The sequence below is a fragment of the Strix aluco genome, chromosome 4 (assembly GCF_031877795.1).
Source record: "Strix aluco isolate bStrAlu1 chromosome 4, bStrAlu1.hap1, whole genome shotgun sequence".
Lineage (NCBI taxonomy): Eukaryota > Metazoa > Chordata > Aves > Strigiformes > Strigidae > Strix > Strix aluco.
Genome location: NC_133934.1, coordinates 117,180,093 through 117,468,450, shown reverse-complemented (window position 1 = coordinate 117,468,450; position 288,358 = coordinate 117,180,093).

Sequence of the window (288,358 nt, the reverse complement as noted above, 5' to 3'; positions counted from 1 at the left end):
TATTGGAATTTTCTCTTGTAGATAATAAGAAATGGAAACATTGGATTTTGGGTCACAGTGTACAAAAACACTATGGGAAAAACAGCATGCATTGTTCTGCAGATAAAAACAAAATAAACAGCAAAACAAAGGCCCACAGAAGCCAAAGGAGCTGCTAGAAAAAAAAGTGAAATCCACTTTAAAGAGAAAAAAAGCAATAAGTCAGCACAGCACTAACAGGTAACCCAGAAGTTGACAAGTAACATGTCTCTTCAGAACCTTAGACAATGCCTTCTCTTCTACAGCTGTTGTCGTTTCATTTGAAGGACATTAGTAGCTTCATGTTTACGGCATTCACAGGAAGAAAGGAGAAGAGACAGCACCTAGGAGTTATACTTCCCTGAAAGGAAGTGTTAAGGGTTATTGGGTAAGCTAAAAAGGTGAACTAAAAGTGAAGTGATGTCCTTGGTGTTTGATGTTCAAGCACAGAAAGAGAGAGAGCCAAAGTGGTGCATAGTTCAGGTTTTAGTCCTTCCTACACGTATAGTGTCCTCTCTCATGAGGCACTTCTTGAAAGCAGAGTTTTCGAAGATATCAGACATAAATGTATCACATAAGCAGCCTATCAAAACACAGTATCCGTTCTTGGGAAGCCACCTTTCCTAATGTGCTTTTTACCATACTTAAAATAGCAACATTAAATGGTTACCAGAACTTTCTTATACACTTAAAATTCTCATCAATTATATAAATTAACACCATTTCACACCAAGTTCTTTCTTTTACAGTTTTTGTGAGCTTCCAGCTTGCTTGGAGAATTAAGGTGTTTTCTTCTGGGTTTAAGAGAATTACTTTTTTCATGCCAGTATTGTACAAAGTCTTGTGCATAACTTGCAGGCATCTTGATGTTGGTGCCAATGCAATTTATTCTTGTGATGATAAGAGACTGGCTTGTACTTGGTTCTTCTGTTAGCAGGGTGTTTTGAAAGTCTGTTCTGATGTTTACTGGTTGTTTGTCTGCTATGTTCCTTTCCACATCCTGCTGACTGAGTCTCAGTACCACCTTCATGTTAATGTCCTGCATTTGTAATAAGTGTGTATCTGTGATATTTGTGAATAATATGCTCAGCTGCTGCTGTGTTACATGATTGAAGCTTTATCTGATCAACACATGTATCTTCCTTACAAATATATTATTTCTCCTGAGATTACATTTGATCCCAACAGGGTCTCCTGATGGTAGTTTTGAGATGTTGCTAGTTCATCAACTATTATATGATTTGAACTTTGGAAGTCTCAATTTTTGTTTTACTTATCCTTTCACTGTTGGCTCTAATAAAGCTCTAACAACAGAGGGACTATTGGTATGCATCTAAATATCAACCTAGTAAGGTCTTGTGTGAGAGAGATCCTCTCCCTCTATTTTTTTTTCTCATTGAGGTTTTCTGTAATAGGCTGGAAATTTTTTCCTTTCTCTACTTGACCAGCTTTCACATTTCCTGGTAAATTGCTCAAACTCATTGTGAACAAACTAGTGTCTATTGTCTGAAATTACACAGTGTGGGATAACATTCATGATGAAATGCTTTACTGCTTTGTTTGGGATGGTCACTGTGGTAGTGTCTGACAGTTTGTCTCATTTCCAGGAGGAGGGTTTTATATTAAACAGTTTAGCATGAGCGTATCCCTTGTTTTGACCAGATCGCTTTTTCTCAAGATGCTGCTCTCTGCAGTGCCCTGGCCAGACTCCAAGTCAGGGAATAATTTTCTGTCTATAAAAATCCCTCTCAAAGTTACAAACAGTCAAGTCCTAAAGACTCTTGAATTTAATTGATCAGGTTAAGGAAATGTCAGCTTAAGATAATGAGGAGAAAGCCTGAGATGCTTATTCCTTTTTTATATTTGTCTAAATTTAGAGGAAATAGTACTTCAGGTTTTATTAAAAATCTGCAAAATGTTTTGGAATGTTGAATATGTTTCTCCTATTTTTTGACATATCCTCTGTTTCAGGCAGCTGTTGGGGTGTGTATCTCACAAATCAATCTGTATTTCTATCATGAAAAAAGATGTTATGGTATTGAACTCTTACATCATTCTGTAAATCATGTATTCCAGTGTAATGAATTATCAATTTAAATTGCTTTGTTTGTTTAACAGACATTTTGATCAAAAGTTCAATTTAAAAAAAAAAGATAATTCTCACTTCTCATTTCCTCAGTTTTCATCGACTGAACTAAGATTTTTTTTCCATGCAAATCCTTTCAAAATAAGATTTTATCAGTTTTCTTATTGCATAACTAAAATTGCCCAACCATCTCCAATATTTGAGTAAAAGGTTTGCAAGATGTCAGCAATGAAGAAGGAAGGTATGATTTATGAGCAAAATTTTGTTTGTATTTGAGCAAAGATGCCTGTTTATCAAGACTCTGTGGAATCACAAGTCACTAGAAAAAAACCCCAAACAAATGCACATTGGCAGTTTAATGAGAATGAAAAGAGAAATAGGAAATTTAAGTACGTATTGTACTGTATGTAACAAAATAGTTAAAGGTTGACATGTTATTTTTTGGAACGAGAAAAATGGAATTAGTGACAAGTCCCTTTGAGATCCTTTGGGATGGAAGATGGCACATAGTAGCAGGATGCACAGTATTTGCTGTATTATTATAATCTTTCTAATTGTTCAGAGAAATAAAATGTACTTTGCTTGCCATCCTGTCCCTCAAATTTCCATCCCCTCTTAGAATATGCATTTGAACAGTATAAAATGATGTTTTGGCAAGCCCTGTTGAAGATAATTACACAGACACTTTATTTAGGTCAAAGCAACTGGGACTACAGTTTCTTCTTCCAAGTTCCTAGAGATTGTTATTTTTGCGGAGGGGTCATCTGCATAACTTAGAAATGAAGAGGCCCCTGCATTGCATATGAGGCATAATTTTGTTTTTTTTACGTTTGCCTTTGATCTGCACAGAATGAGGAAAACCTCCTCCAGTTTGAATTTCAGAATTACACAAATTCTGAGTTTGGAGAATCACAGTGTGCTAGGAAGAAAAGGGAGAGTCGGCTAATCTTCTGTAATGCTTTCTATGTGAAAGGAAGGAAATATCTTAGCACGTTGCAGCAACAAGCGTGTGTGCGTGTGCACGCGTGTGTATGAGTGCACGCATGCTCATGACTCCAACTCTGTGGTTGGATTTGGCACAGAGAGCCCAACTAATAAATAAAGCTCTGACGGGTTGTGTTAATCATTGCTACTCTTGGAAAACCACTTTTGTAGGCTTTAGTCTGTAAAGCTCATGCATTACTCAAATGTTCAGTGCTCTCCTTCTGGGGAAACATTTTGTAAACCACATGTGTCGTTTCTCTTCTGTAAACAGAGGAGGAGAACATAATTTTGGGGTTCTCCAGATTTACAAGGTAAATTTGCAAATTTGCAAAAGCTAGTCCCAGGCTATGCACTAAAAGTTGCAATTACTGGTGCATCCTAAATAGAACATGAGGCTTGTTTTAAAATAAAATTGCCGGTAAGCTATGAACCTTGTGTAATATGCTAGCATACAAAAAGCTATGGCAATTCATCCACCATCCAATTCAATGATGTTCCAGAAGAGGTGAATTTGGCTCACTCTTTTTTCATGCTAAAGTAACAACCTAAGAGTGATGGGATGTCATATATGTTGATAGTTTCCAAATAAGTTAAGAACTATGATCTCTTTGTGTTTTTCCACTATCTGTATAACTGATGTGTTCCATATAAAATTATTAAATAACAGGATATCATGGACATAACTCCTTTAGTCCCTGACATTACAGTAGATAATTTCCCTATGTTTTTATATAGGCCCTATAGAATACCCATATACTTACTCTTATCTATAAAACCACAACCATATATTTTGTGTATATTATTATATCTGTATTTGTAAAAAATAATGTGTTTATAAGTTTGTTTCAAATATTTCTTTATAAATATAATAAAATGTTAGAAAAGCTCTTGCTGACTTGAGAGTACAAATGAAAAACAGGGTTTTTTCATATTGTCACAGAACTCCAAAAATCGTTCTGTAAAACTGCAGCTGTGTGGTGCTCTTTGGCTGATAGCCTGTGCAGTGGAGGGATAGCATCAGACTCCTGCCATTACTTACCAAATGATTCCCTCCTTGGCTCAGTGCTGGGAGAATATTCTCCTTCAGTTATCCTAATTTTTATCCTAATTTTTGGAAAAGAATGGAAGCTTTCTTTAATCAGAAGCAGGAGAAATTTAGCATATAATTAAGTAAGGATATCTTGGGGTGCTTTTTTTGAAAATATATGTGCCACAGGGATGCTGAGTTCCATAATATCTTATGTTACTTATTCTTCAGAATTGTTTTCCATTCTTATATTTCCTACCTTATGATAGGTATAGAAGCAGAGGGATCATCTAAGACCAAAAGGAAAAGAAGAAAAGGAAAAAAAAAAACTTTACTAAGATGATGGAAGTTTGTACAGTCCTTTATTTACTCAATCAGAGGGCTATATGGCTGTCCTGTGAAGTGGGATCATTTAATTAGGAAATGGTACAATTATTCAACTGAAGTGCTACAGCTAAACTCTGTAACTGCCACATGGAACATTAGCTGTGTCTTCTCGTATGCTGTCTGCTCCTATAAGATTGCATCAGTATGATCCATTGTGCCATTGATATTACTTCTAATTTTCAATGGGAACTCCAGTGAGACTCTGCAACCTTGTCAGACTCCTGAATAACTTGGAGTTGAGTTGGTTACAATGGGATCCATTATTATCAAGGAAAATTATTAAGCTTCATCTCTCAAAATTAACTTTTGACTAGCATTCATTTAGTAGCTTTGATGGAAGTATCCCACAATCCAGAGAGATTGTGTTTTAAGATGACAAACAAAATCCAATGGTGGTAACTGAAAAACAGTTATATAGAGGGAGGAATCCTCCCTAAAATCCCTCTTGGCTTTGTCCATATGTGTATAGACAGGATGGTATAGGTACCCAGAGATATTGAAATAATTTTGGAGCGTTGTCCAAAAGGATCAGCTCAAGAGAGGCAAAGGGAACATTAGGAATGATTAGGTAAAGAATAGAGGGAAAAATCAAAAGCATCATTATGTTATTATGTATGTTCATTACTTATCTGTATCTTAAATACTGAATGCAGTTATGGCTATCCTATCTCACAAGATACAAAGGTAACCTGAAAGAGGTACGGAGAAATGGGATGTGTTTACGAGATGCAGGAATGCCTTCTATACACTGTGGACTGGGAAGAGTTGGACTTTTTAGCTTGGAAAAGAACTTCTGAGGGGATATGACAGAAGTCCATAATATAACTAATATTGCAGAGAATGCAATTTGGGAAGGATTAGGCTCTGTTTTTCACAATCCAGTGAAATTATTAGGTTTAAAACAAACATAACCTTCCTTTTTGTGCAGTGCATAATCAAAATGGAGAATAGGATACAGTGGAAGTGAAAAGTAAAAATGAGTTAAAAAAAGAATTAGACATATTCATTGAAGTCCAGTGATGATCATTAAACCATATGTTTCAGACGTAAACTCTGCTTCATGGGGTCTTTAAAACTGATTGAGGGAAGCTTGGCAGGTAGGTGAATTGGAGACAAGGCCCAGCCTGGAGCTCCATCTCTCTGCTGCTTCCCCAAACATCCATCGCTGGGCAGAGGCTGGGCAGATTACCATCTGATCCAGGATGGGTTTTATGTTCTTATGTGTCTAGTGCTTAGAAATCTTGTCTTATACTAGATTTATTTTATTCTTTTTATTAGCTTTTTTTTTACCACCTTGAGACCTTTTGTGTGCTGGTCTTCCCACCCTCATAGGTCCGGTCAAACAAATCTGGGAGACAGACCTTGTGCTAATGGGCTTGAGTATAAATCAAGCTGTGGGAGAGACCACAGGAGCCTGGAGAAGTGACTTGTTCTTGCTCACACAAGCACTGAGTGCTAGTCAGGAATAATTTTATCTATCTGTGGTGAATTCTTGACCTTGTTAAAATCAATGGCATAACTACCTTTGGCTCCAAAAGAGTTAGCTCTTCACCCTTTGTAATGAAAATTCTGTAGACGTTAGTTAGTATACTGTATTCTGAATTATGATATATATTAGAATAGGCTAGTCCAGGCTAGAAAAGTAATTAAAGAGTGCTCTTTCCAATTAATGGAAGCCTATTTACCTTACCTTCAGAAACTCTGAACTGCTTCCATCACTGTGCGTGATACTTATCACAAGCTGCCTTGGTGATTATCCAGCAAGGAGCTGCAACTCTGAACTCATAGAGAGCTCTGAGAACCCAGGAGAGGCAACACACAGCCCTTAAGAGACAGCATGCATCCAGTTTTAAAATGAGTTCATCCATTTTTTCAGGTATATAGATTCCTGCCCTGCATATTGGTGCTCTAAGTCTCACTCTGTCTAATTTTTCTACTTGCATAAGTTCAGCATGGAAAACCCCTGGGGATTATAACAGTGCCTGTGAAAGGGAGACCTGGATGTTCTTGATTACGAGATGTATATCTCAAATAGAGTAGGAATGATTTTAATCCAGATTATAACATTTGTATTCTTTTCAAGTTAGTCTGCATAAGGGAAAACTTATTAACATCTCAAATCTATGGTAGAAAAATTATTTTCCATACTAAGATAAAAATCTTCAAGTTAATTTTAAATGTTACATATTTGTTTTTTTTCTTGGTTTGCTTTTTCTTTATGAGATTTCTCTTGTCCTAGCGAATTTCATGAATAATAATCTTAAATCATCAAAATAACAATAGCACTTGGATTTTCTTCCACATTAACTGGACTACATTTTTTGAACACATGCTAGAGATTTGTGGCCACATCCTTGTGAAAACTGAATCAAAGGAGCTTTGCTGATTTACACAGTCTGAAGATTTTTTTCTGTGTTCTGGGCTTTGCTGCTAGCCCCAGATTTCATGCTACAGAAAACCATGAGAGTTTCCATCGTCACTGTATAACTGGCTCTATGCCTCCAAAAGCTAGAAGGAGAAATACAAATGGTCGGGAAAATATTAGGACTAGAAATTGGTGTAAATTTAATAATACAAAGTGCAAAGTACTTCACTTCGGAAACAATAACAGGAATTTCTGCTAGAAAAAGGAGATTCATTTAGACAGAAGACAAAATTCTGCATCTCAAACATTTCAGACTAATACATAGATATGTGCCTAAGCCATTGGCAATGATGTGGCTGTGGAAAAGGCAAATGAAATCCCAGGTAAGACCTATCTAGTAGAAATGGCAAAATATTAACAATACTACACATGGCATGAGAAGGATCTCCTCTGGTATAGGGTCTACGATGCTATTATGCTCACTCTTACTGAGTAAAGATTAATTCAAATGGGGGAAAAATGTGTACATGTATCTACTGGGAAGAAGACAGGGAAGCAACCTGTCTCGGAAAAAGAGATGGAAAGAGCTTGACAAGAGAAGCTAGTGTCCTGTCTCAGCCCTCCTGCCTGAGAGCATTATTTCTAGCTTCACAAGGAAAAATGGCATAAAAATCACCCAGACCACCGTTCTGTGGACAAAAAATGGCTGAGAGCTACAGGTAGACCCTAAAAACAATCACTTATGTCCTTTGAGATTTCACAGCTTGCTTTCTCACAGATGAATTTTAATATATCTGTCAGTTGTCTTTAGGTAGGAAAAGTTGCATACAGTATACAACACTGAAACTATTTCCTATCCGCTCTCCATATGGATACCGTCAGAGTAAGCTGCTTCACATAAAGATATTCTTAGTGGGAGCATAACAGCATCAGCATGAGGATCGAACAGGGGTTTAAGTCTCCCTAACTGTAGGTGCCTAAGGTGCTTCACACAGAAGCCTAGTTGTATCCACAGGGCAATCAGATCTTAGGTGGGTTGAAACACCCTGAGGAGATGTCTCTCTCTTGACTAGGCAGTGTGATTTGGCACTTGGGTTTGGTGTCTCAGACAGAGTCTCTGTAACATCTCATAGCTGAATCCCTCTCCTTTATGCAGAATTGCTGGTGTGCTGCAAATTCTCACCTCAATGTGAATTGACTTCAAGATGAAGACAAAGCCAGCATCAAAGAACAAAATCAATGGTTGCTTTGTCACTGATTTGAAGGCAAAAGGATTGGGTTTAAATTAACATTCCTACCCAGAATATGGCTTCTTAAAATGTATACTTTGCCATGAATCCCTTCCTCTCAGGGCAAGAAGATGGTAGTTAACTCGTTCTAAGTTTCTTTACTGGTCGCTTCTACATGATTAATTCAAGCCTCTGAGGAAGAATTACTTCCAGGTTGACTTTTCCACCGGTTGGAATCTCTCCTGTCAGGATTATGAAGCTGTCTCCCACACAATTTAAAAATCTCTTTGATGTAACCTGTATCTTGCTCGAGCTACACTGTAAATATCTGGGAAATTAAACTCTCCAATGGGGAGGGTATCCTGTGGTTATAAGTATCTTGAGAGTTGGTCCAAGAATTATTATTCTTGCTTTCCTCCAGTCTTGGTGATCTATAGCATTTACCTCCTGTAGATTCCCCTTTGATTTTCATTCCTTTTGTCTTTATCCAAGAATTTCACTACCCTATTCTCCATTTTCATATTGTCGTCTGCTGGCATTGGAGATGTTTTTCACACACAAAACCATCCCTCCTCTGTCTCTTCCCACTGTATCTCTTCTATATAAATTGAACCTGTCCGTACTGATATTCTGGTTATGAGAATCATTTTACAAGGTTTCACTTACACTCATACTTTCCATTATTTAGTGATACTTCTCGTTCTTCTTGCTTGTTTCCCATACAGAATTTCCATTCACATAAAGCCACTTTATGACTTTAGTACTTTTATTATTCATCTTCTATTTCAGAGCCTCAACTTCTGTCTTATTTTGTGTGTTAAAAGCACACACTTGATTCTTTGGATTAAGAAAAACTTCTCCTTTCAGCTTATTTTAAAGCTCACATATCAATTTTGTACCTGAGAAGTTGTCACTCTCTCTGTTTTAGTGGAGACCATCTAAGCAAAGCAGCCATCTCCCATCACAGAAGATAGCTGAATGCTCTTTGATTCTGAAATAATTTTCTCTGTGCTGTGGGAGAATATAGTGATCAGTGTCTCATATCTGTCTTCGTTTTTCTTCACCGATGCATTGTATTGGAAGGCTCTGTGAAAAAAATCACCTGGGTTGATTTCAGCTTCGTTTCTTTCCCTGTTTCTTTTCCTTGATCTCTGAGGAGGTCTTTCATCTTCCCTAAACAAAATTATAGCTGTTCCTTAAGTCAGAGATTGCTTATCAGAAAAAAACCCTTCCTTCTAAAGAAATAAATAAATAGAACAAAACTAGACGAATATGAAACAAATGTTTCACATTGCTGCAGTTATCAGTATGCTAATGTCCGTGCTCTGCAGTATTACTGTGGAAATACTGCGGTATTACTGTGGAAACAGTGATGTGAGTTACTAAAAGAAAGATGATCTACTGTCAAATGGCTGCCAAAAAAAGAGGGGTCAATTTTTTTATGAGCCTTCCTATGTAAAAAGAATAGCAGAAAACTGAAAGTCCAATCTGATTCATACTGCTGCAGATTTTGAAGGCTGAGCTCAAGGCATCATAACAAAATTGCAGCTCCAGCACTGCGGGAGATGTTCCTGGACTGTGCAGGATCACTGAAAGGATAAGCAGAAATATTATTTGTATTTTAACAGGTAAATGTCAGTTAGATGTTTTCCTGTTTTAACAGGGAATTTGAATGATGATTCCTGAGTTTCTTTGAGGTTGGCTCACTTAGCAGCACTCTTTGATATTTGTGAAATGCCAGCTTTCTATGAATATAGGAGTTTGGCAAAGAACGAGAGAACTATTCATTAAAATTCAAAAGTACATAAATGACAAATAAGGAAGTAATTTAGAGGATGTATTTGGCATGTGGGGTGTGGAAACCAACCAAGTAGCCTACTGCAACTTTGACTATATTTGAAGTTATGTATTTAACTCATCCTTCTGATCCCAGGCTGGCTGGAGTCTGCAGAGGAAGTGTTTTCAGTCCTGTGAGAGGCAGCAGGTGTGCTTTGTACTGAGGTCAAGTAGTGGCCTCTAGACATAGTGAGGCCAGGGTAAAGGCTGAAGAGCTAGGCCATCTGCTACCTCTGCTCCATGGGGTGATGGAAAGTGACAACACTGATGTAATCAAATGACAAATAGAGTAAATACAGTGATGTAACCAAGAGCTTAATTTTTTATATCTATTGCCACATGAGGCCAGGAATGGGTGTTGTCCAACTGATGGCAGTTTTTTTCTCAAGAAGGGACAAAGGCAACATATTATTATCTTTCTACAAGGATTAGAAGAGCTTGCTTTGTCTCTGCTGTGCTTAGAGCTTGCCTGCCTTTGGATATCATCTTGAACAGGCAACTTGAGAGTTTTTGCCTTGCCTGGGCTAGAAGCCTGGGATGCTGAATATTTGTTGCTATTTGTACTTGGGATAGATGAAACCTATACTGGGATCACCATGTCAACTGCACTGATGACATGTAGAAACAGTGATTTCTACTCAAGCTCACATTGTCTACCAGGCAAAAAACATCTCAGAGACGTCAAATCTTCCTTTGCACGAGCAATTGTCTTTGCATGCCACGATGATTGTGCAGACTACATTACAGATCTGTGTTGCTGTCTGGAGTTTGCAAATATGCCTTTTCTCCCTTTTCACAGGCAGTTGCTTGCATGGGAAAAACCTAATGAGTTCAGAGGCAAGGTTTGAAAACATGCAGTACCATGAAAAAATATTGCAGAAGCTATCAACCTTACTCACAAAGAAAGAAATATCAATCTATTATTCCTTCTAATAGGCGCATAGGTACACACTAAAGCCAGGAATTACCTTTACTGGCTTGCATGCCATTTTAAGGTACACAAACTGCACGGTAACTTCATTGTTCACAATGGTAATTAAGTCACTACATTATCTCATCACAGTGAGTCACTTAACTGGCATCACTATTGCAAGATGGGAAAATTTACCAAGCTGGAAAATTATGGGTCAGATTAACTCCTGGTGTAACATTCAGAAGTATTATGCCCTGAATACATTTGGCCCACCCTTTATAAATTAGATTGTGTTTAATGTGCTTCGGAGAGGAGATGAATCAGACCTACTGTTTGTAAAAAAAAAAAAAAAAGAGAAGAAAAAACCTGTCTCATGCTTTTAGTTTGCCCATTCCTTAGGGCAAATGGCTGTTGAAGTTGTGGAAATAATTCCTTGTTTTTCCAGAAAAGGCCTACCTGCAGCTTCAGCAGTAGATCACCAAGAGAGTGTATCTTCTGTACCAGGTCATGGGAGTTCAGTGCAGAGTTGTACAGTAGAAAGAGCATGCCTGCAGTCTCTTAAAGACATCAGACTGCTGTAAATCAGCCATGCACATGGCCCTGAAGGGATATCGACACAGTACTTAGAGCTATAACATCACACACAAAGGTCTGAGACAGGAATCGAGTCTAAAATATACAATTACATTTGAAACATGTTTTAAAGCAGGCCATGAAGATATGTTTTTTAAAAGCCCCTGTGACTGAATTTTCCTTCTGACTGTTAATTTTTTTTTAAAAAGAAGGAAAACAGAAACTGTTGATACTGTAATATTTTTTACTGATGACTTGCATTATTGCTGAGTGACAGCTCCTTATTTCAATTGCAAGAAAATATGGACATCATGCCCAGGTAAACACTCATTAACTTTTCTTGACAGCCCTTTTTTAAATTAGAGGGAAAAAAAAAAAAGACACTCCAAGTTGCTGCCAAATCTGGCAGCTCTGATCTTGTCCTGACTCTAAGCCCAAGGAGCATTTACCAGGTTTCGTTTCTGAGGACACTGGTGTGCTCAAAGCAAAGCAGGAGCTGCTGTCCCTGGCAGGCTCGGGGCTCCAGCGGCCCCCATCGCGGTGGCCTTTCCAGCTGGGAAACGTGTGGAGCAAAACCCCTCGGTGGGTGTGGAGTGGTGCTCTCGGATTTTAGTTTTGTGGAAAGAATTAAGTGTTTAAAGACAAGGGTTCAGGGAAGGAGAGTCTGAGCCTGTTGAACTTGTTTTTCTCTCCCCCAGAGCTGCCCAAGTTTACAGTCTGTGGCGCTATCTGTAGGGCTTCAGACAGCAAGAAAAGGGAAGCAGAGAGGTTCCCTGACAAAAGCTGAAACCCTGGTATCTCTTTTGTTTTCACCCTAGTCTATGGCCACTGACATTACTCCCTTACACCACGGATGGATAATAAGCCCCCTTCTCAGGAATAGAAAAGCTCTTATACATTTTAATGTGACCTTAGACAGTGCTTTTCAGAAATCACAGGCACATCTGACTACACTTGAGGTTGAATTGAGCTAATGGCATTCACCTCATCTTTAGATGCAAAATTGGAAGATAAAAAGACCTTGATGTGAAAAGGAAAGGGGGGTTGTGGGGAGCGGGTGTGGGGGGAAGAGAAGCAGATTAGAGATATTGCTTAAAAATCTTATGATTGCTAGTTGATAACGAAATGTCTCCTTCTCTTTCTAAAAACCCTATGGGCTTGCAAGATGTCCTTGCGCTTTTATTTTTAATGATAGAATCTTTTTATTCCCTGGCCAAGGAAATTTCAATGTTGCTGCATATGTGGCCAGGAGATACGTTGACCTTTAGCAAATCTTATTTTTAAAATCAGATGGAACAGTTATTGCAATATTCCAGCCCTGTAAGATTAAAAAAGAGCTTTCTTCCTCTGTAATCAGACGTGGATTAAATTTATTAAAGGTGCAGTATCTCTTTTTAAAATGACACTTGCCAGTCATATGGAATTCTAATAAGCCATTTGAAGATTTTGTATCCTCCTGCTTTTTTTTTTTTTTTTTTTTAAGCTGAAACCAAGGCATTATGAAAAGAGTGGGATAACTTATCTGACTAGCAAAGAAACTTGATGTTAACAGGAGAAGGGCAGCAGACAAAAGAAAGCAGCTGAAACATTAATGAATGATAATGCTGAGCAATGAAACATGCAAAGGAGCACGCAACGAGGAAATTCAATGAGGAAAATACAATTTAAAGACCAAAGTAAATCTACTCAGTGAAAAGGTGCAACCAGCACAGAAAAAGGCTTAAAAAAATTAAGTGGTGAGTTGGTTATAATAATTTCAGCTCTATTCCTGAGCAGAACTGTCTGCCTGTTGGGTGCATATGTACATCTGAGAATGCAAGACCAGTGATTCCTATTTGAATGTGTTTGTATTTGCTAAATATGAAGAGTTGCTTGGGGTTGTCCAAAATATAAGTAAAGCTATAATCCTTTCCCTTGGGAGTGTACAGACTGACTAGATGTGTTCCTTGACAGTTATTGAAATTTTCAAAGCAAATTTGGAGACTTATTCAGCACCTTCTATTAAAATGAGTCTATTCTGAGTCTTTCTTGAAAATCTTAACCTCTAAGTGTGGGTGCAAAAGCACTGATGGCACAGGAAGTGTGGAGTGTACAAGGATGCGGAGCAGAAGCTTCTTGTTAGGCATATCCATCCTTTCAAAATAATTAGTAGAGTCCTAATTAGGAATCTGATCTATGCTCTCTGATTGTGCCTAGCAAGGGAGTCTTTCTATCTGACCTTCACAGTCCTACTTAGCCAAAATTTTCGGCGGTTCTGAACCTGCTTTGCAGAATCAGTCTGGATGTGTGATAATAATCATGGTGTGAATCCTCATGGATGGCCTCCTGAAAAAAACCAAAAATCCAGTTTTGTACTGCTGTATGCAGAGCCCTGGGTTGTGAGCAGTGCTGCAGCCTCGGGGTCTGGCTGGGGTCTTGCTCAGGACAGTGCTATTGGTACACCAGGGTTACTGCCCCCAGCACAGGGAGAAGCAGTCCAGCACCAGGCGCTGTCAGACCATCTTCCAGCATCCCACTCTGAACTTCCCAGTTCTCTTTCTGGCTTCTATCTCTTATTCCCCAGGAGATGTCTGCTATTGGAATTATATATGATAGTGTGATACTAGAGCCAAATGTATCCCCAGGGTAACTTTGCTGACACTAGTAGATTAGCATGTGCGATAAATTTGGCCATTCCCATAATGCAAAAACTCTTGTTTTTATCCCTAAATAAACATTAATTAAAAATTTTACATACATAAAATATATGGAAGGAAAAAAATACCCAACTGCTCCTGTATTAACACTGAAAGCTAGGAAATTAAGTAATTCGAACTAGTATGGAAAATTGAAGCATCAATGCCAGCTAACAGGAGCTGAGAATTAACTACCTGACTGCAATTTGTTAGTTATATTATTCCCTTATGATTTTCATTATACATAGGAAAACAGCCCTACTTCTAATGTGTGATTTTTTAAACCCAGATGATTTAGGAACATTAAAACTTGTAAATCAAAACCAGAAGAGATTTTCCTTCCTTCCTTCCTTCCTTCCTTCCTTCCTTCCTTCCTTCCTTCCTTCCTTCCTTCCTTCCTTCCTTCCTTCCTTCCTTCCTTCCTTCCTTCCTTCCTTCCTTCCTTTTCCTTTTCCTTTTCCTTTTCCTTTTTCTTCCCCTTTTCCTTTTTTTAATTTTCTATTTCTCTCCTTTTTTCTTCCCCTTTTCCTTTTTCTTTCCCTTTTTCTTCCTCTTTCCCTTTTTCTTTCCTCTTTTTCTTTTTCTTTTTCTTTTTCTTTTTCTTTTTCTTTTTCTTTTTCTTTTTCTTTTTCTTTTTCTTTTTCTTTTTCTTTTTCTTTTTCTTTTTCTTTTTCTTTTCCTTTTTCTTTTCCTTTTTCTTCTTTTTCTTTTTCAATGTTTCTTTTTGTTTTTAAATTTTTGTCTTCTTTTTCTTTTTCTTCTTTTGTTTCTCTTTCTGCTTCTCTTTCTCTTTCTTTTTCCTGTCCTTTCTTCTTTTCTCCTCTTTTTTTGTTCTTTCTCCTTTTATCTTTTTCCTCTGCCGTAGCTGATGGGAGTGCCTAACATTAGGCCAGTGTTCTTGTCATAATTTTCTGAATAAAAATTATTATTATTAGAGGGTGGTCCATTATTTCCTATGTTTTAAAATGTTTTTTAAATTGCTTTTATGATATTGTACAATGCCCCAAGCACTTCAGTGGGGGAGCACTTTATAAATAAAATTATTATTATTATGCTTAGTGCACATGTCAGCAAGTGTTCATAAGAAATAAGTGACTGTTACCCTTGCCCTCCAGAGACTGAGAGCCTTATTTCTTTAACTTGACTTTCACTGGCCTGAAGTCTGGGTAAGAATTAGAGTCACTTCTAATCTCATTCTTCCTATTGGCACAAGAAAATGAGCTGTCATTGAGTTGCACGGGCAATGAAGGGCCATTTTTATAATTCCTTCTACATCATATGCTATAACCACATTCCCTCTTTTTAATTTGAGGATGTAAAGTTGTCAAATGGGAAAAAAAAAAAGCTCTTTAAAGTTTCAATGGGACCTTCTGGAAGATTCATGTGTGTTGTGTGCATGGAAGCGTGGGTGGACTGGCAGAAAGGCAGGAATAATCTTAGATTGTGTTAATGTTAAACTTAATAAGCAGTTCGGTGCAGTATATGGAGAAGGTGTTGGTCCTAAATTCTGATTGTGTAGTTTTTGAAATCTGCAATTCTTTAATAGATAATTTTTTTTCCCTTTAGATGAACTTTAAAGAAAAATGATAATGTAAGCACTGCTAGTTACTCTAGGTTGGGATTTAAGATTACAGCATTTAGTAAGATTATATATTTGATGAACAAGTCGAGGTGGTGTGTGTCAGCCTTTGAAGGGGTTACCTCGCTTAGGGAGTGAGTATTAACAGCATCTCAGCCCTACCAAGATTAATGTCAGTGGAATCAAAACTGGTATTAGCAGAGCACTGTTGTCAGGAAGCTCACGACAGTTCAATAACTTTAACACACTGGGTAGATTTCAGTGTGTGTGTCAAAGACTAGTACTGCTTAAAAAGGCATGTGGCAAGTAGGAAGTTTTAATATAAAGATCATAAAAGATTTGAATACCAAATGTACAAGTGTCGAGTATTACTTGTGGGTACTTGAAAAAAACCCAACAACTTTTCTTTCTTTTTTATCTCGTTTCAACTCCCCTCCTCCTTTTTTTTTTTCCCCATTTTGGATGGGGATTCCCATCCAAGAAGAATTAATACAGGGGTCTGATACAACCTATATATCAAAGATAATATATATCAGACATAATCTCTCATGTACATATATAGCTGTCAATGAACCTAATAAGGAAACGTGATTTGTTAGCTAATAATAATAAGAATGTGCAAGAGAGGGATGAAAACTGCTTTTGATGGATTGGTTAAACATGATGCTGTGTGTCTTGGTTTTGATTTTCACTTACTTTTATGTTTCTTTACTTCTTCTGTGGCAATATTAAGGAGTTCAAGCACAAAACGAACTGTAAATGACCCTTTGCTAACTATAAAGGCCCTTCACTGATCTTTGAAGCCGGAAGAGCACTGATGAAAGCTGCTGATAAATATATAAAAATGTATTTTTAGGAACATGTAAAGAATTACATATGAGGGCCATCCTGGCTTCCACCTCCTTCCCTGAAGGAAGAAACAAAACAAGCCCACGGCTCCAGTTAACAGCCACACAAGGGCCGGTGCCACCGCACCAGCACTGCCGGGAAGCGCGGAGCGGGGCCGGCGGGCAGAGCCCGGCGCTGGGCTGGGCTGGGCCGGGCTGGGCCGGGCCGGGCTGGGCCGGGCCGGGCTGGGCCGGGCTGGGCTGGACTGGGAGCTGCCGGCCCCGCCCCGCCCCGCCCCGCCCCGCGGGATGGAAAACTGGAACAGGGGTTTGTTTTTGAAGCGTCTGAAAAGCTGCTCTCTTCTCTTCCCTCCCAGCCCACCCGAGAGTGGGGATTGCCTGGTTTTAGTAGTGATGTAAACTAGGAAATATTTTATTTTTCGGCTTGCTTTGTCAGACCTGTGGAGCTGAAAGCATAAGGCTGTGCTCCGTGTGACGGCTCGGTTCAGCTCTGGTTTATGTACGTGTGTGCACTGGGCGATTCTGGCTCTGAACTGCGAGCTGCAATTGGACACAAACACGAGTGCTTCTTGGGAGGAACTCGGGATTAATTTCTGTGAAACAGCAGTTTAGTTTACAGATGAAATACAGATAGGTTGTGTCACATAAATTTGTAGGAGTGATAAGTTTGGGGATGTTTTCTGTGTCTTTGGGAGGGAAAGAAAAAGACATATATTCATTTGGAGAGGAGGATTTATTGTTACTGTCCTGTTAATTTGTCTAACTAAAATATGAAATCTTAGAAAGCTAAAATGAAATGATAAAAGAATACAGTGTGCTTATTCGCCTCTGGTTTATAAATAAAGGAATTTGGCTGCAAATGATCTGAAGTAATATTTTAGCACAAGCCTTAAACCACACACTATTATTATCCATTCTCATGCTTCTCTCTCTATGTATCTACAGATATTTTTGCTGTCCTTGCCTTGTGGAAACACAGTCCTTTCCGCAACTTTCTTTTTCATAAATTGCTAGGATTTGAAGACCTAAATCTGACTTCTTGTCCCTCTTGATTCTTTAGTAGCTGCCTCTGCTCTGCAGTTTGCTACTGAAAATCCAGAACTACTGGAAAGATAAATAAATATTAAAAAAAATTATTTGCTTTAAATGTGTGAAGTGTTCCAATAATTTTAAACAGTTTAATTTAAATTTTAAACTGCAAATCTTCAACCTCTAATCACTTCTAAACTGAAGTGGTTTTAACCAAATGTGAAGTGCTGCAGAGTTGGAAATGATTATGCCTGGAGTAGATGACTGTAAACTTTGGAGAGGGTTGCAAACTATCTTTTTTTTTTTTTTTTTTTTTCTAAACAAGCACTTGCACAGCGTTGAACTATTCCTGCTAAAGAAGGCGAGGGGCTGAGCGGGAAGCTCTATTAATACTGCAAGACCAAAACTGAAAGAATTGAAGTATTTGAAATTTTTCAGAGATACAGTGTTCAATGCCAGGCTGAGGCAAACTTAAAAAGCCCTTCCCAGCCTAAGAGCCTGGGTAGGGCTGGGGACGTGCTGGGCTGTGGGTGCAAGGCAGGGAGGGTGCTGGGGGTGTCTGTGGTCCCTGGGCTCCTGTGCCACGCCACGGGAAGGCGAGCCTCGGCGAGGCTTTATGGAGAGGAAGGTATGTGTGCAGCAGGGGGATGGTTAACACTTCCAAATTTGCAGCTATGTTTTTAGGACTCTTTCCAACATTAGTTTCTCTTCAACATTTTTATTTTAGGGCTTTCAGTCTTTGCATTATGTGTTTTTCCTGTTTGAGGGAGAGAGTAAGAAACTTAAACTAGAATTCAGAAGCTGGTCCAGGACTCGGCTCCAGCTGGAAAAACACATGTGCTGGCATTCAGCTCCTGTAAGCTCCTTTCTGACTATTTTGAATGCTGGCATTGTTACAATAGGCAGGGGAACAGCCATGATAGCCCAGGGTGACAAATTGCTCAGTCTTGTGCATATATGTTTTTGCCTGGCTGGTTTTTATTAGCATGTAAGCATCGTCTGTGGACTGCGCATTCTTTCCCTTTCATTTTCATGACCCTGTCCAGTACAGATGACTGACAGATTCACGATGTGATTTTCAGCTTTTGATGATTAACTTTTTGACAGCGGTCCTTATCTTTTATTTAGTGTTATTATGATGATTACAACACAGGGCTGCATGTCGGGCAGCCTGGAAATCAGACTGGGTGCTGCCTCCTTAACTCCAGTGATAGCTTTGTGTTGATTTAACAACAAAGCAGAGCACAACTTTATGGATTAAATGAGGAAAAAGGGGCACAACTGCTGAATCTTATTATTTGAGTTACTGCAATAGGTAGCTATTTTATGCCCTGCTCCTTCAAGGACTTTAGTACTAACTTAACTTTCCTCAGGCAAGTAATCCCATTGATTTAAGAGGGACTACACATATGTGTGTAAGGGCCAGGGCCTTATTATGCAGAGAGGATGTAAATAAACATCAACTTTTTTCCCTTTGGTTAAAAGGAGACTCTTGTAAATGAATGAAACCAAATGAACAAACAGAAAACAGATGAAAGAGAAAACATCCCTTCTTCCTGAAAGAAAAACGTTACATGCATCACTTCAGATTTGGCAGCCTCTTGTCTCTTACAGACTCTGTTTTTGTTTGCTTAGAGATGGCTGAATTACTATTTTTGATACCACTTAGGACCATGTGCTAGAAAAGGGTTCTCGTCAAAGCCTCCCGGTGGGGCTGGACAAGATCTCTCAAGCACGCTTGGCGCTCCCCAGCAGGGACAACGGGGGAAAGCGGCAAGGGGTAATTTTTGCTGTGCAGCCCCTCTTTTGCATAGGAATTTGCATGAAAGATATAAACACACTTCGCGTGTGCAAATCAGAAATAGCTGCTTGTTGGGCATTTGCCAAGGAGAAAGGCTTGACTTTGCAGCTTGCTTTCATTGCTGGTCCAAGAGCTTAAATCTCTCATCCTCCAGGTGGTTATTAAATTATCCATGTCTATTGCTCTATGTTATAGCTGATTTTTGTTCAGTTTTGCTGTGTTTCCTGAGGGTAGAGGCTGGTAGAAGGACACTAGGTGCAGAAGACTGATTTCTTTTCTACTCCAGTATCTGCTTGGTGGAACACTGACTCTCAAATTTCCCGGCCGTCCTTTCCCCATGTGAGTTAGATGCCACTTTGTTGCTTTGATTTGAAGCAGCTGCTAAGGGAATCTTTGCCACCGAGGTTTTGGTGTCAAAATGGAGATTATATCCTCAAACACCCTCCCAGACATGTCTCCTTCCTTCTCTGCCTTGCAGGGAAGGAGGTGAGTTTAGTTTTAGGAAATGCTTCAGGGGGTTTTATGCTGGTAGAAAATATTCCTTTGTTTTGGGAATTCAGCACTGGCAAGCAATGGAGGCATGATATTCCCTTTTCAATGCTGAAGTGGAGCGAAGGGATTGAGTCAGGGCAGAATCCTGTATCCCTGTTTAGCAGATGTTTCTCTTTCATGAATTGAGATTTTCCAATCAGTACATCTCATGGTTGGACTCAAGCAATACAAGATAAAATCAGTCCTTTCAGTGGGTGGAAAAACAGTCATGAATGTGTGAAAACTGTCTGGGAACATCCACGCTCTTCATTAAGGTCTTTGTGTATACTGAGGCTGATGGAAAACCTCCTGCCATGTTCTCTGAACTTCGGATCAGGCTTATACATGGATTTCAGTGATCAGCAGAGGTCTTGTTACAGGTTGCTATCTTGGCTAAATGCTGGAGGTTGACCGCTAAAGGTTCAAGGTCTGAGCTGTGACAGCATGAATTAAGAAACTGAGCTTTTATTTTTCTGGCTAAAGCAGACTCTCATATCCTATAGACCGACTGCTGAGGAGGACATTTAGCAGACTGTGCTCCTCTGTGAATCTGGTCAAAGCTTTTGTGCTGAAACATTTCTTCTGTTAAAAACACACTTGTTTGCTGGCACTGAGACATTACAAAAGAACAGGCCTGTTCTGACATACCTTCCAAATGATTTTAAAACTGGAGAAGCAGATTCCCATCAAAACCAGCCTGGCTCCTTTACTGCTCCCTCTCTGCTGTCCACCCCATGGGCTGCCTGGGCTGGTGTGGTCCTGGGCTTCATCCCTGCCACTGGTATGACCCTCCTGCAGGCCCACAGTGCCCTTGCAGCTCCCAGTGCCAGGCACACCTCTGTGGCACCAGGTTTTGGGGCTTCTGGGCACCTTGCTCTGGTGCCCTGTTCTGCTTGGAGGGCCGCAGCTGAAATGGAGGTGTCTGTGCTTGGGCTTCTCCACAGAATTTGATCTCAGGACATCTAACCAAAGCACTGCAATCATTCACAGTAGCTTTCCCAGCCCAAATTTTCCTTTCCATACACAGCTCTGAAATCTCCACTCTTCACTCTGATGTGGACTTTTGGTTCTTTTAAAACTGCAAAGTTTCCCTCAGAAGGATCACCTTGGAAGCCAGGTCTGGTCATGGTATGCACCTGGCTAACATGGCCAGTGAGAAGATAAAGTGAGAAAAATATGTCAGAGTGTGGACTGGCAAACCAAGAGGGAGATTTTCTGGTGTCAGAAAATAGGTAGCTAATGCTTCACTCTGCAAACACAAAGTGCTTATTTCTGGGGGCAGTCTGAACACCTAAATGAGACTGTGCCCTGGGAATAAATGTGGGACTTTGGATCATCACTTCGTAAGTCAATATTGCTCCCTTTGGGTAAACAGAGTAATGAACTTCACTTGTGGCTCTGTTTTGTGGGAGGCTTTTGCAGAATGTGGCTTTCCCTGAAGTTTTGTCCCTTCTCTAGGGACTGCACCGGCAGTTCGTCATTTCCTCCTGGCTTCTGCCCAGCCAACAAATCAGATGTCCCCTATCGCTGGGTTCAGTGGGGCTGAGGAAACTGATGTGGGAGAGGCACCGTGGACAGGGACAGCTCTCACGAGTGTGGCAAAGAGTTAGGCGCTTTCCATTGCTGTGCTTTTCCGTCAGGGACGTTGACTAATTTGCTGGCTAATCTCTGGTGGTGAAATTCATTTCTGCTCTGTTTGTTTAGATTGCTGTGACACCCACCCGTGCCAGTGTCCGCTGCACCCTTTGGCTGCCAGGCACTCTGGGTGGAGCAGAGTGAGGAGGGATGCTGGCTTCTAATAGCTTCTCCCCCCATGCTTGGCTCTGGTGCAATGTAAAGAGACTAGGGTCTGCTCAGACATACCTGCTTCCCATGCAGAGCCCTAGTGAACTCATCACAGTGTCCATAACATTGGAGGTCTGAGATTGCCTGAGTTTTGTCCTTCCCTTCATGGGTTTTAGCACATAAATCAAAGTGATAGTCTCAGTTCCTCCCCTTTGTTTTGTTGTTTTATTTTTTATCATAAAATTTTCTTACATTGGGTAGAGGAGGAATACAAACAGAAAAATAAAAGGGAAAAGGTGAAAGCTTTCTGGTCCTGCTCACATGAGACAACATTTCAAAACTTCTACATCTTCCTCAGTATTTTGGCTCTGGTTTTAATAACTTTTAATCACTTTCCTCGTTAGCCTGATTGTTCATTTTTCAATATGCTCCTTTAACTACTTATATACCTCACAAAGAATAGTGCAGAGAAAGCAAACTAATTTATTAGAAAAGCAGAACCACATGGCATTCCATATTGGGCAGATTTGTGATGAGCAATTAATTATTTCTATTTTCTTCCTCCCCAGTTTAAATACAGTTTAAGTTGTTGATGTTAATATTATCAAACCAACATTTTTATATCATTTGCCAGGCTTGACAGAATTAAGTGGATTTCTTTAAGTGATAATAGACATAATTAATTTGGTGTATAAGTTGCTTTGTCGCCTTTGAAGTTAAGTAAAAAATGAGATCTTAAGACAGAATTAGTGATATTTAATTGGAAACCATTATAAAAAATAAACTACATACACGGTAGTTCCATGAAATAGAAAAGAGAGAGTGTATGTATAACTACAGAAATTAACAATTTGTGGTTGAATGTTTTGCTTTAATAGCTGTAAGTGTGGCAGCAATGATTGCGAGCACAATGGAGAGAAGGCAGAGCACCACAGAAAGGGCAGGGCTGAGCTGTTTGAACATGATTGACAAGAATAGTTACGTGAAATTTCTTTATAGGTCATGCAAACAGACAGAATGAAACCATTGCTCTTGGAGATAGTGCAAGTGTTTCATTTTCCTTATTTCATCTTTTGTAGTCCTATAATAAATAGTGGTTATATGCAACATTAATACCTTGCAAAGGATGTTAGGTTCAGCCACGTGCCTCTGCACCTGGCTTCGTAGATATTTGGAAGATAGAAGATGTTATCATGTTTAATGGCTTTTAACATACAGCACTGCTTATCAGGAGCCCATTCTGAAAAATGACATGCCAGAGACCTGGCATTCTCCTGTGCATCAACTGGACAGCCTGGAAAATCTAATCTGTGATACCAGTATTATAAATTAGATATTACTCTCAGATATTATCAACTGATTATCATCTCAGTCCTGTGTAAGGTAAAATTTGGCTGTTTATTACAATGAGTAGGTTTCCAGACTGCCTTTTCTCTCAGAAATAGCCTAATTTAAGTCTTCATTTGTTAGAAGAAAGTTCTGGTTTATTTTCACCCATGATATTAAAACAGCTGCAGCAGGAGAGTATGTGGAAGGAGAGGAGAAAGGATGGAGTTGGCTTCCCTCAAGTGGAACAGGCCAGCCTAGAAAAGTAAGTAATTCCCCCCAATAATAGTGGTTTAGGTGAGGTAAGTATCCCTATACTGTTGTGGTGAACTGGAATCTCTAGTTTTTATATTGGATGCTAGTTAGGTAAAGCTGGCTGTGTAAGTGAAGACATTACAGTGGTGCCTACAAAAGGATGAAAACTAAAACTTTTAGTCCACCTGAATTTGCAAGGAAATAGCATGGATTATAATACTGAGATTCCCTTTCCCCTCCCTTACACCTTTGTTGACAGTGAAGACACACACCAGGTTCATTCTTGGTCAGGTATGTGCCCACAGACCTCTCCAGGCTGGGTGGAAGAAAGACAGGGTACTGTTGAGGAGTAAACAGAAGATGCCTGTGGTCACCTTTAAATTACTGTTATGGTGAAAGGTGCTAATAGCTGCCATCAAGTGAGCCTTTGATCCAAAGACAATAATAGATCTCATTAAAATCAGTGGGTTTGCCAAACACTCCTTTTCAGTCTCTGAAGAAGAAGAACTGAGCCTCTTAAAATAGCAGAGACAATGGAGGGATTTCAGCACCCACGTGCCAGGTCAGAGCTGAACATGTAGGCAAGGGGATTTCCTTGGTGGCACACAGGGCATGGGATATTGGTTTTGCACTTGCTGAGTGCGCGGTGGCAGCAAAGCCTCCCAGGAGGAGCAGTTGTGAGCCAGGCTGGGGCAACAGGAGTGGGACCGAGGGTCTTGAGTGTGGAGCTCAGTGGTGCTGGAAGGTGAATTCTGAGTACAGAAACTGGGTACAGAAAAACCCTTCGTGTTCAGGGAAACACACCTCTGGTCTGGCAAAAAAAGGAAAAGTAAAAACACAGCCTAGAGAAGATCACTGTACTGTGTCACTGTTTTCTTATCTAGAGTGGTCCTGGGGAGGGAACTGAATCTTGCACTTGAAAACCAGTGAAGTCTGTGAAAGACTTCTATTGGCTTTTGTGAGCTCTGGATCAGGTCAGGGTTGCCAAGAGTTTGATACTGCTAAGATAATTATCTCGAGGGGATGTTTCTGAGGGAACTGTACAGTGGGGGAGACAATACTTGCTTTGCCTGGTTTTGACAGTATGTCACATTCGATGGATTCTCTCTTCACTTTCCAGCTTTTGACAGGCCATAAAGGCTAATTAAACAAAACTACTAAATTTACATGCTTCCTTCAAAGGAGCACACATTTATCCTGCAAATAGTTAATACCTACTATCATGGTATGTAACTAGTCAGTGTGATATAACACATATTGCAGAGCCTACTGAAGGCAGATATTGCCAATTAACACATGATATTACCAATCAGCATTTGTGCCATTTATAGAACACGTTGCCTTGCTGCTACTGGAGCTTCAAGACCCACAATGGTATGAAAGCTTTTCTAAAGTAGGATTTTATGTCAGAGAAGGAGTAAAGCTCTGTCTTGTTGAAGACATGGAAGAGTAACGAAGGGCTGAACTCTAAGGAAAGGAGCAGCACATTACAAACATACAAAAAGACAAGGTCTCTGCCCAGAGGGTCTTACAGTCTCAGGCTGAGGAAATTCTGTGTATGAGACATCAGAAGGTAGCAGTGGGAGGAAGGAGGGAGGGAGACAAGGTGCTGTGATAAAACACAGGTGTGTACCCTGGAGAAAAGCTTTTTTGTATTGTGCTTTGTCAGGGGATTGCGGAGGTAGGGGAGGTTTCCATCTCATGGACAGCATTGATGGGAAGCAGCAGGAAACAGCAGAGAAACACAGTTTGAAACAGGTATTTGAGAAAGGACAATGAATGGGTAAAAGGCCACTTTCTACTTCCCCAGTTTTGGCCTGCCTGGGGAAAAACTGACTCTCCAGGCAATATCAAGCAGCTCTGTGTTGCTGTGAGTTATGCCAGCCCAGAAAATACTTTGATGTGGGCATCTGCTGAAGTATTTTTAATTCCTCACCACTCAAGAAAATGGTGCCTCCTTGCCTTTTCTTCCTGTCCCTTTGCTGTCACAGCTGTCCAGAAAGTCTTCCATGGACTCCTATCAGTGCTTGGGGCCAGAATCTGGTATTTTCCTCTGTCCCCAAAGTGTCTCAGCAGCAGAGAGGTTCCAGTGTTTGAGGGACTGAGAGTGACAGCCCAGGGGTTAATGAGATGGACAGGCTCATCAGTGAGGAGATGTAGGAGAGAAATATATATTTATATACACACACACATATATATGCATACACATACATATGTATGTATTATAGATACAGATACATAAAACAAATAGAAAATAAAGACACAACAGAGAAAGAATACTCTCTAAAAGTGGTTTGATATACAATTTCTCATGGGGCATTAATATATGCTTCTTTAATGATGCAGTTTGCATGCACCAGGAATAAAAATGAGCCAACACCTTAGGCTGAAGCAAAACAAACTGGGCCTGAAAAGTCCGAGAGTATCATCCTTCACTGTCCACCTTTTCTCTTTCCTTTTCTTTGAGGAAGAGCTTTTGCTACCTTCTGCTACAGTCTAGATATTGGTATAAGCTGGTATTAGAATCTCATGAGGGATGTATTTTTTAATGTGTTTTTTCAGCTGAGGTGCTGTAGTATTAGGTTTTGTATTCTCTTGATACTAAATAATCACATTGTTCTCACTCAGCTTGTCAGGAGGTTGCACTGGGGCTCTGAGGTGACTGGACCTGGAAAGTTGCTAAAAAGAAAGATAGGTGAATAATTGCTAGGGGTATTTTAGAGGTGTTTCTGCCTCCTTTGTAATTAAGAAAGCACAGCTTGGGGTTTATATAGATGTTTGCACAATTTTTTTTCTCATCTCATTTATTTTTAACCAGAGAAGTCTGAGTAGTGCTCCCTTCCTTCATCTCCTTCCCTTTTTCTAAATGCTATGGGAAAAAAGAAACAGAAAGGAATTAACAAAAAGTCACCTCTGAAAATGTGCCTCTCCCCTCCATTCACCGATGGGAAATGAATACAGAAAATAGCTAACACCCTGTTTCTCATTAGTTCTAGATTCAAGAAGAAAATGAGGGGAAACCTTAAGGTTGGTAGTGCAGGTGTCTTTTCTTCGTAATGCTGGTTTTTAGTAGTCACTTCAGCCTTGAGTGTTTTACACTAAAATCATACTGTTCAATTACCTAATTTAATTCCTCTGTAAGATTCCACTGGTCTCCAAGTACTTGTCTTTCCAATCATCTCTAGTAGTTTGCAAGAGCTGGTGAACTTTTTCAACAAGCATTTTCCATTTCTTGAGGCAAGACATTGTGTTTCCTCTTCATGGCCACAATGGAAATTGCCAGGGGATTTCTGTGAGCCGAAGCAGATTCGGAGGATGGCTTCAGTAGAGATGATTCCTTTATGACATCATTCTTGGAAAAATCGTACAACACAACCATACAACTCAGATGGGTTTTTCCCTCAGTAGTACCTACTTTAAAAAAAACCCCCACAAAAAAATCTTTACCAAATAATATAGTACTATAGTAGGGCTCTACATTTTTCTTTTATTGCTGGTGAATGTAAATACTGAACTAAAAGCCTGTAAAAATTTGATATGGAAGTACAGAGAAAAATCTTCATAGACATTTTATTTTTCTTTTGGGTAGTTTCTTCTTAAGAGAAAAATCAGAATTGCAAGGTAGCTTTCCTTTATAAATTTTACGTGAGTTCTGATTAAAATTAGCTCTTTTTATAAAAAACTGCTTTTACCAAAATTCACAAGAGCAGCAATTTTCATAACCTACAAGAACACAGGAAATTTTTAAAATCACAATTGTCCGTACCCCCAAATAGCTGAGGAAAAATGATAGACATTTGGTTAGCTTTACTGAGCACATAATGTGCTGTTTGGCCTTCAGTACAATGTTTCAAAGTATTTGGATCCAAAATACCTCTCTGAGCCCTAGTGAATGTTTTATCTTTGGTGTAGTGGTCCCATTTATGGGAGTGGGAGCTGTGATATTGATCATTAGAAGTTGCATATTGCTAACATTTTAGCCATAAACTTATTATAACCCTAAAAAAAAAAATTAGCATCCTCCCTAGACTGGATTGAAATGCATATTTTACAGATGCCCGATGAAATTTCTGAAGTTGCATAAGTTGCATGAGGTTTCTTTTTAAACCTGAGTGAAAAGGTTCTTTCTGTGTTAATTTATGAACTGTTTTACTTTCATTTGTGCCTGCCATTTAGAGGATAAAGCATGGCTGAGGTGCACCTTTGTTTTTCTTCCACAAACCCTCCCAAAGTGCAGAAATCCAGTCAATCACTTTCACACACCCACAAAAAATAATGGCTTGACCTGCTCGCGGCCAGATCTGACATGCCCTGCTGTGGTGGGAAAATTAATTCACCTCACTACACTGCAGTCACCCTCAGCTGAGTCCTGCAATTATTTCATTATGATCTAACTAGGGCTGATAACAGATCTCATTTGATACCGCGGATGGCTGGGGGGGCAGCATGGGGGTGGGAAGTGGATGCCCTCACATGTCAAGCCCTTGCATCTAACCAACCGAGCTTTGTGAGGCTTTCTTGCCTGATGGAAACGGGGGTGATTAAAGACATGTTGTGCCCGTCTGTGTAGCTTCCACATGATTTTTCTCCCCTAGATGATGTACTGTGCAGTTAGCATATTTGAAAACCTAGAGGCTTTTCATCTTCTGCAGGGGGAGGGAGAGAGGGATGTTTTTGATGGACTGGCTGGAGGAGCACACTCAGAGTCCGGTGTTTTCTGGAGAAAGGATCCATTATCATCTTTTCTTTCTTCATTTTTTTTTTTAAATCTTTTTTTTTTTTTTTTTTTTTTTTTTCACCTGTGCTGTGACAGATGGATGAAGGAAGCCCTGGAAAAGTGTTAATTGCTCTTTTTTTTCATTCAAGTGGTTCGGAGGTTCAGGAGACCCTCTAATTAAAGAATCTGAGTGAGCTGGGCATCTGGCCTCTGCCATTTTAATCAAACTTGTAATATGAGGAGAGGGCAATGGTTGTCCAATTACTTGACAGCTTGAAGATGTATATATAGTAAGCAAATACATTTGCTCAGAAGATGCCAAATTGTCATAACAACAAAATGCCTGCTATCTATTTTATATTTTAAATTTTTTTTTAAAAGTGGATAAACATTGTACCCCATCCCCATCCACTGAATGGATCTGCGTGGGTTATAAGATTCTTCTGCATGATTTAGCATCCGCAACACTATTGGTATGCAGAAGTTTTGTAATATATGCAAATATCATGATCCTGAGTCAGAGAACGGTTTCTCTGATATGACAAATCTACTGAACTGCAGTTCTTTATTTTCAAGTCTGCTGTGAAATCTCTAATTTCACCCATTTGCCTACAGAGAGTTGCCATTCATTTGACTAAAGAACATAGCTACTTTTTTCCTATTTTTCAAAGGATCCAAATCCTAACTCACACACCTGGAATTTATCACAGAGTATATCAAGACTCCTTCATGTTAGTGAACGTTTTGTTGAGTACAAAATGATGTAGTGCTGTTTTCCTGAGTCTGATGACAACCTAGAATAATTGCTGAGCAATGTGAATTTTGAAATTCTTCCTAAATGCTGTTAGCTCTCTAATGTAAAGATGAATGTTCAAATGCCATCACTGTTACTTAAATATAGACGATCTTCTTGAATCAGCTGAATTCACATTATTTCACTGTTTGTCTTTTTAAGGGAAACTACTCATAAAATACTTATCTTGTTACTACAAACTACATCCCATTTTCTTCAAGGTGAGACTCTAGTGTCAAAATAAACAAGGCAGATGCCTCTTTAATAACTATATAATTCAGATTTATATTTAATTAATTAAAATGTCAGCATGAAGATACTGAAGGAAACTGCTGCAGACTTTAGAGTTTGCTGCAGAATCTAAAGGACCTTGCTGCAAATGTAAGTCTTGCATCATACATATTCTTTGAAATGTGGAAGGCTCAGCTGCTGGCATCTGGTCAATGGAGCTTTTCTTCTCTTGGTCTTTGAATCAAGGTTGCGCAGTGCATATCAATAGATGGTATTTTTATTTTCTACAAACTTGTCAGAGCTATCACCTCTAAAACTCATCTTCATAACTCTCAGTTTTATTGGAAATCTCAGCAGAAAAGCCAATATAGAATGGATTGTTAGACTCAGCATGGGCTCTTCTAGAGCCAAAATTAGGAGTCTCTGGCTGCACAGAGGAGTCTCTTCAACCCCATTGTGGTGCTCCAGTTATACTTTTCCAGTTCTGTGAAAAGAGAGAGCTCTCCACTTCTTATTTTTTACATACCTTTATGATTAGTCCTGAGTTTTATTTTAAAATTTCCTCCACCAAGGAAGGTCTCTATCCACTTCTTGCTTGCACACAACAGAGAATGCTGGCAACTGTTGGTACTTTTATAGCTGGCCGCCAAACCATCAATTTGAATGAACAAAGCAGACTATTTTCTCGTACTTATAAGACCTACATTTATAGTATCCACATGCTGGGGTAATTACTGCTAAATAATTTAATACTGTAAAAACTGACATATCCATTTAGGTGTATGCCTGTTATATTGTTAAACTGTATTGGGGTTCTGACCTCTATTAGACAGCAAATAATCCTGCTAAAGACTGGTCATTCTCTCTCACTCTCTCTTTCTTGCTATCATGGTGAATTTTATTCATAAAGCTTAGGGTTTTGCAGCTTTTCTCATTGTTGTGTGATTAGTAAATACACACTTGTGACAGCACTAAAAATTCAGTGCAATCACAATCACATTTGATTACCAATTCAGAAGGATCTAACTATCTAGCTGCAAGGATAATTTTGCTCACTGTAAACAGCTTGGAGAATTGTGTGCGATCATGTTGTGTGACCAAAAAAAAATCGAATTAGATTATTTGCTAAATGCCAAGGCACATTAAATATTTTTGACAACAATGAAGATTCTTTGTAAATTGTAATTAGACTGGAAATTATTGCACAGAGCCTGCTTCTCTATAATCCTTTTAAATCAGAGTAGTTGTAATTGGCCTTAGAGACTCAAACTGTTTCGTGTTTTATTTTCTAGAAGTTCCGCTTCTGCATATGTAATAACAGAATCCTTTGTGGATACGATACAATAGACATGTGTGTAGGGTTATTTTAGTTTATTTGTTTTGGTAGTGAGTCAGATAACCAGAGAAAAAGAACATAGAAAAGAAAACATGCTGAATGCTCCTGGATATGAATGCTACTCACATGTAAAAAAAATGCATAGGTACCATAATAGTCCAAATGAGACTGAGGTAAGCAGCATAGTGCTGCCGGTTAATATCTGCCAAGAATCTGGACCTATATTTTGCCCGTGGTACTGCCAGAGGCTTCAGGAAACCTAATGATTTGGGTTTTCTTGAACACAAAGCCATGGATTTTTTGCAAGTTCCAGAGTCCTTAAAGCTTCCTTTTCACATTTACAATTTTTTTTTTTTCCTTCTGGTTTTAGGTTAACAGGAATGGAAACTTCGGGAGAGCCTGTGGGAAAGGATGGATTCTGTTGCAGCCAGTCTACATCAAAAGAAGGCCCTTTTCAGCGAAAGATCCTTATGTTACCAATGGCACTGGAGCATGAGCATGTCTGTCTGTTTGTATAAATAATAGCTGTGGGAATGGGAGGGAGCAGTGGCAGATAGTCAAGTAGTTAAGTGGAAGTCAAAATTAAGTGGGAATTTTGAGGTTTATTTGATGTAACACTTGGCTTTGAGGATGGAGGAAGTTGGACTTGAAGCAAACCTGAAAATTACAACGCAGCCTCATTAGAAATTAGCTGGTAGTAATCATAGAGCCTTAACTGAGTGTAAAAGTATCTTTAATCTAGAGATGTAGGATTCTGTTGGGTGACTATTGCTCATTCTCTGATAGGCTGAATTAACTAACAAAAACAAATCTGTCAATACATCCAATATAAATTTTCAGCTCACTTCTGCTGAGCTTTGATTTATCACCAATGTGAAACAAGGTTTGTCTTGGAACAGTTTACACAGGACTAACATTCATGTGATCGTGACTTTCACTGAAATGAGTATAACTGCTAGTCTGTAGATGTGATGAGAAAATAATGTATCTAGAGCCACTTCACTTCACGTTTGGAAGTTACAAACCTCAATCTCCAGTGATACTCTACGTAAAACTGCAAATTTTAGATCTATTGAATTACTTTAGCTTTTCCTTGATCTAGCTGAGGCTAAACATTGGCTTACATATGATCTTTTTATATTTTTAGTATTTAGTTTACACCCATTACTCAGAAGTTAAAACTCATCTGCTAATGTTGGTTTGTTAAAAGTTGCTGGAGTCCAAGGATGAGATTTTGGTTTCATTAATAAAGTAAATGGCAAAATCCACAAGAAGGGACTAGAATTTTACTGTACAAACCTGATTTCTAGAAGATAAAAAAATTAGAGTAAAAACAGAATAAATATGTCTTAAGTGTTTTGAGGAGATAAGAGCTGCATGATGAAGTCCATCCAAACCAGTGAAAAAACTCTATTATCTTCAACGGGTTTTCAGTCAGATACTCTGAAAAAAAGACCTCAATCTCTTTATCAGCATTGACAAGTTCTATTTAAATGGATTATTCCCAGATCAAGCTGTTTTTTTCAAAAAACTAGAAGTTTCTAACCAGAAGAGAAATTTCTAAACCAAGGTCTTATCCCAGGCACTAGGTTAACTTGTGCTTCTTTCCTTCAGAATAGCCACAAACATTTTTGTATTGTGAAATCAGTGAGATTCTTAGATCAAAAATGTGGGACTTGGTGAAGCTGTAAGGACATCTTTGGCAAAGGCTGTTGCCTTTTCTTCCTTCAGGTCTGCCTCATCGCTGGCTGAACTAGCTTGCTGTAGAGCATGCAGACATGGGAAGTGTTGAGGTATCCAAAGCTGGAAAGACAGGGTTTAAACAGATGGGATATATACATTCGGATGGGGCATTGAGAGAAACATCTGACTTGTGTCACATTGTTGCGTGTGGCTCTGAAGAGCCACAACAGCTTTAAAAAATTCTAACAGTCTGAAGTCCCAGTGATTTCTGAAAGCTGGAAGAAGAGCCCTTGGGCAGCTGATCAGTGTGGGAGAGTGGGGAGGCCGCCCCAGCACACGGCCCATTGCCTGTGTGGATCACGGTGGTGGTGGGGCTGGGAGCGGGAAGGTCCAGGGCAGGTGGCAGCACTTCCCCAAAGCCTCTGGCTCGTGAGAAATGGCTGTTCCTGGGGCCTCTGCATTACACCCTGCTGGCCTGGCACCAAAAGGCAAGAGGCTTTGCCGTCTGCATCCTCTTGTCACCACACTGTGGTGGCCAAATCCCACAAGACTTTGTTTAAGCCTCACTCAGGTGAACCACCCTTTGAGTCAGTGGAAACCTTTTCCAAACAGTGGTTGAATAAGGAAGTTGAAGAAGGTATTGCCAAAGGGACGGATGGACCAGGTGATCTAATTGGTCTTTTCCACCTAACAGAAAAATACCATGCGGGAGCCTGCAGTGCATTGGGAAAGAGGAGCAAACACACTGCCAAAGTCGCAGTGTTGGAAGGCATTAGGGCTCAGGGTGGTTTAATTATCTTGCTGCTGCTGGTGGGAAGTAAGTCTTGCTTTATCAGTGCACAGGTCCTTTCAGCACATTTCTGGCTGCAGATCGGCAGCAGGGCCATAGCCGTGCATCACCCACAAGCAGCATAGCCCTTGGGCTGCTCACTCGGGCTGCCAGGCCACTCTTCTTTCCAGTCCTCCTCCTCTCAGTCCTGCGGCCACTGTCTCTCTGACGTGGAAAAGGCCTTTGTAACAGGATCTTAAGTTTTGAAGCAAGCAGAGTTTTAATATGAAGAATGTTTGATTTTACAGTATATATATGTGTGTGTGTAAGTATATATGAAAAGAGGGAGAAAGAGACTTTGTATGTACACACATGCATGCATATATTTATTTACAAAGACTGCACCTTTTAAAGGTAAAGTAGTTTATAAAAACAGCAGTGAGATGGAGTCAAACTTTGGGGTGTAGCTCTTGAGCTCTGGTCTCTGACATCATGTTTCTTGTTAGCCTTGGTATTCTTATTTGAAAAGTCATTTATATTGATATTATTACCAGACACCTGACTCATAGCTGTGATATAGAGGTTAATTAGCTATGAAGTTTGGAAGTTCACGGAAGATGAAGAGTGCTACAGTGTGTTGTTGCTATGTTGCTGTTTATTTCTGCAGTAGGTCTGACTGACGGTGCGCTGCGTACTGCTGTGTGCTGGTGCAAGTGCAGGTCTGTGATGCATGTGTTGCCCCTGTGTTCTCCAGTTCAGAAGCACTAACGTACTGATGAATTATCAAAGGAATTTGGTAATAGTACCTCAAAGAACTGGTGGGGGCCACAAAATTGCAAAGTTTCTGCAGGTATCATCCTCTTGGTTTCCCTTGATTTGCCAGATGTACCTGCTGACTGGGCATGTGCTCATGCCAGCTGCATGGTAAGGCAGTGTAAAGCAGGATCTCCTTGCATCTTCTTTTCTGTTTGTTTTCTGGGGGAGAGATGACCCCCTTTCGCCCTCCCGCTCCTCTCTGCACTTGCTGCTCCTCTGGCCAGGATGACTGGCGTGGGTGGCGCATCCCCCTGAGCACTGTGAGAAACTCCCTGACTTCCTCCCACGGAGCCCAAACATCTCCTTTGATTTTCTTGATGCCTGTCACCCTGCCACTGCCACTGCCGATGTCACCAGCACCAGGGACACTGAACATACAGGAGTGCATCATTGAAAGGGAACGAAAGGGCTCAAACAAATGAATTTCTAACAATTATTAAGACTAAACCGTGATGTGATGTATGAAAGCTTTGCTTGTGTTTTGCTTCATTTGTTTCTCAAGGACTCCTGATTCCTCAACTGTTTCCTTAGGTCCCTTTGTCTGTTTAGGTAAGATTGAAACGCTCGTTAGGCTCCCTACGTAAATCACTGATGGCAGACTCTAGGCCTTCAGTGGGCACTTGGGCAACTCCTAGAATGAGTTAAGGGGGGCTCTAACACAGAGACACAGAGACCCTGTTATAGGGAAACTGATTTTGCTGACTTAGGAGGGAGACACCTGGACTTCGCAGCGCATGCTCTGGAAAGAGGGTCAACTAGCCAACACTGTGAAGAAGACTACTTACTTCTTCCCCTGACCACCAAAGACCCTCACCCTATTTTCACTACGCATGCTCAGATTATGCAAATGAATTCTGGGAACTCATTATCATAAGACACCCCTTTCTGGGAAATCTAATGAATATGTATGATTTGTGTGTATGTAAACTGATGTCCCTTGCTAATTCTTGGGAGCCCTTATGGTGGAGAATCCCCAGGGTGACCCCAGCGCTGCCAATAAAAGAATACCTGCTTAACAGTTCTATTGGATTCTGACTGTTGAGTTAATTTCTTTGTTTCATCATGAAGCATGGGGGTCAGAGAGAACCTCACACAAACCTGTGTTCACCACTGCTCTCCACAGCCCCAGCACGTGGATACCAGTGGTGGAGGATTGAAGCTTAGCCAGCAGCGGCTCTGCCCTGGCTATCCCTGGTCTGTGCAGTGGCTGCCCCCCAGCCACTCGCCTGATGACCCTAAATATATGACTGCCTCCATCTTGTCACCCTGCCACAGCTCACCCTCTCGCTGAACGGGTACTATATTTACCCAGGAGAGTTATGAAAATTGCCATGACAATGATTGTGGTTGCTGGGGAATGCAAGGAGCTAATTTTGCCTGAATAATAAGACACAGAGTCATCTGTCTCCCTTGGTAAAGCAACGAAGAGTTTATGCAGGTGAGAACAGGTAATCTTTGTGAGGGCATAATTGCAAAATACGAAAATGTTCCCGTATCAGTTCAGACCAGTGACTAATAAATAGCTCTAATGTGCTAATGGCTGAAGTTTGATGCACTCGCTCCTTGTACTGAAGATCTGCAGGAAAACTGAGAGTCCCTGCCCCCTTGTTTCACTGCCAAAGAGAAAAAAAAATCCCATTAAAAAAAACTTTAGCCTGAAAATAACTCTCTACTGTACATCTTTGCCCAGGGCAAATTTTTCACTGGTGAGTAACAGCATTTTCACAATCCACCTTTTATATTTATCACTCTAATGCTATGTAGTATGCTAAAGTTCATTTAAAGGAGACTACAGCTTTTGCTTTTGGAAATCTGGAGGAGAAGAATAAGATATCTACCAAAGTCTAAAACTTTCTCAGCTATTGTTTTACCTTCTCCATCACTCTCCATCACAAAACCTGTGAAGACTTTTCTGGTGAAATGGTGACAAAGGTCGTATCCAAACAAACTAAAAAGGCACTAAAAAAGTTCCCTGTTTGTTTCAGGAATGTCTTGACATCTCTGAACAAACAGAAAAGCCGGTCCCAGCAATGCAACACCCCTCAGGAGGCGCAGAGATTTGGAAGAGGACAGCTTGATGAAGGGGTGCTTCCTCTGTGAGCACTGGAGCTGTTGACTCACTGGTGCAGGAGCTCAGCAACCCGGTGCACACCTCCATTGTGAATAACAGCAAGGGGCTGATTCTGTGCATGGTTTAGAAAGAAGCGATTTCAGACGTTTGTTAGTTTGTCCCACCCAGACGCAGCAGTTCCCCAGGAATGTTGAGAAAGTGTTTTCTGCTGCACCTGGCTGCAAGCGGCATTGAGTGAATACATACGGGCACAAACCCACCCTCCCTCCCCAGTGTTTCTTTTGCTGCAGCACAGCGGTTTAAGGCAGCTTGTGGCTGTGTCTGAAGCACTTCTCTGCTCAGTTTCAGTCTGTGGGAGCAATTAGCCTTCAAAGGTGTTGGTCAGACTCAGCAAAGGGTACTGGTGGCTTTAAAACTGCTCCCAGGAATTAGATAAACAGTCTCTTAGGGCTCAGAAGAAATCTCTCTCTCAATCTTAAAATATTTTTTGGTGTCTTGCACTTTTAGTAAGTGACAGTTTTGCAAATTGCTAGTAAAGAACTTAAATGTCTAATTAAATCTCGAAGATGTACAAGAGTTTGAAGAGCGTGATTGATGCCCACAAAGGTATGGCTGCCTAATGGAGTCGTCCTGACAGCAATCGCGAAAGCCCATTTAACGGCTGATGTCTTGTTGTGATCCATGTTGTCATTTTTTCATTACTGATTAAAATTAAAAATCTGCTTGGCAAATCCATTGTAAAAATTTCCTTCATGAAAATCGACGGGTACAAATTATTTTGTCAATCGCCTGGCAATCAAACTGTGACTGAAGACTTGTTTCATGCCCATAGAGTTTTTTTTTTTTCTTTTTGCTCATGCCAGTGAGTTTTCATAGCAAAGTTTTTTAAGCGTAGGTGGCAGTCTTGGCAATGCTTAATTTTTATTTTTTTTTAATAAATAGAGCTGCAGCTCTATATTTTAATGAAATGTTTTGTTTATGTTGTCTTCCCATTCCCATTTGAAAGCAAATGGGAATGTTCCTCACTCTGAAAGTTGGGCTATGCTACTTAATTGTCTAATGCCATGTAATGACAGGTGAATAATAGTAATAAAAGCCTTTATTAAGATAAAATCTGTTTTGAGAGTGGAAGTGTAAACTGTCTAAAATGAACTGAAAAAAAAGAGGAAAAAAAACAACTAAGCCTTGCAATGCTACATTCACTATAGCTATAAGATATTTATGACTCCACTTCTTGGTGGGGTTTCCAGCTCAGTGTTCCCGTACACGGGTGTAGTGGACCTGGGTGAGCTATCCCAGGGTGAGCTCGGCACCTCACCAGGGCCAGCTTGCAAATCCCCTGCGAGGGCTGATCTGGGATGGCAAAGTAGGGTGAGGTTGTGAGTGAGTACTGATGCACTCCTTGCAGAAACAGCACTGAAGGCTCAGTACTGTGGTGGTTCACTTTCAGAAGAAAGTCATTCAGAGATCCTAATTTCTCTGTCAAATTCAAAATACACTTGGCTCTGGCTAAAAACAAATGGACAACTCAAGCAGCAAGAATAAATAATAAAACTTTTCTCCCACTTAATTGATATTTCTGCTTCTCATAATTGAGTCTCATCACTGAGTCTAAATCAAAGCTGATAAAAATAGCTCTCCATAGCTGGGATGTGTGCTGGTTTCAAGTTTGATCCCTGTTGTTTTTCATTCTTATCTAATCTAATCAATGTATCTTTTTCTGCAGGTTCTTTTATCATCACTGTGAATACTTCATGTTTCAGAGAGCAAGAGAAAATAAATGTTTTGTTTAAGTTGCAGAGTTTTTTCTTTATTGTGATCTTTAAATTAAAATGTTGAAATGTGTGCCTTATATCTTTCTTCTAAACTCTTCTGAAAAAGAGAGTGCATTGTTCACTCTGGATGAGTAAAAATTTTCTAAATAATTTTCTCCTTGTTTAAGTCCACCATATTTTTAACATGAGTGATTTATTAGTAACATTCGCAGGGTTGTGAAATATTTAAAACAAAATAAAGAGCTTGCAAGTAACTTTACAATACATACATTTATGCCTATATGAAATGGGTTGCAGGTTTCAAAGTGAAGACCTTGTCTGCTTGTGGCAAAATGTATTTGTATGATAGTGTTTTGGAAAGGACTGACACGCTCTACCTCAGAGTAAAGTGGTGGAAAATAATTACTGGGAGAAAGCTGGCTGCCCAAGTCCCAGTTTTAAAGACTCTTCAGTGCTTCTGGGGTTATGCTTTAGGCAGTTGGTACTTGAAACTGGTGTCTTTTTATTGCTGTTTAAATCTGAATGTAGCAACAACATTAATAAGAACAATAACATTTTTTTCTTGAAATGTTAATTTCCAGAATAAACTGGATATTTTGACCTTTGCTGTAGAGAGTTGTAAAAGTATGATCTTTCAAAAGTTGTGTGCTAAGCATCTACCTGGGACCTGGCAGAGCACAGTGTGCTAGGGAACCACGTGCTGTCTACAGCTTGGTGCTGAGCTCCCCTCCAGAGGGAACTTGCAGAGCCACTGACCCTCATCCACACATGCTCCTTTTTTAACCACGAGTTTCCCCAATCTTTCTAGCTGGGAGAGGCAGATCTGAGCAATTGCAGACTGGTTTTGGTAACCTTGCACGCTGAACTGATATGCTGGGCCGAAATGCTGGCAGCATGATGGGACTACTGCTGCTCTCCAAACAATTGCACAGGGTTTTTGCTGCTTCACTGGTTATTGTTCGTGGCATGGGTAATAAGTGAAAACAATGGGTTGGAGTAGAATAAGGAAACAAACAAAATAACAATGTGAACACCAAAACAACAACAGCAAAAAACCCCAAGTTTACATGTTTTTAATAATGTTAATGTGACTGAGAGAAAGGCCAAGGAATTTTAGCCATGTGGGATATGTCACTCTTTATTTCTGCCTCTGAGGCAAAAGCAAAGCGAAATGCTTAATAGTTTGAGTTTGGAGCAGGGTGTCAACCTCAGTTTATGAAAGGTTATTATTTATTTTACAGTAGTGCCCCAAATGTGCCAGCTGCTACATAAAAATACTGGGAAACATGTTTTTTCTTCTGAGAGTTGATATGATGTGACCCCTCTTTAAGGCTGTCTGCAGGGTTTGAGCTTGAGGCTTACACGTGTTCAAAATGTGTACGCACTGAGAATTTTCCCACTCTGCCATCATGTCGTGTCTCCATTACAGGGTAAAATCCTGGCATGTACCATCCTTCATCCCACAGCCCTTTTTCCATGGAAAGGAAAGCGGGAGTGTGGGTTTGGAGACTTGTTGGGAGGGTTAGATGACAGAACCCCCTGGTGTGCTACAGTGCTTTTTGGCCACAGAATTTGGATGTCACAGGATTTAGGGGTACAAAATTTAATTTGGGCAGCTAAATCAAAAAATATAATTCACAGAGCTCTCACCTAGCCTCATACCTTTGTTTAGTTTACAGCTACCTATATTAAAATTACAGCAGAAGCTCAGCAAAACTGACATCTTTGTAGGACTAAACTTGGGTCCAAAGAAGAGCAACGAAGCTGGTGAAGGTCTAGGTATGTGTCTTATGAGGAGCCGCTGAGGTAACTGGGGTTGTTTAGTCTGGAGAAAAGGAGGCTCAGGGGAGACCTTATTGCTCTCTACAACTATCTGACAGGAGGTTGTAGTGGGGTGGGTGTGGGTGTCTTCTCCCAGGTAACAAGTAATAGGACAAGAAGAAACATCCTAAAGTTGTGCCAGGGGGGTTTAGATTGGATGTTAGGAAAAATTTCTTTGCTGAAAGCATTATCAAGCATTGGAACAGGCTGCCCAGAGATGTGGTTGAGTGACCATCCCTGAAGGTATTTAAAAGATGCGTAGATGTGGCACTTAGGGACATGGTTTAGTGGTGGAGTTGGCAGTGTTAGGTTAATGGTTGGACTTGATGAACTTGAAGGTCTTTTCCAACCTAAACAATTCTATGATTCTATGATTCTATGATTCTTAGTGCCTATCTCATACCTGAGGTGGTCAGTGGTTCTCTGGAGGACAATATGGGCAAGGCTATAAGTGTTCAAAAGATTTTTGCTTTGCACTCATCTTTCCATACAGAGACATAGGTTATTCCCTTGCTTAAATGTTTGGTTTTAAGTCGTTACTGAAGCTGCATGTTTGTATAAACATACCTAGCAATGGAACTATTGCAGAGGTTGTCTGCCATTATTCTTAGTAAAACTAATGGAAAATCCACTATCCAAATTCCTCATAAAGTATTACAGTGTCATCTGACTGAAGGGATGTTTGGGTTAGTGTTGTGACTTGCCAGACTTTTATTTTAATGAACACTGTTTAATCAGAAATGTCTGATTCACAAAAACAATGTTGTTTGCAGAAAAGAGATTGTTTCAAAGTATTTATCTGAAGACCATAACTTTTTATGCATGTGTGAAAATGTTAAAGTATGAAACAGAGAATGTCTGTCCTCTCTCTGAAATAGTTTTTGTTTGAAACATGTTCTATACACATGCAGTAGATGTCATATATAATAACATGTCCTATACAATATGCATGTTCACTGGAGTATTATATACTCTGTGCAAATACAACATACTAAGTCATTTTATACTTTTATATAAGAAGCTGAATGTTTCTGAAAAAGACAGAATCCAAGATTGTTTCCCTTGTGGGTACAAAATGTCCAAAGTGAGTCTGGAACCAGTCATCTTCTGTGTTTCTTTGTATATGCTTGGATTCAGCGCATGGACAGATGTGACCCTGTCGCAAATATTAGTGAACCTAATTTAAAATAATCTTTAATGGCAATGTATTATGTCTTTCATCTTTAACCTATCAAGGTAATAGTTATGAGGATACCTGCTTTCCTTAGTTTTTCTCCAGACATGAGTGACCAAGTTAGGAATCTCAGGCTGACACAGGTTCCTCTGGTGAGTGATGGACAGAAAATAGTCTTGTATTCATCCCCTTCCTGAAGATACTGTATCTAATTCAGTGTCTCCATTTATGGGCCTACACTTAGCTGCAATATGTGGTAGCATGAGTTTTACTGTGGGCTGTACACTACTGCTGAGGAAACCAGGTTCTTGCTCATGAGGTTGAAGCCTCTGCTGTCACGTTTTTGCTTCCCTGTTACCTGAGGGAGCTGCACTGGTGTGACAGCAGGTACGTCTGTCTGTACTGGAGTCATATCTCCTGATTGCAGCACATAGGTAACCTTTGTGTTCAGGACTAAATGTGTGGCATATGTATGACATACATGTCAAATATTTCAACTTTTGCCCTAGAGTGTGTTAGTAATTGTCTGTATATGCTAAATACATTACCATTTATTAAATTAATTATCCTTTATTCTTACATTAGACATTCTATGGCGATCCCATCGGTCTAGTGACACTGTGTCGATAATCATATAATAAGTTTTAAATGACATAATATTTCATATTGAACTGTTTCCAGAAGTTATTTACTTTTAAGACCTGTTACATTTAAATGTTCTTGTGCTGCTGGGATCAGAGTCTAGACTAAAAACAGTTTAAAAGCAGGAGCCTTGTATTTGAACGGGGAATGATTAGGTTATCCGCTGGCAAATATTTTCACTAGTGATGAAGTTAATAAAAAAAAGTAATGCCATAGAAAAATGTTAGAGATTAGATGACACTATTTTTTTCCCTTGGTTGTTGGAATTTCTCTATAATATTAAATATCTCAAAGCTAATCAGACAGTTACCACTTACAAACAGAGCTAGTACATAATCTTGAAGTGTGTATGATTCTGTAAAACTGCACTACACGATCACAATTATCTACAGCTTTTTAATTATCTTCAGGAACACACTATAGCTCATAAACCTAAGTTTTCATATTTGTAGAGTTTTGCTCCCAGGAACAGTGGTTTAGGAAAAAAACCCAATTTTTTGAGAGTGTATAAAGTACTTGAAAATAAAGGAGTTCCTCTCAACATGGACCACTATAACTGAGATCAGAAACTGGACCCTTTCACTTTTGAGAGCTAGTAGGTTAATGCCTCATTATGCCACAATAGTCAAGGGATTAACAGTGTTTCCATTACATGCTCCTGTTTTGAGAGGTTAATATCTCAGACTATAAAAATTTGCTGTGTGCTGAAACTTGGCACACAAGGTCTCGGCACGGGAGAAACTTGTTTTTACAGAATATGGTTTAAATCACTTGGATATTTTTTAAGTTACAAGGAAGCAAAAAAAAAAAAAAAAAGAAAGAAAAAAGAGAAAAAAAAGAAAAGGCAGAAGTTTGTGGTTTCACACTGGGATTTTTATGGTCCTAAAAATGCGAAACTAGCTTTGACTTAAGCAATGTAATTTTGCATAATATAAGCTATTGTCTCTCAGTATTAAACAGAGCCTTGCAGATTTCTGCCATTTCATGTTCCTGTCCACTTTTTTTACCCTCTGTTTTCAGTCTTAGCTTTCATTTCTGATTAAAGTGAATGTAAAATCTAAAGTGAAACCAGGCTGAAACTATAGTGCACTTTGAGAAAACAACGTGTTTCAAGAAGTCCTATCAAGATTTCTTGATGTTACATGAGCATCCCTTAAAATCAAGATTGAAATGCCTCAGACTCACCTCAACATTTCTCTCCTGGTGTTAACGTACCCACAGTTTTATTAGTGACACTCCAAAGAACTGAATGATGAAGGTAAGAGATTTTGTTGACCTGTGTGAAAAATCTTACAAGTGAACTTAAACTGTTTTAGTAGCTGCTGCTCAGAGATAAATGGTCATTTATCTTGCCATTCACAGGCTCACTTCTGTTTTTTAGGCCAAATTCTGCAGCACCTAGAACTGCACTATTGAGGCAAAAATGTATGTGGCATATATTTAATAGTAAGGATCAAAATTTGTTTTGACTTTAACTGTTTTTACATCTGATGCATCTTAAATCCCATTAGTCTTTCTGGCATCACCATTCGCCCTATTGTGGTTAAAATATCTTACTCCTCTTGAGGGATTAACATTCAGCCTTAAAAATATGCTTACACTGGAGATCTAGTATTAAAACCATCAGCCTAAAAAGTAATTCCTCAAGAAAATTCAGAAATAATAGAAAGTTGGACATCAAGCACATCTAAATCCCATGAAATCTGTGGTTCCAAACTTTTTGGTATATTTCAGAACTTAAAAAAACCCACTTTGTTTTGTTGATTTACAAGACAGCACTTATGCAAAAAAATCTACAAAATTTTCATTCAGGCAAAGAAGTAAATGGATTGAAAAGTCATATGTGTTTTGTTTGTGTAAGGAGTGGAGCTGGGTTCTGTTAAAGAGAAATGTGCATTTCAAACAGTACTTTGAATAGCTGTGACAGAAAGAAAGCGCTGCAATTAATTAGTTATTTTGGGTTATTTCACATTCACATCTTTGTCCATTTTCTCAATGGGAATATTTAGCACTGCTGCTGGTAAGTGATGTGACAGACTGTTGTGGTCTGCAGGGCCAAAAGATGCTTTTAGAAAAATGAAAATGAAATGAGTTTGAAACATGATGTAGAGAGATTTGCACTTGTGTGAAGCCAGCTCGATTTGGTGATGGCACCATGGTACCATGGATCTCAGCAGGGTCCATCTCTCCTCCCAAGACAGCTGAAAGCTGACCTGAGTGTTCCTATGGTACTGCAGTCTGCGACACTGTCATACCTAGCTTATAACTCCACATACTTCCCCTAGAAATGTTATACACAACTGTGTATGTAGATACACAGATATAGCGTGTGATGTCCATGATGCAGTTAACAAAAGGGACGTGAGAAGAATGCTGTTAAACATCAGCTGAGGCCCCAGGAGTCAAACCATACTGGATTTAAATTTCCCTGTGAAACTGAAAATTGGTATCTTGTTAGCAGGCTTAAAATACTAATCTTTAGTCATGCTAATTACATGAACTGAAATATATGGAAAAAAAAGAAAGAAGAACCGTGAATCTACCTTTCCCACAGGACTCTGTAGAATGAATCAGGTTGTGTGGTGAGAAAATATGTTGTGGGTAGGAGCCTAGAGACTCCAACCTGGCCTGCTGGACCTGTGCTCTTTCCAGCCCATGTTAGCAGTGAAGTGGGAGGCATTGCTCAGTAGTAAGCACCAAGACCAAAAATAAACTACACCAGTAAACAGGAGAAGGGTTGATGTTAAATGCTGGTGGTTCCAAGCCCAGTTCACCTGAAAATCATTTTCTTTTCTGTAAGGAAAGTAAAAACAAAGATGTAATTTTTTTGGTGACCCATGTGGAGTGGAAGAGAGAAGCTATGGTGACCGATAAGCAATAACATAAAGAGACAAACTCTAAGTGCCAGTGATGGAAATAATGTTCCATCAATTTATAACCCTGCCAAATCTGAAGATACCTCCACAGAGTGGGCAAAAGACACCTCCCCAGACAAAAAACTACTCCTGTGCCAGTTTTCGCAGTCTAACTGCAGGCAGTGGTGGTATTTGAGTTCTCCAATAAAGCTGCCAAAGGGTTTTAATCAGGGAATATGTTAGACAACCTAAGTATAGGAGTCATTGCCACTTTATAATACTGTGCTCTAACCCTAACTAACACATTTATATGTATATGTGTATTTCAGATGACATCTTTGTGGGAACATCTTCAGATGAATGTTACTGTTCATATCGCACCTTTACAATGTATGCTATCACTGAAAATGCTTGAGTAATTTCACATGTAAATGACTGACACAAAAAGGTTATTGTAACCACAGCCCAGCAACTTAGGCTTCCTGATTTTCAGTAAATTTTCCTCTTTTATGTATTCAGGAATAATTGTTTTCATGGTTATGGCCATTACACCAATTATTTTTCCTATCCTACTTTAGAACGCCATACTATTCCAAGTCAGTCTAGTGAGGAATTGTATTGCAAATGATATGAAAGGATTTAAAAGAGAAGGAAAAGGCATAATTTTGGCAAGAGGTTTGTGACTTTTTTAAGTATTAAAGAAAAAAAAAGGATTGGATTTTCCATAAAGGAATTGTAACATTAAGTCCCTTGCCATTTCAAATGATATAGTATTTTTTTATATTCCTTTCTGTCCTAATCTCTTTTGTGACGTTGTTGTGTTGTATTGTGTTGATAAGAGGCTATCTTGGGGCCAGCAAGGGATAAGATGTTAATAAAATTCTTGTTTGCTGTTACAGAATCAAACAATTTAAGTGTAGTCTGAGGTTTCATGTCAAATTATTGCTGGCTTCTCTTTGTATCAATCACTGTGAGAAATGCCTCTTAACCCTTTATAGAAGGCACAAAAAGTAAAATAACTCAGAAATCTTTCAAGATATAAAGAATTAAGTTTAGAATGAAAGCTTTCATTTATTTATTTCCTCTTTAGCGACATTGAGTCCTCTATGGGGAAGTCCCTGCTTGTCAGCCTCTCATATGAGATGACATTTAAAGCTGATTGGAAAACTGCAACATTTTTATCACCAGAAAAAGAAAAAAGAAAAAAGCAGTTTCTTTGAAATCAAAATGCCAAACTTTGATTTGGAAGAGAAACAAACCACCTTGCTTCTACATTTTAAATTGAAAAGTTTTCATTTTTTTGTTTTGAGATATTTTGTTTATTGTGTCTGCCATAATGACAAAATAAAAGAGTAAAAATAGACATGAAAACTTTGTAGTTTTATTGGAGGAATACTTTTACTTCATCTCCAATCAGTTTTGAGGTAAAATTCTGTTCATAATTAATCTGAAAATCTGTAGGAATATTTATGTAATTCAGAAATAAGAAAGCAAGCAATTTTCTTCTCTTTCCCAGGAAAGTCCAACCACAGCTATAATGTCTAGAATTAAATGTTGGTTGTTTTTCTTTTTTTTTTTTTTTAAATTAGAAATAGTTGAATTTGTCTGGAGCAAATGCTGCTACTGTAGCAGTATTTTAAAGAGAAGAAAAGACAAAAATAAGCATGAATAAATAATAGCAATGGCAGAAAATACAGCTTCACTTTCCAATGCATACTTTTGTTAGCTGTTGAGCTTCTGGGAAATTACACAAGCACAACAGAGGGTCTTAGGCACAGAGAAACTTGGCAAAATTTTACCAAGATCAGCCTGTTTAATGAACTGTGATTACTTGCATCTCTATTTACAATTCTCAGAAGTGATACAAAATGTGAATTTGCCTGTCCCCACCAACACAGGCTCTTTTTAGACAGAGATAGAGAGAAAGGTAGTGTGGTGGGAAAACAAAATGTTAGAATGGGGTGGATGGAAAAAACTAATGTTTACACCCCAGATATGGCTTAAGTTTTACTTAAAGCCCATGGACATAGTGATGCCATTTGGTTTCAACCCACCTAGTGAGGATACAAGTGGTCACAAGTGTTCCTCAGGGGTTGGTGTTGGGACCATTTCTGTTTAACATCTTTATTGATGATCTTGATAAGGTCATAGAGTGTATCATCAGTAAGTTCACAGGTGACAGCAAGTTAAGTGGGAATGTTGATCTGCATGAAGATAGGGAGGCTCTACAGAGAGGCTTGGATAGATTGGATCGGTGGGCCAATGTTAACAGGATGAGCTTCCACAAGGCCAAGTGCCAGGTCCTGCACTTGGGCCACAACAACCCATGGATTGCTACAGGCTTGGGGAGGTGTGGCTGGAGAGCTGTGTGGAAGAGAAGGATCTGGGGGTTCTAACTGACAAGCAGCTGAACATGAGCCAGCAGTGTGCCCAGGTGGCCAGCAGAAGTAGGGAGGTGATAGTCCCCCCGTACTCTGCACTGGTGAGGCCACACCTTGAGTATTGTGTCCAGTTTTGGGCACCTCAATACAAGAGGGATATCGAAGTGCTGGAGCGAGTGCAGAGGAGGGCAACGAAGCTGGTGAAGGACCTGGGGAACAAATCCTACGAGGAGTGATGGAAGGAGCTGGAACTGTTTAGTTTGAGGAGGAGAAGGCTGAGGGGAGACCTCATCACTCTCTACAACTACCTGAAAGGACATTGTAGAGAGGTTGGTGTTGGTCTCTTCTCACAGGTGATTAGTGGCAGAACAAGAGGGAACGGCTTTAAACTGCAACAGGGGAGGTTCAGACTGGACATTAGGAAAAAATTTTCACAGAAGGAGTGGTCAGACAGTGGAATAGGCTGCCCAAGGAGGTGGTGGAGTCACCATCCCTGGATGTGTTTAAGGGTCATTTTTGCATGCGGTGTTGGGGGATATGGTGTAGGGGAGAACTTTGTAGAGTAGGGCTGATGGTTGGACTCGATGATCCCAAGGGTCTTTTCCAACCTAGATGATTCTGTGATTCTGTGATATTGTGGATGATAAGCACTGAATGATGTGGCCCTAGATGACTGGCAACAGCCATACTGGTAAAGCTCATTTCTTCCAGACTATCTGTCTCATGGTTTTCTTCAGCAACTGTCAAATAAATGTTGTGCAGAAAAAACTCACATCCATGTCGTTAAAGTGAACCAAAAAAATACATTCTGGTGATCTGAGCTGTATACATTTTCTCCTATTTCTAGACTCTCTGAGCTTGTTGTCATGCCAACATGTGACTTCACCAGGTAGCTCAAGGACCCCTTAGCTAAGCTACTTCAATAATAAGTAGGCAGAATTGACCAGTTTCTACTAGCATTCCTCCTTTATGTCACATTAAAAAAAATTAATATAATGGGTGAGCTGGACTTTTGTAACCTTGGACAACTTAGATTACAATTCTCTATGTAACAGTTATAAAGTTACTCCAAGAGGTAACAGCACTTCAAGGACCTCTGAAATTATAGTGTTGCACAGAGATGGTGAGGTTTGTAAAGAAGCTGGAGACATTCTGAGAAGGAATAGTTATTCAATATTAAAAAATATTACTTGAAGAAAATCACTTAGCCCTTAATGTTGAAAAGAATTTTGTTGTATAATGATGTATAACAGAAATACAGAAATGTAACTAACACAAAATCACCATTTTATATCAGGAATATTTTAAAACTGGAACATATCTTTAGGGTTGTGTTTTCAAACCTTGAAAGACTACTTGGAAATAAAAAAAAGGGAAAAAAAGAAAAAAGAAATCAAGGCCAAATCCTGCAAAACTTCCTTTACACAACTTTCATTGAAGTTAGGTGATACACATGCATGAGTAAAGTCTACTTTAAGATGTATAGCTTTGCAAGAAAGAATTTTAAATCTTCTCCTCTCCTCTCCTCTCCTCTCCTCTCCTCTCCTCTCCTCTCCTCTCCTCTCCTCTCCTCTCCTCTCCTCTCCTCTCCTCTCCTCTCCTCTCCTCTCCTCTCCTCTCCTCTCCTCTCCTCTCCTCTCCTCTCCTCTCCTCTCCTCTCCTCTCCTCTCCTCTCCTCTCCTCTCCTCTCCTCTCCTCTCCTCTCCTCTCCTCTCCTCTCCTCTCCTCTCCTCTCCTCTCCTCTCCTCTCCTCTCCTCATTTGCTTATAAAAGCAAATTTGCTTATAAAAGAAATACCTGTACCATTTATTGTTCTTATTTGTTTGTTTGTTTTGTTTTTAATGCCTACACAGTTTTAGATGAGGAGCTGGGAGTCATACAAATGAAAGAGTCTGACAATGCTGTGTATGAGGAAAGTGAGTTAAAGATTCTTTCTGTATTGAGCCAAAATGTCATCTCGGTTATTCCTCTTTCTTCAGCTTCCAAGCTGCTCTCTCAGTCACAGTTTACCTCCCCCCCTTTAAAACATGTACACAAAAGCTTTTGTCCTTTGTGCCTGCAAAGCCTATAATACCATTTTTGGACAGGAGAATGCAATGTATGTAGAATAATTTAAGTGACTTTCAATTACATTTTCAGAAAGAAACTAAGCTATCCAGGGTTGCATGTATACATCTCAGAGGAAGTTCTACCTATAGAACAGTTTGGTTCATGTTTGACAAAGCAGTGATGTGACAAAGCTTGAGGCAAGTGCTGCACAAAGATTCTGGGTATTAAGGAAATTAAATGGTTTTAAAATAAAAGAAACCCCATGGTAATGTGTTCTTTAACAGTGGATTGCATACTGGTCAAATTCAATGACGCTAACACTTCTGAAAAAAGTAGAATACATATAATGTCAGAAATAAGCTGGTCTAAATGAAAGGCTTCTATCCTAACATTTGCCTTTTATATAGCTTGTTACTACAGTAATAGAGTTCTCAGCAAATTTCAAACCAAAATTTTCATCTCAAGTGTTTTTGGAAGGGTATTATTATAGACCTTCTAATTTCCACTGCAGTTAAGCATGTATTAATAACAAGGAGGGCTAAGGAAACTGCTGGTATATCCAGTAGTGCTTGACATTTAGTAGATGAATTAAAGTTTACAGTCAAATTGTTTTTTAACTAATAACATTAGAGATCTTTGTTATGCGAGTCCATCTTTCTTTCTCTTTCTTTCTTTCTTTCTTTCTTTCTTTCTTTCTTTCTTTCTTTCTTTCTTTCTTTCTTTCTTTCTTTCTTCCTTCCTTCCTTCCTTCCTTCCTTCCTTCCTTCCTTCCTTCCTTCCTTCCTTCCTTCCTTCCTTCCTTCCTTCCTTCTTTTCTTTCTCTCTTTCTTTTCTTTCTCTTTCTCTCTTTCTATCTCTCTTTTTCTCTCTTTCTCTCCTTCCTTCCTTCCTTCCTTCCTTCCTTCCTTCCTTCCTTCCTTCCTTCCTTCCTTCCTTCCTTCCTTCCTTCCTTCCTTCCTTCCTTCCTTCCTTCCTTCCTTCCTTCCTTCCTTCCTTCCTTCCTTCCTTCCTTCCTTCCTTCCTTCCTTCCTTCCTTCCTTCCTTCCTTCCCCTCTCTCCCATATGACATATATCACATCATGCTGGACTAGTGAGAGTCACTTAGAATAAACTGCTCTCAAATCAAAATTTATCCTTGGGGAATTAGTATCCATAATTGCATAACTTGGGCTAAATTATGTTCTCATTTACACCCCTACTGTAAGTCAGTGAGGCTGTGGGAGTAATAACTGGGAACCATGAGCCAAATTTTTCTTTCAGTCATATCAGTGTAAATCTGCAACGATTTATTTGAATTTAATGGCCAATTATGATCTACCTCTACATATATAATAAAAGAATTAAGTATTAATCTTTAACCAATAACTATATTTTAATTAAAATTAACTTTGGGAATGTTTCAGAAAAAAGCATTGTAAGAAAATAAGATATTTTTGCCAAAATTGGGGAACACTACAATCAGCCTCTTAAATCTGTGGTGATTAAAAATGAACAGGAGAAGGAAAGCATGATTAATGTTTCATTCTATCTATTTAATACACCTGTATGATGTGCATATTTTTCAAAGCTGTCCTGTTGGCATTTCTTCCCATCTCCTGACCATGTTTTATGACATGTATTCTAACAAAGAGTGTAAAGCAATGCTGGGATCTGTGCTATTGCTGAAGTGGTTAATAACAGGATGGTTGCCAACCAACTCTGCTGTTCTCTTTTGATGCCATGTCAGGAGTTAAAGTAGCACTGCCAAAGTGTTTCACTTCTTTCTCACAGTTAAGAACATTTGAAATTAAAATTTATAAAATATTATTTCATTTTGGTTTATTTTTATGTAAGTTTTGCTGTCCAGTTATTAAACCTGCATTTTTCCTTTAAAATACAGCATTTTCTGTGCAGGGAAATAAAGGTTTTTCATGCAGTCTCTCTAGCGAGAGATAATGTCCAGAATAATAACATGTACATCAACCAGCTTTCGTGAAGGTTCTGACTATGGTGACAGACAGCAAGAACTTTTGTTTGCTTTTATTTGAACATGTGGGTGGAATAGCTGTTCCTGTCCTTGGCTCAGCCGTGTCCTTCACAGATACTTGAATGAGTTAATTATAGATTGTTACCTAATGACATAACTATGCTTTCTGAAACCCACAGAATGACAATCCCTGATCAAAATACTTCTTATTCCTGTATTTGCTCATCAGCATGAAAACCACTCTCTACGTATATGCACGTACAGATATCTCCTCTCTAATCCTCTCTCTCCCCCCTCTCTCTTTCTGTCTCTTCTCCTCCTGCATCTGTTATATTATCCTTTTGTTTATAAACAAATACTAGTCCAATCTTTTGAGTTACTGATTGTTCCTGTTGAGATATAAGGCAGGTCTGTATGTAACCTTTGGAAAAAAAAAATCCAAATTTGCATGATTCCCACAGAAAAGACACAATCAGAAACTAAATGTAACAGGAAACAAAAGCTGAATAAATAAGACCATGACATCCATTCGTCATTGTGTCAATATTGCTTTCTTTTACCAAGTTTTAAAAGAGTGTAAAACTATATCCCAAGTTACATAAACTGAAACGGTACTCTGATGAAAGGGCAGACAGCCTGGGGCATGGCCTTATGTTTCTTCAGAGTCCAAGGGTGCTGCCACATGCATTTCCACTTTACATTTCATTATTTAATGTTTGTCTTACAAACAAATTATTACTCCCATGCTGTTATTATACTAATGAAATAATCTTGCAGCATCCTGTCCAGTTTTTTACAAGTCAGAGTCCAGGAGAAGCAAAAACCACCTGCTAGTCACTAGTCATAGTAATAGTCGCCTCATAACCACAAATTATAAAAGAAATAGCTGATTCCAATATTATAGGAAGCTTTAGTTGCTCTAGGAATCATGTTGCAACCCACTTTCCAAGTTTGCAGATTTGGTTAAAGTTTTGGAGGAGCATTTCCACTCCATTCTCCTCTCTTGCATAGAATATGTGACCCCATCACTTAATTTAAGTATTGGATCTGAGTTCTGCACCTCCTTCTTCCCCCAACCCAGGCTTCCTCTCCACAGTAGAAACCGCTGCTGTTTATGTTTCAGCTAAGTGCTGGCTGCATTTTCCATAAAAGTGAAGTCTTCACTGTGCTGAAAGTAAAATCCTAATGACCCCTGGTCTTGCGTAAGTTATCAGTTAGATTAGTCCCTTCTTTTTCACAAAATTACTAGGTGCTCAAATGGGAGGTAGACCACTAGGCATCCAGGGTTATCCTGAAAATGTTTCTAAAGCAGGCCAGAATTTTTCCAGTTTCCAAATGGGAAATCCCCACCCCTGTATACGTAGCCAGCTCTAGGAATATTTGCAGCTCACATCCAGCTTAAGTCCTACTCACCTTTTGCCAGTCTTAATGTAAAGATTTAGACTTGTCTTCTGCAAAAGCGTGGAATATATTGTTACAGTCAGACATGAGACATTCCCTTCTCTAGTGCAAGATCAGATACATTTCAAGCTCTTCCATTTAACTCACCAAAAATACTCAGAAGTATTTACCTCTGAAATGAGCTTAGCAAGTGTGTTCAAAAACAGATACTCCTAAATGACTGATCAGAATCATAGCTAAAAGCTATCACATAGTGTACTCCAGTTTTCAAGCTGATGGTGTCTTTCACTCTCTCAGCTTCAGCTTTACAAGCGCAACCTAGCATATGGTTATTTTTCTGGGATAAAAGGAGCACATGGGTTGCTGCAGGGCAGAAGCTTTCCAGTAGCTTTCCAGAGTTGTACCTGAATCACCTTCCCCTTATTTTTCCACCCCATCTTTTTTTTTTTAAAGGAAGGAAAACCAAAATAAATTTTAAAATGTGAAAAAAAAATTTGGAATGTTCTTTTACTTGCTTCTAGAATTTTATGGCATTATATACTTTTTAACTGGGAAATGGCTGTACTTACCTGAAATGGTAGCAGAGTATAGTAAACAATTATTTGTTTAGAGGCAGTTTTGAAATATTAAAAGCCTTCTTTACCATTACTGGGTTTTGCTCAGATGTATCCATTAGCCTTTCAGTCGAAAGGTCTTTGAACTTGTTAAGAGAACAATGTAGTTCCAGGTTGTTCTAGTTACAGGCAAAAGCCCTAGGCAAGTCTGCTGTATTAGTCTTTGTTCCAATATAGTGATCCTTGATGAACAGAAAATCCTACAGAACACCATGATGAAAACTCAGAAATTGTAGCAATTAAGCAGATTAAATTTATTGAGTGGACTTTAATACTTATTTCTAAGTTCTTTTCTTACTAAGTCTCTCTCTCAAGGTTGTGTTTTAGTGTCCTAGAGAAAGGCTCATATTACTGATGTGATAATAACATAAACATTGTGATTGCAAAGTACTGCATTTGTGGGTTTTCCTGGCTTGGAAAGTCTCAGTCAAGGAGGACATTTTCTTAAATATTTTTATAATTAATTCAGCCATTATCAAGAAATCTATATGAATGCAGTAATCACGGAAGTTTAACATTTTATGATAATGTTTTCCATTTGTGTAACTAAATAAGTCATAAAATAGGTTCCAATCCAGTGCTGTCTACTCCACAACTGCAACAGTTCTTTCAAAAATCATTCACAAAATGCTAGATGGTAAAATAGATGAAGACATGAGTATAAATATTATCATATAATTACACTAGTACATTTGTATTAATCATGAGGTACTGTTCAGTTCAAAAGGATGTTTTCGTGAAAAGGGAATAAAATCTTTGGGCTCAGTTTTTTTCAAAACTTTTGAAAGGATGTAAAAATATGATTTAAAAAACTTATGAATGTGTCGAGCTCATTTTTTTTTTATTGTGCACATACTAGGATACATGTATATATGTCCTACCTCCATACATACACAAACACATACAGACACACATGCATCACACAACAAGAACAGTGAGTTATGTTAATTGAAATAACTGTAATCCATTCTGAATCGTAGGACTATATGAACAATACAAAATTCTAAGATCCACATATGAGTTTCTAAATTTCACTGAACTTTCTCCACAAGGCAATATGTTTGTTCAAATGTGTTTGTATGCTTGTTCAAACTCTTTTACAGCATGACTTGATCTTTAATAAAAGAAAGGAATAGTTAGCAATTATGATTATAAGTTTGGTGAAGTCAGAGATGGGAAAGAAGCCTGTCATATAGTGTAGCTTCTCATTTTCCACTCTATGTATTTGCTTTGCGCATTTGTATTTTAAAAGTCCAAAGAAATAGCTTTTCCCCCCTAGTTCTATATGGGCATATTTTTGACATACACATTCAATACTGCCTCTTTATGTTTTTTGGTATAACCTTCTTCTGTAGTATTTTGTTTCTCTGATGTGTGATTGTCTGGATAAGACCTGTTTGGGAGTTAAGGATGCTACATAATGTGTATTGAAGGGGAGGAGAGGGCAAAAGTTCTTGTGAAGTGAATTTAAAAGAGTTGTGTGGAAAGGGTTAAAATGTTTCGAACTAGCCATGCGTTGCACTCGAGTGATTAGGTGTAACTCCCAATTAAAGATCAATAAGGCCTTTAAAGTGATTTATAAAAATGGATTAGTAAGAAATGTCCATTTAGAAACTACTGTGAGTAAAATCACTATACTCTCTGTCATATTGATCGGGCCTTTATGTCTAAACACGCATTAACTGGGCCAGACAATAAAAATTAATCCTCTTCTTTCGTAAAATGGAAGGTCATTTTCCCAACTGTCCCTAGGGGGAATGATGTCATTAAACATGCTACTAAGACATTTTATTAAATCTGACTAGGCTGTTTGCATAAAAGTAAATTAGAGCAGTCAATATTGAAAAAAAGGGATTTTAAGGAGCAATAACTAGAGGTATTTATTGTAAGTGTATTATACAACAGATGCATAATTAAATTCAAAACAACTCCATTAAAATAATGTTAAGGGCCTGGCTTAAAATGACAAAAGGCAAGATTTTCAGAGCCCTAAGCATGCCCTGTTGTACCTAAGCATTTCAGGGGTCTCCAAGCAGTAGGGGATTTGACATACCATATGTGCTGATATTCTTTGCTCTCTCCCCTCCAGGATAATGTTATTTATAAATAAAACCACTGAGCAAAGGGGTGAAACCGTAACTAGTGCCAACCCGACCGAGACGGTGCCCTCAATAAAACACCTGCGGTTTATGTTCCAGCATCCATCTCTTTACATGCATATTCCCTCGGATAAGAAGCATCTTCCAACACCAAAAGTAAAAAAAAGAAAAAGAGAAGAAGTCAAGATTATATTCCGCTGAAGGCACATGGCCTTCAAGCTGCTGCTGCCCACAGGAGCCATTTGCTTAGTCCCCAGCGGGAGCAGAGGTGGGAGAGTTTACACCTAAGCATAGCATCTCTGCCATTGTACCCTGTGCAATCATTTGTCTGAATGCATTCTAGGGCCACTCCTGGGCCAGCTGTTATATGAGACAATTTCACTGAAGGTTAAAGTCAGAATTTCAAGTCACATTTTTGTGTGTCCTTGTGTGGTGCAGACCTCACTTCCATACCTCTGGGTAGGTGACTTCCTTGCCATCCCCTCTGCTCTGAGGCCTGTGATTGACCTCCTCCCTTCTACAAAAAATTCAGCAGTGGTTAAGTTGCTGAGGAGTATTGTACTGACCACATACAACTACATTATCTCCACAGTCTCTAGTCAGCTATACGCATCAATTTGTTGTCTCTTATCTCTAAGTGAGATTGCAGATAATATGACATATGGGACACCTTTTTGCTAGCACTTTAACAGAGTGGAGGTCTTGGCCATGGCCAGATGACTGGCGTCCCATGTTAATTCCAATAATTTGCACCCTAATGCTGCTCTTATTATTACAGAATGCTTTTAGTATACCACGACTGAATGGTTCCTGTATTTTGCCAGAGATATTATAAATGAAATAATGATAAAAGATATTTTCTCTTTTTTACCCCCAAATATCCTAAATTACACCATGGCAGTAGATGAATCTCAAGTTTGAATAATTCACCAGAGTTTGACAGAAAAGAGACAATCTTGTGATTGAGTCAGAGAGCCCATGCCACAGAGTAACCATTTTGGGTCAGACCCCATGAGACCCCTGGGGTGCCCTGTGGTGGCAGCTGTGTAAGTGCTTTAGAAGGAAATCAGTAGAGGGGATGTAATCCATAACCAGCTGAGAGGGGTGAAGAGAGGGGATGGATGCCATGGGCATGAGAAGGCTGCTGATCATGGTACTTGGAAACATGAATTTAGAACTGGCTGAAAAATATAGTCATAGTGCCTCTGTCTCATGCCTACTAAAATATGTTACTCCATTTCTGCATTTTGCCCAAAGAGTAAAAAGCTGAATAATTCCAGAGTTTGACAGATGGTTGGCAGAGAGAAAAATGACCACTTAGAAATGCCATTTTGACCATTTAAAATCTCCTCCCTGATCTCCTTTCAATAAAATGATTATAACAATCTTTAGATGTTATTGATTAAAGAGAAAAAAAGAATAACTCTGTAATATCTACCATTTTCCTAAACTTATTGAGGGGTTTGAACACATACAGACTTTCTGGTGATATTTACATCTATTTCATGGTCTGAAACTCTGAAATTCAAAGTTGAAAAATGCATTAAACAATATGAAAATAAAACTTTGACATGAAAAGAAATACAAGGTTTCATAAATTATTTGCTAGTTAAATAAGTTCTGGCCACGTACCTCTTCAAGGAAAATGTTTAAGCCAGTCTCATATGTGGTATGCAGTAAGCAGTATGTACGGAGTCAGCTCTGCAGAGAATACAGATAGTGAGTGTCCAATTTGAACACGTTAATCCAACCTAAGTCTGTTTTTTTTTTCTTCCACCAAAGCTTCAATATGCATCTGATCTCAGGATATTGGATTTTTCTTTGAGGAAAGAAATAAATGACTTATCTGGGGAATAAACCCAGTCTTCTCTCACTGTATTGCTCACCATATATATTGTGCTAAAATAAGGTTCACTGATTCTAATGTAAATCTCTAAAGCTGAACCATGATAATATGAGTTTCTGCATTTTATGTGGTAGGTAAGTAGGTTGCATCTTTGAATAAAAGTAGTGAGAGAGATTAGTGATTGTACCTAAGGAGAAAGGGAACAGGCTCAAATACCTTTAGGGTCTGAAACTCCTTGACAGACTAGGAAAAACTGTTCAAACACATTTGTTTTTGTTTAAAATTGAGATGCATCTTGGAGTATGACTGCTTCCCCCCCATCTCCCTTTTTACATACACATTTTGTGACATCAAGATTTTGTCTGTATGGGCAATTCATACCAGCACAAACCAGCTTGCATCACTATTAAAAGATCTGCATCTGTAAGACGCCATCCTTTTAAAGGATGCCATTGTCAACATTTCTATGGAATTTTCATTCTTGCAGAAATAGGAATTAATTTCTCTTCCAAAGAAGTTACACTGTAGCACATTGCTGTCTGACATGATGCTTTCCCACATGGGTTTGCTGCTAACCCCAAATGTCCAATCTGTTTATCAGAATACCTTTTTCCAGCCTGAAGTCAAGGTAAATGGATGAGAGCTCTTTGTGCTAGCACAGACAGGTTCAGCTTCTTTGCATGTCCAGAGTGTCTATCAGATACCTCACATGCTCCTCCACCGTGCAGCACACTTCAGTGTCCCAGGTAGGCTGTAGATCGTGTCTGTCCCTGGGATACTTTGACTTGGCAACAGCACTGACTATAGCAATGACTGTGAGAGTGACTTCACAGGATCAAGGTTCAAGGATGGAGCATAAGAATAGAAATGAGAAAGGTGGAGCTCTCATATTGGTGTGACTATTTTGCCTTGTTACAGCAATTCTGACAGGATTTCAGACTGGGAATAGCATCATAGACTTGATGCCAGTGAGATGCCAATGGACAGGAGGATTCCAGTAAATGAACAAAAAATAGTTTTTTTTCAGGAAGATGTGCTTGACAGACAAGAAACTGTTTGATGTGTAACAATTCAGCTGAGGCTCTGTAGATTGATCCAGTCACCCAGGCTGCCGTTCCCACTGTCACCAATCTTTTGGTTCCTGGAAATGCTCAGGATGCCAAGAACATGGTAGAAAAGACTGGTAAGCATCATAGCACTTACAGTGGTACTGTGCTCTGTAATACAGACTGAACATTTATTGCCAGTGATGGATATGGACATATTGCATGGAAGCAAGATAGTTAATTTCTAAATACTACTATTTCTCTTTCCAGATCATAGCTTCCCTGGGGATCCTGAAAACAAGTAATTACAATCAGTGATTGTGCCCACTGTAGAAGGGGCTGCCCCCACAGTCTCTAGTTACTGGTGACTTCCTCCATCTTTCTGGATACCTCCCCCCATCTTTATTATCAAGCCATGTCCCAGCTTCTGGATCAGAACAGCTCTAGAAAACAGTATACTTCCTATCTGTTCTCTGCTGGCCTCTTTTCCTTCTTCATGCCAGCCGGGCCGGATTTAAGAAAGCATACTATATAATGTGACTGTTGAGAGCCATCATTCTGTAGCCACATTATAAAGTATCTATTGTGCTTTGATCATCCAGGAAATTAATCGAATTAATCAGTGCATAATTATTATCAGCACAAATCTTTAGAAGAGTTTTTTTCAAAATAAGGTTCTTATCAGGTCACCTTTTGCAATAAAAACCTCAGCAAGATTTTTTATTGATATAAATCTAAAAGAAAAGCACATTATAAGTAGAACCTCAACTTTTTTTAAAGCTAGTAAGAAAGTACATTACAGCAACTGCCAAGAAAGGTAGGCAACATATCGTATAGCACTAGTAAGCCAGAAGAGCCTCAATGACACAAAATAATTTGAAAATGTCTGCAGCTATATCAAGTGACAACTGAAACACAGAAAGAAGGATTCAACACTTGCACAGTGAATCTACTTTCTCCTTTACCCTTTAACTAGTGAAAAAGCATGCAGATCCTGCCATGCAGATCCATAGGAATTATAATTTGGTTGAACAGCAAGAAGTTACCCAGGAACTTGTAGACAACAGGTTTTCTAGGGAACAGGAGAAAAAGGGTTACATTGGTGTAAGCCTATCTGGTCTACCAGGGAGACTAGGAAAACAGATAGGGAGACAAATAGTTGATGGTGTTAACGGATGGAAGACATTATTCTCAGAAAACATCCTCTGCCAGACTAGGCATCCCTCTTCTATCTCTTTCCCCTTAGGCAGACTGTTGCATATCCTGATTTTAGGGAACTTGTCACGTTGAGAAAACAATTTTTGGTTTGTTCTGCTATCACACTTTCCTGGCCTGGCAGGGAAACCAAGTGGTAGATGGCAGCTCCATTTCTTTGATCCCTCTATCTCTCTATCTCAGATAATGGGATTGAGGCCAATCACATCAGTCCCTTAAATTCCTGACCAAGCTTCAACAGCAAAGCCTAATATACTGTCTAGGAACCCTTTTATACCTTTCTCAAGTGACACCAAACTTCCAGATTTTGTGAACTGACATCTCACTTGTCCTTTAATTTAAAATCTTGTAGCTACAATTGCTTGCTCTGCTTGCATATTTAGTAGTCTAGAGAATTGAAAAAAATTTTGGAAGACTTTTAATTTTTGTTAGAAATGTTTCTGCCCAGCTAACATCATGTTACAGAGAATGACTTAATTTGTAATGAAATCACTATATTTTAAAGCGAAACCAACAGTTTTCAAGAGGCAAGGGATGTGGCGTAGTAAGAGACGAATTAAGCCATTGTCAAAGTTTGTTTTACAGATATAGAGTGATTGTACTTCTGTGTATGCCCCAGTGTGCATAAAGTGCAGAATCCCACACTACATAAAGACTTTAAGTAATAGAAAGGAGTGCAGGACACCTGCCCACAGTGCTGAACACACACATTGGACAACAATCCTTTTGTGAGAGCAGGTGTTCATTCTTATGAACACCTTAAGTGTTTTACTTAAATTCTTTACTTAAACATCTTTACTTAAATGCAGGTGCCTGTTTATAGGAACCATTGAATAATTTCTCTGAAATGCAGATTTTCTTGAGGAGATAAACCCCATATACAGGTAGTTCAAAAATGGTTCTGCAGCCCAATATACTACTCACCAATGTGGTCAGTGTATTTACAGACTAACTTTCATTAGGGTTGTCATGGTTCCTCCAAAGGAAGCCTGGTTATCTCATTCATCTGATTCCCCTGAGCCTTTACCAAAGATCAGTAGACATTGGCTAAAGAGTTTACAATTCTCAATAAAAATGACAAGACTTATACTTACAGAACAAAATATTGAGATCCTTGTTTGTGTCTGAGTTGTCAGTAGAGAGGATCCAAGCAGTGTATCCTGTGCTAGTAAAATCTGAGGGCAGATTGGATTTTTTTCCAGGGGAGAAGAGGACAAAAGGACAGACCATGATGTTCTGGAAAGTGAATAGCTGTGTGCATACAGGGTATTCCAGGTTAGAAATATTGTACAGAATATTGCCTAGAAGCTCCTAGGCAATTCTCAGAAAAACTTTGGCCCTAGATGTTCTGATGAGCTTATTTGCCTACTCTTAAAGTATCTGAGTAAAACTAAGGAATTTATAGCATTAAGCATTACTATCTGAACAGAGCTATCCCTTGCTCTGAATAATAGGCCAGCTAAAGAAATTCTGATTTTATAAAGGTTTCCATCAGCCTACAGGTGCTCTCTGTTCTTCTTTTCTTGTTCTCTCTCTTTTTACTCTTAACGTGCTCATTCCTCTCTAGACCAATATACCACTGTTTCTGTGATAGGCCCTTTTGTGACATTCAACGGGATGATGATGCCCTCTCTGCACTGCACACTTCTAATTTGCCCCTAAGTCTTTCCTCAAGCAAAGCTCCACTGAGAGCCCAGAATTAGCAGAAGCCAAGGAAAGAACCTCCCTGGTGTGTATTTTTCATGTGTAAAATTTTATTATTTGCATTTTCTTAGCTGAAAGCATATTTCAGATGCTAGTACTTATATTATTGGACTGGTGAGGACTGCATTCAGTTGAAAACCTTCAGAAATGTAGTCAGGGCAGTCATGGTAGAATAATAGTGGAAGTAAGTGGCATTTGTAAGTACACTGTTTCCTTTACATTGAATTTTCTTAGTGTACCTTGGTAATGATGGTTAACTTTCTCTGACAGTTTTCTTTAATTGATTCTCCCATTAACTCAGGGATTTAACTCTCACCTTTCTTTGATTCAAATTATCCCAGCCCCAAGTTGCCCATATCACATCCCATATCTGCACTTTTTTATGAACATAAAACTGGGGGAATAGCCTGGGATATTGTGTGCTCAGTTCTTGTAACTGCGACTCATAACAGTCGAGTTCACAAGCATCCATATGTCATTAACTCCTCACACCTTGGTCAATTAAGTCTTTGTCAATATCCTATAATAAATTTAAGGCCCTTAATAAAGACCAACACTCACAACTATAATTTGCTACTGGGAGGGAGTGGGATAACCCTAGAACATTGCTTCTACCTGGGTGTCTGCAATGGTCTGGATCCTGCTACACAGCCAGTGTATGATCCTGTGTAGCAGATCAATGAAATACCTTGTCATTCCATTCAGCATCCAACAGACCCAAGGCAACCACTAGGAACACTGAAATTTGGGATTGATAGTATAGTGTCAATGCAATGCAACTCCCCTTGATGTACCATGACATCATCTAATCCAGAAATTCATATAATGAGCTTTAATTTTTTATTCTTGGGTTTTCTCTCATCTATTTACAAAATCCTTTTCATAAGTTAATCAATTTCAATCTGAAACAATATAATTTTTGTCTGGAAGACTGTTGTAGAGCTTTATGCATTTGGAGATTTAGAAATTTACCTAATTTTTATCTAAAGTTATTCATGATTGATTTTGATCTTTTGATCTCATGCTGATATTTTACCTTAAATAATTCCCTGCCACCAAACAGATTCACAGGAGCTCATGATCTCCTATCATGCTTGTTGTTTCTATCCAGCCAACTCCTTCAGTAATGACCTGCCACATTTTAAAGGCAGACATGGCAGGTGAGTGCTTTATGAATGTGACTGGTGAGTTTGTTGACAGACCTAAGGCTTCACAAGGACAAGTTCCCTGGGAAGAGGTGCATAAGGGTGCCTCAGGCTGGCTGGAGGCTCTTCTGACTCTTTCTTGGGGAACTGAGCTATGAGCACCAGCAGAGACATGCAGGTTAAGACAGCAGTAGGACACATTTACCTTGGTCGTCATTCCACCTTCTGTCTTCTGTTGACAGGAGTAAAGGGGAGATGGTGGGGGCAGATTGTGGCATAGAAAACTATTTCTACTGGGGTGCAGCAAGCATCATTGCAGCCATGCAGCATTGCAGCTGCCATGGGGAGAGATCACTAGATATTGAGAGTGGAATACCCAGACTGTGTGTTTGGCATTGTAAAATAAATACATTTTTCAGAATCAGTTTGTTTTGGAGTTAGTTTTTGCTTGTGATTGGGGCTAGATGGAGCTGTGGAGGTGAGGAGAAGAAAAACTTGTCTTCTATTTTGTAGAAAAATCCAGGGGCTTCCCTGACCTTTGCTATGAGATTAGATTTACTTCAGGAGTGCTTTAACTTGGCTCTGAGAAAAAGACACTAACAGCCATAACCTGTCCTCTAGGTACTCTTTCATTTCACTCCATATGTCCTGCCAGTGGCAGTCCTTGCACCACTTTTCCTTTGTGGAGATTCCCTGTAAGCAAGTTATTATCAGATGCCCTCCGTTTCTTTCCGATGACAGAATGACTGAAAGACTTTCAATATAATTCAAAATCAAGTGCCAGCCAAGGCTTAAAGCCACCTCTGTATGGGTCACCAGGTTCCTCTGAGTTCCTATCCCAGGTGAAGAACCAGAAAGTCTGAGAATCAGGTCTCCCACTTCTTGTATGTAGTCTTAATAATTTTTAAATAGCACATACACATCATGCACGTTATTTGGTACGATGGATTTTTTTCAAAAACTCTGAAGGAAAAGACACTATTTTGAATACATTTTTAGAATTGTGTGTCCCTCTCTGAGCTACTGCATGACCATCCCTTTTTGTTTGCAAAGCCACGCACCCGGACCGTATATGTAAGTCTCACATGAGGTGAGGAAGTTATGGCATAGAGTTGTGAGAATATGGCCTTTATCTGCATTCTGGGAATGGTTTTGTTCTGCACTCTCTGCTACGTGACGAGGAAGGACTAAAAAGCCTGGACACCCAGACAAAAAGAGGGCCATTTAGCCTTTTCACTGAAGTCTAGGATCCTTGCTGAGGGATTATTTCATGCAGTCCTGTGTTTTGGCTAAGGGGGTCTGGTTTTTACTCAAAGCCAGGCAGCAGATGTCAGGCCTCAGAATTGCTCACAAAATGATGACCTTGCTGGGTCAAGGCCTATACAACCTGCTTCGCCTCAAGCTGTGTCAAACACAAGCAGTAGAAAGACTTTCCCTGGGCAGGCCTGTCTGGGCGACCAGCTATCCCAAATTTTCCCTGTAGATTGAATTCCTTGTGAAATTCTACAGCTCTGAGAAAAAAACTCCTGACAGTTAACTTGGCTTTTTCTTTTTATTTAAGTAATGAATAAGGCAGTGAAGGTTTTTTAGGGGGTAGAGGTCTAGTGCACTATTATGCTATTTTGTAGTAACAATTTATATTGTCAGGAAAGCTTGTTTGGGGTTTCCATGTGTGACTAAAATATGTTAGTACAGATAGTGTCAAATATAGAGATGATATGCTCAAAGAAAGTATATGAAATGCGATCTATGGCAAATTCACACTGTGTATTGGATGTAAATATCTTCAGTGTGATGATCTTTAGAGGAGGAAGAACATCTACGGTGATTAAGAACAGCAAATTATATTTGCTATAGTTATTGTCTTATTGGGAAATATTCACAGTCAAGGGTTTAAAAATGTAATAAAAAGTGGATCAATATGTGTTTGAGGATTTCATCAATTGCATATTAACAGTACTAGTCCTGACCTCTTTTCTTTGAGCTATTGCCTTGATCAGAGCAAAACCGATTTAATAAATTACGAGTTTATTCATCCATGTGTTGAACTCTGTTTCATATTTTTTTTTCCTTGCATAGAAAATTGAAAAACAATGTGCGATTCCTGACCGTGGGTCTGATTCTTATAATGAGCATTATATTTCTTATAAGCAAAGATTTCAACCAAATTTCTGCAGAACAAAATCAGAGAATTTTGAGTTATATTATAAGATGTTTAACACTTCAGTTTATACATACCAGTACAGCTCGGCAAATCAATGCTAGTTAACAGTTTTCACATTGAATTTATCCTTTTTACACAGGCTGAATTTCTGCAAAGCGGATCACAAAGTTTTGGAAAAGTTTTGTTGTTTGTTTCTCCTTTTGTGCATTTGTGCATAAAGGTCACTGCAAGTGTTATTCACTGGATGTTGCAAATCTCATCTGCCTTCTGTATTTGTGGTGACCTGCATGTGTCCCCTGCTCTTGGTTCTGTATCCCAAGTGGATCATCAGGATGATGTTCCTGAAAAGAAAATGTTTTGCACCAAGCTTTTTAGGACTCCATCAAAATGAGGAAGAACAAATATGAAAGATATTTCTGTAGCCTTTTTTATTCCCTCCTGAAGAAATCAGGCACAATTCACTTCACGTGAATGAAATTGTAGTTGGCTAGCAAGTCATCTACAACAACCTGAATTCTGTTATAGACAGAAGCACAGAGGCAGACAGAGACTGATCATAGCATCTTTTGTTTTGAAATAATTCATATTTTGTGAAGAGAATAATTAGCTTAATGTAAAACTACTCCATGTATAACTATAATAGCAGTCACTCAGTGGTGAATGTGGCCTAATACTTATGTTCATATATGCACAGGTGAACTAAACATTAATGAACTTTTACTTAGGAGTATTTGGATTTGCATGGGTACAAGGAATGCTGCCCATTAATAAGGTCAATAAGAGTTTTTCCTTTGACGTGCACGGAGCCAAGACTTCATGCCATTTATGAAGTTACACACATATTCTTTTCAGTGTGGAGTAAAGCCTTTCTGGATAAGGATACTGAATGTTACATAACTCAGAATAGCATACATATTTTTTCTTAATTTACTTGAGTGTATATATGAAAATGTGTATAAAACCATATTTATTTATAACTCCTAACTCCAGCATTTTTGGAATGTGTCATCTTTGCTGGGCCTCTGTGCTTTAAGATATGTTTCTCAGGAAACACAATGCTGAATTCTCTGCAGTGTTTGCAGAACACTTAGCTGTCCTAAGCCACTCTTGCATGTTACTTCATTTAATTGTGAACGCTGTGTTATAAAAGTGAAGGGACTTGATGTTTTCACCTAGTACCAAATCTATTATAGAGAAATAGAATTAAGAAGGGAAGCATTTGCTTACAAAAGTGTTTTCTTCTTGAAAAATATTTCTGTACCACATGAACTTCTGGTGTGCCTGCACATCCTGTGTAATAACATTTTCTGCTTTTGTGGTTAAAGAGCAACTATCCCCAAGCTCAAGGGGTTCTGAGTCAGTTCCTGGACAGGGCTATTGATGTACTGCTCCCTTTACCCCAGGCCTTTGTTCAGAGCTATTAAAAAGGGACAAAAGGGCTTGCACAGATAATCAGGGAAAACTAACATATCTGTCTATTCAAAATCACAAATGTTACATGAAGATCAATGTAAAATTCTGATTTTTCAGTAGTTAGAACTTGACTTGTACTGCTGTGTTCTCCTGGAAGAGATCTGCAGTCTCTTTAAAAAATGTCCATTTTTATCCTTCTTTCTCTCTCTGAAGATGGCTATCATAAAAAGAAATTAAAATTTAAAAAGGGAAAAAAGAAGATATCTGTAGTAAAGCAAATTGGTTATTTCTCTCAATATCTGAATGTCTGAAGCATGATAAGAGATATTCAAAAGGTCTAGAGCTGAATGATTTTCTAGATAAATGGTGAAAACTCATAATTTCTAGTACTAGACCTACCCATTTTTTGTCCATATTTCACTCTCAGGTTTATTTTAAATACTACTGTCCAATGGTCCTGAGAAAGACCTATCAAATTTCATTCCTTCCACATGTTACTAAATACCTTTTGAAGGTGTACTGTATTGGAAATTAAGGAAATATTCCCAGACTCTCTATTCACATGTTTTGTTGATGGATCTATTTCAAACAAGGTGTCAGTTAAATAAGAATGTTAAAGCAAATACAAATCCATTTACTTCAGGATATAAAAGACACTTCTTTTTTCCCAGAGTTTATTGAATAGACAGGGAAATAATACATACCTTTATTTATCCTGACATTTCTTGAAAATTTGCAGTGCAAATCCTAATCTATATTAGAAATAATCATCTCTCTAACTATCATAAAAGTTTTTAGCTGAAGGTTAGACTCATATGTTTATAGACTCTGTTTTAATATCATCTGATTCAACAAACAACCCTACTGATTTCATGAGGATGGTTCCATTAGAGAAAGCAGAACTTCACCACAGTAAGCCGAGCAAAGGTAAAAATATTTCTCTTTAAAATCACAACAGAGAGGCAAGATGAAAACCAGTATGGAGCCCTATAACTGTGAGAATAGCATGACACTATTTGCCTTGACTTAAATGAGTGCTAGACTTGTCCATTCTTGGGGAATATTACAAATACATAGTGGTACTAAGGTAATATGAAATGCTCAGCTTGAAGATAGATATTCTTCGTTCACAGGAACTGAAGAGCTAATCTTAGAGTTTTGTCATGTGAGTAGGAGCATTGTCATCTGAAATTAAATGAGGCTTTTGAGCACTGAAGTTTTAATGCTGCTTTGATGCACAGATACAAGTGAAACTGTCTTACACAAGTAAAACCTATCACCAAGTTATTTTAGTTGTGTCTTTCTTCAGTCAGAATTCAGTGCCTCAGAGCAGATCCAACATTAAAACTTCTATATATCTCAAAAGATTTATTAGAAGCAACTTGGCCTTTTTTGGTAGCATTTGGGAGATCAGCATTGCGTCAACCCAGAACATATTTAGTTTCGTATGTCATACTTTAAAAAAGCTTTGTAAATGGTAGTTCCTAGATCTAGACTGATTACACATATTCTGGATGCTTAATGATATTCAACACATAGAGAGACACAGCATACAATTATAAAGATGTCATTCAGGTAGGCACATGCCTGATTATATAATAGAGGTTGGGGTTTTACATCTACTAACCTCAGAAACTGTGATATCCAACAGATTGATTTTGTGCAATTCTTGATCATCTCTTCTTTAAATAAGGCTATGTTTGCTTAGCTAGATTTTCAGTTGATTGGCAGACTCTTCTATACCTGAAAGTACTGAACTTTCTTTGAGTCAAAGTCCCAGTTTTCTCCATATGCATCCATACTGTTCTCTTAATTTCCCATTGAACAGCACAGCAGATGTTCACATGAAGGCTAATGTCCACTTCAAGGAAAGGGATAACAGTTTTCCAACTTTCCTTTCTGTTTGGTTTCTGGTCATATAGAATATATCATGCATGAACAGTGCTCCCCGCAGCTGGCTACCTTATGGAGAAACAGGGCCCTGAATACAGGTGTCAGTTATATCCATTCAAGCCCTGGGAGCTGAGAGATGAATTTGGCCCTCTATCTGTATTATCTGTGCCTTCCTTCAAAAGACACCAGCACTGTGAGGAAGTTAGTCATCTAAGGGTGCCAAAATTTGCTGTTCCAGGACCGAACGTTTCCACACAGGAGCACATAAAAATGAAAAAAACTTTAAAAATTTCAATTAGATTTAACAGAGACAAGTGAGTGCTTGCAACAATTTATTCCTAGGGTGGTGCGAGAGACTCAAGCCAGCGGTCAGCGAGCTGACAAATCTGTCAGCTTTGCTGGGTGGCTGTCAGTCAAACCAGGTGCCTGCTGTGTGTTGTGGCGCTCCTTGTATTAACACCCTGCTGAGATAATTCTTTTTTATCCTTTTTTTTTTTTTGCCACCAAGAGGGTCTGCCACCACACTGCTGTTTTTCATCTTGTTAATTGAGTCATTTATTTCGTTAAAAGGTGAAACTTTATCAGGGTTTATGTGCCAAATGTGAGAAGGCATATTTAATGATACATCAAATGTTAGAAGCATGCAGGTGCCTCTGTGTATGCTCTTTAAAATGCTGAGAGGTGAGCTGGTTCTTGTAAATTAAAATCACCTGATATTAACTAAAAATAGGCATTTTGTTCCCAGGCAACAATGCAAATACACTGTACATATGTGTGCATGTGTTTGTTACTAAATATATAAAGCACATGGATATTTATATTTAATTTTCTATCAGCAGATTCATCCATATTTGAAAGCAGATAACTGGAGGGATAAACAATACAAGGGCAGAATTCAAAACTAGTAAAAAAAGTCAAGAATTTCTAGGATGGCTGCTAAAAATGTTTGAAAAAACTTTCAGCCTTCTCCAAAGATTTTCCTATCACTGATTCCCAGGGTAATTTGTTAATTTTAATTTTCTAGGTATTTCTGAAGCAGCTAAATTGGGGTTTTTTGTACCCTTGTTAGGAAGGTTTAATTGTTTAATTAGAGTCTAGGCAAGCCTCCAATGAAATTTATGAGAATCTCTCCACTGCCATCAATGACTGCTGACTCATACCTCCAGGTCTGCTTTTACAAGGGAAAAAGTCTGGAGTCTTCAAAGAAACCTAAGCTCTGAGAACAAACAGGATTTGGGCCCCTATCCTTCTCTTCCTCCTCTGACATCCAAGAAATCACTGTAGGTTCATCACCAGGTAGGTGGATTTCACAAGATCAAATCCATCCTCCCAGATACAAAATGAATGAAAGTGTCCAGGAAAGGGGACTATTGAGATATTGGGAAGGCTGGTTTGTGCAACTACCAGTTTCTATATAGCAGTCAGACTGGTAGCTGATGCTAGTGAAAACTATGTTCTGTCTTCTTCTTCATGACTTTTTCCTTTTAGCAGAACTAAAGGAGTTTAACAACACCAGCAGACTGTGTCCTTCTCTTTAAAAGAGCTGTGTCATTTGCAAAAAGAAGTGTTGATTCAGTAATTTTTTTTAAACAACCCAAATTACTTAATCCCACTAACAAGCAAAAATTGCAGAAAGTCTGTCTTTAGTAAGTGGGTTTCTTTCCCTTGGAATCTACAGCTGAGTGCTGCCTTCCCATTTGGGGTTAGCCACCCCTCCCCCAGTTCCTGTCCCCCTTGTGATTACCGAGCTCTTATTAGTTTAGGAGGACTAATACCATCTGTGTCTGAAAGACATACTCCCACACGGTTTATTTAGTCAGCAGCTCCAAATTTGCCCTGCCTTCCAAGGCTGGGAGTAGGTGAGTGGATCTGAGATCAGGACACTAAGATCAGGCTGGTGTTTCTGAACCCAACTGAATGTGTGGGTAGGTTGTGTAAGTAAGAGGTGCCTCACTTTGATTTCAGCATTAGTCACTGCGCTCATTTATTGCTTGACAATGTTCTAGTCCAGGTGAGTAGTTCTCATTCATGCCACAGAATTAGTCTGAAAAATTTACCAGAACACTTTCTACCTCTCTCACCTAACATCCTTGTTCTTTCCTCACTTCATCCCACAGATACCAGAAAATGTATGATCATTTAGATAAATCTTCAGTTTCATTGCAATAGCCATCAAGCATATTCACTATGAAGAAAAGTACTGTGTTATCTGCTTATGTTTCTCCAAAATAGTTGAACCACAGTTCAACTTTTGAATGGCAACTTCTTTCTCAATAAACCCACTCCTGTGTGAGTTCACAGTCCTAGCTCCTCTGTGAGTGCCAAAAATAAATGTTCACTGGTTTTTAGACCCAAACAAGCTCCAGGATAATAAACCAAAGTCTAGGAATGGATGTTACAGCACCAGGACTTCTAAGAGGTGATAATTTTAAGGACAGCCAATCAATAGGTAACTTTGTTGACCTCTTTCCTACTTCTAGCAGAAAGGTTTCAAATACTAGGCCAGAGTTGTCATAACTTCAGGAGCCCATGCGTTGTTTCTCTGTGGCTGATGTGGTAACAGCTCTGGTGCTCTGTGATCACCAGTCCACCTCCTGGAGAAAGCATGTCTCCAGCACTGCTTATTTTCCTTCACATGAATGTGCTGTCATCAAGGTGACACTGGCAAAAGAAGGACTTTGGGTTACACTTGCTGCCCCAATGTCCATTGCCCGTTTCTTCTCAACAATTGGCTTGGTGGAGACATTTATGGTGAGGCCATGCTGTTGGAGATGGCTCTTGTTTCACAGTTCTGAACAATAGGTAGCACCCAAATGTTGTCAAAGTTCAGATGAACAATACCATTGGGGTTTGCCAAGTCAGAAATCTTTTTAACTGTCTGTCATTGCAAACGTATTTAGATAAAAATAGTACAATCTCACACAAAGTGGACACAATAACATTTCTATTGCCTCACGATGATCAGAATTATTTTTCTATTTGTCTGGATATACTATGATACAGTTTGGTCTTCTGCTTACCAAGGTTGTTTTTTGTTGCATCGGAAGACAACTATAGATCAGATTATTATTGTGCTGTAGGGATAGAGAATAAAATTATTATTCTGGTCCCCCAGAATTTACGATCTAAAAATAAGACAGAAGCCATAGTAACAGTAGGAATGACCATGCTAGTTGCTTAGACTAAGTTCATCTACCTCCATGTGCTGTGTTAAAGTGGTTGTAGAGGATGTTTAAGGGAAATATAGAGGAGATAAGGCAAGCACAAAGCAGTGGATAAAGAAAAGATCTTGATGAGATTGGAAAATACAATGAGACAATTAATATAATTTGGTTTGATAAGCACTGCATAGCTCATCATAGGTATGTAAGGAGAAAATCTCTGCTAAATCTCTGCCTTTTGGTATCAGTAGTAATTTGCACTTATGTTGTCTTATAGTTCTGGTTGACAAGATACTTTATAAATATTAATTCTTATAGAACTGAGATATTAGGTACATAGAGTTGAATTTTAGTTACAGCTGAAGAAACCAAATCACAGAAAAAGTGTGCATGAGATCAGTGACAAGGGCTGGGTCTCATTCCCACAAGCCCAGGCTTTCCATCATTTCTCTCTACTTATCAGTATTTTCTATGCAGTCCCACCACTCTTTTTTTTTTTTTTTTTGTCTATTATCCTCTTACTTATGTGCATCATCTGGGAGTCAGTTTCTCCCCCACATCACTCTTTCCAGTAGTCAACCCTCCCCCCAGATCCTGGGACTTTCAAAGAGAAGTGTTAGTCAAACAGAGATTATTGAGCTCAGCAGAAACATGAATAGCTAAAAGGGAGGTTGCAATGTGCAATCTAATGCTCTTTGAAACACGCTCTGAACATGTCTAAAACCTGATGTTTTTTCCTTCTATGCAGAGCAGAAACTGTTATCCAAGGGGCCATGCTTTGTCATGTTAATTTCTGAAAATTAGAGATGGTTGGGAAATTTGTTTCTATCCTGCAACACCTTATACGATACAAAAAAAATACTGATTTTGCTTTCATTGAAATTATTCAGCATTGAAATTTTCCTGCTGCCTCAACTCAGAAATTCTATCTTGGTTTCTTGTAATTGAAAAGCAGATGTCAAATGAAAGCAAGGTATCATTCCCCGCCCCCCCCCCCCCCCCCCCCCCCCCGAAGTTTGTACATTATGCGGTCATTAATTGAAAAATTAACAATCATCCCAGAAGTAAGGACTGAAACCTTTTTTTCAATTTAGAGGAGTTTGTCTTTGTAAACATCTTAAAAACACACTATTAGGAAAGAATATAAACCAACGTGTTAAACTGGGAAACTTATTTTCAAAATAGAAACCCTTTAACATATTTATTGTGTTTGCCAATTTCCAAATGAATATGATAAGGCAAAATTGGATTCAAATCTGTAGTTCATCAAGTAGTGATCAGCAGGAATAGTGCTGATTTATACCCTAGACCCTTTCTCCCAACCTTTTGCTTGTGATTAATACCCTGCTAAGGTTAGGTCGATTTCTTTTCTTCCATCCCGTCTGTATCAAGTTTACCACAGCTTACACACTGTAATAAGATAAAACCAGCTTAGGTAAGTAAAGCCATAATCTGACAAAAAGCTGGGCCTGGAGGCCTTATTCTTAGATTTGGGTCATGATCATGGTCCCACTTACTACTGGCCCATCAGGCAAAAACTAATGATTGTAAAATTGCCATTAGTTACCAGGGTGGCCTCAGGCCATAAGATCTCAGCTAATTTTGAACTCTGCTGATAGAGTCCTGGGCTTTGTGTCTGAAGATCAGCAGTTAGCTTTCTGTTAAAGGCAAACTTCACTCTAAAGCCACTGACAGAGTAGTATTAAATTATCCTTGTCATCCAATGTATAAAGCTTGGGTGATAATGAAGCATAAAGTTCAAAGGGAAACACTTGCACTAAGAAAGTGAAAAAGAACTTGTCCATCGTCCCTGCACCAATTGCCATGTTGACTAGTTATGAAGACATGAACTTAATTTCCACTGTGAGGTCTTTTAAACTTACTGCCCTAGAGATGGAGGGACATAGAGCAGAACAGAGTGTTACCCTGGATCTAGTTGCTCTGCTTTGTGAGAAGAAAAGAAGTGAGATCAATGCCAGTACCTTCACACAGTCAGAAAACAAATTTGCTACTGTTTGAAAATGTAAGAGTAGTCAGAGCACACTGAAGTCAACATATAAGCATTTATTTAATGGATCTTGGGATCATATATTCTGGTGACATAACAAATCCTGTTTTCTGTATGTTAGCTATTGCAAGGAATTAGGGATGTTATCACTTCAAATTTTACTTTTACTTTAGTTCAGCTAGGCGTGTGATCTCCCTAACTCGTGTTTCCCTCATCATTATAAAATTCAGTGGTCTCCTTCAAAAGGTCTGCGTTTGTACATGTTTTCACATGCAGAAATGCTCCTCCAGGCTAGTCTTCATTGCTCGGTGCCATGCTATGCCGAAAGACTCAGCTAATTTAAAATGAGTTAACTGGGTTAACCTCTGTGACCACAGCACCACTAAGGCTAAATTACAACCAGTAGCATAGACTTGCTGCAAGAGCATCACACATCTGCAATAGCTGTCATCTCCTTCTGTAGGTCTTGGAAGGAAATTTGGTGTCTCAGACACCACATTAATATAACTGTGGGTAAACTGATGATCCCTTTTCTTGAGTAACATGTTCCATTGTCTTTCCTCCTCTAATTGCTCCTTCTCCTTTTCATTCTTTTTCCCTTTCTCTTTATTACAGTAATTCTTTGACATCACAGTGAGTATCCAAGGACTCAAAAACCTGTATAAACAGACAATAAATTATTAAACAGGTCTTTCCCCAAATGACAGAATAGAGGAAAAGTGCCCTCAGACAAAACTCTTTCTTTCTTTGCGTCACATTGTGTTTCCTAAGAGGAAGCTCATAATGTGTTTGGTTCAGGACCGGGGTTCATATCTCTTGATGTTTTTTTGCAAAATTCATTGATCAATAAAGTCCTACTGAACTTAGGCATTTGGCAAAGAATGAGTTATGGATCCTTTATCATGGTTGATTAGTACCTTAACCAAAAATGTCTGTCAGTCAAAGAAATGTTGAAGCAATATTTTTCAATGAGATGTCAAGACGCTTTCTGCTGGAGCTTTCTGAAACAATAAAGCAGAAATACAAAGGTGTTGAGTATGAATCATAAGGGTTTTCTTATTTATTTGCTCCTTTAGTAATTTTTGGTGCAATATTGCCAGGTATTGTATTTTGCTAGAAAAACATGACAGACTTTAAAAACTTTTTTCATAGTAATAGCTTATTCCTCCCTTCCACACTTCCTTTATTTCTCTCCCCAATCTTTACCTGATGAATGAAAAACAGAAAGAAGTGATATGCAAAGGGAGAAGGGAAGGACAAAGAGAAATCCCCAATCCCCTAAAATACTAATACCAAACTAACAAAAATGCCTTTCATTTTTTTCATTTTATATTAATTCCATTTCTTTTTTGAAAAATGACAAAAAAAAGAAATAGAAAATCTTCCCTCATTTTTTTCCATTTTTTAAAGGCCATTTTAATTTTTAAAAGCTCCTAACAAAATGTTTGCAGCACCTGTGTTTGTTCAGAGAATTTTAACCAGATTTATTTTATTCTGATCATCATTCCAATTTTTGATGTAAAAGCACATTTTTGCTTGGTAGTAAGCTATATAACATCCCTCTTTCCTTAAAGCTATTTTTTTAAATGTTTGGGCAGAGCACTAAACATTCCTGAAGTTCCTAGTACCCTTTCCTGTTCCACTAATGCTGGGGTAGCATCAAGTTCTTTAAAATGATTTTGGAACTGCATTAACACATCACAGCTTCTCCATTTGCTTACACTGCAACAGAGTTTCCAAGGTTTTATATTATTTTTTCAAAGTATTTTTGACAACTTATAAGACAGAGATGCTACACAAATTCCTACCACTGCTCTCTGCCTTATGTGGGCAGAGAAACTGCAGTTAATTGAAAGTGCTATGGGACCCACTGTGATGAGATTGTAATGACAGCTTAATGTCCCATAGTGTTTATCTAAAATGGAATGAAGGGGTGAAACCCTGAACTGGTTGGTGCTGCCCACCCTTCCGTCTGCCTACACTCATAATGTTGCTTGCATTGTACTCTCTGCACTGATGAGCACAGGTAAGACAAACACAACATCATATCTCTCTGCAAGCACAAGTGCAACAGCAGTTCTGTTGATCTGCTCACATACCCAACTAACATTATTTGATTAAATGTGTTCTCCTTTTAAGAGAATTTAAACAATTTCTGAAAGCTCCTCAAATATCTCATGAACACCACATCAGGCATTGCCTTGTTGGATTTATTGGCCTTTTATGCATTAACTTTGATCCCATTTTTAAAACCAGCTTTTACATCAGTGCATCTTCACACTTAGCAAACGATGGATTAGGTAGAACACAATGACATTAATATACTAGGTTTGTAAGGATGACAGTTACCATTTATCTGTGGGCCTATAGTTATTCCTTATGGTAGGTTCTACACAAAAATTCATTTTTTCCAAAATACTTCAGAATTTCTGTAACATTTCATGAATTTTACATCCTGGAATCTTGTTCTTCATTATGGCTGGTCACACTGAACTCTGTGTGAATTGTGAGTGGATCAATGTGAGACATTCAAAGAGAGAAGGAAGCAGAGATGCAGTTTAAGTATTATAGATTTTAGCTTAAAAGTTAGCATTTTGCATTTAATAATTTCACTTAGCTATGTATCTGCATTATATGCACACACACACGCAATGTATGTATACAAGACAGATAGGGAAGGAGAAATATAAGTGGTATAAATATTGTATATCTTTGTTTAGAAGCTACCCTCATTTAGTAGCTGCACCTTAACCATGCACCTTTACTATGCAAGCCGCAGGGGAAAGTAATTAAATTTAATAGCTGCTGCCCTCGTTTTGAAGTCACCCTCAATATAAAGCTGCACAGGGAAGTAATTAAATTTAATAGAAGCTGCGGATTCTAAACAAAGATATACGGTATAAAGTCCATATAGTTCTTGGAAAGTTAATTTCTAGCAGTAGCAGGCCTGTCACTTGAAATATTCATGGGTTTGTAATTGTTTGAATCAAATCTCCATCTACAAAGGAACTTTCTCTGTATCTGGAATGATGGAATGATGGAAGGATCTGCGCATGTACTAGGATATCAGCATAACAAGAATAACAAGAACAACAATAATAAAAGAATGAACAACAAAATAAGATTATAAAAGAAGCCCCCCAAAAGTCACACGTTAATATTCCACTCTCATTTTCATCAATCACTGAGGCAATACCCCCTAGATCAGTGCATTAACTTGTTTATCTTTTACAATGAGGAAAAACTTCATAGCTTCATCATTCATTCCAGAGTGAGGGGAGAAAAAACAAAAGGCAGCCACCGAAATTTGCATGGTGCTCAATTATACATTAGTGAACATCACTTGGCAATCTGTTCATATCAATTTAATTGGATTTTAATACTGCCTCTGATCTTGTTTTCTAATTAACAGCAGTGCCTGGCAATAAAGCAGAACCATGCACCCAGCAACACCTTTGATCTCAACCATATGGAGCTTCTCCGTGCTCTTGAAAAAAATTCTTTTCCCTTGCCTCCAATGCAGGCCGAGAGATACTGGGGCCCCCAGATGGCCAAATAGCACTCATGACTGTGACTTCATTGATTATTTTCTTTCCTGATTGATCCTGATTGAAAATAAATAAAACATGCACTTGGAACTGGATGCAAATTGGTGTCACAAGCTTTTGGTTATGTTGATGGTTTTCTCTGCTCCTGCTTTAGATGACAAGTACTTAAGTAAACATTAATTGACTCAATGGTCTGTATTTAGGAACATAACTTTATCACAAGGACCTTTTGTTTCATTTGTAGTTACTGTCCTACCACAGGCACATTGTTTAACTGGGATTAAATGAAGTTAACCGTTCATTCTTTATCTTTCTGATGCTATCATAGGCAAAATATTTAGGCATGATTTGAGCTCGGTAGTTTGATTTACATCTGCTTTTTGATGATTTGCTCTTGACAATTGTTTTTTTTTTTTTAACTTCTTTCTTTTTTTCAGGACCCCTAGGTAAAAAGCATGCAGAACAGAGCTCTGATCTTTGCTTCCTGCACAGGTCTGGTTTCAAGCACAGTATGCTCAAACAGAGCAAACGTTGGCATGTCACATTTCATATATTCTCCAGCCAGAGCTTGTAATAGTTCTCTGAGTTGCAAGGAACTGACTTGGTAGATTTCTTCATTGGGTTCGAAAAGAGATATGAAAAATGTTCCAGAATGTTAGTTTATGAAGCGGACTCTTATACTAACATTTTAAAATGCTATAAAATATATATGTGTTACTTTGCAAGGGGGTGAGTAACTAGAGATAAAAACATTGCTGTCTTCTTGTAACTTAAGTTTTACATAATGATAGCGTAATGAACAATTTTGATTTCTGTCTTTTGGATAAATAAAGAGAAGTCATGCTTCTCTTCCTTCTCTTTTCACTTTTTGTTCTGAACTTGCCATCTTAGCCTGTGCTTTGATTTGGATATGACCCGTGAGATCAGGTCACTCTTCTCTTGAAGACAAGATTTCCAGCAAACACCCCGATGTGCTGCTGCAGAAGCAGGTGCTGCTGACTTTGCAGGTGGCACCTTTCCTTTTGTGTTAAGGTGTTAAGGACATTGGCTCCAGGGCAGTTGTTTTTCATCCGAGATGCAAACCAACACCCTGACCACTTGTGTTCATTACAGAACTAACAGGCCTGTTCTTGTAGCTTGTAAACCATGTGCTATTTATACAGTGTGTGTGTATTACATGGTGCCATCTCCTTTGGTTTCAGTTAGATGCTTTTCTTTGCACAGCTCTGAGGTCTCATGCGATATTTTTTGTGTGGTAATAAGCCACTGCTACACACTGACACTGATGAAACTGCACTAAGTGATGCCTCTCCCTTCCCTGCTTTGACATCCTAAATTGAAAATTCTCAGATGCAGAAAGCATACTAATTCTCTTGATTTTGTTGAAGTACTTTACCTTTTCTGTCTCGGCTTCAAAGCCCATCTGATTAAATATATTTACTTTTAAACTTTAACCACTTCATTAAATAAACTTGATCAGAAGGTGTATGGCTTCCACTTTTGTGGAGATATGCTGATAGGTACCAGCCCAAGCCCAGACCCAGTGAAGCCATAAACAAAACCAACTGATAGTTGGGATACAGGCAATTAATCCATGAAGACACCAGGTTCCCTTCTCTGCAAATCCAGATCCCAGTTCTTGCTGGTTTTGGATTATATTTCATATGTGCTATTTCACACATTTACTGCATTTCAATCAGCTTCTGCAAGTGAGAACTTCACAGGAGAGAAACAAGCCTGCCTGTTCTGGACATAACCTTCCTTTATCATATGAATAAAAAGTAATTTGGAGCCCATGTTCCAAGGAGATGTTGGAAGGCTCCTCCAGACTGATTGTGGTGAGCAGATCTTCAGGCAGTTAAGATGACTCTGCAGGTCAAAGTGTCTGCCCTACTGGATTGATTGCAGAAACAGGGTTTATACACTTGTACCAAACATGATTTTTATCTGGATTTACCTTTTTCTTCATTTGCTTTCCAAAATTTCAAGCTACAAATTCTTGACTTTTATCATGTAGGGTGAAAAATAAAGCACCAAAGGAAATAAATGACTCAAAAGAAGATAGAAGTTGCATTTTTATTCTGTTTTCGATTTGCTGATAAATTAACACAGGTTCTATGGAGTGCAGTGACATATACTGATGAGGGAGCAGAGTTGATAAATGTGAGGGTTTCCTGTTGCACCCTGCAAGTAAACTGCTGCTGATTGGATGTGTTGCACCAAGATTAGTGCTGTGGTCTTTTTGAGCACTGGGACTCATAGACATTGTCAACATTAGTATGCTGAGACACCATTTTGATCTTTGTTGCTGATTTCCTTGCTCTGATAACATGCTAGCTGCTGTCTTGTTTGCTTCCTGAACTGCTTGCTCCCAGTTCGGATGAAAGTATGAAAGTTGGTTGTTTGGTGTTTTTTTTAATCTTTAAATTGTATATTTGAGTCTTATTTTTTTGCGTAACCACTCTACTGCTTGCGCTTTCCCTCTAGGAGTTAGAAATGGGTTCAGGTGTGTCACACCACATACTTTATTTAAAATAAAGGCTGCTTTGCTAGGCCTTTAAAATGTTGAGGGACTAGGCCTTGTTTACAGAAAAAAGTTCAAGGCATTGATGTTTAACACCCACCCCACACCCCTACTATGAAGGTCTTTAAAAATGAGGTGGGTATAAATTTGTGATCATGCTTGAAAACGTGTGGCTAAGGGTTTGAAATGTGTGGCTAAGGGTATAATAGCTCATATCTCCAGCATGAAGAGTTGCTCTGACCATGTTCTCAGATCCTGCAGTATAGAAGAGGCTGCTCAGTGAGAATAGATGGACAGAAATGTCATGCAGAAACCTCTTCTCCCCTCTTTTTATTTGCTTTCTTAAAGAAAAGTAGAAGTAGGGATGTGCATGCAAATAATTATTCTCAAAGATGAGCTGTGAGAAATGTGGATTCTTAGACATTAGAGGAGTGGGGCTAGGAATGGTTGGGGGCTGCAGCTACCCAGCACTGCACCCTGATGCTGAGTTTGTGAGCAGGCAGCTCACATCAAGAGGACTCCTGCTATCCAGAAATGGACAAGAGATCATCCAGACCACCAGTGAGATTTTTCCATGTGCATGGCATATAATCACGAGGTGAGTGTAAGTAGGATACTGGCTAGTTACATACTCATGGCTTTAGGAGGACACCATCTCCAAACCAAACTGTTGGTGTGACTGTTTCACTATGGCTCATTATTCAGGTTTCCAAAGCTGACTCTTCTTCCCAAGTAAATGTGCATGTGTTTTCCAAACTACACTTGTCTGGAAATGTTGCTTATGCTAAGTAATTTAGTTTCTTTGTGTCTCTGGGTCTGTGTTCTCGTGAGTAGCAGATACTTTTTTAACAGGATAGCTAGAAAACGAACATAAGCTCTTTCTTTTTTTTTTTTTTTTTTTTTTTGTATAAACCAATACTTGGTAGGATTATCACAGTTGCGTTGGATAACAGGAGGAGGTTAGTCAGCTACCTCATTGACACTAAGTGATGTTACTGCTTGTTATATTTAATATTAGACACATCTGAGCGGTGTCTCCATTTACACATGTTTTGTCATATAGGATGGCAAGGATAAGCTGCATAACTGAGCGTCCCATCATTAGAAACAATCTACTTTTGCTCTTTTTCCATTCTCAGAATATACACATTCAGGTTATTTGTATTCAGGCCAAAATGATGAATTTGCACAGCAATCACTGCTGACCACTAATATTTGATACCTTTTTTCTTAGTTGTTTTAATTTTTAAATACTGTTTCCTGCATTTATTCTGAACAACGGATTCTTAAAGCATATAGTGTTTTGTGATGTTTCATTACACTATATGCATTTTACTTTGCCCTTTTCTTTTTGTCTGGGGTAAATGTAATGATTCGCTCGTTATTATTTCACACATTCATTTAATTTACTCTATTGTTCAGGGGAAAAAATACTGAATGATGGGTGGTTTCTTCCCTGAAGTCTTTTTCCCCTCTTGAATTTAAGCATTTAAAGGCTTCCCCAGCAGTGAAACTTAAACATACATGCAGATGAAGACATGGTATCCTGTGAATGTCTCATTGTGAAATGGGCTATATTCTCCTTCAAGGACCTGTCATCACACTAATGCCGGCCATAAAGAACAGCAGCTCTGGCAGCTGGCATTAAGCATATGGGTTATTTTCTGCATTTGTGCCTTATTTTGCTGATCTAGGCTATGGTTCATGGGTAACACTGAGTTTTCAATGTCCTCTTCTTGCCTATTGATAATCAGGGAAGACTCTTGCTGTATCTACAAAGTTAAAAGAGAATGAGCATATTCAGAAGTGTACTGCTCTATCTCCTCACCTTTAAACTTACTACATAAGGTGACCCTCGAGGCTACGTAAAAGAATGAATTGTTAAATGCTGTTGATTCTGCTACCTTATGAAGGGTATCTGTACGGTGAGTTACAGCCTTATCTGATAAAAAGGCAGAGTTAAGCTATCTCTAAGAACAACAGACAGACATACCAAATGAGTGCAATGGCTTTGAGACTCTATCCTCAGCTTCTTACAGCCCTGAAATATAATTGCCTTCAATCTGCTTGCCTTGACTCAGACTTTTAGGTTAGTACTTTAGATTTGCATCCGTGGTGGAGAACTCTCCCACCTTCCTGCTGTTGTCCTCAGTTTGTGATCAGCAGGTTTTCTGGGCCTGACAGGCTCCCATGTGCCTTTGCAATTCTCCCTCCTCCCCTCATTTTTTATTTAAACTTACACAACTTCATCAGAATAATACCTTCATAAGCCAGTAAACATATCTTTGATGAAGCTGTGCTGAATTTTCTCTCTCTTCCAGCCAGTGTATGCTGGCTTTGATATTTCAGAGATGTTTTTGTTCTCACTTCTCTGTGAAGGAGACTACAACATGGGTAAGACTCAGAGTCTCAAAGAAACTTTCACTACAAGATTTGAACTGGGTTGGTTTAGCTAATACTTTGTAGCCAGTGGAAAATAACACTGCTCTCCAAGTAGGTCTGGGATGGCGTGGGCAGCTTCTGCAGAGACAGCTGAGAAGGCTCCTTGTATGGCAAACAGGGAATGAACCTCTTCCACCTGGCGGTGTCGTCTTCTTTCCAGGACATGATGCTACTAGTCAGACTTTGTAATACAGGTGTGTAGGATGACACACATACCCTGAAGACAGGATTCATGTTCTTCTAAGACTAGAAGTAAGTCTATTGGGGTTTTTTTGGCTTTGTCTTATGATTTATTTCATTTCTTCTGTTTAGCAACAGTGCCCTTTGCCAGTGGGGAAGAATCATCATTCTGCAACATTTCTTCCAGCCAGGAAACATACAGCTGAGCACACAGGGCTTCTCCAAGCTGGCATGCTTTGTTATCTTGTTCTGCTTCCTCCACTTTCCTTTCATCCCTAAGGGAAACAAAGCACTCCATCTGTGTCTGCAAACCCCTTGGACTTTCAGGTGTTTCCTCCGGGGAATTATTTTCCAGCTTAATGCAGTGAAACCCTGGACACTCTATTGGTTCTCCCCCATGCTCTTTTCCCCACAACTAGACATGCTCTTCTGCAGATGGAAGTGGTTGCCTTAATATCTTGGGTTGCCTTTCCTAAAAGGGTAACCAGTTCCCTCACTATCAGCTGTTGGGTGTGAGAAAGGACTCAGATAGAAGAGCACAGATTTTTCCATTTCCCCCTTCCCTCTCTGCTCAGAGATTGAACATCTTGACTTAGTTTGTCCTGTTACTTCCTTACTGGTACCTTTTTTCTTACCGACAGAGCAAGCCAAACAGGACGCATTAGGTTGACCAGGAAAAAAACATCTTTTGTGGCTGTCATACCAATGTGACTCCAGAAAGGGAGTATCTAGAATGTATCTATTACATATCTATTATATATTCCATGTATCTCGTATCTATTATCATGTTTCCATACTTAACTCTCAAGTCTTCCAGCAGTTCTTCATGTTCTCAGCATAAACAGCTACTGGAGTAACACTGCAAGTTGATGAGTTGATTTGAGTCTTGTGTATACAGTGAAATGGAAGCTACTCTGCCTGTATAATTCTTCTATGTTTCCCCTGTTTTATAAAGAGTAAAGACAATGTGAGCATCTCTTAATTTAAAATATGGTTAGATAATATTTAGCTTTCTCTGCTGTCCAATGAAAGCTGGGTCAAAATCTTATTTGAGTGTTCAGATGTATGTTCTTGAAAGGTGGGAAACAAAAAAATAAGAATAAAAGCAGGTGCTAAAATATGTCTATAGGGAGTGAAAGTTTTTTTAAAAATTGGGTTATGCTTAGAGTGGCTGTGGTTATGCTATAATTAGAATGTAATTACATTGTCTTTATAATTCTGGTTACTTGTAATTAACATGAATGCATATGAGGAAGTAAACTACATATCTGAATTGCTTATTAGTACCCTATTAGGACTGGAGCCTACAAACATATATGGAAGTTTACTCACCAAATATTTTCATTGGCTGTCACTGAATGACTCATGTGACTAAAGCTATGAATGGGTGTTAGTAGGCAGTAACCCTTAGATTCTAACTAAAATTAACATGAAGTTAACTGCACTAACTACTGTGGATTTATCTGCTGCAGTTACCCTGAAGTTACACTTTTTTTTTTTTTTTTTTTTTTTTTTGTGGTAGGTATGTAAAGAATTGGTTCTGCTACAGAGTTAGTGCTCCAGCTATATGGAAAATAATCACCACAATGCAAGTGCAGTAGAATCTCAGCCAGTTCATACTATGTCATAGAGTGGAGCAGACACTTTTTGGATACACTTGTTTGTAACTGAAATTTGGCCCAGGACTTCATAGTTCCAGAAACTAACTATTTTTAAAATAGCTGCTAGCAATAGCAAGAGCAGGGAGTTCTCCATACAAGGCAAGATGCAGCATTTTCAACCTTTCTATAAGAAGTGGTAGGTAGCAGGGCCCCTTTCTATCCTGACATTCCTAAAGGGAATATAAGTAGATGAGCATATTTGTAATAAGATGCCTTGCACAGATAGCTGGAGTCTTTAAAGAGCTTAGGAGGGGAAAGAAATGCTATTCTCTAAAAACAAGGCTACTTTTTTCCTTTGCTTTAAAATCTTAACTCTTCTTGTATAGAGAAAGAAGAGGGCTTAATTTTGCATGACGCATGGAGAAACAGGAATTGCATATAAGGATGTATCTATCATCTGAGTTAAAAAAATTCATGTCTAAATGGTATCCATTTCCAGCATTTCTGCTCATTGCCAATATATATGATAACCTCATAATGAATGAATATCAGAAATAGGTTTCTATAGATTAGATGCATGATAGACTGCAGTGCTTCTGAAAGTCTATTGTGGCAATGACCATTGAACTAAGGACAATTTACATGACCAACCATTATAATCGATCCAGTCTGTATTTTAGATAGTCCCTAAATACATATCAATATGACAAATGGAAATGGCTGTACTGTACAGGACCATAAGTTGTGCTTCAAGAGGATCATAAATACTTGTTGACACATAGACTGCTCAAAATGAACCTTGATTTAATTAAGTAGAAATGGGATTTTGGAGACTGTTAAAAAATATTGCATTATGCTAATTAGAGATCCCATTAGGTTACTTAAAGTTACTCTGTAGGCAGAAAAGGCTTCCTAAGGAGTAAAATCCTGTCACACATATGGTCAGTACTGTGGTTATGTATGGGGAATGGTCAGGCAGAAGGGAAGCTAAAGGAAGCCTTCGCAGTCATTTCTTTCCCACAACATGAGGATTTATCAGCTGTGGGGATTTTTGTGTCTCTGTTTCCCCTATGGAAAGGTGTTGAGAGTGGAGGTCATCAGTAACACAGATGCCCTGTATGAAACTTTTTGGTGTAAATAAAAGATACTGTCACCCTAGGAGGCTCCTGAGCTTTGCCTCCCAGTGATCTCAGGGGAATTCCCCTTTTATTTCAAGGGAAGGGGGGGCATTATGAACATATTTACACCAGTCCTCTCTGGGGGACTGAGCAGAGGAATGGAGATTTTGGCACTGGTTGTACACAGTAGATCAGGTTATAGTAGATGTCATGATGCTTTGTTAATGTTATTTTTATCTCTGAGCATTTATCACACAGATGTTATGCTGCCAAAAGATACAGATTACTGATATTGATTTCAATTAGTGTTATCTGTTATCACTGAAATAGACATTTTCACTGGCTATGGTGGGAACTTCTTGGGTTCAATGGGAGGTATTCAGACGCTTGAATCCACGTATATGTCAGCATTTCAGATGCCTTGGGTATCTAAGACATCTTCATGGGACTAGCAGAACCTTCAGAAGCCCTTTTCCTTCTGGAGTGGCAGCTGGAAGCCAGCAGGGAAACTGAGCCATTTTAGCTCTATTTAGGCACCAGTCTTTGGCAACTGAATCCCATCTCACATTTTGGGTCCTCCTACTGCTGTCCATGGCCTTGAGGGTGTAGAAGGAACATTCAAAGTGACTCCTGAAATATTTTTTACAGTGAAGGAGCAGCTGACTAACCTTCCTTTCCAGCAGTTGCTCAGCAATTACAGTCAGTGCTGTTCATTCCTTTGCACTGAAAGAGCCAAAGAGCTTCCTGCAAGGTAGCAAACCACTCTGTGATTATCACAAACGTTTGTCTCTGCATGGAAAGGAGAAGGTTGCAGTCAAGGTTTACACAAAGACAGGTGAACTTAAAGGAAGTATGAAATTTAAGGACCTCATTCTCTATTGTGCCATCATTGTTTTTACAACTACAAAGGAAACGTCAAGTGGAGGGTGAATGAGTCCCTATGAGTATAGTAGCATTTTGTCTCCACTATGAATGGGTGCAGAGCAAGACAGAAACAGTCCCAAAGTCTAAATTTTTAGGTTGCTTGATTTGTCACTGTTTTAATTCCTTAATGCAAGTCATGTTTTGTCTGCTGAAAGAAACTCTTAGGTTTAAATGTGCATTTCAAATTCAAAATGTTTGTTTTTTAAAGTCAGAAAACAAAGAGTATTTGTAGATAATATTTTTCGTTTGTTCAAGTTCTCCACCATAACTGAATAGACAGGATACTTCACCTCCTTTTCCTAAAACCCTTGGGTTTTAACATGCAGTTCTTCCCGCAAAGAGTTAATTGAAGCAAATAAAGTTCTTAAATTGTTAATAATCCTCCCAATTTGATCTTGTTCTTTTTCCCCCTCAAGCAGTAAGAGGATAAGTGCGAGTGATAGCCAGATTTATAAATTATTTCTTGTGAGCTGAATGCTTTAAAAAGGAATATAAAAATCTGCTATGTGTCAGGCGATCCATGGAGGCATTAGCAAGCGTGGCTGATTCTCAGTCCCCTGAAAGCAGGAGTGATAATTTGTAAATCTAGGAACTGTACGTGGAGAATGGTAATTTGTCATTAGTAAGATTAACATGATCAAGGGAATAGAATAGATTATTTACATATAAAATACAGAAGATCATTGATGCAGCAGTGATGAATAAATACATTTTGATAAAACTAAGTCAATATTTTTGGGAATCAATACAAGAGTTTTTAGCTGTCATATAACACTGCAGCTTATGTTTTATGTTGTATAAAAAGTATTGCCTATTTGAGAATGGTTATATAGATGGATTTTTTTGTCCTGGGCTTCTTTGTTTAATCTACCTGTAGAGCAATCCTTTTGAAACACCACATTTAGCCACAAATTTTTTTTCTTAGTTCCTTTAGAATGAAATACCACTTAAGATGTAGAATATCTGAGCACTCACATACTATTTAAAGGAACATGACATTTTTATTATTGCAGTTTCATATTCTGGTTAATTTTTTTTTTGTTCAAATAAATTTGCCTTCTTGCAGAGAGAAACTATCACAAATAATTTAATACATTTTGATCATGTTTTCAATGCTGACTGAATTACAGCTGCTGACATGGTTCATTTGCTTACACAAACTGTTCTTGTGCTCACACTGTTTCTCAAAAATTCAGCATTTTCAGGTGAAAAAAACTGCGTGAAGATAGGAAGCCGTTAACCTGACCACTAAGCAATGCAGAATGAAATATCAATTGGCAAGTTGTTAACTCTGATTTTCAGACACCATTTGCAATGACTTGCAGCTACCTACAATAAGTGATTACAACCTTTTTTTTTTTTTTATTATTTTCTGAAAGCTTCGGTAAACTATGCTATCATAGTGTTTAAAGAATTTAAAACAAATTACTTAAGGAATATTACTCAAAGCAAGTGCTGTGCAAGGCAGTAAGTGACTTTTGTGGGTGACTGAGCACTGAAGCAAAGCTATGAGGTTTGCTAATGTAGACACTGTTTGTTTGCAGGAAGATTCTTTTGCCACAGATGTTCTCAACAAAACCAGTTCTTCATCTTGCTGCTGTGAATATGTGCAATGCTACACATGTGTAGACCCAGGATGTTCAGTGAGATTGCTCATGTGCATAAAATTACTTGTGTGCCTGCATGTCCAAGGCTTAGGGCATTGGAGAGATTTAATCATTAAAAGGTGAAATAGAGGCATTTTTGTTATACTTTGTTACACTGTGAAAAATCACAAGTCAGTCTTAGTTACAGGATTACTCTTCTCACAGAACAGCATATCCAAGAAAATAAAACAAACCAGAAGACAACATTGTTTTGTAGCAATATAAGCTTTGAATGTTCTCTGCCGTAGGTTGCTTAGACTTCCATTGACATCACAAGGGGGCTGTGTTTAGGTGAATAATTTTTCTGGCAAGGGCAAACAAATGAATAAATGCTCAAGGGAGAGCTAATCTAAAAGAAGAGGAAGCCAGAAGTCCAGGACACATATATGTAAGGTTGCTATGACTTTACACACAACCACAGTATTTCACTCAGTTACATGTTTTGCTTGTAATCAGAACAACTGATTCACAAATGCATTAGCCTGCAATAAGCATCCATTTGCTAACCAAACTGTTGGCCACAGAGGGCTCAAAATGGGTCCTTTTGCGCTAATGTGTAGAAATAAATTAAAAGCAAATGGATGGATGCATGCATGCATGCAGAGGAAGACATAAATAATATGGACTATCTGACAACCACCCCATAGAACATAGCTTAGTGAAGTATGAAAGAAAGAGGTAATTTTCTATTATCAGCTTTCACTACTGGAGGCTTGACCATATGGAGATTTCTCCTATCGTGCTCCAAAATGGACCTTAAAGTCTTCAGTGGCCAGACTGACAACTTCATAGAGACTGCAGATACTTCCTGAACTTCAGATTTATGATTTAAAATAATTGTGGATTACAAAGACTGCATATTTCCTTAATAGGAAAAAATGAATGAATTAATGCTCTTATTGTTTCCTCCCCATCTTTAAATCTGAATGAAGGCTGGAATTTTCAGAGAAAAGTAAGGTTTTGTGAAAGATGTATGCTTGGCATCTGAGGTCTGTATTTGTTGCTCCTAAACTAAGGCATTTAGCCAGGGACAGAATTTAGAAGCACTGTTACCCCAAATTGACCATATAATCCAAATAGAAAATGGGACCTCTCCATGAATTGTGTAAGGGGGCATAGGGCAATTGTTTGCACAAATTACATACCTACTAGAGCAGCCTAATATTACTTGGACTAAATTTGGGCTTTAAGTGCCTTTGAAATGCCTGAGCATGGTTTTCACTCTGAAATGAACTTCCTATAAAATACCTGATGAGAACTATTGTGATCTAACAGAGATAAGAGTCTGTGCTAACCCTTCAGATTAAGTGTCTCAAATTACTTTCCCAAACTAAAGAGTTCAATTTAATAGGATATTTATTGTGTGTTAATTAAGGATTATTAAAATATTTTTGGGGAAGTTTAATAACTGTATAAGAATATGTGGATAAACACAAAAGATACATATCTTCTGCTTTCTTGTTAAATCAGTAAATATTGGTAACAATTTAATACATCCTTCAGAGCTTCACTTTATCTTGAGCTTGCATAATGGAGTAACAAAGGTGTTAAAATAGTGCAATTTTCAGTTTAGCTCAGTCTCATTACTCAAAATTCTGTCATAATGGATGACAACTGGCCATGCCCTCTTAACTAGAGTAAGAATTTCACGATAAAAATTACAGGTAAAACAAAAGAAAAATGCTAATTTCAAATATGACTTTTGGGCATTAAATCTCTAGACAAGAAAAGTGATGGCAACAACTGTATTGTGAGTAGCTCCATAGACTGTTGTAGGCAAACATTTTCATGAATCACTTCTTAAAATACAGTTTTAAAATATGTGACTTTTCATATATTAATAAAAATTCCTATAAAACACTTCTAAATCAGATTGGCAATGGTTTTGTAGCTGATGGTTAAAATATGCACTGACTACTTTGGCATTATTGGAGTGGTGATTTTTAGATGTCTTGACCTGAACTTTTTGGAATTGCAGTTCAGGAAGAGTTTTGGGGGTTCGACTTTCATCTGAATAAGGAATGGAAAATTGTTTGAAATCTAGAAAATTATTCAATAACAATACTCCATTTCCTCAGTCTCTGTTAGCTGTGATGTAAAGAAAGAAAGAGCCTCTCAGTACCAAGGAGCATACACTATAAAGGTATTCTGCAAAGGTGCACTAGTATACCATATGTTTTAGAAAACTGAGCCTCAAGCTCTAGTAAATCGTGTGGTGAGGACCAACTGTAATGCTCTGCATCCTTGGGAGAGGTAACTACTCTTTCTGCAGCAATGCACATCCATACCCTTCCCTTTGTGCTTCTAGGATTCCTGGCTTTTCCTGTAGGCACTTGTGCTAGGACCCCATAGATTAGCCTCACTGCACAGTTCTGCAAACATGGACTTCTGTGAGTCCCAACAACTCTGCAGGAAGTCAATTTGGCTCACAGAGGATCATATGAAACTTTTCTCTGGCTTCAGAGGAAGATGGAATTTTGCTTTCTGTTTTGTATTTAAACAGACTCAATCTCAAATCGAGACACCATCGGAACTACTGAGTTCCACCTGGCTCATGTCAAATCCATGTAATACCCCAAGTTTTATATGGTTTAAGAAAAAACCCATAAATAGAATCAGAATAACTTGAAAGGCTGAACTTTAGTGAACTTTAGGACAAACTGGAGCTGAGCTGCGAGCTTCTGTGAAACACAAAACCAAGCAGATTTTGCCTGGCTTCTTTTGAGGTTCATGAATTTTGAAAAGACCCATAATATTGCCAGTTTTTACCATTTTATCATGAAACTTGCCCTAACTGGTGTTTTCATTAAAGAGTCCATTCTTGATATGAAGTGACCATGTGAGAATCTCATCTTTCATTTAAAACAGAGCAGAAGTTTCCAGTCCCTGTGGTTGTGGCAAAAAGCTTGAACATATGCCCCAGTACAACAGTTCAAAACCAAAGGTGATTCTAAAGACTCCAGTGTGCACCTTATTATTTTAAATTCATAATTTTAGGGTCTTAGCTAAGAGTTTTTGAGCATGAAATCTATCCCACCATCTGTAATTCTACAGTCTTGCCAGAGGACATTAACTTTTTTCCCCCTCTTATTGTTATGGTGCTTCAGAAGACAACTTCAAAGCAAAACACTAGATTTGGGTATCGGCATGCCTGGCTTCAGATCTGACAGTTGTGGCAATGTCTCTCTGCTGAAACCCTGCATCCCTGTGTACCTGGGTTTTGTGTAACCAGTGAGACAAAATCCAGAGAAATATTTAAGTCTTCTAACTCAGGCCCATATTCAATAAGCTAATTCCTTCCAACCCCCAAGTTTATTTTAACAGCACTGTTTTCCTTTGAAGGCTATAGGTAATTCACTCCTCTTTAACAATGTACAGATGGTTTCTGGAAAAACCCCTTTGTTCCTTCAAATAAATAACACAAATAGGCTTACTTATTATGCCCATGTAGGGCACTGTGTTGTGCTTTTCGTTTATTGGCTGATTGTGCCACTTGTTTTGGCTTGTGCCCCCTCTGGAATTGTTAAAGACTTTTCTTGCTCATGCTCAGAGAAAGAGTTTGTTTGATGCCAAAGCCAGGGAATTTCCTTGGTATCAAAGAGTCTTACAATTTTACATTAAATACATTTCATGGACCAAAAATCCACCTAAATGGACCACATATCTTTCCTGAATTTTGCTCAGAGACATTGTAACTGCTTCTGAAAATCCAGCCTCATAGTAAATGTTTAGGTCAACAAAAATGATAGTCACCAATACAGAGTATTTTGGTTTTTACTCATGTTTTCATGTTATTTAATTTAGGATAATTGATAATGCTAATAGTTGAGAATTAGCTGCCTTTTCTGAATTAAACTGAATCAGTTATCAGAAAGGCTCACAGAACTAAAGGCCCAGTAACTTGCCATTTTGTTGTACAATAGCAGTCGATTTTATTTAGAAACTGTAAAGCTATAATAGTGTTATGGAACAAGATCTCCTTATGCTAACAAAGATGGCAAAGTTATTGTTTCAGGAAGAATGCAAAGTACGTAGTGTTTGCTAAAGTTAATAGCAACCCTTCTTAATTTCATATCGTATAAAATTTTGTATTTTCTGGAGGCTTATTTTATGAAGGCAATATGGATAATTAGTCTGCAGCTCAGATGTAAAAATATCAGGTGTATTAGCCATGTAGTAATGACACTGCAAATTTAAACTAGTCTAGTAAGAGTACCCTTTGGTAACAGTCACATGAAACTGATGCTTCAACAGGCAACCAGTTTGTGGAGGAACACCTCAAAGCCTAGCATATAAAGAAACTTACAAATCTAAAAATCAGTAAATTGAAGCTTCTTGAGATAAAAGATAATTTCCCTTTCCATTTTTCCTGCTATATGACTGTAGCTAGAAATAGTTGGGCAGCCTAGCTGGAAATACCGAATTCAAATTACTTGGGTTTATAAACAGTGACTTAGAGGGCAGTGATATACATTAATTTTCAGAGGTGCATTTCAAGTTCCATTAGCTTCAGTGAGAAGTGTAGATAATCTGCAGTTTGGAAAATCAGGTCAATACAGTCTACTAAAGACTAATTTGCACATAACACCTCTGTCTGTATTCAGAAGTTTCACAGTACCACAAGTCCTTCATCAGAAATGGCAAGAGTGATCTTTCCTGTGAGTATTTACTTTCTTTCTATTTAATGCCTCTGGAAAAGCCCCAGGATGTTAAAACATACAAAGAAATAAATGTCTATGTGGTATACATAGTTAAAATTGATCTCTTACTCTATCTCCATAAATCAGACCTAAAGAGTAATGAAAGAAAGATTGTGCAAATGATTAAATTACAAACCTTTTCATAGTCAAATATTTAATCATAAAGTGTGATATAGTTTTAAATGTAAACAAATCATGTTAGGGTTATTGGGTATATGCTTTAGGTAATATTCCTATATTATTTCCCCTCCAGAATACAGGATATGAGGTTGAAATACTGTATCATGTGCAGATTAAAGACAAATTACATATAGATGAGGTTACATTTAATTACCTGGAATAGCTTTGTATGTTGAGTGAAAAACACAGTTTTCATCAACACCATATTAATTATTGTTGCCGAAAGCTGTAATTGACTACTGTGTTTTTCGGCTCATGAGTCAATGGTGACTAAGTGTTTACTTTACTGCTCCTAATTGCCTGAAATGCAGCACTTGTTTTTCCCTGGAAAATCTGTGGTCTAAGTTTTGCTCTTGTTTTCATGCCTATATCCCCACAATGATTTACATGTATAGCTGAAAGCATAGTTTGGCTTCAAATTTCCCAGTAAAAACTGGTACATTAGGAGTACTAACTTAGCATCTGATGTGGAGAAAAAGGAAATGCTGTGTCAATACTATCCCACTTCTGGCTCTACTCTTCCATATGGGGCCTATAGGAAGCCTGAACTTGTGTTTAGATCAGGGTGCCTACAGACCTCATTTGACCTTGTGTCAGCTGAATTCAAGATCCCTGTGGTAAAGGCACCAGATCATCTTCTCATTTGTATCAACCATGTAAGGGAATATGGTATACATGAATATGACTGGGACTACCATCAGAATTTTCTGCCACAGGAGTAGTTTTGGAGACAAGGAAACAGTGGAAAAGGACCGGAGGTGGAACCGGATGCTACAATCCAGAAAGATTAGACTCTTCTCCACCTTTATAAGTGACAGGAGTAACATCCTCTCACAAGACCAAGCAGAGGTAGTGTGGTTTCCAGGAGGTGCACAGCAGTGGGAAGTGTTTCTGCTACAGGTAATTTGAGAAATTGCATGGTGGAATCACCAGCCAGTAGGAAGTGCTTCTGCTACAAGGAATTTGAGAAATTGCATGGTGAAATCACCAGCCTTGAACTTGCATGATCTCTCCATTCAGAATCATGCTTCATCATGTGAAGGGGATAAAAAATGTTGCAGGAGATGGAGCAGAAAATAAGAGGAAAGAAGTGGCCAAGCCACTCTGGGAACTCAAAAATTAGCTGTTGGGTAACAGAAGAGAAGTAATCTGCTTTTTCAAAAAAGAAAAAAAAAAGGTGGGGAGAAAAAAATGGGAGCGTTCAAAGAGCCTGAAGATCACTGCCCTCCATTTGTGATTTACTGACAGTGACAATGACTACTATCCCAATGAGAAATGCTCTCGTGTTAGAATGCCACCAGCAGAGTCCAGGTTGTTCTTCACATGATTTGGGGGAACATTGCTGATTTTCAGGAGCCTTGGAATCCCTGTCAAGAGAAAGATAACTATATATTTTTTTTTTTTTTTATGTCATTCCATTCTACAGGTCTTCCCAGAAACCTGGTAGGATTCTTTATACTTCTGGAATGAGTGTTTTGAGTATGGAGGGAACCAATCCTTGATTTCAGCAAAATCTTATCCCAGTTTCAGCTGATGACAAGATCTTTAGCACAGGGTCACTTGGGTCAATGGGGAGTCTTCTGAATGTTACTAAATCTTTCAATGTTGCCATCAGTTATTTGAGTTATATGGACTAAGAGGCTCCTAAGGCATAAGGCCAGGGCCAAATGAGCACTGTGCATGTATTTCTACTATTTCCTTTTCATTGACTACCAATCTGTTGAAAATGGCATGCTTTCCCAAGAAAAGCCAACCTGTCCATTGCTAACAAGGTGGTTTAGACATAGGTTTCATATCCATACTTGTAAACGTAAAGTAGAAAAGATGTAGGGGACTGCACAAAAAGTTTTGTACTGTCTAGGTAACTACTGCAGTGGTGAGCCACAACGACAAAGACTTGAGTAAATCAAACAACTCATGTTTAAAGAAAACAGGTTAAATAAAGTGAGATGTCAGTAAATCTTTCTGGAGTTTAAACAAATCACTTTTACTGTGCTTTTGACAAATGTATGTATTTGCAGTACACAAAAATAATTAAAATATTTTGCTGTATATACTTTTTTTATTTGTTAGGTGATTTCAGCTGTGATTTTTATATGTCAGAATACATTTTCAGTAATGACTGCTTTCCTCAGTCTTGCAAATTTAAACCTCTGACATAAAATTTCATTCATATTATCAAGTTCTCATTCTTTCACCTCACTATTTTAAAATGTCTTGTATCATCAAGGTTTTTCTCCCACTAATGGCAATGATCTGTTTTTTTCTTGGATTTCTGTACAGCCACTGTGTTAATTTTCTGTTGCAGGAACCAGTCTGTGTTCAGACGCAGATTTTGTTCTTTCTTCATATCTCAAGACATTCTCATAATGGTCATTACCGTCCTTTTGACATGTCTTTCTTTGCTTTTGTGGCTCTATATTTTGACAATTATTCCACAGGAAAATAAAAGAGCATCTTTCTTTAGTGGTGAATTTATGATACACCTGCGCAGTTCCACCTTGGAGTTGAAATGCAACGTTGACAAAGCTCATCTGTCTGTATACGAATTATTCATGAGGCTACTTTTTATTGGACACTCTAATACAGGAGGGATGAATATATGTGGATATGTGGTTGTCCAAAATATGATCTCTCTTTCTCTCACATGTGTACATATAGAGACACATACACGGAGGTTTGTTGCTGTTGTCACCTCCAGGTGGTGAACACTGATCTACTGATTTTCAGTACTTGCAGAACTTTCTTTATTAATATAATTGATTAGCCTGCAAAAAACGGATACATGTAAGTGTATTTCAAGCTATATAGTTGCTGCCATCATGTGCACATACACACACACATGCATGTACCTTTATCTATATTGGATCTTCAGCTTTTTAAAAATCTACACTAAAGGAAAAGAGTAGTTTCTAAAGAAGAATATCACAGGAAAAAAACATAGGCAAGAACTCAAACCAAAAGCAGAAGTCTGTGTGAAGAATACATATGTTCTGGTGTTTAGGTGTCAAAACGTTCCCTGAGTTTTGATGAAATATGTAGGAAATAGATCTCAAAATACCGGAGGGATGTAATTGTCACAGTTTTCTTAGATTTCATTTTCTTTCTCTAGATGGCTCAATAGAAATTTAGATGTTTGCCTATGAACATCCATAGTTTGAAACAAGGCTCTTTTTTTAGAGAGTAGATCTTCTATTAGATCAAGATTCTTAAATGAATCACCATGATGTGACTCTTCATCAGTTCACAATGAGATCTGCTGGCCTTCTCACCTTCCTTCAAGTCTGTTAGAATGGCAATATATGGCTTACCACATGAAAGATGCATTCTCTGCCAAGTAAATTAAATTCTTATAATAAGAGGCAGAGTGGTCCAGTGGTCGAAAAGTAGGGCTGGCAGCCAGCAACTCCTAAATTTTAATCCCAGTGCAACTTATTGAATGACTTCAGGCAAGTTACTTAACCTCCTAGTTTCCACCTCATAAAATTGTGATAATAAAAGTGTTTTTCTGAAGAGCAATTAGTTATTGCTTGTTCTCTACTCTGAAGAAAAAAATGCAAAGCACCGTGGAGGTGCTAAGCCTTATTAATTCTTAAATTCTAATCATATCAAGAACTCATCATGATTACCACAGTTAAGTAAACTGGTAAGATTATAAAAAGTATACAACCATCCAACACTTCTGATTCACAAAATCTGTAAGGGACCTGTTGTTCACGTTGACCCAAGAGTGATGTGCACAGGTTGAAGGCAGCCCGTGGCTCCCCATGGCATTTACCACCATCTCACAACTCCAGCTGTGCTCTCATTCCCTTGCATGCAGGTTGCTAGGCTGTAGTGAGAGTGTTTTGAGAGTCAAAGGGTGCTGCTGCGAGTCAAAAGTCCAGATGGCACTGAAGTGTGAAGTTGCTGTTTAGATCTCATATTTTGTTTAGGTTGGATGAGTGTCTGAGGAGGATGAAAAGCAAAAGTTATTCCTTCCAAGGCTCCAAATGCAACTGATGCCCACTTAAGTAGTTCCAGATCTGCTTTGTATAGACAGAAATATAGGAGTAATTTCAGTGTTTTGAGAGAAATATCCACTTCTTCCCAAGCCTCCTCTCTGTTGGAGACCAGCCATCACAAACATGGAGGTCATGCAGATCTGAGGATCCGTAATTTATGGAAGAGGGTGGAATACCAGGCAGATCAAACGTCTGGTGGGGTTGGCTGTTGTCAAGCGCTCAAACGTTTAACTGATTGCACTTGTCAAAGAGCTGTAGGATAGATCTGAGGGGAGAGTTTGGCCCTTAGTGTTGCTGGTTTTCATCCCATAATTTCAAGAGTGTTTTTTGTGCCTTGTTTACTGCAGAATGTGATTAGATTTTAATTTAACAGGCGAGGAATGCATCTTTCATGTGGCAAGTCAGAAGGGCCTCAGAGCTTTATAGTGGGGATGGGGGGATGGGGCTGGCGCTTGTTGTGAAGCAGTGGAGAGTCCTGCTATATTGCTCATCTTACTATGCTGTTTATAAATAGGTCCCGCTAGTCTGGGGCATAATGATTTCAATCATTCGTGCTGTATAAATAAACAGGGCATTGTGAGCTTACTTGTTCAGGAATTGTCCCTGGCTTTAGTTTTGGCCACAGACTCCCAGAGGCCTGCAACCAATCTAAGCCAGAGGATTTAAAGAAACAGTCCGTCTCCAATCTGAAGCCACTGGGGGAGAAGGGAGGGCCAGTGGGTCTGGAGGGGGAAACAGGAGAGCAGGGAAGGGGGATCTTCCATGGGGTCTTGCTTTCCCTGACACTGGGGAAGGGGAGTCTGGGAGAGCTTCTGGCTGGCCTGCCATAAGTGCAAGACTGGCCTAGGCTGGTGGGATGCAAAATGGCTTCTTCATGGTCTGGTGGGCCATGGGCAGTCTGCAGGTAAGGGAACTGCTCCCACCTGATGTGGTGTGCGGTGCGGAGGTGAGCAAAGACCGCCACGTGGTCTGTCTGGGAGGCATTAAGTGTGCAAACCAAGGGGTGGACTGAAAAGGCCAATGCTGTCTTGACTGGTGCTGATTTACTGCACTTGTTTTCCCTGTGCTGCATTTCCTTCCATGGGTCCCTCTGTGGGCACAAACTACATGGCCAAGGTCCCCTCTCAAGCCTTCGACCTTGCAGCCTGCCCCGAGGGTAACCAGTGTTTTGGTTGCTTCTTTCTTTGGCCCTGTGGACTTTCATTAGAAGTAAGGCTTGACTTAGGAAACCATTTTTAAAAATTAGAGACTTCCTTGATGACGGTAAATATGCTGCAGCTTTCTGCTATGACTGACAATGTGCTTTTATTTTCTTACACAGCACTAAAGATATGCAATTCACTTAGTAACCCTGTCAGCAGATCCTGCCACTCCTGTGTAAGCACTGCATATATGGGGAGGAGCTGGGATATTCCCATGTTCAGAGCCAGTTAAGAGGACAGAGACATGAAGCTCTCTTAAATTTTCCAGTTCTTTCCTAAATTCTGGGCTTTTTGTACCCGCAGACTTTGAGTCCTCACTTCCCACAGCCTTTGCCATTTCCCTGTTTGTCTGACACCTTGACTATCATCTTCCTGTCTTATTTGTCTAAGACATCCTCTGAAGAATGATGGAGAAAGAATGGAGAGGACCCAGTAGAGTATGCAACTCCAGTCCTTACACATACTCCTATTCTCACTCCTCAAGATCTTAGATGGGTTTTCTGGGTTGATATCACAGTATCACAGCCCTACTGAATTCAGTGGGACTTGCCCACTGACTTCTATGAGACCAGAACATGTCAAGGTGGTATGTTCTAGAGCAAGGAGCACTGAAAAGAGACTATATTTCCATTGCAAGGCATGAGATGAGAGAACAAGTATTCTTGATGTGATTTCCTTGCAACATGAGGAAGCACCAATCCTGCATCCACCTAAGCAAACTTTTATTTCTGAACCCCCCAGCTTAAGAAGAGCAGATAAGTAACATTCTATTGAGAAAATAAGTAAAAATTGCACTAGTACCAGTCAGGAAGCTGGAATTGATACCATCTGGTCTGTATAGTTATCATGTCTAGCAGACAAAGTCTAATAGCTAAGAATTTATTAGAAAATGTTTCTTCAGTTTCCTGATATAAAAATGAAAATCCTCACAGATAAGTAAAATTTTCTTTGTAGATTCACCAAATTGTTTTCAGTATCACTAAATTTCTGGAAACTTGAAGAAAAGCACATACTAAGTGGAAAAAAACCCCTTGTAGTTGAGTATTTCAGGTATATAAGTCTTCAATTTACCTTCCAAATTCTGTGTACTTTGTATTGAGAAAAAAATGATCTTTCTTTCCTTTTTAAACTCAATTCAGTAAATATTACAAGCCACACATCTCCCTTTGAATTCTTGTCTTGTTAAAGAATTAACCTCTAAATATTAATTTGTATCTGTATATCTTAAGATTTCCTTTTGTACCAAATATTGTTGCATGGAAGGTTAATGAATTATAACTAAAAGGCTGTCATTTGTAAAATTTTGTTTTAAATTATCAAAATTAAATAAATGGTTTCTTTTTTATGTGTATATAAAATTATTGCACTTTCCATTTAACAATCTAGCTTTCATTTTCATTATCAGAATCATAAAAAATGAATGAAGTGATGGTTTCTTTTTAAAATGCAAAGTGTTTCATGCCAGAAGTTCTGAGAAATTAGATTTGCTTTTTCTATTTGCAGGTACAAAAGAAATTATATCTATTTCTTTTATTATTTTTTTTTTAAACTCCATTTTATTCTACTTTTTAAATGTTTTGTCTGCTGTTTACAAGTGAGGAAGAAAATCACTACAATTATTTTTAGTGAGACAAAGAGAGGGAGTGAGGAAGTTCAGATGAAAAGTTATATTTGTAAAGGCAGAATAGAGAAGCAATTCACATTAATTCAAAGCAGAGTCTCTTTATTGGATTATGGGCTGATTGTGTTTACAAATACACTGCCAGGAGGGTTTTAATTTTGGGGCAATTTCATTGTTCATAGATATATATCTATATATAGATATATATCTATGAAATTATGTGGTTATGTGTTTTAAATGAGATACAGCTCCTTACTGCTTAATGTAATATATGCTTCCATTTTATGACATAGTGCAAAAGCAGAGCAATTTTAGAACAACTTAGTTGAAATATCATCATAAATGAAAGATGTAAACAATGTTATATTTATAGACACAGTTTAAATTTGAATTCACTGGAACTTGGTGATCTCTTTATTTAACAAGGATGGACTTTATTATGAAAGTACAATCAATCTGTAGTACTACCCCTTTGATTTCAGGATTTTCAGCATTTACTACAGCAGGGTTAACACAAGAGTTTACATCCTCAGGCAGACCTGAGCTCCATCTAGCCCATCATTCTCTCTCCTGCAAAAGGATTCAATAGTACATGTGCAGGGGAAAAACATAAGAAACAAATAAATATAGAATGATTTTTCTCCCAGTTTACCCGCCCAGGTTCATGTAACCAGCAATTTAGCCACTTCCTGAACTAGAGATTGTGACTAGATTTGTTTTTAAAAATCCATGGTTGCATCATCCATTCTGGACATGTTTATCCTTCTGGACCTCACAATGTCCTACAGAAATTAGTTCCAGAGTTAAATTTTTGTTCTGTTATGGCATGTTGCTGTTCATTGAATAGATCTCTCCCTCTCTCCCCCATTTCTATGTTAAATTTGTTGGGGTCCATAATATACTGAAATTGTGTTTAAGAAGGGAATCTTCTCCTTAAATGGTGCTCAGTATGTTAAAGGAATTAGACAAAATCAGGGCCACATTAACCATTGGGACAACACGTCCATGCAAAGAAGTAAGGCAGAGAAATTTTTTTAACATCTATGTACATCATTGTGTAGGTAAGACATGACCACATGGACATGCATGTGTGAAACAGAGCAGAATATGGCTGAAATGGATGGAGATTAAGCAGAGGATTGACTACAGCTCCCTATTGAATCATCAATCACAGACTAAGCTGTAGTGTGCAATTCCATAGTCTTTTACACGCTCAAAACTCCCATTAATGCCATTCAACACTTATGGTGTTCATATATCTCCGACTGTAAAGAGGTAGAACAGAGTCTGATTTACTAGGAAAGGTCTTTGCTGTAAACTTAGAGGATTCTCTTTTCATTGCTGACAACAATTTCCCGGGAAAAGCAGAAAAAAAAAATCTGTGCCTTGATTTCACTATTTTTAATCTGATTTACTGATGGTTTTGGTACTTGCACAAAAAGAAAGACGCAGTTATAATTTTGAGCAGGATTTCCAGGTAGAATTTTATATTTCCAATAAAACAACAACAGAGACCTCTGACTACCATTTTATCTACCTGCCCAGACTATGATGCTTTTATTCTAGCACTTCATTGGAATGTGAGATTATCCTCATTTTATAGAGGGATAATTTGATGTAAGGAATAGTATCTGCAACCTTCAGGTTTTAATATTGCATAGAGACATCTGAACTGGCTTTAAAGAAACCTGTGTGGTTGCTGGAAAAGTCTATGGCACTCAGTTTCTCCCTACATATTTGGTGTGTCTTATCCAGATGTTGCAAAACCAAGGTTTTTCTGTGTAAATTACCATTAACCTTGAGCCAGGTTGTCTTTATCAGCAAGTGGATTTCAGAGGAGGGAAATCCTGGAGAAATCAGACCAACTATGGGGAACGTTAAAAGCAATGATCCCTTGTAACTTATTAGATTTTATCAAATGGTAAGAGAATAGACATGTATGAAAAATCTCAGCCTGCAGGAGATATATATGTGTTGAGAACTTCTACAGACAATACCCAACAAGCATTTGATGTGCTGATGGACTAGAGTAAAAACCCTGCATGTGAACATATTACTGGGATTGTTTAAACCCATGTGTGGACAAAACCATTCTCCAAACAAAGCTGAACTGAAATCTCTGGTCTGCATGCCTGTAAGCTTTTGAGGGGGAAAAAAGTCAAATCCACACCAATGTTTTTCATGTGTATACCCTTTGTTTACATTGGTTCAAGTTTCATTCTTGATGAAGTAAAATTTTTTAAAAGTTTCTACATAGGCTATGGTAAAATGGAATTAATATTATGTATGTAACAGATATAAATCTCTTTGTTGTTTGACAGTGCTATGGTCTTTGCAAATGTTTCCTATATTTTAGTTGCTAATATTAATACTAATAAGGGTTGACCTCTTAAGGGTAAAGGCTCTTTGACAAGGTAAGTTAAAAAATGATTGCATTTACTCTAAGAATGTTTTCAACTTCTTTTGAATACTTACTTTGAAAAATGTTTATGTAGTTTCAGAATCTTTCCTACTTCTTACTCCAACTCAATCTTGGGCACTTTTTGACCTCATAGTCTTTCCATGCATGACATCACAATCTGTTGCCATGGAAAAGACCATAATATCAAACAAGTACGATGGCCAAAGGTTGCCTTGCAGAAGAGAGATAGAGATTTCATAGGAAAAATCCATTAATACTTAAATATAGTGCAATGGGGAATATCATACTATCTTTACCCAAATCAGTTACATAATTTTAAAAGGAAGCACTCAAGATGGCTGAACTCTTATCTCCTGTCAGAATCCTCTATTTTCAGAGGTAATTGAAGTTTTATAAATACATGTTTATATATATAAAATACAAACTGTGCATGTTATATTATCCACTGCAATCCACTGAGCTTTCTCTTTGCATTCTGAATGAAATGTGAGAATTTAATCTGATACTTTTGCAACAATCCTGAATCTACCATAGATTTCCTGAGTGACCCAGGCACTCTGTAAAATGGTAGACTTCTTGCTAGCAAAGACTAAATTAAGTCAGTGCTTAAGAATATATGTAGTGTACTGAGACGGTTCTAGGCTTCCAGTGTTGCACCCCTTCAGAGTAAGTTGTGGGACATGGCCAAAAATAGGTCACTCCTGCAATGAAGAAGAACAAGGGAAATGAGGCTCTAAGAGGAGTCACACAAGGTCAGATTCACTGCTCTTTCTGCTGGTAGGGGGATGTGAAGGCTTGGGGCGATGATTTCTGCCTCTGAGAGGGCTCCCACTTGCCCCCATCACCTGCGTACCACGCACCTCAACGCAGCTGCAGCAGCTAGTCTGGCTTCCTAAGGCTGTGGTATAAGCAAAATAGGGAACAGGGCTGTGGCTGGGTTTCCTTTCTGGAAATTTGCTGTCCAAGTTAGCTGTTTGTTTTGGTTATGCCTAGAGCTGATCCTGTATGCATAGCAATTACCCTTTATTATGCCTTTGAAATTAGGCAATGGTAGAATATAGAAGAAGTAGCACTGCTTTAATGGTTGAAAAGCTTTTATGGACCATAGGTGTGGCTGTTTGTTTGTGTTTATGTTCCTAATTTGTAGTATGCAACCTCACTGAGGTGCTAGACCTCAATAGCACTGAGTCAAAAAAAAAAGGTTTACTTTTCTGTTTGTTGAAGTTCTATAACAAAAAAATTAGTGACAATTCTTTAAGAGAAGAAGTACTTCCTCTTTGTTTTCATCACACTCAGAATGGCTATTTTTGAGCACCATCAGGCCTGCAAATGGCTGACAGGATTTTCTTCAGGCTTTCAGAGAATTTCTCCTGGTAGAAAATAGGAATGAGAAGATTTCAGCATCAAAGACACAAAAAATTTAGGGCTGACTGAAGGCAGAGTATTGCTACTGAAATGTCATATTTTTTCAATAGCATTAAAGAAGCTGAGTTTATCAAGATTTGGACACTCTGTATGTTATGCAACTACCCTCTACATATTAAACTAACAATCATCTATATTTTCTTTATAAAATAATTTGTGCAGTTGGTGTAACTAGACTCTGCCTGCTGTTGGCAAGGATGAAAAATACATCACTGCCTCTATCTCCAAGGTAAATTATTCTTCAGGGAAGTGTGCCTCTGGGGAATATCTTCTCAGGAGACCTATGAACAATGAGAGATTTTCCACAGGGAATGCCCACGGGGTAAAGTGTACTTCAAAAGGAGAGATCCAAGATGAAATGATACTCTTCAAAGGCCAGCTCCACTTCCCCTCTCAACAAGACAAATGACTTCAAAGGGGAACACACCAAGGTTGTAAATAACTTTTCCCCACAATACAAAAACCTTATTGAAGGCAAGTTCTCTCAGTAATGTGATATTTTCAAAGAAATCACCTAAAGCCAGGTGAGGTCTAAATGAACCCAATGACCATCAGTATAAAACATTCCTACTCCTCAAGTAAATGTATGACCATCTAGAGATCTTAGGGAGTTGAAATGTGCACTGTTCATTTCTTTCTCACATATTTAAAGTTATAGTAGGATTTAAAACTTACAGGTCTGATGGCCTAAGGAACCGTGAAAATCTAGCAACCCTAGGGACCATTTCTATCCAGTATAATTTATCAAGTTATCTACAGACCAAAAGTCAGTGAGGGACTAAGAAGACCCTATTTTTACACAGGACATTGCATTTCACAGCAACTATCTGACTGAAGTCTTTCAGACTCAAAACTATATTACAGCAATATCAATTAAAGGTGAGTTTTGTTACTGACTGCTAAGGATCTTTCACTAGATTGACATCTTATGGCAAGGCAGTGTCTGCAGGTATGTCTTTGTACAGAAAGTGAATTTAAAAGGCAATCATAGAATCATAATATGACTGAGTAATTCAGGTTGGGAAGAACCTTAGGTGTTTTCTAGACCAAAGTTCTGCTCAAAGCAGGGCCATTGAATTCAGACCAGTTTTCTCAGGACTTTGTCCAGCTGGTTCATGAAAACCTCGAGGGATGGAGTTGTGTTTCAGTCTCTTTGTTGAATCTTGTTCATCCTGCTATGCCCTGCTGTGGAGAGTCTGGCTCTATCTTCCAATAACCTTCACAGCGGGATTAGTTCCCCCTTACATCATCTGTTCTCCAGGCTAAACAACAGCACTGGAAGAAGAAGAAGAAAAGAAAAAACAGCAGCAACAGAGACCCAAAATAACCCTTGTTATTAGCATTACGGAGAGTCTTAAGTGAAGAAAACAGCTACTGAGCCTGTTGTCAGTGAAACAAATGATAGAGGAGGTCCAGCTAAGGGTATCAGGATAAAATCCAGTTAGATTTTGTAATAAACCTGAAAATAATCCTCAGATCAAGCCCCAGGAAAATAAAGTCCTAGTAATTTTTGTCCACCCCCGGAGATCTACTGTACAAGAAGTTAATGCTGACTTCACCAGATATATTGTAGAGAAATTGTCCCCTATTACTCTCCATTCACAGCCTCACACATATATGCACTCTAATGGAAAGGAGCCATACAGAGTGGCACCAGACTATTGACATTTCTACCCTATTGTTTAAGTAATGCACAACATTTAATATGTCAAATGGCATGACTGTTAAAAAACCCAACTAATTACTAGATACTCTTCTCACAAATCAATGATGTCATTTAGTACTGGCCTGGACAAAACAATGGGGGTTGTATACACTAACAGGCAATGATGCACTTAACGCTGGAGGTCTGGAAGAGTCTTACAGGCTCACTTTCTATGGGTTTTAGCCTAATTTTCTGAGGAAGGGCAATAATGATTACATTATGTGTATATGTGATCAGTACATCAGTACATTTAGAACACGTTGGCTAAACTGAAGAAAATTTAGGAGACAAAGATCTAAAATTTATCAAGTTCTTGCAGATTTTATGAAAACTGTCAGCTGTGCAAAGTAGAGAGACATTACTAACATTGTCAAGCACCACTGAGGGAAGAGCTACTGTGTGGATCAACCATTGGTTGGCCTCAGAGAGTCCACACTGGATCTCCAGATCTAGCTACAGATTTGCAGACATGTGTTCTGTGGCTCACAGAAGGAAATCGCTAAATTTAGGTTGATTGACTCCAGTCTAAATACTCGTTCTGGCTGGAAAGACAATGCGTTGTGATGCAGTAAATATCTGTCACAAATATTTGAATCCAAATATTGTCTATTTTTACAAAAGCTCATCAGTTCTCTGACAAGATTAGCCTTTAATCCTTTGTGTGGCTCTTTATGAAACCATCTACAAAAATGCCACTCCTGAGCCAAACTTCAAGTCCCTTCCTCCCTTCCCTAAAAAGGAGGCTTGACTTTTGAAAGGAAAAGCTTCAGTGCAGATTAATCATGAATTTCTCAGTCTTGCTCTCAAATGCAACTGAATCATTGAACTGAAGTTTTCCCATAAATTACATGTGCCCAACAAACTTATATCGCAAACAGGTAAAGTGTAGCAATGTTATGATTGAATGCAAAATAGCTCTCATCAAGTGCTCCATTCTGATTTTAATGAGGTGTGCATGGTGTGTGCCCGATCACACATGACAGTCCACAGTGCAAGACTTTGCAAGGCAGACATGACTCTTCCTAGATGCATGCCTATTTTTTGATACAATTTAATCAGAGAGGGTAATAAGAAAATATTAATCACAATTAAGGAGAAAGAACAAAGATCACAATGAATGTGACTGTGCTTATTTAGTCATGTACATCCTGCATGTTTTTGCTGTGTGTCTTGAACAGAGCATTGTCCCCATGAAAGGGCATGATAGATAGCTTCCTTGGATTTTGGATTTGGCCATTGGGTCGTAGTTCAAAAGGGAAACTTTGCTTTTAATAATTGTGAAATCTCCTAACACACCTCTGAATGATAAATAAGCAATAACCATAGCTGCACTTTCTGAAGTTCACCAATCAATAAATTCTGTGCATGTATAAAATACGTTTCATTTAAATATCATGTTGTCAAATTGTTGAGAAAACTCTTACTGGAATTATCAGGAAAGTATTCATTTTTTTGTGTGTTTAGTGTAAGATGTTATTTAGATAACCAAGTTAAAACTGTTTTTTCTTAACATGCCTGGAATGACTATCATGAATCTTAATTTAGAAAGCACTTAGAACTTACTGTTGTAATGGAACTAAATAATCACAAGAACCAGAACTGATAATAATGGGTCAAGATACCTGAATTAGAATATGAGTAGCTTTATTGCTTATGGATTTCACTAAAATTGCATCTGCTGTTTATGGACATTGAATGGAACTATTGTTAATAAATAGAATGCTAAAAACGGAAAGCTTCACATACATTTTCTTTATGGCATGCATTCTAAAAATTGAAAAGTATCCATAGTAATAACAAGTAATAAATCTAAGTGGAAACTTTGATTATTATGTTTTCATCATTACTCTCCCTTCTTTGAAGTTTTATACCCAAAAGGTATCTAACTAATCATCAGGTATTATTTTCCACTTTCACCCATTTATGAAAGAAAGAAAAGAAATGAAATGAGCTCAAGATGGAAATAGCTACGGTTGCAGTACCAGCAGTGACTAACCATCACAATTTATCCAGCAAGGTGAAAGCTGTACAGTGAAGTTACCTCCAAAAAACTTGTGGGTTTGCTGCAAAGGCCTCTGGGGGAAAAACATATTCTGTGTAGTTTACTACAATGTTGACCACATCCGGGTAGGCTTCATCTACTTGTGTACCTGAAACCAGCTGCAACATGTCAGCGCTAGCTTAGTGTGCATGCTGGCTTTGCATGTGTGGTTCGTTTTCGATCAGGCTCGTCTGTGCAAGTTTGCTGCTTTCTGTTTCTCACATGTAGCAGTCAGCTGGTCACTTCATAGCCTGACTTGTGAATACAAGACCTGGGGCTCAGCGAAGGCATTTCTGGCTTAGAGCACTCCTGTCTGAAATATTTTCCGGCTTTAAGATTTGAGTTTCTGATTAAAGGCTTGTAGAGAGTTTCAAACTGATAAAGAGGTTTTGATGTATATTACCGGAAGACAGAAGTCTTCGACTGTGTTACAGTTTTCTCTTGTCGAGCCCTTTGTGTGCAGTGCCCAGTGCAATCAGTCTACACTATTATTACATGGGCGTGTATGAGTGTGTGTATCTGTGACAGCAAAAGCTCAGCTTCTGGGCTTAGAGCATTTGGGTTGAGTGAGTTGCGAGCTGGTGACAACCATGGTAGCAAGAGAAGAAAAGAATATATGCTATGTAATGCATTTTTTGCTGAAATCTACTTTTTTGTTGCAGCAGCTGAGTGACTGTGTCATGTGCTGGACAGAGGTCATACACATCAGTTACATGCTATTTAAAAACTATGTTTATTCCCTGATGGTGCTCACTTCATTTTCCTCAAAATAAACCTCATGAAAATCAACCCCCCCAAACCTGTTTTAAAAATAACAAGAGTAAATATTTATTTATCCATTCATTTATTTTCAGCTTCTTACCTTGTTGCTTCTGAATTTTGCACTGTAAATGGGACATATTTTCAGGTTTTTAAAATAAAGAAAACTTAGATTCTCACATGGTGTCAACTTCATGAAGCAAAATCCCAATGAAAACATCTAAACACCCGTTATTGCAGAACCTGTGATGTGAAAGTATAGCTTGAGTGTGTGGGGGGAAGCAAAAGGCGGTTCAGAGGGGTTGTGGAAATTTTTCTGGTTTTCACGAAGTTTAAAACAAAAATTTGAAGAAAGGCAGTTTTAGTGTGCATACTTCTTTCATACAGAAGTACTTTAAGATGACCTTTATCATGCATGGGAGGAACAAAATAAAAATATTTATTTCTGAGAATTCATGTTGGGGCCAATTGTAAGCAGAAAGCATACACATAATGGTCATAAAGAAAAATATGTATTAGTGACAAACAATAATTTAGTGATTCCTAAGATGCACTAAGAGAAAACCCTACCTGTCACTGAAATTCAGGTGAATCTGTACAGTAGTAAGATATCTGCTAAGTAGCGAATTCTTGCATTAAGGGCAGGAAGCTGTGAAGGATGTACCCAGATTAAATAATCTGATATTTGTTCACTGATTTCCCATTCTGATTTTGCTGCAAGGCCGGGTGGGGTTAGAAAGCTTTGAAGTGTAAACCAGCAATGAGAAAGCTCCAATGCCCCACCGTGGTCATGACAGGGGAACCACAGACCATGGACATAATGCCAGGGCCCTCAGAGAAACATCTTGCCCATCTCAGCAAGAAGGTACAAACCGCCATGAACTGAAAAGCAGCCAAACATTTTGCAGTGCCTTGGATTCTCCTCGGATTCTCCTCTCCACTTACTGGCCAAGCCCTATCCTATTTAGTTTCCCAAATCTCACATTATCACAGCCTGAGGCTGTAGGGCTGCAATGGATCCTGGGAAACTTGTTTCAGCAAATCTTAATTCAAAAGCTGACCACATCTTGGACAGGACAGAGCATCGCCTGGCTAACAGATGTAATACATGAATGTTGGCTGTGGTTTTGGTACAACCATGTGTAATATCTTACATGTTCCTGTTTTCTATTTCACAGAGTGTCTGTGAAACTGGAATATTTTGTATGAAAGGTTTAGCTATGTTTCTTGTTTGTTTTTTTTTTTTTTTTTTTTTTGTGTCTGGAAAATGTTTAAATCAATTTGAGAGTCCGTAGCAGTTGGTATGTCTGTCCTAGAAGCAGCAAGGGAGATGAGAATTCCTACATCCTATTCCAAATTTTCAAAGTTTTGTGTCTAACTGGGATTTTTATACTACACATAAATCAGGTAACACAGTATTTTACTTACACAGCTGAATTAAATGGAAGGCGTTTGGTCTTTGTGTAGATGCACATGCAAATGTACCAAAGTATATTTTAGCAATTCTGTATCTACCAACCTATATGTACAGATAAAAAATAGAGCTCCTTCCATTTTTGATCCCTCTGTCTATTTATTTGTCTCAGTATAATTTTCATTGTTTTGTAAAAATGATGTTTCAACAAAGCATTTTCACAGATGCTTAACTTTAAGCCTGCAGGACCTGGTCACCGAACTGAAGTTCTAGCATTTATATATTTCACTAAATTGGTGGGTGAAGAAGGAGATCTTAATAGGCCTGACTCAGTCCTATAATTTTTTGTTACCCAGAGATGAGGGCGGAGGTGGTGACCAAAGATAAGCAGTGTAAGTTTGTATTTATATAAAAAACCCCCCAGACCTAAACTATGGGAGGTCTTGAGTGAAATGTGTCAGTATCTAATTTATAGACTTATTTATACAAGGAATATCATTGATATTAAGTGTGTGAGAGATTGGTTCTATTTACGCAACCAAGATAAGAGGCAGGGTGCCGATCACAGTAATAGCATGCAATCTATTGTAAGTAAAGTCAGGATGCCAAATGTTCAAAAATCCCCTGCCTCATAGCCCATCAAACACCTCCTTGTGGATTTTGAACATGGTGTCTTGAAATCAAACAGAAGTGTGATTTTTAGGGCACTACTGGAGTTAAACATGTACCTATAGAAGCATTCTTCTAAGAACTAAACAGGTCAGAGAAAGTCTGGTTCACCTGAAAATCGTACTGGCACTCCTTCTTTTTGTGCTGGGATAAACTGTGTTTCCCGTAGGGTCATGGTGTGGCCCTCACAAAAAAATCTTGGTGGAGTTCAGGTTAGAAGTCAGTAAGGATGCTCAGTACTGTGACTAATTTGCTGGTAAGTGAGATTTCCTGTAAAACATTAGTAGAGAAGAAAATTTCCTATTTTATCAACTTTTTACTATTTTCATTTAAAGCGTTCTGGCCCAAATTCTGGTATGATAGAGACTGGTATATCAGTTTGTTAGTGTAAATCTCTTCGCTTCAGATGTTGATTGAAATGAAGGCTGCCTAAATCTCAAAGAATTCCTTTGATTGCAATTCTGCTTCTCTTTATTTGCACAGGTATATATGTCACAGCCTAAAAAGCCTGCTTAAAAATACAGAAAACAGAGAATTTGCAACATAGACAAGGACAGAGAAATAAATTGGAAAAGGCATGGAAAAACTGTATGAGAGAAAGGAGGAAAAAGTGAACTAACTGTGGTACGTAAAACAAAAGTAAAAAGATCACAATGAACCAGAGTCAATGGAAAAGAGAATAAGTCTAGATAGATGGCAGGAAGCCTGAGGGAGGCCTGGAGAAAGAAAACTACAAGCAAAGGATATCAGAAAAAAAAGGAGGGGCTGAAAGAGGAGAAATGTAGGACTAGAGATGATGAAATCCAAGAACACACCAAAAGGAAGATTTTTATTTTGGTTTTTGTTTTTTGGTGGGTTTTTTGGGCTTTTTTTTTTTTTTTTTTTCTTTTTTACTTAACAGGGACAAAAGATATGTTTTTAAACATTTGTTATTCTCTGTTTGAAAACCTAGGAGTCTGGCTCCTGGTAAAAGGGTCTCCATATACTTGTGGAACTCAATTTTGCTTTCAACACCTTGGCTTGCTTGAGTAGAAAAAGAATTGTTAATCATTGTAATCTTGATTCATGAAAACATGGTCTGCAGAGAAATGGATAGTGAAGTGCTACTAGTTTTATTAAAAAAAAGTTTTGTAATTAAACTGCATGCATGCACACACGTACACACATACCTATAGACAAAAGTTTTTCTTTGGACAGCAAGAATACACTGCCTAAGTGGTGTGTAACAATTTAAATTAATTTAGTCAGCGTTAATAAGGTATTGCCAACTGCTTTTGTTACAAATAAACATTTAAAGATCAATTTTCATATACAATCAAAGCTTAGGAACAAATAAATTCAATATGCCAAGATTCCTTTCATTTCTGTCTCTCTTCCCCCCCCCCCCCCCCCCCCCCTTGCCCTTCTGTCAGTGGCTAGCTATTAAAGATAAAATTGTTGTAATCATTATTATAATAGATCCCTCTTCATGATTATTCTAAGTGGGCCTAATCCTCTGCTTTTCTTATTGCATTGCAATATCCTACTATGGCAATGGAAGAGATTATGACTACTGGGTATGAAAAAGGAAGACCAGAGTGAAAGTTACTCTTTCCACAGAACTGCTTAATAAACATTAAGGTTTCACACACAGCCTGATAGGAAAAAAAGCCACATGAAATGAGCCTCTTTAGCACAATGTTTTCCATTGCAGTTTTACTGAAAACACAAGTTAATTAAAACACACACACATGAAATAGCCTACTTTTGAGTTCTAACTATGAGACAAGGCCATACTGTATGCATACAAACTGTAAGAAATAATTTATAGGACAAATTCCCCACAAGACCATTCAGGAAAAGGAAAAAAAAACCCTAAAAGAAAGAGAGAAAAAAAGACCTGGCTCTTGACACTAAAGGCTTAACATCAAATGCGGCCAGAAATCCATTTTCACAGTTTTATTGCCCATTCTGGACGCTTCATTTCAAAGGGAAAGAATTTGAATTCAGACACATAAAATTCCCTTTGTTCTCTTGCCCTCCAGCCTTTGGTGCCAGTGTGGACGGTCCTATAGGGAGAGGTTGAGATCAAAAAAAATTTGCAGCTTAGATACCTGGCCCCAAATGATGCCCCTTGGCATTCTTAATTAAATCAGCTTTGCAATAGATTGACAATGCACTGTCAATTATAATCATTTATATTAGCAAACGGAGTATTTTTAACACTTTGGAAATAACAGAAGTTCAGTAGACCTGGGGGAAAAAAAATCCCTATAAAATTATACTGCATGATGATCACATACAATACAGTGCATCGGATTGTAGGTCGCATAACATCTTATCTTAACATTGGGTAAAGCTGATGTGATTTTGCATATCTTTTCCCATCTGAAAGGACTTTTCCAGTTAGGTTCATCAGGGTTGTTTGTTGTTTTTCTGTTGGCTTCAAAACAGAAGTTGACTGTACTGTAAGGGGGGTAGGAAGGAGGGGACACTGCAGCCCTGAGACGGAGGGAACCTTTGTTACAGGGAAAGGGCCTGATCCAGAGTCTACTGCACTGGAGGGAGGTATTTCTATTGATCTCAGTAGGCTTTGGACCAGTACCTGCAGAGATTATTTTCACTGAGAGTTCTGAGGTACTTTTGATATTAAAATCTGCACAAGGCATATTTATGAAAGGAAGATATCTCCTTTGCTAGCAAACGACATCCCGTCTTGTACTGATGAATAAGGTACTTTCTGCTTTCTACAGTGTTATTTCTTTATGTTTTAGCCTCATGCCTCTTTCTATTCCAGTTAATTTGGAATAGATACAGATCAGCTCTCAGGCTTCAGAGTGTAAATTGATCACCTGGAGAGGTCAGGAAGGCATTTTTTCCTCTCCACATATAGCACTGTACAAGAGATTAGAGGTCTGTATAACAATGCCTGTATTTCCACTTTCTGTGGAGTTTATAGCTACTTTTTCCTTTCTTCTTTTTGAAACCCACTGACTCTGATATTCATTTTGCTTTAGTGGGTTATGCATGACTTTTGCTTCAAACATTCATGTAAGTTGATTTTGATTTTCCTGTATGAAATATAACTCTACCATTGGATGTTAGTATAGGAGAACAGATGAGTTGCATGTTGGCAGACTATGTTCTTGTTTGATGGCAGTTAATGGACACTTCTCTGCTAAAATTACAGATATGGACAATTTTTAATTGCTTACTGGATTGATTTATAGATGCTGTCACTGTAGCAATTAAACAGAAGTTTATTGCTAACCTTGAAAAACATTATTTTCCATAAAATACCCATGGAGTAGGCAACTTTACTATAAATTTTTATGAGATTTTGAAAAGTGTTGTACCTGGAAAACACTGATCAAGTGTTGCAGATTTCACCATAATTAGCAAATGTAGGGCTTAGGCCCTACATCTTTGAATTTCAAATCCAGTTGGGAGATTTTGACATTTTTCTCAAGTCAACTGTTCCCAAGTTCCCGAGCATTAAATACCTCACAGATATCTTAGCAATTCATTTGTCCAGAAGCAGGAGGCAAGCTTTAAAGATAATAAAGAAGCTAAAAAAATAATATGATCTGACCTGAATTGTGGAAGAATCAGGACCTCAAATTTGAGAAGTGGCCTTTGGAATGACCTGCCATAGGTCCCTCAGAAATCATTCTTGTGAACTGAGATCAAGAGTTTTCAAGTCAGGACCTGTCCATCAACTGTTATACAGAAAAGAAAGTGGCATCTCATTTGGTGAGGTCCATTTTGAAGCATGCCTTAAGGACATCTTGAATAGCAGCAGATTGAACTGCAGCTGGAGGTGAACTGGAGGGGGGGAGATTTTAAACCCAGGCATTCTGCAATAGTTTGTGTCACTATGGTGGCAAGTAACTGGAATGTGCATTTGCTGGAGTTTCTAAATAAATGCAAAATTGACCCCATTACAGTAGTTGATCAGTAGTAGAGATCTCTTGACCTAGCTTTAGACACTAGCATAAGATCAAACATAGATCCATGCTGTTGCTGCTGTGGTCAGAGAAACATTCTGAAATTCTTCCCCTTCTGCTTCCATTTTTCTCTTAAACTGTTCTTAGCTTTCACTCCAATTTCTTTATACTTCGTGGTTTAAGCCCAGAGGGCAACTGAGCACTATGCGGCCGTTCACTCACTCCTTCCCCCCCACCAGCGCTAGGAAGGAGAAAAAATGAAACAAAAAAGGCTCAGGAATCCAGATAAGGACAGGGAGGAGTCTCTCACCGATTTAAACGGTCACAGGCAAAAGGCAGACTCGTTAGGGGAAGAAAAAACCAAGAACATCACTTTAATTCAAACACTAACAAACCCAACACATAACAGACAGAATGGGACAATGAGAAGCGTTATCATATCTTAAAATACCTCAGCTGCCCCGCCCCCCCCTTCATCCAGGGCCCAGCTTTGTTCAAGGTATTTCTATCTCCACTCCCAGTGGCACAGGGCAGGGGATGGGGGTTCGGTCAGTCCTGCCCCTCATTCCTCCAAAGAGGGGGAAAGCAGTCTTCTGCATTCTTCCCCCTGCTCTACATGGCTCCCCTCTCATGGGAGACAGTTCTACACAGACACTCTGCCGTGAGTCCTCCCCACGGGATGCATTCCTCTCGAGATGCTCTGGCGTGGGTCACCCTGCATGCTGCAGTCCTCCCAGCGCTGAACTACAACAGTGGGGATCCCTTCCCATAGAGACTCAGCCTCCTTTGGGTGCAGCCACCTGCTCCGGTGTGGGGTCCTCCACAGGCCCCAGGTGGATCTCTGCTCCTCCGGTGACCTCCATGGGTGGCAGGGCGCGGCCCTGCTGTCTCACCACGGGATACAGGGGGGCGCTCTGCTCTGGCACACCTCCCCCTCTTCCTCTTCCTTCCTTCCTTCCTTACATTGACCTCAGTGTTCACACAGTGTAACACAGCCTCAAAGTCCTGACCCCCTCTCAGGTTCTCCCCTTCTTAAACAGGTTATCGCAGAGGCACAGCCACCATCTCTAATTGGCTCAGCCTTGGCCGAGGTGGGTCCGACTTGGAGCTGGGGGATCTTCAAGAAGCTTCTCACAGGGGTCACTGCTACCAAAAACCCACCACACAAACTAGCACATTGTACTACACTTTTTCTTCCTCCTACGAATATATATTCAATGCAGGATATATTAAATCTTGCCTGCAGAGCCAGCTGTTACCTCTAAACATGCCTTGTGAGGGCAGTCACTGAACTCTGCAGAGTATTCCTCTTCTGTTCTTTCACCAACCTCAAATCCCATAGCAAAACCAAGCTTGTATGTCAGGCTGTCATTTCTTTTTAGTATCACTGGACATGATCAGGATTTCCATCCTGGTCTGAGAAATCCTTTCTGGTTCTTAGGTAGTTCTTACTGCCCTATTCTAGAATTTCTTCAACCAGTCTACATCCTTCCAAATCAGCAGTGTCTGTCAATAGGGAACTTTGGTTTAGCTTTGGGAACTCACTGAAGTGAGGACAAGTCTCCTTTTATATTTGAACAATAACTCTCCAGCTACAAGAAAACTGTGGAGCCTGGTAATTCAAGCACCCATTAACTTTGTAGCACATATAAGAGGAGAAGATGGTTACTCTGTAAGGATGTCTACTCTGATATAGTCTTTCCCCAGACCTCTAGATTAAGCAGAGCTGGCACCAAGCAGTTTTCAGATAGGTTCTTGGTATGTTTTGAAATTTAGTTAATCTGAAAGGCAATTAAAATTATTAATAAATTTATAATTCATTCTTTGTAGAGAATTTTAATTCTTATTTTATGCACTCTGTGAAGGATTAGTGACTGTTGACACAGTTAAGTTCAATACATACTCGATTCCTGTAACTTTTAAATGTCAAGAAACCACAGTGCTGCAATGGATTCAAAAGTATCATACTCTGGAATCATGCTAAATTCACTTAATTTGAGCAAATGTTTGCAGCAGAGGAGATCAGATTTTTTGATTAACTCATTTAAAGAGGGTCAGATTTTTGCAGATAATTTCAGTGTAGGACAAAAAAATCTAACACCTGAAAACTGAAAATATTTTGACATGAAATATGGATGTGGTACCTCACGGGAATTGTATTTCAGGTATTGCATGGTTCAATTTTCCTTTTTGAGACAAGTGCCTTCACTGGAGTACTTCTTTAATGATGCCCTGTAACTGTATGGTTCCTATGGTGCATTGAGATGACACAAGAAGAAAGGAGACCCTCCAGGAAGTGTAGTCCTGCTAGGAAGTGAAATATTAAGAAAAATAAATGGGGGAGAACGGATAGCTGAATTACAGTTCTTGTAGAACATCATAGTGGCAGTTATGGTTCAATATTTGTAAATCCTTGCATTTCAGGTAAAAATATTGAGGCTTTCACTTTTTTGCCCTTTTCCTCTGCTCCCACCCCAAAAAACAAAACAAAGCCAAGAGTAAAAGTATCCACTATCATCAACAGACCATTACAAACAAAACCTTTACTGATGTCTGTAAAAAAATATGCTAAAATATAACCTGGAATAGGAGAGCTAACTGTTCCTTTTTTTTTTTTTTTTTTTTTTTTCCTTGTTCCTTCCTGTTCCAAGTAGATATCTGTGAAGATTTATTTCCTATGTAGATCCAATGGTAATTTAGGATGATAAATCTCTCAGAGACAACTCTCTGCAGACTTAGTGAAAATGTATGCCTGAAGCTAATTTTCTCCAACAGTCTGACTTTTCCTTTTCCAGATATATTGGCTTCTGAATAGTCCAGTCCTTTGTTTTCTGGTGAACCCAACAGGGATTTTGCTTTTCAGAAAAGACACAGGGTCTTATTTGTCAGGGGTATCCATGAAAATGGTCCTGTCAAGGCATTCCTGTGAGTATCCATGTGGATGGGAGAATGTTCCCATTTAATGTCTTCTTCCTATCATAACTGTAATGGAATTTTAACGTATAGTTATATGAAAGAAGTTTGAAAGAGAACCAAAAAACCCAGATCTACCCTTGTCTCCCAGAGCAGAATGAGGTGTACCTAAACCAGTCTTGTCATCTTTATCTAACCTGCTCTTAAGAATTTCCAGCAATCTAGATTCCATCTCTTTAGATGACAGGATCTAAAACTTACAGTTAATATTTTTTTTTCTTGCTCATTATTTCTTGCTTTATAGTGTGGAGAACAGATGATTCCATTTTGCTTTGTAATGTCCTTTTCCAGACCTCCACTGGATTTTACTGCCCTTCTCACAGTCTCTTCAATGGGTTTACATCTTCCTTCAAGTATGAGGCTACAACTGGACACAATTTTCCATTTGTGGTTGTATCAGCTCAGAGGAAAGAACAGACTACCCAGCTTTGCCACAACATGACATACCTCACTCGTAGTGAGTATTCCTAAGTGAGTGTAGAACTTTATCCTTGTCCTTACTAAGTTGTATCCTACTTTTTAAGGCCATTATTTAATCCAGTTAATTTTGAAGTCTAATCCAAAGTGCCTGAAGTGTGGTTTAACTACATGTCATCTACAAGTACACTTTATTCCATCTTCAAGTCATTAATGAAATAAAAATTAGTACCAAACATAAGACAGACCCCCATGGAATGCTCAATGCATCCATCCAGGGTAAGAAGAAATCCCTAAATATATCTGCCTTAGTTAAGTTTCAGTAGTCTTTAATTTGCCTGCTTTCTATCACATGCTGTAAGTATTTAGTAAAATCTTAGTTGTTGTAAGTTATGAAATTAAGAACTCAGATCCAGAAAAAGGGAGATAGGTCAATTCATATCAACAAAGATCAGTTTCTTTTAAACCTAATTTTGCTCCCACTTAAGCCAAGGACAAAAATTATACCAATTTCATTTAAATGAAACTTGGACCTCATTATGACAGATGAGCTGATCTACATTTAATTATGTTGGTTGTAACTTAAGATCGTATTCAGCTTGTTTATTGGTTTACAAGTGTTCCTCTTCTCCTGCCCTTCCCCGCCCCACCCCCATCCCCTTCTTTTCTTCTGTTAGCCTACAGTGGAATAAGTGAATCTCTTAGCAAAATAACAGAATAATTGAAAAGTAAGTGGTATAAAAAAGAGCACATCTTAAATGACTTAAGCTGTATTTGTTTTGGAAGATAAATGAGGTCTGGTTTGGGTTTCTGTTTCTGTTCCAGGCAAATACAATAAAAATCTAAACTCTACCTATGAATATAGTCCCCTATTTAATATCATTAGTATCTAAACTACTTCATGGGGGTTCACTATTTAGTATTTTTAGCTACCTTTTACCTCATTTCAGCTTTACGTCCTATTTGGCTCTTTCTACCTATTTTTTTAAATAGGACATCAGACAGCCCAGCTAAGTAACAGCATTGCGAGAGAACTCAACATTGTTCACATAGTTTCTCAACCAAGACTGTGGTGGGCTCTGTTAAAAATAACATTTACCATGGCATGGTGCAAATATCTCATAGTGGAAAACACTCTAAGCAAGGAAATACTGTGGTAAAATCAATAGCCCGGAACCCTATTATGCTTTCTAATAGCACCCACTGTTTGACCAGGGAACGTGTACAGATATTTCCACGTTTCTTATGTCCTGTTCATGACTACTGGAATCAAATTACATTTAGGCCTGCAACAAAGACATAGATTTATATGCTAGACTTCAAGCTCCTCTGAAGCAAAATTTGTCTGGGGTCTGGTTTCCAACTCCAGATCCACTGAATTCTGGGAAGATTTCCCCTTTTCCTCAATCAGCTCTGAGACAAGTCTGAATGGGACAGCATCTAGGCAAGGAAAGTGGGCAGCGTGGTTCATTCAAACATGGCTGGCTTTGGGTCCTGCACGCTGCTCCTTCTCAGAACATGGAGAGGGAGAGAGCCAGGTGTCCTGGCTGTGGCCAAGTGCAGGGTGCAGAGGGGAATAGGGCACCAGAGATGGCCACTGGAAGTGTGGAACCCCACTCCCTGGAAGATGTGCCTCATGCCTGCTGAAGAAGGGAGTGTTTTAGCCTGGGGGGGGAATACACTGAACCCATTAAACATTCTTCCAAGCTGCGGTCTGAGTGGACACACAGAACTGGCACATCCTGCCTTTGGTGACTCATGGCAAATCTCCGCACCTTCCAGCCAGTGGGTGTCAGAAGGATCCCTGTCCTGGCACGATGGGCTGTGGCAAACAGGAGTCCAATGCAGTCATGGTTTGGATGGCAGTTCCTCTTAGTCCTTCGGAGCCATTCTGTTTGGGGCTGCACAGAGACAGAGACAGATGCTAATAGTGCTGAGATTAAACTACAAAGTCATTAATTTTTGGGGTCTTGGAGAAGAAAACTGTTGTATGGATATGACAGCATATACACATTCTAAAAAATAAGTTGGCTCTTATATATCACACTTTTGAACACAAAACTGGATGTACTTCTGTAAATATTATGTTTTGGTGGATTTTTCTAGAAACATAAAGGAAGAATTCTGATTTTGCTTACACCCTAAGAATTGTAAAATTGTTTCATATGATTAGCGCAAGTTCCACTGTACAAGACAAACTGAACTTTTATCTATTAGAAGGGAAAGTGATTGAAACCAACCTTTTATGTTTTTTACCACTTCCTTGGCATTGTGATCTCTAGGAACTGAGGCCAGAATATAGCACTGTATAGCACATATATGTATGTTTATGCATATATAGAATATCCTTATATATGTATAATTCTTTGATTTTGTTGGTAACATTTTATAAATACCATGCAGTGCCTGTATATTTATAAATATTCTATCTTTATGTGCATAAGAAATTAAACATATTGTAATTGGATAACAATAATGAACCTTTGCATAGTTCAAATGTTTAGCATGTGGTCAAACAAGTTAGCATGTGGGCAGATAATGACCCTGGTTACAAATAAACCTGCCTTTGACTTCAGGAAGATTACAGAATCGTTATTGTGGAGACAATTTAGATACGTATGTTTGTTGTGTGCTTAAATGCATTTTGGAATAAGCATTTTAAACAGCCATCCAAAGGTGAAGAAAAGTGGAAACTAATAGCTAAAAAAGATCCCACTGATTAAAATTTCTTCCCACTTGGATTTTTGTCCTTTTCATATTATATTATTTGTGAGCTTGCCTGAAGTACTTTATGCAAGATTCAGGGGCAACCCTTCCTGCATTGTAAGTATTTAAATAATTGAATGCTGGCAGAAAGGTGGGGTTTTGATGAGTCTGCAGTTTTGTATTGAAATCAAATATATTGTAAGCACAGGGAAACACAACTCAGTGCCCGAATAAGGTCTGGTGTCATGGTCAACATTTGAAATTTGCATGAGAGGTTATTCAAAAGAGAGACAGGAGACTTCCCTATTGTATTAATGTGGTAATGCAATTCTTTGTGTCTATTATCCTGATCCACACCAGCTCTGGTACGCACAGCGTCTGAGTTTTTACGAGCTATAGGCTTTTATGCAGAGATATTTTATTAGCCTAATTAAAAGTTTTATAAAAGTAAATTATATTTATGTTTGTGTCTCCTATTTGCAATCATTAGGGAACCCAGACCACCTCTGGTGACTTCAGAGAGGGCTGGTCAGGTCCCATCTGTGTAAATCTTGTGAGTTGTCATAGACTCATTGCATTTGATTTACATGTGAAACCTGCGGACTGAGCACAAATGCTAACCAGACAGCTGATAAATAACACAATACCAAAGCAACATTTTTGCATTTCTTTAACTCCTTTCTTACAGGGACCTCCAAAAGTTTTTCAGACCTTAATGAATTAACCTTCAGGGTAAAAAAGTCTTGTTACGATAATATCCATGACAGCAAAATACTAATGTTTATATACCTTATTATGTTTATCAATTTGATGCCTTGTAACTTCAATAATGGACTAAGACTCACTGTGTAAGTTTTCTTAAATACAAACCCAAAAACTGGTCCTGCCCCAAACATCTCACAAACTAGAGGCCTGACATGTGATTTGCATTGATTGACAGATGAAGTCCTTTAAACTTACCGCCCCTCTGCTGAGACATGTCTGTGTAGATCTGATGCGTGTGAAAACCAAACAAGCTCAAGTTACCCAGGAAGTGGCTTAAATCCACTGTGAGTTTGGTTTCAGGCAGCCAGTTTCATTTCTTATTTGCAACAGGCTAGGAAACATGTATACATGCAGTTATCAAGTCTCAGCTGAGGGCTGTACCTCAACTGCTTGTGGTTGGCCTGCTGATACCCTAAATCTTGTACTGCTTGAGATGACGAGACTTAAAATGAGGTAGCAATTCCAACTTTACAACCATAAACAAAGAGAGGTTGTGCAGAAAGTTGACTGAATCAGGTGTCAAATCCAAGAACAAAGGTTCATTTCCTACTGTGTAGCTATAAGTACTAGAAGACCTGGTGCACAGTCCAAAAACAATTTAACACTGATATTTGGGAAACAGGTTGCAGCTAATACAGAAATGGGTCACTGTTTGTGTGTAAAACTCACTTGGCTCAGCTGGTTCTCGTCTCTGTAAGAGCCTGATCCACTGTCCAGTAATGCCATGGGGAAGTCTTGCAAGATGTGACTCCAGAAAGACATTGGGATTAGGTAAGATTTGTCTCTGAAAGCAAGAAGGGAATAGTGTGCTTAGTGATGGTATAGAGGAGAAAAACCACAGAGGCTGTAACAACCTGCTGCTTGCTGCAATGCAAACTAACGACAAGCAAGTACACAGATTTACACGACCAATAGCTGTGGTCCTTCTGTCACTGTGCCTCTTCCTACACCTCTGAGAGTCTCTAGACAAAACTGTCAGTATGACCCGTCTGTCTTCTTTTATCTTTTACTTTGGCTTTTCTAACCCCACTGAACTGTATTAAAAATTACTTCAGTGGATGCTGGATCAGGCCTTGGATTCTCTATAAAACAGTGTTATGCACCTAGGTTAAGCAGTTCCTAAGGGGGAAAAAACAGATGCCAGGAGTGTAACAGAAAGGAGCTTTTGGAGAAAAAGTTGTGAAACAGACCTATTAGCAACTGGTACTTACAGGGCTGAAAGCCACCTTGATGGTGGGGGTACAGGAACAGCACATCGGGTGGCATGAACCATGCACTGCACTGCTTGTTGTTCATGGGTGGGCAAGGGAAACACATGCCAAATTCATGTCTGTTTTGCAGCATGAGATGTGTATCTTGATATAGTTGCTGTTGATTATTTGGAAATACTTACTTTACAATGAATATAAAACCTAATGGTTACTCTAGCTATTCTGGGAGCATGGTTTTGATGGTCACTGCTGCACAAAAGTAGCCTCTAGATAGTATTATAAAAAATAAAATTAAACCAACATGCAATATTATTATAGCAGTATTTAATAACTGCAAATTAAAGCAATCAGATTTAGGTAATGCCAGAATTAAAGCTGACCTTTCAGCTTTAATTTAACCCACTTACCCATATGGTTTATATTAATATTAATTATATAATTGCCTTTTAGTTTTCCTGTAAGATCCAGGGTTTATTCTGAACACAGGATGAGGGATGTTTATGGAATACACTGCTATTCCACAGTTTGTTTTATTTCCATTATTTGGTCTGTGCAATTTTAATGTACATTCATCAATAGGATATATTACAGCTGCATTTACCTTATGAAAACTTGCCAATTTTACCTGCAAGAGCTTTTTTCAGTTTGTAAGGTATTTCCTGAATGTTTCTGTAATTAGGATGTGTGCCGAACGTGTAATTCTGCAAACCCCATAGAGGTGCACCATAAACACCATAATAATTGTCATGCTTCTAATAGCCCCCATTACTGTGCTGTCAACACCACATTAATCAACCAAAACCAGGTTTTATTTTCATCACTGTTGGGTCAAATGCAGCCTGGGTCATCAGTAAACAGAACTTTTTACAGTCTTCTGGTTTTCTTGTGTTCTAATGTGAAGTTATATGGTACTTTTCAGTCCATATCCTAGGCTGTGCAGGCTCATATCTGGGAGTCGTGTTGCTTTGGCTCTAGAAGCATGCCTCCACTGCATGACAAGTGCAATGCAGAGTTACTGCATGGTAGCAAAAGAATACTTGTATTATCACAGTCAGGGTTAAGTCTGATCCTGAAGAACAAGATACATCAGCTTAGTGGGGTTGTGTGCTAACCTGATAGCTCTGCCTGTGACCCTGACTCAACTCACTTGAGTGTCCCTCCATGACATTGTCTTGTGTTAAATAACATGTATCGACTAACAATGCGACTGGCAGTCTTAGTAAGGAAGACAGGGCTGAGCAGACACTGACAGTCCTCACACAATGCAACTGAAATACATGGTAGAGTTGTTCTCCAGACTGTACTTTCATAATGGTTGTAGAACATGGTAGACTGTGGTACCTTTCAACAACACAATTTCTTTTGGTTTTGTTGCTGAGTAGGAGATGACCTTCAGCATGAAAACAGCCATTCTCCCAGGCAAGAGAAAGGAAAGGGCAAATACTGACTCCCTGTAGGGAAGATAAAACTTTTAACTGTAGTCCAGTACCTTAGGGAAATGCCTTTGATGCACTTTCTTGGTTCCAAAGGTTTGGGCAGTTATGAACAATCACATACTCTTTTTTTCTGCTGGAATGGAAAAATGGTGAAAAACAAGTTAGAGGAGACCAGAAGGGGCAAAGGAACTGGTAGATGCAAGACAAGTCAGGAATACTCTGTGTTTTGGTGGCAACCTGTGGAGGATTGGGAGCAATATGACATTTAATGCATCAGACTTTAAGCTGCTGACATTAAAAAAAACCCCAACACTGGTACATAAAGCTATTCTGGGCCCCACAGAGCTCTAGGGTCTAGGCATGGCTTAGAATCACCTAGGTTTTTGACCCATAAGGAAATTTCAGTCCTGCCCCCACAGAAAATAGCCCTTATTGGAATAAAGCTATATTAAATAATAATATTTTTTAAAAATCAGGAGATTGAGGGAGCTTTGAATTTTTCCTTGCAAATTCCATACATCTGTATGTCATTTTTCTGTGGAACAAGGGAAAACTTGAAAAGACAGACTGGAACACGGTCATTTAAAAAAGATGAATCTACCGTACATAAATGGTTATATTGTTTGTGAGAATAGGTGACAACACATTCACCAAGAGCTGTTGGTGCTTCACTCCCAGGTTATTCTGATTCATGGGTAATTTACATTCCTCTCACAGTGCTTTTCAATAAACAGCTAACTCTGATCTATAATATAGTCAGTTCTAACAAGCCAGATTTCAAAAGGTTTATCCATCTAGCTAGAATGAACCTCAGTCATCTTTGTGCACAAAACACCCACATAGGCTATTTGTCTTGGACTTGAGTGTTTGGCAAAAAGCCTGACTTAAGCCTTGAGCATGAGATCTTAGTGAAAAATGCTGCTATTCATGGTGGGGGAGGGGGGCAGGGGGGATGTCCAGGACTGACCCCACCCTCTGTACTTAGCTCTGAACTTCTTGGCAAAGGCAGAGAAACCACAAGACAAGTTTTATCATCTGGTAAACCTGTCACTTGAAAAAGAAAATGACTTCAGTAAAATGCTTCAACAATTATAGTACATTTTAATTAGGTGCATATCACATAATCACAGCTCAGTTTTTTTAGTGTATAAAGTCTCCAAAAAAAACCCAAAACCCAACCCCAAGCCAGAAAACCCAAGCCAGTGCTATTCACTGAAGAGCTTTAGGAGAGACCCCTGGTAGTTGTGGTCTGTCCTCCCACTCCTGTGGAATATCTATTAGTTTTGGATGTTGGAAAATACAGCGACTAGGTCATAAGTGAGTTGGGTAGGCAGCTAGAGATGGGCAGATACAAACACCTCACTGTGTCCATCTGTCACATCAGAATAAAAGAGGAGGGATTTAGACTGACACAGAGTGAAAGAGAAGCTGGATGGCAAAATAGGCAACTTGCAATGCCAGAACCTGTTTCCAGTTCAGGATGGGACAATACTGACATATGGATGTGGTGGAGGAAACTTTTAAAGCAGAGGGAAATGCCTAGCCTAGTGGGTTGTACCTGCCTCAGACAGTTATCTGATGAGTCTGTCTTTTTCTTATATTTTGGCAAGACTTACTTAGCTTGTCTTGCCAGTAAATTCTCATCTAATTGAATTGACAAGCATGGACATTTTTAAATTAAAGCTTCCAATCTGCCCCAAATTCAACTGGTTATTTTTTTATTGTAGAGTAGTGTCTGCCATATGAGTTAATATACTGAGTCACTTACAGTCACTGAAGAAGAAAACTGATAAAATATCTTTACACTGACAGAGAGTAGACCTATGATCTTTTTAGGTCATTCTTTCTGGTAGTGTGCTGGCTTTAAGCCCCTTGTATTTGGTTTGGCATGAATGGCACCTTTCATTATTAATTTCATCCCTAATTCGTTCCTCAACTTTAGGCAGTGAATTCCCAGCTACGAGTTCCTCCCATCCATTGCAGCGTCTTGTTTGCTGATCATGAAGCACGAAGAGCATGTGTTCAAAGAGCTCGGTTCTACAAGTTTTGAGAAGTCCTGCTAGCTGCTGGCCAGCCTCAACTCTCATTAAACCCAACAACAGCGAAGGCTTCTCTGTGCTTCTGCAGTTGGCAAGATGAAGCTATAAATTGGTAATTATAATTAGATAATTAAGCATTAGGTATTACGGAGTCTCTCAAAATATCTCTGTCCTTTCCTTCCTTTTCCCCCCTTGTTGTTGAGACATTTGTAAAAAGCCTAATATTCTACGATTTTATACTATGTGTGAAATTATAAATTTACCTTTTATGCTTCTATTTCCATATTTTTGAATGTGTGCTTCCAAAATGCGTGCCTGTGTGCATACTAGTAACTAAGACCCTTTTTGGAGGGATTAGACTCTATTATGCCAGTGAATATAAAATACTAAGCAGTCCTTTTTATGGAAGGCACATCCAAAATAGTGTTCACACTCAGATCTCTGAGACACAATCATCAACAAGACATTATGAAGAGTACTGATGTGCAAGAAATTATATTTGTGCATTTTGTGTGTTTGCACATACATGCACGAGTGTGTTTTGCCAGAAAGTGTGCATATCATGTGCATTAATACTTTGCAAATATAGTTGCCATATATACAGTTTTAGAACAGTTTGCCAAGTTTTATTCAACAGCCTCATGATTTTTAAATGACAAATATTTGCTTGGAGGCTGACAACTTCTATGCCAAGTTTCAATCCAAATTGCCCACTGCAATATCTGAGTTAAGGAGCCATGAAAAATGAAATATATACTGGAAAGTAAGGAAGAAAAAAAATCAGCTTTTGCAATTTTGCCAGGTGAGTACTTAAATAGTTGATTCTAAGCTTGCTACAGTAATTTACAATTACAATTACCTGCTACAATCTGTATATTGAATGATGCCATTTAGGAAGGAGTTTTATCTGATTGCAAGGAGCACTTAAAAAAGATACTTTTACATATCACACAGTTTGGAGTTGTGACTATCAGGACCTGATCCAAAGCCTTCTGAAATCGAGGGAAAGAGACCTGTTAACTTTAAGACCTTTGGATTGGACCTGAATGACAGTATAAAATAGATTTTTTTCTCTGCTTAGAAGTAGTGCAGACTCACCTTTTAAGTTTTGTAGGTTAAATATTATCCGGATTATCATGAGCTAAGAGCTAAGGATCTTTGGTGTGCCATGAGCTGTATAATATTAAACATCTTCATAACATTAATTCCTCATTGAAAATTCTCCTGTTCTTCAGTGGTCACAGTAAGTTGAATTAGAAAAAGAGTCTACAGTCTTTGAATTTTTTGCCTGCATACATATATGATAGAAAAATTCACTTCTTGTCTCACTCACACCTATGCTTGGATAAAACAACCCTGTAATTGTACTGCTGTAACCCTAGCCTTTTACCCCATATGGCTCTTATCAGAATTTTTTTCCACAATAGCAAAAATACAGAATAAGTCTCACTTGCTTATACTACAGCACCACAATTATCTCCTCACAGTACCAAGGGCACTGCCAATCACCCCTATTGGTGGCAACGTTTAGAGGTTAAGTTGGGAGCACTTAGCAAACAGGGACTGCATCGTCCTCTGCCTGCCATAGCACCTGCAGTGAATTGATCATACTTGATTACAATATATGAAATCCCAGCCTGCAATACAGCAGTTATATTGCAAAGCTTGTATGTAATCAGGGGAAAAATCCAAGTGTCTTGCTGTGTCACAGTAGGGTTGGAAGGTAGAAGAGAAAATATGGGTAGTCTGGAGGTAGAGAGGGAGGTTCAGAGGTTAGGCTAAGCTGGGGATGTGTCTTTTTCTATGTCTGTCCCAGCAGAAATCCCTAGACAAGCCAGCAGCCTGAAACTGCAGTATTTTCGCCTTTTGTCCAAGAAAGGGAGCATCCAAGGAAAGGCACGATGTGAGGGAGCAACATAACATGCCTGCAAAGGAAACACATGATGGTACGGTGAGGAGGATAACCATGGTGGAATTGTTGTAGAATAACAAGTTACCATGAGACAGTTTTGGGTTGCAGTGGATACTTTAGCCCTGCACAAAAATTGGGAGAAATCATCTAACTGCAACAGTATACCTTAAACCATTTTAAAGACACTGGCAAAATCTGCTTCCACAACAAAATCACAGAAATCCTTATTACTGTTTCATCTTCTGGTTTATTCCCTCTTCTTGACACCCTCCATGTTGCATTAGTCAGCAGCAGGGATGGATCATTAGATTCATAGCATGTCCACAACCTGGCTGTGAACCACATATGCAGTAGATGCAACATGTCCTTGACACTGGAGTAATTGCTCAAGCACTGTAAAGGTGAGCCAGACTTATCGTACAGCATTTGGTACCGGATGCCAGTGATATATAACTTTCCTATTGGGCTGCCTGATGTTAGAAATCATTGACAGTCTCAGTTCTCAGAAAGTTCAGATGGAGTTTCCTCAAATATGTTCCTGGAGATAGACCATGTCTCAGTTCAGGTTTGTGCCAATGGCTGCCTACCTCCATCACCTGGTCTTATGTTTTCACACTTCTCCTGGTTATAGTCTCTTTTTCACACCTTAACCAGGCAGCTATACAGCTCAGGTAAAGCAACTTTCTCTTGACAGAATATTTTGGTCATGATAAAATCTCTCATTTTGTTTTCATTCTTTTCTTCCAAATATGTGCCAGAATCCTACCATACGAGGAATCTGTGCAAAGACTGGTGGAAATCAGTAATTTTTCAATGCAAAACCAGATCCCCCATAACGATAGTGACTACATAATGAATATAAAATGAATACACTTTAGTCCACCTAATTCTTGTCTTTTGCAGTTTTTCTCACTGAACTTCCTGATACGGTGAACTCCAATCTTAACTGTAGAAAAATACCTTCCAGAGTAAATACAATTAGATATGAATTTAAGGCATATAATAAAAAAAAAAAGTCTAAGTTATGTATGCATGTAGACATATTTACAATATTCTTAAGTTCAGTTTGCCATTATTTAGAGGTTATTCCTTGACTATAAAGCAAAATGCGCAGTCATACAAAACCTAGTCCAGTAAGGTCCTGACTGAATCTTTCATTGTTCTGGGAATTGGTGTTTATGGGAATTGAAGCTGCTAAACATTTCTCAAGATGAGCTCCTTGTTTCCCACCTTCTGTCCCACACAACCCGTAGCCTGGTAAAGGACATCTGAATAACAAAACAGAAGAATGCATGTAGAACTGGAACTGCTAATTTTGGGTATCACCTGCATCCCAGCTTTGTATCTTGTTAAAGGGCAAAGGGCAGAAGATCAGAGGTCTTTCCTGCAAAGAGCTGCTGGTTAACACAGAAAGAGCTCAGGTCTAGTTAATAAAGTTTGCTCTAAACCTGCACTTTCTGAGAACCTTACATAAATATCATGCATCTACTTCATCTTGTCAAAAGCTTTGTCAGACTGCACAGGCGAGTGCCAAAATACGTAACCAGTTTTACAAATGAATAAGGTTAACAGTTATCTCCCTGCAGAGCAACAATTTCTCTTTTATAAACCCCTCCTGAACTGGGTGAGTGCTGCATGGACATACTGTTTTCAGCTTGCAGCCAATGTTTAAGCAGTAATCCAAAGTGACAGTTTTATGACAGATCTGAGTAACTCATGAAACAATTGAAAGGATCCTTTTCTCCTTTCTTGAGTGAGATCCACATACAGCAAATTTAGAGATGCTGAACAAGGAAGGACTCTCCTCAAAGAGCAATGCGGTATAAAGAAATGACCAATCCTTCCAAACGTTAAAGAGATTTAAATCAGAATGCCATTTCCAGGTTAACACTTCTGATCTCTAAAGTATCAGCATAAAAAATGTGTTAATGACAATTGACAAAGTTACTCTTCCTGGGCAGCTAATGACGTCTTATCTCACAGAGCTAATACCTCTCTACATTTCAATTTGCAGTCGTATGCAGAGCTTAGTTAAAGGGATACATGTGTTGTTACTACATTCAGGTCAAGCTCTCCTACTATTAAATACAAAAGCAATTTTTAAAGCAATGATATGGCTGACATACAAGCTCATAAAACCAGAAGAGTTCCCAGTTAAATCTACAACTTGCCCCTCTGCTCAGCTGTGTTGTGTCCAAACATTTAAGCCCATGGGGACCTATAATAGAAACTCTCCACAGTAGATGATATTACATGATCCATGTGGTCATCTGTAAATGCTGTAGCACATACAATGCACCAAGGAATTCACTGAAGTTTTTATGTTAGTAACTTGTTTGGTTTGGTTTTCCCAGTTGCACAGTAATAGATCCCAACAGATTGGATTTTTATTAGATTACTATGTTGTCCTTTTAAGGAGGTGGTCCTCTTTAGAGACTGCGGCAAAACACGTTATAGAAGATAATCTAGCCCAAGCATCTTCTAGGATCAGACTGGAAAAGAAGGACAAAGTCCTCATTTAGTTCTACATCCTTAAGACATTGTAACTAGGTCTTTGTCAGCTAAACCAAGGATTCCCAATTGCTGCAACAATCTCACTTACAGATTTCTCTAGAATTATTAAACAAAATGAAGCATAAAAGTGCATGTTGTTTGCAGCAATTTATCTGCAAAGTTATGAATAAAGCTGATTGCAAGTGCTCACTTAAACATTTCCCTGTGGAAAATTATTTTTTTTTTGTTAAATGGAAATTAGTGTCTGCTTTCCTGGAAAAAAATCAACAAATTTGAGAACCCCAAGTCTCAAACTAACATTTGAACTATTTTAGTAGTAGTACCTTTTTTTCTTTTGACAACGTGTACGGTTTTTTCAATAGGGGAAAAGAACCTACAGCAAGTACTAGTTAACTAGTATTACCATAGAATAGCACAGCTCCCACTAAAGCCAGTTCCCTGTGGCATGTCTATGAGAGCGTTTCAGGTAAGGAAACATTGCTCAAGGAACCATGCTTGCAGACCTAAGAAAAAGTAGTTTTCTACAGCTATATATCAACAGAGAATTGCTCTTCTTTCTATTAGCTTGCTTTTACAGATGGAGCCAAAGGCCTGTACACTCGTTGCCTCATGCTGGTGGCTTTTCTTTCTGTGTCTACAGCCAAGGTTTAGCAGTCCTATAGATGTAATGCAGTGTTGCTTTTTAACTTCTCCTTTTATTTCTGTAATCACAAACATTTTAATTATGCTATAGCAATGCCTGTACTTAAGCATGTAATAGCTATATAATGTTCTATAGAACAAAAGATTTGAAGTCATATAATGGCATTGCACAGTATGTAGCTTTCACGTTGTTACTCAGATTTGCTGTCTAGAATGGTTTTGTTCCCTATTCCCTCTGATTCACACTTTGTGGCATAACGGTAAAAAGGCTTTGAATACAGTATGGGGAACAGACAGCCTGGCAGACAAACAGGGGTCTTTTCCTCCTCAAATACTTTTCAGCATGACACAAATGTTAGCTTTGTATTAGCCCTGTAAAGGTTTCACAGCACCTGGTTGCACAGCCAGGAGGAACGTGCCCCAGGACAGAGAAGAGAGCTGAGCAGGAGCCCTGGGCATGGTGGGGGGCTGTATCTGGGGACACAGCAAAGAGCTGAGTTTCACCATCTCTCTTCCCCCATCCCAGCACTGCTTTGTACACCCTTTCCTGTCACCAGACAGGCTGACATGCAACAGCTGACAGTGCAAAACCCAGAGAGAGCTTTTCTATGATTTTTGGAACCCTCAGAGATGTATAAGCAGGGTGGAAAAGACTACCAGGCAATTACTACTGTTAGTGTTGAGATACAACAGATTATGCATTTCAATGTTCATAGCAAATTTGCTGTGCCTGATAACAGTCACTTTGATGGGTACAAAGCTCTTATACATAGACACATAGGAAAACTCTATGAAGTATTGAACATTTTCTCATTCAACAGTTTCACTGGGAAGAGCTATAGTGGAAACTCATGCCTCAGATTGCTGAGAGTTTCAATAAACTAATTGTACAATACTACAAAAAAAAAATTAAGATAAAGGATAATGAATATCCTTTGATGTGAAGTAAAATGTTAATCTTTTTTTGTGTGCTTTTCGAGGTTTTAAAGTATTATAGCAGTTTTTTCAGTGCACTTTTGAAAACCAGATCTTTTAAAAATATATGATTAACGCAGGGTACAGAGCAATACTAGAATGACAAAATGCTTCTATTATTTTATAAAATTTTTTCTTATTTTTTGTTGCTGCAGTTAATCCAAATTTTCTAGGTAGTTTGTTTAATATAAATCTGAGAAAAAAATTCTTCTGTAAATTTTTTTCTTATTTAACAATGGAGAGCACTCACCATCTTCTGTAGCATCTTGTGATTAAAGAACTTTTCAAACCCTTGATCCCATGTGTAAATGTTATTGAAGTGAGCAAGTGCTTGTAGAATGGAGTTCTCGGAGCAGAGTCATTAGGAACAACATGATCAGCTGTTGGCAAATCTTTTCCCTTAATGATGACCACTAAACTAAGCTGATATTATTTAATCATGAGCTTAAATTAGCAGTGATTGATGATGCTGCTGATTACAAGTGAAAAAGGTAAATGGCAAACAAGAGTCAGATCACTAGAAATAGTTGAGAGTGTTTGATGACTGCATTTAGCTCAAAAACAGTCTTTCGCATCCTGGGCTGAGTAGTGAAACTGTATAAATACAGGCTCAATTCTTCATTAGTATATTGATTTAATCCAGTCCATACTGTAGTTTCTTTGCAGATCATTATTCAGTAGATGGGAAGACTGAGTATCAGCCCTATAATCTGAGATTTTTGGTTTTTGTAAAAGGACTTTTTTCACAAAGAATGATGATATTTATTAAAAACACACCACTAGATGGATTTTAAAATAAAATGTTCCATCTTCTCTTTCTTATTTTAAAAAAGGCAAAAATAGAGTTTCAGTGTTAGTTGTAAATGTGGCAAAGTCAGTCCTGCAATGAATTCAAATCTGTACATTGCATAAAGGCTACTTAGGGACAAGATAGTTTTAGATCTAAGAAACATGTAAAAAATGACTCATTGTTAATAGGGTGAGCTCTTTGCATTTGGATTAGGGTTAACTGACAGTATCCAGTCACCTTTTATTCTCACATATTCCACTGCAGGAATGCTTTGTGCTGGCCTGAAAAAGAGAGAATTAGGTGTTCCATTTATACTATTGATCTTAATAACCTCATCTCATAAATACCTACTTTATGACATCAATAAAAAGAGAATAGCAGCAACTCCTAACAATAGAAATTGTTACTTTGTAATTCAAGTATTTCATTGAGCATCTCAAAAAGACTCCACAGTGGTACAGTAGTGATATTTTATTACCAGTTTTTAAATATGTGCACAGAGAGACCATTTTTTTAAACAAGTGAAGATTCTAATTAATTGAGCACACTATAGCTTCTAGGTCCTACAGTTATCACAGTTCTCCTTTTTCATCTCTTATCCTCCTCCTGTTCTTCATCTCACACATTAAAAGGAGCATATCCCTTTAAGGGCGTTGGTGGGTGTAAGACTTAATTTTTCACTGGGCTGAATTGGATGAAATGAAATAGAGAGCATTTTACACCATGGTCTTACCTCCCTGTTACCCTGCATTATCATGCTGCAGAGGGAAATTATCTGCTCTTAGGGGGTGAATCAAAAGATATTCCGGATAGAGGTATTCTCACCTTCCATAGACACCTTCCTGCAGCTGGGCTGGGACAGGACTGTCCCTGGAGCTCTCATCCAACAAACAGTTGCCACCAGGAGGAAGCAGATGTGGAACTGCTGGTCTCCACTGACATCTCCCTCAAAAGCCCAGATCCTTTTAGCTTCCACCTAAGGCAGAGGAAGGAAACAAACAATCATCAATCATATGAAAGAAGAGGAACCAGAGCCTTCTCTACAATGAGCATCTGTGATGGAAGGTTATGGGCTCATTACGCAGGCAGTGTCCACATCACTGCACCTGAGAAGGGCCAAATTATCTAGCATATCTGGTGAAATAGGAGTCTCAGATCAGCACCAGATGTTTCACAGATTACAGTGCAGACAGGACATTTCAGACTACCTGAGAAATAAATGTGAAACACTCCCTCTTCTTGTTCTTTTAAGAGATCTTTGGCTTATATTACAGATTGATTTAGCTGTATGTTTATATATAAATTTCTTTGTGTAGCAGATTCTTCTTGGTGAATCCCGGTGGTGTCCTCCAATAAGAGCTGGGTTTTCATATCCTTGCGAAAGGTCAAGTATTTTTTATGTTTCCCATTGATCTCAGCAGTCCCCATAGAGGACCATCATTTAATAAAATAGAATAGTACCAGTTGGAAGGGTATGACAACGATCATCTAGTCCTGACCACTTCAGGGCTGATGAAAAGTTAAAGCATATTATTAAGGGCATTGTCCAAATGTCTCTTAAAAACAGGCATTAAACATCTAAACGTTTGAAGATGAATATCCAAAAGCCCAAGAGTGTCTAATCTTTATTACAGTATTTTGCCCATTAGAATTTGTCTTTTCTGGGATTATTTCATATGGGTGATGTCTAGTTTATCTCATCATAGCTCTCTTCCCTGTGAAAAGCTAAGGGGAGAGTACAAGCATGTAAGACTTAAAAATATTATTCTTTAATTTTTCTTTTATTCAAAATGGCAGAACAATAGTGTGGCCCAGAGGGGAAAAGTACTGCCAAATGTTCAGTGTTGAACTGCTTTGTCCTGTTCAAGTAATTTCTCCCAGACCTATAAGGCTGTTGTTTCAACTGCCTTTGTTTTGACTTTGCAAAAGATTGTATCGGTAGCTTTAAAGCGTAAGACCCCTGAATTTGAGTGTTTGCTTCTCCAAATTCTACCTCTATTCCATGTCAGCAATTAATCCAGCTATCGTAGTCAACTAAAACAGCCTTCTGTTATCTTCTATTTTCAGAATATTACATTTATTAATAATTGAACTAAAAATATTTTAAGTCTTTATCAGAAACTTGCTCACATTTTTATTTCTCTAGCTCTATGATGCCACTGAGTGTGTGATGTGTAATGATGTCACCACACAACGAAGTCACCCCTTTTTTTCCTACACCAGTGATTAAAACATCTTTTAAAAAGACATTCTGGTAGCTGGATATGTATCTCAAAACTCTTTTAAAACACATTTCTAACTCAAAAACCTTGTCTGGCATACAAACAACTTTCCAACAGGAAATTCAAGAGAACCTAGCACTGAGTTTTCAAGTACTCAGCACCTTCAATGAGTGCCAGATTTTTAATAATACTCAGAATTCATAATGAAGCACAGATTTTCAGAAGGGCTTGGTTCCTGTTTGTGCCCCAAAATAAACTCAATGTGTTAGAGGTTGAACTCTCTGAAAGTCTGTCCCTGGTTTTGGGTGCTACTTGCTTTCAAGCTGCTTCCCGAGCACTCTTAAAATTGGTGGTGGATGGTTTTAATAGTCCAGAAGAGGTTTGTGAGCTTGATAGCTCTTTAGATCTGCAAATAAATACAAATGGAGATAATTTGTTTTTAACCTGTGGAATACTTAATGAATTGAATAATTTCCTTTCAAGCATGATAGGAGGACTGAAAGATATGATCATTTGATGTTTTATGGTCTCTAATTTTCCAGTTAGAAGTCTGTCACAGGCTCAGTATTGAACAATAAACCACCTCCTATTTTGTGTTCCTGTAAAATGCAAAAATCCAGCAGTACACTCATATGGAGAGATCCCTTTGGGATGAACATTGGCTTTAACAAATATTTCTGTTTGCAAATGGGTAGCATAACTGTTCTTTGAAGACATGACCCACTGAGAAAAATCAAACAAAAATGTCATGGCACTTGTGATAAGCTAGAAGTTGAATTCAGCTGGGAGATGATAGTATGAAACAGAAAAGTTGATTGTTATTTTCTGCTTTGGCGTAAAGGTACTGAATCATCAAGACCTTTAACTAGATACCTAGATTTAAGCATATGTGTTCTTTTTCAAGTCAGTGAACTTCTACATTTTGAAAGTAAGAGTACATATAAATCCTTCATTTTCACACACCTACTAAGAAAAAAATTAGCTACTTGACCTTAGCAGGTGATTTGTAGGACTAAAATTATCTGTTTAGTTTTCCTGATGAGAAAAGCCTGGTTCATCCATAACTTGAGATGCTGAGGAAAGAGCCAGAGATGGCTAGCTGGCACCAAACAACAATCAGTGCAGTTTCTAATTTTTTGCTGTTTTCTGAATTGAGGGTGGCTTTATTTTTGTAATCCAGAGCATGGATTATGCTTCTGGGCATAAGCACTTAACAGCCACATTTTTAAGCCAGTGACTTGGATGGCAACTTCTGACATGAGGCACCTAAAATTCATCATCTTTTTCAAATATGTTTTGACTGAAGGAAGCTGGGCTTTGTGCAGAACTCACTCAGGTAGTTCTATAGGTAGCAAATGGATAGGAATTCTCTGGCAAAAAGTAACATGTAATACTTCACTGGTTTAAACTTTATTAACCTTGGAACAATCTCCAATTCAGTAGTTAACAACAAGGTTTGACATGAATAAAATGTGAGTAGCAAAATCAGAGGTTAATTCTGTTTGATTCTACCTATAAAGATGGGGAGGAATATGTTATGATAATGAAAACCTAAATATTTGATTTGAATAGTTTCAGTGTGATCAAATTGGTCTTAAATAATGACTTAAGACATTGATTAGAATTAATTAATATCTGAACAGTAGTTTCTTACAACCAGAGGCAGCTCAGTAATGTTATTTTCTAACTCTAATAGGAATTATTTCTTTGCGATAACTCATCTTCTTATTGATATTATAATTTTGCTAAAACCAGAGAACTCCTGTTGCATCCTACAGGATCCAGCATCTCAGAGACTGATGTTTGTATATATATATATATTTTTTTTTTGAGAAGGGAAAAGGCCTTTCTCAGATACATAAAGTTCTTTATGTTGTTGTTTTTAATCAATAAATGTCTGTCTGCCTGTCTACCTTTCCATCTATTTATCGGTTATATGTTGTTACTTCCCATAACATCCGAATGTTCTCTACTTAAAATCAATAGGTTGGATAAAATTTCTAGTAGAGCACCCTAAAGACTCCAGCTCTACTGCTTTTTTAGAAAAAAGATTTAATGGGCCAAACTGTCTAATTTTTCTTTTTTTAGATCTAATTATTATTTTATTATTGTATCGTGGATTCCTTGGGACATTTTATTTCTGAACAAGTTTAATAAAATTTTTTAAGGTAGCTGGGAGGAAACTCTGGCAGTGTGATAGAACATGTCTTGACATTGATACCAGTGAACTCAAGACTGTACTTTAAGAGATTTCATTTCTGCAGAAAGGTTTATGATACAGTGCTCCTCAGACTGCAGCATGACAGCAGCTTGGCTGGTCCCCCCTTCTTCAAAATTCCTGAAAACATTTCAGTTTATTCCTTCTATTATGCTTCTGTAGCAGGTAAGATGGTAAATGAATAAGGATGGACTCAGACTCCATGGAAGGAATTAAGCCAGGAAGTACATGACTGCAGTGTTAACGCCTCCTGCATCATGGGGCAGTTTCTGAGGATGGACAGCAATGGGAGTGCTGGTCCTTCTCTCTTCTTAGAGGGGAGGGCAGGAGTGGCATACAGCCAGGTTGGCATGAATGGAGGAAGTGTGCTGGCTTGTATGGAGAAGTCTGAAGCAGTTTATTTCCATCGGTGGAAGATGGACGAGAAGGAAAATAACTGTAAATCTCATAAAAAGTTATTAATTGATTTTAGTGTTTTCTTTAGTAACACAGGACAGTGTATTTATAGGCTTGCTGTTGGTGTGGAGAAGCATGGACTACCAACCCCTCCTTTGCGAGGGCAGAGGAGTGCTTTCTCCAAACACTGTCTTCCTGCCTTGCTGACCAACTTCAGCAGGATGTGGAGTACTTTTAGTAGTAATGAAGACATTTGGCATCTGGCAGAAAGCATCCATCACTTCACAGGCCGGTATCCCTTGTTAAACAAAGATATCTGCTCCATAAAGTAAGATTGAAAAGCCATTCTTCCAGACTGATGTCCAATCGATGCGTGTGTTGCCAAAGTGAACATGAGGATGTGATTCTTGAAAGCACCCAGGATCGGTCCAGCTCAACTGCAAATTTCACAATAAAAATCTCTCAACAGAATTCACTTACAGGTGGAAATCTTCCACATTTGCAATCTTCTTTGAGATTTTCAGTAGGGCCTAAGGGAACCAACGTCTCACTTTACAGCAGTGTTTACTGAGAATGAAGCACCTGTTTCCTTCAGACACTTTTTAATGTTCATTTTTAGGAATAATCCAAAATGTATGAGGAGTCATGGTATGATCCCCATTGGTCTCCACAGACATTCCATCAAGTCCTTATTCCACATCTGAGTGCTATTTCCTGTTTTTAAGACTTCTCATTATTATATTAGAATTCCTGTTGGAAGCAGTTGTCACTAAAGTATCTATTCTTTCAAGAGACAGCAGCAACAGTCATAGCATGGAGAGATGTTTAACAGAACTGGCTTATAAAGGTGTGTTCATGGTACTTGGCCAGAGTCTTGGCTGATACAAATCAGTGTAGTTTCATTCTAGTCAGCACAACTGTGGTGATTATAACACCGAAGATCTGGCTCACAGGAATTTTTTCCTGTCCAGATCATATTTATTCACTGAAGTTGAAAGCGAACAGGGATTTTCACCTTTAAATAGAAACCTCATAGATCTCATCAATCCAAACTCAGCAAGGCAGAGAAGGGGATGAAGGGATGCCCCACTGAAAACCTCTCATAGTTGGCAAAACATTTTTAGCAAGGAAACAGAGAAATCCCCTTAGCTCTCCTCCATCACCTCTGCTTCTAATCACAGTGAAAAATATCCTGGAGAAGGCGAAGACATTCCTCAGCTCATACAAGGTAGTTTTGTTTCCCTGCTGGCTGCATTTCTGTAGAAATTAAAATTGTGCCCTTAGTTGTCCATCCTGGAAAAAAAAAAGGCTGCTTTGATGTGCAATTGGATCCAATTCTGTCTGGAATCCTGATGTTCTTGTTGAAAGGGGATAAAACCTCTGGGGAGCATGACAGAAGAAACTGTTCCAGAAGCAGAGTCAACACACCTATTCTCCCTTGCCGCTGCTTTTTTCCAGCAATAGCAGGGTCGTTCACTACTCAAATGTCTGATTACTGTGAATATAACAAAAGGTTTAGTTTCCTTGGGAGTCCAAATAGCCAAGTATGTGGCTGCATGTGCTGTTCTTACTCATAAATGCAAATGCTAACCTATAAATCTTTCCTTTTACAGTACTGTAATAACATTCTATCTATTTAGCCTAGTACAATACCATCACAATAGCTTTTTCATTGTGCTGCATTCATATTAGACTAATATAATGAGATGCTACCACAATACCATGAAATAAAACGATGTTCTTGACGTATTTCCAAAACATTTGAACACTGTTTCCAAATCGACCTTGTGAATAAATTAAATAATAGCTTGCAAAAACGTCCTCTAGCATTTTCAGAATGTATGCAAATGCAAGCTTGAATGTTTACATGTTTCTTACAGTGTCTGGGATTATACGGCATATTTGTGCACATGAGTGTTGTCTCTGGGTGTATTTGTCATTTGTGCTCAGTGGCTTGCACAGAATTCTAGCATGATTTGCCCTTCAAGTTGTCCAATTCTTCCTCCTCTTCCTGATGACCTGCATATTAAACTTCTCTTCTGTAAGACTTCAGATTTCAGTGGTCCTTTCCATTTGTCATATGCATTATAGTCACTCAGAAACCTTTCAGTACTGTTTGTTAGTACCTACCCTGACATAGTTCTCCTCTGAACCATCCGGTGTCTTTGACTGCAGATTTCTAATGGATACCTTCTTCAAAGGATCTATATACGTATGTATAAAAATACATATACATATATATATGTTTAGGGTTCCCACATTGGAGAGGTGGTTCAGAGTAGTGGGGGGAGACTGAAAATTGAAATGAAATCTGAGGGACTCATTTTCCTGGAAGATATTTTGGTAATTCTTTTTCTTTTTTTTTAAATTTTTAATGCCAAGATCACAACTAATTGAAAGAAGGAAGTTTTGTTTACCTGGAAGCGATTATTTGCAAGTTCTCAGTAGGCAATCTCTTGTTATTGGTAGACACATAAATATTTTCTCCTGGTGATGTGCCCCTGTCTCCTTTAGAAATTGCCTAATCATGGTGCGCTGTGGAGTAAAAATGAACTTGCTTTTTACCATCATCTTTCCCATATCTGTAAATGTCATTTATGGATCATCAGGGATGCACAGATCACAGGCTGTAAGGTGCAGTACAGATTTGTAGTTAATAAAGTCCAAGGGATCATTATGACAGTATTGTCTGTTGTCCTACATAACACAGACTGAAGAATTTAGTTCAGCCCTTTCTGCTTCAAACACACAACCTTTGGCTGAGCTGCACTGTACTTTTTAGAAAGATATCAGCTGATATCTTTCACTTTCAAAAGTGAAACCCCCTAAGTGGAAAGATCTTGTAGGAAAGTCTCAAAAGACTTCTTCCATTGATACACTAGCACATATCTTTTCAATACTCCCATTGAGGCATCTAATCCAAACCTCAATGATTTATCTTTACTGACTTTAATGGGCCTCACAAAGCCAGTTTAAAGTAATGGATTGTGAATTTTAACCAGTGTGTTCTTCTCTTATGCTGTAAAAATCCACTGCAGACAGAGACCCAGTTGTCTTTCCCCAAGATACACTAGCATCATTTCTGAGTTGCTGTTGGCTGGCAATAACAGGTGGGTTGCTTCTAAATGCTCCTCTTGATAGATGCTATTTTACTTGACCTTTCTGAAGAGGAAATGGTGCATATGTTTATGAGAAACACTCTGACACTGTATCATGGGAGAACGTGCATTGTTTGTACAATGACAATGGGAAATTTTCCACTAAGCACTTTGCCAAAAAGTAATTATTATGGTTGGCTATATGTCTTGTTTGCCTGTTTTTCCAACACCATGGAAATTTTCATCTTCCTGGTGGTCACATCCATAGCAGAAACTGGAAAAATCTTGTATCATTTTAGACAACCTGCTGCTTGAAACATGTAATAGTACAAAACTAAGGAGGCATTCACAGCATAGAGCTGCAAAAAACCTGGTCAAAAGCAGTTATATAATTAAAGTGATTATTTTTTTTTTTTTTTTTGTGTTCTAAGTTTCTGTGCACATGTATTTTACACAAAATAAGATCAGCTGGTAAGTGTCTGTTCTGTCTTCCCTCCTCCCAGAGGTGCAACTGAGATCTATTGGTATGAATGCAGAGCTGAAATCTGGACACCTACTGTCTGTTCTTCAGTTTATTGCTGATTTACATTGTGACCTTGAGTTAATCACTTCTCTGCTCTCCCTCAGCTGTAAAAGAAGGATGCTTAGAGTTTATAGAACACCTTAACGGATGAAGGCACTACATATGCCTTTATTGTTATTGTTTATAATAAGACTGAGGAAAATCCATGGGATTTGGTTCACCTGTAATATTTGGAAAAGTGAACTTCAAGTAAATGTGTTTGTAGTTGAAAACCACTTTGTTTGAAGCAAATGTAGCTGTCCAACTGGACAGCTGCTTAAAATGATCTGCTCTTGGTGGTTACCCTTCAAATGCCGTCCTTGAGGCCAGTGACAACAATTGGTTTGCTTGGACACCTGTTGTCTTTTTCTTCTCCTCCTTCAGTTTCTGTTTGAGATTCATACAATCCAAAGACAACTCTCTGTTTTCCCTCTGTTTAGCTATTTGTCATGCACCAATGCATTAATTACAGAAACAATGGACAGTAAGATTAGATTGATTGTATCATGGCAAGAAATGCAGGGTGGAGAATACTGACGCTGTGTCTGCAGCAACAGTAGAGAAGAGACTGGAGAGTTGATCCAGCAGCAAGATAGAGATGTAGCAGAGGAGAGGAGATAACAAGACCTCAGTCCTGCTACTTGGTCTTCATAGTACAACAGACTGCTGAGTGCAAACAAACCCCCCTGGATATCAGTGAGGCTTGACTCAACTGCATTAGGCCACTCACACACATGCAAACTGGAGAGAGGGGCTGCCAGCAGTGAATAGAGGTGATAATGTATGAGATATGGGTTGACAGTGCTAAAGGCAATCATGATGTGGGGAGCAATTCTACTCAGTTATTGCTCTCTGCCTTGAAACTGTGAGGATTCATTCCCTGGAAAAGGGGAGCCCTAATGCAGGAGCTACTCATCCAGGAAATACTTTCTTGAATAAGTATACACCTAAAGAAAGGGAGTGCAGCACACTCCAGAGAACTTTGTCCTGAGCACCAAAACCTTCTTTCTCCCAGTAAAATCTCTGCCAGAATTTCCCCTCAGACAAGGACAATACTTTTTATTCATAAAAATGGCCAGGCCTATGATTTCTTCTTACCCTGCAGACCCTGATCTGAGATTAATGTAGACTGCAAGATTCCTTTCAAAGAGCTGGCTTCCCATTTGAAGAAATTATGCCCCCTTATCATTGATCCAGACCAGATTGGTTTTATTAAAAACAGAAGTTCCTCCCACGGCATGTGGTGATTATTTAGCACTATGCATTTTTCCTGTAAATACCATGAAGAGCTGTTAGCCCTCAGTCTGCACATGAAAAATGCTGGAGATCCTGCAAAAAATAATAAAAAAGCTGTTTTTAATGTAATATCTTGAAGTCCTTCAAGTTTGAGAGGATTTTATGTAATGGTTAAAAGAAAACCTATACGATCTCTCTTCTTTCTCCATGTATACTAACATTTATTCGCATTACAGTAGCATCTGGCAGTCCCAACTGACTTCAGCACCCCAGTGAGCTAGACACGGCACACACATAATAAAAGACAGTCGTGGGCTCAAAGAATGTAAGAGAAAATCTTTGCTCAGTGAAGCTAATAGCAAAACTCCCATAAACCAGTGGGGCCGAGATTCAGACTTACAGCCAAATTAGTCAAGACAGACAAAGGGTGGATGGGAGAAACTGAGACCTGCAGAGATCTGAATCTGAGACCTGCACTGAATCATCTATATCAAAACACAGCTGTAACAGAAGACCAACCATTCCTCAGCAGAAGAACAACCTTTCAAGTATCCTGTCTCTGGCAGGGGCAGTAATGAAAGTATAGGAAAGCACAGGAAAAAAAGCAACTATGAAGAAATCTTTCCTTGGTACATCCTTTCAGTTTCTGTACTGAGATTTGATGAAGTTTGAAAACCCCCAGGTTTTTCAGACCACGACGTTTAAAGGATAACCTCTCTGCATGAGCCTAAGCCCTCTCTGGACCCATAATACACCTCTGGCCTTGGCACCTTCCATAGAGGAACTTCAGCACCTCCGCTGAGAAGCTGAGCTTAAATATGCACGAGGTCACATGCACATCGGTGAACTAGGCTGAAACTGAACTTCCTGCATTGCACGAATATTTTTTTCCCTTCATCTCAAAGGCGACCTTTCTTTCATCTGTTTCCAAAGCAATACTGGCAAATAAGATCAAGCTCTGTTACATCCTTTTAATGGTAGAACCTCCTGACTGGGTTAAAAGATGCCGTGCTTTCAATTCCCCATCACATCTTACACCAACAGTTGTTTACAGGTGGGGCTGGGCACACAGGAATTGACCATTCTGTTCCAGATAAAAAGAATCTTACTGAACTATTTGTGTCAACACTGTTTAACAATAGCATTATCTCCTTTTCAGCCTTCCAAATGTCTAATGAATTTAATTTCATGGAATACTGTCTCATTGTGGAGCTGACTATCACAAAGCACAGCATTTTCTTTCCTCCTGCACGCACTTCTGATCTTATGCTATCCCATGCCACTTTTGTTATTACTTGATTACAGCAACATGTGTAGGCTCCATTCTACTAGAAACTGTACAAACAAATAGGAAAAGATGGATATGGTGAGGGAAGCCAAATGTGAAGCAACAAATTCACACAGAGGGCTGCTGATAGGGCCAGGGATATTTCAAGTATCTCTGAGTTATAATCCAGCATCTTGCCCACAAGATCCTGTTTGTGTTTGTCTTCTCCACTTTTCTTAGTCCTCCACTGAGTGGACAGAGTGAAAGGTCTGCAGTCTTCTTGAGACAGAGACACCACTTTGTCTAGTTAGTGTGGTTATCCAACGTGATCCAGCTGGGTTAAATTACTCTCAGAGTATTTCTTGTTCCCATTCCCTCAAGCACAATGCCTATTTTGTAAATTGAGATCAGGCTTTACCAAGGGCTGAAGCTGCCTCTTTGAAGCCCAGGGAGAAGAGATTAAGGTATTAGGTTTGATATTTTGGGACTATGGTGTCTTCTGCCTTCCATAAAATTATTTCCATTGCATATTTATATATACACAGAATTTAAGGGCATTTGATCAGACCTAGAAAGATGGGCTAACCTTCTCCATGTCAGCTGCTTGATATGAATATTCTTAAAATCTATGTCTTGCAGGCTGTCTAGTAACTATATTTCCTTTAAACTATCCAGTTCCCATTTTATTTGCATTATTAAAATGCCTTCTTCCCTCTTCCTTGCAGCAAGCCAAGGGCCCAACCATAGAGACTTTTCCACCACAGGAAAAGGCTGTTATGCACAGAGTTGGCATTGTTTTACCATGTCACACATAAAATTTTATTATTTCACATGCCAGTTTGAAATAGATCTTCTATAAACTTATGGCAGAGATGGGCTAACGTCACATAGAGCACTTGGTACTATGTTTTTTATATGACAGCTTGCTGATATTTCCATTGAATGACCTCTCCTATTTAGCCATATGACACTTAATAATCCCACTGCTTGAAATAATGTCAGAAGATTCTGTTAACGGTAGAGCAGTCCCACATTGTAAGTTTGAGACAGCTCATTTGCTCACAATCCCTGCAGCACACTTCCATCCAGACATTGCCCATTATGTATAATCATATGGGAGTAAAGCAAGCTCAATGCAATATTTGGGATAGTGTAATGGAAAGTGAGATTCATATGGATATAGTGCTAAAATGTTCATGTACTTGGACTGAATATGGAAAACTGGCCAGGATCAGAGGAGACCTATAACCAGTAACTTGCACTTGGCTACCATTTATTACTTACAGAGAGGGAAGCTGTAGTTCAAACCTTGGTTCTGTGCTCATTAATACCAGATCTGTGCACAACTGGATCATCTTCTATACAAAATGTGATCTGGCTCAGGTATGAGAACTTGACAGTATTTATGTCAAATTAATCAGATCATACAGTACAGTGTTTATCCTGGCCTGATGATGGCTGTAGGACGATGATAGCTGATACAGCATAAAATTATGCTTTTGAAATATATCAAACAAGTGTGAATTGGCCAAATGAGTTTGTACTAGTTCTGTATTTTGCCTCAAGTGGCAATAGCATTTTTGATCTATTAAGTATGCCTCTAAAACTATTTTTGCCATGTTCCCAACTGCAGTTTACAAAGAAATAGACTATTCTATTTGTAACTTGTGCATGCAGAAGTGGAGCTGCTCGCAAATAAATATATATTTGCTATCCTGTAATTAAGTGCAAACCCCAAAATAATCTCAACTAAACAAAATAAAAAAAACGTAATTATTTTTATTTAAGCAATTATAGGTTCCTCCTACATTTACCTACTAGATACTAGTGAAAAGAATGATGGGTGAAACAATCATACCTACCACATTCACATTGAAAAAATAAGTTCTTCCATAAGTGATGGAACAAATTCAGTCTGTCAATATATAGGAAGATAAAAACCTTTTGTTCCTTAAACTTCCCCTTGCTTACCACACTGTAATAGGTTCTTCCCCAACCTTTCCCCTTTATTTTATCCTTGTTGAGCAAAAACAATTGCAAGCTGTGGTTGATCAGCCAGATGGCCATTGCCAAACAGAGTGGACAATGAACTATTTTTGTCTCTTTTTTTCTTCACTGGAGGCATCAGCTTTGGTTTCCTCTACCTACTGATTTTCATGAGTACATTGGAACGTAAGCATTTTTATGATTTTGCATGTGATTGAAATTGGTCAATGGATTTATTCAGGGAAAAAGCTATTCAAGAGTGGGGACAGCCAGCCAGCCCACCCACATAATCAAATCAGTCTTCTTTCTTCAAGGAAACAAGACTAAAAAAAAAGGAAAGATGTTACAGTGGCTAGCATAATAACCTAAGTTATGAGTGGAATGAGTTCAATTAACAACTTCTGTGATCCTGGGAAAGATTCACAAAGGTACTTAGTAAAGTATTTTTCACCAAACTGTTGGTGTCAAGTTCCAGGTGTCAAATTCACAAACTGTCACTATATGGCTTTTGAAAGGACTCAGGTGACTCAGGACTGGACTCATAATCAAATACACACCAAGGGATCTAACTAGAAATGTAACCAAGATATTTGATTTAGAAGTGTAGCCACTGTAGTCTTTCTACGTGGTCAGGGGAAAGACAGGTGCAGGTGTAAAAGGCAATAAACCTTGCAGTTGATTGAAAGTTGAATTTCTCTATGAAGACAACCAACTTTCTTCATCAGTTATGTAAGAAATCTAGAGTGACTTTGATTCCGACATTCAGTTAATTGCTTAAATAAAATAGGATAGAGCCATCCCTGATGGGGGCAAGAGAAAAGAGCCAACAACATAGATTCACAAAGGAAAAAGTGGTCACAGATCATCTGAAATCCCACCTATCTCCTTAATTTTGCTGCCCACATTACCAGTCCCCCCTCCATAAGGCTGAGATTCATGGAGCAGTGTTCTTTCCTCCCTTCCCTTCTTTGTGAATGACAGGTTTGCTGTCATCTTTTCAAACTGATTTGGGAGTGGTGATAGCTTAAAGGGGTTAGAGTAATTGCGGGTGAGCAATGGAGTCTAGAGCGTTTAAGTCCTCAGGAAATTCAGCCTCAAACCTCCCATCCAAATGGCATGTTTCCTGACTAGAAAGCACCCCTTCATGAAACCCTCTTGACAAAACTTTTCCAATGTGGTGTGTGAGGCATATTTACATAACATTGGAGCCCTGCAGTCTGAGTTAAAAGGTGATCCTTAAGGAATTGAACTGGGTTGAGATTTTACATTTGCCTGACATAGTACTTCCTCTGAGTCTTATAATATAATCTGATACGAGAGAAAAAAAGATAAAATATTAACACACCTATTGCCATTCTTTAAAGCGGCTTAAAACTTTCTCTTGCTTAATCCCATTTGAAAGGCTTGTAGGGTTGGGAAAGTAAGGGAGGAGGACAAAATGTAAGGTGGGACTATGGAAGTAAGCCTTTGGTTTATTTCCTTATTTGATCTTTTCCAGATTTATCTTTCAATTTTCAGGGATGCACAACAATGATTAGACTTACTCGTCATTTACCCTCATGAAAAATGTACTTAAGAAGCAGAGTTATAGCAGAGTTGCACGTACCGGGGAAGGCAGAAGATTATATACATAAAGATGTTTGGAGGTAGGGCATTAGGCTGAGCTTTATCTTCTTCGATATTGATTCAGAGATACAAAAAAACAATGAAATGCTGTTCATAAAACCTATTTATCTTTTCCACATAATTTTTTTTTTTTCTCTTTCAACAAGAATTAAGAGTGATCTTTTTTGTCTTCTGCTCCTGTCAGTTTGAGTTGTTGAAAGGTGCCAGATTGACTGTGCTGGAGATTAAAATCCTTTAATTACCCACCAAACGGGTTATATGTGGACAACAGAAGGGTAAGCTTCCTCATGCCACCCTGCCAGTGCGTGCAACCAAGATCCTGAAGCCTGAGAGATAATCTGCCAGTCTTGCCAAGTGAAAGAAAAGCACAAGATCAGATCTGCACCTAGTGAAAACTGACATTGCTCCAAAAACCTGCACAGCTTTAAGCTCTGTATCTTTGATTTAATCTAGATATTTGGGGGAAGAAATAATCAGTGGAAATTAGCTATCTCTGAAAATGATTGGTTATTTCCAAGTAGAAAACCGACTGATACCACTTAAATGTATTAGGTTGCAGAAAGTCTTACTTTATTTGCTTAAATATTAATGCAGTATGTCTCTAACATTTGCATTTGAATCACCTTCGATCTTTTTATCAGTTTCTGTAAAATAGTACTTCCTTAAATTCTTCTTATATATACTCCCACTTTACTTAAACCTAAATCCTCTAGTTCTGGTCTCTTCAACAAACTCAAATAGATCATCAAGCTTAATTTTATAATAATCTTCAGCTAGTTTAAATACCTCAGTCATGGTACCTCTTAATCACCTTTATTATTCTTCCAAGACTAAGTAATTCACTCCTCATATGTAAACTCTTCCATTCATTTATCAACTCAGTTTCTCTGCACTCTGCTGTCCTGATTCCTATTTTCCTTTATAAACATCAACCTTATCATGGGCCAAATTCTAATCTTAGTCATGGTACTCTAAATCCAGAGTAACTGACTTCAGTGACTGGTTTTGATTTAATGTCAATGGATTTACTTCAGATTTACTCTACTATAGTTAAGCTCACAAACTAGCATTACGGTGTTTAAAACTCAAATCTCAAAATACCCTTGTGTTTTTTTTATGCACTCTCTTCTGAGTCCAATTAGCATTCTCTTGACCCTCTTTTAAAAAAATATCATATGGGAAATTTAAGTGGAGGGGCCATTTTTACTTCTTTTCTGCCTTCTTTGATGGTTATTCAGTTCTCAAAGTTTCTGCTGGTAAATGACCACCTGAAGTAATGTGAATATCTTATGTGGAAGATAATATATTTTTGTGTGTTGTGAGGGTTTCATTCCAAGTTTACAGAATAAACTCTTGGGAATGAAGGACTGTCACAAATTCCAATACCTCCTCTTTTACCTACACAGATCTGCTGGGACTTGTTTCCTTACATGTAGATATATATCAGCCCACTTTCTCCCAGAATGGCCCAAATTTAAGAAAGCAATCCAGGACAGATTTGTTATAATATGACATTCGGATATTATACTGGCAAGTGGGTTTAGAAACTACAGACTAGAATAGACTGTCAAGAATTCTAATTTTTGAAGACTATAGGTGTTCCAGGACTTTATCTCTCTCCTTCATGCTCTGCTTTTTGTAATATGTGATTCAGTTTTAATGTAAAAATGAAGAACCTGTTTTGAGTCCATCCTCTTTTAACAACCATATCTACTATGCAAATCACTATAACCTCCACAGAGGGGTGAAGTGACTCTAACATGTTTATGTGATCAATTTTTGAATTGCAAAAGGAATTTACAGGGAATTGAAATGATAACATGCATAAGGCTTCACCAAAGCAGACTCTCAACTGAAAAAACAGAACAGGAAATCTTGGTTATGCAAGATTTGTTCCTAGCATTTTGTGGAGGTTTTAAGAAATTTTTTTTTTTAATATTATCCACTCTTTTAATGTTGTCTTCCCATCTAACTATTTGATGGTATGAGCCTATTGAAGGAGCTTCATGTTAGGTTTGGCAGTTCTGCTCTGCTGAGTTCCTCCTATCCAGCAGAAAGTTAAGAATTTGCTTCATCTGTTTGTGCTTCAAAGGTAAGCAGAGTATTTCATTCATAGGGCTGTGTGCTGGAATAAAGCATAACCTCTGAAAGAAGTTCAGAATAAAACCAATAACTCTGCTTATATTAGCTTTTCAGCATTCCCCATATGCCGGAGTTTGCCAAGAGAGGCACAGAGCTTGTGAAGGTCCTGAGAAAAGCTCACACTTTAGATACATGGTTACATTACAAATGGCTGAAACACATTCAAGCATTTCTTCCTGCATTCTCTCTGGATGATTTTTTATTGTCCTTCTCAAGAGCTTACCTCCAGGGACAGGGACAGGGCTGGAAGAACAAACTTTGGAAAAGAGCTCACTGACCTGAAGGTGAAAGCAACTGTGCTAACCTACGCTACTGCCTGAGACAAACTCACTGATTTGTGTGCTGATAAATCTGTGTGATGGTCTGTTCCACCAAGGAAATGGTGGGGGCAGTCACCAGCAGCTGATGAGTGTGGTTGCACTGCTGGGCTTGAGACTGTCCATGAGAAACCTGGTCCTGCTTCTCCCTTCCATAGAACCTGCTCTAACCACTGAAACCCTGCTCTACACTCCTAAGAAATCAGGTCTTTTCAGGTATGGCTGATTTTATGTCTATATATTCTTTCACATCAGAGAGCCACAAAGTGTTTTACATACTAAAGGGAATCACTTGGCCAATCCACTGCTAAGGAGAAACATGGCAACTTGTTAACAATGCAGAGCAATATAGCACAACACCTGCTGTCTTCTAATGAAAAAAAAAAAAATCCTAGATCCAATTGAAGCTTCAGGGAGTTATTTTTTTAAGCAGGAAGAATGCAATTACTCAAACTTCATCACTGTTCTACCCAATGATTTTTAATTACCTTACTTTTATGTCTCTTGTGCAACTGCTCACCTCTAGGATCATTGCCTCTCCTTGTCTGCTGACTAGGAGGGCAAACTGCTGAATATACATCTGGTTCTGCAGGCCCCTTTCAGCTGGGTCTGAGCAGGTCATTATCTCAATGTGTCCATCCTCCAACCACCTCTGTGAAAATGGGAAATGGTATTGCCTCTGTATTACAGCTGGGAAATTTGAACATTAAATGACTCATCAAAAGTCACACAGGAAGACTAGAGCAGAGCATGCACTCTGTGTAATTTCTTGAAATCTTTGACAGTGTCGATAACCTTCATTCATCCTTTCTCTCTGAATCACTAAAACAACTTCAGTTACAGTTTTCTCTGAAGTCAGTTATATGCATACCTAAAATCTGGGGCCTCAGCCTGAAGTTATGATATACTGACATAACCAAATGTAATTAGTTATTTCTTTAAGAATCTATACTTAAGAATCAAAAATTTAACATGAGAGAAAATAAGATTCTGTCTTTATAATAGTTTTATACTTCTTTTTAATCTAGAATATTCAACCATTGCCCATGATTTATGTCCCAGTACCTGAAGAGGAATATGTACCATTTGTTTCCATAGGAAAGTTTCCTTGCTTGTGTAGCTGTAGACTGAGGATGCTGAGGACCCTGAATCCAGAGAATGTTTCTGTTTTCCAGAAGTCTGGTGACATTTGTGCACTGATTAACATAAATTTTCCTCTTCCTTCCATGTGGATATGTTCTGAGCTGCCCTTTATTTGACCTTTTTCTTTATCAGAATGCTGTTGTTCTATATGAAAAGTAGACATTCATCTTAAAGAAAATTACTGTGATGTGTTTATCAAAAAAAACAGAAAAATTCTTACTGTGCAACAACATCTAAAACATTTCTCCAAGTCATTGCATATGGTAAAGAGGACTTAGTTCTGAGCAACCTGAACTATAGAGTATATATTTTTTTCACTAAGTACAATAGCAATTAAAGTGCAAAGGCGCACGTTAGTAAAGGGATGTCTTTTGGATATACTTACCTAGCAGTTCATATGGAAAGATCTTTGAAAGGTTAGGATGCCCACAGGCCTTGCATGAGTCTGACCAGCTGTTTCTCAACTCAGCTCTTAGATGGGACCAACAATTCCAAGGTGGTGCTGGAAGGTTAGCACATTAAAAACGAGAGGCTGAGGCAATGAGGGTCATGCACGTACCTGAGATGAATATCTAGAAAGATAAATCTTGAGTATGGCCATAGTTTTTCACAGGGCAATTCAGAAAGCCCAACCATAGAACAAAAGCACATTAAATCTTCTCTGTCTGTGTTGTCATCAGTTATTGTGAGAACATTTCCCTGGGGCTATATCACTTCCAGGATTTTCCCTTCTACCAGGCCCATATCCCAACTCCTGTAACTAACATTACATTTGAGAGAATCTTTGTGGGCCTCAGAGATATTGATGCACCTTGGATTTGCAGTTCTGTGACTTGCAGAAGATGTGGATGAATAGCTGAACAATGTATATAGTAATAGTTATTATAATAGCACAGCATGTAAGTTTTCAATTAAATGTTCTCTTCTACTGTATGTCATCCAAGATGGGCTGTATTGCGGGACTTGTGATCAGAGAAGGATGAGAAGAATACAGAGTTACCAAAAGAACTCTGCTGACCAGCCAAGAGAATGACTACCCAGGGGGAAGAGGGGTGGAGTGAAGGGAAGGGAGAGGGGAAAAAGGGTGGAAAACAGAGATTCGGCAATGGTAATGTGCGAGAAGAACCTTCCATTGGCATCAAATAACAAAGGATTTTCTGACCTTCTGTCACTTGCATAAAGAGAAGTACATGTACAGAGTGACAGCAGCTTGGTTCTAAGGTTCTCAGGTCCATCTCCCACTGTCCAGCAATGGACATTACATTCTTCGTTGGGTATTGTTTGTAATAAAGCCTTATCCTATATTGTTTACATCTGATGCCTTTTCAGCACAGACCATTCTTTTAGTCTTAAAACACTCCCTTATTTTATGTTCTTTTGTTACGTGATGAGTGGAGACATGTAATACAAACTTCTCATTTCATCCATCTTTATAGCTGTATTCAGTAACCGAGCTTGATTATTAAATTTGAGCCTTATTCTGCATCAATCTACTCCTGTGCTATGTTCTCAGGCCAAGTCGTCTAAGCAGACCATAAACCAGATGTGATTCTTAACTTTTTCAGGACTTAATTTTGCCACTTGGTTTGGATCACAGAGAAGTTTTCAGCCTGCAGTCTTTGATGCCTTATGTTTGCGTTCATAAAAATTATATAGAAAGTTATAAAAGAGTGATAAGGCCTTCCAGTTTTACCACCAAATGGAAAAGTTGTCCACACAAAGAATTTATAACCATCTTGTAGCAATTTCTAGGATCTAAAATCATTTTAGCTGATTATGCATTAGAGATGTTGAAAGGAATGTAAACCTACCAGTTTCTATGCAAGAATCATGAGAACCAACTCTGTTTCCCGTTTTTATATACCAAAGGCCTCTCTTCAAACCCCACTTACATGCTGAGATACATTGACTTCAATAGGACAACTTAAGTGAGTAAGGAAGATTTGAATGAATGAGGGTTTCAGGCGTGGGATCTAAGATCAAGAAGCATGAAAGCCTTTTAGTTAATTCACTTCAGAATCACTAATACTGAGTGACTGAAAAACTTCAGTTATGATTAATGATGTTGGGATTTTTTTCAAAAGATAAAGTCAGGATCCTTTGTAAGTCTTTTTGCCTGTTTTTAAAATGTGATAGTTACAGTTAAAACATCTTTAAAAAATATCAGTCATGTAAAAAAGCATGCATATTCAAAAACTAAAATCGGTGAGAGACAGATTTTAAGCCAAGCTTTCTAGTTATTGAACATTGTATCGGAAGCTTCCTTCTGGAAATGGATGTATTTAAAACCGTGAATGCTTCCAACAGTCTTTTGTGTATGTGATTTTTGTGACAGGCCAACAATTTTGTTATATTTTACCCTATAAGGGTTAGCAAAAATGTGGTTTGTAGAAAAATGCAATGATTTATTTAAAAGGAAAACTTGGAAACGTTCTTACTGTCAAGGATTAGAGCGACAAATAGCCTCATGTTAGGCATCTGCACCATCCCCCCTTCTTTCACTAATATCCTTTCAGGAGACAATATAATTTTTGTCTCAACAATTTAAACCCACCCAAATGTGAACGTACGTTAAGAAACATTGATGCACAGAAGGCAAAATTACACTAACCTCTACAGTTTATATGATAGTGCTTTCACTTGTCAGGTTGCATACAGTTTACTCGTAGTGATAAACTCTTTGCAAAATATGTGTTGTTGCAACACCCTGCTATTAACAGTGCTATTTCATGCACTTAATGATAGCTGAGCAATGGAAATAATAAGGCAATTTACAAATGCTAAAACAAAAAGAAGTTGTATTTCCTCACATATGTAGGATATGTTCTGATCCATTTATGCTTCTGCTGAGTTCTGCTGAAGCATGAAAAAGGTTGTAAATCATATTTGACATACATCCCATGGGTCAGCCACCACTCTTGTAAGATAGCTGAATGGAATGGGAATAATCACTTTTGGAGGCAGAATATGAAAAAGGAACTGTGATGTACTGTATGAGGCAGAAAGCCATCACTTAAAAATGATCAGCAGCTTAAAGTCAGGTGCTTGCATTTCTCTTTTCAATCCAGGCAAGGAAACGGTAGAGCAGAATGGTGAAATGACAATCCTTCATGAACTTTAACATTGTCATGGAATGGGCTCCAACAGGGTCAGAGACTGTTTCAGGAGTGTAGGGAAGGTGTCAGGGTATTCACTGGAATGGTGATCTCAGAGAGGCGCAACTGGTCCCATCAGTTCTTTTGAGGACCAAGCAACATTTTCTTCCATCTTTAAAATTCAGGACCCTCTCTTAACTCACAGCATGGCAGTACAGATGTTTTACATATTCATGTGAACAGAAGCCCTCTGAGGAAGTATTGTAGAAAGGGTGAGATATAGCTGCTAATCAATTCTATTTATGCTGTATGCACTATATGAAATTACTAATGCAGACCCAGTTCTGCCCTTAATGAAGATGATGGCAAACTCTTTCCCAGTCCAGTGGGACTCGGATCAAGACATGACAGTGGTATGCCACCCTCTCAACCCCAGAAACATATGATGAAGATGCTCTCTCATACCTAGGCAGAAATGTTATGACATTCAGCACATCTGCAAACGGAATGGCTGTGTTTGCACCTGCTCTTTTGTTTAGGCTGCCTTTTCCTATTTCAATCAAGTTCCACCCATGTCCCCTCTTTTCTCTGGCTCTTAGACATTTGCTATAACCAAAAGAAAAGAGCAGCCTGACAATTACTAAGCAGGCATGTAAGTCGCTGTTTGTTGAAGTGGCTAAAAGTGATGACAGTGAAAAAAGGCAACTCCCGCTGCCTGCAAAACTCATCCACCCTCTCCTGCTGGCCAGACTGGCACTGCCCATGCCAGGAGCAAGTAACACAAGTTCCTGAGATGTTGCATCTATTCGATGTTGCCTTGATGTACTGCTGCCCTTCAAACACTAGTATCAGGATACAGAAAATAACACACTTGTATGCATGCATGCTTGCTCATATGTGTATGTGTAACCGTGTATATGTATATTAATGCATTAACTAATTTGTAGATGAAGGGTAATCAGCAATGTCATGACGTCATGGGGGCCTGTAATTGCGCATCAATCTGGACTCTGTGCCTTGATCTGCAGGCTCACATTACTGGCAATAATATTTCTGGTGTAATCATGCATATACTTCATATTCCTCTGGCCAGGATGAAGCTGTAGGAGCTAATGTATTCTGAGTCAGACCAACTGCCGCTCATGAAGGGAAAAAAAGACTTGCTTGAGTAACCGTAATAATTGGAAAATTATTTTGATAGCCTGAAACAATCTAATATATTACAGAATTTTATTAAAATAATATCAAATCAAATTAACTGCTATTCCATAATGAATTAGGTAACAAGGTAGGCAGATATTAATCGGCCTTGGCTCCCAGGCAGGGGAGCCAGGAATTTATTAGCTCTTGCGGCTTGTGTGAGGGTGAAGACAGAAATCAGTATCACAGGCTGCAAGGGAAGCCCCTGAGACAGCTGAGCTTTTACTTTTTTCTCACTTTCACTTTATAATCCATCATTAAACACTTGTATTTCTTTTATGTGGGGTCTTATGAAATTTTTAATTTTTTAATTGCTTTGTGATTTAATAATGAGGATTTTTTGTGCATGTGTGTGTGTGCATAGCATGTGTAACTCAACTGCCAATATCAGAATTAACTCACCTTTGTCCACCTATGGCTAACCTTTATGAAAGAAAGAAGTCATTTTACAACTTGTCTAATTACCAGCGAAGGATTGCCAAGTTCATGGGCATTGTGACATCAATAACTGTGTTTAATCAGCTACCAGACCTGTACTGTCCTGTGCTATCCTATGATATGCTATACAATCCTATCCTCCTATCTGAAAGGGGGAATGGAGGAACAGTGGGCAGAAAGCATAGAAGAAAGGACAAAATAGAGTGTGGTGTCCTCCAGTGAAATCTCAGTGGTAGTTACACTACATATTTCAGAAATTATAAGGGTATGCCTTGTTCATTCTTTATTGTTGGCATTGGAATTTGCTATGATCAACACTAACTCATTTCATGCTGCTTTGTGTGGTCTGCCACTAATTTCTGGCTGGGTGATGGTCCTAGCAGCTACATGAGTAGTACAGAGCTGGAATCTGACTTTTTGTGCTAGGTTTCTGTTTGTACAGAAAGATAGATTCCCCTTAGTCTGAACTATGACAGGTGAAGTTACAAATCATGCCAGTACTAGTAAAAAAGAAGACACTTATTTGATTCAAAAAATCCCATGAGAAAAATGACTTTTGGAGCTGGAGCTTATTGAGTCATGAGAAGAAGTGAATCTGGAGTGGGGTGTTCTTGGGAGGGCGGCTGTTTTGTGTGCTTGATGGAATAACAGCAATGGATAAAATAACAGAGATAGCAGAGGGTAAACTGAGCAAAAGAAAACTGTCAGAGAAAATCAGACCTCCTTTTCCTTGGAATAAGTTGATTTAGACTCCCAGATTCGGAAAATAGGTGAGGAAATGAAGGTGAGCGGAGGCCATTATGTCCCTGAAATATCCTCTGGATATTGGAACAAAAGCTGGAGGAGCATATCTGTCTTTGTTTCTGTCCCAGAAGAGAACTGAGGCTTGTTCTTGAGATCTCTCGGCCAAGAGGAGGACAAGAAGCTGTTGTTGACTTCCACTCAGCATTTTAAAAAATGTTTCTAGTTTTGGCTTTTATACATTTAAAGGCAAAAGTGACCAGGACTGCTTGTTGCTTCCAGAAGTTCTGTCTCTGAGCAGGGCCAGCTGGAGTAGTTTTTGTGTCCTGCTTGGGAGGAAGAGAGATGGGAGGAAGAGAGAGTGACACTGCTGCTATTCTGGAACATGAGCTCTATGTGTCCCACCCCATCTTGCTTTCTGAAGTTTTTCTCATAATTCTGGTCTGTGCTGACTTTGCGTCATAAGCAATAGGCGTTTCCAGCACTGGTTTTTTCTGTTCCCTTCTTGGTTTGTGTCTGGAGAGGAAAACAAAACAGAGAAGGTCAGAAGAACAGAAGCCTCCAGCACCCTTTTGAGACACGGCACAAACTTGATTGTGTAGTGCCCATGAGACCAATGAAATCTGTATCACAGAGCCGCACCAGACCTATACATTACACCTCTACCAGACATATTGCCCAGACACTGGTCAGACACCTTCAGTTCCTGTATTATTGCTGTCACGCTTTCTCCTTGATTATCTCCTGTCTTCTTTTCCTTCACTTGACATTTCATTTGGACATGGAATTTCTTGAGCATTCCAGAGAAAGTCAGGGGGACACCAAAGAGAAGTAATTGAAGTACCTGTCCTTCTGGCAGGAGCTGGGCAATAGAAGGTAACTTCATTGTCTATGTGCCAGCCATTTAAAGATTCAACATGTCTATTAACAGAACACGTTGCTGTTCAAGTACTTGTCTTAGGGATAACTTAGATCCTTTTTCAGTCAAAACTTATGTTTATTCTTGCTAGAAGAGTATAGTCACTGTCAAGAGGGTGCCTGGATGAGGGCAAAGTTAAACATGTCCAGTTTGGAAACACTGATGGATAAAAGTGTTTATCTGCTGCAACTGCAGTCTGTCAACAGAGAAGGGAAAGAAAGGATAACATGTTCCTTAGAGAGCTCATTTTTCTGAGGTTAGTGAAATAACTGCATACTCACTTCAGGCCTTTGAACTAAAAGCTCAGCTATTACCCCAGATGAGAAATCCAGTTTTTGTCCTGATAAATGTAGTCAGATTGTTTTACTCCAAGAATTGTTCTTCTTCAAATATAAAAGCAGTTCTAAATGCAAACACTTCTTGGCATTCAAATTGGCTTTGGTCTTTCAGCACATAAGTGGAAGAATGTGCCTCTTTGATGACATGGGATGTTCAATGTGTGCTGTAGTAATGTAGTATGACAATTCATACCTTGCTATTGCTGTTTGGCTGCTGTACTTTCACGATTGTCATTTCTGGACATGACAATTTAAACCTACATAAAGAAGATTGCACAAAGAATGTTTCTCTGGTAGGCTGAGGACACAGTTCCTTAAACTTCCTTACTTTACTACGTGCATTTTACAAGCCATAGCTCTAAGCTGAGAGCCATGATGTAAGTATCACATGGCTCAGAGAGCAGGGCTGATGGGACATTCTGGAAGTTGCCTGCATGTTGAAGCTGATACAGTCCACTGCAGCACTGGGGAACAGGGGTGGGAAAGCTCCAGTGGGAACTCCTGGGCTGTCTTCTCCCTCAGTTTGCCCAGTAGCCTTGTGCTAGCCTCATTCAGCTTGTGGCCATGCAGCAGAAGCCTGGACCCTCAAGACCCACAGGATGCAAAACTGACACTTGAAAATTCCCAGTTGTTAGGCAGCTCCCCATCTTGTCTTAAAGAAAAATCTGTACGTATTCCAAGGTATTAATGCTCACACTTTGGAGGTGCAGTAACATGTGGGCCTTTTGTTTTTCATGTTTTGCACATAAATAGATCCAAAATGAAATTAACAACTCCCTGGTTGATAATTACTTTGAACGGAATGAGATCTGATTTATACAAGTCCACTGGTTAGGGAGATAAATAACAGACCTTAAATTAAGAATGAGGGGAATAAAGGTCAAATGCATAATGGTTAAGATGCATGTGAGAACAAATTGGCTTTTTTGCTGGTTCTTTTATAGAAACATTTAGTTTTAAAAGTCATAGTATGGTAGTGTGAAATGGAATATTTTTATTAAATATCATATCATTGACTGAAATGATGCACAAGTGAGAGTACTAGGCACTGATTAAAACCAGTTAATGAAGATTTTTTTTTGTCATCTCCTTCCAAAAGTTAAGAGACAATTTGGGTTTGCCTGCTTTGGGAGATACACAAAGGTGAGAAGGTTTGTTTCAGCCTGATGGAGATGAGAGAATAACAGAAGGCTTCTAGGGGATTAGCGATGGAGATTTGGGAGGCATCTGCCTAGGGATCTGAATGTGTTAGCTCTCCCAGGGCCCACAAAACTGAAGTCTGGACTGGGCTCAAATCATGTTTCACACAATTCTTTCTATCAGTTTGAGCTCTGTGTTTGTAACCCCTTTGAGCTCTCTTTGGGGTTTAGAGTGAATTTAAATGCAATAAAGCCACCAAACTCTACCTAAACAAATTATATTCTTAATTCTTGACATTTGTATCTCACTCCTAATTTACTTCATCCTGTTTGTCGCACAAAGCATCCAGGTCACAAATGCAACTTCTACAAAGAATATTAAAACTCTCTTCAAATACAGCCAGATGGATGACTGAAGGATAAGGTAAAAAACTATTAAACCCATTGATATTAGTGTGAAATCTCACCAGTTCCAAAGTTTCTGAAGCTTCTCCCTCTTTTTTGCTTATTCATTAGTCCATTTGATACAAGTAATTTCAAGCTGGTTCCTATCAAACATAATAAAACCACCATCACAGTTGACAAGTCATCTGTGCAAACTAAGCCACACAGCAATGAGCTGCTGGCATGCAGAAGAGCATGAACACCTTCTCAGTTGTAGACCCCCAGCTGCAATTATTAACTCACATGCAAATAGGCTTGGTTGCACAAATATCATCCTATCACAGCTGGACCGAGCACATGAGAAAAGCAATCACAAAGGCTGCAGCAGTGGAGAGATCTGACCATGCTTAGTACTAACAGATCTCTCACATGTTGGTGGGTTGCACCTTCCTATGTTAAAAGTCCTCAAATTACCAGTGTGCTTATGTGTTCAAGCATTTAACAGTCAACAGAGCTATTTAGATGTTAAAAGTTAGGAAGTTATTTAGGTGTTCTGGAGGCTGTGGGACTTTCTGCTGTGGATCATGCCTGTCCTGAGTCTTGTTGCTGTAATGCTGTCAATGTCCATTTTGTTTGCCTTCTGCAAACTGCAGGCTTCCATTAAAATAATGAGTGGGATATAATGTGATTGACTGATACATCTCCATAAAGGGATAGTGCTTTAAAAGTAATAGCGTGAATTCTCACTTACATTAAGGCCATTTTACATCATTCTGGCAAGCGTAAGAGGTCTTTCAAGTGGGTGTAGAATTAACTTATGGCCTGTTTACACAGCCAGATCAGTGTGAAGCGACCTTCATGTAAATGACAACCAGGCCCCAAATCGTTAAGTTACTTTTTTAAAGATCCAAGTTGGCCGAGGATGCTTTGAGAGGGGAAGTGAAGTGTTTTTCTTTCTTTTTTTTTCTTCTTAAATTAGTCAAATGAGGTTGATCGCTTTAAAGGATGGAAGAGTTCACCACGGCTCCAGAAAAACATCAAGTATGAGAGCCTAGATTATGTCAGAAGACATGCAGCAGCCCACGCATTAGACTTGAAATCTGTGCTCGCACCTGCCCCGACTCATTTTTTTTCCCTTTGCATTTATTGAGATGACACAATGTCAACAGAATTCTGCAAACTTTATGACAAAATTGTGACAGATCTGCAATGGCAGAATGACTTATGGAAATGTTGAAGTGGCTTCTCAATCAAGCCTCAGGATAGCTTGTGACTCCATTGTCTTAGAGGTCAGAAGTCAGACTCCACTGAGGAGAGACATCGCTTGATTCTGGTCCAATTTCCTGCCATATGCTGGAGGTGGGAGGGGGGAAATCAAGGCTTTTAATTGCTCTATCTCTATGTTTTCTCATCTACATTCCCCAAGCTAAAAAGGTTTTCCATAGTGCACTCCGTTGTTTGCAATGTGGTTTGATAAGTTTTTAAAATGCTTAAGATCAGATTCCTTATGTTCTTTACTCTTTTCAAATCATTCATCATTGCCCAGAACAATGTAATGGACTGCCATCGACATAAGCAAGCAGGTAATACTGGGTTGGTTGCACTTCACTCCCAGTTAATATCTGTGGAAATAACTTCACAAAGTATAAAAGAATGATGGGTCAGACCTGTTGCACAGTGTGAATTTGGGTAGGCTATCTGAGCATGGATGGCTGGGCAGAGGCTACTTATTTGTGGTATTTTGCTTGCCCCAGTGGAAAATGTCTCTTAATTTCCACCACCTTTGTTAGAATTTCTCTTGCTTTTTCAAATCTACTTTCTAATAGGTTTTCCTAAAGTGGTAAATATGCATTTCACACAACTATGAATTGGAAAAGGGAGAACTGAGAAAGAAACTGCTTCTTTATTACATTTATTCTTTAAATTATGTATAAAAATATGGTTGGAGAGCTCCAATCTATTGAGAACACAAACCTACCTTTTCAGTGAGACTGTCAAGAGGGAGAAACAGCTCAGTGCTCTGGATTCTGCTTTATGACTGATTTAAATACTGGGTTCAGGGTCACAGTCTTACTCTAGTGAGCTCTTCATGGACTACAGTGGCCCTCAGGCAGCTCCTCTTCTGCAACCAGCTGCAGCTGTATGCTTCAGAAAGGCTAAACCTATCTGCCACAGGAGCAAGATTTAGGAGAGCCACAGGTGTGGGGAGGGAGATATGTGAAGAAGCAGTCTCGATTTCTTTCATGAGTACTAAATTTCTGAGAGTGCAAGTAATATTTACCCTTTGGAGAATGTCTGCAGCTTTCCCTAACAGCAGGAGAAATCTGGTCCTGAGCTAACAGGCATTAATTAATTTCTTTTTCTAGAGTATTTTCTTATTGCAGTTGCCAAGTTCCTTTCACCTTTTCAGATTTGGATGCATCACCTTTCTAACCTGACTTCCCCAAAACAAATAGAAAATCCTCTTGCAAGAATGAGAAACTATCAGTCCTCATAACAGCGAAACAGGGATGAGATTCTTGGCAGTGCAACTGCAATACCATGAGGGATGGGGACCAGACAGACAGACAGTTGCCAGAAGTTCACTCTGTAATAACAGGCTCAACAACAAACCCAGCAAAACAGCCAGACAAAACTCCCTGCTCACCTTCCTGTTCCTGCCACTGTCTCCTGAACCTCAAACAGGGTGCTGCATCTGAGATACATTAAATGTGATTCTACAATGAGTGCTGAAGAACTGAAGTATTTGGAGAGAGAGCTTGTTGCCTATTTCTGCTGGCAACATTAGGAAATGCTCCCTTATTTCCATTCCCAGCAATCTCAGTTCACCAGCAGACTTGGCTACTGAGATGAGATGAAAGGAAAAACTGTGACTGTAACACATTTCAGAGACTTTCCTTGATACAAACCTCTTCACAGTTCACTGAAAGAGCTTAAGAAAACTCGGATGCTTCTGCACAACTTTAGTGTGGCAGGCGGGTACCACGACCGCTACTTGTTTATATTTAATGACTATAACATTATGGTACCGTTTGTTTATTTAAAGATGAACTTCTGTGCTTAGTCAAACTTTAGACACATTATTTAAACATAAGCCAATTTGCCAATCATGTATTTGAGGCTATTTTCCTCCATAAATAGTTAAAAATTGGAGATAAATGTTTGTAAACAAGACATTTTTTCCTCAACATTCATTTTCTTCTCCTGCTCATTCATACTAAGAGCTCATTGTAAGCTTCTGGTTTATTTTATTTTGGAATCTCTTTTATTTTCTTTGGGAATGTCCATGACCAAACAACTCAATGGATGGATGGCAGCATTCAGCATGAATCATATAAAAGAAGAGAGAGGACAAGGAGGAAAACATTCACCCATTAATTCAGTCTTCTGAGATGACTGAAAAAGAAAAAAGTGAAAGAAACAATTTTTCAGCCAGTGTCAGAATGAGAGGTAAATACAGTGCTGAACCGCTTTTTAACCCATTCACTGGTCAGGATAAACAAATGAGATTTATTTCAGCTGGTTAAAATGCATTAGAGTTGTATCTGTTTCTCTTCACTCTGATTTTAGCATTCATTAGGAATACACAGAGCACTGCAAATCTTATTCTGAAATGAGATGCTCTGAAAACCAGAAATTTCAGTACATTTTTTAAGATATCAACACATTTCTGCTCATCCAGTGTAGAGACATTCTGAAAATTTTGCTGGATGTGAAAGATTATGTACAGGTCCCTGATCTGAACCAGTTTGAACTGAGATTTATTAAATATTCATTGTGAAAGACAAAGTCAAGCAGAACAAGGATTTGAACCTGCAGTTCCTTCATCCCATACAGACATCCTACCCTTGCCAATAGATCCCCCCTGCTTGCATGCACAGCCTCAGCTCTCCCCTTTTACCAGCACAAATAGGATTGGGGTCTTTGATATCCTGCTATTTGTCCTTTTTGGTTGTCTGTCTTTCCTGCTTTTTCCCTCTCCTAAATAACAATTTTGAAGCTGAAGTAAAAATGGAGTTGGGTCAAAGGGAAGGAAGTGCCTTAAATGCAGCTGGATTTCCATAGAAATATTATATCATTCTATTTTTGACTAAGCTTAGAGGTTAATGTTCAAAACATTAGTAAAGTTTTCACCATTTCTTTCTGGGATGCCTGAACATATTGTCAGTATATGGAGAAGAATCCAAAAGTTACTAGTTTTTGACAATATTCATGGTGTCTGGTGCCTGATAAAAGTAAAGATTTTCAACAACAAAAATATGCATATCACTTTATTTTTAAAGGTGTTACTGCAGAGAAGACACTGTTTTAAATTGCTTGCTGTTGGGGACAGGACAATATGAGGGTGGATTCAGTAATTCATTTTCTTCCAGCATATTCCTCTCTTTAAATATACAATTTCCTGCTCTGTTCCTAGAGGACCTTATGTGCCATGGGCCCCAATTGCTGATATACTGGGTTTTTTTCATGAAAGGTGCTGTGTGCCTGTGACTTTGTTGCACATTGATGGCACCAAGCACTGCTCAGCCTTTCCTCGAATGGGAACTCGAGAAAGTCAGGAGTGAGTCAATACTTCTGTGGGAGATGCAGGAAATACCAGGAACACAGGGATGGGGTGAACAGCTCCTGCCTAAACCCATGATGTGGTGGGATGACTGACTGGGTTCTGGGTTTTTTTGAGGCTTTTCTGGTTTGTCATTTTTAGGTCAACCAGTACTCTTTTAATACTGAACTGCTAGGGACTGCAAACACTGAAGATTAGTAGCCATTTCTTTGCTTTGTGTTGCATTGGGTGCAGAATCACTTTGGAATTCATAACATTATAATACACACAAAAATAAGGATGGAAATCCTTCCTAACTTGCAGGGATTCCGGTCATATCTTGGATACATGAACTCACTGCTTCAAATGGTTACTACATCCTTTTCCTTCAGAAGGGTGGGCACCTGAACTGGACCTGCCATATGTTATAGCTTCACTTTCAGGGTGAATACATGCGTCCAAAATGAAAACCTCTGTCAACTCGCCTTTCCATGTTTCCTTGGTGACAGTGGTGCAATACTGGGCAGCTAGGCCAATCCAAAACATAGTTATTTAAACATTTATTATTTTATAACAGTGTGTTAAGATTTAAACACATTTTAAAGCTATTCCAGCTGCCTCTTTATTAACTCTATACTATCAATATCTGAACTAGAAGGAGTTAATCACTTCTTGCTAATTTTCTTTTATAAATATGTGATTAGCCTAAATTATTAGGAAGGCACAATAGCTTTATTCTTCCTGTCAACTTTGTGCAGAGAAGTCAGGATTAGTAATCTCCAGGGATCAGGAGCTGATTTGGTGGAGGCAGGCAGGAGGACGGCTAACTTTTGAACCTAAGAGGGCTTTACTGGGCAAGGGTGACAGCTGTAGCATCTTTAGCCTGGATTTGAATTTGAATTCTATCTACCAGTGCAGCAATGCTATGACTTGGCAATATGTTATAATAATCTTTGTGACACAAATGTCGGAGGCTTTTTGTTGCATGTCCTCAAAGAGATTTAGGTAATTAATGTTAAATTGATGATATAAAACCTCCATTCTATCTATCTTACTAATTCTGATCTACTGTAAATAGACATAAATATTCACAGGCCAATAATCCCAATGCTGTTTGGGGGTTTTGATTTCTTTTTTATCATGAGTGTGAGGTCAATAGTTGCTGTAAGATATTCGTCTCTGAATCTGAAAGAGTTTATACTGAAAACACATTGAAAAAATAGGGATGGGACCTGAATGTGTTCTCCTGCTGAGAAAGCCATATACTATTTCATACTGCAGGCTTAAGTGAGAAAATGGGCCAATGTGTCAGAATTTATCAGCTTTTCAACACAGTTGTGGGCTATTAAATGTTTATGTAGCAGATGGGAACAGTGGAGAAATACAGTGCATAGCACACATGCCGTGTTGGACCAAGAGGAAAGGAAGATCTCCAGCCTCCCCTTTGTTGTACTATGAACCTATGACCCTACTGCCCAGAGGCAAAAAAGCTACCTGCAGAGATGTCAGCAGTATGGAAAAAGGGAATTACACTGAAGCACAAACACTGTGCTCTGCAGAGATGCTTTTCTAAATCCTTTAGGCTTTTTGTCCATTTGGCTCAGTCTTGGCAAAAAAATTGAGGAATTATTTTAGGTAAGACAAGGGCGTAGAGATCAAGTAAAATGAGTGAAATTAAATGAGTGGAAAGTAACTCAGGATGGAGTATTTGGAATGAACTTGCTGACAATGGAATGCAATGGGCCGGAGAACTGATGAGAAATGCAAGCTATGAAAATCCCATTTCTTGGGAAAGTCTAAGTGAAATAGTATATTCAACAGGGAAAAGTACTCCTGTGCTAAACAGGAGCTCAGATCTGAAAAGAATTTCAGTGGCCTTATGCTTGATATGTGTATTTTGTTAAGAACTGGGATCCATTTTTCTCAGCGGGAAAGAGCTCAGAGAGAAACCTCTGCTTGAGTTTTTCAGTCAATTAGCATATTCTTTAATTAATGAATTAAATTAGAGAATTAAACTTGGGCAATTGGTGAGGATAGATAGCAGTGTTGTAAATTTTACACTTTGGGGATCCTTTTGCTCTGGCCCTTTCCTTCCTAAATGATTGGTTAATAAATCTGACTAATGAAGCATGCAGATAAAAGGTAAAATTTTCAAATGCATCTAATTGACTTAGAATCCAAAGCCAATGGGATTCATTGTCCTTAAGTCATTTAGATGCCTCTGGAAGTTTTACTCATCTATTCTATTGTTAACATTGATAAAATAATGAACACTTACAGTCCACAAGGGGAAAAAAAAGAAGTAAAAATAAGATTACCTATGGACTTCAGGAACTGAACTGACCGCAGTAATAACTCCACAGATCTTGTGGTTGAAACTTGCCTAAGATCTCCTGTCAGTTTACTCCAAATATGCATCAAATAACAAATGACTAAACTGGTGCTGCACTAATACATGATGCTCTGTAACGTTTTCTCATCTCACACTGAATCTTGGGATCATTTCCTACAAGCCTCTGCTGCTGGACAGGCAGTTCAATGGCTTGTCTTATTCTCTCTCCATAATGTTAGATATGGATTGCCTACACCTTTGGAATGTTAATTTTCTTTTGAATAGTGTGTTTTAAGACTGTTCCTGGTGAGGCACTTTTTCCCCCTAGATAACTTTTTTATAGTTTCTTGAGAAACTGGTGAACTATCTTTTGTTTTGTACCTCTGTAAGATCTGGAAACCCAGTTTTTGCTACACCATACAGGGCTGCACCAGTTGGTACACTCCCACATGTGTGGGAGCCCCTCTCATGTTGAGTGATCTCCCACTAAACCAGTCCCAGGTAACCATCTGGGTTTGTAGAAAAGTAAACATAAAATGACTAAATGTAAAATGAGTAAATGACAGTCCAAGCTGCATGGGCCATGGAGCAGAAGAATGCAAAACTGTAGGTGCCACAAGAAGGAGTGTGAGGCAACTGTGAAATGAAGGAGCCTCCATGAGCAGGACTTTGAGTTTAGGCAGTGGACCAGTTCCTTGGTTTACCATGTTTAGGCTAAGAAATTATTAATATATTCACTGGTGTTTGCAGTGTTTTCAGCCTTGTTTTCAAATTGTAGGGTTTATTGTGACGACAGTGGTATTGTTCATTATGCTGTCAAAAGAGCCATGCAGCACGATAGCTGCCAGTAGTTCAGATTGTTTGGATTGTATGTGGCTGCTTATACTCCTCCACAAATCCTGAGAAGTCATTGGCATTGGATTAATATACTAGCCTCAGTTTAAGGTGGCCTCAAAAGGCTGTTTTTGACCCTAGCTCTATGTTTGTCTCAAGGTGGCAACATTGAAAGAATAGAAGAAACACATAAGCATTGTGCTGTTACTCAGTTTTAGAAAAACTTGAGGCTAATGGCTCATTTTCCATTTTCATACTCTTACTTTGTTTAAGATTAAATGGACCAGAATCAGAGGTCTTATATGCATTCAGTAGTCACTCCAAAATTTCCATGGGTTTGAAACTGTTTACCAACCTGTGTAAAGACTAGAAAATAAGATCAGGAGATAGAGTCTTTGGTAAACAGAAGCTTTCACATTTCTGTTAAAATGTTTAATTTTTAAAATCTTCAGTGTCCAGTGTTGCTGAGAGTGGTTACAGTTCATATCATAACATCATCTCAGAAATACAGTGTGATGATTCAGCTTCTGGGATGATTCTACTTTGTTTCTACTCTCTTTTTCAGATGAAAACATTTTTGACATTTGAGGACAACGTGCATGAAAGGTTTTAGGTCTCAGTGTTGAAATGTGCTTGGGAGTTCCTCACATTAGTCACAGTAATAAATAATAGACCATACCTACTGAACTCCCCTTTGAAACAGACCTGTGCTCAAGGAAAAGCTGGTATTGGATTCTTCCTTTTAAATTGCTCATTCAGTTTTGCATCTTGCTTTGCAGACAGCTGCTATTAGTTACTAGTGTTCATAGGAATAGAAAAGGTGGGAAAATACTGCTTTTTAAGTGTTCTGTTTCACTAAATGTCCAGCAAATTCCCAGCTGAAGAAAGCCTTATTCCACACCCTCCCCCCCACCTTTCCTCTATAAGGTTTTTGTGAACTGTGCTTCCAGTTCTCTAAATACATGCCAACTCACTATTTATCTTGGTCCACCATTTCCTTTCCATTGTATAGTTCCCCTTTGCAGGACCTTTTACAAACAGACCTCAGTAATTGCTATTGCACTAACATACTGTGGTCTCTGCTAAAAGGCCAGTGAGAATCAATGCCTTTTTATTTAAAAGTTTGTTATGAGTTATGTTCTCTGTGTATATTTAGCTAGTGAGGACCAGAACCCTTCACAGCATATCTGAACTGACACTCCTTTGAGTTGTGCCAAACAGCAGAACAGCCCTGGTTTACCTGGACTCCCACGACAACAGACTTGATGGCAGCCAGAGAGATCGAGAGGCAGCCGAGCGTGACAGACGACATCAAAGCGAGAATGCCACACCTTGATCTAGGCTCCACTCTACCTGCTGGGGCAAACTTATTAACGTGACCACCCTGAGAATTCAAAGGAGCAAATGCATACAGGCACACAAAACCCAGCCACTCAAATTTGAAAATGAAAATAGAAGTCTAGACAGTTTTTCTTCAGAATTCATTGCTGCTGACCTAATTATTTGGATCTTGTGCTTTATCTTTCTCTTTTCAAAGAACAAGAAGAATAGTTAATTTAGCTTAATAGAATAATTGAATGTCATAATTGTGGTGGTGGTGTTTTTTTTTACTTCAACAATAATGTTTTAGTTAAGCTGCCATCTCTTTCTGTAGAGCTGCTAATGACCAGGCTGCTCACACAATGAATTAGTTAATTCTTTGTTTCCTTGCTGGACCATTTGGACTAACTTAAGCTGATGAAGATTTTGTGTACGTGCATGTGCTGTAATGATTGTTTTTGTCTATGATGTCCTGAGCTGTAAATCAAACGTCCTTTTCATTCATGATTTGCCACATGCAAGAACTACAGAGAAGTAGAGGATAATTAAGATATGGATTTGTTTGAACAAACTGTTTTGTTTTTTTTTTTTTTTGAAATGGCATGGTTACATTTGTCTGTGTTGAACCAATGTTGCATATAGGAAGAGTTCAAATTCCAGATAGTTTGGAATTTGCAGTGTGAGCCTGTCATTTAAATGAATCTGGTGAGCCCTCTGTCCTAGTTGAAAGGATGGATGACATTTTGATGACTTCAGTGGTAAAGTGGCTGTGAAAAGATCTGGCTAATACAAAGTGGAAGTTTCGTAATAACTTTAACGAGCTCCACAATTTCTCACATTTATAGTGTCTTCCATCTTGTAAATCCCTAAGCGCTTCACAACAATATAAAGCACCAGTGAAAAGCAGCTACCTCTAGGGCAGAAAGTGGTGACCAGCTGGCTCCCAGCAAAGTACATAGCAGCAAAATGAGAAGGAAAAGTCATTTTGGCCAAGTAAACTGGATTATAAATTAAAAGTAAGTATTGTATTGTCTAAAGGAAATGCTTTGTCAAACACTGTGCCTCTTTTTCATTCCTCTTTAAAGAAAGCACTGTGAATGAAGAGCATGTTCTGGTTATTAAATGATTTGTCTATCTCAGCCTTTCCTCAACTGTGGTCTGGAGTGCATTTATTAGTGGTTTGTGGAGACTTTCTGGTCAGAGTGGCGAGACGACTTCAGTTTTCAAATGGTGTTTGTAGCTTCATGTAGCCTCACCCAGGATTTTTCTACTGCTTCAACTCCCACTGAGTATTCCAGTGCCATATGGTGTAGTAGGGAATACGAGTGCTTAGAAATGCTGCGGATACAGGGTGCTTAGGAAACTCACTTTTTTGGTCAAAGCCAAATCTGGGACACTTCTGCAACTTGCATATCAAATTCTGTGCAGCAGAGCACGCAGGCTGAAATGATGGCCAACGATCAAAAAGAGAAAAAAACAAAACTGCATATCATTCTGGTGTGGTAAGAACAACACTGTTAAAAAAGGATTGATCCAAATCCTACTCCTAAATTCTTATTCAGTTTAATTTGCATCTGTTCTGGCCCAAAACAGGGAAAACAAAAAAGGGAAGAAAAGGAGAACAAGAAAGTCTATAATTTATTAACTTTACCAAAATAACATATGTTCATTTTAAGCTCCTTTCTTCAGTGTTGTCTTAACAATATTTTTCCACAAGGGATTATAAATAGAGTCTATAATAGGGCTTGTGAAACTGAGAGATGATATTGTTCATGAGAAATTCCTTATTTAAAGCTGTTGAACAGTGTAAATGTGTTTAGAACCATGAAGCTGTCTAATAAATATCCTCTGGTCTAAAACTTGGCCCAAGCTAGATCAGACCTGGACGTTCTTATGTAGGAGGTGTACTTTGAAAGTCCGTAACTAAGACAAAACAGGAAGAGCTCCTGAAAAGAAAGATACCAAAATGTAGCAAGGACAGATTAGCACAGAACAGAGGGTTAAATCTGAGTTCCTTCCAGTGTCTGTGTATCCTGCTCCATTTCTTGCCTTGTCTTCAGGAAGAACCAAAACTAAATGGAATTACTGTGAAATGCAACTTTATTCCAGTTTTGCTAATTTGGGCTCAAAATTTCAAGACAGCCCACAGATTTTTGCATAATCATCTCCAAACACCTCGCACTCCATCAGATTCTAGTATGAACCTGGTAACAGCAGTCAGTCTCTATGGGATAGAAATTAGGAAGCTTGTGTGTGTAAGTCAAATGAGTTTGAAATTTTTCTATGATGTGCCCTGCAACAATAGTAACAACATAATTCCATTCTCCTACCCATGAGATAAATGCTATCAGTGAGGAAGTACGATACTGATCTGGAATTTTCTGGCCCAGTTTGGTCACGTCTTCATTTATTTGCTTGTCATTTATCATCTATTGCATGCTAATTTTACATTATGATTTGCAGGGTGATTAGCATGCCTTTTTAGCTGTGTATTCTCTCCAACTTTCATTGCACACTTCGAACATAGATAATATGTAAATATTTCCATTCTGCAGTGGTTTCCACTGTGTGCTCTTTGGATTTAGCTACTCTATGAAGTAAATAGTGGAGCTGGTTGAACTCTTCATAACAAATAATTCATCCAGCAAATTCAGCTCTTCTGTAAATGTAATGCATACAAGCTGATTGCGATTTTCCCAAATTAGTTCATTATTTGTAATTGTCTGCTGAATTATTTTTGTGAGCAAACTGTACCCTATGAATTATATGTAATTTGAACACTATGATTATTTACTTTAAGTTATTCCTTGTGTGTGACTGTTCACCTGGTTTTATTTCTGGTCCCTGATTGGATAGGCTGACTTTGAAAAATAGGTGCTTTTTCACTCAAGAGTATAGTGTGAAGAGGATTAAATGTCTCCAGAATAAAGATGGGAAAGAACAGTTCTGGGAAGGAAGGAAGGAAGGAAGGAAGGAAGGAAGGAAGGAAGGAAGGAAGGAAGGAAGGAAGGAAGGAAGGAAGGAAGGAAGGAAGGAAGGAAGGAAGGAAGGAAGGAAGGAAGGAAAAGAGCAAGGGAAGGAGGGAACATATGTCCTCTCATTCTTAAAAGAACTTTGTACTGAGATAGATAGATAGATATATCTGAAAACAAAAGTTTCAGTTAATGGGGAACTGACTGTGCTCAGTAGTACTTCATATTATGAAATCAAAGTATATTAAAATTACAGTAGTGTTGTGAGGCCTCATCTGGTATGATACCCAGTCAATAATACTGGCTTTGCCAAGAACAAGAGATTAATGGAGAGCCATTGTGCTCACATACCTGGGTCTCCTTGTATCACACAGACCACTAGACCATTAGATACTGCCTCTTAAAGGATCTAAATAATACCTTAAAAATCCTACTTAATTTTAAAAAGGAGAGAGAATTTACCCTGAAGTGGAAAGAAAGCCAAAATAAGGAGAGAAATTATTCAACTGAGGTAAGCAGTTGATCACTGGCCATACTGCATATAGAACCCAACCTTCCAGGTTCCTAAGTTGGTGATATATCCATAAGCCATGACCATTCCTGTTCAGTCAGTGCATGTTCTTAAGGCCATTTGAGAAGCTGGGGACCAAGTGTGGCCCATTTAATTCTTGGTGCCTCTTGACAGGAATTGCTGTTGCATTCCCCAAATCCTGCACATAATGACAATCTGCACACTTTAATAAATCTGCCAAGCACATGGGTTGAATCTGTTAATCTTTATTTTATATACCTTCATCATTCACCTACCACTCCTCACAATCACCAATCAGGTGTACATGTGTGGGGCCATGCACCAAGTGCCTTTGCCAACATACCTGCAGGAGGAAATTTAACTTCTGATCTAGATTTTACATCTGGCTGGGCTTTATGTGAGCACCTGTGGTAGAGACTGAATCAAGGGCACATTAATGAATCTTCTGTCTAATGTGGCCAAACTATTTTCTTTTTTTTTTTTTTTTTTTTTCGGTGTCTCAGGCGTTCCATTTTGAGAGCTGTACCGCCTCTTTTTCTGTCCCAGGCAGCATAAGGTAAAGATGACTTCTGGCACTACAAGTTCTTTCCTTTTCCTTGAACCAAGACACACCCTAAATGAATGAAAACTCAAATAGTAATTAAATATGTATGCACACACACACACATATATACCTCACTCCAATAATATCCTAACTGTAACCACTCTGGAGCCAGATTCATGTAGGGTGGGCACATATTTGCACCAGATTTAGACCTAAAAGCATGTCTAATTCTGTGAAGTCACAGGCATATTCATTTCCTGGTTTTAACACGCTCATATGGCATGTAAAGTTTTGAAAGTTTAGGCTGAAAAGATCATAAGCCATGTTGTTAGCATGTGTGAGATTTTGTAGCTGTTTGCAAAGTGCTGAGACCCTCAGATGGCAGGTGCTATATAAGTGCCATGTATTATTATTTGTAATATTATCATTCAATTATATGTTAATCACTTGCATGAATGAAATAAGAATTTACTGTATGATTCTGACTTCCTTTCCTATGTCTTTGGTTAATTTCTATGGAACATGATTATATTTGCTTGAACCAGATCTATAATAATGAAACCAAACACAGAACTTCGCTTTTAATCTGTTACTCATATTATGTTTTGTTTAAAGACAGATAGCCCTTTGTCATTCAGATGTGGGACCACTGTTGTAAGTCAGCTGTCAAATACATTCAGAGCTGTACCCTAACTCATTGTGTGCGAGGGTGCGTGCACCCCCTTGAGACATTGAGGAGGAAGAGGTTAATCCTTAAGCTGGCTAGAAAAGGGACCCCAGTTGTCTCTCCATCCTGTAGGAATTAGGCCAGCTGTGGGGAGTTAATTGCTTCCTACACACACCCCTCCACACACAGCATAAATGGGGTGTGTTGGAAGGTCCTTGGTTTGGCAAGGAGAATGAGAGAGGAAGGAAGCTGGGTCCAGTGTTAGCAGATCTGAGCAGGGCAATGTCCTACTCTCTGGTGCTTGCCTGATGTGGGCAGTCCTTAGGCTGAGGACAAACAAGCTATCCCTGTGTGAAGGCTGCTGCTGAGAAGGGAAATTTTCTGTTTGCTCTTGGCCTTTGAAAAGGGCATTCTTCCTGACTGATTTCACTTTCCAGAGTGATACACCTTATGAAATGCTGTGATTCTGTAGTCCCTCTTTTTGCTGGTGTGTCAGTGCATCACACTATGCATGTAGGTGCACTTCAGGATACCCCCTGTCGGAGCAGGAGGGATCCTGAATTATGGGAATTAAGTAGGCAGATAGTGGGCAGTGCTGGTGGTACATATACAGAGAACTGAGGATGTATACAGAGAATTTGGTTCTTCAGGCTCTCTGTTGCTGTTAGGAAAGTTGCAGTAAAGAGTATTTAGATTCTGAAAAAGACATTCTGGTTTCCTTAAAATCAAATATGGTGCAGAGCTATAATTTTTTGAATTGGCTTTCACTTTTTTACTTAGTGCTAGGGAGTAGCACTTGGGTCCAGAACTTGATGCTTTCTGTTTATCCTCTCTACAGTTTAACATTGCCCATGTTAGCTGACCAATATTCTCTGAATTGAAGTTTCAGGAATGATTCTAGGGAAAAGAATAATGTGTGTCAGGACCTGATTGACATGACCTAACTAGTGCCTGATCTGTTTGGTACAGGGCTGCTGGTTCCTGTGCTACTCTATACTTGGCTACTGGGGCTGACTGCATCCTTGCTCGGAGACCCTGGCACACCCGTGTGAACTGAGCATCTTCTGTGCCACTGTGGAGGGTGTGCTTTGCTAATCTATCTTCTCAAAGAATAGAGTTACTTTTACCTCTTGGGCCTTGACATGCCTGTTCAAGGGGTAGGATTTGGCCCTTAGTGAGCGGATTATCCATTCCCTTGACATAACATAAAGCTCCTGGATTTATGGCTATATAAGAAAGTAATAATCTTGCCGGGATATGTGGGGAGTTACATACAGTATGTAAATCCCATCTTGAGATAGGAATATGTTCCTTTGAGAGTACAGCTGTAAGAGACCTGCATTATGAAACCTGAATCCATGTAAAATGTCCTGGTTTCATTACAAACTTGAATCTCACTTTACATCAGTTGAAAGTTTTGCTATGGTTCATGAACATTTCAAAGCAAACCTGGGCCCAGGTTCAAATAATTCTTTTATTCCTCTGTGTCATGCAAACTTCATAGCACCATGCAATTTCAACACAAAATCAGATGAAATGCAAGGCTTTTCACTGAGTGTTTTGATACTTTTTTTTCCTTATTTTTGTGGTGTTTGCCTGTCTCAAAGTGCAATTCAGCAGCAAAGAACCAAGTGAAATCTTCAGGAAAGTCTCTATAACAGCACTGTGATCCGAAAAAGCCAGGTTCTGCACAGCTGCACTAGAGAGTAATGGGCAAGGCTTTAGCTGCTAAGCTTGATGCAGCCACACTCACTGTCAGAAACGGACTGAAGGAATGCAACTCCTCTGGTTTCCATTTCTGCCTGAAGGGAGCATAGCTCAGTGAACCCACAATGAGACTTGGGGGAAAGGAAAACTAAATTACATTTAAAGAAAGAAAAGAAGCCTTCTGCTTTTTTTTAATGATTGAGTGATGCTGATCTCTTCCACATAACATAGATAAGGTTACAACAAGCCTTTCATTATAAGCCTAATACTGAAAGCGACCCCCACCAAACTTTGCGAAGCCAAAAATCAAGCTGTCTGAAATTTCATAGGCAGCAGTTCAGACCAGACCAGAATCTCCCCTCCTGGCATATTTACCAAGGTGTGTAAAGAGGAAAGGAGGAGGTATGCAGAGGGGAATAAGTTCCTGTAAAAGAATCAAGTTTGCCCTACTACACATGCCATTTATTGCTATCTGATGTTCTTAAATATAGTCTTCCAAACCATTTTCTTTACGGGCAAGTGAATGCAGAGCCTAATGAGATGTGGTGTGTATTATTAGGTTTGTTAAACAGGTCAGACAGAGGAAACAATGTGAACAGCAGGAGAATTTGCTCTCTGCCCTGGTCTTTGATTAGGGTCAGTTCATAACACAGGTGACTCTTGTCAAAGCCTGGAATCAGTGCTATGCTTTGATTCTGGCGAATAGGGGTGGTCTTGCATGCTGGTTGAAAAACTCTATTGCAGTGCTGATTTACATGTGCAAATTAAAACAAGTTATTGCTTAGATTCAAGTTAGACTCTGCTTCCCTTTTCCACTGGAAGCATATAGGCAAGACACCAAGTATTTGTTACCATGAGCAGAGAAACTACACTGAAGAGGATTTAGTGATAGGAGCAAGAAGATCTGTCATCATGTAGCAACACCAGTATTGCCGTCTTTATTAAGAATGAGAAAATGTCAATTTTCAGTTTGTCCTGAATGTGAAAATGGCAAAGGTATTAATGAGAAATCACTGATGTTACCTGGTATCTTCACTCTGACTAGCACTTACCCAGGAAATGAAGCATGGCAGTGGATTGTGAAACTGCACAGGGCAAACTTGAATTTTTTCCCACCCTCACAGGAGAAATTCTAGGAGATTCATAACCTCAGAAATAGAGGAAAAAATTAAAACCATGACAAGCCATTTTAAATTGGACTTCATGATAAACTGAGATTTGATATTCCTGTATAATTACTAATGAGAACACTTTCCCTTTAATTATCTTGTGGTCACCATTTCAAAGGTGATTAAAGCTATTCTTCACTAGATGTGGTTATAGATTTAATGCAAACCTGGTCTTTCTTGTGGTTTTATCACAGCAATTAAATCTGGCTTGCGCACAGACTTTGTGTGGCATAAGGGATTTCACCAAGCAAAATGATTTTATCCTTCAGGCAATGTTAAATTTAGGAAAAATATAATTAATTATATCAGACAGGTATCTATTATACATCATGCACACATTCTTAGAGACCAGGGGGCCCATTTCTACTCAAAACAGAAACAGTCATTCCTTCCAGCTCTGGTCTTAAGCACAGTAGCAACTGTTGCCCGTTCAGACATGTCTTAATATCATCATTTTATTATCTGTAACAAGCAATCATCCGTTCTCTGGGAAGAAACAATAGAAAATCCCAAGTTTTGAATGCAAGTTCTCCCTTCCTATCCCATTTTCACAGAGAGTTTCATGATTCTTCACTTTCTTTCTGATTGTATGCAGCAGTTATGTCTTGGAAATACTGCAGTGTTAGCCTGTTATAGTTACAGGCTATATAATATGTTTCTGTTTAGCATTTATCTGCTGATTGTAAGATTACCTGATTGCATTTTATTTTTTTTCCCCTGGACTACCTGATGGGTTTGTTGCTAACTTATCTAATATTGTACAATCCCTCAGCCCACAAAAATCTTCCAATTTAATTAGGGTTTTAGGCCGCCTTCTAAAGACAAAAGGTTGCATTTTCAAAATGAAAGTAGGCACTCAAGACACCCATGTCAGTGATACTGCATGCTACTAAAATGTTTTTCATCAGTGGATCTCAAAACATTTTAAAAACATTTGCAAAGCATCAGGGAGAGAGAAATGTATATCCAGTTTACAGATGCATGAACTGATAGGCTGTGTAAATTATATCTATGCCATGCTAAACATTAAACTACTCTACTTTTGATTACATTAAAATGATAGTGTTTGAGATATGTGGGTGAGATGGGCATTTTTAGTGTTGCGGGGGTTCCTCTCTAATCCTCGGGATAGGTAGCTGTAGGGGAATAAAGCTGGATTTAAAACACTGCATCTATATGCAAGCATGACATGAAAATGAGGAGATAGAGCTGACTTGTTTTGCTTTCTTCTAATGCTCCTTAGAAGTTTATTCATCTATCTGATTAAAATAAAATAAAATAAAAGATTTAAAGAGGATCCTAAGGAAAAAACATCGGTAAAGAACTAGTTTTACAGTTGAATTATTGAAGTAGAATGCTGTTTGGGAAAATAAGCTGTGAAATCTTAACAGAGCTGTTACCAGATTTCATCTGTATCTTCTTTTATTGTTTCTTTTTGAATTCAAAAGCCTTAGTTCTTGAAAGAGTCTTGGAAGTATTACAGCATTCAGAGCAGTGACATTGTAAAATATAGGGTACTAATCACAGAGTAGCTGTGCAACATACAGCTTTTTCTATCTGTCATATTTAATAACTAGACTATCATATCATTTGATTCTCATGTGCCAGAATCAGAGTTCTACCTCTCAACAGTTTGGAACCATGACAAAAATAATATCACTCAGCCAATCTCATGACTCAAGTGACCTTGGCCTTTGATCCAGTCAGATCTTATCAGATCTTCAGAGGGTCAAGGTACACCTGTTTTCAGTATTTTAGCATTTTAGCCTTAAGCATTAAAGGGCTACAGGGAACACGGAATACTCAAAGGCACTGTTCTGCTTTGTGAGCGTGTGTGTGTGTGTGTGCATGCATGTGTACGTATGTATACATATGCAGGCATGTGCTTCTGCCTGGGGAGGGGAGTATGTTTATTAATGCAGTTTGTTATTTAAAACTGAGTTTAATCCAAAGCAAAACTTATTTTTTTATTACGGAAAGCATACACATTTGAAAGTGTTGTTAATGAAAAATAGTTCATTAAAAATGTTCTTGCAGTATGCATAGAGAAAGAGAGGCAACTTGAAAGAACAGGCATCATATACATGAAGTGCTTTAGTGCTTAACAGCACACAAATATGCTTTGCTATATGGGAAACAGCATGATCAGGTACGTGTCTGCCATATTAGAGGATTATGAGAAATAGAGAGAAAATAATTCTGAATGTAAAAATATTCTGGTTTTTAAAGAGGTGTCTCTTGAAGCAACCATATTATGAGATATAATACTACGAAATCTTCTTGATTTAGCACTATAGACTATTAATGCTTATGACTGCTTAATTTCTCTTTCTGAAGCATGCAAGAAAGCCATATGCTGGAATGTAGGAGGTTTGTAGCATGTCCATTTAGTCAGGAATAATATGCAGCCAGAGGCACAGAAAATGACTATTTTGTTGATAAAAACACGCCAAGCATTTTATTCCCAGCTATGAAGTATGAAATAAACTTTTGATGATCAATGCTGTCTTCTATTGGAAAGTTGTGCTGTGTATACACCAGGCTAATGTGTATGCATTGTAAGCTATAGAGATATTATTATCATACAGATCATTGTTTGCAAACGGGAAGCTTAGAAGGCTGTGAAGATAATTTCTCATGACAATTATTATGTACAGTAGGTGTAGAACTTGTTTGCCTGTGACCCTCAGTAATTGTTAGTGAGGCATGCCTGCACATCTATCAGGGAGAAAAGGAGGACTCTTCATTTACAGAAATAGGATGCTTCTACTGAAATGTATACACTGAAGTGTTCCTGAAGTTCCTGTCCCAGCCATGCTGCAGTATGACCCCAAACAGCAGAGCAGGAGATTTTGGTTGCATGTTACAGAAAATGGTGATTGTACCACTATAGGTAAGGATCAAGGCAGAATGTTTTTAATCTATTTAATAAGAAATAGAGACTGCAGTATTAAGCAGAGCTTCTAACCTACAATTCACCATCTACAACCCACTGCTGTGGGTTCCAAGTAACCATATCTTAATTTCATGGGTGGTTTTCAGCAGCAAGGAAAAAGGTAAAAAAGTTTCCTTCGGTGGCACTAGACCAACTTCACAGAATCACAAAATGACAGAATCGTCTACGTTGGAAAAGACCTTGAAGAGGTCCAGTCCAACCATCAACCCAACATTAACAGTTCCCAACTACACCATATCCCTCAGCGCTATGTCGACCCGGCTCGTAAACACCTCCAGGGATGGGGACTCCACCACTGCCCTGGGCAGCCCATTCCAACGCCTAACAACCCGTTCTGTAAAGAAATGCTGCCTAGTATCCAGTCTAAACCTTCCCTGGCGCAACTTGAGGCCATTCCCTCTTGTCCTCTCGCTTGTTACTTGGTTAAAGAGGCTCATTCCCAGTTCCCTGCAACCTCCTTTCAGGTAGTTGTAGAGGGCAATGAGGTCTCCCCTCAGCCTCCTCTTCTCCAGACTAAACAACCCCAGTTCCCTCAGCCGCTCCTCGTACGACATGTGCTCCAGACCCTTCACCAGCTTCACTACCCTTCTTTGGACACGCTCGAGTAATCCAATGTCCTTTTTGTAGTGAGGGACCCAAAACTGAACACAGTAATCGAGGTGCGGCCTCACCAGTGCCGAGTACAGGGGCAAGATCCCTTCTCTGTCCCTGCTGGCCACGCTATTTCTGATACAAGCCAGGATGCCATTGGCCTTCTTGGCCACCTAGGCACACTGCTGGCTCATGTTCAGCCGGCTGTCAATCAACACCCCCAGGTCCCTCTCTGACTGACAGCTCTCCAGGCAGTCCTCCCCAAGCCTGTAGCGCTGCTGGGGGTTGTTGTGGCCAAAGTGCAGCACCCAGCATTTGGGCTTATTGAAACTCCTACAGTTGGCCTTAGCCCATCGCTCCAGCCTGTCCAGGTCTCTCTGCAGAGCCTCCCTACTCTCGAGCCGATCAACACTCCCACCCAACTTGGTGTCATCTGCAAACTTACTGAGGGTACACTTGATCCCCTCATCTAGGTCATCAATAAAGATATTAAATAGGAGTGGCCCCAGAACCGAGCCCTGGGGGACACCACTCGTGACCGGCCGCCAACTGGATTTAAATCCGTTCACCACAACTCTTTGGGCCCGGCCATCCAGCCAGTTTTTTACCCAGCAAGGCGTGTGCCCGTCCAAGCTGCGAACAGCCAGTTTCGCCAGGAGAATGCTGTGGGAAATGGTGTCAAAGGCCTTACTGAAGTCAAGCTAGACAACATCCACAGCCTTTCCCTCATCCAATAAGCAGGTCGCCCTGTCGTAGAGGGAGATCAGGTTTGTCAAGCAGGACCTGCCTTTCATAAACCCATGCTGACTGGGCCTGATCATCTGGTTGTCCCACACGTGTTGTGTGATGGTACTCAGGATGAGCTGCTCCATCAGCTTCCCGGGCACCGAAGTCAAGCTGACAGGCCTGTAATTTCCTGGATCATCCTTCCGACCCTTCTTATATATGGGCGTCACATTGGCTGATTTCCAATCTGTCGGGACCTCCCCGGTCAGCCAGGACTGCTGGTAAATGATGGAAAGCGGCTTGGCGAGCACCCCAGCCAGCTCCTTCATCACCCTCAGGTGTATCCCATCCAGTCCCATAGACTTGTGTGTGTCTATGTGATGCAGTAGGTCACTGACTATCTCCTCCTGGAATGTGGGGAGGTCGTTCCCCCAGTCTCTGTCTTCTGGCTGAGGAGGCTGGATTCCCTCAATACAACTAGTCTTGCTATTAAAGACTGAGGCAAAGAAGGCATTAAGCACCTCAGCCTTTTCCTCATCACTTGTTACCATGTTTCCTCCTGCGTCTAGCAGGGGATGGAGGCTCTCCCTGGTGGTTTTTTTGCTGTTGACATACTTATAGAAACATTTCTTGTTGTCCTTGATTGCTGAAGCCAGATTAATTTCCAGCTGGGCTTTAGACCTCCTGATTTCCACCCTGCATAGCCTCACAGCCTCTTTGTAATCACTGTGAGTGGCTAGCCCCTTCTTCCAAAAGCTGTAATCTCTCCCTTTCTCCCTGAGTTGCAGCCAAAGCTCCCTGTTTAGCCAGGGTGGTCTTCTCTGTTGCCGGCTTCTCTTACAGCACCTGGGGACCACCTGCTCCTGAGCCATTAACACTTCCTTCTTGAAGAGTCCCAAGCCTTCCTGCACCCCTATACCCTTCAGGACTATCTCCCAAGGGATCCTGTCAAGCAGGTGCCCAAACAAGACAAAGTCAGCCCTTTGGAAGTGCAGGATGTCAGTTCTGCTGGCCCCTCTCCTGGCCTCTCTAAGAATAGAGAACTCTATTATTTCATGATCAACCATCAGTGACTTCTACCTGGGGCCCGTTTTTAAAATCCCATCATATAGCAGCACTAATTTCACTAAACTCATGGGATGTTTCTTCTTGTAAAAGGACCGCTTGTGTGCGCCAGGGTTATGGAATTAAACCTTTAATATTGCTCTAACAAAGCAAAAATGAACAGAAAGAAGATCACTGTAAAGAAGAGAGAAAAAGGAACATCTTCTTCTGCTTTGTTCTAGTTTACAGCTTTCCTTCCAGTGCACTCTGTCACTTGTTCTTTATTTTTCCCACTTGTGAGATGGAGGGAAATGACCAAGCTCATCCTGCATATATGCACTGAGGGGGATGCTGAACTTGACTGAACACATCCTATATCATAGAGCTGGTAAGGAGGTAAATATGTTCATATTTGTGAAGTGCTATAATGTATGAATGATCAGTTATGTTAACAATGATATTCTTATAAGTCAAAGCAGAAGGGGTTTTATTCCCTAAGGGGTCTGGGTAATTTTCTATTCACTTTGTACAGTGTATTGAAAAGACTTGGGATAGTTGGGTTATTTGGGTTTGTAGATAGGATGAAACATAACAGCCCAATGTATTGTGGCAGTCACTTTCTTCACAGCCTGCATACTGTTCTCTTTACATCCATCACAGACAATTAAAAGGGGATGTATTGGTATAAAATGAGTCTGCAACATTTTCTTTGGCTTCAAATGTGCCAAATTTCTGTGCCACAAATTATAGTGAGTCAGGTGAATTGAAGACTTCTTTAAACTGTAGATTTCTTTCTGTTTTTTCTCTATCCATTTTAATTAAAAAACATAAAGCAGCAATAAAACATTTTTTTCTGCCAAAGGCTGGATCCTGACTAAGTATCTTGGATTTTTTCCATTTCAGACCTACACAATTCCTAATAGCCAATTGCCAGGTGCCCAGGAACATAGTTCCTGGTGAAATGAATTTGATGGGACTGAAAAGCTATGTTCCTTCCTTTTATATTGTTCAGAAGTATTCAATGGCTGCACTGAAGTTTTTGTATTAGTTAGTAATTTCATCTATGGTATCAATCAGGGGACATATGCAGTTAGACATGTAGGAACAATTTCTCCGTGTAGATGAAATAGAATGAATAATGGTCTGGCTCTTGGACTTTGTAGGTATATATTAGTTACAAAGTCAAACGTAAAACTTGTAAACAAGCATGTTCTTAGCTTTAACCTTGCCATTTCCTTAATGGGACTGTCATATGATTAAAATTAAATTTGTGGGCAAGACTGAGGTCTTGCACTTTAAACATATTTCCCTGTTAAGGGAAAGGATCAGCAAACTGTAGTTCTGCTGGTAATAGGGAATAAATGCTTGGATTTCATTGTTGTAAACAGCATAGAGAATCTAATATTGTAAACTCAAAGATGTGAATGACTGCCTAGTAGTTGGAACACTGGAGTAGAAATCTGGGTTATTCTGGTCTAAGATCGCTGTTGTTTTCCTGTGTTGCTCTCAGCTACAAATTTGGTGACTTGGCTACAGCTTCTCCGTGGTATTTTATCAATATAAATAATATATTTATACTGATAAATATATATATTTATATATATAAAAATATATTTATATTTTATCAAGATAAATAATCAATACGTAGACTAGCTACTCTGCAATCCCAATACAACCTTTTCAGTAAGTGAATATAGCCTCAGCAGGACTTTATGCTGTTATAATGCTTCCAGCACTACTCCTTCTTAACATATTCTGGAGGAGAGGTCTGATGTTTTTACAGCTGATGTGATGGCCTCAGTGCAAGTACAGACACACTTGCCTTTGAATGTCTTTTCATACTACCTGTGGTTTACCTAAAGCTTTCAGGACCCTGTGAATGGTTCCCACCAAAGCTTGCTTCATCTCATGTCAGAAAGTACAAAAATTGGCTTCATTATCCTTGGTACATATACAGGATTTGGGTGTAACAGCTGGGGAACAGGTAATCTTCAAACGTATGCAAGAATGAACTGAATGAACTGTCCAACTTGGAGAAAATCTTGTGACTCTTAGAAGACAAACAGCTGAGTCAAACCAGAAAGGAAACACACATGTATTTATATCTCTCTTCCCTCTGGAAATCACATCCAGACATTAGCACCCTAGTCCTTAGACTATTTAACAGATGGATTCATATGTTACTGCCAAAGGGTGTTTAGTGGGTCACACTGGTAAGTTGAGTGTTGTCTCCATCCACTCTTGTGCAGCCGCACATGCCTGCCAGATACTATTCCTAGATCTATATATAACCTTGCATATATCATAGATGATGCTGATACAGAAACTCATTAAGGCTGAATTTGTCTGTCCTTATATATGTGAGACTTCACTGAAGTGGGAACTTTGAGCTGAGATCAATAGGAGGATCAGGCCATAAGAAAAGAGCTGAAAAGCCCTATCGATTATTTACTACATTAAGAATGCAAAAAAATGTACATTTTGAATGATGCCTCGTATTCTTAAAAAAACATAATGATAAAACAATTGTCTGATACCTTCAAATTAAGTGTTTTCTCTGGTAGTCTAAGCATTTACCTAAGGCTTCTAAATTTATTTCCTAGCCTGACTAGCCAAGTGACCTTTCTGAAGTTATTTATATTGTCTCTATATTTGTATTCAATTACTCAGCATAAATCAGAATGAGAATTCAAGGCCCCCTTCTGTTTTATCTTTATCAGTATGCAATGAGCCTGATCCAAAGTCTGCTGAAGGCAGCAGATGGGGGCTCATTGACATTAGCTGACTTTGACTCAGCGCGTCATATACACCACACCAAACTCTGGTCCCCTATACAATGCATCCCAGTTCAACCAAGTGACAAGTCATATGGGTTTCATGTTCTTGTATACATGGAAAAAAAAAAGTTTTGGAAGTCTCTTCACATCCTTAGTTAGGTACATAAAGAGCTGCTCTTGCTATTTAAAAAAAGAAAAGCAAGTGTTCTACTAGCAGCATAATTTTTTTACAGATTTATATGCTGTGTCACACTGCTACCTGCTTTACCCACTGCAGAAACTTCAGATACCCTTTGGACCTCCTATAACAGCTCCTGCAGCAGTATCTTTAGATCTCATAAGATCCCTATAACTTCTTTGGTTCACTACTGATCTTTTTTTGACCTGTTAGATGACCAGAGGACAGCAATGTATTATAAATAGTGCCAAGCTACAAGAAGAATTCTTTCCATGGAAAATTTCTCCTCTGTTCAGGTGCTGATTTTCAAAAAGACTTATGAAATCTAATTAATTTTGGGACTTCTAACCTGAACTGGGATGAAACAAGTATGTCAGACTGGAAAGAAATTTGTCGCTGAAAGCTCGAAGTCAGTGGATGATGTGGGCAAAGAAACCGGTCACTAGACTCAAAGTTGTTAGAGGAGGAGAAACAGATGGTAAATAAGCAGTATGATTGCATAAGCTTGATTTCTGCTAAATATTTTAATTCTCTGTGCCAACTGTGGGCCAGGTAATTATTGGCCTTTTTATGACAGAATGAATACCAAACTTTTTTTTGGTATCCTTTGTTAATGCACATAAAGGTGTGGGAAGCAATTTGTAGTCCTGCTATGCCATCCTGCCTCAGGAAAGGTGGCGTGAAGTCAGTGTCTTCATGTTTTCTTTAACCTTTCATGAGAAGCCCTCAGAGAGTTAGATATGGTGTGCTGTCTTTTGGTGCTCTTTTGGCACCCCAGAATGGACAGGAAGATTTCTTTTTTTTAATACATGGATAACTTTTTCCCATGGAATCTGTAACTTAACATCATAGGCTGTTCCCTGTCTGCAGTGCCTATGTCATCAGTTCTCCATGTTAAACCTACATGTTTTAACTAGAACAAAATGCACTAAGGATTTTCACATGATTAATGACAGCCATTGGGATTAATGAAGACTGGCTCCAGCCATGGGGTCACAGATGAATTTTCTGACTGATTCTTGTAAGTTCAGCAGACCTAGTAGGGAAAACCTATATTCAGCACTTCTCTTTGTGTCTCTCAAAGCTTTAATACAATGTGTATTTTTGCCCTGCGGTATATGAAGCCTGATGAATACAGTGTAAGATATTCAGTTTGTTAAACTATGCTTTTGTGCCATTTAATATATTCCTACCTTTTTTCTGGGTACACAACCTAAGGAGGGAATATGTCATCAGCCATGCTAAAACCAGTGAAATATCTGGGAAAGAAATCGTCCTCGAGTCTCAACAAATCATCTTTTTACAGCATTGCGTGTTAAGAATTCATTTAAGAAATGATCCCCAAGAGGCCACGTGTGAACACTGTGCCATCCTAATCCATCTTTTCCTGACTATTAGGTTGATAATGGGGATTCCTCCGCACAGTCATTATGCATTGTTGTCAGTCTTGAGCCAGTTTTATGACCTGTGTCCAAGATGTACCCTCATTCTCATTAAAGGCTTAAAATGATCCATTAATCTCTTGCTTTGTTTCTCCAATTTTTCTGGCTTCTTATAGAACTTTAAAATGTTGGTATTTTTTGGATGGCAGGGAACCAGCGTAGTTAGGACTATGATCCATTCTTGATTTGACAACCAGAGATTTTTATCTATTTCTATTGGGAGCACCAATTTTCAACAAGCAAATCCAACACCATTTAACACCCAAATGACTGTGTTGAATCCCAGCAGTAGCACTGATGGACCATAATAATGAAAACTCTTCTGTGTCATATTGGTAGTGCATGTGTGTAGGATGCACCCATGCAGCTTAGTTATTGCTGTTATCTGTTAGAATATGTAGTCAGTGTCCATGTAAATACTTTGCATCATTTCTTGAGTGTAGAGAAGATATGGTCCCCTTTAAGACTTGCAAGAGAGATTTCTCATTTTAAGTTTATAGTATGGTTTGGCCATTGAAGGTTTTAAAATAACAGCTTCCTCCTGCCCAACTTTTAAAGCCCTCCTAATCAGAAAGCAAAAGTCAATCAGTCTTGATTTTAAAAAATACTTTTGATGCACAGCACACTGAAAGATGCAGTAAGAATTTAAAAATCATAGTAAAAACGTATTAAGGGTCCAACACCGGTACATTGTGTAATAGGAGAGGTCTTTTTTTTAGTGAACTTGATAAACAGATTATTCTATTTGAGACAACACAATCAGTATAACAGTGAACGAAAAAACGTCCAGGCAAATAACTTCTGTTACTAGTTCATATTCCCTTGTCCTGGAAGTATAGGAGTCTGGGTAAATGCAGGTAGACTCTCAAACCTCATTTTTTCCTGACTGATTGCTAGCCATAACCTGCTGGTATTGGAATTAGAAACTGTCTGCACACTCTGCTCTCTATTTGGCTGACAAAGTACTAACAGAGCAAATTGTAGGTTATTTCACTTTTCAACATGGGCTGTCACCCCCTAAGTTTGCTGATATGGTAGCACTGGTCTGCACTGTCTCTATTAGAATTTTTTAAATAAATAGGGTGAAAGTGGATGGGTAGTCTCTTTGCAACTCTCGTGTCAGCTGTGTACTGATAGTTCTCCACTTACCTACATTGCCTGATCATTAGTTTGATCACTACCTAATGCCTGATCATTCTTCCTGCAGAGCTTGCTGTTTTATTAGAGTGCTTCACTAGTATTGTGAGTCTCTAAAGCTGGGTTATTTTCTCTTGAGAAAAGAAAAAAAGATGAGAGATACACCTACTGTAGCAGAAATTGTACTTTCCTTGGTAAACTTCTGTCCTTGTGTGCTTACCAAATTAATAAAGTTGCAATACCTGATGAAATGACTGACACACAGCTACTTTTGTTTATACATATTGCCATCAGTTTACATGTTAATAGACAAAATGAGTGTTTATGGCAATCATATTTAATCCTACTCTCAGTGGATCAGATGTGAACTGTGGGAGGTTGGCCCACTCTCTCTGTTTCTGCTTTCCACCAATGTTTGGAAATACACCAACTTTCCTGGAAAAAATCCTTTACAATATACTGCATGCTTCCAGGCACCAGCTGTCTCCTAAAACACATCACCTGTGGACTGATGCCATGTGAACTTGTTACTCATATATCAACCTTTTCCTGTCTCTCTGTTTCTCTCGGGTATTTTGAATGTGTCCATCACCATGGTTTCTCATACTCCTTAGTACCTACCCCTTAACTGTTTAGCAAGCCTAGACTTTAACATTCCTGTGTTTTGATTAAATCTTACTTGCTTTCAGACACCTATTGAAGGCAGTGGAAGCATTTATGTACCTTTTAAATTATATTGGATCACTCTATTAGACCATGTAGTGACTTTACTGAGAGTTTTAACTATTTAGGACTGTTTTCAAGAGGTATGAAGAATAAAATTGCCTGATGTGATCTCATAAACAGTGAATGATATCCCAACTTTTTTGAAAGGAGGTATGGCTTTATTATGAACTTTACTGTGGACAAAACACTGCTTATTTATTTTAACTTTTCTTCACTTGGTTTCCCACTGATGGCCACGATGATTTGCAATCCTGGTTCTTCTCTTCATTCCGTATTTGTTAGTATTGCTGTCTGTCTTTGATTCTTTAACAGAAGTTTGATATTTACTGAATATTCTAAATGTGTGGGATTATTGATGGCATGGTTTCCATACACAGATTGGAAGTACTATATTTGTACAGATCCTAATCTGTTTGAGAATTTAGCATAGCTGGGACTTTAGGTGCTATTGGATTAATAAATAACACCCACTCCCATCTTTGTTGTTAATGAAAGCCATGTACCTGTGTTATGAAATGAACGTGTATTATGACACTATTATAATGACAGTGGTCCCTGTGTTTTTAAAACTAAAATGGATGTAATTTAAAACTGTAACCTAATAAAATGAAATCCATTGATATCCAGTTTAATTTACAATTACAGAAGGTCCACTTTTGGCTCAACACCTTTAAGAAACTGGATCTGTTTAGATTTGAGGAGCAGATGGGAAGAGCTGGCATTTATTATACTTACAATTTTTTATTACAAACAATGTTAGATACGTGTACCACGACATTCTTGAGAACACTGATGTGCCACTCACTGTCATAGGCCCCATTCTTACAGCTTTTGAGAGTGAAATGTTGTGAAATTTTGCACTTCACTGGACTATTCTAATTTCTGTGTCAAGTTAACAGTGGCATTACTATCCCCAAAAATTCCCAACTCATAGGACTGTCTTGTAGTCAACAAGATGTACTAGAAAACTATTTATTTTGCGTTCTTCTAGTGTGGTTTTAGCCCTCAGATTGCATTTAGACCACATATTCAGAGTTTTCTCAGCAACAATGAAGGCTAGAATTGCCATTAAACAATCAAAGAAAACCCAATTAAATAAAGATTAGTAAGATTTATATGTTAGAATCCTCTTGAATTTGTTATCTATGAATGAAAAGAAAGCACTGATAACATAAGGCTTGAATGAAATTGGGAGAACCAATAGTGATGAGTTCAGTGTTAGTAATGGACTGTAAAAAATAACTTTACCTCTGTAGATCCATAGTCACATCTTGCATGATCATGAAAAAGTTCTTATAAAATCCTGGCCCCGGTCCATTTTGAAGTCAAAGAAAATTTTGAAGATGCTTTTGCTAGAGCCAAGATTTCTGTCTTTATATTTAGGATCTGTTTCTCTGGGGTGCTTTGAGTTGATGGTTCTGGAGCACATTTGCTTGATAAGTTACTTGTGTTGATTGCAGAGGAGGCAGAAGTGGTGCTGCTTTCTGATGTGCATACTTTAGGCAGGCAGGTTCCCCAGTTCCCAGTGCTGCAGCCCTTGCTGCCACTGTAAGATGTTCCTTGAACCTGCAATGGCAGGGCTGAGCCATGGATCTTGGGACATGTTGTCAATGAAGTTCATATGATTGCAGTGCAATCCCAAAAGTAGTGGTGCCTCCTGCCAGCAAGGCTTGGCCAATTCTGTGTATCTATCTGCCTGATCGATTAGGTGACATCTCAGATACAAAGTAGCCTCTTAGTTTTTGAGCAGAACACTCACACTGGATTTTCTTCCTTTTCTTCTATCCTGTAAGCTTTGATAAGTTAGAATGCTCATGTATGACAGAATATTGCATTTGATGAAAACTATTGCTCTTTCAGCAGCTAGTCCTTCTTTTACAGTCCTGCTGATGAATCCTTAGAGATGTAGATTGTGCTAATTTTCATGGGTAGCACTAGGAGTATATTTAATGGGACTGTCCATAGCTATGGTTTGTGTGTTCCTGCTGTACAGCTACATTCTGTCTTTTCATCTCTGCCTGCTTACTAATGTTTCCAATGGATTGGTTGGAAAAAGTGGATGTACCTATACACCTTACTGTTAAATCCCACTCACTTAAACTGACCTTTCCAGTTCAATGGGCTACTGCTCTGAAGACCCCAAAATATTTAGCCAAGATGTCTAGCCCAAAGTCTATTCTAGCCCATCAGTATCTTATTGTCTGTCAAAGATTTAATGTCATCCTATAAAATAAAACTTTTATCCTATTGTGTATAGCCTGCTGTCCTTCATGTTTATGATAGAAAAAGAAAAGTATGTACTCTTTCAGCTCACTGGAACATCAAGACTGTTTGCACTGTCTTGGCCTTCATTTTTCTTAGCAATATGATTCCAGTTTTGAATATAAGAGAGTTACAGAGAAGTAAAATTTACCCACTTTGATTTTTGGTCTTGTGCATAGTCAGTGTATAATTGCTATGCATTAAAATGTATTGCACTAAACACTGGATATTCTCTGATGGTGAATCAAGTGCTTGTATAGATTGATAAATGTTGTATCTTTCTATGTCTGGAAAACTCATAAGACACATGAAATAAGGAAAATGTATAAATATATTTTTTAAAAAAATATTTATGTTGTTACTGAATACTTGTTAGCCTGCACCACCACCAATTCAGATGTTAGGGTGAGTAAATTGGGTTACCGTTTTGGCCATCAATATCTAGCAGGTTTCTAAATACTTATCTACAAAGATATTCCCCAATATGGCTACTCCATATGTTCCTTTAGGTGCTGACTTATGAGTTTAGATATTTACTATACTATTATAAAGGCTGCATGCAGTGATCATTCATTGATGTGTTTGATTAGAATACTTTCAGCATGAATCTTTATCAATATGTAAGTTAACAAAAAAAGCATCAGTGACTCCTTTTTTGGAAAAAGGTATTGTTCCCTCAAGCATATTATTTTCTTTTCACTTCCCTTTTAGTTACACGCTGCAGGGGAAACAAAACAGAATACAAAGTTGAATCAATATAATGGCGTTAAAAAACCCCAACACAGTAGTGATCACTACCTTTTGTTGCTGGTCTGGAATCTCTCGCCTAAATTTTTGATAGCATATAATGTAGATGCATTAATGAAGAGTTAAGAAATAAAAGTTTGTTATATAATAACAGGAATTAATCTGATTTTCTTTCATAAATAGATAATAAATAACAAATTTTCTGAATCTTTTGAGTAGGACTTGACATTTGCAGAAACAAATAGAATTTTTTCTTTATATATTTTATGGCAAAAAATACAGTAAAAAATTGGGCTATTTCCTTAAGATTAGATTCATGACTGAAAACCCTTAATTTCAGATGTAAAGTGGCTTGGCTGCATTCATAAACAGAGCCATGAATTCTTTTCCATCTGAACTTACGTTCTTTGATTTTCACTGAATGACTGACCATTTCAGCACGCTCTCCTGATCGTATATAATTCAGTCCTTGACCATGACAAACCAATCATTCACAACTGACCCTTGAAATTAATTAATGCCAATCACTGCTATCAGTCAAGAGACATTCTAAGGGATTTCAAAAGAAGAGATTGATGTTACATAGTGCTAAAGGTAGACGTAGAAAATGCAGTCAGTCAGTGAATTTCAGAAGAACTTAAATTACATTTATAGATTGCTAACATCCTTTCTAGTACATGTAGTTACAAGATGGTAGTCATCAATGTATACTAAAGCTGGAACAAGTGCTCAGTGTGAAAATGCTAATTTTCAGATACTTATATCTTGAAAACCATAGGTGGTCTTGGCATGGAAAATAACATGCTACCTCCAAATTTGAATCTCTAAAGCATAGCAGGAGGCAGATCTAACCAGCACTGTGACCATATGTGTTTGGGATTTCATACACAATAATTAATTTCCATTCTGTAAAAATGAATAATTTAATATAACATCCCACATCAAGAGATATAAACACAAACTGATACTTTAAAAAAAAATATGCCATTGAATGAACTTTTTTCCTAATCAAACGCAACTTAAAATGTTGTGAATAAAAATAAAATGAAAATTATTTAACTGCTTTTATTTCTCAACATAAGAATCTTATGAAGACTGTCTCTTGGCAATTGAAGAATGTTTAATTGAATCAAGAGCTTAGAAGAAATATGTAATCTGCAAATGGATGCTATCTGTATATGTACCTAACATCCATGTTCTTTTCTAACTGTTCTAGTTATGACCATGTTTCCTCTTCCCTGTTTGATTTGCATGTGAAGATGAACCATCATCAAAATACTTAGTATTTTTACCTAAACTCAATAAACTCGACACACCTGCAGGCTAAGTCTCTTCATTGAAACAGTGATAACCAATAGGCTTTAATGTCAGTCTCTGACACAGGTCAGCTCAATAAAAGTCTCTGGAAAATATCATTCAGGTGTCAGATGATCAAGAACATCAGTGCTGTCCTGTCATCTGGGGTCTACATTCACAGTGAAATGAGAGGTAAAGCATGTATTGTCACTCTCTATGTCTGCTGAGAACATATTCGCACCAAACTATCCAACACGTGGTACTTGTATAAAAACATGTTGTGCCAAATCCTCTCTCAAGTGATACTTGAAGTTTCTAAAAAAAAACCCTGTTAGCTGATGCATTTGTCTCCTGTTTACCACATTCAGCTGCCACTCCTAGCTCTGTCCAAGAGCAAAACAGCCTTTTTTTTCCAAATAAAAAACCAAGTCAAGTCAAGAGAGAAACAAGAACTGAATCTTTAGATTTGAATTGCTCTGCTAGCAGAAGATTGACTACAAATCAAAACCACGTGCTAGCCTGGAAGTTTTTAGCCACCAAAAACTGTTGATTGGTGCTGAAGGGGGGCTTCAGAAATCCAGTTAGGCTCCTAGGCACATTTCAAAATCCCACTAGATGCCAGTCTGACTACATATCTTAGAAAAAATGTGGTCCTTGTGAATGGCCTCTAATCTCTAATACCTGTTGGATCTGGATCCAAACTGTGGAATTAGGCCTGGATCCAGGTCCTACTGTGCAGCTGAAGCTCCCCATAGCTGCTAATGACAGAGTAATCTTTATTGTAGAATGGTGGAGGCTTCTGGGAGATACGTGTGCCTTTTGGGGTGCTGGTATATCCCAGAAATGATGGCTGCCAGTCAAGAAGAGGGTGTTCCTCCACCCTTCTCTGCTTTGGGTGTCAGGGTTGCATTATATTACTAAAGAGCACCCATCAGCAAGCAAAGAACAGCATTCATTACTTTATGAGTAGAAAAATTGTTTGTTGTTTGACTGGATGCTTGTGAGTAAGAGAATAGCTGTTATTTATCTTCCAGAGCTGTATATCTAGAAAGAAAATCGGGGACCAGACTTCCAAAGTCCAAAGCCAGAGACAAGGGCTAGCTGTGCTGTGTCACTCCTGATATCTTGATAGATCACACTCGTTTGCAGTGGGTGTGAAAACTGTCAAGTGGAATGATGTTTTAATGATGACATTACTCCCATTACACAGCTTTTGCTTTTCTTAAGCAATTCATAGAAACTTGTCTCCCATGCTCTGCTTGTTGCTTGTGGTATCATCACTGACATCTGTTCTTTTTAGGTTGCAACACCGTCTTGCCAGATCTGCAGTCCACCAGAAACACTAGTTAGAATTTATTTACATACACGTGTATATATATATTTCCCCTAATAATGCTGGTTCAGCAAAGATTTACCAGCGTAGTCATTTTTGGCAAAATTTTCAGTGAGGTGATTTCTTAAGTTGAAAGTTGACTATTTTGAAAAATAAAAGAGCTTGAAATGTTACCATGCCAAATCTAGTTTCTGCATTGAAGAACCCATTAGAGATGTGAGAATGATAGAGATTTCCCAAGTATTTCTGTTCATTCTCAGAGTATATCTACATACCAGGAGGCAGTGTAATATAGCATTCCTCCTACTTTTAGGCTTACTTTGGTACGAGACATTCTAGTTTACTAGACAGCTGCTTAGCCACAGCTCTGTATTCCTGAGTGGCTGGATATGTTTTTTCCACACTGAGCTCCCTAATGTCCTTGCTACACTGCCAGAAGGACCTGAAGAAGTTTGCTTTACTACTGTGTGTGACTTCAGTGAAGATGTACTCTTAGCTCACTGATGGCTAGTGCTACCTGTGTGAGTTGAAATGGCTCTGAGACAGCAAAGTGGGGAGGATAAGAATGGGTTTAACTAATGTCTTTCTGGACAGCATATCTCAACAGGCCTGTTGTCCTTCTGCAAGTACTGCTTTTTGCTGCTCTGACTGTTGTTAATGAAGCTGCAGCTCACTTCTGTCTACCCCTGGTTTCCGGTGTCTGGATTGGTTTGAGGTTGAGAGTGGTTTCCTGTTTCTGTGCAGCTCTAGGGTAGTCTAATTGAAACGACATGTCAGCAAATATGTGTCCAGTGGCTAGGTAAAGAGCCAAGGTCCAGTTTTCTGCAGTAAAATGACTGAATATAGAAATCTCCATTGAAATAGAAAATAAATCAATAAACTTATGTTTGATGTGAACAGCAAGGTTTGTCTCCTTCTGGGAAGTCTGGGAAAGTGCATGAAGGGGAGCACAGACCTGCAGGAAGGACAAGGAAAAGAACAAGAGGAAATATTTGATGGGGAGAATCTGCTCAGTAATTGTCTTCTTGGTTTCTTCCAACTTGACTCTGCACGTATGAATAAATAGAATTGAATGAGGAAAAATACTAAATCTATATAGCAAGTCCTGAAGAATGAATCCATCGGAAACAGCTTCAAGTTTGTATGCTAAGCAAAGAAATTATTATGAAAAAAAGGACAATTCCAAGTATTGCTTTGTGTTATGCAGTGGTTTTTTTTGATAGTTGAGGAAACCATGGCCATTGTGTGAAGAATGTACCCATTCATATGATTTGATTGAATTTCCACCACTATTACTTTGCAGCTACCAGTCTCTTGGATGTAGTATCTTCTTTTTGACATATTTTAGCCATCCCAACAGACAGTAGAAATCCATTATTTCATGCAAAATGCATACATGAAAACAAAGAATAGACTTGGTCCAAAAGGGCTGACACTCTAAGGTGCAGATCTTGCATTCAATTAGTTGGAAACATAAGACTACTCATGCTTTCTCCTGCACAGACTACACCCTTCCAAGGAACTTTGCATCAGCATGTAAAGCTAGAGCTGTGTCTATGTCTTGGCAGATCATACATCTAAATACACAAATTAAACAGTGGCAATGATACAGAAGACTTACTCTTCAGTTTTTTCTGATGGAGAAGCCAAGCACATTGTCTCATTGCTGAATCTCTTCAGTTCAAATTCCAGTTGCCCATACTGTCTAGTATGGTCAAGGGTAATAAGTAGTACCTTCTTCCCTGAAGAGAGAAATGTGGGAGAGTATATTGGTGCACTGGAGAGGGGCTGAGATGTGTCTGGGACTGCCATAATGTGGTCTGTCCTCAGCCCTGTGGTATGTATCACTGCTGTTCACCTGGATTGGAAAGTTCACCTTTTGCCCTTACCTAGAGCTCTTCTGAGGTTTTCTGCTTTCCCAGTCACTTTTTCTGAATCCTCTGAATAACAGCTTGTCACAGCATGCTGGCACAGTGATTTCAGCATGGAGTCTATAGATGTCTGTTTTATACAAGTAATCTAAGTGTAAAGAGATGGGAGAGAACATCTGGGAGTTCTTCTAAGACTTATGTGGCAGGTTGTGGCCTGTATTCATCTTTTTCAAGGTCCAAACCAGTTTTGACAGTAGTTTTTCCTCTCCACCATGCATAGGGTTACTGCATCCTTATACAGGTGAGATGAATTTGTATCTCAGTGCCTAAACTACAGAAAAAACCAAAAAATCTGAAGTCAAACCCACATCTCCTTTATCCCAGGCTTAGGCACATGAGCAATTGTCCTTTGTTCCCTGTTTCTTTTCCTGAATGGTAAAAGTTGAGATGGATTCAAGAGAGACTGGACAAGTTTATGAAAGAGAAATCCTTTGAAGATTGCTAAATATGTAGAAACCACATCCAGCTCTGGAAGTTTCCATGCTGAAAACAGTTGGTGTCTGGGAAAGTATTAGCTGGAAGTATCATGTATTTTTGTTTAACCTACTCTTCATCAGCCATCTGGTAATGACCAGACATGTTTTTTTTCAAGTTGAGGTTGTGGGGTGATTTAGACACCCTTTCCTTTTTGTCAGAGATAAAGTCACATTCCTTCTCTTGCCATAAAACATGTTTTTGATGTTATTCTTGATTCTCTTTTTTTCACACCAGAAGACAACATCACAGGCTGCACAGGAACTTATTCTGATTCTGAGATTTTTTCAGTCTTTCTCTGGTTATGCCACAGATTTGAGATATATCAGTGCTGGAGGAGGCCTAACCCCTACTTATAGGTCTTGACCATGTGCTTTACTAGGGAAGACCCTTGTTCCTAGTTCAGTGCCATTAGGCTTCTTTTTTTCTTTCTTCTTGTCTGGTGGGCTCTATAACTTCTATGTCTTGGATGGTTCTTTTGCCCAGGTTCTGCTGTGTGTCATTCTGTCATCCTTTGGATTAATTCAAAGCTGAGCATGGAGGACAGCCCTGATGATTTGAAGGAGGCTTGTGCCTACTGGAATGGTCAACTCCTCTGTGGGCTGCACGGTCTGACAGATCTTTGATCCTACCCAGCATGATTATTCCCTTCATGCTTTGTTATCCCTACCTCAATCTGTTTATTATTTTAACAGGGGTTTCTATTGTGCCTTCCATCTTTTCTGTCTAGGGCATACATGTCAGTGTAAGCATTATGGGCTATTGGAAACAACAGTGTTATTTATGTAAACATAAAAGGGGGCAAAGTATTTTATGTTTTTGTTCAGGCCCATATTATCCTATGCCAAGATTGAAAGAGATGAATTCTACCTTATTAAATCCAAATAGACTTCCAGTTGTGAAATACAGTAACTGAAAATGCTGCTGTTTTAGAAAAATGAAATAGATTAGTGTTGCAAACATTTCCATGCCTCTATGGTAGATGTTATTTTCTTCTGTTTGATAAATATATTAAAAGAAGAGTTTGATGCTTCTTTTCCCTTTATGTCCCTATCACTTTTGTTCCTTGCTGTGAATCTCTGTCAAGAGCAAGACATTCGACCAGTGTTGTGCTGTATTCTTATTGAACTTCTAATAGTCACAGCTCCTTCAAAACCTTCCACAAACCAATTCAGGGTTTGAGTCAGGGCACAGATGCAGAAGTGGTTAAATTGGCAAATACCTCAGTAACTCAGACAGTATACTCATATGGTTGTTGGTGTGTAGTAAAATTGTTTAATAGCTACAGACGTTCTTCTACTTTGGTGAATAAGGAGTTATCTGCATGGAAGGTGGATCTTGCTTCTCCTTGAACAGAAGTGGGGTGTGTGTGAATGACAAAAAGGTCTCTGTGAGACAGAGGGAGACAATGCTTGGGAAATTAACCTTGGCTTTAGGAAACCAACTAGCCAGCCTGGATCTGATTACTAGATTGAACCCTGGACATTGAGAGTTTTGTTAATTTTTCTCCCTGATAATAGTTTGCTTTGATTTATAGTCATAAAGCTTGTCCAAGGAATTATATCTGAGTTTGAATGAATCTATTTGTTCTGCATTGTTCCACTTGCTTACACTACGCAAGCCAATGTTTTGGCTGATTTGATCCCTGGTAAGAAGGAAGACAGGTTAGTTTTGAAAAAACAGGATGGGGATCAAAGAAATGAAAAAAATACAACTTTTTGTTGTGGCAGGAATAGAATGGGAAGAAATAGATGCTTAAGAGCCTTTCTTGATAAAGCTGTAGGAATGAACTTTATTTGCCAAAGCACTTCTACATTTGCTAAAACAGATTTTCTTTTTGTCCTAACAGACGGAATTTTGATCATTATTTTCAGCCTATCCTCACTTGTTTTCTAATAGGCTTGGGAATTTTTTTTTTTTTTTGTAAATGTCTGGGAGATCCATCACCCCAAATAAGTGGACTTTAAAGGTCAAGAGAGCTCTTATCCTTTTAGTTCCTTTCATAAGAGCTCTGAGCAGCAGGCACAGCAATCTCAGCATGGACTCAACGATATTTCCTCACAATGTAGCCAGAAACTGCATGCCTGCAGGGTAAAACAAAATTACCAGTGTTCCCCCGTGAATGTCCTACACCTTGAGAGGCCACAGCTAGCTACAGAGCAGTTAGCTGCATGGCTGAGCACTAGCAGTAAATGCTTACTTCAATTGTGGCAACTGCCACTCAAAAGGGATGCATTTAATCTTGAAGGATAGATGTCTCAAGACATCTACCCTAAGTGACACAAAGTCTCTGGGTGTAGGAAGGAGCACAGAAGGGTTCTGTATGTAGACAGTTTGTCTCTGAAAGTAGGGTAAGTGGAGAAAATTTGGATAGCTGCTAATAAATTAGCTTTAATATTAATCTAGTCCTTATATCTAATGAAAATGACTAATGAATGTAGATGGAAAAAACTGAAACCCAACAACATAGAAAAATACCAATAACACAATAAAAAACACTCCCTTTTCTCATTTTGCCTATTATTATTGATGGCAATGCACTAATGTTTGCAGATTTGCTTAGAAACTATTTTGATTAAGCCATGTAATACAGATGATGAGAACCCAGAATTCAAAATGTACAGAAATTCCCTTTGGGACTAGCACTCCTAAAAGAGATGGCCTAGGGAAAAGGGAGTGTGAGTGAATTGCTGCTGCCTATGAACCCCGATGAGGCCTTCTGGACACCATCAGTCTCCCTGTCCAGTCAAGTCTATTAAGCGTCCTGTAAGAAAATGACAATAGTACTGAGATTTCTTGGAAGATAAGCAGCAATTAAGGTCAAGTATGAGTAAAATGGGTACAGTTTTTCAACAACACCAAGGGGTCTAGGGGTCACTATAAGGATTTAGGCTGCAAAATCATCCAGCCAATTTTGAAAACTGTCAGAGAATTCTCACAGCATTATATAAAATAGATTTTTAAAGCCTTTACTACTGTCAGTTACTTTTTGAATTTTAAAAGTATAACCTGAAGGTGTAATAAATACTGTGCAACCTGATCTGAGGGGAACTTTAGGTAACTTACTGTAAATGCACATATACACACATGATTCTTTCTAAATATATTGGCCTATTTACTGCGGTAGTTACCTGTTTAAGACTTGCAGTTATATTAAGTAAAATAGTGTGCCTGGGCTAATACATTTTCAGAGAGCCTATTTGTTTTACTGAAGAATTTATTGCAGCAGTAATAACTGTCAGAGTGAAAGCGTGGTTAAAGTGCTAGAGACAGGACCAACTGCAAAGGGTATCTATCAAACTATCGACTTCCTGCCAGTGGTGTTGTGAACTCTTTTGTCATAAACTCAAGCACCCAGAGTTGAAACCTCGATCAATGAAAGGGGAATCTGGTATCCAGCTCTTTTAGAGAGGGCATCTCTTCTGTTTGACCCATTAGGACACAAATAACAGTTTTTATAAAGTGCAGGTTTGATTTACAGCAAGCCTTCAGGTTAGCTAGTGACATTTATATTTTAAATGATGTGAAGAGCACTTACCATCTGAAAGAGTTAAACACAGAGCTCCCAGCTGCGGTCTGATAAGAAGTTTTACCTTTGTAACCCGCAAATAGAAATTTAGTTACATTTTGTAGTTATCTGCCATTCAGAATTTTCTTTTTTTCTTTTTTCTTTTTTTCCTTGATTTCATTTAACTTTTAATATCCTGGTACCATGGAGAATATGGTCTTGTCTGAAAATGCTGCTGACTTCTGTTTCCTTAGCATTCCCAAAGGCAATATGCTTGGCAATATGCCTCTGTCCTCTATGGACATAATTCACCTATTCACTCTCCAAAGCCCCTCTGTCTATCAGACCCTCTATTTCACCTGTGGCTAGAAACATGTTTAAAAATTCTACAATATTATGATCAAATTTATAGATACAGTGTAATAAAAACTTTCTGAATAATCTGTATTTCCAACCTGTTCCTAAAATCACTTCACAGTGTAGCAGCAATGTGGATACAAGCTGTGGCACATAAGGCATTTAATTCCTGGGATATATGTATATCATGGAGTCATAGAATCATAGAATGGTTTGAGTTGGAAGGGGTCTTAAAGATCACTTAGTTCCAACCCCCCTGCAATGGGCAGGGATATCTTTCACTAGATCCAGTTGTTCAAACCATCCAACCTGACTCTGAACACTTCTAGAGATGAAGCATTTACAACTTCTCTGGGCAACCTGCTCTAGTGTCTCACCACTCTTAAGATAAAAGTTATATATATATTATTATATAGTGCAGGCTTATAAATATTTTAATTATGGCCATTTGTGAGCTATTGTGAGAGACATTGTAGAAGAACCATGTTAAATGTGGGGACTAAGTTAATATCTAGGGCCTCACAGAGTTTGCTTTTATAAAAATATGAACAGCAGAAGGACCCAAACTCATCTCTGATTCAGTTCAAAGATGTGTTTGCCAACTGGAGGCAGCTGGGTCACACTTTGCTTGCCTCTGCAGAATTCTACTGGGGATTTCATTTTTGGATCAGTGCATCTGGTTGTTGGACATGCAAATCTCCCTGGACTTCTTCTCCTCACTTTTGTTGAGCTCAGACTGGATTGATGGGGTTGGTCAAGTTGTGGACATAGACTTTTTTTGTGTTCTGGTGGGTGCCCTACATGTGTCTGTCCCATGAATGGGACAACAGGCAATGCTACCCAGGGTATTTCACTGTTGTGCAGGGTTAGACTGTGTGCTTCTCAGTGTAGCAGTGTGAACACTGAAGCCAGTGCTTACTGCTTTGTGGACATAAGTAACTTTTAGCATGATTTTGATTCTTGTGAAGAAATTTGGATACAATTGGTTTTCTTGTTTTAGAGCTTCAGTAGAAGTGAGGGGTAGACATCAGATTGGTTTGTCATTGTTTGATTCAGTCTATTTACTTTTTGGAGTCTGGGGGTAGGTGCTTATTTATATTATGACTTTCATATGTGTTTCCTATTTTTACAAGGGGAAACTTTCATTGAAATTTGAGTTCTGTGGTGCTGTTAGCTTGATCATTACAGTATCATTTCAATATGTTTTGTTTCAGTGCAAGCTTTCACAAATATGTTCCATTCTCCCAGCAACAAGAAAAATGGCCTAGGTGGATTGTTGCTGTGTGTGTGGTACAACAGTCTTCTACCTCAGAAACAGAACTTTTCCTTTGGGACATGAGATTTTTTGTGCTGTTTTTCTGAAGGAAGGTTGTATATTGCAACACAGAAATGAAACAAAAGTTTAGTGCATTCTAGATGTTACACAAAATACATTGCCAGTTTCTAACTTTGCATAAGCTTTTTTTCTTACATGCCATAGTTTTTTTTTCAACTAAAAAAAGAGTGTCTCCAGACACTCTTTATTTTTGAAATTTAGACATGTATTCCACTTATGTGCTATGTAACGCTCTAAGATGAAGTGGTTGATAACACTTTTATGTGTCTGTTTTAGAAGAATAAAAGTTTTTGTGTGTACTGGGGAAAGTGATTCCTGCTTTCATTTTAGTAGTTTTACACAGTGTAACATATGCAATTTTATCAACAGATCTTGAATCGTCCTGCTGTGCATTAGGCCAGTTTATCTGCTGCAGTCTAAATCTGATTTGTTCATCCTCATTCATATGATTGTCATTTCTTGAGTACTCCATATGATCAGATTCAGTGCTGCTTGGGTTACACAATGAAAATAATGTGTTCCCACAAAATTAGTCTCTACAATAACTATTGTTGTAATGAAGATGAAAAGAGTTGTCTTCTTTTTGTGTTAGTGTTCTGTCTTAAGCACAAACCAAAAATGTTTTTTGCATAAATTTTAATCTTTAAGTGAATTGTTGCCTTGAAATGTGTAGGAAAATTTGAGTCAATCATAAGCTTTCTCATTGAAAAACAGGCTGTAGTGCAGTAGCAACTCCTGCACTGAGAAGGAACATGTTGTGGGGAGCCTTTTCTTCATGCTTGTGTTATCATGGCTCAGATCCTTATGAGCCACAACTGGATGCTCCTTCCAGCAAATCCAGATTTCTCTTAACATTTGCTGATGATGTGGTTCAGATGTGTTATTCAGTCAAAAGCAAACATCTCACCATCTTTGAACAACACCTTTTCAGGCCCCCATGCCATTAGCACAGTATTTTTGTTTTAATTAGAATGAGTGATATGCTGCTAGTAAGCATGCATATCATGTTTCTTTCTGTAGACTTGAGGCTTTTATGGTTTGGCTTTTAAATTTACTCTGTTTACAATCAATAAAGTGTGCTATGGGCTCAATAAGACCAAAATTAACTTAACACAATTAACTATAATTCAAACTTTCTGCAAAGCTGCTCCTTTATTCACTGTTTGCACTAAATCACTAGAAAGAAACTACAAGGTAGGACAGAATCAGATCAGACTATTTAAATCTAACTGGCATTTTTTTGCTGTCCTCCAAATGGTTTCTGCTTTTCCTATAACTTGAGAAATAGGGAAAAAAAATGTACCTCTTCTCAATCTGTGCTTTTTAAGGATCTTTACCTGGGGAGCCTAATCTGAGCCTACTGACTGCATTCCTGGTTTGGCTGGGAGTCATACCAGCGCATCCTGACTCGGGAAGCTCAGTGACTAGCTCTGAAATGTGGAGAGGTATTTTAAGGTGAGGCAGGGGAGCACACAACAAATTTCCAGACATGGGAGAGTTGGGCTGCCAAGCAGGGTGCTACCAAGGCACGTGCCTCTGCCCCAGTAGGGGGCATGCACCTGAACAGCTCAGGAATGGGTGCAGAAGAAGAGCCAGGCCAGCCCTGATCAAAAGCTGAACAAGCATCTGTGGTGTTTGCTTGCATCAACAAAGCTTCAAAAATTGACTTTCCTCTTTCTTTGACTAAATGTTTTTGTTGCCTTGGCCAGCACTGACAAACCGCGCTGAGAATTGAGTGATAAAGCAAACAGCGTGAGTGATGTTTATTGCTATTCTCAAATAATGATAGCAATTTTTTAAATGATTTTTCACCTAAATGGTGTTTCTCTAAAATCATGTAGGAGTTCAGTCTGATATTAAGACCTAAATTGATGCCAGGGGAGTTGTGATTTGGAACAGAGATCATATATTTTAGATCTAAACCCACATTTTTTCTGGAACTCAGTGAGTATGCAGAAGATTGTCATTGTTAACATTCACCCACATTCAATTTTGTCGATGCTTAACAAGTCTTTTTTAACTAATGACTTTACAATTGAAAGGTAATAAGTAAATAAGGCAGAGTCACAATAAACATTACAGATTAAAGATAATTAAACTACATCCATCCATGTGTCTTCTTTTAAAAAACCTTCAATTTTATAAACAGAAAACAAAAGCAAAGTTAAATAAGCAGTTAAAGAATCATACTTTCTTTGGGTATTTTTGGTCCCTGTATCCAGAATTTTTTAAAGCCCTTGTTTCAGGGTTTCAGCTGACAGAAATTGAGAAAATATGCATGGATAGAGTGTTTTGGATGCTAAATTAAATGGTGACATGTTAGAAAGCAGTGTATATATTTCCAGCCTTGAGCTCTCAGTTATGGTAAAAAATTCCACATTAATATCTTACTCAGTTTCTGTGATTATATCCTTTATATCAGCGAATGTCATGGCTGCCAGGTAAAATAAAACCATCGTATGTGCCCTCTTAGAATTATGCCAAACCTAATAACGTGTGAGAGTTTGTCTGTGTTTCTCCGGAACCGGCGATGCCAGCCCATCCTCGCAGACTAATGTGTAATCAATACATCTTCCACTGGCGACCAGAACCCTACTCAAGCATGCAGAGACGCCAGTCAATAAATCATAGCTGGAGGTCACTGCCACGGCAGCTCGGCGCCCCCGGGTCCTGCAACTTTGTCTTGGACCTGGCTGTGGCTCTTCTTGCTGCCTGGCAGTCACAGGTCGGCACGAGGTCAAGTTTATGCCCGGCGGGGTATTGGCCTCTCAGATGCTGTTTTGCTGTTTCTGACACTGACCATTAATTCTCCTCTGTTACCATGTTTAACCCTTCCTGGCCAGTCCCTGCACAGCCTTGGCTGGGGCCTGGACCTGCCAGGAGTGTATGCCTTCTCCCAGATCGACCCCTACAGAAGTCCTATTTTGACATTACTCTTCCTCTGCCTTATTTTAGCTTTTTCTCAGACAAGAGATAATGGGAGGCAGTTCTTGTGGCTTGGCAGAAATTTCTGAAGTCAGGATAGACTGCAAATGCTTGTGAAAGTCAAGTTTGGGGAGTGTAGTCTGACACCCGAAATGGCCCAACTCAGTGAGCTCACCGCACAGGGTGTCAGGAAAGGTGTTTACCTGCAAGTATAACATGGCTTTATAATTGCAGGTTGGGAAAATGAAGAACAATATCAAAGTTCCTTGAGGATAACTTAATTTTTTAGTCTTACTTTTCAGTAGCTTAAATATATGACCTCAGACTCTCAAGGATTCACCTAAAACTCACAATGAAATAATAATAACATCATGAAGCATCTTTGCACTACCATTACCATCTGTGGTGGTTTGACCTTGGCTAAATGCCAGGTACCCACGAAGTCACTCTATCACTCCCCCCCTTTCCCCTTTTTTTCTCAACAGGGCAAAGAGGGAATGAAAATAAGATAGGAAAAAAACCCAACTCTTGTGGGTAAAACAAAAGCAGTTTTAATATAAGCAAAACGAAGCAAAGGTCTGCGCGCGGAAGCAAAAAAAGAAAAGAGATTTATTCTCTATTTCCCATTAACAGATGATGTCAGGCCTTCTCAGGAAGCAGGGCTCCAATACGCGTAGTGGTTGCCTCTGAGGACCCAGGGTGACTCCGCCCCCTTCCTCCTTTTTCCCGGCTTTATACTTGAGCAGACGTCATATGGTATGGAATATCCCTTTGGTCAGTTTGGGTCAGCTGTCCTGGTTATGTCCCCTCCCAAGATCTTGCCCACCCCATCCCACTGGGGAGGGGGAAATGTTGGAAAGAGCCTTGGTGCTGTGTAAGCACTACTCAGCAGTAGCCACAACACCAGTGTGCTATCAACACCCTGCCAGCTCCCAACATAAAACACAGCACCATGAGGGCTGCTATAGGGGAAAACCAATTCTGGCTCAGCCAGACCCAGTATACCATCCTAAAGTGAGCAGGAAGTACTTATCAAATCAGTGGGAATCATAGAATAGTTTGGTTTGGAACGGACCTTAAAGATCATGTAGTTCCAACCCCCCTGCCATGGGCAGGGACACCTTCCACTAGACCAGGTTGCTCAAAGCCTTGTCCAACCTGGCCTTCAACTTCCAGGGATGGAGCATCCACAACTTCTCTGGGCAACCTGTTCCGGTGCCTCACCACCCTCACAGTGAAGAACTTCTTCTTACATCTAATCTAAATCTACCATTTTCCAGTATAAAACCATTACCCCTTGTCCTATAACTACATATCCCTGTAAAAATTCCCTCTCTGGCTTTCCTTTAGGCCCCCTTTGGGTACTGGAAGGCTGCTATAAAGTCTCCCCAGGGAATTCTTCAGGATGAACAACCCCAACTCTCTCAGCCTGTCTTCATAGGAGAGGTGCTCCAGCCCCAGATCATCTTTGTGCCCTCCTCTGGACACACTCCAACAGGTCAATGTCCTTCTTATGTTGGGGGCCCCAGAGCTGGACACAGCATTCCACGTGGGGTCTCACAAGAGCGGAGTAGAGGGGGAGATTCACCTCCCTCGACCTGCTGGTCACACTTCACTTGATGCAGTCCAGGATATGGTTGGCTTTCTTGGCTGCAAATGTACATTGCAAGCTCATGTTGTGCTTCTTGTCAACCAGCACCCCCAAGTCCTTCTCCATCGGGCTGCTCTCAATCTGTTCTCTGGTCAGCCTGTATTTGTGCTTGGGATTGTCCTAACCCATGTGTAGGACCTTGCACTTGGCCTTGTTGAACTTCATGAGGTTTGCACAGGCCCATCTCTCAAGCCTGTCAAGGTCGCTCTGGATGCCATTCCTTCCCTCCAATGTGTCGACCGCACCACACAGCTTGGTGTCATCAGCAAACTTGCTAAGGGTGCACTCAATCCCACTGTCCATGTCGACAACAAAGATGTTAAACAATGCTGGTCCCAATACCGACCCCTGAGGAAGGCCACTCTTCACTGCTCTCCACTTGGACATCAAGTCATTGACCAAAACACTCTGAGTGCGACATCCAGCCAATTCCTTATCCACCAAGTGGTTCATTCGTCAAATTAATGTCTCTCCGATTTAGAGACAAGGATGTCATGCAGGACAGTGTCAAACACTTTGCACAGGTACAGTGCAAAAGCATTGCTCTCATAAGATTTGTAAAATTTTAAACCTCATTTGTGGACCATAAAGCACTGTAGAAGCTCAGATATGCAATGTATGTTTATCTTACTGAGTACATTGCCACAGGAGGTAGCCAAGAAAAATAATTTGACTTGAGTAAAAAGAGGCAGATACTTTTATGATCACTAATAACATTTTTATACCCATAAAAGCCAAGATAATAAGGATAATCAAATCACACATTTCAGGACATAAGCTGATTATAGTACCAGCAATGGTCAGGAAGGAATTTTATCTTTTGTCACCAAAAAAAAAAAAAAAAAAAAAGAAGTGCACAGTGACTAAAATATAATTTTAAAAGAACTTAATCATCTTAAAGTTGGGCACTGACAGTTGTAGCACAATAGACTAGGCAGGACTGAAGGCTACTCTGGTATGAAAAACCTTTGATAAGCTTCTACATTCTGGTATCTAAAAAACCACCCTTATGGCTTAGACTTCTCAATGGACACATCTCTCTGCCCGTCCTCTGTACTCTTCTAGTAATACCCGGCCTGACACCTCATTCACTTGTATCCCCTCTGATTGTGTCTGTGCCTTATAACTCCCATCCCTACAACATTACTGTTTTTTTCTCATTAACCAAGATTTTAATCATTCACCATTTAAAGCTAAGCTGTTTCTTTTCTAAAACCTAAAAAGAGCCACATTGCATACTTAGCAGTGCGAGGTTCCCTCCACTTTGCATATCCTGCACATGATCCTGTCCCATTTTCAGTAGATGGGAATACCCTCAGAGGCTCACCCAGACCCCACAGGACCCAGGCAGGAGATGGACCTTCATAGCATCAAATCATTTAGTTGACGTGTCCTGCTTCTTCCTTGGAAACTCACTGTCCTCTCCAAGGAGAAGCACAATTTTGCAGTGTCCCTTACTCAGTCCATTACTGGGCATAACAGTTTAGCACCACGTGAATGAAAACTAACATGTATGATTATGGAAAGCATTAACCCGCAGCACGATCTTTCAACAAGAATAATAATGTTTTTTTTCTTAGTGTGCAAGTCTTGAAAGAAATATTTGCACTGTTAATTTGTATATGCAAATGGATTTGGAGAGAGATGCTGCTGCTAGCAGTCAGAGTGTTTGTTCTTTTCCCTATTATTTCTGACTAGAAGCTATTTGCAGAAAAAGCTTCTAGGAAACTGTGTGTGGATAGACAGAATGAGGTTTCAGGAAAACTGTGTGCTTTCTGCAGGTTCTAGAACAGATGTGCATGTATAAGGTGAATTATACTTAAAGTGTTACTTTAGCAGTCAAAAGTTAGATATCTTTTGGTCTCTCTCCCATGTCAGTGGAGAGCCTGTGTCAGCTCTAAAATGTGATCCATTTAACCAATCTCTGTACATACCACCTTACAGTAGGACAAATTGCCCCTCTCACCAGCTACAGAGAAGCCTGGACAACTAGATCATACTAAACTCTAGCATTGCAGAATTATATGTGAGAGGAATCATAGTATGAGCATATACACTCCTTTTCTGGAGTCCTGCTTCTTATCTGTACTTTAAAGCACTCAGAATTACTTTAGAAATAAAAGATAGTTATGAAGACTGCAAGAAGAGGGTATTTTCTGGAAGTTACCCTGACACTGAGGGTAGGCTGTTGTAAAAAGGCCCACAAACAAACAAAAAACACCCAACAAGAATCTGCTTTCAAAACTAAATCAGACTAAGACATTCAAGGAATGACAGAGAGGCTGTTGATGAGATAAAAGTTTCATCAGCAGAAATGAATGGAGTTGGCTCGCCTGACACCTTAAGATGAATGAGAGTGGCATGTCATCTGCATCCTTCCAGTGCATTTGAATTTATTTGTGGGAAGCAAATATTAAGTTACATTGGACAGCCTATTTTTTTCCTGTGGATCCTAACTGTAGGGTGAGAACAATTTGTCCACACTCTGTCTTCCCTCCATCCACCTCCCTCCTCAAGAAAACCATTAGAAAAGTAGAGATGAAGTTAAATCTAATCTTGAAAAGATTTGGTGAATGTCTGTCCAACTGAACAACACCCACTGTTATATTGAACTAATTTCTTATGCTCAGATGGTGTAGCTGAAGCAGTGTTTATAAAAAGCAGAAGCATCAATTTGTACATTGGGTATCTGCAGGCAGGATTATTCACAAATACTTGGCACTGGTGTCAACGATGGCTTTTGTCAGCCAATGGAAAAGAACTGTATGTAAACCTGTTTAGGAAAGAAGGGATGGCTTTTGATCCTTGCAGAAAAGAAGTCCATTGAGGGATATTTCTATGCTGATTCCAGAATAACAATGGGAGTGACTGAATATACAGAAGAATAGAAATACCAGGTCCCATTTGTGTTCACTGCTCTGATATCCAACCTAACACCCATTGCTTGAAATAAACTAAACTGCTCAGTGGCAACTGGACACACATGGTAGTACAATTTGCTCATCATCTTTAGGTGCTAAGAAATACCACTATATTCTGCCTGGATTTCCTGTTTCCATGTATATGTCTTGACACTTACAAAATCCAGCTTTACCAAACAAGAGCACTTTACAATGATATATGGTCATTGCTTCATTCTTTTTTTTTAATGTCAAGATAAACCTCATGAATAAAGTGATAATAAATGTTGTATTAGAACTCAGAAATGACTGAGATTTCTATAATATAGAAAGTTCTGATGTTTTAAGATGAATTTATGTTAGTATGCTTGCACAGATGCTAATGAATTAATATGAAGTGTTGTGTGAAATTTGTTGGTGGATTTGACAGTGGATTAAAATTAGAAGGAAAATTGGTACAAGAAGAAAAGAGGCATGAAAGGAAAAAATGAAGTGGGGGAAATCAGGATAGGAACAAAGAAGACATGCTTATCTTAGACTTGGGTTCACTGCTGAGGAAGCGGGAGAAGTTCTAGAGAGAAGGTGCATACAAGAAGCTCCTAAAGCTATGTTAGAAGTCTGCTTGCCTGTAGGGCTAAGATAAAATAGGGTACAAAGGATTGCATAGAAATTGCTTTTTTTTTTTTTTCTCCTCCCCAAAGGAAAATGGGGACACAGAAACATGTATGCCTAGAAGGTCTGGAACTAATGTGAAGAGGACACCTGGCATAGCAGGGGCTAAGATAAAGAAGGGCCACAGGAACTGGCAAAGAGAGAGATGGAGTAATAGTGTAGTAAGGCACAGCTAGAAGTTCAGTTGGAATATATGGTAGAGACAGCTGTTTGAAAGTGTGACCTGATAAACAGCTCTAATGAGGGGTGATAAAATGGATATGAAATTTGTTTGTGATGACATTAGTGTTGGAATAAACCTAGTGCAGCAAACACTGAAGTTCGTAGTGTAATTTTGAACAGAAAATCAATGGAATATACCCTGAAGGAAGAATAGTTTTGGTCAAGACCGAGAGGTTAGAAGTGACAGAACATTGCATCTCACTCAGAATAGTTTTGTCAAAACCATCATACAGCAAAGTCAGCTGATAACCCAGAAATGAGAGGTAGAACACAATGCAGAATAGTCAAATTCCAGTGGAAGAGATCTGTATTAATAGCAGAGGTAGTAGTGGTAATGCAACTAAACAACAGAAGTAATATATGAAATACAACATTTTATTTTAGTATTCTCCTGCAGAAAAATTAGGGTTTAATCTGATTATTGAAACATGGAAAAGACTTGTGGACCAAGTGTTTTAAGGTTAAAAAAGTAGGCTGGAGGCAGTCTATTAATGTATGGTTAAACAGTCAACATAGAGCACTTGTATGAATAGAGACTGTAAGAAGATACTTTCATAAGAGTTGATATAATAAAGATATACCTTATAATATATCTGAATTCAGAGCAGAACATATTCTAGTTGATCAGATAGAGGCATATAGGCTGAAAACTGTTCTGTGTGCTGCAAATTGAGAAGTCACTTCAGATAATCGAGAAGACAGTTTGTATTCTGAAAAATTAACTGGGAAAAAATTATATATCCAGACATAGTCAGAAGTAACTCCATGGTGGAAGAACTGAGGAGAAGCAATACTATAGCAGTACTATCAGCAACCTTAATTAGGAAAGGTTACTGCTTTTCCATAATCCATTCAAATATATCTCTGCAAAGTAGGGAAGGTTGGCAGAGAATCACATCCACACCTAATCCTTTTCAGTCCTAATTCTTATTCATTCACAGTCCTGGATGAGTAATGTGTTGGTAATCTCTTTTTCTCAACTTTGCAAATAAACAAACAAACCTACAACCCCTAAATCTCTAAAACAAAACCCACAAAGTAAAACAGAAAAGAATCCACAGTGGGAATATTAAGAGCCATATTGGCAAACAAATTAAAAAAAAGATGGAAATTTGTACATCACCTACACACCCCTAAAATATGGAGTTACCTGAATTTGGATTTGCAGTACAGTCACATTTCCTGCTTTCACTGAAGAGTAGGGAGTTATAAACCCTGCTGCTCCTGAACCCTTCAACTATATGAGATGACTAGGTGTAAGTGGCTTTTATAAACTTCCATAAGGTTTTTTAGTATGGTGTGATCTTTAAAAAAGCACAGAGTAGATACAATGAAGTGAGTTAAATGAAAAGAGAAATCATTAACAAATGATTTCATCATAGTATTTAATTAGCCAGAGGCCATGTAGGAATAGACTAAATATCAGCACAGGGTTCTTGATTACAATCTTAGAACAGATGGGCATTTTTATCTTGAAAGGATGACCAGATTATCTGTAGTTTTCCAGCTATCATGACTGATCTGTATCTTCTTTATCCAGGCTAATCAAGTACAGAAAGTTTATTAAGATAACACTGAAAGTTATCACTAGTTACGGTCTCTAATCTTGATACAGTTTTGCTGTGTACTGTGTTTCAAGAGGTCTGTCAGCCAACAAAGGCTAAAGTTTGAGGGGTATCATTTACAGGTCTACAATGATTTTTACTCAACAACAAGCAACTTAAAACCCAGTTTAAATTGATGGCAAAAGGTTATTGTCATGACAACTCCAACAGGTTAAACACAGGCTCTGAAAGCAGGGTAAAAGGTAGAAATCTTCCACAAGGACAAGCAGGTAGCTGGGTCTCCCACTGACTCTAGTTTCCTGGCACTGCCCACTAAACTGCCTTCTACAAACATGGAAGAAGAGATTCAGCTGGTAAAAATCAGAGTAGTGAAAAATCACAGTATTGGAATCTATGACAAATGATGGAGAGAAAATGATACACATAGCCAGTGGAGGTATGCCTAGGAGAGATGACTGTTGGGTATGTAAAATTAGCGTTTGCTTTTTTAATGCATGTACATTCTGAACATTGCCAAAATAGTCCTCCTGCTTTTTTTTTTTTTTTTAAGAAATCTAGTTTTAAGATTAAAAAATATGCCCCAAGAGGTTTTAAAATTGGATTTATTTTTAAATCTAATTGTGTGATGAGAGATGTTCTCCATCCCCTTAGGATGGCTGCTTTTTTGTGTAATCAAGAAGAATCAGTTGATTTTGGATAAGTTTTACATCAATACAGCACTGTGTCAAGAATCAGGTTACTGCATGATACTTCAGGTGGAGAGACAGCTCACAACAAATAGAGGTGCAGTGTTTTAATAGTTTGAAAAAGGTTTTGTGTTTTAAAGATCATTTAATCTTTTTTCCCCCAAAAAAATCAGAGGTGTGCATACTGTTGCTACTTGAATACTAGAATCCCATCTTGCTTTAGAGGTTTTGCCTGAAGAAATGTCTTGATGTCTGTCCAATCATCTACATGTGTGTAGAATGGAGCACAGCCCATATAAGTTGTTGTGACATTTCTTGCCTGGCCTTGACAAATCAGAAATTCTTGAGGAGATTGGCTATGAGGATTTTGACTGAAAGATCAATGCTTAAATAAAATCTGTGTGCTGATTACGGGGATTTTGACTGAAAGATCAATGCTTAAATAAAATCTGTGTGCTGATTACACATCTCCACATTCTATCAATAAGTCACCGAAATTCCATAACAAGCTAAATATTGATGACCAGAAAACAAATGTGTACAATTGCACTTAACTATTTTTTCTCTTCCTCTTCCTAATTTCATCCAGCCTTAATAAATATGAGGTTGTTACTGTCAGTTATACTACATGTAACCAGTTATTGTGCTGTAAAGTGCTACTGTTTACTGTTATTGATCCAACCTATCTTTTTAATTATTGAAGTGACCTGAGGCTTGGTTTGGTCAGCCATGCAGGTCATTCTTCCACCTTAATGATGTGAAATGTTATTGTCAAGGTGAAGGAATCAGAGTGACCATAGTTTAATGCTCTTTTACATGCCAATTATTCCCCAGACTATAAACAGCTTCAGTCAATTAAAAAAATCTGGAGGTCATCTGTCTTTTTCTTGACCCTTCTGTGACCGAAACATAACAACAGAAATCTTTTATAATCTTGCCTTTCCTGTGAAAGAAATTGTGTACTAAAATTTATAGGTGGTTTCCCAAAAAGCCAGGTCACTTTTTGCTAGAGAAAAATTTGAGAATAAAGCAAAAAGCATAGTCATATTGTTGAAGACTAATTTAAATTTAAAATGGACTTGAGCAGAAATACTTGATACAAGTCAGAGAGATTCTCAGTTTTGGCATGTGCTGGTTTTACAAGCAAATGGGTCAGTGGTTAGAGACAATAAAATTTTGGCCTTAATCAGAATATGACCAGTGATGTCAATGGTGGAATGAGGGTTCATGTATCAACCATTTAGTGTGTTGGTACCATGGATGAAAATGCCACTGTATATAAATTAAACATCTTTCAGGAATTACCCACCTTTTGTACCATGGAGAGAGCTCTAAGCAATATGTAGTATAATCCAAAGTTAAACCTTTTGAACAGGTTTTTCAAGGAATTTTTCAGGAGCCTCAAACAACTGTTCATTACCTCGTAACTTAGCGTCCTACTAATATTTGAGATTCGTAGCCCTTTAATTTTACTGCTAAAATATTAAACAAGTCTCCTTTTTCTTACTCTACCTCTTCCTAGAGCTCATAGGAAGTGGCTTCAGCCTACAAATTGTTGCAGTCCAATGTAATTTTAGAGAAATAGCTGGCCATTTGGTTTGTGATCATATGTAACTCTCATATGATTCTCCCCTTATATTGATGTTTTATATGTATTTTTTTTACTTTAAAAATCTTTATGATAAGAAGATGCAAACAAATATTTTGAGAAGAGATTTTAATTGGTGTTATTGCAGGATTGTTTACCTTTCCATCAGCATATCCAAACTGTGCTCTTTAGGAAGGCAATACAGCTTAGTAAACAGCAATGCCTAAACCCTTGCTCTAAGTCAACTACCCCTTCCCAGTTTCTGATGCTTGTATCAGCTAGTATAGCTCTTAATTCCTGTAAGAGAGGAAGTTATATAGGCCTTAGAGACCATTTGGAAACCAAAGCAAATATTCAGTGCAGAATTTTAGTATCTGCTTAAACATGGCTTTTCAGTGGATGTGTCCTGGCAGGCAGCAAATTTCTGGCTAGTTCACTTTATTTGCATTAGTCTTCAGAGCCCTAGTGGCCTAGGATTTGCCTATTTGAGACATGTCATCTCTTCAGCTGACAGAGAAGTGGGCAACAAATCACTCTGGGTGTGATCCAAAGCCCAGTAAAGTCAATGGAGACATTTGTGGAAGGGAGGCTAGCAGCACTATCTTTAGTAATGATTTCTCCAGAGTGCTCTCTTACAGTTGGTTTACCATTGATCTGATTTTTTAACCTTTGTAGCAAGCTGAAAAACCCACTTCACTATTTCCACTCTACTGAGAAAGGTTGAACTGAGACCCACAAGGATGTTTTGTTTTCTTGACATTAGGCTGGTGAGTATTTATCTATCATCAGAGGGACATTTTTTTAAATTTAAATTTTGGGAGGAATGCAGCATAAGATAGTTGGTTATTGAGGGCTTTGTAAATATGAATGAATAACCTAAATTGTACTTATAAATGAGTATAGCAATCCCCTCTCCTACCTTCCCTGAGATATTTCTTTCTTTGTACTTTCTACTGCAAGAATAACTACTTGAAGCAAATGTGCTTTGTAATATTGCACTGGGGCGCTATGGATTTTTAAAAAGTACCTTTTCTGTGATATGTTAAAAAAAATCTTGGATGATTACAACTTGTTAGCTTTGCTGCTGCTCCAGTTCCGTTTAGGAAAAAAAATATGGCTTTATATTCCCTCCCACTGATATTCAACTAAAACAGAACTTAGTTGCCTGCTGATCCTGCTGGTGTTTTTAAATGAAAAACTTATTCTTCTTAAACTACTGGAAAATTATGTTTAAAAATCAGCATAATTTCATTGCCTTTTATTTCTGTCTGTCATGAAAACTGCTAGGCTGCTTTCTGGAACAACCCAATGTAATTTAATGCACAAATTTAGTTATAGTTATGAATATACTGACTGAAAAATATTTTAATGATCCAGAGATATTAGTCACTCTACAGTAAAATTGGCTGTGTGCACACATTGGGAAAAAAAAAAAAAAAGTGTCTATAGGTGCCTTTATCTTCATAGCAGATAATTGCATAGGATTGAGAGTTGGCAGGTTCAGTAAGGAGTGACTTTGTCTAGCCAGTGTATCAGATGTGATTCAGCCATTTAAATTCTAGAGGACATAGAAATTAATTCAGAATTATGACATCACATGCCAGTTATTTTTAAGAATGGTAGGGACAGTCAGGAGAACAGGGAATAAAACATTTCACTTGAAGACTGACAGATATTTCTGATTATAGGACCACCTGGTGGTTTTGCATAATTTCCCATGTCTCTTCAGTAAGGAGGATGTACACTGAAAGAACCAACAGTGGTGACAAGTTCAAATCTTGCAGAGGTCAAAACTCACATGTTGTTCTGAATCTCTTGTTTATGAAAATTTAAGGTGTTTTATAAAACTAGGCTTTTTTTGGTGAATTTTCAGTAGTTCTATTTTCATTTATTCCTCCTGGAGTGACTGTTACAGGTCCTTTTCAGTTCTAATACTTTGTAGCACACAATTATCCGTAAGAAAAGAGATAAAGGTGTGAGCAGTACTACATATACAGCTTGGTAAATCTCAATGTACCCTTTAGCAAGTAGTTCAGTGTGCAAGACAAGGCATGGGTTGCAAGACAAGAATAACCGCTAAGACCTTACATAAGCCAGAGAATTTCACTGGAAGGATTATTCTGCACCAAACCCTTATTTTTTGACTGAGTAGGAGGCAGGGGAAACACTGACTACACTGATGGAAGAAGTTCATGTGATGGAAAATCTGCTTCATCTCCCAGTTTCCAATGGTTAGTTTTATTCACTGTTCAAACCATGTGCCTGGCTGTGGCTGAAAAGATCATAAATTCTTGAAATGTACAGCTTGCATACTTTAAATTCAGCCAACTGACCGTCAACTGATCCTTAATGGAAAGTTCAAAGAAAATTACTCTGTATTACAGGTTTCCAGTTCTGTGAGAAACCTTTTGGCATTTCTACTTTCCCTCCCAGTCTATACTATTATTCTAGGGAAGGTATCACACAGTTTTAGTTTGCACTGTTTAGTCAGTGTCTGAATAAAAATTATCTGGGGTAGCAAATGGTGGACATATTTTTCTATATTTGAGTGATATGATTTTGTCACTACATTCTGGCCTAGGGTGTGGTCAACATTGCAGGAATTTGTCACATGTTTAAAAATGAGAGAAGAGTACTTCTATGCCATTACTTTTTGACTATGAAGGAATTCAGCTTCTCCTATGTCCCTAGGTTTCTAGAAAAATTTTGTTTGCTGCTGGCTCACTCAGAAGATGAACATAGTTGTTATTGTAGTGACTATCATATTAACAAGTCTTTAAATCATTTGGAGTAAAGTGACTGCCATAATGAATCAGAGTAGTGACCCAGCAATTCTAGTGTCCTGTCTTTAACATTGCCTGGGACTGGATGCTTCAGAAAAAAGTATAAAGAATATTGGCTTATTTGCACAGTCATTTTCTACTAGTAACACGATATACATACTTAGAGTGGTGGGGACTCTCTTTCACCAACCCAGACTTGATCTGTTTCTTCAGCAGTAGCCTCTGAGCACTTCAAGGAAGTAGACACAGTCTTGTAAAGTTCACCCTGCTGCCGCCTGTACTCCTCAGAGACTGTTTCTCACTCATTACTGCAAGTGGGCGAGTGCCTTTTTCAAGCCCTGTAAAATTGGAAAATCTAACAGATGGTAGATATGGCCTATATGCCTGAAGTCGCTTCATATCACTTTGTCGTTTTTCCAAAACTACTTTCCAATGTGCTTTCCCTTGGAAGTCACTGGAATATTACTGTTGGGTTGGATGATTACATTTCCCTTTCCTGTTTATTTTTTTCCCCCACAGCTGTAATTCAGAAAAATTAAGAGGCTTTTGTCATCATGTATTCATAGTAGATTTTGAGGGAAGAATAATTGGTCCCGCTAAGACTCGTACCTCCTGCAGCATACTTCAGGGAAATATAAATCACTTTCAGTGGGATATGGGTTTATATCAAACCTACTGCTTCCATTAATTCCCATGGGCTATCAACACAGAGTTTAGCTTGGTTTTCCTACTCATGTTATATGTTTTGAAGCTATGGTGTATTGCCATCTATACAGACTACTGACTAGTCTAACATAATCACTAGAAAAATGTTACCTCCCAGTGATAATCAGAGGGATTTCTTTTACATGCTTGGGTCAAAAAAATAATGTCAGGATGTTTGGTACATATGGTGTAAAAAACAATCATGGAAAAGAGAGTTGTACCTTTTTACATGAACTTTGGTCTCCCAATGGTGTGAGCACTTTGTTACCTCTCTCTTAAGCTGCTGTTTGTTGTACAACATAGACCTTAAGCCTAGGGAGGATTTATGAAGCAGAAGTTAGGTCTTCTCTACTCTCAGTATACTCCTATCATGTCTACCAGTGTTCACCCAAGCTTTAGGCTATCCTCAGTGAGGTGAATTTTCTACTTGTTATATGGGGCCACAACTGGTTCCTTTTCTACAAGCTGGATAGCACAAAGATGCTTCATCAAAATAGCCTTTAAATTTTCAGCACATTACTTTCTCTAATTACTAAGGAAAAGATTATCTTCCTCATGGCTAGTAGGTCATGAAAAAAATGATGCTAGTGACATCTACATGCTTTCCTGCAAATTGTACGGTTCCACAATGGTCCACAGAGTAATAAATATAACATTCAAACTGAACTGATGTGGAGGGATCATACAGGAGAAGAGAGAAGTGCAGGTGGTGAACTTCAGTCCAGATTCTGTAAGAAGTGACAGCACCACCTAAACTGCAATATCCGGCCACCTTCCATCATAGGTGTCTATTGAACTCAAAGTCAATATTACTGTTGACTTCAAAGGCATGGAATTTGGTCCAGCAGTGCTTGAAGTGCTTGCTCGGTGCTTGCAAATAGGCTGAAAATATGAAGACTGGGACTTCAAGGACAATACTGGAAGGGACAGTTAGCTAACTCTGCCTGCACTCCAAAAATAGCCCAATGTCACTTTGAGAAGGTGTGCCCAGTACAACTGAGCCTTTGAGTCAGGCACCTAGATGTAAAGTAGTAGAAAAAAAGCTGTAAATTTTGTACTGATGCAAAGCTGCAATCTATTTTGTGAGAAATTTTCCATTGTCTTCTTTGCATATGAGACCTTTCAATACCTCTGTGTGTGTGTGTGTTTGTTTTTGTGGGCATATAAAGTTATTCTCCTCTCTTCTCTAGACTGGGTTACTCAAATGTAGCTGAATTCCAGAGCTTGGAACATAGTTAGCAAATAGTGCTAGCAACCAAATTCAAAATTAAATGATCGGAATTCAATTTTTTAGAAAATAAATTAACAATTGAATTTTAATAATGGATTAAAGTAGACATTAAAGTTCATTTTTTAATGACCTTTTTTTCCTTTTAAATAGATAATCTTATTTACAGTAGCCAAACTTCTATCACGATACAACAACAGATGCAAAGGTATTTCTATTAGCATTTGAGACAGCATGTAGGGTGCTACCCCCCTGGACTGTGTATGTTGGGACTGTTGATGGGAAAACTGGTATATGTCACACTAGGAGACCTTGTTCTCTTCAGCCAAATGTGTCTGAAGTTCAAAGAGAAGAAGTGAGCATTTATTGACCTATATACAGTCAGCTTAAAAAACTTTTATAGGGAGTGTGTATTTTCCTTTCTGTCAAAGCAGGTCTAATATTCTTGAAACAGGTATCAATATTCCCATCACAACAGGTCAAGAATTTTTATGACTATTTCTACTGGAAAATACAGACTAGTCAAACTAGGAGATATATGTTGAAGATGGTAATAGTGAATTTCTTAATTAAAAAGAAATTCCTTTTTTTTTTTTTTTTTTTTTTTTTTTGCAGCTGACAGCATTTATTTACATTTGAAATCACCTTTCAGCTTCCAAGAGAAAGTTTGGAACAAAGCAATGCACAATAATTTCAGCAAATCCCAGATTTCTCACTCATACTTCCCTTTCCCCTTATTTTTCATCAGATTCAAACATTTTCAAAATTTTGACTTGTTCTGTTACGGGATGGGAAAAAATCAGGTGAAAAATCACATGGGATAAGAAAGACACTTTACTGTCTTGATCTACACCTCATTTGTCTCTTCATCATTCAAGGACATCTCTTGCTGGAGAATAGGGTATTAGCAGTCAGCTGAATACCAGTCCCACCTCCCAGGAGCTTAGGTGCTTGTGTTCTGCTATGGACTAAACTTTTTTTTCTCAATTATGGATTTCTGCAAATTCATCTCCTTCCTCGCAAGACAGTATTTTCTTACAGCTTCTTAGAACTGTATTCTCCTAACAAGATGGTTGGACGGCTTATGTTGCAACTATCAGGCCTGCGCGTGTGTACTAGAAAAGTACATTATCTTTGCTTTAGGGATCACTACTGCCTGCCTTTATTTATACTCCACTACTGTACCCTCCAGCCCTGTCATTCCAATAGTATTCTTGAAGAAAGCTTGATCCAAAGCACATTACAGAATTGCAAACTCTCTTAAGAGTTTTGTGGCAATGTGGCAAAAATGGTTATAACTTTTGAAATGCTGTGGAAATGTTTGCTGGAAGCCAATGAATTTCCTTGCAAAAATGTCACAAACAAGTGGAAGTGAATAGAAAATCTGGGAAATCATTCTGATTTTTACAAAGACAAAAAAAAAAAAAAAAAAAAATTAAACACCCCAACCCCCCTAACCTGTTGGGTTTTGCCCAGCTTTAATCAATTCTTTATGACATCCTCATTAGTCCAGACTTCAAGGTCAGTGTATTGAGTCTTCTATCTGGAGAGGAGCTTTGAAAGGAAATGTCATTATATGCAGTGCCTGTATGGATCAAATATGCATGTGTTAATTTTACAGACTGGTGTCAGTGTTGCATTTATTTATTTGGGACAGTGGTGACGATGTTTAAGCCATTTTACTCCAAGAGAACAATGCACTGTGATATTTTTTTAAGCATTAAATTCTGGTTTAACTCAGGGCCTTCTCCACCCACTTTAGATGAGCGAGGAAAAAATCTTGGCAAGCGGATGCTCTGAGGGGGCACATGGAGGCGTGTGTAATCATCCTGCCAGTTTAATTAACAGTGCTTTTGACTGATATGTGTTAATGAGGATAATGTACAGTATGGAGGGAAAGAACCCTGTGTGCTATATTAAAGGGACAGGTGCTGGGTGTACTGGAAAGTTCATGCTACTAAAAGGAAATAAAGTATATGAAATGACTTAGAAAGTGAGGGAGAGGAGACATTTCTGAGAGTGCTTATAAGGGAGGAAATCTGTGCACACAGTTCACATGCCTTCAAAGTGGCTCATGGTGGAAACTGAGGGAGCAGAGAAAATCTGCCCTTTGGCACTACCGTTCTGCATAGGCAGGCAAGGAAGAGTGGCTCCTGCCTCCCTGCGCCCCACAGACCTCACCAAATTGACTCACCTGTGTAAATGCTCCCCTGTGCATAAATGTTTGCAAGAGTGGGCCTAAAGTGTAACGCATTTGACATTCTGTGCTACTTCCTCTGAAATGACACCATTTATAGTTAAGAGCAATCAATGAAAGATTTCCTTCTGCACAAGGACCTGATCATCTGATGTTGCAAGAGCCTCCTGCAAGGTGCTGAGTGCCCTCAACTCTAAGTGAAATCAATAGGATTGGGCACTAGCATTTTTAATTCTTCTTATTTATAGGGTATTTTTATTCCCTTTCCTGTGCTTTGAAAGTAGAGCTAACTTTACAGGATTCATTACCAGCCTGAAAAGAAAGGTAAGAGTTCAGTGTAGCAAGCTTATTTATCTTGAAGATATATATATATAGATATATATATATCTTAGAGATTGGCAATGTCCTATCAGGGGCTTTAAACATTTATAAAATTTATGTCTTCCTACAGTCTTTATTCCAACAAAGTTGGATAAAGTGTTTCCAACACGAAATCTTCACTTACAGGAAACAATGGTATTGGTGGTCCGGGAAAGCTAAGTTCTTAGTAAGTGTCTCAAACTGCCTTGTGGCATTATTTTGTTCCATGACCTTATTTATTTTGGAAAAGGACTAGTAAAGTGCAGATATTCTAGTATTAATATTCTCTGCCTTCAATGTTCACACTCTTTAGAGCTTTCTATTTCTTTTTTCAAAAGTCTTCATCTTTTGCAAGATTTATGTGTTTTAAATCAAAACGTATAAATGTGTTACAATTAAAGATGTTTACAACACTTTATTACTTTGAATACCTTGAAAATTCATCATGTGTGTTTGCTGTCTTAAACAAAAATCTGAGATTACTACATATGTAGTGCATTGAAAATTATCTATATTTGTAAGCATATTATGTATGTTTCTGTATCCAAAAGAGAGATGATCATATGCAGGTAGTTTGTTCCATTTCTTTGAAAAGAAGAAGCAGACACCTCTTGGAAAATATATTCTCTTCTACCAGGGGCTGTACTTGTTTTCTGTCAATCCCCTGCCAAGGCTATAAATGGTAAAAGAACTCTACAGGCTTGGGATAGGACCAATGGATGGTGTAGTGCCTATAACAAGAAGAGGAAGATGTTTGTATTACTTTTCTTAAAACAAAAAAGAACCCAAGAAAATCCTGCAAAAAACACCCTATTTTTTACTGGGATAACCCCATTACATGACCAGTTCAAAGATAGGAGGAAAACAGTGTTTGCCTTCACAAAACAATGTTTTTTGTGTAGATAGACTTAAACTGGTGCAATCCAGAAACCTTGAAGATTTTGGAAGCTAGTTTCCTGAGTATTCTGACTGTGAGAAACAAAGTGTACCCACAGAGAGGAGTGATTTGACTAGTGGTTTTGCAAAACAACTGTTAAGCATGGCTAGAAAGATGAAAAGTTACCCCTTAGTTTAGATGTGATTAATTCTAGGGGTAGATTCTTGGTTGTTTTCTTATTCAGGAGGGTTCAGGCTTATAAATCTGTTTCTCAAGACAAAGGTAAAACTGTCTGCTTTAGATTTCAATGGGTCCTACTGAAAGTGACTAAATGTGCCAAAAAATCAGGATGTGGGAGTATTTTCTATTTTCTAAATTTTGACCATGTCAGTATAACAGATTTTCAACAGTGTAATCCCCTTTTCTCCTTTAAAATTTTTTACTGAGATTCTTCAGCTAGAAAGGGGTTAAAATCCAAGACAATGTTGGCATAAGATCAAATGGGTATAAACTGGTTGTAAACACATCTAGGACAGAAATGAGAAGATTTATAACTAGCAAAGGACTGAAGTTCTGGAACAGTTTTCAAATAGGAGCAATGAAGAAAAAATATCTAATGGGTTTAAACAAAGAGTTTGATAAATTTATTAACAGAATTATAGAACCTGGTTGGCTCCATTAGCCATAAACTAGACCTGATTACACAGGAGTTCCCTTCTATTTCTGTTTTCCCAAAGTAATGATGCAAGCACCAGTATTTGTACTGCAGAAATACAACACATTGAAAAAAACCCTGAGTAAATAGAGAACAAAGCAATCTGGAATCAGACCATACCTGTAGTAAACTGACATCAATAACCTTCAGACAAAAGACAGAAACTGGTGCTATATCCAAATGCAGACCCCCCAGTTTTGACCTTCTTTACTTCTTTTCCCAAATATGGCAGATTTCAGACATCAGTTTTATTCCATCTCTATTCAAAGCAGACATGAGCAAAAACATTGGCTGAATGTACTGTTATTCATTTTAGGGTCAGTATCTCATCCTCCCTGGACAGCTTTACACATAATAAAAGAACTAACATCCAGCAGAGTTGAAAGACTTCAATAGATCAAGGATCAGGCTCACAGTTTTAGGATCTGTGCCTCAGCAAAGCATCTGGTTAACCCTACGTACGCACTTCATTCCAACTGAAGTATATGACTAAATATTTAGATGACTGCAGACAGACTTCAGCACATGCTTAAAGTTAAGATTACATCTAAATGCTTTATGAAATTGAAACTCTGCTTAACCTACAGGAAGCACAGGCTATTAATGGGTGATGCTATTTGAATAATCAGCAGGACAATATGCTCCATTATTTTGATTTATGTTTTGAAGCTTCTGTTATAAACAAGCATCTCAAAAATACAGTACAAAGTTAATGGTACAAATATTAAGAAAGCCACTTATAGATAAGAGGAAAAGAAGAAGCAGCTAAGAGGAAGAGGAATAAAAGAGACTTTCAGATAACTTTAAACATCACTATCACGTTCGTCATAACATAGTAGATATTAAACTATGTCAGATGCCATGTCTTTTTCCACTTACATAATGAATAAAAATTAAAGTACAACATTCTTACCCATTATTATCTAATGAAGTTCCATCCTTTTTCATTCAAGCATTTCTGGTGTTGTGTGTCTAACCATCTCACTATCAGAATATCCCTGTTAGTCTTGTTTTCCTACAGACAGTTTGTTATGGGATTCAACCAATATTATTTCCTCTGCTAGTAGGGCTTTTTTTTTTCTTCTGTTTAGCATTCCATTATAAATTTCATGATACTAATTTAAATGCACCTAACATATTCTATCCAGATTCTAGATAACTGTTTTGACTGATTTTACTTACTGGGAAGAATATTTTTTTTTTCTTTTTTTTAAAAGTCTTTCTACATTATTGTAGTCTGAGTCTTCTTCTCTTCTGTACTATCTGATATATATCCTGAAACATTTGTGATCAAGTTTTGAAACAGCAGGTGACAAATTCTCAGACTGAGTATAATAATCACAATGATTTGAAGAAAAGCATTGAGCTCCATGGAAGAGGCAATAAAGTCAGAGAACTAAATGTGTCATTTTTCGAGGGATGATGCTATTTACAAATAAATGCTTAATAAACCCAGATCTTACATTTTTCTTTTGCATGATATTATGCTTCATATACAAATAGAATAATTTTATTTCCATTGTAACTTTTCCACTTTAACAGCATATAGTCCATCAGTAAATAACAAAGGTATACATTGTCTTAGAGTTATAAAAATAAGCCCTCTTAAACACCCATTGCAATAACTTTTACATTTACCTCTAACATTTTTAATACACAGAAATAATTATCAATCACAAATACTGTCTGTTGAGGGTTATGGCTCAATTATTTGCATATATTTTAATTTTGAAAATGGATTTTGCTGTTGAAAGTAACATTAGTGCCTCTGTTAGAGAACAGTTTTATAATTAGGTGAATACTGTACCATAAAATACTCATCACCATAGCAATGGTTTTTCATGGGCATAAGTAAGTTGATAACAGAGGCAATACATTTACTACAGAGACTATTGTGGTTGAATAATGTAAAGTTATAACTTCTAGTAAAGCACCTACTAACATAAGAAATCATGGCACAGTCACACTACATATTGACATTAAGAGTCATTTTAATGAAATACATTAATATTTTATATAGCATCCTTCATACAAAGCATAATAACATTGCAGTGTCTTACAACGTAGTGTCTCATATACTGACTCTCATCTTGAAGGGTCATGTGCTTGTGTGTGTGCATGTGTATAGGAATCATTTCAACTACTCCTGAAATTCTTTTATTTATTTATATGTATTGTTCTAATATTAACCATTGCAGTATCTGAATTGCTATGAACCTCTCTCTGGAGAGCAGAACAACAATTGTTTAAAAGCGGATTGTGTCCCTAAGCAACATTTGAATTCTGGCAGCAAAAAAGGCTTAGTCTGTCCAACTGGACACCAGAACAGAAATTCAGGTAGGCAAAATGCAATTATCCCAATTTGAAATCAGTCATAGCACTGGACATGCTAGTGTGAAAATTACTATGAGGTCTTTAATGGAGGCAAATAGCCAAAAACTTAGTTCAATTTCTACTTTTGACATTGCCTATAGCACAGTCAACTACAAATGCCCAACAGAAACACAACTTTGTTACTGACTTGAAGTAATGGTACCATTCGCTGAGGCACAAACTGGCAGCTTTTCCCTAAGTGTGTCTCCCATCTGAGGACTGATATACGTCAGCTTTGCTGAACTCATGCTAACTGACTTCCTGCAAGGGGAAGATGAACAGAGAAATAAAGGTTTTCTTTGTACAGGTACACTGAGACTTACCTGGGGTAGAAAGCAAGGAGGATAATGCATGTGGAAATTTGTGAAGGGCACAAATGACAGTAGATCCTCTCCCGCTGAGCTGAAGCGTCAATCACAAGCTCAAATAGACAGGCCAGCATCCTAAAATACTGGCAAGCAGAAATAACAGCAGTCCCAATGCAAGACCCCATCACAAGCTTTATGACTGTGAGTGCTCCCACTGAAGTCAATGGGACTTAACTGTTCATGAGCATATGCTTGAACAATGGCTTCAGGCATGGCCAGTAACAGAAGCAGAATACATGTGGAGCTGAGATGTTTCATCTCAATGGGATTTCAGTGCTTAAGTAGGTACTGCATACAATCATAACAAGGCCTACAGTAGTTATTTTCTATACAACAATTAGACCTCTTGCTTTTTTTCCCATTTGGTGGTGGGTGGACTGTATTTGTCCAAACCACTGAGTCTTCTCCTCTGTTCATGAAATGCAATCAATATCCTGTTTTGGACAAGACAAAGACTGAGACTTGCTATGTTGGTAAAGCAGAAAGGGCGGGCTATAGGTTTATACAATCCACCAAAAATGTCCATAAAAGCTCACTTGTTCTCTGGAGACATTTGTAACAATGTCCACACCATGTTTATTCATTTGATGAAAACAGTTTTTTCTAAAATACTACTGGATTATATGGAGGACTCTTGAATTAAAATTTAAAAATAAACACAGCACTGAGACTTGATAGAAGAGCTCTGATAGCAGGAGCTATCATCTGCTGGTCAAGGTATTTCATCTTTAGTGACCTGATCATGAAATAACATGATATCTCTTCTGAGACTGAAGTCACTAAGAACTGAAGTTACTTGGCAACAGGTCAGAATGAGCTTTCCAACTTTCTTCTGAGAACATCTTTTGATTATGCCATATTTGAAAATTATTTTATACTATTGTTTGTGTTGTAGGTGCACAAAAACTTAAAATTATGGAGCATGGTTTCCCGCGAAATGATCCCCAAGGAGTTTGTAAGCTACCGTGTTTTAGTTTTGCTTAAGTGAGTTTAAATTTTTTATAGTATGAGAGGCCTTGAGGCTTCTGTAGTATCTGTGTTAGGAATACACTTGTGAAATATCATGAGGAAAGGAGGGAACTTGTTATGAAAGGAGAGAACTGGTTATGTATTATACTTCTCTTGCAGTACTTCTAAACCCCTGATATTTAAAATGAGACAAAAGATTAAGCCCATTTCTACTATGCTTTTTTATACTAGAAACACAGTATTGTATGCATAAGGAATTCTTGGAGCAGAATCCACATGAGGAAATTATAATCTAGGTCTACCACGGCTAATGGACTTTTTTTTAAAGAAACATGTTGATGTAAATTATGTCAGATAATTCCATAAGCGTTCTACTTAGAAGGCAGAAAACTGCACAACATCTTTTACAGAATACCACATAACCAGGTTGACATTCTAAAAAAGACATGGTTTGTTTCAGTCCTGTGCCTTTTTATTATCACATCTTATTACATTATAGTTTGAGTTAAAAATCACACCTTGGGCAGTTGAATACACTCAGTTTCACCTCCTCCCTCACAGGTGTCCCTCGAGGTACATTGTTATGTTACAGTATCACACTCCTTGTCATAGCCTATTGTTTACTTGCAGATTGTGGTAATATTTTGAATCCTGACAGAGTGGGCATGGCCTCTGAGCATCAGTACCAGTCTGCACTAATGTAATGTGCCACTGCACCAGTCCTAAAGACAACAAAAGCAAAAAAATCTGCAAAAATGTACTGAACACATCTCTGGGAAGTGCACATTATCCACTCCGCATTATCTATCAATTTATCATTTTAGGTATGGCTGTGAGAGGAACCTCCCTGTTACCTTGGTGCTACTGCCACAAAACCAATATGGACTACATGAAAAACCTTTTGGTTCATTGCCTTTTAGGGCTCAGTGCACTCATGGATAGAAACCAAGTCTCAACCACCCTGCTGCATGGCTGCCAGGGCCAGAGGAACACTGATGGTGCAGCTTGGAGGAGGGGTGAGAAATGTCTGTGGATGTTCCCTGAGCAGCATCAGGCAAACCAGAGCTGGAAACAGGTTTCTCTGCAGTGAATGAGGGGGAAGAGGCAATTTCCATTTCTCTTCTCATTGTGAAGGCCAGATAAAGGACTGAAGGGGTCTACCACTCCAGGCAAACTCATACTGGGTGTCCTAGAGGTGGTGGTGGAGAATGTTGCCTGTTGTTGGTTAGTAGATTTGAAGAGGTGAGATTTCAGAAGGCAATTAGAAATTTGGGATGTGAAGGACAATAAAAAAAAAAGAGAAGAGATAATCTCTCCTGTGGTCCAGGCACTTTATGCCAAGTGAAAGGACATAATGATGCCTGCAAGAAGGTCAGAACAGTGTAAAGGTGAACTAAAACTCAGAATTTCCTACCTGAGAAAAGACAGAAGTCAATCTTGAAGACTCCCTCTTGAATTTGGGTATAGCAGATGCTGCAACAGTGGGAAGGAGAAGTAAGGCTGCAACATGTAATGTGGGAAGACTGGCAGCAGCATCCTGGGTGGGGATATATGGGATGTGCCCTTCATGTTGGCACTCTCTTGTGGACAAAGGCCCATAAGCTTCATGGCTGGTTAAACAGCAACAAATGAATCAGTGCTGGGTAGTACAAAATGGCCTGGGGACCTTCTGGAAGGGTCTCAATGTATCCGACCTGTAGGAACCACCAGATCTGGGATAGCAAACGTAGGAGTACCCAGATTCAGGCTGTTCCTAGAACAGTTGTATCTTATGTAAGTGTAACACAGCTACAGTGACCTGTACGACAGCCTGGACGTGCAATTGCAATTTAGAAGGTGCTGAGGGTTGCCTAAGTGATTTTAAGGGTCTCTTCAGCCTCTGAAGAAGTCTAGGAGCAGGAAGATTGCAGAAGTGCTTAAAATGGCACAGAGTCATATGGGAGACCTTCCGATGGACTTAAAATGTATAAGTGTTGGCAGCAGCAGAGGTTGTGTGATGGAAAAGATCACCTCAAAAGAGCAATTTAGGAACATGAAAAAGCAGCTTCTCTGGGGCAGGAGAGAGGAAAGAAAAGCTTTCACAAAAAAAAAAAAAAAAAAGTAAAGTTTTATGTTAAATCATAAGTACATTAATGTTCTTTAGCAATATTAAAAAAATCAAGTTTTGAAAATGGGCCAAAGTTGCATACACATTTTTCATTCAAAAATTTCAAGCTACTCTAGTGAATAAAAATGAGACTGCCAAAGTCAACAAGCCTGAGCTGTTCAAACTTTAGCTTAAGTCTCTAATGCAGCTTCTTAAAAGGGTGGTTGATTGAAGTGACCACATAGCTGGGCCATGTGTGATTTTTCTCTTCTTTTGAGCACTTCACAAATTGATTTCTATTTTTGATTCTACTTAATTGCAGCTGTTGGAAGACCCGCTGATGGATGAAATATCACGGAGAAGGATATGGTCTGGGGCATACAGTATAGTAGAGAATTAGCTATATAACCCCCAATTAATGCTGAAAGAGTTGTTCACTTGGCTCTCCTGGGACAGCAAGTATAAACACAAGAAAAATTTCAATGTATAAAATAGGGTTTGCTTTTGTCTGGCTTCATGCACATATCCACAGTCATTTTGGGTCAGATTCTGCTATGCTAATCTTTGCTACGTAGTACCTCTTTTTTTTTTCTTAATCAGTAGAATTTAAATATGTCTTTTTTCATTTGACTGTCATTTGATTTGTTTAAGAATAAACTTGGTATGCTTCAACTATCCTGGTTGCATTCAAGAGAGGAGGTTGGGCCAGTGGTGACTGTGGTCATGAAGGAACTTGAGTAGGTGATGGAGACTCTATAACCATCCCAGCCTCAGGTTTTTACTAAATACTCTGGGAGTTGGGGGCATGTGTATTTTTCTCTCTATTCAGTAAGAGACCATGTGTTTTTGTTCTTAGTGAGGAAATGAAGTTCACATCCCTACACTGGTAGCTCGCTTTCAGCTGCAGCTGCTTTGTAACCTCTCTTCATGGGCGTGCAGGAGAGTTCACAGACCAACAAATTTAGGGCAGCTGTAAGTTATTGCATAGTTTCAGAGTAAGGCTAATGTTATTTAAAGATTTCCTTGCAGTTAACCTCAGCCGGCTTTATCCATTCATCTAGCATGGAAGACACCCATGCACGCTAGAGTTGTGTATTTTGTTTTGGATTTAAATGCTGTTGATGAGCATACAAATGGAAAGCAGCTAACGGATCTCACATGGTCAGAGAGCGTGGTCTTGCCCAGACTTTGGGAGGCATAGGTAGGTAGGCAGCTCAACAGATGTGAGAGATATGGGACTTCACACAGCATATGCAGCTCTTCTACCATTAATCAGAAGGCAGAAATAAACACAGCCCCACAAAATTTAACCTGCTTGGTAACACTGCTTGAGGCAGGAACAAAGGTTTAGCCATACTGTGGGGATCTATCTTGACACTGTTATGCACTTCCAAGTGTGGAAGGTCATATGAGTCTGTCTGAAAGGACAAGAAGGCTGGCTCGGACCCTGCCCACTAGAAAAAGCAAAGATGCAGTCATTGCAAAAGCCCCTTCCTTTATTTTCTTTTTCCCCTTTCTCTCACTCATACACTCTTTTTATTTTTTTTTTTTTCCTTTTTGGGTCACACATGTCTGCAGGCCACAGAGAGTTGAGAAGCAGCCTGGGAGATGAAGAGCTTATGGAAATGAGCTCTCCTCCTCCTCCTCGTGCAGACTGCTAATCCTGATTCAACAAGATTTTTAATTCCCCCTCCGTGGCTGTGCAAACAATTTGCTGATCCCCGAGAGTTGCTCCAATCCAAGGCTGGAGTAACTCTCAGGTGCAGCTGTGAACAGGATTTTGGTTAAAGTCAAGTTCATAAATATTTGCCTAATAAACCAGACTCTTTAAGTGCCAGATAAAACAAGTGCAGGCTGGGAGGGTGGGGGGAGGCAGAAGGAGGCAGAGAAAAATACCCCTAAGTTTTTAAATGCTCATTTAAATACTTTTCAGTACTGCTGATATTTTATGTAACACTGGCCTTATTTATGTATTTATGTATTTTGCTTTGATGGGGGATTATTTTTCTCACCACAGTCTTCTTTTGATTGATGCAGTGTGCCTGCTCACTTTCAGATATGGTTGGAGAAGAAGCAGCGTAAGTTGGGTGTCTGTATTTAAAATGGGTAATACAGAATGGTTTTAAACTTTAATATTTCATATAGACATTTAGTTTTACAACTAATTTATTTTGTGAGATGCAAGTTTCTGCCTGGACAGTGCTGATTTTGAGTAACTTGATGTTCATTTCCCACCTCTGCATATTAATATTATTTGGACTGTGTGGCTTCCAAATACCTTATCACTATTGCATTCTTCAATAGCCATGAAGGAAATAAAGTGAACTCCTTTATATCAAGATATTGTTTTTTTCCTTGTGATGACTTTAACAAATATATTCTTCAACAAGAAAAACAGCAGCATCTACTATATGAGACAACTCTGTTAATCATGAAAAACATCAGGTATAAGACTGAATAATTTGTAAAATCATGAATGTTTCCCAGCTGTAGTATATACAGCTTAGGTCAGATTCACAGTTGATATAAATGAACATTCCTCCACTAACTTTAAATCAACTTTGCTAATTTACACCCATTGAGAATACTGCTCCTCCCTGATGTTGTTTTTTTTTTTTTTTTAATTGACAAAGAAAAAGTCTCTGTCTCTGAAAGTTAGAATCCTAGTGAAGAGAAAAATAAGCAAATAAAAAATCCCCACTTCAAGCCCTTGAAGAGAGTTGACATCTTTTCTCTTTGATTGCAGTATGTTTAATTGAACTTCTAAGTGATTCTTCAGGAAAGAACAGACCAAACGTATTTAGATTTGTCACTGAGTTACTTCTTTTTGAAGGCACATCTCAGCAGGTTTTGAACCAGGACAAAAAAAGAAATGTTGAATTTAATGACGTTTATTGTACCAATATTTTTTAAAAAGAGGGATGCAAACAGTACTTACCTGTAGGGGAAAGATAGTGAAATGTATCTGTGAATCAAATGTGTTCAGGACTTTATTAATCAATTTTATGCCACCAAACAGATATACCTAGTAAAAGATTTATTCAAGAATATTACAGGAGTGCTGGGAGAGGAAAAATATGCTTCCACCACTTATGCCTGGTACATTTAAACCTTGATTATGCATGCTTAATATTTCCAATTCTTCTGAGTTTAAATTTCAAATATGCTTAGATATAGAAATAATTGTGACATGTCAGCTGTCTCAACATGGACTGGATCAGTAATGGTACTTAGCATGCCTAACATTGCTTAACAGAAATTATCATTATTTTATTAGATCTGAAGGTATTAAATTCTTATAAATATATGTTAGTCAACATCTCACTCTCTTACTTTTTTAACTAGAAGGAATATTGTGTTTTTATTTAAAAAATCAAAACAGTACTGATGATTAAACATTAATTGTGGTTTGACCTTAGTATCTTAAGAAAAGAAAGTGAGTCTAGGATCTGGTCTAGTAATGAAAAGTGGTTTCCATGGAAATCTAAGTACAGAGGAGTCAGGTTACATCTGTCTAATTCCTGCCATGACTTCTAGGACTTGGTAAAAGCTCTAGGTTAATGTAAGGTTGAGTTCATATCTTTCAACAGTACAAACCTGATCTGTAATGTTTTAATGGTCATATGATTCTCTGAGAGAATCTTCACCTGTATAAATATTGGTGTTTCATGGAATAAAATTATATGAAAAAGGTGAAATACGTATCATACTTAGATACAACTAACAGAGCTCATGATTGTAAATGGTAAAATATAGAAAATTGTAGAAATCCTAGCATTCATATCACTAATTCATGTTTATTTTTTTCCAAAGAAAAACATTCATATTTTCTTTCTGAAGGAATGTGACTGTGAGATTCACCTCTCTTGTCGCTAATGACCATCAGTTCTGGAGCTGGTGTTCTAGAGCAGACTGCAGAAGGCAAAATGTAGACCTGTTGATTTCTTCTCTGTTAACTAATGAGGCCAAACTTTTCACGCATCAATAAAGAGAAGAGTTCCTGATAACTCACATGAGCAAAATGAATGAGACTTGGCCTTTCATTCATGAAAGATGCCACATTAAGTAGCACAAAATATATGGCAGGGAGCTTGAAAATCATGGGATCATGTGGAGCAATGAACACATTGCAGATATCTCTTCCCAGGTTCCTGCTTTGATGCTGATTCTGTATCTTTTTATAATCTGAATTGCCACATCACTTCTGCATTAGAGAAGAAAGAGCCCCTCTGATCACTTGCACCAGTCTCACACTACACTGACCTTCATCCAGAAGAACCTAGCAGCCTTGGTTCTCCTACATAAAGGTTTGTGCTTCAGACCTGCTACTTCTCAGCTCATGTACTGCTGAAGACTTCTGTGGAGAAGCACAATGACCTTTACTTTCTTGAATGCCTCTCTTGGACTTACAAAATTAAATGTCCTTGGTGGCTCAGGAGGTGTCATTATTCAGCTAACATTTCTGACTTTCCCCAACATGTTCATAACTGCACTGCATAAGGTTTAAATAGAATCACAGAATAATATAGGTTGGAAGGGATGTCTGGGGGTTGTCTGGTCCAAAATACTGGTTGAAGCTGAGCTAACTTTGATGTTAGATTATATTTCTTAGAGCTTTCTCCTATACTGTACAACCATAAGCCTTGTAATAAAATTAGGAGGCATAATCAAAACGGAGATAAAACAATGAGAACTCTGCAAAGGCAGCTGTAAAGGTGTAGACTGTTCACTTTCCACAGACCTAACCATTGAGTGGGGAAGTTACCCCATTCACCTGTTCCTAATAATAGCTCTGAACATGGAACTTCAATGCTTGCTTTGGTCAAGATCTTTATGATCCCTGATGATTCATTAATCTCCTCAGAATCAATTGACATTTGAAGCATTCTGAAAAAAAAAAAAAAAAGAGAACAAAAAAAGAAAACAAAACCAAAACCAGGCAGAGGCATCCTTATGTGTTCTGTGGCTTTGGAAATCAGGGCACCTATTTAACTGCTAATCGTAAGCACTCACATTTGAAAATACAGGTCATAACTTGATAAGAAAAGTGACACAAATCTCTTTTGCTAGAGTTATAAAGTGCTGGCAAACACTACACCCCAAAAATTAAGCCAGCTGCTTATATAATCCCTCCATGGATTGTGTCTCTCTACACATATTTGTGTGATCCCGCTGAGGGTAATGGGTTTTCATAGGTGCCATAGATCAGTGTTTGGCTCTGGGAGTCCCCCAAATTTGAAAGATCTCTGTCCCAACCTGCATTCTGGTTCATAACAATAATAGAGTTTCCTGATGTTTTGGGACCTGTTAGATTTTGTTGTAATTTTCTCCCCATTTTGTTACTTTCTGAGGAAGTACATTACAAATAAAGCTACAAATAATACTCAGGTTGTGACACCTTGAAGGGAATTTCACAAAACATCACGGAGGAAATAGGCGCACACAAAACCTGTGAAGAAAATACAGTAGGTTGTACATACACTTCTCCCACTCATTGTTTGCAATTTGCGCCATTTGTGTCAGTGTTTGTAGGCAGCCCTAGAAAACAAGCCACTACCTCACTGTGAAACGTAGCCTTGGGACTGAAGCGATTAAAGAGCTCATGATTCCACTTCCTCTCCTTGGTTTTACTTGCTTATAAAACCCTGTGTGATGGAGAGTGCAATTCTATCACTGTCCACTTAACATATGCTTTCAGAGGACTTCCCTGACCATCTCTGTAGAAAATCTTCCAACCTGCTCCAGGAAATGCCTGTATTAGCTGACACAGTTACAGTGGGTTGCAGGCTGAATGCTAATCCAGCCCTTAGTATGACCCATTGTCTTGTGGTGGGAATGTAGCCCAAATCCCTTCACTCCAGTTCAGGCAAAACTGGGATGTGAACTTGGGTGTCCCACCTTCCAAATGAGTGTCCTCTCTCTCCCTCTGCTGTTGACTAGAGAATAGTGAAAAAAATTCATATTCAGTTCTCATGATGAGAGAGTTCTTCAGTTCTGCAGACCAAGTTATAATAAAATACAATGCTTAAAGCCAGACAAATTGAGATGAAAACTCTCAATGGTACACATTTTGAGGGAATATTTGTTTGATTGTTGTTTAGACAGTGAGAGTAATTATGATGTGCTGGAGTGAATTCTCCATGCAAGAAAGCCTTTTTTTGTTTTTTCAAGTATTTAATCTGAGAAAGACCTAAGTCCCGCAGTGTATCTTAGATGATCAAAATAACCCTTTCTGACTTTGAAATCCAAAGTCCTGATTGAGGACCATGCAACTGCTGACCTGGAGCAAGACCTCCTCTATTATCTTCCCCAATCAATGTCTTGCTGGATGCACCCTGCCGACATACTAGAGCATATTTGCTTTCATTTGACACTTTTGCAAATTATGGAGTTACCACCTCAACTCTCAGGCTCCTGACAGCAACTGCAAGAGAAAAAAAATTTAGCTCAATTGCATATGTGAGTTTTTTTATCAATCTAGCCTTAGGTGTGCAGGGATCTTATGCTCATCAAGTGTATTCAAGTATGCATTTTAGAACTGGCACTTTACAGAGCTAATTTTCCTTGTCAAAGCAAGCAAAAGCAATTATATAATGTAAACATTTGATTCACTTTCATTGTGTAGACTGTATTTTTGTTAACCCTACATTCTTAAAAGCACCTTAATTTCAATGGAAAGTGTCTGTATTTGTGTAGAGACTATGAGGTCGATTCTCTCCATTGGTGCAGTCTTGTTGCTCCCAGTGCCACTAATGGGAGTTAAACATGTGCATCAAGGGGCTAATATTCAATTGATGGGTTGATCTCACAAATTGTTTGGTAAGTCCCTATCCCTACACTCAGCTTCTCTGGTATGTCTATGTAATGTGAAGAGGTTTTTAATTGAAAAACATATTTCCACCATTCAGTACTCAAGTCTACATTTCAATCTAATGCACTATGTAAAGAGATTTATTTATGGAACAGATGCCCTCTGATGGAAGCTAAAAATCAGTCTTAAACTGACCTTATCCTGGTTCATATTACAGAAACCATTAGCTTGTATTATCATTGGTTTGCTGTGAAAAGGCTCTGGGGCATTACAAGCATTCCCCATGCTCCCCCTGTCCCTCTGTGTCTCTTTGACATTGTGCCACCCCATTGTTTAGAAATTAAAATATGCAGCATTCCCTGCACTGCATGCAAACAAATGAGCTTTCATGCAACCCATACAAAATAACGGTGTTGACCTTGTTAATAGAAAGATATCCTCCATCTAAGACTAACTTCCTACTGCAGTAGAGAGCTATTAAATGCCTGCCTGCCTTATAGATATAAATAAGAGAATAATTCAGGCGAACTTCTTCTCTAGCAAAAACTATATTCCAGCCTACTGAAGGGATAGCAGACACTTCTTGTCTGTAGTAAATGCTGTATCATGCCCATAGTCTCTGTGTGCATCCTGTATTTGCATAGAAAGAGATTCAGAAGAGCCAATACCTATGGCTGAAAGATAGACTCTGGGATCCTGTTCTAAGCCGTTTCACCAGTCAGCCCTGTGTACTCTACCTGTTACATCCCAGCAGTGTCAAAGTGACTCCTGTATTCCCGTTTAAAGAAAGATCAGATTCTATGGTCCTTCTGGATAGATCCTGCTCTCTTGCTTGCCTGGACTCTTTCACACTGTAAGGGTTCTTCACGGACAGACAAGAGTCTGTTTGCACCAAACATGCTGCAAGGATGCAGCTATGAAGGACTGTGTAGAAAGATTGTGCTGCTTCCAACCATATGCCAACAGTCTCTTTCCCTCACAAGAGCAGACTGTAATCTGGGTAATAGCATCTTTTCCTCAGCTAACAATTCTTATTTTGGGTGGAATTCAGACCAGTGCAGAGGCCTCAAGAACTTAATTGGTGCACAGGCCCTTTCCTAAGGCTCTTCAAATAGTGCTGGATTTCACCCTTAATGAAGCATTGAGTGGGCTGCCTGTGAGTCTCAGGGGAAAATGTATTGGAGTGCTCTGGCACCATTGCTCCCACTTTATGTAAACCCACTCCAGCTTGCTCCATGTTTCTGGCTCAGTGCCTAGCTTTGCAGACAAATGTCAACCTGCCAAATATCTTCCATTTGCATTCCAGCCCATTTCAGAGACCATCCAAACCAAACAAAAAAAAAATGAAAGGGGAGAGGCAGTGACTTGTCGAATTTCCTTCCTTGATCCCTTAGGGAAAGGGGTTATTACTGACTGTTGTTGCACAGGCACCACCGTGAAGAATACGTGAATGGGAGGGTGGGAAAGAGGCAGAAAAAATGCCTTTAAATCATAAAACTGTCAGTGAGCTTAAAAACATAGAGCAACATTTCAGTCTCAAAGCCGATCATGTAGGAACTGTTGTACATGTTATGGTTTCTAAGGGACTTATTCAAAGGCTATACTTTTTTCCTTCTGCATTCATCAGGTAGCAGGCATAGTTTCCGGTAGACAAATAATAGATTCATGGGAAAGTTTATTTCTCAGTATATGAACATATAGAAATGTTTAGAGTATTAATCTGTGAATATAAAAAGGAGGTTAAAACATTGTTATAGGTATCATAAGCTAGTAGCTGTAGTGTTCCTGCACGAGAGAGGCTCTTTAAAGGGTAATGCTCAGGAGAAACTAATTCACATGCTCTGAATAGTCCTCTTGAGCAACTCAGCTGACTAGATAAGGAATTGAGGGAGACCAGTCTCCTAACTGAGATAGCTAGAGTTGACCACTGGGGAAATGAGCCTAAGAGCCTTACTCATCTTTTCAGTAGAAGGAGGAATAAATGTTACTGCAGGTCCATGGCTGCATGTATTATGTCTGACAACTGAATGCAAACGAGAGACATTTGTCAGGGTTTGGAGCTGGCACAGGGCACCATGCTGGATATCTCTGAATCAGACAAACTAGAGAATTGGACAGCTGTGGGGGAGAACCACCGATACATGCTGTAGTTGCTTTCATGGCTGGGCATTTGATAAGAAAGGGAGCCGCTAACTCTTGCAATGACCTTGTGCACCTGGCTTGCACGGATGGGGAGCTGGTGCTTGCGTGCAGGTGTGTGGAACTTGTGCTGTCATGTGAAGCTGTAGCAGTCAGCAAGATAACCTAACTCATCTCCCTGCAATATATGGGAAAGGAGCAGTACGCCACAGCAATATATCCCATTTGCATTTGATTCCTAAACACCAGTTCTACCTAGACCCCTTTATTGTTGAGCTGATGGGTGGGGATCCAATTCAAGTCCCTTTATGTTTCTGAAAACACCATGATAGCCAGACAAGAAACTCCTGGGTGGATTTGGTGAATTCTTGTTAGTGCCTTTTAATACACTCTTTGAAAAACCTCAAAACATCTTCTTCTAAAGGGAAACAGCACGACTGTGCCTGACAGACAGGCAGCTGGGGGCTTGTGCAAACTTATCAGTTACCCTCTACCCACGTGAAGCCATTCCCTGTCAGTCACTGCCCTTTTTCAAACTTTACTCTGATAATTAAAATATTAGCATCGGGAACAGACTTTGTCACCTCAGACCACTGCAAGTAAAGATGATTATGTTGTAAACTGACATCACAGAAGCTGAACAAAAGCCACATGCCACCAACAACTAAACAAAGTGACTTCCTGCTTAAAAGCACCATAACACATGCATAATTAGCTAATTAAGCTACAAAATAAATAATTATCCAGTAAAAGAGTGAGAGGAGGAAAGAGAAAAAGAGTTAAAAGGTTACACACAGACACATTGTTTTCCTCTGGAAAGATAGCTAAATCGTTCCACCAGGAACTCACCAGCTTTATTTGTGCTTTCATTCAGGACTGTCTACTGAATGGTTTGTTAATTACACATATCCACTGGAAATGGAAGTGGCTGTTAGCTGTGATCTTTCTGGGTGTTGAACAGTCTGCCTTGTCCACCCTCACTACAGATTTTTTTTATTGCTTGAGAAATTGCATAGGAGTGCTTAAGAGCAAAGAGGTTCCTGGCTGTCACTGCTGGGGCTGTGCCTCAGGAGACGCTGTTCAGGTCTTGCTCCTACCCAGGCTCCGTGTGTGGTCTTCGGCAGGTGACCAGGGGCTGGATTCAGGTAAGGATGGGGGGCCCTGAGTCCTGTCAGAGCCCCCTTCCAGCGCCCGCTCACCTGCCACCTCCCCAGTGTTCCTCATGTCCAGACAAGGAGAACCCCCAGCGCCTCCAGCTCTGCTGCTGGGCATGCCACCGGATGTCTTAGTCCGGAGTAGCTCAGCACCTAATTCATGCCTGGCTGGCTGGGGATCTACAGATGAGGTATTTGTTTTGTGTGTGGTCCCCTTAGGGGCTCAGTCTGCCAGGTGATCTCAGAGTGTGCTCAGACACTGGAGGAGCAGTGCCACTGCTCCTGCTGCGAACACACAGTTTGGGACTGGGAGACCTTGGCTGAATTTCCTGCTCTGCCTGAGAGCCTTTGAACCTACCTCTCCAAAAACAGGGGAAAGGCGGTGAGGGAGAGGTGATTCCCCCCATCTTTGCTGTGGAAGCTGTTCCACTTTGCATCAAATAATTACAGATTCATTAGAGAGAGATAGGGAGATAGCAAGACCGAGCATGACTCTGGTGGTTTGGGGCCCTCACCTGGAAGGGGAGGGGGCAGACCCAGGCTGCCATCCCTGCTCTAATGACTATTTAAGTATTTTATCCAATGGCTGTTTAATATAAACCACATAAACACTCATTGAAACAAGAGACTGGAGCCCAGGTCTCCTCCCTTCCAGGTGAGTGCTCTAACCAGTAGGATAGAGATTCATGCTCAGTCTTGCTTTCTCTCTTTGGCCAAATGAATCTCTAAATGTTTCTTGCAAAGTGAAACAGATTCTGCAGGAGGGACTGAGACCTCCTGCAATGGTTTCCCATCTGGGAGCAGCAGGCAGGCAGTGCTCCTCCAGAGACAGGAGCATCTCCCAGCTCCAGTGTAGGTGCTGTGACCCTGCCTTGCATGGGGATGGGCAGGCAGGGAGAGAAAACAGCATGGGGAATCCCTACACTCTCCCTCTTCCGTCTGAAGGAAGGATGCCTAATCCCAGAGGAAAGGTTGACTTTGGCCCCAGTTGATCCATGGAAAGCCCCACAGAGGGTGGATCTGCGCTCCTGGTGCTGACTAGTCCCAGGTGGGACTTTATGAAGGCTGTCATGGGACAGTCACCAAGAAATGCACCCTTGTGCCACCAGATGCTGCAGGGCCGATTTTTCCTTGCACAGACACCCCTTCATCTTCTTGTGCCTCAGTTTCTCCTGAACATGTTTCTTTCACTGGTTGTACAGCCTGCTTATTTTGGTTACTACCTCTCTTATGGTGAAGATATACAGCTCCCAGCAGTGCAAAGTGCTCATTTCAATCAAAGCTTTCTAGGTAACTTCAGGCTTGATAAAATGATAATTGGTAAAAAAGAATCCTCTCCTTGAAACAAAATTCTTAGAAATTTAGAAATACAGTACAGAGGGCACATTTGGGCATTTTGTTTCGATACTGGGTTGAGCTAGGCTAGAGATAGATTTAGTGAAGGAAGATCTGACCCTGAAGATTTGTTCACTGAGCTGTAATCACCAGCCTGAGACTGCTAGCCTAAATTATCTTCTTACAGCACTTATTTTGATTTGGCCTAAATGAATTGACTCTATGGTAAATAGATGCATATGGAGACATAGGTTTCTCTTAATAAAATAGGGTACTAAAATATTATGGCAAAATGTTTATCTGGGTAGTGAGATCATCCACTTGCCTAGATTCATTCACTTGAGTACTGAATGTTTTCTCAAATATCCCCTAGTGCATATCTGGCAAGATCTCAAAACATTCTTAACGCAAATTGTCTTTGGTCAATAAATACCAGAACAGAAGTGTCCTAGAGGAGAAGATTTATGATATGAGCAATACAAACACACCCATAAATCAGGACAGGAACACTTTCAGGTAGCACAGTCGGCATTTATGCAAATCACAGTAAAGGCAAAAGTACACGTATAGGACTTTTAACCAATGACTTACCTTTGAGAAGCTCACATTAACTAAATAAAATCCCAGAATTTGCTTAGGAAACACATGGACATGATCTCAGTTACCTTGATGGTATTGTTTTATCTGTAGATAATATTTTCTTCTTCCTTAATTTCACTGAGTTGGTGAATTGGATTCTTCAGATTCATAATTAAAATATCAACAAGATTACAAGGAATTGCAGTCTTAATTTATCGCAAGCCTGCATTTTCTGCAGAGGACACTAAACTATTAATATTGTTACAGTAAGTTGCCTGTTGCCGCCTTTCTTTTTCCCCTGCTCTGCCTTAGCTCTTCCAGTCTGGCATATATATTTAGAGCAGTGCAGGCAGTGTGACCAGAAGGTGTGTGTGGGGGTAGGTGAACAACAAAGTCATTACAAACAGAAGGAATTGTGTCTAAGGTGCAATCACTTAGTGCTGCGAGGGAAACAAGGCAATGCACAAGGTGTGTAGCAATTGGGCTGACTGCGGTGGAAAACAGTGCACAGTAATGCCAAGCAAAACTCAGCAGCCCATCAGGACACGAGAGATTAAAGCAGTCGTGCATATTAATGCAGGGCACATACAGGCAAAGGGACCAGAAAACTGGCTTTGCAGTTCCAGCATCTCTCACTCTCCCCTGATTCTTGTGTTATCATCATGTGATGCATGGCTTAGAAGCAGAACATAGTCACATGGCAACCTTACATTTTACTGCTTGGGAGTAATTTTCTTGTCCTGTCAGAATCAAGTAACTTTCTCTTTGCTATCAACGTGTGGTCTAATGCATATATCATGTCAGTGCTGCACCAGGCTGACATACACGTTAGATGCACTGACAGTAAACAGGAAGTAATCCAAAGTTATTAGGCAGGAAAAATATAAAGAAGCCTGTAAGCTCTTACACCACAAAGCTATCAACATCTCAAATATTTTTTTCTTGCTGCTTCTTGATGTAGAGTACTATAAATATATATTAAAAAGCTTTGTTTTCATAATCTGTAAAAGCAGGAATAGTTACAGATCTCCCTGCTGAGAAGAGTAAGGGCCTAGGTGAATTCTCAGTTCACTAAAGATGGTGTCAAAACTCCCATTGGCTACCCTAAATGTGTCCCTGATTAAGAATGTAATAAATTTACCAGCTTCAGAATCTCTTTTACTATCTCTGTACAAATTTGCATTTTTCCTCTCTTGTAGGCTTCCATATTCTCCCTGCCTAGTAACTTTTCACAGCTGGAAACTGTGTTGTAACTCTAAAACTGGTTATAAAGTTATAACTATATAACTTATGCTGGTTTGTCTGTAATCAACTATTTTTCTCCTCTTTCAGACCACTATATAAATGTACAATTTTAAACAATTGTCGCTGGAAGGTGCTTCAGCCCTGTAAATATAAAGTTACCATAAAATTTCTCTCTGTACCTCCTCCAGAATCAAGTAAATAGTCTTTAACTTGGCAAGAGCTGGTCCTGAGAAGGATTTGTGAGAGCCATTATGGCAAGGTAGCGGTGGGTAAGTCCTATGGCATTTGAAGGAAGAAAGATAAGGTGAGGAAAAGCAGTAATCTTCAGGCAAAGAAAAGGTAGAAGGTTTGGCTGTCCCCGTAGGCACTTTGGTGTGTCCTGTGACCACAAGATCTTTCAAAAAGTAGTTTAAAGAAAAAGAATGGGCAACCTTTAGACTCTTATTCAGGAACACTAAAATTAAGTGAGATTATTGCCCTATATCTTGTTGAGGGCAGAATGATATTTTTATGAGGAAAGATTGCTTTTAACTTTGACAACACTATTATTCAATGGTGCCAAATCTTGTACCACATTTTAGACAGGCTAAGAGGTTTTTACAAAATAAATTCACTTCTCTGGGGTCTTGATACCTTGGGAATTTTAAGTCAGTACAACAATAAAACAGGACAACATAAGACAAAGTAAACAACTTAGAAATGAGAAAACATAGCACATTTTTTCCAAAGTCCTAAACATCCATATTCCCTTACATTACCCAAAGTTCCTTCCAAAATTATTATTATTGAAGCCAGACTTCCATGGTTTGAAGTCCTGAGTTTTGGAAGCCCACTGTATGCTTATTAAAGACATATCTTTTACATGGAAAACTCTCCTTTATGTGTGTGAAAAGGTGTGGGAGTACATTTCACGCTTGCATAGTTGAGACCTAGACGGGAAGATAGTCATGTGCTGCCAGCACTCCATGTGAGTTAGATCAGATTTTAATCTCTTTGTACAGGGACCATGTTTTTCATCTGATGGTGCCTACTTCACTTTTCATGGTGGGGTAAGCAATCATACAGGTCATGTTTAATCTGTGATCTAATGCATCAACGTGTAGGGTATTTTCCATATTAGCAGCTTTAGTAAAGAACCCTTTTCCTCTTTGGAACCACTGAAGCCTGTCTCATCATTCACACCATGTCTGCGAGAGGTGGGGTATGGGGTATCGAAAGACTATCTGAAATCTGTAATGATGGTGATGAATTTGAGGTAGCCTGGGCTGCCTCAAAAAAACACAAGAAAATTAAATCAGAGTAAAATTTATTTCCATACCAACCTTGGGCAAAGCACATTGGCCATGGCTGGGTTGAGTAGCTTTCCCAAGAAGGATACCTTGCATGCTCCAGAATGCCTGGAGTGGTTGTGCAAACACATGGAGCAAGGGCAAATTTTAGTACCCTCCCTAATGCTATGGTGGGGCCCACCACTTACTGGTGAACTTGAGTGTTAATTTGAGAGATGTGAAATGGGTGTCCCCTTATCTGAAGTTCAGCCAAATCATCATGAGCTGGAAATTCCAGTGACTTTAAGCCCTCACAACATTCTTGCTTTTAGTGTTTTACCACAATGGACTACTTCAAAAAAACCCAAAAATACTCAAAACTCCCTTCAAATCCCACTGAACTCTGGTGGAGAAGACAACTGAGTGGGTAACAACATCTTGGGCTACTTTTGAGTAAAGGCACAGAATGATTCTTATTATAGTTAGGTCTGGGTAAACTAGTTCAAATAAATGATCTTGTTGCTGTTACCAGCTTTGCAAGCTCTTGGAAATATTTTAGCCTTTTTTTTTCCTTTCCCTAAAGTTAGTTTTAAAAAACAAAAAGGCAAAAAAAATCTGTGCTCCTAGCTGGAGACACTTTCATGCCAACTTTCACCCTGGAGCAAATTTTTCATGCCTGAGTTATAAAAACCTCAGAAAAATAGGTGGTGATATGTAAGGTAAACATTGGAGGACCTTGAACTACAATTTTGCAAAGGGTGTTGTGAACATGACAGGACAAAAGATTAATCAGACAAAAGCCTCTCTTCATAGCTGTTCATCTTAACAGGGCCATGGTGTCTTGTGGTAGATAGGATACAGACACAGGAGACAGAACACCTCGCTTCCGCTCATGTTTCAGCTTGCTGAGTGACCTTTAGCAAAACACAGTATCTGTAAAGGAGAATAACAAATACCCACTTTTGCAAAGATCCTTCGATAAAAAATGCTCTGTAGTTTTTAAATATTGGCATGCATTAGTGTGCAGGTTTGCTCTCCAGACCCATTCCCTTTTCAGACTTTTATATTGTGGAATTAATTGCTTGCAAAAGCATAAAATATTTTTGGTTTTCCTGTGTCCTCCTCCTCCTCTCTGACTTAGCTCTCATAAACTTTCTAAAAATATGCTGAGAGTGTAACTCATCCTGGGTATAATTCCAGAGATGAAGCCACTTAGGAAGCAATCTTGTAGAAACATAAGGTGAGTTCTCAATATTCTGAGTCTGCTGATAGTAAGGAATTTTTGGAAAGGACTTCTCTCTCACTTGGTTCCTATATTTTTCATGACTGACACCTGAAGCAGAGACACAGTGGCTGATGCAGTTGGCATCTGCTATATGTCCAGAACGTTATTGATTATGGTCATATTTGGAAAGATTTTTCAGAAAAGCAATATTTTAGTCTCTAATAATGTTTGTGGAAAATCCAGAACACAAAATACATTTATAAAGTGAAAGCAACAGGGTTTGTACAGGTACAGTTCTTTTCCAGAGGGCTGGAATATTGCATAAGGATACGATACAAAATGAAGTTGTATGAAAATGCTTAACCTATAAGGATCTTTTCTTCACTTTTCCTTCTGTTTATAGACTGTCACATCTGTTTAAATGTTGCAGGGAAACTGAACACCTACCTCTTTTGTTTTTTTAAGAAAACAAACCTGAGGAATTAAAAGACTCTTAGCCTTGGCTCTTATTTTATAAAATAGTTCTGTTATATACCCACTTGAACAACCCATGTGCTCATTTTAGAAGAGTGTAAGAGAGATTCAGCCCCTAAGAGCAAAGAAAAGAAAAGGAGAGATGTATCCACATCTGCTCTGTCTCATTCACAACTATTAAGGATGGTAATAGTGGCTGATTTATTGTAAACATCAGTCTGCAGCTATTAACACTAAATTAAATTACTTTTCTTTCCTGTGCTTATTTTTCACCCCAAAGAGAGAAATGTAGTTAGATGATTCAAGGATTCACATTGATACTTTGTAACAAAATTAAAGGAAAATTAATCAAATTGCATGGATTAAGTAAAATACATTTAACATCATTCAGAACACAAAGAGTAAGACGAAGTAAAAGTACAGTTGGTTAAGTAAACTAATTAACCAGTTTCTGAGTATACTTAAATAATGAGCCATCTTTCACATGAAACAATTGGCTTCTCTGTAATTAACCAGAACACTCAGAGTGTTCTTAGTGTGTGGGTTAACCACCATATTTGTTACTTCCTCTTCTCCTGGACACCATGTTATTCTTTCTCACCAAGGCAATTCAAAAAGATATATGTATATATTTTATGACTCTCTTACTGTGTTTTTTGCTAAAACATAAATTCACAGCACGGAAAATATTTAATTTTTTTTTTTCATCAACCAATGCAAAGATAAAAAGGCATTGGAATATTACTACTAATTCCAACCAAGCTCATCATGGTTTAGCAGCATGATGAAATGCAGTTAGATGCAATCATTTCTGGGAAAATGCAATGGTATTTGGAGATCAATGCAACCTTGGTAACATTTATAATTGGTGTTTTTTGAGATAATTACTCCCTAACTTTATACCACTGTTTTTTAAAGGAAATTTAGTTTTCAAATACACATTCCCTTTCCAGCATGTTCAAGTCTGGTAATATAACCTTTCCTGCTGTCTAGATCACTGAGGGATGATGAGGGCAAGGGAGTAGTGCCAACAGTTTAGAACTTGAACAACTTCAGAGCCAGCTGAAATCCTAACCTCAGACTTTACAAGTTCCTTTGTAAATCTGGAACCTCAAGTTTGTGAGATAGTAATGAAATAAACAGAAGACATTCCCATACGCTTCTTAGGTGTCTCAGCTCAGACAATTATTTCTTTATATTTCCAAGTTTAAATTTATTCAGATTTGCCTCTTTCTCCATTATTTTTACCCCAGCCTACTTGCAATTTAGAATTGTTCAAGACACAGTCTAAATGAAATCACATAATCTTTACATTTATTTTCAGTCACAGACGTATCAAGCATTTTTGAGCGCATGAAAAAGAACTTCTGTCATTAGCCATACAGGATTTTAGCTGATTAAGCCAGGACATTTCTTCTAATCACAGATTTCTTTCATATTGCCTCTTGTTGGCTGGATTGTGTCTTGCAAATGCTGCTAATCCAATGAACACTGGCAGTTCTCCATTTTTGACATTTCCAGAGCTCTTTCTCCAACTTCTGTGACATTTTGATGTCTGAAATGCTATCCTGTCAACATTTTTTAATCAACACATGATGTTAACGTTATTCAAATTCACTGCCTTCATTGGGCTTCCATCAGGGGTGAAGTTGGCCCATGAACTTAAACAAAGGCTTGTATTAGTAAATTCTTAAGAACTAATTTCAATTACATGTTGCAGTACCAGGCAGTATTATGCAGCTGCCATTGCATGAATACAAGGATGACATGAAACCCATAGCTATTCAACTTTGGTAGCTATTCTGAAATTCATGAAAAGTGGGTAAATTGGAGAAATTATTCAGAAACAAATATATTATTTAGAAACATTTCTGTTGTATTCCATCTGATTGCCTACTGTACTGGTGACACAAAATCTTCATTATTTTTTTTTTTTCATTCAGCTAACAAATACAAAGATAAATTTTTCCCCTCACCATGAAGTGCCAAGTTCCAAATTTTGCACAAAACCATCGTTAAATACAACACCTTATGGTTAGTTCACTAATTCTTCTTCTATATAGCACATTATCTCCTTCCATCATAGTCTCTGAGATGAAAAGTACTGCTATGATATCTAACCACAGGAGTTCCAATAAAGCACACTTTATATTAACAAAAGACACCTTTCACTGTTTCTGTATTCTTCCATTATACTATTGTTAAAAGAAATTATGCTTGAACAAAAGCTAGATATCACAATGCTTTCCTTTTGGGTATCTGACAAGTCATGTCACAATACTCTCAACAAATGGAGTTTTGCAACACTTTTCTGGATATCACGCTGTATACCCCAAATGACTAACCAGGTTATTGGTCACTGAGAGAGTATCTTAAGTGCAGATTTGCTAAATTAATGAATTATGTTGAGAATACATGTTATTTATGTTCATGTAGTGCAGTCATTCTAAAAAAACCATTCATATTGGGTCAGTCTAGGGGTTCATCCAACACAATATCCTTTCTCAAACAGTAGCTGTAAGTGCGAGTGCAAAACATACCAGGAGAAGGCTTGGTAAATGTATATGATCTGTCCCTGTCATTCTCCTCAAGCATCCTCTACATTCAGCTTAAAGGACTTCCTGAGACTGATGTTTTTTGTCTGTTTATTAACCACACATCTTCCTTCCATCTCTGGAACCCATGTAAATGCTCCTCATCCTTCTCCTTTGTCAAGGAGCTCCACTGGGCTGCTATCTGCTGCATAAAGAAGCACCTCCTTTTGTTTGTTTAGAGTCTGATTTTTTTAAAGGCTGTTAGTACTGTAACTGGAAGGAATAGCTGGGCCTCACCCAACCTCTCCAGGCCACTTGGGATTTTGTAGACCTCTACCACATCCTTCCTACATTGACTTTTTTCCCAGCAGAATAGTCATTACCTCCTCAGTCATTCCAGTAGAGAAGCTATTCCACGCTGAGATCCTTCTGACCTGTGTCTGAATCTTCCCATTCTAACATATTATTTTTATGAGATGGGGTCTGAACTTTTGTATGGTTATGGAATAGGTTAATTGTGGATTCCTACTGCAGTATGATGAGGTTTTCTTTTTTTTTTTTTTCTCCAGTCTTTTCTTAAGGATTCTGAACATTTCATTTAGTTTTGTGATGACTACTGAGTTGATATTTTTTAATGGAACTGTCTTTAATATTTTAAAGACAAACTTTCTCCACTGAATAGTAATAGTGTGAATGTAAGACAGTTTTTCTCAATGTACTTCCTTTGTATGTATCTACGTATATCACATTTTATCACCCCAGTGTTTACTCCATGTCATCTATGAATGTATTAAGCAGTGCTGTTTTCTGCAGAATTTTACAGGTGATCTTCATCCATTGCAAGAACAGACCATTTGCTCCTAACTTCTGTTTCATATCTGTTTCCATATGTAGTTCAAATACTTATGGTGGTTTCTGGACTACTGAGGAGTCTAAGGAAAAGAACTTATGCACTTATTGTGCATAAACTTAAATTCCCAGTGGAGGTGTCATTTCTTTTGGAAGATTTCTAGGGGGTTCCTAAATCAAATAAACTCAAAGCCACTGATTCAGACCATTTTGATAAGGAATATCTTGTAAAATCTCAGTGAAGTTTTTGGCCTTTGCATCTGCTAAGCAACCAAAATGTTTTTTAACAAGCTTAACTCCCACGTAGGCACTTAAATAAAGAGCAGATTTTCAAAGGTACTTAGTTATCTGTAGTTTCTGATGATAGCATTCTGGGCCAGTTTTTCAAATAAGTGTAACTTCTTTTAATAATCCTCCATCTATTTACTAATAGAATAAATTGAATGGTGTTTAAAGCCTGTTATACTTTGTGGATGTTCCATCCTTGGAATTTTGCCCTTAATATGTGTTTGAGATATGCAGTCTCTAGTGTTTTAATTGATCTCAGAAGCAAAAAAGTCACTTTGAAAACTATATTTGGGAGGTCCTTGTTTCTTTCAATAATTTTCGGATTAAAGTTTCTCATTTCACAGAGATGGTGGTCTTTGGGTCAGGGTTGTGTCTCTTTGAGTCTCTATAAAATACTTAGCAGTATCCTCAGTGCTAAAATGGTCGGATTAATTATGGAGTGTAAGCAAACTGATAAGTTCTCAAATTGTCCATTCTGCAAACTCAGGCAGGTATCTCAAAAACAAAGCTGTTCTCTTCTGTCTTCTCCCTCCTCCTCCTCCCTTAAGGGTAGTAAGGAGTTTTGGTATTACAGGTTATTAAAGTAATTATTTGGAAAGAAAAATATTACTCTGGGCTGTAGAGGCCACATCCCTAGTACATTTTATGAATACTTTATTCTCAGTTTTGTGAGCTTTACTAGTTTTTTTAGAGCCCAGCTCAACTTGCCCTATACTATTTTAATAAATAAATAAGAAAACATTGCCCATTAAAAAAATTTTGCAATCAGAATTTGTTTGACATTTTTGCTGAGGAGGCAGAACAAGATCTGGCTTGATCTTACTGTTTTCTGGCTCCTTTTACTGAGTGACATTTCTATGCATAATCACACAAACCTTATGCATTTCCCAACAAAACGGGAAATTGAACCATATAATCTAAAAACTCAACAAGAATCTGAAGTAATAGATGTATCATGACACACTTGGTTTGCAGGACATTTTGTTTAAATTGCTGGTCTTCTTGAGGTCTAAAAGCCTGGGCAAAAGACGACACAGATCAGTTACTTGCATACATTTGCTAAATAATCCACTAATGTTAACTTGTATACAGTGTGATACTCTGCTGCTGGCCGAAGTGTGAAGAGAAATTCATTATTAAGAAAACAAGAGTGTTCTTCCTTCTATTGCCTCTTCTGTGCTGGATAAAACTCTTTTGAATTTAACACCTATATACTGACTGACAGACATATTCATCTCTAGAGAGCCACAAAGGATATAAGGTTCTCCCTCTTATTGTCCTTCTTCTCTTTCCTATAGATCTGTAGATATCTTCCTAGGCAGAGTATCACATTCATGTCTGGAGTAATAGAGATCATCATTCCAGTGACAAGAGTGGATTTGTGTCCACCTAGGCCAAGGCCCTCAGTTAGGCCAGAAGAAAGTTTTAGGCTCAAAAATGCATGTCCCACTTCCTAGTTGTGCAAAGGAAAGTGATCCTGCAAGGGTATAGGAAAAGTGGAGATTACATGTGTATGATACTAACACGACAGACATCAAGAAAAAGACCAACCATTCTTTATAATCTAATTTTTGCTGACACCATTTTAAATGGTAATGAGGGTAATGTGTATAAAGAATGGGGACATTTTCAGAAAGCTGAGGAACTCAACATTCTTCATGCAAGGTACATGAGATTTGTTTCGTCATGTACTTTAGAGAGTTGCTCAAGTTAGTATCAACAGTAACCAGCTGCTGTGAACAGTGAAACTGCATACAAAAGTAGAACTGGGGGTGGGGGAGCAAGGGAGAAGCAGACTGAGCCCTTATAGTTGGTGCCTGTGCTAGCCACTTCAGAGATCCATTCTGAATCCATAGCACTGCTGCTCCAGCACTCATTTTTCATCTGCTTTGAATCTACAGTTGTCAGTGCAGACTTCAATATGTTCTGTTTAAATTCTCACCGAATCTCCATGGGTTCCTCTGTCTCTTCACACTAAGAGAGACGAGAAAGATAAAGCAGCAAAGTGGTTAGAAATCTTCTGCCAAACACAGATGGTATCCTGATTGCTCTTTCAGCCTACCTGTGTCTGTCTGTGGAGCTGTGGATGTTGTGGACATGTGTGCAAAGAATTTCTAACGCTCTCAGAGCATTCACCCAAAGGAGAATTTCCATCTGAGTTTTAATATTCACGACATTAGACAGCTTTGAGAAACAAATATGTCTATTTAAGATTTATCTCTGTAAAAGTCTGTTTGTGTGTGAATGTGTTTATAAGAAGAGAGAAGCAGAGAGGAAGAACAGGAAGACTCCAAAATTACACAGCAGCCTGCTTTTAAAAAGTACCGACAAAAGCGCTTGCTTGCACAGTGTAGGCAGTCTGTGAAAACCCAAAAAGCTGTGGAAAAAAGCCACACTGGCTTTACCTCATGGCATCTTAGTATGCTCAGCTATTTGTCCCTCTCTTCCTCAGGATACAGGCACAGTATGGGATATGATTGCATTACAGCAGTTTAACAAGTTAGTGCTTGTCATCTGACTTGCTGTAACCAACTGTGTATGCTCTCTTCGGCTGCCTCATTTGCAGAATAAAATGCATTAGCTTAAACTCACATGCAGTGCATTTCCCTTCCAAGCCAGATCTCTAAATAGTTTTTGGCATACCTGGCACAGTGAGCTGGTATCCTCTTCTCAGCACAGGAAATATCCAGTGCAGCAGAGAAAAGGGAAACCTTCCTCTTTGCAAGCAAATAAATCAACCTACTAAGAGTGCACTTAACACATCCAGGAAAAATCCTTGCTCAAGTCTTATAGATAATAATTTTGTAGAGTGAAGCATGAGATTTGATTATGCTCATTAACTTAGTTCAGATAGCTTCAAATGTTGCTAGTTGTCATGAAACATACAGCCCTTTAAAAAATCCAGTTATGGTATTTGACTTACTGACCTATTCTGGCATTAAACTGCACAGTATGGCAATGCGCTGTGAAAATTCAAGTTCTTTTTCTGGTTCTGTGCATATTACCTTTAGCTCAAAGGAAGGAGCTTTGGATCTCTTAGCTTTTCCTTCTCCTTTTTTTTTGGTGAGGCAAAAGAAAGAGAAGAGCTAGTTTTTGCTAATATCCTTCACATATCTTAATTTTTCAATCTTGCCTATTCTAATTATTCTTTTTTTCAGGCAAAATTATGTCTGTGGTCTTGCTAGCCACTTCTTAATGCACATCCTTAATAGGGATGTTCTGAGAGGTCCGTGTTGGACCTGACTGTAAAGTCGATATAAAGTGGTAGCAAGAGGCACATTTCATGGTAGCATGTAAAGACATAAGAGTTCTTACAGTTTCCTTTCTCTTTTGTCACTGCATATCAGACCAGAGAATAAACTATGCTCTTTTCTGTACCTTGGTCGTGGCTGTCATTTTTCTGTATCATTAATTATCAGCCCAATTAATTCAGGTGGTCTTTGGATTTATGCTGGGAAAATGACACAGATGTAAAAAAGTGGGTAAAAGTTTTAGTTCACCAAGTCCTACAACGCTTCTTGTTCCTTCTCTTCTCTTTTCCTACCTTCCTTCAGTGTCATGTGTTTCTTTATTATAGGGGGGATCTATGACCCTATGTGTCCATGCTTTCACACACCTTTTATTCATTGATTCATTAATTTCTTTTTTTCCCAGTTGAGAACTTTACAGGATGGTTGTCACAGCTGCAGTTCTTGTTTGGCAGCATTTAAATGCATGCTAAACAAAAGTGTCTGTCTTGCCCATCTCAAATATAGGCAAGTTAGTTGATAAATAGCATTATGCCACCCCAGGGTGTGATCATACTTTGAGATAGCACCACCCGTAGGATGGGTGAAGGCCCTTTGATTTTGGCCCTATGTCTAATCATGTGTTTTAACTCTTTCCAAGCGCTGGGTTTCTGTTGATCTCAGCAATTCTGTACATGTTACAACTGATATGGTTACTGATATACCTGATAATGTAGCTGGCATCAATGAAGGAAACCATTTGGTCGGGCTAGACAGAGCTACACCAAGACTGCAGTCATCATTCAGTTAATATGCCAGATTATTGGCAAACTTTTCCACTGCCTCCTTCTGTTCTTTTCTGCAAAGCATTAATGTGGTTGAGAGCCATTATTATCCGATGTGCTGGATTTGGTTCTTGCTCACCTTAATGCCCTTGGTTCCACCTGGGCATGTTCTCATTAGTTTTCCTGTCCCCTTTGTGCCTCACAGCAGGAGACCTGTAATGTCCCCTGTTCTCAGGTTTTGTTATCTTCCCATTTTTCTGGGGGAATTTTCATGGATCCTTAGTGTTCTTCCGCACTTCCTGGAGAGTTGCAGGCACTTTGGTAAGTGGGCAACTCTCTATTCTACCCACTGCTTTTACTGCTTTTGAAAAGTTATTTTAATGTAAGAATGAGAGAACTTATCAAAAATATACTGTTGATTCATGACATAGTATGGTAAAGCTTGCACTTGCAGTTTTTGTGCCTCCCATCTATGCTAATATACGCTTACACAAGACTGACAAAGTTTCTCAATGTAAATTACATTTGCATTGGCTTTAAGTCAGCTTTATACTATCAGAAAAGAGAAGAATAAATTCCAAAGGGTTTACAACCACAAATACTCCCAGAAAGTAACTAGTCCTGATTTCCTTATATTTACACTAGTATAAATCAGGAATAAGTTCATTACAGTGGTTGGGATTATTTTCATTTATGCTGTAGCTTTATTATACTGCTCTGAAGCACTGTATATTTATGCTACCAGTGCAGTGTGAAGGGGGGCGTAGTTTCAGGTCCAAAGGACCTACATTGGTGCAAGAAAGAGGAGATTGAAGCATGCTGGAACTATATCCAGCAGTTATTGTCTGCAGGACTGGGCTCTTTGATCGTAAAATAAGAGAACATGCTTCCTTGGAATTCTGCCTAGCTGTATCTTTATATAATATTCACTTCTAAATAAGCCAAACAAGCTACAATATCTTTAACTGAAACACAGACCTGTCACTTTTAGTACTTACCCATTTCCTTAGCCTGTAAACTTTGGGCTCCCAAAATTATAGGTGTTTGATGCTTACATGCTTTTACATGTTAAAAAAAAAAAAAAAACCAACACTCCCAGATGCATTCTGGTTGCATAATATGAATGTATGAATGCCTAAGAGTCTGGCTGCTTAAAAAGGACTAATTTTCTAGGTATGGGGTGGAAAAAGCTCTTAAAGATGTTCCCACAGATATCTAAATGGGAAGGAAGTTCAGATCCCTTTACCCCATTTGCTTTCAGTGAATGCTGCAGAAAAGACATTTACTAGCTGGGAGCAAAGTGTAGGTTTAGGATGTAAGGAAATCCTGGAGAGTATTCACAGACAATGAAATATTATTTATAAAAGTGTCATTATTACATCTTAATTATTTATGTTTTAAAAAATGAATAATATATTTTCTGAGTGCTTGCTAATTATTAAATGACAGAAGCAACTCCACATTTCAATTAGCTTGCCTTTCCTGGCAACAACTTCAAATAAAAAACGAAATAAAACTCCAGCATGTTGCCATAGACTTCTGAGAGCTCTAGTTTTTCATAATGGCCTGGTGAAGAGAATGACTCTCAAACAGGGAAATAAAAATTCCACGTTATTTTGGACCAAAAAGGCATTTTAGGGCACTGGGTCATTTCAGGTGAACATCCTGCTAACTGGCCCTTTTATTTTCTTTAAGTGCAAATATTATCAGTGAAACTGATGGCAGCCATGTTATTTATATAGGTGACAGTAATGTTCTTTATACCAGCACTGTTTCAGACACACAGAAAAATATATACCCCATCCTAAAGATCTTGTACTCAGAAACAATGTTTCCACTATAACACCAAGTTTATGAGTTTTGGCCAGTCAACACTTGCCACTGACATCCTCAACATAATGGGAAATATCAATATTGCACCTAGGAAAGAATGAAAAAAATTGGAACAAAACGTTGTAATAAATCTACGTTTTCAGCATTTGAATAGGGAAATATCAAAGCCTGCCAGCTAAGTTTCGTGCTATGAATTCTTACTCAGCTCCTGTTCTCTGAGAAAGGAGGTTTATTGTACTGTGGACCATATCCTCCTGTATCCCCTGATTCAAAAAAATCCTTCTTCAAGAATAAATTTCCATGATTGGCATAGCTCTGGGCATGATTCTTTATGAAAACTATGTGGCAAATGATGGCAGCTTTTTTTGTGAAGAGTTTGGCAGACTTTACAAAAAGTTCATTGGTTTTACCAGTGAAAGAAGTTTGTTTCTTTCTTTCCTAGACAGAAAAGCGAGGCTTACTGGCCATGGAGGGTAGTCCCAAAAGCCTTACCAAAGGTCCTGTTTATCAGGCTCTATAGGTAGCCAGGAAAGGTGCAGAGCTTAGGGACATCTCCTGGTTCTGCTTCCAACTGCACACATGATCAAAGCTGAGCGGTATTTGGGACTGCAGTAGATTGAGAGAACAGCCAAGCCAAGCCTAGAGGCTTCTTTCTCTGCCTGGAGTTTATCAATTAACTTGGAGCTTTTTATGTTGCAGTTCTAGCTGGAAGCTTCATTTGAACTTCCTCCGCAGACTTTAATTTCCATTTGATCTTAGAGAGACACCATCAAATAGTTTGGGTTCTATGAAGCTGAGAGATAACTTTATTGCTGTGTTTCATACCAAACCTGAAGAAAACATTCAGTGATTGCTGAAACATGATATTCATGGAGTTCTTTAAAACCACAATAGAGCTATGATTATTTACGTACTTAAATGATGGCTTTTTCAGTGGCAAGGTGGTGTACCTATTCAGACAAATCCAGTTTTGATGCCAGGGAAGAGAGGGATTGCAAAGGTTGCCATTTCCGATAATTATTTTTTACTGCCTTTTTTATCTGTCAAATTACATGTGGACATGAAAAACCATACACAGTGAACAAAAAAGAGCCTATGCATACATACATAAATGGAATTTTCCTCCAGATAAACTTCTAGGTCTTACAACCATCCTCCCCCAAATTCTAAAAGAGCCCTAAGTTCTGCGTGTTGTATGTGGCAATATTAGCATGATGGTATGATCTGCAAAGTAAAAGCATATGTTGAAGACAAGATAGAGCTGTAGAGGGTTAACTTAGGCTAGCTGCAAAGTCCAGTGGAGCCTTTGAGAAATTCCAGTCACACACATAAACTGAATTATGCAGGTCTTGTCAACAACTGCCTCTGACTGAAACGTATAACTGGTAAAGAGGAATAAGGGAGGGTAAAAGTATGTGTTCATCCTTTTAGAAAAGGGGAAAAGAAGTCTTTTATCCAATGTTTGAGAACCGCTTGTAGGGGTCAGAACATTTGTACTCCCATGTCAAACCTAAGACAAAAGACATTTGACTGAGAGGATAAACAGATGTAAATACCTAAATGGCAGTTGTTGGCATCTGTCCAAAGGTTAGGGTTGTTCTCCCAAAGGTTGAGCTGATTAGACAATTAAAACAATGTCTTCTTTTTTTGTCGATTTCCAACCTTTCTCTCCTCCTTTTAAAGTATTTATATTTTGAAAGACAATGTGTATAAAAAAGAAAAGTAAATAAAGACATCTTTATTTTCTAAAGATCAAAATGGGGAGATTAGACTACATTCCAGCATGTCTGAATCTATGTCCTCTCACAACCTTTTATGAAGGAGACCACAATGGTTGCCAGAAGAAAAAAAAAACACAAACCAAAACCAAAAGACAACCTGTGTGTCTTTGTGCAGTGCTGAATTATGCCCAGAGAGATCTATAGCAGATTTCTAGATATATGTCTGACTCTGATCTCTCTACATACTAGCTTAAATCAAGAGGAACTCCTGAGCTGTGAAAAGTTAATATAAGATCAAAATCAGAACTATGTACTTCATTAAGGTCATGATCAAGATATTTATTGTGGTTTGAGAACAGACAAGATTAAACCACTACAATGCTAATAATTGTGCATTGTGTGGGATTGTTGGGGAAGGAATTTAAAAGAAGTCATTGCAAACTGACTCCTCCCTCTCATGTATTTTGTTTATATTTCAAGGCAAATAAACGTACTCTGTTTTGTAACCGATGGGGTAAGTCTTCTGTTTGATATAGCTTACAGGCCTATAGCTGTAGCATCTGAGTGTTGATAGCAGAAGTTCTCTTGTAATTTTCTTTGCTGAGATGAGCTACTGGTCCATATCTGGTTGCCACTACGTTTATGTCTCCACATTTAAATGCTAATTCCCTCTCAAAATGAGAATGTGTATGCCAGTTGCCTGCTGAAAATGAGGCAGTGTAAAAATAAATAAGCAAATTATAAATACATAAATAGAGCCTGTATGTAATTTCTATGCCCTTCCCTGCAAGGCCATTGGGCCCAGATAATAGTGGGTTTCTTAGGCAATGGAGGGGTGGCAGAGAATGAAGAAGCACTCTATTATCTGGGGACCAATCTGTGTTGCTGCCTCTTTTCCTCCTGTAGGTAAAACAGTTTTCAACAACATGTTGTTACTTTCTGTATCTGACAGCAGAAACTAGTAGTACTTACAATTTGCTGACTACTAGATACAGACTTCCATGTGGCTGCTTTGAATTAGTTATTTTGGTTCCAATATCATTGTTCAGCTCTCCTTGATGCTAAATGCGCTTCCACAGCCTAAATATCAGTACATAGTAACATAGTGAATATAAACATATATAAACATAGTAAATATCAGTACAAGTAACACAGAAAACCCAGAGGGATAAGTATTCCTACTTGAAATGAACTTTTCCATGCTTTTTGCTAATTTCATTACTTTGGCTTTTGGAGAAAAAAATGTCTGTCACTAAGTACGCATAGAACTGGAGAACTATATAAAGAAAGCACCTTACTTTAATTAATATTGTCTTTACAACTTCACCCTTTATCAGAGATTGAACACAGGTTTGGGGCAGAGATATACCCATTTGTAATTCAGATCTGATACTGTTTGCTCCAAGAGTTACTAAACCGCTAATGTTAGTTAATTAGGACTTTGGGGCCTGATTTTCAAAGATGGCTGATAAAAAGCAATAAATTATTATCTTCAGCTTGATTCTGCAAAGCTTTCTCTCCAATGAAGAGGGCAGTTTGTACTAAATTACAAACAATAGATAAGTGCTAACCTCTTATATTGGTAATTCCTTTAAGAGTAAATGAAACAACATATTTTCACTAACTGTATGTTTTTAATTATCTACAGATATTTTAAGCAATTTTCCTGTGGTGACTACAGTTGCTTTCCAGGGAAGAAGGAAACGTGTCTTTCAGCCTACCTATAAGCCACTTAGGAAAATTAAAACTTATATTTATTGATAAGAATGTTGCTCACCTGCTTCAACCTGAACACAGTTCAATAGGGCTGCTAGATCAGTAACACATTTTGGACAGCCAGGCTTTAATTATCAACCTAGCCTCAAATTTTGGCAAGATTCTCCTTTAGTTTGCTTCTAGAAAGTAAGTTCCTTATATATCACTCCTTAAGCAATCCTATTGTTTTCCACACAGGGATTTGGAGATGGCTCAAAGTACAAAGGAGAATGGCAGAATTTCACTTCCAGTTGCATCTACTCTAAGGAGCAAGGGACTGCCATGTACTGCCTGGGACAGAACGTTTGATTTCAACAGTCTAGTTTTGCAACCCTGGGCAAGTCACGTAAAACTGTATTTGTAACCTACAGATAGTGATACACACTTGCACATGTTCTGTGAGGGGCTTAATCGGTTAATATTGTAAAGCATTTCTGATAGCTATGTAGAGAGTATTGCACTTTATCACACACTTACTAACATTGTGATCTTTTTATGTGGATATATTTTGCATCGGTGTAAATGAATGCTCAGATGTGCAAGTCATACGTCCTTTCCATGAAGAATAGTCCAGGCTCTTCTAATCTCTTCTCATTACCTGTACCTAAAGGTCTTTCAGTATGGATATTGGGGAAGTTTGCTTATTAACCTATCCTGTCTATTTAATGGTTGCTGTTCTCAAGTCCTGTGAATAGCTCCTAGTGGTGGAGAGCTTCAATTTGCAAAAAGATGTTGCTGGCTTTCACTTACCCACTGCTAATCCTTCTGTTTTCCTAGGTCTTTTAACAACTGGTGTAAATTAGAGCAGCCCTAAACTGTTTTCTGTTGTGGCAAGAGGCTGACCCTGTGTCCAGTGATCACAGAATCATAGAGAAAGAGATGGGTGGTGGCTATTAAAGTTTTGCAGCTTCCCCCAAACTTAGACTGCATTCATTTCAGCTGAAACTGTGGTTCTGGCCCATGGTGCATGGACACTGCTAATGTTGCAAGCAGTCCCATAATTCAGCTATTACAAGTAGTAGTGGTAGTAAAATAATCTTATCTGCAACTCATCAGAGCTTTTTTAATTGAATTTTACTTAACATGAGTGTTGAAAGAGTCAGGCTCAATATGAAGCCTTGACTTTGAAACCTCTGGCGTTTTGCAGGTGTTAGTCACATCCTTAACGCTATGGTAATACAGTTTTTGTGGCTTAATATTTACATATTTTTATTGCTGTCTGAAAGATAAATGGGAAAAGGATGATCACAGGAGAAGCCTGGAGCAGGATTTTAATATGTTGAATTAAAAAAATAGATATATATATATATGGGAATGTGAACTTAAGGTTGTATAGATAAATTAAAGGCATTAGGAGACACAAAAGCAAAGGCTGGCAAAGCAACATTTAGTTGGCGTATAGAAATGTGGTGTATGTTGTGGAGTATGTATAGTGGGACATTTGAAACTGAGGGAAAAATATTCTAGAAGTTCAGGCAGCTGAATTAATATCACCAAAGGAGTCGTAGTTTTTATATCTTTATTGCAACTTTGTAGCAGTAGCATTTAAAACAAAAAGCCAAATTGGAAACTTTTACCTCCCAGAGCTCCTCTGATACTGGAATTTACTGGAGAAATTCTGAACAAGTAACTGAAGTTTAAGTGTAATTTTTCCATCTATTTTGTGACTGAGTTACTCAGTAACAAAAACCACTTAGATTTTAAACCACTTTGATGCACATGGTTAAAGTCTTCATTGCCTGTGTTGCATACCCTGGACAATGAGATTTTGTTTCATATGCAACCTCTCCTGCCTGTTAGATTGTGGACTTGGGAGAAAGGTGATGAGACCTCCTGCCAAATTCCCTCCTGAACACTTAGGTCGTGACCACCTCTACCTAAGGAGGGAGAATTGCCCTTTATGATACCATTTCACATTGTGGATGAGTCATGGTAGAATGGCAAATGGTGCCTTCTGCAGGAGAGGAACTGTGTGTGACCTAGCACCTAGGGACCTTCAGATGCTTTTTCAGCTCTTTTCACCTGTCTTAAAAAATAGAGTGAACACCATTTGTGGGAGATCACTGCAGTGCATGTTATGTGGATATTGTGGGGTTTTGAAATAATCAGAATTTAGAGCAGGACAAAGAATAATCCAGCCTAACATTCAGAGAATCATGTCGCAAGCTCTTAAGTGCTCCTCACCTCAACAGACAGAAAGCAAGAGTTTCACTGGTAGCAGCTGAATAAAAAGAGCAAGAAGAACATGTTCTACTAGGAAATGGGAAATTACCCCTTCTTGTTGCCCTATCCTGGAGTCTTTTCTAGGCTTTATTAAGAGAGGAAGTCAAATGGTAAAATCTGAATTTGTCTGTGGTGAGTGCAAAGGACATTTTGTTTTTCAGAAGAAACATGAAAGATGCTGCTCAAAGGGATTTGAAGATAGCTGAAGGCAGAGGACTGCCTCATATCTGTAGTCTTTTAATGTGTTTTAATGAAGAAGAAAAAGAATTTACAGCTTAGAGTGGGGACGTGAAGAGCACATGCTTTCTCTGCCACCAATCCCCCTGCAAAGTTTTTGAGCCTCAAATTGAACTGTCAGTTCAAGTGCAGCCAAGGAGTGCTCAGAAAGACCTGTTTCAGTAAGACTGGCACCTCAGAGATAGGCAGACATTGGCTTTTTGCTCATCTCATGGGAGAGGCCACTGATCTGATTAGGCCAGCAGACTTATTTAGAGGAACAAAATAATTTTGAAATTGTTGTCAAAATTATGGGAACAAATGCACGTTTTTTTTTTTTCCTCTACTTTGATATGATTTGAAATGGCAAAAGGATCTCACTGAAAATTTCAATGGGGGGGGGGGGGGGGAAACAAACCCAACAAATTTACATCTCTTTTGGACAAAGTCCAAGCAAAGTACTGACTAGTGAGAACGTGTGAAAATGGGTTATTATATTGGAAATCAGATTAGTGGTTTAACTCTAATGTTTTCTTAGGGAAAATAGTGATGTGATAGAGGAACATAGATGTTGACTGTAGTCATTACAGTGAGTATCATAAGTGTTCTGTGGGAGATGATTCTAGGCCAAAAATCAATTGTTTTAGTCCAAAGGGAAAAAAAAAAAAAAAAAAAAAAAAGAAATGTTCTTATCTCTCTCTTTTAAGAGAGGGCACTTCAGGTATTGCAGAAAGAAGGCTGTTATTAATTTGGGCTGTTTCCCATAGGAATGCTAGGTTGTTGTGGAGCCAGAATTCATGTTAGGACACATGCTTTAAGTTAATTGTTTGTGTGAGAGTAAATGGCTGCAGGTCAGGGTTGCTTGTTTAGTCTGGGAAAAGTACACAGGAGTACTTAACAGGGGAAATAAGAAAAAGGGAAGCTTTATCCTCCAGTGCTGAGTTTGGAATAACCAGTTCTAGATGAAGCTGTAGGCTGAATTCAGGGAGTAACCTGGGTGGAGAGTTTGACTCCTTGAAAGCCAACCTCAGCATTCCAGTGAAAAAGGTCCCATTTGTGCAAGGTGATGATTATCTTCTTCCTGATTCTGAGCACCTCTTGGAACCAGTGGGAGCTGATGGTGCACAGCTCAGGCACAGAGATGCACCTTTCCCTGTTTCAGGATTTGGAATTATTTTGAGACTTCCTTAATGAACTCTAGTAAATTTTTCTGGCTAATAAAGGCACCTTGTTAAACCAAATAATCTAAGGAATCAAATGAAAAAAGCTTTGCTTGCAAGGTATGCCACCCAATTTAATTTGCATTTTCAGCTTTCGACTCACTATTTGCTACAAGTGAGATCAAGCTGACTGGTTATTTTGTCAGCCTGCAAATCCTTTCCTTGGTTCTTTTTTAGGACTTTAGAGGCTTCATTCTTAAGACTACTTGTACCACAAATACTTTACAGAAATGCGTCTTGCCAGTCTTCCTAAAATGGAAAGGATAACACTAATTGTAAAGCACAACTGTGAATTTAGGACTAAGTTGTAATACATTCATATGAAATCTTACTGAAAAAACAGTCTACTGAATTTAACTTGAGGATTTGTGCAGTAAGGCAGTAGGCCCCAGAGTGAGAGAAGTGTCACAGTTTGGTCCTTAATACTGTATAAAGCAATTCTAGTACAAAATTTGAAAAATCTGTCATCCTTTATATCTTATTGTCATGTGTTTTATGAAGAACAAAACATCCCCTGACATAGTTGTGTCCTTATAAGAGGACTTGGATGTTGGGCAGAAAAAAATTATGATGTCTTGGAACTGCATTCTGATCAAGTGCAGACTTACAAAGTTAACCATTTATAAATAAATATGCAAGCTTTTTTTCACATAACAAAACTGACATACAGTGCTCAAAGGGAACCCCCTAGGAATCAATTGGCTTTATTTGCAAGCAAATCTCTGCTTGCTACTGGTACTCTGAGCTCCAAGTGTCATTTTGAGATTCAGCAGCTGTTTATAAATAAGCTGTAAGGGCTGAATGCTAGAAGGATAAAATCTGTAATACTTTTTTTTTTTTTTTTTCCTAAATTGAAAATGGCTATGACCATGTGAAACTTACATTGCTCATGTGTATGAATATGAGCTCTCACCAGAGACATGGTTCACGTTAAATCTCAGTATTACACAGCCATGTATTTTTGAAGTTCATCGTAAGAGAACATTATTCTTGAGCCAACCTGGTCAAGGTTGTGAATACAGGGGCAGAAACCTTAAATCTGTTGGTAGATCTGCTGCAGACTATTGCATATCTCTGAGCACACCACAGTGCTTCTGTTCTCATCTTCATCCTTTGTCTGCATAGCCTATATAGACTGAAAAATCTTTGAGGCAAGAACTTTCCCACTGTGTTTGCAAAGGGGATCTGATCTCACTTTGGGCCCCAAGGCATTGCTGAAATAAAAATAATAGGAATAATTGCATTCAAAATTGGCAAAAGAAAGAATACTTCTTTACTTTCAGAGACTGAGTAAGTTGCTGTATTGCATCCAGAGCCTTTTTTTCTTTTTTTTCTCCAGGACATGTGAAGTCCTTTTTCCTGTTAATCAAATCTACATATCGCTTCTCTTACTTAGTGAAGAAGGGACAGAGTGCTCACTGTGTTGCCACATGATTAACCGAAGTCCACAACAGACACAGAACTGAAGCTCAGGGATATTTTATAGTTTAGTATTGTTATTTAGGGATTTATAAGTTTACATTTTTCACCTCCAAAATTGGCTACTATGTGATTGTTCTGTTATTGTGTCACTCGCACAGGGCTTACTTTGCACCAGCAAAGTAGATTTGGTGAAAATTGTTAACGCTTTTGTTGCTGTCGTGGGTTACCTGATGAAACTATATTCATTGACTCAAAAAGACCCCAACATAGGACTATTTTAAATTAAAAATTTGAGATATCTTTTCTGTTTGTTTCTGATATGCGGTATTTTAAAGATGAAATGCTATAGGAGCAAAAAGTAATCTTTAAGAGAAAAAACCTCTCTGTCTTAAATAATGCGTGGATTGGAAGAATTAGACATGAATAAAGGCAGCTGATATTGACAATTGTGAGACTTCACAGATTTGGGAAAAAAGGCATGCCATGACTCAGCAACCTATGTTATCATCTGAAACAAAGAATTGAAGAAATGTGAGTTAATGAGAGCTATGCTATGTTGATGAGGTATTTCACAGGTTATGTTAGTGGGCTTTTTTTCCTGCTAAGGCAGTATGCTGTCATGTAGTAAGACTGAATATTTTTCATTTACTTGCTCATATCTTCCATTATTTTGATTATTATTTTATTTTAATTTCATTATTCACAATTAATTGTATTTATTTATGTCATAAAAAAGAATGTTCTGAGGTTTTTTTATTAAAAGATCAGTATATTAATTTCAGAAATTTGATTTTACCACGTAGGTGACTGTGAACAATTAAAGTCTTTCTTCAGTTGTCTTTTAGCTAGTTGGTCTTCTCTGTGCTCTGGGATGCTTGGTATCATTGCCAGAAAAGAAAGGCTTCTTCATGATTCATTTTTGTGTATGACACACCTCCTGTAATATAAGAATATATGGGGTAGTAGAGGATGCACATTCTATTGAGTGATGACTCCTCTCTCCTTTCCTCCTCCTCTCCTCTCCTTCTCTCCTCTCCTTTCCTCCTCCTTTCTCCTCTCCTCTCCTCTCCTCTCCTCTCCTCTCCTCTCCTCTCCTCTCCTCTCCTCTCCTCTCCTCTCCTCTCCTCTCCTCTCCTCTCCTCTCCTCTCCTCTCCTCTCCTCTCCTCTCCTCTCCTCTCCTCTCCTCTCCTCTCCTCTCCTCTCCTCTCCTCTCCTCTCCTCTCCTCTCCTCTCCTCTCCTCTCCTCTCCTCTCCTCTCCTCTCCTCTCCTCTCCTCTCCTCTCCTCTCCTCTCCTCTCCTCTCCTCTCCTCTCCTCTCCTCTCCTCTCCTCCCCTCCCCTCCCCTCCCCTCCCCTCCCCTCCCCTCCCCTCCCCTCCCCTCCCCTCCTCTCCCCTCCCCTCCCCTCTCCCTCTCCCTCTCCTTCTCCTCTCTCTCCCCTCCCCTGTCTCTCCCCTCTCCCTCCCCTCTCCTGTACTGTATTCCTGTATTTGAACTGATATATGACCTTGGTAGTCAAGGGCCCCTGATCTCAATCCTATGAAAGTTAATAAGAATCTTTTAATGGGAACTAAGCTGTGTCTCACTAGAGCATTTATGTGGTAGAGCATCTCCAGTGTATCTGGAGATTTCAAAACTACAGTGGATATCTTTGTTAGTTTTCACTGGGACATCTCCGTTCACCTTGTGAAACTCCAAGTCAGTGAATAGGTACATTGAAATAGAGTTTTGTTATGCCAGCAGCCTGCATCTCTAATTCAGTGAGTCAGCACATGCCTAACATCATCTACATGACTTTGGTGCTGGAGCACGTCCAAAGAGCAACAAGTTGGTGAAGGGTCTAGAGAACAAGTCTTATGAGGAGCAGCTGAGGGAAATGGGATTGTTCAGTCTGAAGAAAGAGGCTCTCTACGGCTATGTTATTGCTATCTACAACTATCTGAAAGGAGGTGTTAGTGAGGTGGGTTTTGGTGTCTTTTCCCAATTAGCAAGTGATAGGACAAGAGGAAATGGCCTCAAGTTGCATGAGGGGAGGTTTAGCTTGGATATTAGGAAAAAATTCTTCACTGAAAGTCTTATCAAGCACTGCGACAGGCTTCCCAGGGAAGTGGTTGAGTCATCATCTTTTCCAACCTAAATGATTCTATGAATGCATTGAAAGAAAAAAGTGTCACTGGGAATTGGTCATGATATAAAGTTGCTTTCTGTTTTGCTAGCAAACGGGAGACATAACAGTTCTGAAAGTTAAATGGCCCATCAGTCTACCATTATTAAGATACTGAAGGAGCAACAAGGAAATAACTTGGTTCGAGCTGACCTTGCCTTGTCTACAAGTTATGAAGTGGATTTTTTTCACCCATTTCAGCCCTTTAAACAGTAGGTACCATATCTGAACTAGTTAGTTCAGGGTCTCTTACACATGACAGAAGGAAAGGTTTATCTTTAAGGCACTGTTTCTCAGGTCTGTTTGAGATTTTTTTTTTAAAAGAAAGTAAATAATTGCACCTTAGAAATGCTTATTTTTCTCTATTGACTATGAAGGATGTCTACACAGCCAGCTTAGGCAGAAATGATTACACTGTAGAAATTCATATTAAATATGCTGAATTGACTGAAGATGTTTCTTTGCCGTGGCTTCCTAATACGGCCCCAAATTCAAAGACTTGTTCTTGACTCAGGTGCAACATCTAATACAATGTCACAAAAACCTTGAACTTACAGGAACTTATGATGAAGGCTGATGAAGAGAAAAAAAATATCTCTTTCAGTGTCTAGAATAGTTTGGCTTCTCTTTGTCTCTTTGGGATGGAAACATACTTTGGACCATCCCCCAGTTTATTTATTTTTCTGTTGAAAGAAGAAAATATAACTACAAATGGAAAGAATTTTTCTAAACGACCAGATCTGAAGACCTAGAAAGTCTCCTCCAGTGCTGGGTTTCTACATGTAATCTGAGGAGTAGAAGCATTGAAGAATGGAATCAGGCATTGGAATGGTTTGTCTTGGGTGTGATTGGTTCATCCATTTTTCGAGGTATACCTGGATTGGTGACAACTCCATGATTACATATTACACTGGTGCTTAGATTAAACCAAATAAATAAAATATTGGAGTGGAAAAAAATAAACAGCACAAACCAAAACTACTAAAAGACAATCTTCCTTATTTCAGTGGGAAAAAGCTGCAAGTTACACTTCTCTTCATCACCTAGGTTATATGGTTCTACTAGTTTTAGTTCTTGATCTGCCACTGAAACATACTTTTAATCAAAATAAGCACAGGTTGAGAGGAAGCAGGTATTGATCACTCAGCTAAAGGATATTTTTTCATAATAAAGTAGGAAAAAACAGGATTATGATTCACTGAATCTGTGGATCTTGAAAAAAGTTGCATATTCCAACAAGAAAAAAAAAAACAAAGTGTCAACACAATCTAAAATGAAGTAGTTTGAGAAAATGCTGAATCTACTTATCTGGAGCTAGTCATGAAAGCAGGATACCTTTTTTAAGTATTCTGGTTCTGAAAAGGGCTCTTGCACCTTATGAACAAACAGGTAGAATCTGAGCTTATACAGAACTGCTCACAAGGACAGTTGCTTCTCTGACAAAGGAAGGACAGGTAAAACTGGTATTCAGTGATGCAACACGTATTTGGCAAAATATAAAAACTAGAGAACTTTGAAGCAAGCATATAGGACATGTAAAGAACCTAAATATATATGCATATAATATATGTTGAGTCTTTTAAAAGCCTAAAGCTATCTGTTGACCTTTGCAAATGAAATAAGGATTATACGGACACTAAACCATATGCAGTGTGTGCATGCTGCTGCTCTGGAAGTTTTCCAAATATACACCACTTTGAGTGCTACCAAATGGCTTGGAAAATATTTAAAGGGATTTTACTCATGTTCTTCAAAATATGACATTCTTTTTAGCCTGCTGTATAACTGAATACTAACAATGCTTTTCAGTGTGCATTATACACATTTAAGTGGATATAAGTGGAAGCGGTTTAGGGGCTATGCTGAGGAATGTTTACAGAAAACAGTTCTTATAGTACATTGATGAAACAGAAGTTTTCTGGTGTACTTCAGCTATCGGCTGAAAAGTGTCTTAAGTTTGAAATCACAACAGACATCTACACTCCTGACTTTCCAAAGCAACTGTGCACAGCAATTCCTGAGAAGAAGCTGTAACTCTCCCCTTGGATTCTCAGTACTACACAAAAGGGATTCAGCAGTTTTTAACTGCTGGCTTTGCTGATCACTCAAAAAGGGCTCAGTTTAGCACCTTCTCCAATCTTTCTACAGTGCACGAAGAGCTGATAACAGAAAACTGTACACAACCTCCTCTAGCTGTATGTTTCAAATCTTGCAAACATTTGTTGCATAATGTCCTCAGATTATAACCTCTCTTTGCTGTTCACACTTTGAGACTCTCGTTCATGTTCCTATTGTTTTGCATTCTGGTTCAATGCAGCATACACCTCTCTGGTTTTGACAGATTAAATCTTGCAAGGATAATATCCACCTAAAATGCTCCTCAGAGATTATTTTTGAGACTAATGCACTGACCATCTCCCCTCTTTCCTTGGATCCTGACAATCACTTTCTCTGCATTCAGTGTTTCTCATAACTTTCAAAGATCTTCCCAGCTCCCTTTACCTCCTGGGATGTTATCTCTGGCTTAGAATGTCACTTCCATCAGTCACTATTTTAACTTGAAAACAAATCCTTTCTGGTGCCATTCCTGCCTGGTTAACATGTTTCAGGTGTTCACGTTGTCCTCTTTCAAATTCTTTCCTGAAAATCATTTTCTATAATGCTTACTGAAAACATGCAGTCAAGGAAGGTGCTGATGTGTTCTGGCTATCTCTTGTCTTGCTGGCCAGTACTGCCTCTGCTGTTTGTCCTGTTGTTGACCTCTGAGACTGTTTTTATAATATATAATAATGTCTGTGTGTTTTCAGGTGGCATCCTGGGTAAAACAGTAAAGAAATCAGCTCAAAATTGAACATGTTTTATAGAAATTAAATTTAAAAAATACATAGATTGTATGATGAGTAAGGGACAACAATAATGAAAAAGAAAAAAAGTGCTTTATAGACATACGGGTCCACTTATGGACTAATGAAAAAATCCTGCCCTATATCTCTCCAGATGAGAAATGGCAGAGGCTCTGGTGTCACACATCATGAAGCCTTGTCCTGTGTAGCTGCTGTAGGAATTCCTGCACCTCCCCACTTTTGCATTTTATATATATTTAAATCCTATTAATCCTGGCTCTCAGCTGAGTATCAGTCCCAAAGAGATTTAGGATAGGGTAAGCCAAGGGTTGTGAGTCCATAGCTATGCAAATTCCAGATTCACTGGGGAAATGCAGCAAGGACTCCTAGAGTTTATGAGATGGAACAGAATTCAGAGCTTCTGGTTTTGAGGCAGATCATCAGTCTGAAATGCAAATTGCTGTGTTTGGTTTTTCCTTTTTTAGTTATTACTCTTTTTGGTGCCTGATCTGGAGGGAAACTTACAGCTAATAGTAGCAAAACATTCATGTTGACATGCACAGACACGGACACCCGGACAATACTGCAAGTAATTTCCATAAAAAGAATTAGGGAGTGAAGTTGCTTTGCCTGGGAAGAGTGTTATACTGGGCAAATTTCCACTGACACCACCAGATGAAATATGTTCAGCCACCACAATCTCTCAAAACTAAATGCAATGTGAGGTTGTCTGAATCAAATTCTTGTAAAGTGTTTCAAAACACTAGTTTCTACACTTTACTACGTCTTTTTTTCTTCTCTAAAAAGCAGCAAAATTTTGTGTATCCTTACAGAGAGGATGGCAGAGGGAAAGAAAAAGTAAGATAATTTTTTGGTTTATTTTTGTGGCGGAGACTCACATACTGCGGTGATGACCAGCCTTATAAAATTCTAGACAGTCATAACAGACCACAAAGGAGTCACAAAGTCATTATAGTCAGTGTATTAATAATCCTCATACTGTAATAAGGAGTGTCCAAATAGCCTATGACATCAGAGACCTTTATAGTTCCAGAGGAACTATTAGATTTTATCTTCTCAAGAATTCTTAGATTAAAGAGTCCTCAACAAGACCCTGCCACAATAAAACATAACGATTTCAAAAGAGTTGCTATGTTCTATTGTGTCAATAATTTGCATACTAAGGAGCCCCTGTGGTACCATAGCCCTTGGCATTACAGAACATGGACTTGGTACATACTGAATGACATTTACGTTGCCAGACGGTCCATACACAGGAATTGTTGAATATTATATATGAAAAAGAAAACAAGCTTCATCTGAGTTTTAACTAAGAAAATTAACACAAAATATCTTCTCTTATTTCTTAAGCCCATAAAGACATGAACTATGAGGACAAATGAACTTCTCATGTAATCTTGAAGGCTGGATTCTCAGCTAGTTGCATGAGAGTAATTTCTTTAACCTCATTTATGAGGATACTATCCTTAGTCTTTGTACTCACTCACAGCATCACAAATGTCTTGGTGTTATATGTTAGCTTATGTAACCCACAGACCAATATGTTTTCCTGCAAAAGCATGAATTAAGGAACAAGCAGGTGTTTTAACACTGAATCTCTCTCTCTTTTTTTGTGTGTGTCTGGGTAAGTGACATTCTTAACCTGACTTTAACAGTGTGTATGTGAATATTTCTCTGTAGGTGAAGAGTTCCCTCTATGTGAATAGTTTTATGTGTGCCGGAGAAGAATTAATGTCTCTGTATAAGATAAGAGAAAGAGAATCAACCATGACTGTTGGAGGGAGCTTCGCTCTAGATAGTGGGAAGATTTTTTTACTCTGCTGAGCACAAGTCCTGCTGTTAATAATTGAAGGTTGCTTTGTGGAGAAAGGACTGTCCATATCCATCATTTTGAAGATGAAATTTTTCAGGTTCTCTCTGTTTTATACCATATCAAACAATCCTACAGCACGCAATTCACAAGTCGCATGACCAGCTCCAACTTTCTGGCCTTTGAAAAGTTTGCTATTTTGACTTAAGTATTGAGATACTTCTTTTCTATTACAAAGAAGATGCATCTTTTGAGGATTCAAAGAAGCAAAAAAGAATATCCTCATTTTCCTTGACAGAATGCTTGCTGTGTTCTCCATGTTGAAGACTGGCAAATATGAACAGACAGGTTTACCCTTTTATCCCTTCTTGTTACCCAATGTAGCTTTTAGGTCTTTCTCCAAATGAAGCACTCTGCAAGACACCCAAAGATAAAAGAGAAGGAGAATGAACTCACCTACATAGAGCTTATGAAGGCTTTAACATTTTGATTGATAATGTTTCTGTACCTGTGGCACATATTCTAAAACCCTTCTACAACTGTGAGAGAAAATACTTTTGCGAACACTCATAGTGTGTGTGTGTGTGTGTGTGTGTGTGTATAAAAACCACAGAACAGAACAAAATTTTTAAGTTAGAGAAGAGGCACATTCTGTTATTGATTGTTGTTATGCAAGACTTGTAAGACTTCTATGATGGAATGGTGGTAGCAGGAAGCCTTAAAAAGCGATGTGGTCCTTGCATGAGTTTCGCCTAAATTTATCAGTTTACTGGGGTTTTTTTGCTTGCTATTCCAAGAAAGAAATTAACACCTTGTCAGCATGGCAGAGGAGAGAAACACAGTAAGTCTTCATAGATCATTGACAACTACTGATCTCTTGTGCACTGTAGGCAGATTGCTCTAAACAGGAGACCTAAATTTATCTCTAGCTAATAGATAGGCAAAGAAAATCAAAGCCCTGATATGCACTTACTGTGGAGGGGAGAGCTTCTGCATCTGTAATCCCATGGGATCTTCCTTCTGTATGAATAATCTTCTATAAATACATTTTTAAAAAATTATTTATAATACAAATGAATTTTAGCCATTTGCAAAATGGATTGTAGAGTTTACTGTTCCCTAAAGTATCTGTCAGTGAGAGTGAAAATGAGTGCAACTGAAATTTGAAGAAAATTGTCTTTGAAGAGTGGGAAAACCGTGGTCAATGATTATTTGAAAGACCTAAAGAAGTTTTGCAATATGCACACATCTGCAGAGACCAAGTGGATGCATTTGTTTCATCCTTCGAGATAGTCTTTTTGCATGTTTTCCACAGGGCTATTTCAAGAAGGGCTTGATCTTTTTTTCCTTTGCAAAGCACTGACTTTGCTATCACTGTTGTTATTGCTGTGCTAATGTTATCATAATCTGATTATTTTCACTCTGTATGTGTTTGTTGCTTCCTGTACAGTGTATAACTTTTTTTTGCATGCAAAAGCTGGAGCAGCAGTCCCCTTTTAATACAAACCCCATTAAAAGCTGCCATTCTTAAATTAGCTCAGAAAAAAAAGTGCATTTTATAGTCAAGCAAGCAGTAATTGGACACTGTGGCTATGAGTGGCCCTTGTGGTGTTTGGACCAAGTCCAAATGTACCTTCTGTCTGTCTCTGACACAGGCAGACAATAGTAGTATTATTTACTGTGCTGGCTCTGTGTAATTCGACAGGCCAGCTGCAAGAACAAAGAACCACTAACATTTTGCCCAGCCCTATTCCCAACTGAAGGCCCATCTACATTTCATAAATAATTTCCTAAAATACTGGATTCTCTTTCTCTTCTATAGCCTTTACTGTGCTAATTTAGAGAATAAAAGTTAACCTTGCAAACAGTATCCTCTTCTTGTGCTGTCATTCATGTATCTTCAGTTTTTGGACACCATCTCTATATTGACCCCAGAGTCATTATTGTGTATGGCGTGTCTCCTTAGCTGTGCCCAGGAGTAGGGAACTAGTCCTGTTACTGACCTTCCCATGATTCTAAAGTTAACAAAAGGGTTTGAGAATGCATCATTTTACTCCATCTAATGTGACCGACATCTTGTGATGTTATTAAAACACAAAAGTTTAAAAGGTATTTGGGAAGTGCACCCCTCCTACATGGTCATAAGCAACATATGAATGAACACAAGAGGGAGTGTTAGGTAATACTTGATATTAGGGGGCTTGGAATCAAGGGATTTCTGGACCTCATGTTATCTGTAGCTTTGACTTTGTTTTTACATCCTTGGGCAGCTTTTCAAAATGTAACCTATCAAGAGCAATGAGACAGCATGCAAACAACCATATCTCCAAATTTAATCCATAGTATCTGCATTTCCAACCAAGGAAAAAATGAGAACAACTGTTACCTATGTCTTTGTTCATATAACCTCAGGCTTCCTGAAAGTTCAAGTAACTGAACTACATCTGTAAAATGGGTATAATGACATCTCATTAGGGACATTCCTTTCCTTCCATGAAAAGACATCCTCTGTGAGTGTTTTCTTTTGAGCTGGCATGACCATTTGGAGTGCTGGTTCTTTAAATGCAAAATATGTCCTTTCTTGCCATTAGTGTCTCCTATTTTCTCATCTGGTTCCACTGGTAGCCTCTTCATCACCTTTTGCTGCATTTCCCAAAGGGGATGCCAGGTATGTGTGTGAGATCATCCATGGGTGAGAAGGCTGTGAGAATGGACTGGAAGCCCAGTCCTCTAATATCTGTGCACTGGGCAGGCAGGTTGGTGGGAAGTGGGTGGAGGAGGCAAATTAATTGCAATCAGTAAAGAACTAAAACAAATGACTCCCTTAGGAGACAGAGAGGAGATGGGAATTCTCTGACTCACCGTCCCATCACCATTCCTCTGGGGCTTCTCCTAGAGCGCTGCTGCTACATGTCAGCCCTTACACAAGGCTGAAACAAAAGGCTCTCTCTCTCCTTCACAGAATATAATTTCCATGAGGCATGGACATGCTGCACTCATTCACAGATGTATATGAATATAGCACACATGCCCACGGTCTTCTGTAAATAATAATCATGATACTTACAGAGTCATGTTGAATTCTGTCAGGTAAAGATTAAGAGATTCTCAGAGTTGCATTATTATACCAAACTCTGTCTGGCCATGTGAAACACATATAGTGACACTACTCTTTGAATTTTTAAATGTGATCCTAGGAATCCCTTAAATAATTTGTTAGGTGCTTATCAGAAATCTCTTTGCCTACTATTTAGTTGGGATTTATAGACAATTGTTTTCCTGCAAAAGAAATGCTTTTCAAGTGTCACCATGTATGGGTAAACACTGACCAGCACCCTCAGAAAACATGCTGTGAGATGAAATGATAGAAGCACAAAAGCAGACTGTGTGGTTGCTAATCAGCCAACTGGGGCATGCTGGCAGCAAGGCTTGGTTTCTTTTAACTACTCCGGCCCCTGGGAATACACTGCTGCCTGAAACCACTTTGACTATCCTCAGTGTTGAGCATAGGTGTTCAAAAAGGTCTGCTTCAGTGCTTACTGCTTCTCTTTGTTTTGATGGACTTATGGAGAGTCTTGATCTATGTCAGAAATTCCCCAGAATGAGCCTCAATGGTATCTAAACTGGATGAGCTATTTTTCTCGTAGGTAGATATTGCCTTGATTTCTCCAAAATCTGGGTCTTTGGCACATTCACATACAGAGAAAGTTCATCTGATAAATTAAACACCAGTAAGCCAGGCAGACAGGATTTATTTCTTTATATATTTACTTATTTTGCAATATGTATTCAGCTAAATATGAGTCAGCCAAATTTAAAAGCTCACACTAAATTAAAACACTCAGCTTGATAAGAGCTACCACACATGACAAATTCCTGGAGGAAGCTGAATTGCAGGTGCTGAGGTACAGACTTGATTGCCTGCCCAGTGAGAAAGCAAGCCTCTCTTCAGGATGTGGACAGGGTTCTCGAAAGGACTAGTTTGGGATTAAGATAAACCTCTACTGGGAGGTACATGCTAAAGATGACTAGAAAACTGGAATCCCAAGTTGGGAAAATTTATTTTGCTTTTGCACTTCAGCAGAATGAAACATTAAAGCATTTTTAGGATTATTCAGAAATAATAATTTCACCTTGTGTTTCCATCTGTGTTAGCAAAGAATTCCTGCATGGGCCACACACTCAAGATGCAGGAGATCCTCAGCAGAAGACTTTATATGTTGCTTGATTTGGAATTCAAAACCATGTCTCCAATACACAAGGTGAAATTTTTGTAGGAGAGGTATTACAGTTTCATTTTCGTCCTGCAAAGCCTTTTTTTTGGGTGAAAGATCCACTGAACTTGATAAACTAGTGAGAAAACTTCAGAGTTTTGTAAATTGGTATTTTCCAGTAAAAAGTATTTTGTCAAAAAAAAATCTAAAAGACAGGCTGTAGGTTGGTTGCACATTTCTAATTTTCTATTTCTAATTTATTCCTTTGCCACAGAGGATTGATAGTGTGCTAAGGAATAATGGAGTTGGATCATATTTTCATATTTTTCATATTTCATCCAGACTGTTCTTCTTCCCAGACAAGGTCAGTGTTATTTTCACAAATATTGGTTTTAACCTTAGGAATCGTTTGCTTCTTTAATAGCTGGTTTAAGCATTGTTCTTGAGGAAATCTCACAGAAATTGCTTTTGAGTGTGTAAATACATTCTGGTCGGTGCTTCAGCTGGCCCATCTGACCACAAACCACAATGATAAGGGTTTAGCCAGGCCTATCATAGAGTCCCTTTTAAAAGCAGCCACAAATGATGGGGATATGTATGGTCTTCTGGCCACAGAATAATCATCCTTAACCATAATTAACCTTTCTACATAACACCAACTCGTTGAGGCTATTAGAACTGTAATTCCTCATCTTATCATATTGCTCCTCAGGAATACATATTATTTTTATTTTCTAATATTTGTAATAGTATGAAACAGGACTTTTGTACTTGTAGTAGGAGATGGTATATTGAGAAAGGCTGGTCTAGAAGTGATAGTTCTCTGAGAGTTTGCCATGACTGTTGGTCCATCTAATCAACAGACTGTACCTTGCTAAGGCAAGGGTGAATAAAATGGCAGTTTTATAACTCACCCACTTAAGCAACCAAACAAAAACACTTATTGCACTGTTACACATGGTTTTATTTTGGATAGGATGCATATTTTTTTTTCAATTATTCATTATTCCTTCACAGTGTTAAAAATATACCCTATATTAATAGAAAGATCATAAATGCATTTTTATTCATTGGATACAGGTATCAGATAAATCTGCAAACAATTTTCCTGTATCTTCCTATCTTTTTTTTTCCTTTTAAAACAGTGTAAAAAGTTATATTTTGACTGGAAGACAAAAAGAAATAGGCAATGCTTCATAAAACCTCATCGCACAAAATTTTAAATTTTGAAAAAATATTTAATCTTTTGTATGTGTCATAGTCTTTGCTATGGACCTTTCAGCACTGTTATGCCACTCCTTAGCCTCATGATCTTTTATTAATGTTTGCTGTGTGTCAAAAGTTGATAATTATTAGTAAAGATTATCTGCCTCACAGGCACCTTACAATTTATCAGCAGAGTATTATACAGTTTGACCTCGTCCATAAAAGAGCACATTAAACACTATAAGAGGAAAGTGTCCTGAGACAGTAAAATTAGCAGTCAGTAAATCTACTCAGTGTCTAGTTCTGTATCCTATATGATGGTGATGTGTTTGTACGTGTACAAATGTGTTTGTGTGTATTTGTAAACAGAAATATACACCCTTAATCATGTTTTTGTAACACATATTTCAATGCTCATCTAAATGCTCTGAACAATTCTGTAACTTAGAGTGCACCATACTGCAGTGAAGAGTGCCTATAAATATGCACCAAAGATCTCTGGAGAATCAAATATGAATTTAATTAAAAGGAATTAATACTAAGGTATTTCATCTGATAAGAGGCAGTATCAGTTAGGGACTTACTAAGGTATATTTTGTAGTCACCGGGGCTTTGGCTTATCTTGTTTCTTCCTGTTTTTCTCAAACCACTGTGTGTGGGATATGTGCACTGAGGATTGGAGCAGTTAAAAGCTACAGGCAACATTCTGCTTTCAGTTACCCCAGAACAACCTTTTTGATTTCCAAGAGGGTGCAGCCAGGTAACTAAGCACAAAAATGCAAACAGCTGCTGAATCCCATTCCAGATGTGGGCCAACTTTCTTGGTGGTCAGAGTGATTTCTGCCTGTGGAAAACTTTTGAGATAAAAGAACTTCAATATGCAGGGCTCAGATTTACCATCCTCCATATGTACAAACTGTAGCTGCAAGAACTGATGAGAGGTATTCCAGGGCAGAATTTATCCCTTCATCTGCTGTATGTCAAAGCTATTATTTTTGTAAACATGCTGAATCTGCCTCTGATGAAAGGATGAAAGCTACCTTTTTCAGGAGGGTGAGACTGGACCTTAACCATTGTAATGACTGTTGAGAATCCAGATCTTTTGAAGGACAGGCATGACCAGTACAGATGTTGCACTTTACCTGGACTTGTACATCTTCACGACAACATTGTCAGCCAATGGCAGAAACGTTTTCAGCTGCTCACTGTTCGCTAATGACAAAACAACTATCTAAATTGAATGTTTGATTCTATTTAAAGGTCAACATGAGTGACTAATTCTAAATTATGTAATTATGCTAAGAAAGCAGAGTTAAGAAGCTGCTAACCTGTATCATACAGAGCCAACTGTGAAAATCTAATACTGTTGTTTTGAAAGGTTTCTGTTAAATGAGCATCAAGTGACTGTTACCATTGTGGTAATGAGATGGAGCTATTAACAGGATGTGGCACAGATGAAATCTGTAAGAAAGACCTTGCACTTTTGAGGGATGTTAAATAACAAAATGGCTGCCTGAAAATTACTTCAGCATTACTTTAAGAGCATTCTTCTCCCCTGTCCAGAATATATAGCCACATACATGCACAGCATTCCTTCTTCTCTCCCCACACAGCCCTTTGAAAACAGCTTCACTCTCAAGCTAGTGGCACTGGCTTCTGAAGCAGATGAATCACTTCAAAAGCAGTCAATGTAATATATGACAGTCCCAAATAGGTAGATAACTGTAATATTATAGCCATTTTATTGATATCTTTTTCCAGAATAGATTATCATGATTTATTTGTATCGCAGCAGTTCCGAAAAGACTGATTCATGGATCAAAACTGTGTTGGTGTTAGGTACTGGGAACACATGCAGCAGCCATGCAAACCTTGTCTTCCCTGGAAACAATGCTGGGTTGAATTGCCACCTCCCTGATATTTTGCTATCCTCTTTTCCTTAAACTGTGTGATGTAAAACTCATCCTTCCTGTTGTTCTTGAAATGGTGATCTCACTCGTCCTGAACTTAAAGAATTCAAACTCTCTTGAGAAAAATCTGGTTCAGTTCAACTCTCCCTAGCCTCTTCCAAACAATTGCTTCTACTGCTGCTGCGCCGAACAGCCTTACCACAGCCCAGTGTTTAAGAGGCTGGCTTTTTGTGTGCTTCATTTATAAATCCTGTTGGTGGAAACATTTCTGTAACTGGACCCAGTAGGAGTCTGACACTCTCATTGTGACTAGCTGTTTATTGTGCAAGCTGCTGACTAACTCGCAGTAACTAAAATATAATTTTCCAAAATAGACACAGATGACAAACAGATAATCACTGTGGAGAGCCAATATAACTAAGGAGTACACTCAGGGCTCTTTTAGGTGTACTTCACAGGCTCATTATAATCAGCAAACGGATCTTAACTCAGGCTGTCACCTACTCAAAACTATTCCTTATTTTCAAGGCTGTGTCTCATCGTGCCACTTCAAATAAAGCAAAGGCGGTCCAGTCATGTGCTTTCCAACCACTTAGCTCTCTGATGGCATCCAAACACTGCTCTCTTCCGCCCCCAAAATCCCTGTGACTCCTTCGTCCTGTCTTCGCAGCTCCCACTCTGCCTGAGGATCTGGATTGCTGGGGCCAGGGCAAGAAGGGTCCCTGACCACTGGAGCTTCAGGAGCTGCTCAGCCCTTTAAATCTGGGGTGAGGAGCCACTTTTTTCCTGTTCTCAGGTTTTCCTGCAGCCAGCTTTACGCTTACATCTGTGCACAGCACTTACCAAGTCTCAACATGACAACCCCGTATGGCCTTTTAGCCATTATTTCCTAAGAGAGATAGCAAGAAGACAGTCATACTTCAGGAAGATTTGGACAAAAAGACCAAAGATGATGGAGATTAAAAAGTATTCAGCTGATACACAAGCAAACAAAGGAAAGCAAACACCTTGACTTAACTGAGGGGGCACAGGGCGAAGATATCGCCAAAGAATTCAGTTTTCCTTGACTAGAATAAATAAGTAAATCCCTTGGGAATGGGACCCTGGGCACTTAAGCAACAGTAAAATAAATTAAAATCCTGTGTCTGATAATAAAATACAATGTAGCTTCAGTGTAAGATTTCTTGCTACCCTAAGGACGCTGTTTCTACTGAGGCCTCTGGTGTTCATCTATCTCATTAAATGAAACCTGTAATAGAAAGAAACATCCCTACACACCTTAAAAAACTATGCGTACATTTTGAAAAGTATCTAGGTTGGAGATTTTCAGTTAGTTTTAGGATTCTAGGGTCAATGTCTAAATTCTGGGTGCAAAGGTGTTGCAGCTCTTTGTGTGGTGATCCCAACCTGATGCTGCTCATGAAGGTGCTGCAGAAGCACCAGCCTGGGTTGTTGGGGTCATGGCCACATCCATGGCTCTGTGCCCCTGCCTCAGCACCCAACCTGGAATGTGTGGATGGTTCTGTGAATAAATCCACTGAAAACCCTAGAGCAGATCTCCAGCCCCGAGCAGATTTTTGTGGCAGATTTTGAAAAGGATAATTTTTTGTCGAATGTGGAATGAAAAGAAATCCTAATAGCTGAGGGAGAGAGATTTTCTCTCTCTCACAATAACTGTTATGTCTTTTATGAAAAGAAATGATGCTTTTTGGCCTGCCATAATTGGAAGCTGTGGTAACATCTGTCATACAAATCATAGCACTAATATTAATCATTTAAAAACAAAGTGATAGCAAAAATCCTGACAACAATATTGCTTGCAGTTTTTCACATTTTGAGGTTTTTTTTTTTTTTAACTTCAGTTTCATAGAAACTCCAATTATCAACTGCTTTCCACATGCAGTCTAAAAAAGTTTTGACATTAGGGATGTCAGCGGCAGTCGGAGGTGGTGTCAGAGCACCCGGTGCGGAGTGTGGCAGGCTGTCTGCCCCAGTGCGAGAGGCTGTGTGACACATCTTTTCAGAGAGGCACAGTATCTTTTTCATTATGAATTTTCCCTCAGATTAGGCTGACTTGTTAACTCATCCTCCCTGGTATCTTTCTGTTAATACCTCTGCTTTGTAAGCTATTTCTCACTCCCTGATCAGTCTGGGATCACATTTGGGATTGGGCCGTGTGAAGGAGAGACAAGGGTGAGGAGATATTCAGGCTCAGGAGATATTTAAACATTTTATATTCATGCATATAGTATGTAACATTTTCTATTACTAAAAGATGGAAGGAAGGAAGGAAGGAAGGAAGGAAGGAAGGAAGGAAGGAAGGAAGGAAGGAAGGAAGGAAGGAAGGAAGGAAGGAAGGAAGGAAGGAAGGAAGGAAAAAGAAAGAAAGAAAGAAAGAAAGAAAGAAAGAAAGAAAGAAAGAAAGAAAGAAAGAAAGAAAGAAAGAGAAAGAAAGAAAGAAAGAAAGAAAGAAAGAAAGAAAGAAAGAAAGAAAGAAAGAAAGAAAGAAAGAAAGAAAGAAAGAAAGAAAGAAAGAAAGAAAGAAAGAAAGAAAGAAAGAAAGAAAGAAAGAAAGAAAGAAAGAAAGAAAGAAAGAAAGAAAGAAAGAAAGAAAGAAAGAAAGAAAGAAAGAAAGAAAGAACCCTCCCACTTTTTCTGTGGAATGCTTCTTTATTACAGAGCATAGTAGACAATAAAAACTTATTTGAATATACTGTGTTCCATAAAAGACAACAAGAAGCTAATTTTCAATCTCTGTAAACAGAGAGAAGGAAAGAGAGACACTGCTACACAGCCTGACCTTAGCAGAATTGCTCAAATTTAACAATGAAACTGATAGATTTACATGATGCATATGCAGCAAGGCTCTTCGTCTTCATGTCCTTGTGCTCATTATAAAGGCATGGAAGCAAAGCATGGTTTATAGAGTGATGATAAAATATACCATGGCACCTGGGCTCCCTGCAGAGCTCTGAAGATTTATCTGTCTTTAGATGAGGTACCGTACAGGCATGGCTCACTCCCATCGCCGCACCGGTGGACTTAAACCTTGACTTGAAAGGATCACTCATCTGGCAAGAAGAATAATTTAGTCTTTACCCATTCCAGAGTCCTCCCATGTCTGTAGTTTAATAAAGGACATCAGTTTACACAGTTGTGCTGAACTGTGTTTTTTGGTTGTGTGATGTAAACTATGTGCATTAGGATGTCTGATAATTTTATCTCTGCAGAAGCCCTGCTTGAGTTGAACAGAACACGTCTGCTCTTTGTACTAATGCTCATGGAAGAAGACCTTGAAGAGGGTACATGGCTGAAGCCAAACTGTAAGCAGAGCAGTAAATCCATGACACTATTAAGCATTTTATAAGCTTTATACTCATACATTACAGACTTAGTTATATTTGTGAGAAAAATAGAAATGTAGAATCCTTCCCTGTTCTGTGTTTACCATGGGGCAGAAATGTATTTTAAATTAAAGATACTTTTGAAATTACTTTATTAATGCAATCAAGAACCATTCTTCTAATCATCCAGAAACTCAGATGTCAGTCTTCTTTAAATATGTGTAGAACAGATAAGAAATGACCCTATTCTGTTTTACAGGATGTGATTTCCTGAAGCTAACAGATTATAGAAAGGAAGTTTTAATATTTACTAACTTTTAGGAACAATTAATATGATGATATGAAGAATGTCATCAGTATTAGTGTTAAAAATGTGAACACAATGAAATTTTTTTAGTCAGAAATTTACCTTCATCTGGTGGGGGTTTGGAACTAGGTGATCTTTAAGGTCCCTTCCAACTGAAACTGTTCTGTGATTTTATGATTCTGTGATCTGCTCATGATATGGGAAGGTAGGATTGTCTCAAATGAGGTACAGACTTTCTTGTTATAGCCTTTGAGATACATATAACAAGAGAAAAATCTGTCCTTAAGAAGCTGTTGATTGAAAAGTATGACACAACATATAGCTTACTACCAGGATCCGCAGTACCTCATGCGTGCTTACCATTGGAAAAAATTATCAAACATCCTTAAATTCAATTGTGACATTTCTTGTACAACCAGAGCAGCTTTAGTGAGACTTCTTAAGGGAGTAAAACAATTGCTTTGGAACATTCTGGGGTAAGACCCTCCCAAGTTCTGGGCCATAGAAGGGTCTATAATACAGCATAGGGTTTAAATTAGGTCTCCTGAGATCTTCAGGGAACATAAAACAGGAAAGAATGTATCTCCACTTGTAACTTTAGGTTAAGAAGAAGAAAAACAAATGGAGAAATCTTTCTTCAGGGGCCTGCCAAGAGACATGTTATTTATAGTTCTAAAACCAGTTTCAGTTCTATTTTGAAATATTTCCATAGGGACTCATTTCTAATTGCAAGACTAAAAACTGTAGTGATGGCTCCTGTGTGTTAATGAGCACCTGTACCCTTTCTGGGTGTCTGGGAGTGCCATTCTTGCTCTGTGCTTTCTCATCAGCTCTGTGCTTTCTCATCACATTCCCCAGCACTACTGTATAGGAATATTTCTCCACTTGGCCAGTCCTCCTTATCCTGGTAGTACAGGGAGGCTGGTCTTTTCACTTGAACAGCATTGTGGGAGCCTGAGAGCCACTTCCTTGCAGCTGGACTTACATACCTATAAACCACATTTCTTTGTGGTTGCTTGCTTGTGAAAGAGAATGAAAGCAGAGTAAGTCAGGGTTCTTTTTGTTATACAGAGTCTGACATCTGGCAAGCAGCTGGTTGGGGACTCTTATCAGGAAGGGTGGTGGTTAGCCTATTTTACAGGTATAGGACTTTTAATCTGCAAGAGATTTGGGGTCAAACCTAATTAGACAGTATGAAATGAGTTGGTTTTTACCAGAGGAAGTAGATGGCTTAACAAGAGAGGACAGCCAGAGATCTGCTGCTTTTTCTGCAGGAACTCTTGTAACTCTACATTAGGATGCCCCAATAGTGTGTTGCCAGTGATAATGGCAGTCATAATGACTCAACAAAACAGTGCAACTCTCCAGTTCAGTATAAAGTTTCTGCTTGACAGAGACACTGAAAATGAGAGTTTGTTATGATTTTGCCTTCTGGATTTCAAATCTGAAATAAGCTGCTTTATAGGTTATGCTGGCTCCAGGACACAGGTTTCCCTTAATGGGGAAAAAGGGCAGATTATGTCTGAAGAGAGATGGCAGAGTGGAGGAAGACAGCCACACTTGCACACACTGGGCTTTGCACAACCATTCAGTTGCTTTTGCTATTGTAAAACTACAGAAAAGCAGAATTTCAGTGCAAATGGAAGTTGCTTCTTCTGCTTATCTAGTGATGACAGCTTCAGAGAAGGAAAAATAAACCATACTGTAGGATGATTATTAACCTGTAGGGAAAAATTTTGTCCTGTTCCTAGTCCTGCTTGTGGCAAGAGCAAAACTGTAACGCTGTTCTGCATTATCTCAGGGAACGGTGGTGTGTGCTAAAAGCTTAAGGTATTCCAGGCCAAAATGTTTATACCTGAAGCAGAAATGTTCTTGTAGATACACGTCTCGTGCAGGTACAGGCAGGAGTGGGCATGAAAAGGATACCTGATGATGGCAAAATAAATATATGCTGTCTAAAAATTTATGAACTGCTTCCTGTAACTGGGATATCACTCCCCTAACAACCTCAGTTTGGCTGGGAGAAGCTACAAGCAACACTAGGTATGACCTATTTCTTACCCTTAAAGTCTGTTACGTAGATTATTTTGCCTTCAGGAAGATAAGGAGATGCCTCTGTCCTTTTTTGTTTTCTTTCTGTGCAGGACCCATGCTTCGCCAAGCAGCATTTATTCCTAAATAATGGAATATCTCAGGCGTTAGGATGAGAGGAAAACATTTTGTCTGGAAGGGATGACTAATCAACCCAAAGGCCTTTTCAGAGGACACCAGGTGTGTAGGCAACAACCACATTAATTCCAATTTTTATTTTGCTTCATAAAGGTAAATTTGCAGAGGCAATAGCAGATTGTTGTTGTTTTGGTTTTTTGTTTTTTTTTTCATTGTCTGACCCAGGGTCGTCACTGCCTGAAAAAAAAAATTGAATGCATTATAAGGTGGACACACCTTTAGGGTTTTATGTCTCAGGCAAACAGTGTTCATAAGACTGTTATACCTTTTGTTCATGAAGACAAGTTAAATTTCAGTAGTAACAGTTTGCCTACAAAGGATGTGGATAAGCATGAATTTCCTAGTCTATTGCAGGGCTCTTCTACTACTGCTAGGATGAAAGCTGGAAAAATTAGTCAGGGAAATAAATTGGTGACTATCTATTTAGCAAAAGTAATTAAAGGTAAAACTTTTAGTTGATCAGCTATGCATCTATCATAAGGAGTGGATCTGAAGTGAATGTAAAAAGAAGATTCCTGTGGACAACTTGTGAAGAGAGTGGCAATGTTAACTTCAGGACTTACAATATTCCTGGGCTTGTTGATGAAGTGATGCTAAACCTCTAGTATTTTACTGCATGAATTTAGTGGGGCTGACTGTCAGGCAGTTCTGTTAATTTGGGTGCAGGTCAGAATTTGGTGCTTTAGTCATAATCTTTGGTGAAGTGACTATCTCAGGGTTTTAAAAAGACACTTTATTTCTGGCCTCAAAAATCTAACTACTATGTTCAGCCTTTAGATCATTTTATATCTTTGGAGTTTTTTTAGATTAATTTGTTATTATTTTTTTCCATGTAAGGGAATGACTGATTGTGAACAAATGTCCCTTTAACCTTTTCTAAATGGAACAGACTGAGCTTCTCGAACCTTTCACTGTAATACCTATTTTTTAATACTTTAACCATTACTTCAGCTTTTCACAGAATCTCTCCAACTTATCTAAAATGAAGCTAATTAGTCACCTAACTCAGTTGATGGCTATTTCAAGAAACTATGTAAGATAACTACACATAAGCCCATCAAACTGCACAATTTAAGACTGGTTACAAGTTTCTTCTGTACTTTGATTTGTACAGATCTGAGTTAGAAAAAAGAGGAGGAAAATGTTTTCTGAAAATGTAGTTACAGAACTAGATTTTCTTTTCCCCATCCACATGTCCACAATGAGAAATGATTTGTAAGACACAGCACTTATTATTTTTTCTTTGAAATTTCCTTATAAGAGCTACTCAAGCATCTCAACCAAACCCAGGAAAAAGGCAAGTCCCAGGAAGGTCAGAAACTCAGATTTGGAGGTGCAAGTTTGAAAATGAGTCTTGTCCTCACAGAGGCTCAAATGAAAACCTAAGCACTGGGGTAAAAGAGACCAATTTTTACCAACGTAGAAGAATGTTCAGATGCATTGCTGGGAATACAGAAGACTAACTTTGTGAGCAGCTGAACTACTGAAATCTTTTCCTATTAATTCATGTCCTCTGCACTCTAAAAATCCTTTTATGCAAAGAAATGTGAAGCAAATACCTTTAGTTTCTCTCTTTCACTTTCTCTCATTTGCCATTTACAGCTTTTCTTGAGTTTGAGGTTCACTCAGTTTTAAGATAATTACAGTTTTTAAGAGCGAAATTAAAATTTTCATATATGTTAACCAGAGACTAGCACTTCATACAATTTTCTTTATAAATCACATTATTTCTCTGGAGATTGTTTACAAGAAATAAAACTATATGGCTCAAATCTTTCTCTTACTTTCTCTTCCAGGTGTCAGTATTTCACTAGACACCAGTATACACAGTTTATTAAAAGCTAAATCTTTTGTATTGTTAAATGTTCTGTGGAATGGAACTTTTAAAATGAACCACCAAAGCATATCTAAGCACTGGAAAAGATTAAGGAAGTGCCATTGATAGTAGATTTGAGAAAAGAAAAATAAGATCACTTGACCATTAATGAAGACTTTTTGAGGAAGATAGGCTTTATGTAATGTATTTTTTATGTTGCATTCATCAGAATTATCAAGCGTTCAGCAAAGACCCAGCAAAATTGGATCTGACTGCCATGTGGTTTACAGCATGTTTTACTTACGGCTTTAAAAAATGAATGAAGAATGAAAATCATGATTGTGGGCAGATTCTTCCAAAATGTTTTAGTTACTCTTTATTTCATCTCACTCCTCAGCTGCCCAAATCCGGATAGGAAGATCAAATACCCAAAGAATGGCATAGAAAGAGCCATCACAGGGAGAAGAGGACATCCAGTTGGACTGATGTAATCACCCAAATGCCTCTCCAGCTCAGCTCTAATTGAGGTTGTCATGACTTGGCAGAGCAAAAGCAATGAAATTTTCATCACTGTTAAGTGAGAGAATCAGTCTTATGTGCTGATCACCAAGTGGGTAGCAGAAATGAGGAGGTTATGCTCTTATCGAAGCACCTAATCTTGCATCTGTAGAAATTAAAAATTTGGGCCCAACTTTCTTTCTAGGGGTTTCTTTTACAGAGCTCTTGCAGGACTGCACAGGAAACTGCCTGATTGAAGCAGATGTTCGGCTTCACTCACACAAATGCAGCAGATCCCACTCAGCCGCTCCTGCATTTTCATCGGAGGAGGATCGGGACATGCTGGGCAGTCCAAGAAACTTTACCCCTCATTGAGTATCAGGGTTTCTGGTGTCATTTACTACACATATCAGCTGTAACTGTGGGATTCTAGAAGGGAGTTTTAATTGTGGAAATGAGATTTTTCATTTGTAGTGCTTTAAAGGCTGGATGGAAGAAGGTGAAATAGTCAGTGCGGGGCATGTCAAAGTACAAATATGGATCTCTAATAAGCTTGGGGTCCTTGAACAGCTTTCCTTTCCTTTCCTTTCCTTTCCTTTCCTTTCCTTTCCTTTCCTTTCCTTTCCTTTCCTTTCCTTTCCTTTCCTTTCCTTTCCTTTCCTTTCCTTTCCTTTCCTTTCCTTTCCTTTCCTTTCCTTTCCTTTCCTTTCCTTTCCTTTCCTTTCCTTTCCTTTCCTTTCCTTTCCTTTCCTTTCCTTTCCTTTCCTTTCCTTTCCTTTCCTTTCCTTTCCTTTCCTTTCCTTTCCTTTCCTTTCCTTTCCTTTCCTTTCTTTCCTTTCCTTCCCTTCCCTTCCCTTCCCTTCCCTTCCCTTCCCTTCCCTTCCCTTCCCTTCCCTTCCCTTCCCTTCCCTTCCCTTCCCTTCCCTTCCCTTCCCTTCCCTTCCCTTCCCTTCCCTTCCCTTCCCTTCCCTTCCCTTCCCTTCCCTTCCCTTCCCTTCCCTTCCCTTCCCTTCCCTTCCCTTCCCTTCCCTTCCCTTCCCTTCCCTTCCCTTCCCTTCCCTTCCCTTCCCTTCCCTTCCCTTCCCTCTTTTAATAAATCAGAATGAATCCCTAATTAGAAGCTATAGGGTTCTAGGGTTTTTTCCTTCTCCTTTGCTCATGAAATTTCTGTTGAGCGTGGCACTGTGGCATAAAGCCTCCTTCACAGCAGCAGTAAGGAATTCTTTTCACTTCTGGAGTTTGCGAGTTTGGTAAAAGTCTCTTCCTTACCCTGAGGTCAGTGATGTCTGTAGTTTAATTTAAGGCATTAGAGAGAAACAATTAGTTTGCCTGGTGCCTAAACTGCTGCTGAATAAACAACTGCAGAAGCTGAATCTTTAAAAAACTCCTCACGACTTTATTTATCTGGACTCTCAGTTGCCATCCAGATGCAAGAAATTACTTTAGTTCATTTTAATTCTTGCCATTTTCTCAGCATTGTGCTACTTCAGGAGGCAAATAAATGCAGTAGGAAGATACCTATAGATGTGTTCAGCAGCTGGAGGGTTTACGATCTAACCTAAAAAATGCAAGTTGGTTTTCTTGTAGTAATTAATACCAGCAACATTTCTACTAAATGCTTCTGTGTGCCTCAAAGAGCTCTTCATGTCTCAGCAGTGGGTTGAAGCTCTGAGGGGCACAGTTTCACTCACCAGCCATGACTTTTGCTGAATGGGTTTGTAAACCTCAGTGAACACTCATAAAACTAGGTCCCAGGCTTCACAACAACTCCTAATTTAAATTCTAAAGCAATCAACATAATCCACTCTGTTTATCAGATATAAAATTTATTTTACAGAAGCAGAAGGACCCCAAGCCTTTTAGGTAGGAGGATTTTAAGCCTTAAACAAGGGTTAAACACTTTTTTGTCCTAAATGCAAAGATCCATGCCCTGTTACAGATAGTATCATGGTTTTTTTTAACTCAGTGTTAAGGTAAAATTAGCACTTGACTGAGAAAATAATGGTCATTTTGGAGAAAATAAAGACCTGTTAGCTTGAAGTAGGTACTTAAGTCTTACATTAATAAGTATTTTCTACTGTGGACCATGTAAAGCTATCTGAAAACCTAAGAGTAATAAAAAAATTAGCAGAGGGAGAGACAATCCAGACTGCCTTCCAACCAACACCAGAGATGTACTTGAGAATATAGATGTAACTGTAAAAACACTGTATTCTGGTAAACAACCCAAACTCATTTCAACCACCTGAGGCCTAGGAGAAAAGAGATAGAGTTTCTGTCAAGCCCACACTTGGTGTTATGTTTTGCAGTATTTCAGGAAGAGGCACAGTGCTTATTGTTATGCAGAAGAGAAAAAGTACATTTATTTACATCATGAGAAGGTGAACTTTACATCATTGACCAACTTCTGCAGAGTAACAAAAACCTACAGTATATGTCTGTTTTCTGAGCTACTATCCCAACTGCTGATGATACATAATAATATTGTCACTTGTTTGGATTAAAACCAGTTTAAAAAAACCCCAAAAACCATGCACAAAAGAATTGTCTGTATCATCTGCCATACATATGAAGCTAAGATTTTCCCATAAAAGCATACATAGGGTCTGAATAATTTGAGGATGGAGTTGAGAGAGATAATGGGAAAAAAAGATTAACAATATGTATTCCAGAGGCTTCCAGCTGGACATGAAATGAAAATAATGACTGTTAGGATGTCAATCTGCTCTTTGATAAATCTCATAATTATTATCAGACCCATATCTGATAACAGCCAGCTATGAGAGAGAAATCAAGCTACTTTTATCGACTTACTTTGTCCATTGTCTTCTTGACCTCAGGCTGCTGGAACAGTTTTACATTATTTAGGTTGGCCTGGCTTTCTCACAGATCTTTTCAGTTCATGGATATACTTGATACAGTGAGAAGACTGTATGTTGCATTTTAAAATTGCTATGGCTAATTTCAAAACCAAGAACATCAAACCTGTACAACTAGGAAAGAGATCTGCTGTTCATTTGGGTCTAACCCAAAATGCAACGTGTTCATAGAAAAAAAAATGCTAATTTCTTTGCACTAATCCGGTTTTACTGGAATATCTTCTTCAACTGACAGAGCTAAGCTGTGTATCACTGTTAAGGAGTGGCAAAATTAGGTGCTTTCACATGTTTTCCTGTTTTAAGTCACATTAGCCAAATTGGTGATAACACACTGCTTATCCCAGCTAGATTCAGGCAGAGCAATTGTGTAAATGAGAGAGAGTTTCAGTTTAACTTCAGCTTCAGGTAGTATTGACCAGAATGGTCGTTCATTGTTTTCATTGTTCAAACAATATCAGTCAAGGTGAACATCTGATTTTTTTAAAGCCATTTCTATGTTCCTGATCTCCAGGTCTCCTTGATTTTCAATTCACATGTGCTCTATTAAAAAGATCTCTCTCTAAGCTACTTCAGAATTTAGGACATCATAACCCCCTGAATGTACAAACTCCCAAGCTCTTGGGTATTCATGAAAGTGTACTCTCTCTCAAAACTGTGGCTGTTCTAGGGCTGTTCTAGGGCAAATATCTCTGCTTTCCACTGACCAAGAAGCTGTTCTCACACTTGTGAGATGCTTTGATAAAATAAAAAGAAAGTTCTGGGTAAAAATATTATTTTTAGGCTAAAAATCTTTTTTGCTTTTTAAATTGCTATTGGATATGTTTTTGCAAAATCACATTTCATTCAATAAACAAAACCAGTTGAATTTTACTTGCCATTTATTTATCCAAAGAAGCATAACTTTTTGATTATAAAAACAAAGATAAATAACCATACAGAGCTGAAAGTAATTACAATGCAATTTACCAGTAAATAAGCATTTTTTCTTTTTTCTTTTTTTTTTTTTTTTAATCACAGATGCTTTAATATGAGTAAACTGAGCCTTTGCTTGGCCGTTTAGTTCACATAATCCCTACCTTATTCTTTATATCCTTCTGGTATGAGCAGATGGAAAACAGGAATCTCGAATTACTATCTGTTTTTTATTTAGTCTCAATCCATGTGGACTTCCTTAATTATTTGATTGTCTTGTTCAATACTTCATTGTCTTGTCCATCAGTAAATACAGTGTTATAAAACAGGGTTCTGAAACTACTATTGGATCTATCCAGAGAAAGTTGCTTTTTGGTCAGCTTGGTATATAAACCCCTATGTCTTAAAATCTATGGGTGAGAACTTGGGAAGTTAGATGGGAATATAAACAATTTAGGTGAAACTGTGTTCCCACACAGAAAATCAGACAGCAAATCTGCTGGAGGACTGCACATTGTTCACTCTCAGTCATCTAGCAGTGATTTTTCTTCCTCAACTTTTCCCTGTTCAATAGATAATGTCTTGCTTCTATGAGTGCTCCAAGAGTTGGCTGAGAAAGGAGGTATTGAACTGCAGTGAGCCATTCCCAGGCTGCTCACTGTGCAGGCTAAACTGGGTTCTGTCATACCAAAGGCTGAGACAAAAGAGCATGTTTTCTTCCTGTTTAGACTGCAAAATTAGTTCTGTTGTGGTACCTGAGTGAAGTTTAGCAATGGTTAGCATGGGCCAACAGATTATAGAGGGCTATTGAAGTTCTGGAGGTGTGTCTATGCCAACAAGGACCTATCTCCTCTCTCTTCACCTTATTCAGGTTCACCTCTCCTATCAGCTTTCCCACTTTCAGGGCACATGATAGTGCTTACTTTCTTTTCCCTTCCCCTCTTCACCCCTCACATCCACGCACCTCTGATGCTTTGCAGGCATCCTCTCCAACATCCTTCTCCCTCTTACAATTCATTTATTTGCATCTCTTCCAACATGAAACTCCAGTCTGCCTGTCCCCTGGTGTCCATCCTCCAGCAACCTCTGAGCAGAGAGCTGTAAAGATGGAACAGCACTGCTCCAGCAGAGCCAACTTCAGGCTCTTTCTGTGTGGAAACTGAAAAAGCAACTGTTTTGCCTATGTCTAAAGCTTACACTGGTAATATATTGTTTTGGTGCCTCTGCTTATTGCATTACAAAATGCTCAGTCTTATTTTGTTCAATGTCTTTATGGGCTCTAAATTACATTGCATTTGGTGTTCCACATTTAAACAATAGTTAGCTCTGAGAAAATCTCTGTGCATACAGAGAAGAGGATATTCTGACAAAGATATTTACTGGGTGAATAGTCTGCAGTAAAATGTGTAAAATGTTATTCACTGAGTTCGGAAAAAATATGACAAGTGATGTAACTACAGGATGTTTCTTTTTTGACTTGAAAAAGGTTAATGGCTCAGCTAAGATTTGCCCAAATGTCTCATAGTTTTGGGTTTCTCAAATAGGCACCTTATGGTTCTGGATACACCTCAAAAAATCATGCCTTCTGAGACATGTACTGTCACTAAACAGAATAGCTAGAAATTTCAAAATATTGGATTAAAAAGATGGTTACTCTAAGTTCTATTTAAAGTATATTATCTTTTACATATTTATATGTACGATATAGTGTCATAGAATCAAAAACTACCAAAATTTAACTCGCATTTTTTAATGTCAACTAATACTAAAGCTGATTGAAATTTTCTGAAATTTGAAAATGTTCCGAAAATGTAATTGGAATGTCAATGTAGATGAAAAGTATGAGATGAATTTTTGGAAAAATTACAGAAAATGGTTGCTATTTTCAACCACCTCTGCAACTATGTTACTGCATTTGTATATTTAAAATTCCATTTAAAATGCAAAAAAAATCTAAGCCTAAAACTTTAATGATATTCACAAGACATCATTGCTGTAAAAAAACCCCCAGCAAACATGAAAAATTGTTCTTTCTACCTTTAAAACAAGAAATAAGGAAAAACAATTTTCACATTGCCAAATTATTCAGTTATAATAGTCATAATTAGGCCCCACTGACATTTAATAAATATACTTACATCAACATTGCCATCCAGATATCCACTTTTCATCATTAAACATGAGTAAACTAGTATTAAATTTCTCATTAGAACCCAAAGCCATGCAACTGATAATTAAACAAGTCAGCAATTAAATTAGATCAAACTATTCAATGAGAAAGCCTATAAAATAAATAAAAAAATCCAACTATTGAAAAGTTACCACTGTAAATAGAAACTGTACTTTGCACTTTGGTCCATGTTCATCATTACTCATTTCGGGATTCAATGGTTTCAGGAGGGTCTTTATCTGGGATATAGAAGAGGGTGAATTATTAGAGGAGGATTAAAATTTACAAAATGAATGAAAATTCCAAGAAATAGGATTCCCTTGAAGCATAGACAAGAAAAACATACAAATATATTGCCTCCAAAGACCACAGATTTTCAAGCCAGACTGTAAAACTGAAATAAAAATTATTTCATATGAATGCTGGAAAAACTGAATCAAGCAATTGGTTTTCCTCTGAATAATTTGAGTTTTATTCAGTATCCTCTCA